Source organism: Anolis carolinensis, chromosome 5 (genome assembly GCF_035594765.1).
Source record: "Anolis carolinensis isolate JA03-04 chromosome 5, rAnoCar3.1.pri, whole genome shotgun sequence".
Classification (NCBI taxonomy): Eukaryota; Metazoa; Chordata; class Lepidosauria; order Squamata; family Dactyloidae; genus Anolis; species Anolis carolinensis.
In genome coordinates, this window is record NC_085845.1 from 77,160,026 (window position 1) to 77,408,997 (window position 248,972).

Consider the following 248,972-nt stretch of genomic DNA (forward strand, 5'->3'; position numbering starts at 1 on the left):
ATATGGCTTCATACTTTTTCCTCCCACTGATTCAGTCACATCCAACATTTCAGAAACTAAAATGCTTAATAATGTTAAATTAATTAAGCATCAGGATAACTTTGTTTTAATGGTAATATTCCTCTTTCACTCACTGTGTCCTGGGACAATAGCTGCATTTATTTGGTGGCTTTTATCTTTATTGGATGAAGGATTAGGGGACGGATGAAGGATTAGGGGAAATCCAACCCCAAATAGAGAAACAAGTCATCCAGGAATACCTGGCCACTGTAAACAAATTCAAGTCTCCAGGGCCAGATCAACTACACCCAAGAGTATTGAAGGAACTAGCGGAAGTCATTTTGGAACCACTGGCAATCATCTTTGAGAGCTCTTGGAGAACGGGAGAAGTTCCAGCAGACTGGAGGAGGGCAAATGTGGTCCCTATCTTCAAGAAGGGAAAAATGGACAACCCAAACAATTACAGTCCGGTCAGTTGATACCAGGCAAGATTCTGGAAAAGATAGTTAAGGAAGTGGTCTGCAAATACTTAGAAATGAAAGCTGTCATCGCTAAGTCTACATGGATTTATCAAAAACAAGTCATTCCAGACTAATCTGATCTCTTTAATGCAAGATACTCCACTTAGGCAGAAAAAAATGAAATGCAAAAATACAGAATCGGAGATGCCTGGCTCGACAGCATTATGTGTGAAAAATATCTTGGAGTCCTCGTGGATAACAAGTTAAACACGAGGCAACAGTGTGATGTGGCAGCAAAAAAGCCAATGGGATTTTGGCCTGCATCAATAGGAGTATAGTGTCTAGATCTAGGGAAGCCATACTACCCCTCTATTCTGCCTTGGTTAGACCACACCTGGAATAATGTGTCCAATTCTGTGCACCATAATTTAAGGGAGCCGTTGACAAGCTGGAATGTGTCCAGAGGAGGGCAATTGAAATAATCAAAGGGTCTGGAGAACAAGCCCTATGAAGAGCAGCTTAAAGAGCTGGGCATGTTTAATCTGCAGAAGAGAAGGCTGAAAAGAGACATAATGGCCATGTATAAATATGTGAGAGGAAGTCGTGGGGAAGAGAGAGCAAGCTTGTTTTCTGTTGCGCTGGAGACTAAGATGCAGAATAATTGCTTCAAACTACAGGAAAGGCAATTCTACTTGAACATTAGGAAGAACTCCCTAACTGTGAGAGCTGTTCAGCAGTGGAACTCCCTGCCCCAGAGTGTGGTGGAAGCTCCTTCTTTGGAAGCTTTTAAACAGAAGTTAGATGGCCATCTGCCAGGGGTGCTTTGAATGCAATTTTCCTGCTTTTTGGATGGGCCACGAGGCCGCTTCCAACTCTATGATTCTATAATTCTAACACAGTAGGTACTCACAAGTGCAGATACATTTCATTTTAAAATGTCCTGGTTAAATGTAAACTAACCTGTGGCATGAATATGATAATGCTAGCAGCTCTCAGAAGATAACTGAGAATGAGAAAAGTATTGGCTTGCATGCTGATAGGCAGTTATGATGTTGTAAGCTATGCTTATCGCCTTGTGTTTCATTTGAGGCATCATTGCCCTGACTGCAGTCTCTCCAGAACCTACATTAAAATCCAAGCAGCTGACCTGAAGGACAGGGTTTTGTGCTGCTCACTGAATGATGGTACATCCAACCTTTTTCTTCCAGTGAGCCAAGAGTCTTCCAGAGGTTTTTTTTTTCTGATAAGAAAAGAAAATGGAAAGAGAAGTGATTTATACTGTAAGGGCTATAGCATTATCCTTTTGAGAGATCATGGTGTTGTTTCAATTTTGTTTTGTAGTGAAATGATTACAGGAACAAATGTCCTATTTGAAGACTGATGCAGGTAAAAGTTGCTGGGATCCTGCTGTAATAATAATAATAATAATAATAATAATAATAATAATAATAATAATAATAAAAGGGCTCAGGTGAAATATTGTGATTTTGATATGCAGAGATATACAATGGATAGATTGTCCTAGGGTAGATCTATAACTGCAATAAACAAACCAATAAACAAATCCATATTCACCTTGATCCTGGTGTAGTTGGAACACAGAACATTCCTCCATTTTCATAATGTAAAACACTTATTTTGGGCTTTAATCCAAACTTTAAAATCCACAGTGTGTCTAGTCATTTAATGGTAAAGAGATGGTGAATTTACATAGCACACCTTTGATGTAAAGAACAGCTTATTTATACTGGAACAACAGTACAGGTTGAGTATCCCATATCCAAAATGCTTGGGACCAGAAGAGTTCTGTATTTTGAATTTTCTATTTGGATTTTTGAATACTTATATGCACATAATGATATGTCTTGGAGATGGGGTTGAAATCTAAACAAAACATCAATTTATATTTCATACATACAGCCTTATACACACAGCCTGAGGATAATTTTGTTCCTGCAACAAAACAAATGATAAATTGAAACATCAGAAACAAAGATGGCATTATCCCAGCCAACCTTGTATATAATTTTGGATTTTGGAGGATCTTGGAATTCTGGATACGGGTTATTCAATCTACATTAGTCATCAGTCCTTTAAAATGATGCATGAAAGTAGGGGTGAAGTGGTGAACACTAACTTCAATAGGCGAAGCTCTTTAATAACACATGTTTCTTCTTGTGCTGTTTCACTTAACAAATTGCATAAAGACCAGACAAATACTCAGTTTGTCATATCCACAATTAATTATGTAAGTCCAAACCAGCTGCCCTTTCTTTTATTTTTCAGAATCATGAAGCATGATTATTGCTTTTTTTAAAAAAAATGTCAATCTACCATGTGTCATAACGCATATATAATCTACATAAGTGCAGTATATGTAATACCCATTACCCAGAGGTTCCATGGGCAGATGATTGGTTTTTAGACAAGCTGAATTTACCTGCTACTTCATAATATAGAACATTGGCTTTGAATTTGCACAATTACACCAGACATTTTCCATAGCCATCAAGTTGTGGGCACTGCAGATTCTGAAACCATTTCGAGACCAGCTTGTTTAAAGCTACAGACAATGCAGTTGCTGTTGCCTGTTTTTGATCAAAAACTATTTAGCTGCTTGTGATCCCTTTATATCAGTTTTTAACTTATTTATTTATGCAATGCTTTTGACACAAAATAAAGTCCTCTTGTTCTATATGTTGTAAAAGTTTATATTTAACTTAAGTTTTCTTCCCATCTCATGAATTTTGATACGTCTCTCCACCATTGCTTAAATAGCATATAATTGGTCACAAATTGTGTTGTCTGATATAGAAACAGCATTCTCAATAAAACGTGCATTTTTATCACTGAAAGTCTTCCGAAAGGGACAATTAAGTTTCTCCCATCTTGTAAATTTTTCCGAATCTTAACATAATTATTATTCGGTAACATCCAATTAATTCCCTCATAGTGCTTAAATATTTTGGCTATGTTTTTTAAAAAGCTTTATTATTACAATGGTGAAATTAAAAGTTCTGGGGAGCCTACTCTTTACATGCTCAAAAGTTCTGGGAACATTAAAATAGTGCTTTTAACAAAGCAAAAAAATGAGAGCAGGGGAATTTTTATTGAGAGAACTGAAGGGATTTAGACCTGTAATAAAAGAGAAAACCCCTCACAAATGTGGAAGGCTAATTGTATTTTTTGTTTTGTTGGTTGTAATTGTATAATCTATTGAAAGAGAAGTTTTGTGCAAGAACGATCATATTCTGTTTGCTTTGGACATTTCAAAAAAGATGTAACAGTCCAATTGCTGTAGAATATATTAATGCCAGAAGGAGAATACAAAGCTATCTCATTTACATGAGAACAATATCCAAATCATTCTCTCCAGAGACGAGGTCCCAGCCTCTCTCTTATGAATCACTAGTTCTGTATGTGCTATGACAGAATGCATCCAGAGTTTCCTCATAATTCAATTTGCCACCATTTTCCAGCATGCTCTAAATGCTGGATCTGAAGAGGCACTTATGCTCAAACTGTCTTCAACACCATCATGAAATGCAAGTCAAGTCTTTTGGGAACTCAACAAATCACAAGCTGCAGTGTTGTCTTTTTTAAAATGCTGAATTGACAGATAGGACATACTCCTGAACATTCTCACTTGTTCTTTAGTCATCAGTTCTCACTGGGAAAACCTTGGAAGTGATAATGACACACTGAAGATATTTTTCAGTTCTTAATGTTCAGAAGAAAACCCTGCAGCTCAAGTTCATAATTGTAGCTGACAAGGCCAGCCTGTTTCAGATGCGTGTTTTCCAGTCAAAAATGGCACAGAATGATCCTGTTTAAATGCAATTTAATAGAAGATGTGTCATAATCTCTTATTAATGCTGACTGGCAGCTTTTTGGCACAGTCCACATTTAATAGATTGTAAATATCCCTGGAGCACTGATCCTTAACCCAAACAGATGGCCAGATTCATTTTCCACTGCTCCACTGCATACAGACATTTGTTCAACTTTTCTCTGCTCTAAGTATTAAGGAACTGTCCTCCACCACTTGCCAAAGCATCATGCTACCCATGAGAGTTTCATACCAAATTATTTTAGAAAAAGCATAGGATCATGTTGGTCGGCTGGGTGTAATACTAGGGACCACAAAGAAACAACAGCTTTTTCAGATGCTTGAACTGAGAAAGTGCATAATAATTTGCCAATACATCTTGAAAATAAAGAAAACAGAAATGAAATATAATCCACAATCAGGGAGTTAGTTAAGGAGTATAAGTTAGCATTGGGCTGGGCTTTAGCACAGCAGATTAACCACCAGCTGCAATAAATCTCACCAGTCGAAAGGTTGGCAGTTTGAAGCCCGGGTTGGGGCGAGCACCCAATCTTCAGTCCAGCTCACGGCCACCTAGTAGTTCAAAAACAGCTGTGAGTAGATAAAATAGGTACCGCTTAAGTGGGGAGGTATTTTAATGGCACCATAAAGGAAATACCAGAAAAATTCTGGTGATCAAAAATTAAAAAGGAGGAAGTCAATGAACAGGGCTCTCTGACATGGAGGATGGAGCGATAGCATCCCCCCACCCAGTGGCCGGAATGGAATATAACCTCTAGGATGCCGAAGATGGGAAATGGCTATATACCTCTATCTGTTGTCTGTCCTTTCCGTGTATAACAGTATTGAATGTTTGCCATATATGTGTTCTGTGATCTGCCTTGAGTCCCCATTTGGGGTGAGAAGGGTGGAATATAAATTTTGTAAATAAACATTGCTAGATTGACTGCCACTTGGTTTCCATCTTCCATCTCCAAAAACTTCATGCAAATCCCACTGTTCATTCCAAAATACAGCCACATATAGGTTCCCCTTGCAACAGATGTGGCTTTCTATGTTCTACTGTACTGTGTATATGGCAGTGAAGTATGGAGACTGGTCCATAAGTGTGGCATTGTCTCCTGTCTGTCTCCTGGTTCAAGACATAACCAGCACACTCCTGTCTGCCTTCTTACTTATAAACATCCCATAGGATTGCAGCAGCAAGTCTCTCCCTACAAGTATTTGCAGATCCATAGCATTTTTCCCTTGAAAGTTCAAGAGTGCCTTCTGAAAGTACCGTCCTCAATCACCTTTCTTGTAAGAAGGTCACCTCATTGGGTTTTTGTTCCATCATACGTGTTAACTGTCACAACTTCTGGCATAGGATGATAGATAAAACTGGGGAAGATGGGCCTGCATCATATGCATTGCAAGAGGTGTCCCCATAAGGAAACAGCCAGCTTGGGAAGATATTATTATTATTATTATTATTATTATTATTATTATTATTATTATTATTATTATTATTATTATTCCACTGTTATCTTTTTATTGAGACACAAAGGTGTCCGGCTTCAGGCCTTGGTGATATGGGAAACCAGTCTTTGTGGATTCTTGGTTCTGCACCCCAGGTTCCCTCCATCATTTGGGTTAGTAAAATGATGGATTACAATATGTAAGATGATTTTTCTTCCTGGGCTCTAAACGTCATTTCCTAATCAGTTATATCATTAAAACATGGAAAAAGTTTATTAAATTGCAAAAACTTTGAAATCCTGCAGCACATTTTGCCATAGTTTTTCAATGAATATCTCATCGAAGTTCAACCAATTAAACATAGTTTGTGGCAGCCAGAAAAGTGAAGCTTTTGGAATATAACAATGACTTTCAAAGTAAGTACTGCACAATTAAACAGGAAATAACACTTTCAAAGCAGGAACAGATTTTTTTTCAATTTTTTTTCAAATGAATCTGTGCCTCATGCCAAGTCAAACTTTCAGATATTAATAAATAATAATAAATAATAAATAATAAATAATAAACCTTTATTTATATCCTGCCACCATCTCCCCAAAGGGACTCAGGGCAGCTCAAAAAAGCACTCCTAAGTGCAGCACACATAAAATACACAAAATAAATATAAAGCCTGATTTTACTCCACTTTGATGCATCTGGGTTTTCATTGGCATGCTCAGTCCTGAATCATTATTAGAACTCTCGACATTGGCATCACTTTCATGACAATCTCTTCTAGCTCTCCCCTCACCCTGAAGGGGGCTCAGGGCAGATTACAATACACATATACATGGCAAACATTCAATGCCATTGTTAGACATACAACATATAGACAGACACAGAGGCAATTTAACATTTTTCCAGCTTCCGGCTTCATGAGGGTATGCTCAATTACAGCCACAGACTATCTCACCAATTACTGTTTTGTACAGTGCTTTCGTATATCCCTAAAATGAGAAGCTTCCTGAATTTACCAATCTTCAAAGTGGCTAGTTTCTTGCACTTCGTTCCTTTTTTGCAATTATTTGATGAGGGATAACATCACCCTCTTTGCAATATAATGTAAGTTTCATGGAAACTGTTACAGCTACAGGGGTGTGGTCTTATTCAATGGCAAAATGGGAATATCACAGAGTTTAAGTGCTGCCTTATGCTATGTTTTGCTTCTCTGTTGACAGTGTTGAGGTTATAAGATACCTTTTATATCAACAGTCATGGGCTTGTAAGCTTTGTGGATGAAGTTGTTCTACAGTCTGCAACATTTTAAATTTCTTTTCTGATATCAGATACTATGAGTGCTTAGAAATCTTTTTGGGAGAAAAATGAACGCAAATAATATATGTAAACCAAATGAGCCATGCATGATTGGATCCATGGGTGCAGAATCCATGGATGTAAATACAGATGCCCAATCATACACAATTACAGTGCTATGATTCCACATTAATATCAATGAAATTGTGGAATTTGCTATTTAGGGAGGGGGTACTTAGAATTCTCAGCCAGAGAGCTCTATTTCCTCACCAATTACAAACCCTGAGATTGTGTAGGATGTTGCCATGGCAGTGAAAGTGGAACAGTAATGCTATAATTGTGGAGTGTGAAAGGGCCCTTGTTGGCATATGTTTGGCCCTTGTCTGCAATTACTGTCAAAGCTGCAAATATACAAGCAGCAACTTGGCAGCTCAGAATACAGAATCAGCAGGGAACTTCTGAATTTTCCCAATTATGCAATCTGATGACAAAGAAAAGTTATTATGCTACACATAATATTAAGGCTCTGAATACCTGTTACCTGCCAATTTACACTACGAAAGCTCTACCATTAGCTTGCTAGTAAGCAAAACAGTTGGGAGGACTGACAAAACAAGTATGAGGTAAGGGATATTTGACTCTTATTTTTCTTTTCTCCAAATTATGTCCCCACCTGGAATCTTCTACATAAAGCTTAACACACTGTCAAAGTAATGAACGGAATCCCCTGTCCTGTTCTTTTCCCCAGATCTCTGTTCAACAGCTGTTTTTAAAAAAGTATGCTTTGTCATTAGCCCCTTCACAGGGGGTAGTACTTACATCTTAGGGCCCTTCCATACAGGTTCTATATCCCAGGGTCTGATCCCAGGTTTTCTGCTTTACACTGGATTATACGAGTCTGCATTGCCAGATAATCTGGGTTGTTGTTCTTTATTTGTTCAGTTGCGTCGGACTCTTTATGAACTCATGGACCAGCCCACGCCAGAGCTCCCTGTCGGCTGTCACCACCCCCAGCTCCTTCAAGGTCAAACCAGTCACTTCAAGGATCCCATCCATCCATTTTGCCCTTGGTTGGCCCCTCTTCTTTTTTCCTTCCATTTTCCCCAGCATCATGAACTTCTCCAAGCTTTTCTGTCTTCTCATTATGTGGCCAAAGTACTCCAGCTTTGCCTCTAATATCCTCCCCTTCAGTGAGCAGTCGGGCATTATTTCCTGGAGGATGGACTGGTTTGATCTTCTTGCGGTCCAAGGCACTCTCAGAATTTTCCTCCACCACAGTTCAAAAGCGATTATCTTCCTTCGCTCAGCCTTCCTTATGGTCCAGCTCTCATATGCATAGGTTACTATGAGGAATACCATTGCTTTAACTATGCTGACCTTCATTACCAGTGTGATGTCTCCACTCTTCACTATTTTATCAAGATTGGTAATTGCTCTCCTTCCAAGAAGTAAATGTCTTCTGATAATCTGGGATAAACAGAAAACTTGGGATCAGATCCTGGGATATAGGACCTGTCTGGAAGGGCCCTTAGTAAATATCAGCAAGATGAGATCAGGCTGTAAATAATTTCATCCAATAAATAACTGCCTAAGAAAACTGCATTGAAAGGTATACATGTACATGCTTAAAGAGCTACATTATATATTTCTCTATAAGTACAATATAATGGAAGATACTTCACCACTCAGGTGGAAAGCAATACTGTCTTCTCTTGTGGAAAATGCTTCACAATCTTGATTTTTCGAACTGCAATGACAAACCTTTGACGTAAATCACTTCTACTAATTGCTTTCATTGTTCTTCTCTGAAATGTGAATAATTCCAAGATGTAGAAACCAACTATATGGTAACAGAGAGGCATGCTAATCTTTGCATATGACATCGAACATTTGGAAAGATTAAGTGCGAGTATAACTAAAGTTACTCTGAGATTGGCTTTGTTCTGTAGATAGCATGAAAGGAACAAGTTACGGCATGCTTGGGAGCTTTTGCTTGCCATGTCACCCAAAGGTGTAATATTTTTCACCCTCTGTCTTTAAAAGGATTTTAAATTTGGCACAGCAGGTTAAACCGTTGAGCTGCTGAACTTGCTGACCAAAAGGTCAGTGGTTCAAATCCGGGGAGTGGGGTGAGCTCCCATTGTTAGCTCCAGCTTCTGCCAACCTAGCAGTTCAAAAACATGCAAATGTGAATAGATCAATAGGTACCACTTCGTCAGGAAGGTAACGGCGCTCCATGCAGTCATGCTGGCCACATGACCTTGGAGGAGCAAAAAGGAATTTATAAAACTTTGTCTTCAAAACTTTGATTTGCTCCAGTATTGAAGATAAAGCTCTGTATTATGTATTCTGTAAGACTACTATACTTAAACTCCCCTTGTGTCCCCTTGTACGAATCTGCCTGGACCCTGAGATCTTCAGGAGAGGCCCTTCTCTCGGTCCCACCTCCAGCTCAAGCTCAGTTGGTGGGAACGAAAGAGAGGGTCTTCTCAGTGGTTGCCCCTCTACTCTGGAACTCCTGCCCAGGGAAGCCAGAATGGCCCCCTCCCTGCTGTCCTTCTGGCGGCAGGCAAAAACCTTTATATTCAGATAGGCTTTTGAAGATGAAGGTTTTAAAGATCAATTCAGGGGCATGCTGTGGTTTTAGCTCTGAATATGCATCAAATATGTTTGAATCGTTTTAACTGTTAATCTTTTAATACTGTTTATATTTAATTCTGTTTTAATATTTCGATATTTGTATATTTTAAATGCTGTATGTTGGCTCCCTCTCTACCTTCCTTCAGGAAACAACTGAAGACTTGGATGTTTCGGCAGGCCTTGGAGATACAGTCATTAATTAATCAGCCCCAGAGGGTTTTTAATAATCTATCTTGTTTTTATTACGATTTTACCATTTATGTGTTTAAAATGCAATTTTTTATCCTGTATTTTTGTTTTAATTGATATATTGTATTACTGTTTTATCTTTTTATAGTGTGATTTGTATTTTGTTGCCTATGTTTTATTCTATGTTGTTTGGGCCTCTGCCCCATGTAAGCCGCCCCAAGTCCCCGCGGGGAGATGGTGGTGGGGTATAAATAAAGTTTTATTATTATTATTATTATTATTATTATTATTATTATTATTATTAACCCACTTTGAGGCCCATTTGGGGGAAATAAAGCAGGGAATAAATACTACTACTACTACTACTACTACTAGTAGTAGTAGTAGTAGTTTTGCATGCAAATGGATTGACACAGGACCAAACCAACATCATTCAGAAAACTGATGACAATCCACTATTCATTATATCTACATTGTGATGTCAACATACTTTACCTGCCCAGAAAATCAGGAAGCAGAGATCTTCTGCAGGTGAAACAAATGGTAGAAAAAGAGAAACATGCGCTGGCAGATTATGTGAAAGACAGTCAAGAACCAACATTGATGGAAGTCAATAGTAGAAAACTGCTCAAAGTGCAAAAGACAAAGAATGAGTACTGTAACAATATCATGCAAAGCAGAAGAGAAAACTGGCAAAAGAAGGTTCTTCATAGACAGTTCCTGGGAAAAATTGAGAGCAAAACTGACAAAGAAAAAACATGGATGTGGCTCACAAATGGAACTTTGAAAAGGAGACTGAGGGCCTCGTTCTTGCAGCCCAAGAACAAGCAATTAGAACAAATGCCATCAAAGCCAGAACTGAAAAGTCAACAACAGATTCTAAATGTAGACTCTGCATGGAAGCAGATTAAATGATGTGCAAGGAAGCACATACTCAGCTGCTTCAAGAAGATTGAACAGACAGACTACAAGCAGAGGCATAATAAAATTGCTCAGATGATCCATTGGAACTTGTGCCAGAAATACCATCTGCCTGTGACAAAAAACTGGTGGGATCACAAGCCTAAAAAAAGTTACAGAAAATGAACACGTCAAATTACTCTGGGACTTCTGAATTCAGACTGACAGAGTTTTGGAGCACAATACTCCTGATCTCACGATCGTGTTAAAAAACAAAGTGTGGATTGTTGATGTTGCAATCCTAGGCGACAGAAGAATTGATGAGAAGCAACTATGCGATATGAGGATTTAAAGATCGAACTGCAAAGACTCTGGCATAAGCCAGTAGAGGTGGTCTCAGTGGTGGTCGGAACACTGGGTGCAGTGCTTAAAAACCTTGGCCAGCACTTAAAAACAATTGGCGCTGACAAAATTACCATCTGTCAGCTGCAAAAGGCCACCCTACTCGGATCTGCATGCATTATTCACCAATACATCACATAGTCCTGGACACTTGGGAAGTGTCGAACGTGTGATCCAATACAACAGCCACATAGTGATCTTGTTTGCTGTGTACTAATCTTGTTATGTATCAAATACTAATTTTGCATGCAAATAGATTGCCACAGGACCAAACCAACATCATTCAGGATTAAGAAAAAATCTTGATGATACTATAAGAATTTAAAGCAGAATGTTTTGCATAAATCAAAAGCAGAGTGTGTTATACAGGGATTAGCTGTTGAACTGTGCAGTGGGGACAGATGTCTTCAGATATTATGAGACAGGAAATAGGAAAAACAGGAAAAGCCCATATTTCTTTGTTTCTAACAGTGAAGTTTCCTTCAACATTGTTTCAGATATGTTTAATTTATAACCAAGGCAGAATTCTGGAAAATGTTCAGTTGATGTTACCTGTGATCCTTCGCTGCCATCTACTGCCTAGCTAAACTAAAAATAAGACACCTTTTCCTCATTTTATTTCAAGTAACAACCCTCCATGACAGGAGCCTTTGGACCACCCTAATTTGGAAACAATTTGAAGGTTAGGCAACAATACATCCCACAGAGATGTTTATATATATCTGCGGCCTTATCACAGAACTTGATAGCCACAAAATAGGGATGGCCTGCTGTGACATTTTTTTTCCTTTGAATTTTCACCCACTGCTCCAAGCCCATATTCCAACACAAAGACCAAGTAAGAACAAATGGGTAGGAAAATTAAAACTACAACATTTTAAAAGCAGTTGAAAATGTGGATTTACAAGAAAGAATTGGGACTGTCCCTGCTAAATCAGTTAAGTTGGAGGATATGCTAGGGTGTTGTACCATCGTTAACAGTTAAAAGCCAGCATGTCTTAAGATCTCTTAGGCCCTGTCAATGGCTGACTACGCAGCCAAAATAGTGGACTTCTCACTTAGGCCCCCTTCACACTGCCCTATGGAGCCCCCAGTGGTGCAGCAGATTGAACCACTGAGCTGCTGAACTTGCTGACTGAAAGATCGGCGGTTCGAATCCGTGGAGCGTGGTGAGCTGCCACTGTTAGCCCCAGCTTCAGCCAATCTAGCAGTTCAAAAACATGCAAATGTGAATAGATCAATAGATACCACTCCGGCACGAAGGTAACAGCACTCCATGCAGTCATGCTATCCACATGACCTTGGAGGTGTCTACAGACAATGCCGGCTCTTTGGCTTTGAAATGGCGATGAGCACCAACCCCCAGAGTCAGACACGACTAGCCTTAATGTCAGGGGAAAGCCTTTATCTTTACCTACACTGCCCTATATCCCAGGATCTGATCCAAGATTTTCTGCTTATCCAAGAATATATGGTATTGGAGACTCGTCTAATCCAAAGCAGACAACCTGGGATCAGATACTGGGATATAAGGACAGTGTAAATCCCAGATCCTGGGATATAAGGGGGACTTAGTTGCTGCAAGAAGTCCACACAACACATGGCTGGATTGGCACCACTGCATCCAGCAGTCAATCTGGATGGTCCCACTTTAGCCATCACAAATAAATAGGTTATAAAGTTCCATACATTTAGAAGAATGTATGGAATCATGGACTAGAGTAGTGATGTCTATTTTAAAGTATTGCTTTAGGTTACAAATTATTTAATACTGCAAAAACCCTTGCTAACTAGCAATTTCTTATTTCTAACTTTAGTGTCTAAAATGTGATAATTATTTCATGATATTTGTTTGTGTTGCTTTAATGTTAAAATGTATGAATTGTATGACTGTGTTTGTGTCATTTCTTGTTGCATTTGCTTTTTACTAATATTGTTACATCTGGCTGACTTGACTCTATGATAACATACTATACTAAAGCGTATGAGTTTCATCTGGACCCATTTCGAATTGCTTTCTTCGTAAACCACAAGAGGGCGTCACTGTCTTCCTAAATATGGTGCCTGAGCTTGCTTGCTACCATTTATATTCAGTTCATATCAGAATGAGCAGTCCTTCGTTGCCATGGATTTCATGTGTGATTTTGAGCAGATGTAGGCCTTCCCGTCTGAAAAGGAGACATTCACTGATCATTGGAAAAAATGCGACAAACCATAAACCATGCGGAGGAGGAGATCCACAAAATCAACTTAAATAATTTGGTCATCCACATCTGTAAATTCTGTATCCATGGATTTTTCAAAAATCCTAAAAGCAAACCTTGAGTTTGCCATTTTATCATCACATTGCATATAATGTGACTCTTTTTAAATAATTGGTATGTAAAGGTGATATACATAATACAAAAGAAAGAAAATCACACACACATAATACAAATACATCTGTCCATCAAACCCACCCATCTCCCTGCCCGTGAACCACTATCCATGACGTCTGACGCCACTCCATGTAAAATGAATAGCTCAAAAACAAATTACCCTTATCTTTATATTAATAAATTCCTATTGCAGCTACTTTAATGAGACTCTTGAAAATCAGATGCCCTGATAAATTTGTCAGCATCATGCTGTTCCTCCACAATGAGATGATAGCAACAGTCTTGGACAGCAATGGCTCCAAAGTGACCCATTTAAAGTGGGGTCAAACAGGGATGCATTATTAACCCAACCTTATTTTTAATCTTCATCACTAAAATTCTACACTTTGTTTATAGGAAGCTCCCTACCATTGTGAAAATCACATATTGGAGAGATGACAAGCTCTTTAAGCTCATCAGGCTGAAAGCCAAAAGTAAGGTAACAGTATCTTCTGTTATAGAACTCCAATTTGCTAATGATAATGTCGTTTGTGCTCATTCAGAGGAAGACCCACAAGCCACCTTAAAGACATTGCAGTAGCGTATGAACAGCTTGGCTTTTCACTTAATAACAAACTAAAACACGCAAGTGCTCTATGAGAAGTCATAAATCAACCTCTCTGCAATGCCAGCAATACAGCTTAATGGTGTAATGCTAATAAATTTATTTTATTTACAGTATTTATACCCTGCTCTTCTCACCCCGAAGGGATCTCAGAGCAACTTACAGAACACACATATGGCAAATATTCAGTGCCAACTATACAATTATATAAACAAGGACAGAGGTAAAGGCAGTTTTTCCCATCTTATTTCCGGCATCTTGGAGGTTGTCCTCGACTATGGCCACGGGGAAAAGTGCTGACCATTTCAGCTACCTTGGCAGCCACCTCTCCACAAAAAGTTGACACTGATGTTGAACTATTCCACCATCTGAACTTAAGAGGAACCCGATGAATGACACAGATTGGAATCAAATCACAGAGTATTTAAAACAAGAAAATAGGAAGATAATGACCTGAAGAGTAACAGAATATATATCCGAATGGAGGGAAAAAGAAGACTGGGAGAATGAGAGGAGAAAAATAAGAGAAAGAAGGAAAAAGAAAAAACCACATAGAACAATGACTGGAAGCAAAGACTATACTATAGTTTTATTTTTCTTTGTTATGGGTGTGTGGGTTTTTTCCTCTTCCTGATTTTTCTTTTCTTATCTTTTTATACATAGTGTGGAAAGTTTAAATATATGGAAAACATTTAGTAAAGATGATTAAAAAAAAGAAATCGTCAATTTCAACAGACAGGAGGAAACCAGGAAAATGAACAAAATCTGGTTACCAGTATTAAAAAAACCCTCTAAAACCAGGACAGTAAATAAAGAACAACACTCTGAAAACAGGGAATTCCAGACATGAAACAATTAGGGCCAGCTAACACCTCCCAACAAAGGATTTTCCCAGGCAGGAATCAGCCAGGCTTTGAAACTGCAAGGCTTCTCAATGCTAATCAAGGTAATTAATTGAAACATTCACACTTGCCTCCAACAGACAAGAATTCTTTCTCCCATCCTGGAACTTCCACAGATATATAAACCTCACTTGCCTAGTCTCCAGTAGACCTCAACAACCTCTGAGGATGCCTGCCATAGATAGATGTAGGCAAAACGTCAGGAAAGAATGCTTCTGGAATATGGCCATACAGCCCGGAAAACTCACAGTAACCCAGAATGAGGCTGTTTGGCATGAAACTGTTGGCCATTCTAGATTGCTAGGTTGCAGTCACCTTTTTCACCAGAACGATCTGTTTCAGAAACATTTTAGAACTATATAATAATAATAATAATAATAATAATAATAATAATAATAATAATAATAATAATAACAACAACAACAACAACACAACAACTTCATTTTTGTACACCGCCACTTTCATCTCCCTGAAGGGACTCGGCGTGGCTTGATAAGCCCGAGTTCAACATACTTAAAATTCATAAAAACCATTTCAGCAGTATAAAAACAAACACACATAATACAGTATAAAGCAAATATCTAGCAACCATCAATAGTCTGAGTAGTTCTGTTTTAAAATTTGTTTTAAAATTCCAAAAGGGTTGTAAAGGGCTGTCTGGGGATTCTATGAGTTCGAACCTGTACTCTTCACTTGACATTATGTCAGTAGTTCTTGTCACTAAGGAGAGGGAGGAAAATCCCAAATATTTCAGAAAACTGTAGAAATTAAGAAAATGCTTTTCTTTTGCAGGTGGTCAAACTCTTGCCTCTCTTGGTGTAATCCTGTACCTCTGACTCACTCATCTAAGACAGTAATTTTCAAATATCACCAAACGCAGAGACCCAGTTTCTTTTTGTTGACACTCTTTTGAAGGAGAAATCCAATCTTTTCAAGGAGAAAAAGAGCACACGTCCTCGTTGCATAAATTGTGGAATAGTGTGATATTCTTTGATGTGCTTATGAAAGATATAAATGCTTCTTGGAAGAAAGCAGCTCATTCTGGGTATCCTGAGAGAGAAGAGAGAGATTCTATTTATAGCTGATTTCAAAGATTCAAGCCAAATAAGAGACACCAACATAAAAAAAGAAAAAGCTGAAGTGGATGTTTGAGGTCTCATCATAAATGGACTACAATGGGCCCACGGTATCTGCTGGGATTTGGTTTCAGGACAGCAGGAAGGAATGGGAGACAGACAGAGGAGATAGATGGAACAGACCCAGAAGAACAAATGTGATTTGAGAATACAATAGAAACCTTACAGCCTGACAATCTGTGTTATTTAGCTGTGATTGTCAATGACATCTTATAGCTATCTCATTTTTGTGCTCTGAACAACTAAGGCCACCTAGTGAAGTGATGGCAGAGGTGAAATATGAACTGGTGTCTTTAGTCTATGATAGGCATCCTCAAACTATGGCCATCCAGCTGTTTGGGCTTCTAACTCCCAGAATTCCTGACCACTGACCAAGTTAGGGCTTCTGGGAGTTTGAGGCCAAAACAGCTGGAGGGCCGCAGTTTGAGGATGCCTGGTCTATGAGATACGTGTGCTGTTCTCTACAACACCCAACATACTGCTATCTCATGGACTAGTAAATACATTGATTCACACCTGACCTCGGGCATAACTTCACTAGGTGGCCTTGTCAAACTGCTTTCTCCTGGCTTCAAACCTCTACATATACAATGACGAAAATGATATACCCTAGGGCCCTTCCACATAGTCATATAACCCAGAATATCAAGGCAGAAAATCCCACTATATCTGCTTTGAACTGGGTTGTCTGAGTCCACACTGCCATATATTCCAGTTCAAAGCAGATAATGTGGGATTTTATTCAGCTGTATGGAAGGGGCCCAAGTTACATTGTAGCAGATTACATGTAGATAATATGGACACATGGTGTACACATGAAAACACTAACCGTATCTTTACTACAGTAGAGTCTCACTTATCCAACATTCGCTTATCCAACGTTCTCGATTATACAACAGTTTGCCTCTTGCCCGGATCCACAGCAGTTTCTCTAGGCAGCAAGGACTGAACTTTTTAATGGGTTTAATTTCTGACAATGTTGTTATTGTAAGTTCATTTTATGCAATTCTATCTATTTGCAGTCAATTTGTTAGTAGACAATGTTTTGTAGTCAGTATTTTCAAGACATTGTGATGTTTTGGTGCTAAATTAGTAAATACAATAATTACTACATGACATTACCGTGTATGGAACTGCTTTTTTCTATTTGTTGCAAAACATGATGCTTTGGTGCTTAATTTGTAAAAATCATAACGTAATTTGATGCTTAATTGGTTTTTCCTCAATCCCTCATTATCCAATATTTTCATTTATCCAATGTTCTGCTGGTCCGTTTATGTTGGATAAATGAGACTCTACTGTATTATTATTCTGTTACATAATTGAATTATTTGTGTCTTTATTTTACCATGCTTATAGGCTGACAAGGTGAAAGTAATGAAGAGGAACTGCTTACAAACTGAATGTTTGCCAAGATACAACCCTTTGTTGCTTTTCCTACATCTAAAAACAGAATGCAAACATAGTATTTGTCATAAGGGAGGAGTGAGCAAAAGCGTAAGATTTATGGTTTTAGGATCTTCCTTATCATGGCTTGTTTACCAACTAGGATGTTTCTTAAAATGTATATACGTTTTAGTACAACAAACAACAAGACTTTATTTTCAGCTTAAGCGGCTGAAGGGGAAAAGGAAGGGACCTGAAGCTGTTAGGAACTGTGGAAGTCCAAAACACCTGGAGGGCCAGCGTTAGCCCATGCCTGATCCATCCACACTAAACAGTTTAAAAAGAGCAATACAAAAGTTAAAAACTATGAAATGTGTGATAAAAACAGCAAAAACAGCTAATGCATTAAAATGGCCTTTAAAACTCATATCAATTATATCGAAGACTAATCAGTTCCAATATTAATTTTAAATGACTTTATAAAATAAATTTGCAGACTGAAAGGTCCCAGGTTCAAATCCCGGGAGCGGCTTGAGCGCCCGCTGTTAGCTCCAGCTCCTGCCAACCTAGCAGTTCGAAAACATGCAAATATGAGTAAATCAATAGGTACCGCTCCGGTGGGAAGGTAACGGCGCTCCATGCAGCCATGCCTGCCACATGACCTTGGAGGTGTCTTCGGACAACGCCGGCTATTTGGCTTAGAAATGGAGATGAGCACCAACCCCCAGAGTCAGACATGACTGGACTTAACGTCAGGGGAAACCTTTACCTTTACTATAAAATAATAATAATAATAATAATAATAAAACTTTATTTATATCCTGCCACCATCTCCCCACAGGGACTTGGGGTGGCTTACATGGGGCAGAACCCAACACCATAATATAAACAACATAAACACAATTCACAGTGCAAGATAAAAACAGTAATACAATATAAAATGAGAATATTATAACAATAGTTAAGAATATCAGTCAACCACCAGGCACACTGTTGTCCATGTGTTGTTGTAAATGCGGAGGGCCCTTCCACACAACCCTATATCCCAGAATATCAAGGCAGAAAATCTTACATTACCTGAGTGTGGACTCAAATAACCCAGTTCAAAGCAGATATTGTGGGATTTTCTGCCTTGATATTCTGGGATATAGGGCTGTGTGGAAGGGCCCAGAGTTGCAAACCTCACATAAAAAAATCTTTTAAGGGGTGAACTGTCCTTTTAACTGTGTAGGCGTTTTATTTTTGGAAAACAAACAAACAAACAAACATCAATAATAAGAGTATTGTTGTTGCATGAGCAAGACTTCCACACAGTCCTGTAACCCAGAATATCAAGGCAGATAATCCACAATATCTGCTTTGAAGTGATTATTTGAGTCCACACTGCCATATAATCCAGCTCAATGTAGATTTTATACAGCTGTGTGGAAGGTGCTAACTGAAAAGAAGCTCCTTTTTGATAGGGAACGGCTGCTTCCGTCCTCAAGCGTTCTCCAGAGCAGATCTGAATCAGAGGAACCAAAAGAGAGCGAAGGCTGTGCTGCGCATGCGTGTTGCTTCTCTTTTGATACAGAGGTTGCGACGCGAGGCCGGGGGAAACAGAAGAAGAAGCGGGTTCCTTCCGCCTTGGCTCTTCCGCGTTCTTGTGCGCATGCGCGGTGGTGGAAAGCAGGCACCAAAGGTGGCAAAGACAAAAGATGAACCTCTTAGGAAAGCTGCCTCCCCAAGAGACGCTGCAGGTGAGGCAGAAGGAAGAGGAGTTATTGTTGTTGTTGTTGTTACTGCTTTGGGAAGCGATCGGGCATGGGACAAACCCCAGGAGAGATGTGTTTGGAAGGAAGGGAGGGCCGGCTACCGCCCTCTGCTTTGCCGACTCAAGCAGCAATAGATGACCATCTTCCTGTCCTTCCCGATACTTGCCATTCTTTCTCTACTTGTGAAATTAAAATCAGACATTTTTTCTTCATTAAATACTCCCATCAGATGCAGCACCTGGTATTTGTTGGTATTTGTTTCGCATCTAATGCCAGAACTGGCCCTGCTTCTCTTCGAAGAACATACAGGATCTTGTGCCATTGGGATATTTAGACCCTGAAACCTAAATATCCTAAAAGGGGCTGACGTTGAAACTTTAAAAATGCTTTGGTCTTTTCAGCTTTCAATTCCCCTGGGGACCAGTAGTTTTCCAGTGTTTTTGCCATGTGCCTTACAGCCCTGAAATAGACAATTTCTGCAGCAATATCCTTGCTTTTTATACAGTATATTATGCTCTATATTATGTTGTATTCATACTTGTTATATTGTTTTGCTCTGGGCATGGCCCCATGTAAGCTGCCCCGAGTCCCCGCTGGGGAAATGGTGGCGGGGTATAAATAAAGTTTTATTATTATTATTATTATTATTATTATTATTATTATTATAAAGGTAAAGGTTTTCCCCTGACGTTAAGTCCAGTCATGTCTGACTCTGGGGGTTGGTGCTCATCTCCATTTCTAAGCCGAAGAGCCAGCGTTGTCCATAGACACCTCCACGGTCATGTGGCCGGCATGACTGCATGGAGCGCCGTTACCTTCCTGCCGCAGCGGTACCTATTGATCTACTCACGTTGGCATGTTTTCGAACTGCTAGGTTGGCAGGAGCTGGAGCTAACAGCGGCCGCTCCGTCCGCTCCGGGGTTTGAACCTGGGACCTTTCAGTCTCCAGCGCAGTGCTTTAATGCACTTTGCCACCAGGGCTCCTTTTTATACAGTAAGACCCCTATAATCATGAACCCATAGCTTGGTTTCACTTACCTTTGCCCAGGAATAAATTACACAATGTAATACAGTTTTTGTTTCTGGGTTATAAATGTTATTTTCTAATGGGGTCTATCCTAAAATCATAGGAAATGTTTATTAAACTGCAACAACTTTGTTTTTGCAAGACATCTTGCAGCACATTTTGTGATAGTTTTTCAATGAATATCTCATCGAGTCTCAACCAATTCAACATATTGTTGTCGAAGGCTTTCATGGCCGGGATCACAGGGTTGTTGTATGTCTTTCGGGCTGTGTGGCCATGTTCCAGAAGTATTCTCTCCTGACGTTTTGCCCACATCTATGGCAGGCATCCTCAGAGGTTGTGAGGTATGCCTGCCATAGATGTAGGCGAAACGTCAGGAGAGAATACTTCTGGAACATGGCCACACAGCCTGAAAGACATACAACAACCCAATTCAACATAGTTTGTAGCAGCCACAAAAATGACAGTTTCTTTCCAATTGACAACTAACAACTAACAAACAACTACTTTCCAATTAAGTACCACACAATTAAACAGGAAATAACACTTTTAAATCAGGAACAGATTTTTTTTTAAAAAAATTGTTACTTAAATGCCTGTGTAGGCATTTCCTAGCAAATTCCCAGAGAGGATAGAGATTCTATCATATGCTGGGACTGGAAGAGAAGCACTGGTCAATTAATGGCATCTGGTTGCATTCATGGTTTTATGTATCCATAGTCTGGCTGGGAACATTAATAATAATAATAATAATAATAATAATAATAATAATAATAATAATACACTTTATTTACACCCTGTCACTATCTGCCTTAAGGGACTCAGAGCGGCACACAGAAGCACTATGTGCCAACATAAAATAAACAATACATACACTGGGTTGTTGTATGTTTTCCGGGCTGTATGGCCATATTCCAGAAGTATTCTCTCCTGACGTTTCGCCCACATCTATGGCAGGCATCCTCAGACTATAACAACATATCCTCCACAGATGTGGAGGTTTTATTATATTTTGCCTTCACCCTACAACAACTTGAAGGAGGACTACCCAGAGCATGGAGCACTCAGAATAAGAGCTGATTTGTCTCATTCATCCCACTGTAACTGCAGAATTGCTTTCCTTGTCAGAGTCTGGGAGACATGTTCAGATCCTTACAAGAACCTTTCATTATTTTTAATTGATTATTTTTAATTTCTCTGTGTTCTTAAACAGGTGATTAAGAACAATTCAGTTTTAAATAGTAGATTAAAATATACTTTTTGATGCTTAAAGGCTTGACAATGTCCTTTTTGGGTTACAGCTCTAGAATTTGGATATGCAGTCTAGAAGATTCTGGAGGCTGTAGTCCAAAAGTGTCCAGGGTTATAAGTGTTTATGACTACAAATGGCCCTCTGTTTTCTAACTGTGCAAAGCAAAGTTCATAGAATTATTTTTGAAGCAGTAGGTTGCTTGAAATGTGGCGAGTCAAATGAAGCTAATCACCCCTTTAAGCTTTGTTTATGCTATTGTTTTTCCAGTTTGTTCATAAAGTAATTGACGGCATATGTGGCCGAGCGTACCCTCGATATCAGGACTACAACACTATTTGGAATTTGTCAGAATGGATGGAAGTTTTAGAACAAACAACAGCATATTTCAAAAGTGCAGTTGGCAGCAATGTCTCCGATGAAGAGGTATGAGCATTTATTAATTGAATATTTCTCTAAAATCAAGTTTTGGCTTTGGTGTTCTCAGCCAAAATGTATTATGAAGCAAGATGACATTTTATCAAAACACTGGTAAGTAAAGCCTGGTGTATCTTCAGGCTGGAAGATTAGTAGAATTAAATATAAATCTTCAATTAATATAGAATATGTATTAACATTTTAGTCCGCGTTAGCTGGTATTTTGTAGCTCAGGCAGATAATCTAGCAATTAAAATGTAAATGATATTATTTAATTATGTTTTTAATTTTAGATAACATTCAGTTTCAAAAGGATTTTTTTTCCAGACAGTGGGCGGTTTGGAGTGCTTATACTGTATTTGTATCAACCTTTTGGTAAAATTATCTTCTCTAATAGTGAATTTTGGTGGTGAGTGCCAAAAGGAATAGAACAAAATAGGGTCACTAAGAAACAAAGAAGAAAATTAGGATGCTTTTGTCAGGGTATTGTGTATTGTGAAATGTTAAAATCAATCTGGATTCAGCAATCATGGAGTTAATGAGAGTCTGCTATGATTGATGTATCACAGGACCAATGGGGTCAAGTGTGTTTTGACCGGGATGTACTATCTTGGTTCCTGTGGAATGCGAGGTAGTAAAGTTTCCTGTGTAGAGCGGAGAACAGCGATGAGCAATGTGCTCTGTGTGTGTGCATGGGTGCTTTCGGCAAGCACTCATGGAGGAAAGGACTGAATTTGCTCTATTTGTAAAATAGTTCATGTAAATAAAGTTTAATCAACAGTTGGACTTCGTCTGCTGGAGTGAGTTTATCCAGTGCTGTTTTCCACACGGGGAAACAGTCTGGAGAGAAGGAGGTGAACCGGGATGGTGAATTTTTTGGATTTCACTCTGCTACCCATCATCCCCGCTGACAGCTTTGTGGAAGTGATTAAAAAATCTCCAGTTTACTCAGTAGCTGAAACATATGTAGCATAGTGGTGGGATCATATGACTTGCAAACTTCATACAGTTCTTTTGGAAATCAGTTTTATTTGCTTTTAGTATCCTAGAGTTGGATGAAACCGCAAAGGCCTTGCAGTCCAACTCCCTATTATGCAGAAATATACAGTCAAAGCATTCCTGACAGATCTAACTTCCGATTAGCGCCCCCCCCCCCCCCCCGGAATGGAAACTTCCCCAAACTTTGGGGCAACATGTTCAAACTGTCAAACAGCTGTCAGGAAATTCTTCCTGATAGGAAGAACTTCTGAGAATCTGAGAGTTATAGTCCAAAAGCAGAACATTTCCAGGTATTAGGATTTATGAGTGGGTTTAGAATAATGGAATCACAGAGTAATAGAGTTGGAGGAGACCTCATGGGCAATCGACTATAATTGTACTCAGCCATTTCCTTGGTTAGATGTTTTGTTAATCTATAAGTAGATTAAAATGGACAAACTAGTGTTCCATGGTATGGTAATGTGTTACTCCAAGCCAGTTCTAGACAGCGGGAATGTCCCTGTGTAGTGGAAAATGCTGTCCATGTTGTTCCTAGCTGGAAGACTGAAGATTTTTTTTTGAGTCAGAAGCAACATGAGAAACTGCAAGTCACTTCTGGTTTGAGAGAATTGGCCATCTGCAAGGACGTTGTCCAGGGAACGCTTGGATGTTTGATGTTTTACGATCCTGTGGGAGGCTTCTCTCGTGTCCCCGCATGGGGAGCTGGAGCTGATAGAGGGAGCTCACCCCCTCTCCCCAGATTTGAACTGCCGACCTATTGGTCGGCAGTCCTGCCAGCGCAAAGCAGGTAGGACCATTGCACCATCGAGGACTCCTTTATTCGCTGTGATAGTACTAGTCAATATAGCATTTTTCATTCCCTCCCTATCAGTTTGAACTTGATAACTGTTTTTAAGACAGCATAACTCCGGTTTCTCTTTTACAGGCTGTTCAGCAGCTGAATGAATTGAGTTCTGACTGTCAAAAAGCGTTGGACACTTGCCTGAAAGGCAGAAAACAGGATATCCGACGGGTCTTGATTGAAAAAACAAATGCCATGTGCTCTGCACAGCTCCTGGATTTCGACTGGCAACTGAAGGTTAGTCATTCTTAGTCATGTGATAACGTATGGGCCGATACTCAAGTTCCATACCTTGTAAAAATTACTTTTGTGGACCTCAGCTCTTTGATTTCCTCAGACAATAAGGTCAGTTCTCTCTGGGGGAATTATGGAATTATAGTTCAAAAAATAACCTGCAAGCTCTGACAAGGTCCATCCTGTGAATATCGATACTGATAAACTGTATGAGTTCATAATTAAACTCCATTCCAAGACATCAGAAAAGGTGCTTTCTATGTAAATGACAATGCATCAGGAATATGAAGCAAGGATGGGGAGAAAAAGCAGGCTGAATTCAGAGAAACTCACTAAATACATTTTCACAGTTCTTTCACATTGCTTTCCCCCCAGTAGGATGGCTATTCTTTATTATGCATAAGGAGTGATTGCTTTAATAGGACCTGATCTTAAGTATAGTTTAAATGTGCAAGTGATGGTGCTTATTCAGAATGGCTAAAGTGTAGATTTAGTATAGTACTTTCTCAAACTTAAATTCATGTCTGATTACTGTTGCAATTGGAACCTGATTTCCTGCTAGCTTTGGAGCTGTAATGCTTTTCAGCTATTAAAAAAACCCCTGCACAGAAAGACTTTAACTTGTGAGCGTATTTATAGCCCCTGTTTCCATGTAGCTATGTGGTTTAATGAAAGTAATCATATTTTCAGCATTTCAGGCTCCATTCATGGACAGGTTATTCCCCCTTGAGCTAAGTGTATCTAAATTGTGTTTTCTTTTAAACTCTCCTGTACAGCTTGCCCTGTCCAGTGATAAGCTTTCCATGCTGCAGATGCCACTGCTAAACCTGGATCTGGATATGAGAGAGAATGATGACATCAAGTTGTGCTCCATAGAAATGAATAAGGAGGAGCTACAAAATCTAATAAATGCATTGGAAGCTGCTAATAAGGTGTGTGCCCATTTTAAAAGCAAATTAAAATGGCCAAAAGATTTTTCCTGACTCATCAGAGGAGGCCTTATATGCTTGTATATGAAGGATGTGACTGAATATATCCTTGTTTCATGATACTAGCCATTGAATCTTACCTGAAACTGGGATAGTCATCTGTGCTGGTTCCAGGATCTTTCTTAGATCAGATCAGTTGACCTTCGAGTAGAGGCTCCAAGGAGGGGCACTGAAGCTTAGAATCTGCATGAAATATTCCTCAATGTGAACTCTGTTCTTCGCTATCTTGTATAGTTGTTGAATGTTCACAATGGTGACTTTTGCTGGCATTCTGTTGGATTCATCAGTGGCTGGATGGTGGTGCAAATGTGACTCACAGTTGTTGTTTATAGCTTACTTCTGCTGAACATAAATAAAATGTGATGGGTCATATGTGGAAAACAATTGTGCCTGGGTCACCCTTGTTGAGCAAAGATAGAATGTTGAGCAAAGATAGACAGCTTTTTGTGCTTTGTGTTTTAATTCAAGATAATTATTTAATCACGGATAACAAGTATAAAACATTAAGGTGGTTAAAATTACCTTGGGTGGACTTTCTGAGTTCCAGATTCTTCTTTTGTTTGGTGCTTTTGAAATTACTGCTTTGACAAGGAGGATCTGTGTGTTGGCAAGAATGCATTTTTCTTATTGTTTTTTCATCTAAAAGAATGTATTGAATTATTAGATGAAAAAAACATAGAGGCAGGTAAGCATGCTGTGAAGTTTAAAATGTTTTGGAGCTACAACTTGGAAGTTTATTTATTTTGTGTCAAAAGCATTGCATAAATAAATAAGTTTAAAACTGATAAAATAAAGGCATCACAAGCAGCTAAGTAGTTTTTGACCAAAAATAGGCAACAGCGACTACATTGTCTGTAGCTGTAAACAGTTCTTCCTCTGTGCATGAGGCAGGGCATTGTGGGCAAGCATACAGATGCTGAATTGTTCTGCTCCACAGTTGCACAGGATGGAGGATTCTTCTAGGTAGTGCCATTTTGCCAGGTTGTCTTTGAAACAGTTGAAAACCAACTTACTAATGTCCTGAAAGATCTTTCCAACTGTTGCAAGGATAACCACCTGAAGCCTAACCCTGCCAAGACACAAGTGTGCACCTTCCATCTACGTAATCGTGAAGCCAACAGGAAACTGAAGATTACCTGGGAAGGCCAAGAGCTTGAGCACTGTTCCTATACTAAATATCTCAGCATTACCTTAGATCGAACACTAACATTTAGGAAACACTGTGTAAACACCAAGCACAAAGTTGCTGCATGCAGTAACATCCTGCAGAAACCTACTAATAGTGCATGGGATGCAGACCCAAAATTAATAGGAACATCAGCCCTGGCCTTGTCTGACTCAACTGCTGAGAGTATACCTGCCCAGTCTGACATAAATCTGCCCATGCGAAGTAGGTGAATATAGCACTGAATGAGACATGTAGAATAATCACAGGATGTCTTAAACCTTACACCTGTTGATAGACTCTATAAGCTAGCTGTCATTGTCCCCCTGATGTGCAATGAGAAGTTGCTGCTAACTGTGGGAAAATAATGTTGAGCACTGTGTAAGCCACCCACTGTATGGCTATCAGCCTCCTCCCAGTAGACTTAAATCAAGGAAAGGTTTGATGAGAATCACTACTCTTCTAAATGTTTTTCCAGCAATAGCAAGAATATCCTTGTGGACAGCAAAATCAGGCAATTCCAACTGGATGGCCCCCCATGAGGGTCTTCTTTCACTGGCTAACTAAGAATGGGAAACTTGGAAGTCCCTGAACAGACCCAGAAGTGGAATTGGCAGATCAAATGACAACCTGGCAAAATGGCACTATCTAGAAGCTTGGAAGTCATGAGTTACAAGCAAAACAGTAAACAGTTGCTTATAACTTAAAGTCATCTTGTGGGTAATGAAGATGGCCATTTCAAAACAAATGTAATGAATAGGGATAAAGTTACTTTACTGGTATTGCAAGTAAGATTTTTTTTTTGCTTTAAAATATTTCTTTATCAGTCTTGTGTTTCTCTCAAGAAAAGAATGATGATCAAGGAAAAAAGTATAATGCACCAGAAATGTAATGTAAAATATTACTTTTTAAATTACTGGCATCAGGTGGTGTGAATGGCTAATTTTCAAACACCATAATAAGTAAAAGTAATGTTAAAGTAATCTTCCAAGCTTTGAGAAGTGTTGAAAAAATGTTCTGTTTTCTCATTGCGGCTCACTGCTTTCAACTTTCTTTTTCTTTTGAAGGTTGTCTTGCAACTGAAATGATCTCAGGTATCGCCAGTGTCTCTTGACAGTGACAAAGCAAACACAGATTATACAGAACAAAGGAAGGAATGATGTTTTTGAACAGCTGATGTCAGCTCATAAAAAGATGAAGACAAAGACCTTTAACTGCAGATGTTCCCATAGTCGGACTCTTGATTGCAATTAGCAGTAAAGCACATTGGGCTTAATTTGTGGACAAGTTGAAAGGAGCATCATTTGTCAAACTATTTGTGAAGAGTCACAAGCACCATGTTAAAGCATACATTCAAGGCTTTTTCTAGATTCTGAAGATACTTTGGCGTTTGTTTTCTAATGTTTCCAGCGAAGCAAAGAAGTGGCACCTCAGAAAATGTGGAGCCAGTATACTTTCCCTTAATTTTGAACTTATATAGTGGTCAACAAATTGAAACAATACATCATTGTTAAAGGCAAAATTTCTATGTTACCTCCCTAACTTTATAGGAACATGTTTCCTTGTTCTAAGTTAGTCTTCAAAATGCAATAGTACAGTATCTTCCAATGTGCCACCTTTCAAATGTGTTGAATATTGCCAGGTTGGCAGGATATATTAAGTTACCTTGAAGAACACCTGATTGAAAGGAGAGGATCTGATTGGATATGTCCTCAGTGATCACATTGAACATGACAAGCTCCAAATCCAAAAAGACTATCAGTTGGGCCTGTTGGCCAGAAATGGATAGTGTTTGTAAATGCAACTCAAGCGAAGATACTGAAAGCTCATAACAGGAAACATTCAATCTGTAGAATTTCATTAGCTGTCTGTTACATTAAGGTAGCCAAGTGACACGTGGCATTTGTTGGACTGCAAGTTTCATTATTCCTTTGCTGTTCAGAGTTGGGAGTTGCCTTCCAACAGATGGAGGTCCATAAGTTGCTTGCCCCCTGCTATGAATGTACCCAAATGTGACTATCATTAACATTCAGTCTAATTATGGCCTGTATTTGTACATGAACAGTTTTTTTTTAAATGAAATATTAAAAGTGTATTGGGAAACAGCAACAGAATTGTTCCCATAAAATCCAAGCTTACATAACTAACCTTCTTTTGTTTAGTTCTGTCTATAAATGATATATAATGAATATTTTCTTTTTTGAAACCCTTTAGTGCACACAGGTTGTTCATAATGGCAAACAAAATATTCCTCAGAGTTTGTATACACTTTGTATATATCTGCATGTCCCCTGTAAATAAAGTATTTGCAGTAAAACATTAAAACCACTTGTTTGTCTCTTGTCATTATGGATTAAGACCAATATTGTACGTAGGGCAACTATGGGATCGGGCCCATCCTGTCCCCATCCCCAATCCTGTATCAGCCACATCAAGCCTCAATACATCAATTTCCCTCTGTAGTTTGTCTCAAAATATTGAAAGGCAATGATGTTGGGTTCCTTTTGCCATTTTGAGAGGGAATGCAGTGGAAAATTAGAGGTATTTGGGGGATACTATGGGATTTGGGGGTGCTTATGAGAATCAGGTGGGGTACCTTCTGTGTGGTTTGGGGGCAAACATTGCTCAAAAACCATGTTGATTTTTTAAAAAATGCTTGGTCTCAGCCGGGGACAGAACTTGTACACTGAAATTTAGGGGAACATTTTTCTTCTGCACCCACAAGATCTGCTCCAAAAGGTTTACAAGCCCTGTGTGTGTGGTGATGGACCATAATAAAGTCTTGATTGATTGATACTCTATGTGTGGTTCTTCATTTGGAGATTTTGAAACAGACCCTGAATGGCCATTTGTTGGGAGTGCTTTGCTCGTACCTGAATGGCATAGGGTTGAACTGGATGGCCTTTGTTGTCTCTTCCATCTCTTAACATTTTATGATTCCCAGATACGGTTCTAGAACAGGGTTGGGAATGGTTTAGCCTTCTAGTTGTTGTTGGACTATAATTCCTACTGTTGGCTATCCCGGCTGTGGCTGCTGTGACTTAAAACATGGGAAGCAGGGGACACACAGTTCCCGTTTGTAACACTACGATCCCACTCTGACTGCAACTTCCAATTGGATCCTGAGGGTTGTTTGATTGTGTACAAGCTCAGTGGCTCTAGACTGGAGCATTTGAAAATGGGCATGTGGCATAGAAATGCTGCCTGCTTAAAAATGTTGATAATTTATTATCTGAAGATCTATTAGGTCCTATAGTGATATTTATTTTCCCCCAGGAACAACACATTTTCATATATTTAATATATCTAAATCTGTGTTAGTTCATTGATGATATTGATGGGAAGGGGTTTACATTTTTGTAGCACAGTAAGTCCTAATTTACTTCAGCAAGTCTTTGAGTTTACCTATAAAACGATAATGCCATATCAGAGATGCCACATATTTATTCATTGCTACCGTGTTTCCTGAAAATGCTACCCAAAAATAAGTGTCTTATATTAATTTTTGCTCTCAAAGATGCGCTAGGTCTTATTTTCAGGTGATGTCTTATTTTTCCATGAAGAAGAATTCACATTGTTGAACAAAAAGATAACATTTATTATATACTGTACAGTAGTTGTCATCACAAACCAACATAACTAAACCAGACAAACTGTGACTTAAGAATTTCTTGTTACTACCATTATTTCCAAATACAACTGGTATGTACATTTACCAATCCTGCATGCTATGGTGTTTTGTTTGACAGGCGGCGGGCATGCTTCCAAACAAAAGTGACATCCGGCAGGCTCCATCCCTTCTGAGTTTCAGAAAAAAGGTAAAGACCTGGCTTTGCGAACAAGCGTTTAATGAATGAATTATGATGGCTTTAACTCGGTCCGGACTAAGGTTTACGTGCAAGGTTTATGTGGACGAATGGATTAAGTATTTTATTATACTGTTTTAAATGTATTTATGGGATTGTTTTAAATTGATTGTTTATATTGCTATGTTTTATTTTTACTGTATTGTGAGCCGCCCTGAGTCCCTTCGGGTGAGAAGGGCAGCATATAAATGATGGAAATAAATAAATAAATAAATAAAAATTTGCTAGGTCTTATTTTCAGGGGAGGCCTTATATTTAGCAATTCAGCAAAACCTCTACTAGGTCTTATTTTCTGGGGATGTCTTATTTTCGGGGAAACAGGGTATTAGCATTTCTTTTAGCTTGTGGATCAGTGCTACAAATTGGCCAATATTCATCTATATTTACAATGATAATATGTTTCCCCACAAATAGCCACTGTCACTTTTGCATGAAATTCTGGAGTAAATGATTGCATCAAGATATACTGCTGCAGTGGAAGCATCATGGGATATTTTATAGGAATAAACTCTGTGATTGTGTGATAAAACATTATTAGAGTAGAAACGTTGCAATGCCATGTTCTGTGATGTATTTTTAGTTGTCATAGGCAATCTTTAACAAAATGAATTGCAAAAAAATTGCTTTAATAAAATTGAAGGGGGACAAGTTAGACCTTGTATACAAAGTTTTGTAACAACAATAATAAATAATATACCTCACAACCTCTGAGGATGCCTGCCATAGATGTGGGCGAAACGTCAGGAGAGAATACTTCTGGAACATGGCCACACAGCCCGAAACAATACAATACATACAATACAATACATACAATAACCCAATAAATAATATATTTTATTTATATTCTGCTCTATCTCCCCAAGGGGACTCAGAGCGAATTACAGGTACATATATGGCAAACATTCGATGCTGTTATTTAATTGACAAAGACAGAACAGTACATAAAGAGAGGCAAAGTTTTCCTCTTCTTGTAATCTCCAGCATCTGGAGGCCATGCTCGACTCGGCCATGGGGAAGTGCTGTTGTTCCATTCTTCCATGCTGAGGAGCCTGTCGTTCATAGACGCCTTCCTTATTGAACCACCTTTTATGTCCCCGCCAAAGTGGTACCTTTTTATCTACTCACATTGCTGTTTTTGAGCTGCTAGGATGGCAGAAGCTAGGCTGACGATGGGCGCTCACCCCGTCTGCAGCTTGAACTGTCAACCTTCTGCTTGGCAACATTTTCTGTAGCTGGCGGTTTAACCCGCTGTGCTAGCCTATAACAAGTATTTGGCATCTCCATTAATATAAACTCTGGTGCTCTTTAATGTTTCAATGATAAAAAAAACACATCTGAACCATGGAAAGCTATTTTAAAAATAATATTTATTTGTTTACTAGGTATACATCAGCTAACATAATTTACATTTAATACACTTCTTGAAGCTATGAAAAATGGCTTAATGAACAAGGTAGATAATGCTACTTTCCCGTCCTTTTCTATTACGGTAATTTGTACCTGCCAGTGACTGCAGCATTTAAAAATCTAGGTGTTCCATACCAAGTGTGATGAAGCAAGAGGACGGTAGCTGCTGGATTCTGTTGCTATTCACATTTCTCTGAGGATATATTTTTTCTCAAGTGGGTGGCATTGTTTTCTAAAATATGCAATGATTAAAATTTTAAAAAATCAGAAAAAAGAACAACTAATGAAAAGATGGGACCAAGAATGCTAGAGCTTATAACAAAAAGGCTCTGAAGCATTTTTAATCAGCAATAATCTGCCACATCTCCGTACTTGGACAAGGATGGATTTGTTATTGACCAAGAAAAGAATGAATGAATAGAACAATCAAATAGGTGACAGCTTGTGTGTTAAAGCATATTGAGAAAAATTGGCTGTTCTGTGGAGGTTGCCTAATGGAAGTTGGGTGATCCTCTTTCTGGGATACTATAGCAGTGGATTACCTGCAGCTGGCAAATGGCTGGATTCGGCGCCCTGGGGTCCCCTCCAATTCTAGTTCTATGGATATGATTGTTCCTCAAAGAAAGTGATGTAGGGGGTAGTGTTGGCTGACAATAATAATACCTGGGTTAAATCCCTGCTTCCATATGAGGTTCAGTCGTTGGGCTTGAAAAAAATTACCATGCATTGACCTCATTGGCATAGGGTTATTCAGAAAATAAGTTGGGATGCTCCTAAGTACCCTGAGAAAGGGAGTGGTACAAATAATACAAATAGGTGCACACGGGCAAATTCATTAGCAATTAAAATACTATTTTAGCATTTTCTGAAGAAGCAGTGTTAAAACTATCAATAAAATTATTACCGTGGCATTTTTTGCCCCAAAATACGAATGTGTGGGGTCTAAGTGACTTCTCAATATTAGAGGGGGCTGCTTTTTAGAGTACTCTAAAAAGTAGATTAAAATGAGGAGTCCAACATGATTGGCAAGCACGATCCATTAATGCTAAGAAGATACACAAACATGAATGTACTTTGGTCAAAGGTAGTTAACATAGAAAGGGCAGTGATAATTTCTCTATCTTTTTTGACAAGTTATATTCACCTGAGCCAAAAATATACACCATTTTGGCAAATCTTTATTTTCGGCATATGGGGGCATAGCCTTACTACACTTACATCAGGTACAAAGATGGGGGAAAACCATTTATCCTGGTAATAATACCTGATGTATGTACTATAAGGTTTGAAAGAAACTGGCAAAGTAATGCTATAAAGCACATCTTTTTCTTGTTTTGCCACTGACTCTTTAATATAGCTAAGAGTAGATTTTACTGGATGTTACCTTCTCCTCAAACTGAAAAGGCACCAGTGTCCCCATTACATTGGATGAAAGCGGAGCAAGAGCAATGAGGCTTACAGAGGATGCCTTCTTGGGCCTTTCTCCTATACTAGATCAGTTAATCAGCATATGAAAATAATCACAGTATTGTGGGCTTTATAGATATTTTAAAACATATAAAATGCACAATCTAATCCAGAAAAAACACCTTTGGAAAAACATCTGAAAGAACTTTTGTGTTGACAGCAAAGAATTCTAATGCTATATTAAGCAGACCTTTTAAACTATGTGGGGAAACCCTCCTAAACATGCAATCATATACAGTAAGAAAAAGGAAACATCCTAACAAAAACAGTACATAAAACACACACACACATATACACACATACACTAAAAAGTTAGAATTGAATGTGTAAAAAGCATATACAGAAATCCACATTGCACTAACAGGTCAGGAATTTGAATCAGAAAAATGCAGCATATCTTTGTACAAAGTAGAAAAGTTAATTGTAAAAAATTAGTCTATTTTTCCTCCCTTGGCATTCTGTTGAATTTATTTCCTCGAAATCTTTCCTTTCATTTCCAAAAGCAAACACGGAAAGGGGGTTCTTTTAGCAGCTCACCCCCATCCTAAATTATCCTGGTGTGAAAAACTCTCCCGAAGCACATCAAAGGATGGTTTGAAAAATGTTTTTGATTTTATCTTTGCAATTAAACTTTCCTATTTGAATTGATAAGGATGTACGATAAAATTAGCAACACATACTTTACAGTTCCATTAAACTATGTCTCAAAAATCCTAGATGAAATGAACCATGGAAAGGGGAAAAGGGTTAATTCATAAACAGGCTCTGCAATGAATTCTTTTATATTAGAGATTTGTTTTTACTTTTATTCAGAATTTTAAAAAATGGATCATATTTGGGACTCCATCACGGATTTCAGTGAGTTAAGTCCAAGTATGATTTAAACTTGAATCTAGACCCATTCAATGAACACAGTTCCTTCATTTGTTTCCATTTGAGGTGATCATTTTGGATAACCCCCTCAAATGGGTCTGTGCAATTCAAAGTTGGTTGTAAAAGCCTGTTGAGGAAGAGACATATCAGTTGGTGAATGGTATATAGGAACTGTTTGCCTTTGGATGAAGGTCTCATGTAAATAACAATCATGGACACTGGTTATTACAAGTTCTTGGCCTCATTATTAGACATTTAGGAAAAGGCTTGCTGTCTGAGCAATTCAAAGTTGCTGAATCTGAATCTGGCTCTGATATATTATAATCACTGAGCTGTGGCCCAGCTGGCAACCATTTTTAAATTAATTGGCAAATTTATTTTAGACGTAAAAGATTCATACAATTGTTCTTCAAGATTCTTGGGATGACCTGTACAAGATCAGCTTCAGCTATTGAGTGGCAGAATAAGGTTGCACCAGGTTGATCTGCTGGCATCTAAAGGCACCAATTGGTTGACCACAAGTAGCAATGGAAGACTACTCAAGTCCCCACCCTCATGCAAACACAGTCAGAAATTACACATATAGCTACGTATTTAGGCATGAGTTGCTAAAAGCTTGGTGAAATGTTAGCATCTGACAGAATAAGCTATATTACCTACAGTAATTCTATACAGCATGTGACCTACTAAGCTCATTACAGCCTCCATAGGTGAATCAGGATACTTCTCTGGTCAAGAGACGGAAAGAAATCCAGTAATTATGGGGATTTTCTGCATTCTCTGGGACCAATTAATAGGATCTATGGACCTACCACACAGCCATATAACCCAGAATATCAAGGCAGAAAATCCCACAATATCTGCTTTGAACTGGGTTATCTGAGACTCCTTCCACACAGCTGAATAAAATCCCACATCTTGTGCTTTGAAGTGGAATATATGGCAGTGTGGATCCACATAACCCAGTTCAAAGCAGATATTGTCGGATTTTCTGCCTTTATATTCTGGCTCTGTGGAAGGGCCCTGAGTCCACACTGTCATATAGTCCAATTCAAAGCAGATAATGTAGGATTTTATCAGCTATGTGGAAGGGGCCTCAGCGATCCCGCAATATCTGCTTTGAACTGGGTTATTTGACTCCACACTGCCATATATTCCAGTTCAAAGCAGATGATGTGGGATTTGATTCAGCTGTGTGGAAAGAGCCCTAGTCTTCTTCTTGGAGGAGAACTCAGACTATTTATTTCCTGCCTCAGAATCAGAAGGCATCTCCAGGCTTGGTCTCCAGGCCAGTTTCAAAGGCCCCTTCCACACAACTGTATAAAATCCACATTGGACTGGATTATATGGCAGTGTGGACTCAGATAATCCAGTTCAAAATAGATATTGTGGATTATCTGCCTTGATATCCTGGGTTATATGGTTGTGTGAAAGGACCCCAAGAGAAGGAGGAAGAATGAATACCACAGTCCTCTCTAAAGCTATAGCACTTAAATTGCTCAGCTGGTTGAGCTACTTGAAGAAAAAGATGGAAGCTTGCATACTGGCCGCAGAAGAGACGGAACGTGCCCATAATGGTGGTGGTGGTGGGCACTACTTTCTCACTGACAAGAAAGGAAATTCACAAGTAAAGAATTGCCATTTTTGTACTATGTATATGATACACAAATGGATTGCCAACATGACCTTATGGCCTAGCAAATCACCAACGTGCTTAGGAGAAATTACTTTTTTTTGGCCCACAGTTCCCAGAATCTTATATTAGCTGGAAAATTCTGGGAACTGTATTTCAAACAATAACATATGTTCTCTTCATGTGCAGGTTTTAATTAACAAAGCCTCTATAGGTAGCTGAAACAACACAAAGGACAGATTAATGGCTAAGGCTATTGCCTTTGCCACACTGTAATAAAAATAACTTCCTACATCCTTCTACCCTTGTTTTAATGTTTATTTTCCTTTAAGGAAAAGGAAACGTTTAAATATGAGCCATTTCAAATATGGTTAAACAAATGTGTGAAATTTATGTGCTAAACACTCATAAATGTTAACTGATTCACTGTTAGAAGGGGCTCCAACTGATTAATTTTTTTTCTTTTAATATTCTGTGTTTAATCCATCTTATTGTTAGCTGCATCGAGTGCCTTTTTATGTGGAAAGGAGAAACATAAATAAAATAAGCAATCTGCTCAGTTTATACATGAGGTAAATTGCCACATGAATTCCAAATGACTCTTGCAAAGCTTTCCAGAAGTAGATTTCTGACAAGATGAAGGATTTCTCTCTGAAATAGAGCTGACAAAATATATTCGCTGGCATGATTTCACATTTTAAAAGAAAACATAAGATTCAATAAATGGCATGTCTTAGCCAGATCCTGTCAGAATTGTTTAATAGAAGGAGCACTGGAGTCCCTCCAGATGTTAACAAATAACAATTTTGATCACCCATCACCATTGACTGTGCTGTCTAGGACTGATGAAATGTATAGTTCAACAATGTCCGGAAAACTACATGTTTTCCACCTTGCCTGATAAAAAGGCACATATAGTCAACCATCCACATTTGCTGGGGTTGGGGGTATGAGGCCACTGAATAAGAAAAACCATGAATAAAGAAATTGCTATTTTTGTTTACCTGATAGAATGCCTCTCTAGGAATTAGACTTGGGGATAGATCCGTTTTAGCCATTTTACTTCGGCCAAATTGGCTTCTTCGGGTCTACCTGCTAGCTGTAATGGCAAAAGCTCATCATTCATGTTTTCTTGTCCGTAACGGGACCATGTGGCAGCTGATCACGTCTCCTCTTCCCTCTATTGGCATCACACCAGGCTTCAGGGTATTTTTTGGCTTGGCTTATGGCTTAGCCTCTTTCTTGAATCTTTTTTGATTTTCCTTTATTTTCTTGATTCTTTTTATTTAGTGGACAGACTGGGAGCCGGGAACGTGCGAGACGGGTGGGTAGGGTGTATGCACACATTTGGCGGTTTGGAGAGTCACACCTTTTCTCCTTCCCTTCAGAAAATACTTCTAAAAGATAATAATTCTTAATAATAATAGTAATCCCAGCAAACAAAAAGAAAAGCCTCATTCTCAAAAAACTACCACCACCACCTAGTTACCTCTCCTCTACGGTAGAAAGTAGAAACAGCTTTAAGAAAGCATTAAACCTGAAGCAGAAAGGTGTGAGGGGGGAAAAGGCAGACAGGGCCTGCAGTGCAAATCAAGAGAAAAGAGAGGGCTTTTTAAAGGAAGCCCAGAGGATAGTTACAGGTCATCGCTCTTCCTTCCCAGTGGGAAGTGGGAAGCCTCCTTAAAATGTCTTAATGGAAAGCTACATGCAGGGAGAGAGTGTGTGTGCTGCCACCTGTCTCCTCCAGAGTAGAAACAGCTTTAACGAAGCATTAACCCAGGTCTCCAAAGGGAAAGGATCACAGAAAGAGTGGTATCTTAACTCTGATGATTTTAAATCCAGGTCTTAATGAAAGATAGAAGGACAAACAATGCCATTGCCTAAAATGATAGGAAAGGAGGCTGGGGAGGTAGGTCGGCTGCAGTCTGAAAACTCTATCTGGCTGCACACCTGTTTTTGGGAGGCGTGCAAAAATGGATATGAGGGTCTACCAGTATCCTGCCAGCAGAAATAGATTGAGGTTCAGCCAAAATACACAAGTCTACTAGGAATGTCTAGGTCTTCAAGAGCAACACTATGGTCAATTTCTACTGGAAGCTGACTATAGGATCACATTGAAGAACCTAGAGTTTCCTAGAGATATGTTCTCTTTAGAAATCTCTAGGTCCTGGAGATTTCTACAGAGAATATTTTAATCTGTGAATACTCAAATCTCCAAAAGTCAAAAACACAAATGTGGAGGGACAACTGTACTCCACTTTCCCTTCACTACACACAGATTCATTCTCTTGATCTATGTTGGACAAAGTGCGGCACTCCAAAAATGGTTGCATTACATTTCTCCTTAGTCCCAGATAATATATTCAATGGAGAAGGATGGTGTTGCAATAGTTGAGCAAGATCACACAATTCCTGCTCATGGTGTGATAGAAAACCAGTCTTAAAAACCCATCAAAATCCTGCTTCTTTAGCGAGATGGAACGAGGAGTGCAGTTCTACAGTGCAATTCAAGGCCTTTTAATGTAAATATTCAATTCAGTTGAACGTAATCTCAGGTATAGGTGTATAAGATTTATGAGCAAAGTCTATTAATTGATCATTCATGCAGTTTGGTAGAATTTTCTTAAAACAGTTTAACCCCCCCCCCCCCAAAACAAACAAACAAAACAAAACAAAAAACATCAGATCGACATATTTAATCTCCATTGAAGAGGGTGGGAGTATTTTTTAAAATCTTTTTCAATGATTTCCTCTACCCTTATTTTTCTGTTTGTATGTTTCTTTTCTTGTTTCTTTCCATTGTTGGATTTGTATATGTGTGTGTGTGTGTGTGTGTATGTGTGAGAGGATGTCTGTCTTCTTTAGGATATTTTGTTTCTTATGGCAATATAGTAGTTAAAATAAAAAAAATATGCTCAAAAGATTATATATATTTGGAAGTATGTCAAATCCAAGTAACTTTCCATTTTCATAATCTTATCTTTACTTCTAACTCATTTAAAGGGTTTTCATCGGAAGGCTATACATTGAGACAGCAGCTGGCTGAGATCAGCCCATAATGACTATCAGCTTTGGGAAAAACAATTAGTAGAGAATATATGATTTTTAATGCAGAATTCAGTGCCCATACAAATTTAAACACACAATGTTTTACCTTTGAGAATACTGGCATTTCTTAGTTTGTTTCTGAGCTATGTTTTAACCATTTTTAGCACCTGTCTTGTACTTTTTCCAACTTGATATCCCATGGCAGTAAATTAGCTTTTAAACAAAATAATTATATTAAATATTTAACTTTCCAAATATTAGGGGAGGATTTTTGCTTTTTGGTCTTCAGTCCTTGTTTTTATTGTTTTATTTACTGATTTAATTTCTGCCCTCTCTTCTTCCCCCAAATTGGAATTAAAGGCAGTGAAAAGATTGGGCCCAATTCAAAGGAAAACTGAATCCAGATTCATATGAGCAAGGCACTTCAGTAAACATATTGTTTTCATGGATTCTTTTCTCTGTTTTCATGGATTTAGATAACACTCAAGAGCGGATGTATAAAAGGCACAATGTGTATGAATTATTTTGGCTCATCCTTAGTACGACTTTAAAAACCAGCTTAAAACTCTGCTTCCCACTTGGCACTTTGGGTATTTCTTTAACTAGCGAGACGTTTAGGACACCATTTAAACAGACAAAGAGGAAAGAGAGTTTAGCTGGGATAATACTGTATTGGGATATCAAAACTTGGCCTGAGGAATTATGGGAAGGAGTTAGAGAAGAATTGAGCTATATGATGGCTGCTGGGTTATAGTTTGAGGAGTCTTTGCAGCTCAGGTGATGATTTTTTTAATGGATGTGTTGATTTTTAGGCCCGATCCTGGACTTATTTGGGACACTGATTCAGAAAATTCATTGGATAAACTGCATTAACTCTAGTTTCTTAGACATGGTTATTGTGGTTTTCTATGGCTGAGCAAATGGTGACTGGTAGATGTCATATATTCTATATCTCAGAAACTAGAGCTGATAGGGGAAAACTGGTGCCATTTTTGGAAAGCAGGTCAAATATATCTAGAGACAAGGCACCAAAATGTGTGTTGGTCTGTGTAATTTTGGCTTCATGAAAAGCATCCAAGTCATACACATACAATCTCCTATTTCAGACTCCATAGATCCAGTATCTCCTTTTTAGTTCATTTCAGTTTTGTCCCAGTGACCTTGGCCTGAATAAAGGTTCACCAACTAGTGGTATTGGTCAAAATGAGGCTTTTGATTTGCTAGAAAAATACCATTTGAAGAGATTAAAAATATGGAAACCCATAATTTCCCAACCAAAACCTTCTGGAAGATTAAAGGGGTGAAACATTATATATTATTTCTTGTTATTGTAAGGCACTTTCAATCCAGTCCTATGCATTTTTGTTCCGAAGTAAGTCCTATTGGGATTGATTTCCAAGAATGTGTAGCTTTAATTATATAAAGAAATCTAGTGACTTGTAGTAGCTACTAATTAGTTCTAATGCAATTCCACTTCAAATGAACAAAATGTACCACGTACGTTCCCATGTACTATCAGATTCTTTAAAAGCCCCTATAAAGTTTGGAACAAAATCCAGAGTGGATTCACCACACCACTGATGTAACCACAGCCAGCCATTCTTTGCCTATGTTTCTTTATAGTATTAGCCTCAGCCTGCCATCCAGGACATACTTTTGAGTTGTAGAACCCTGGCATATAAATGTTACCAACACAGTACCAGTGTGACTGGATTTATATGTGATGCCAAGCACGTGGAACATAGTCAAGATAACAATTCCAAGATGCTATTGAGAATGGAATGGCAGTAAATATAACTGGGCAAGAGTCACCTATGAAAAATATTATGGTACATGGAGGTACCATAATGAAGGTAAGAGTTGCATGGCTTCTAGTAACATTCATGTGCTTTCTATACGATTTGGGTACCTTGACACACGGGGCAGGATATATATAAGTTCTGAATCTTACATTTTGTTTCAGAGGGATATGGCCTTCTTAATTGTATTTAGCTGGCAACAGAGGTCTAATTTCCTTTCTAATGGACCTTGTAAATATAATTTCTCTTCAGTACAATTTGTGATACAACACACGTTCAGTGTGCTGTAGTTACTCCTGGATAAGTGTACATGCACTTATGTAAGACTACAATTTCTGCTATTTTAATGGAACTTAATTCTAGTTAATGTTATACAATGTTGCTTGTACAATTTTTTATTGTGTCAGAAGTGACTTGAGAACATACTGTAAGTCGTTTCTGGTGTGAAAGAACTGGCCATCTACAGAGACGTTGCTCAGGGGACACCCGGATGTTTTACCATCCTGCTGGGAGGCTTCTCTCATATACCTGCAAGCTAGAGCTGACAGATGGGAGCTCATCCCATCTCGCAGATTTGAACCGGCAACCTTCAGGTCAGCATCCCAACATTCAGGTCAGCAGTCCAGCTAGCAAAAGGGTTTAACCCACTGCACCACCGTGACTCCTCACTTGAACAATGATTTCCTCCTTATCACATAAATCAATAGTGGTTACATTCAAATGAATGAATATTTTTAAAGTTGGGCATCATGCCACCCAGCTTGAATTATGTGACTTGGAAAAAAATAATTCAAATTTGAGAGGGAGGCAAAACCTGAAGTATTATTTTTCTGCTTATTCTACAATTAATTGTTTATCCTTTTATTGCATTTTAACATTTGTATGTTTTCCTGTAAAGGCTAACACTTGTTCCTAATTTCATTTCTGTAATAATTTTCTTTTTGGGTAACTTCTTGACATCTAGCAAACTGAGCTTTCTAAGGTCCCTTCTAAGGCCCCTTAATAAAATTCCATATTATCTGCTTTGAAGTGGGATATTTGGCAGTGTGGGCTCAGATAACCCAGTTCAAAGCAGATAATTTTCTGCCCTGATATTCTGTGTTATATGGCAGTGTGGAAGGGCCCTCCATGTCACTTTTGAAGGAATAGTTTGCATTCATAACGGATCGTAACATGTAATTGTATGAATTTATGAAATTAAGGCTTGGAAATGTATGTGTGTACATTTAATTTTAATCCTGCCATTTGTTTAAATGCCAGTTGTTTAGATGCTGTACTCTTGTAAACTATGAAAATGTTTAAGATTCTACTAAGGAAGGGAGAACAAGCTTACCATATTGGTTTAGTACTAGTTTTCAGTGATTGAATCTGATAAATGCTAACTTTCAGTATAATAGAAAATATTCTGAGACAACGTGAAACGGGTGTGATCTAATCACTCATTAAAAGGGTGGACTGAGTCCTGCATTCTGTGAACAGATAGTTTTTCATATCTGATGGACCGTCATACCTGATTACACATTAGTTAGGTCTGACTCATCACATACACTTTTACCATTGTGCATGTGTGTGTAAAATATCTGTTCAGTTCCACTTTAAAATGATTTGAACATTCTATTGTGATTTGATGTTTGTATATATATACACAATGATTCTGATGCAAATGTATAAAGTTGCTATCACCTTCTCCTAGTGCAGATGATGATTACTTTGGCTAATGTGTAAATAGATCCTGTTTTTATTGGTTATGGGAAAGAGTTTATGATTAGCTGACCTTAGGATATACAGTGTTCCCTCACTTATCGTGGGGGTTACGTTCCAGGACCACCCACAATAAGTGAAAATCCGCAAAGTAGAGACACTATGTTTATTTTAATATTTATACATTATTTTAGTAGTTATACAGTATTTTATAATGTATATATACTGTTTATATTTTATAAACAGTATTGGTTTTTATCAACCAATCGTGTGTTGATAAATTGCCTCCTTCTCTTCCCTTTGCCACTTGGGCTCCTTTTCTCTCCCTTCAGCTTCTCCTTCCTCCCTTCCTTAGGCTGTAAATTGTAATTTTTTATTATTTATAATAGTCTTTTAAAGTTTATTGAAAAACCGCAAAACAGCGAATCCGTGAAAAGTGCACTGCAAAGTAGTGAGGGAACACTGTATTATGAAAATGGAGATCTTTGCCCATTTATTATATAAACTCTCCATTTGCAAAAGTATTTATTTCTATTCTGTCCTTTTCCAGTAGCTCAGCACAAGATATAAATGGTTTCACAAAAATACTCATCTGAATTGTACCTTTTTACTATCTGGAAAAGGATCACATCAGGTGTCTTTAGATCACTTTTCTGAGAAGAAAACCCCCAAACCTAGCAGTTTGATAGAAGTACAGACAGCAGAACCTGGCTAAAGATCCTGTTTGGACTTGGAGGCTAAGCAGGGTCAATCTTGTTTAGTACTTGGATGGAGACTGCCAATGAACTCCAGGTGCTGAAGACTAAATTTCAGAAGGAACTGGCAAACCATCTCTCAGTATTCCTTGCTTTAAAAACTCTAATTATATACAACAATAAATGTTTATGTAAGATTTAACATGGAGGATGCCACATTGGTATAATTTTATGCTATTGGTCAAGCATTTTGCTTCAAATGCCATAACCATGGATCAAATAATACCTCTCTAATTGACACAACATCAGAGATTAATTATTATTGTTCTTATCATTGCAGTTTTAAAAAAGTAATAAATGAAAATGTGGTAGACCACACTTTTTGACCTCTGGGCGCATGTCCGTCTCCTAATCAAAAAGAGGATGAGGAGATACTCTATCTTTTGAAATTCTGGGAATGCTGAAGTTTCTACTCTATGCAGCTGCAGTGGAAGTACAGTATGGCCCCCCACATTCATGGAAGATAAATTCCAAGACTGTGAATACCTGAAACCATGGATAGTAGCAAACTGTATATTTTTATTATACTTGGGCCAGAAAGAAATCACAGACGGACCTAGCACTGGAGGCCCAAGAGAGGCCCATGATCACTTCCAGAGGAAATATTTTTTTTGGAGCATGGGTAAGTGAAACTGTGGATATAGTCTGTAAATGAAGAGGTTGCAGTATAAATCCCAAACTCTGTGTGTGTGTGTGTGTGTGTGTGTGGGGGGGAATCAATACCAGTGTACAAGTATCATATGTATCCTGGACTGCTCCAAGCCTTGCTTATGAACACTGTTACAGAAATTATAATACCAGAGGTATTCCATTTATCTCAGATTTAATCTCTGTGTATGGGTATACTTGGGTCAAATTAGATATGATGCCAAAGGATTTGCTCTTCTATGTTTTCTTTTTCTTCTTATTAAAAACAGCCTATAAGTGAGGGAAAAGTCTGGGCGCTTCTGCATTGACACTTTAATCCAGTTTGGAACCAGTTTCGCTGTAAGGTGATCAGACTGCCATGCTTGGAAACAGTTTGAGGCTAGGAAGGTGATTACATGAACCACTGAACCTGGCTTCAAACTGCCCACCCCCAATTTCCAAGAGAGAGGAGCATAAGTGAACCAGAAGCATGCCGGGTGAAAAAGAGGAAAAGTGACAAGTAGAAGTGGAGGTAATCATTTATCCCTTCCAGGGGGTCAACTAGCTCCTTGTTGCCCAGTTGCCCAGCCATGCTTGGGATTCCTTATTGCGCTTCAGCAGCAATGGTGATCTACAATGTACTCTACATTTTGAGGAGCCGATTTCTCTCTGGATTTTGCTACATTGGCATTTACTGCAGCACATTTTTTGACTGAACCCGGACCTTCCTGAGACTTTTAAAAATGTGTGGTACACCCTTATATGTGTGTTGCAATGTGCAGTGGCAGCTATTATTTTGTGGTCTTGAGTCAGCTGCGAAGTACTGTATATAGTCAGTATAGAAGGGCCCTTTGACTATGGCCCCCAGTTTGGTCCTAAAATAATTTTTCTCCCCTACCCCCAATGCCTACTATTTCTGTAAGTATGGAAGATTCTATTAAGAAAAATGTTTTCCTCCACCCTAAGGGGAAATAGCAGCTAAGGGAAGAAGGAACCAATTGAGATCAAATTGGAACTGTTTAGTATCATATCCTGCCATATTCTAACACAGTGGTTTAGACTAAAATCAAGAAAGGGCTTCATGAGAACCACCACTCCTCTTGATGTCCCCCCAGCAACAGCAAGGGTGTCCCTCTGGGCAGCTAAACCAGGCAATTCCAACTGGATGGCCCCTCATGAGGGTCCTCCTCCAGGGGCAAACCAAGAATGGGCAACTTGGAAGTCCCTAAATAGACTGAGAAGCAGAGTGGGCAGATCAAAAGACAGCCTGGCAAGATGGCACTACCTGGAGGAATCTTCCACCTTGTGTGACTGTGGAGCTAAACAAACAATTCCTTATATGTATGCTTGCCCACAATGCCTTGCCTCATGCACGGAGGAGGAGTTGTTTAAAGCTACGGACAATGCGATTGCTGTTGCCCGCTTTTGGTCCAAAACTATTTAGCTGTTTGTGATTCCTTTATTTTATCACTTTTAAACTTATTTATTATGCAATGCTTTTGACACAAAAAAATAAATAAAGAGGATCTTTGGTCCTCTAGGTGTTTTGGACTTTAACTCCAATGAAATCCCAGCCAGCTTAACAGCTGTTAAAAATTGTGTGGGAGCTGAAGTCCAAAACACCTGGAGGACCAAAGGTTGGGAACCACTGTTCTAACAACTCTTCTATGGCTGCCATTTCTGGAGATAAAAAAGAAGCATGCCTGGGCCAATTGTGTGTCAAGTACGCTTTACCACCTGAAAAAAATTTAAATGCCTTTCTGTCTTCCTAAAGAAGGTAGCTGTACAATAGTGCCAGAGTTTGAAAATATTAGTTTTTTTGGCTACAATCCCTAGGAACCTCCATCTAACATGGACACACCATCCTGGCTGGGGAGAGGCATTCTACAAGTTATAGCCTAATAGTAACTTTTCCAGTTACTATTGTCTAGGCTCTAGTTAAAGTAACTGAGGTATATGCTAAGCTTTGATGAAACAAAGAAGATCAAATTCAGAACCCCCCCCCCCCCCCCTTTTCCTGGCAAATCTCTACTTTTTCTCTCAGGTACAGCTCCATTTGTATTGCAGATCAGCCATTGGCTCCATTTTTAAAAATGTACATATCATATATACTCATGTATAAGTTGACCTAATGTATAGATTGAGAGAAGGCTTTGGGGACAAAATTATGAACCGTAGATAAGTGGAGGGTCATTCAGCGGAGAGAAAAAATGTCATGACAGAGAGAGTAGAGGTGGTCAGTGCTTTTTCTAGGTTATCTGAGGACAGACTAAGCTCTTACATTTCACCACTCTGCTCAGTGCTGGAGACTCTTCATTTTTGGATCAGAGTTGAGTACTTACATTGCACTTACATTGGTAAGTACTTAGGTACTTACATTGATCCATGGATGAGCCAACCCAGGTTTTTGGGGTTTGCTTTTTTGACTTAACTTTCTAGACTTATACATTAGCATATAGGATAATTTGTTCAGTCTAGAGTTCACCTGCTTACAGAAATCATAGCTATCAAACTACATGGGACTTTATTTCCTTATAAGTAACAGAACATTTCTGAAGAAACTGAAAGCCTGATTTGTTTTTAGAGATGGATATGCATGTCACACCAGGCACCACTGAGGAGAGCAATCCCACATCTGTGTGAGAGGTCAAACTTTTCTGTACATTCTTCCTATCATTTCTTTTTCTTTCAAAGACATGTATGTAAAATCATCACCAACGGTACCCTTTTAATTTCTAAATATGTTCTTAAACCTGTTATTTGGCAAGTGTATTGTTTAAACCCAATCATCCTAACTTTGCTCTATCTCAAAGGTTTCCATATATGCCTACATTATAAAATCAACTCTTGTTCTGGTAGATAATTTATAGTAAAAGAATTCCAGCCCAATCCTATGTATGTTTACTCAGAAGTAAGTAAAGAGCTCGCTCCCGGGTAAGTGTGCATAGGATCACAACTATCACCTGAACTCTGTTAAGCTTCATACTTTTCAAAATGCAGTGAAATACCAATCTACTTCATGATAAAAGAGAAAACGGTTCTCATTTTAAATGCTAGGAAAAACGAAAGGAAAGATCACCAGAAATAATCTTAAAATGAGACAGAAGAATGGCACTTACGTCTTCAATGTCGTCGCTTTCTGAAAGCAGATCAAAAAGAATAGATATTGTCTTTTTTGAAGTAAACATGAAGTAATTTTTGGATGTGGTAAAAAGGACACCCTAACCCAACACATGGCTGAATATTGTACTGTAGCATTGTGGCTACTGTAGTCCTTAAGGTTGGCAAAAAAAAAAGGAGAAAAGGTGTTTGGGTTGATTGGGTGGAGGGATCACAGCGTAATTCAGTGCACATAATAAAGCCAATAGACAACATTGAAAAGAATAAATGTGATAGGAAAGACCATTCTGGACCACTTGTCTATGGAATTGACATCAGTCAAATCTGGGATTTTGACTTTGAGTTGTGATGCTCTTCTTCGTAAGCGTCCCTTTTGATGGACTGTGTGCCTGTCCAAAGGGCTTCTGCTGTAGAGGTCTCTTGTAGGAGGCGGCCTTCTATAATGGATGCTGGCACTGTCGTAGGAATACATGGTTCCTCTTGGGTCATTCAGACTTCCAAGCACATTGGACCCGCTGACTTCATTTCTCATTTCCAGGGTTGTAAGAAGAATATTCCCACAGGCATCAATCTAAAAAAGGAGTATGCTTTAGAGAACATTTCTAATTCATTAGTGGTGTTCTACAAACTTGTCAGCTAGTAAGTTGTAAATGAAATAACTGTACCACATGCAATGCCATTGATGGTAGAGAACCTTAAGCTGCCAAGGACCTCATTATAAAGGCCCATGGATTTACTTTGCATTGGGGCGAAGCCATGGGTTTTTGGCAGGGGACATGGAGAACCCATTGCTCCATGCCTCACATCATCTGCCTTACCATTCCTCCCATTGCATGAGGGGAAGTGTCACGGCCTGGCTTTCCCCCATTTCTGGGAAGGCAATATGGGAAGGCTTCCGTGTTCCCACGGCAGCCGTGTGTGCGCTGCTTCCTCTGTCTATTCAGCACAGGGCCCAACCAGAAGTATCTGTGTGTAGAGTGAAGGGCTTTGGGCTGAAAATGGAAGTGAAGCAGCATACAACGGGCAAATTGGCCCATGTGATGAGGTGGCAAGCCTGTCTATTTCTATGCAGTACTGTTGATTGTATTCCACGAGTGAACATTAGCTTGGAGATTATATTAGTTAATGTTAATTATTTTGTTTCCCTAATATACAGCTCAAATTCAGGCTATTTGAAGGACTTTATCTTCCCATATGACCCTGTCCATGCTCAGAGATCTTCAGGAGAGGCACTTCTTTCTGTCCCACTGTCTTCACAGGTAAGATTGGTGGGACAGCAGGAGAAGACCTTATCTGTAGCTGCTCTCACACTTTGAAACTCCTTCTCTAGCAAAGCTAGGGCAGCTCCTTTTTGCTGTTTTTTTTTCCAGTGGTAGGCTAAGAACATCCTTTTTGAGCAAGACTTTGGGAAGTAATTGTTACCAACAGAAGTGTTTTTATTTTGGACGTGCACCCTCTAATGAAGGAGAGCACAACCTCTTTCCACAATGAAGGGTCAAAACAATACTGGTGGCTATGCCCACCGCCAGTTGCCTGTTTCTTCCACCATACCACAGAAGAAGACACAGCTGAGGCACCTGCTCCCTTTTGCTAGAGGATGTGAAGGAGAAAGTATTGCTTCTCCCCAAGAAAGTAGCAGATACCATCAAGGTGGCATCTGTAAGGGCATCGACACTGTACAATTCATGCAATTTGACACCATTTTAACTGTCACAGCTCAATGCTACATAATCATGGGAGTTGTAGTTTTTCAAGGTAACAAGGGACTATATGTACATAACCTTATAATTGCAGTACGACACTTGTATCATCTAGGGATACGCTGCACACAAACCTTGATACCTGAAACTACGAATTATATTTAACCCTATATTTTTATTATATTTGGGATGGAAGTATACCATAAAATAGCACTGGAGGAGTTAGAGAAACCCACAAACATTGGGTGGGGGGGGGACAGGGGTATTTTTGGGAGCATTTTTCAGTGAAACCATGGATATTGAATCCATGGATAATGGTGTTGTACTCTACTAGACAAGCCAAATGGTAGTTTAAAGGACTTCCACATTTAATTATGTAATCACTTACAAAAAGAGTATAAAGATCATTAATATTGTTCTATTTTTTGTCCTGCATTGTAAGGATAAATAACTCATGAATAATAATAGTTTAAATCAATGATACATGTGGGCCTCTTTGTTTAAAGTACTGTGCACTCACCGCTTATTATAAAGCAATGTGTGGATGAATTACTGCCTTAATTTAAAGTATTATGAACAACACTGCTCCATTTTAATATGAGTTTCTACATGACTTACAACCTCCTGATCAGTATAAATCACCAGCCATTTATATTCTCTGAATTCCTAACACATACTTTATTATGATTGTGAACAAATTAACACATTTCCCTAGATGGAAGGAGGAAACAGACATATATTTTATTTTCTAATATTTTGTTTGCCCTAATTCCCTGCTTGTCCACCTGTAAAAAATTCTTAATGGTACTTGACTCAAGGGATAATGTGGTCCTTTTAACTGCAGGAAACAATATGATCCCAAAATGAAGACAGAATTACTAGGAACTTATAGGTGCAGATCAGGTTAAATAACCCAAAGTCCAGAGGCACATGGAAAGGTTCTCACTCAAAAACATGCCTAATGACTCAGAACATCCAATGGTTGATGTTCTTAGAAGAATTGATTATGTTCTTACATCTGTCTTCTCCAAATTTAAGGCAGTCGGGAGGAACTTTTATTTGGGCCCTTTCTTGAAAGAATAATGAGGGAAAATTAGGGAGGATTGCACACAAACCAACGTTTTATACCAAAAATGGTGTGTCTTGCACAAAATCCCATTTTTGTGCAAAAGCAAATTGTTTTCTGCACAAAAAACAATCTTATCGCTCAAGAAGTTGTGTTGTTCACACATCCCACTACCACCACCTTCTTGGGTTTGACTCTTGTGTTGATGAGAATTCATGACATTTATTTCCTTTACAAAAAATTGAAATCCCATTTTTCTGGAAAGGCATCTTGTTTAGCAGAAAATTGCTTCTCCTGGAAGTTCCCAGAAACAGCATGTTCCTCCCTCACCTTTGTTTTTGGCAGTAATGATGTCTCAGGGTCACAAAAATGGCAGAGGCCAAATGCATAGTTGAGCCTGTTATTATATATTTCCATGTATACATTTTATTTGTTTAATTATTTTATAACCTTCCTTTCCAGCAAGAAAATGATCTGGAATGTGGATTTCAAGGCACCCCAGACTGTGCTGGATACCACATTCCATACTGAATTTTGTAATATGGCAAAGGTAAGATGGTTCTAAGGCCCCATCTCATATAATCCAGTTCAAAGCAGTTAAGGTAATCTGGATTCTGAAAATTGATTATATGGCAGTGTAGATCCATCCTGAGTATATCATTCCTAGATGGCTACAGCACTTTGATAATTTTCATGTCTATGCCCCATGGAATCTTGGAATTTATGGAATTTATGGCTTGGTGAAATACTTACAATTCTGTGCTAGAAGGCTTTATCATCTTCTTGCATGATAGTACTACAACTCTCTAGCAGATAATTCTAAGCAACTACAGATCCTGGGACTCTATAAGGGTGGAACCATAACATTTAAAGTGGAACAAACTACTGCACTAGTCTAGAGGCATTATTTATCCGAATTTTCTGAGATAATGATTCCTCAACTCTTTTAGTCTCACCCAGAATATAAATGTATATTTATTAAAAGTGTGAGAGACGGCTACCTGAACTTTATTCATTTCCAGTTTCTTCTTCTCTGTGGTGGCCTTTTCAGCAGCTTTCTTCTGATGCTGAGGACCTTTACCAAAGAATGTGTAGTTTACGAAAGCATACTCCAGCAAGGCAAGGAACACAAACACAAAGCATCCCATTAGGTAGATGTCAATTGCCTTCACATAGGGGATCTTTGGCAGCGTCTCCCTGAGGTGAGTGCTGATAGTAGTCATCGTCAACACAGTGGTGATTCCTAGGAAGAAAGACAGAATAGATGGTGTGTGGAAGTGCCTTCGCTAGACAGTTACCAAAACTCTATGTAACAATAGCAGACTAGCATCTGAGCATTAATACTTATGTTGCCACCACTCAAATACAAGAAGGAGCTATTAACTGGTTCAAGGGAAGGAAAAGGCCACACAAGAATAATCAATTTTAGACAACTGAAGGAGAAGAGATAGCTTATGGTCTTAGCAGGGATGGAAAGTGAATCACACACAAAATTATGGATTGAGTTGTTCACTTCTGCTTGGACTACAAGCCACCAGTGCCAATGAGGCCTAACTTGTTCAGTTGTTATGAAAAACTGAGTGATTGTTGAGAAAAACAAAACAGAAAATCAAGAAGTGGGGAAATTGAGCTCTATTTATTTATTTATTTATTTATTTATTTATTTACAGCATTTATATTCCGCCCTTCTCACCCCGAAGGGGACTCAGGGAGGATCACATTACACATATAGGCAAACATTCAATGCCTTTTAACATAGAACAAAGACAAACATAGCTCCGAGCGGGCCTCGAACTCATGACCTCCTGGTCAGAGTGATTCATTGCAGCTGGTTGCAGCTGGCTTGCTCTCCAGCCTGTGCCACAGCCCGGGCCTTCACATAGCCACATTTTGAGACCTCACTCCATTTGCACATCACAAATGCATTGGAAACATAGACTTCACTCCTACATCAACATCAACTACGCAGCATGGCTGCCAATTCCTAAATTGAAAATAGCAGTACTGGCTTGCACGGTGCGCCCACAAACACTTCCCATCTTCAACTTGCATGTTCCTCTATTATGTAAGTTACTGAAACAGGAAAGGAAGCAGTCTTGTGCAAGTTGTGGTGCAAAACACAACAGAAGTTGTTATCTGAAATACAATAATCAGCTATGGGACATTTTATAAACAGAGGAGGTCAAACAGGCAATATGATTATATAGCACAATATACTGTAGAGATTGTGTGGAATGGAGTGTTGCTCTAGAATTTGAGGGATCCAAATCTCTCCAACTCTCTACTGAGCCATTAAACTCACCTAATGACCTTGGCTAAATCATTTTTTTCAACTTGCTATATCTCACATCACTGTTAAGTGGCTAGATCAGGGAAGGATAGAGCCATGTATGTTGCCTTATACTCAGTGGAATAAAGACAGGATATAAATGTAATCATCAGATAAATATTTTTTAAGTAGAGTCTCACTAATCCAAGCCTCACTAATCCAATCCTCTGGATAATCCAAGCCATTTTTTAGTCAATGTTTTCAATATATCGTGATATTTTGGTGCTAAATTCATAAATACAGTAATTACAACATAACATTACTGCGTATTGAACTACATTTTCTGTCAAATTTGTTGTATAACATGATGTTTTGGTGCTTAATTTGTAAAATCATAACCTAATTTGATGTTTAATGGGCTTTTCCTTAATCCCTCCTTATTATCCAAGATATTCGCTTATCCAAGCTTCTGCTGGCCCGTTTAGCTTGGATAAGTGAGACTCTACTGTATTTACATTTATTGTCCCTATTTAAGAATACTGTCATCCTCTGAAGAGACTCAGGCAACAATCTAATTGGTACAAATCAAGCAAAATATATTTTAATAACTGGAAAAGCCTATCACAGTCATGGCATGGAAAATAATATTTAACCACCTCTCCCTTTTCTAGTTTTGGAGACACAATAAAGCATTTCCCATATCTTTTCTATCATTGCCTCTACAACAGGGATATGCAGAAAGAGTTCTTGGACTGCATGCAATATCCAAGGTTCCCAACTTCTTCTCAAGATTGCCTCTTTTCTGTAAAAATGATGGGATGAACTGTCTATACTTGATGCCTGCAGGAGAATGCAAATGTTCCCTGCACCATTAATATAAAATATACTAACATGAAACAAGAAGTAGACTTTGAAGGCACTTTTCATAAAATCATAGAATCACGGAATCATAGAGTTGGAAGAGACCTCATGGGCCATCCAGTCCAAGCCCTTGTCAAGAAGTAGGAAAATCGCATTCATAGCACCCCCGACAGATGGCCATCCAGCCTCTGTTTAAAAGCCTCCAAAGAAGGAGCCTCCACCACACTCTGGGGCAGAGAGTTCCACTGCTGAACAGCTCTCACAGTGAGAAAGTTTTTCCTAACGTTCAGGTAGAATCTCCTTTCCCGTAGTTTGAAGCTGTTGTTCAGTGTTCTAGACTCCAGGGTAGCAGGAAATAAGCTTGCTCCCTTGTTTCCTGGTCATTTTGCCACTCTATGCAACCCTAAGAGGATTCCAGAAGCACAATATTGGTTCTTCAATGGCTGTGTAAGTCAGCCACACACAAACAAAAATGCTAAAATGAAGGAACGGGGATCAAAGTCCACTTTGCAGAAATTTTAATAGCATTTAACGTGAAATAAACCGAAGTCCATGCTTTACAGTCACAAGGGATGGACATTCATTCCTGTTTTTAGTAGGAAAAATGTTTGAGTAAATAATGATAATAATAAAACAATATGCCATGATCTTAGAAGGCTCTCCCCAAAAACATTCTTGCTTGTCATTCTCTTGCAAATATTGATGATGGATTCAATAACCTTCAATGCAGCTTGTTCCAAAGTATAAATAGGATTTTATAGAGAATTTAAGTGTCAAGCATCTGACACTTAGATTTTCATACTTTGCCTAATGGGAAGATCAAGGCTTGCTGGTCATGAACCATAGTAACATTATATTTCTGGTTCAAGGATTATGTTGGGAAGTGCACTGGTGGGTGAGTGAAATCTGCTGGTGGAAATCCTTCTGATATTTAAGTAGCAGCATAATCTAGAGAAGAAATTACCTAGTGCAACTCGTGCAGCAGATGCATCATAGTTGATCCAGAAAGATACCCAGGATAGAATTGTAATCAGAGTAGAAGGCATGTAGGTTTGCAAAATGAAATAGCCGATATTTCTCTTAAGCCGAAAACTCAGTGATAGCCGAGGATATGCACCTGTAATAACAATAACAATAACAACAATAATAATAATACAATAGTGACACCAGAAAATGTCCTGGGAATTCTTCAGCACATACCTGTTGCAAACTCAACTCTTTTTGAGATCATTCTGTAATCCATAATTGAGAACTGAGGGAGCTCAATCTTACTAACTCCACTCACAGCAGATTCACCCCCATTCCAATAGAACTCAATATCATCTGTTGTGTAGCCATCTGCAAGATGAACAAAATTGATTAAAAAAACACAGGTTTCTTGGGCAAGTATTCTAGATTTTTTTAAAAAAATGCAAAGGGAATGAAACTACAGCAAAAAGGCAAACATTAGCATTTATACTCTGAATCGTGGGAATAGCAAAGTTCAGGACTGTTATGTTGTACATCTACAAACTATGTTTTGGCAAATACTTGTTCCAGCACTGCAAAAAGCAGCTGAAGGCTCCATTAATTCAGGATGGAAAATCCAAGTGGGGTTCTAGGATTACTTGTTTTAGGATTACAGTTCAGTACCTGGAAAAGCTTCTAAAAAAATGATTTAATTTCTTCCAAAACTCAGGGATAAGCTCAGGGCCATTCCAAGGTGATCTGGAGGGTCACCAGAAGCAAACTGAATTGTCGATTCAGCAGCTTACTTTGATACTACTGATAAAGTATACTCCATGAAACTTGGAGTGTGAGTACTGCTTAATTGCTAGAAACTACCAGCAGAGTCTGACAGCAGGTTAGTTTATATGTGCAGAACAAGCTGCCTGGAACACACAGATATTTCCTCTGACAGATAGGAAGAGCCAAGGACCATTGCTATTGCCCCAACCATTACACAGAAATCGCCTCACTCTGCCTAATGGCAGAGCAGGCTCTGGATGAACTGAAGAAACAAACAAAGAAAACCATAACAACAAGAAGCAGGGTCAATATTTCAGCTTGCCTTATAAAAAACAACAGTAAAACAACCTGTCACTAAGGAGGCTGTCCAGGTCCTGAACCGGTGTCTGGCCGCTGTGTCGGACTGGATGAGGGCTAACAAATTGAAACTGAATCCAGACAAGACAGAGGTCCTTCTGGTCAGTCGCAGGGCTGAACGGGGAATAGGGTTACAGCCTGTGTTGGACGGGGTCGCACTCCCCCTGAAGACACAGGTTCGCAGTCTGGGGGTTCTCTTGGACTCATCGCTGAGCCTGGAGCCTCAGGTTTCAGCGGTGGCCGGGAGAGCCTTCGCACAACTCCGCCTTGTGCGCCAGCTGCGCCCGTTCCTTGGGAGGTCTGACTTGGCCACGGTGGTCCACGCTCTGGTTACAGCTCGTTTGGATTACTGCAACGCGCTCTACGTGGGGCTGCCTTTGAAGACGGCCCGGAAGCTCCAGCTAGTACAACGGGCGGCAGCCAGATTAATAACTGGGGCGGCTTACAGGGAGCGTACTACCCCCCTGCTAAGCCAGCTCCACTGGCTGCCAATATGCTACCGAGCCCAATTCAAAGTGCTGGTTTTGACCTACAAAGCCCTAAACGGTTCTGGTCCAATTTACCTGTCCGAACGCATCTCCTCCTATGAGCCCACGAGAACCTTAAGATCATCCGGGGAGGCCCTGCTCTCGATCCCACCGGCCTCACAAGCACGGCTGGTGGGGACGAGAGACAGGGCCTTCTCGGTGGCGGCCCCTCGGCTGTGGAACTCCCTCCCCAGTGACATCCGGCAGGCTCCATCCCTTTTGGGGTTCAGGAAGAAGCTGAAGACCTGGCTATGCGCGCAAGCGTTTAATGAATGAACTCAGTTAGCATTGACATGGATCGGATTAAGGCTTTTGCACAAGGTCTGATGGATGATTGGTATATATATTTGGTGTTGCATTGTTTTAAATTTTATATATTGTATTTTATTATGTTATTTAATTATTTTAACTGTTTTATTCTTATTTTATTGTATTATGATGTACTGGTAGTGATCCTACCAGTTGTGTAAGCCGCCCTGAGTCCCCTCGGGGAGAAGGGCGGGGTAGAAATATTGGAAATAAATAAATAAATAAACAGTAATTTATCATGCCCATCAATCATTCACTGGTCATAAATATAGCCTCTCCTTATTGCTTTTATAAGGTTCCGAAACTCAAATGAGAATGGAACTGGTAGATTTGTTTTACATCCACATCCATTCCAAAGCTCTCAATGTTGTAAATTCCAGCCACAAATGACTACTTGGATTTGTAAGAAGGAAAGCTTGCAGAACAATGTGTTGGCAGTTGTGGTAAAACCATTCGATGCTTAAAAACCATTCAATCTGGTTAATGCCAGCAACAGTAGTTAAAGGAACAATTGTCATCTGTGTCGCAAAATAGAGATTCCTTTGGCAACATAGGATGTGAATTAGATTTCAGAGCAGCTGCAGGGGGCAGTCACCACTTGCAAGTTGGCTTTTACTTGAAAAATAAACCACAGACACCCTCTCCCTTCTCTGCAAGCTCCAATTTCTGATTTCGCTTATGCTTCACACCTGTTTTTCACTCATCTCACACGTGAATGTAGCCTTACTACAATTTGCAGCCTTGGAATTAGAAAGGAAGCTCCATGGCAACTCATTTTAGACAGCTGAAAAGAAATAACAGACTAAAGGATAAAAACTGGTCAGTCTGGACAATTGCTCTTTTAAAGAGGAAGGTTTTAGTTTGGGTGAAGCTTTTTTTTAATAAGTTGGATGATATTTAGCTGCTAATTAAGATGGTTTTCAAGGGATAAATCACCCACATATACATAGTAGGTCTGGAACAAATCCATCTCATTATATTTTATAAGGAGGGCTGGCCCTATTATTACAGTAGGCAGAGTGAGGCCGTAGTTGTTGGGAAGAGTGCAGAGAGGTTGCAAAGTTTTGGAACAGTGATTTCCAATTTTTGGTCCTTTGGGCTTCAGTTTCCAGACTTCCTGACAGTTGGTCAAGCTGGCTGTGACTTCTAGGAGGACAAAAAGGTGGGAACCACTGCTTTGGAAATTTGAATTGAATGTGCTGTGCAGCATGTCTAGCATCTGCTAAGGTACCGTGCTGCCCTGATGTAAAGCAAAATATACTCTAGTGTCACCAGGGTTGAGGTAAATTGTGACTGCTAGCTTTTGGATGAGCACAATGCCAACTTTCCAGATGTTGGGTTGCAAATTCAAGTACTCCTTACCATTGATTATGTTGAGTAAGGATTCTGGGAGTTGCAGTCCAAAATCTGGAGGGTCACCTTTTACCCACCTTAGATATAAGGGAAGGAATAGGGAAGTGGGGAGGTTCCATTTTGCCCCTTGTCTTAGATAGCAATTTATCTTGCACCTGCCCTATTCTGAAGGTAACTACGAGAATCACTCTTATTCTGAGAGAGTGGGTTTCATACATGTGTAGAGAACAGTTACTCTGGGTTTACAAAGCAACCTACCAGTGGGTCTGAATCAGATGGTGCTATATTAGAAATGACTAACAGTAGTTGAATGACATTGACATCTTTGATAGGGTCAAAAGGTGCAATGAAATGGATGGCAAGTACAAGACTTCCATGGAGTAAAGATGTGTGTTTGAATTCTACCTTTAAATTACAATGAAATTTACAAATGGCTTGATATAAACATACTGGAGATGTTCCACACCTACCAGTTAACAGCCCTCAGGGACAGAAGATGAAGAACTGGGAAATATTGCTATGATAATAAGTCACGTTTATGATACAAAATGGAAGGGAAGAGAGCAAGGTCAACATAGGCTACTGTTCTGGGTAGCAGAGTCATATTTCATCATAATTCTTGGTTTCACATGTACAAAAGATACTATCAAGACAAACCAGGCCCATTGAAGGCCACCCCTAATGTAACTTCCTACTGCTTATGAAAATAGGCTGAACAAAACATAATTTAAATGAAACAACCCTATAAGAGAACCAATCTCTTCATTTGTGGGTGATGCCTTGTTCAAACAACAGCAAAACATGAATTAACATTACACAAGTGAGTTCAAGACAGCCTTGGGGTTTCCTGTTGTCCCTCTGCAAGTCTCTTCTTCTAGTGTAGTTGTGAGAATGTGATAATTTTTTTTTCGTGTCAGGAGCAACCGGAGTTGCTTCTGGAGTGAGAGAATTAGCCGTCTGCAAGGATATTGCCCAGGGGACGCCCGGATGTTTTGATGTTTTATCATCCTTGTGGGAGGTTTCTCTCATGTCCCCGCATGGAGCTGGAGCTGATAGAGGGAGTTCATCCATGCTCTCCCCAGGTGGGATTCAAACTTGGCAGCCTTCAGATCAGCAACCCAACCTTCAAGTCACAAGGCTTTTATCCCCTAGGCCACCGGAGGCTCCAATGTGATAAATGACCTTATCACATGGGGGAGCTCTCCTTGTGCCATTTTGCCAGCAAGTGTGGTGAAATGGCAGATGCAAGAGCGATTCTGACCACTCCAGAGTGGTGAAGCTTTCCCCATCACATGGCAGAAGTGACGTGTGATTGGCACAGAAACATGGGGGCAGGCTCCCATGTTTGGAGGGAAGCGTCATATGATGCTTGAACTCCACCTGTGGGTGGGGCCTCTGCCAAAAGCTCAGCAACATCGTGGGATGGGCAACATGCCCATCCTTCATTGGACTGGTGGGGAAGCATCCTAGGATGCTTCCCAAGCTCCGTCTGATGAGGTGGAAAGAGCCTTTACTTTCATTTTCAACAGTTTAGCTTTATGCCGGCATCCTAAATTGTGCTCAGATGTAGCTATGACATAGCAAATAAGCCTATTCAAGCAAACTAGAGATGGGAATCATGCACTGAGAGCTGTCAGCAGTGTATTGCTTTTTGTGTGGTCCTCGCACTGGTTGGAAATCCCTTCTCTCAAAAAAACATATGTTATTGTGTCAGAAGTGAATCAAGGGTGCAGTTGTAATATATTTAAAAACACAAAGAAAGTTAAAAACTTGGCATTATACTAAATGTCCTTTGACCCCAGTTGCTGGCCACTTGGAGTGCCTCTGGGTTGCCATAAGAAGGTCCTCCATTCTACATGTGGCAGGGCTCAGATTGCATTACAATAGGTGTTCTGTGGTTTGCTCTTCTCCATATTCACATGTCATGGACTCAGCTTTGTTTGAATATTGGCTCTGCATCTCGTGGTGCCAGAGCACAGTCTGTTCAGTGCCTTCCAAATTGCCCAATCTGCTGTCTGCCCAGGAGAGAGTCTCTCATTCAGTATCAACCATGGCTGGAGGTGCTGGGTTTTAGCCTGCCACTTTGGACTCTCGCTTACTGAGGTGTTCCTGCGAATATCTCTTTAGATCTTAAAAAACTATTTCTTGATTTAAGGCATTGGCGTTTTCATCCATGACAAAGAGTGAGTGCATGGGACATAAGTCATTTCTATAAACCTGTATGATGGTGATTCTACCTTTAGAACCAAACTTGGATACAATATTCACACTCTTTAAGAAGAGAGCAAACACGTCTATTCTTTTTCTTATTACTTTGTGAGAAGAAGATAGGTTGAGGAAAGTATATGAAATGAAGCCTCTGTCAGGCTTGTTCTTGTAATGCTAAATGATAGTGTGGAATCATATGGACTGTGTTTGGGCTAGTTGTTCTTATTCTATGATTCTATGAGTTGTATCTTTTGAGGCTCAGAAATGGTACCTATTAGGCTTGCTCAAATAATTCGTTTTCCTCGTTTACCGTTATTGATTCGTTATTTTCGTTTGTTTTGAAGCAATATCGAACCTTGGTTGTCCACACGCCTGGATATCGCGGTTTCGAACCGCGATTGGCCGTTTTCCGTTATGGCGCCTTTTTTTTCGTTTTTAAAAAATGCTTTGGCAAATCATCCAAACTTGTTTAAGTCCACTGGGGCAATCTAGCGTGTTGTTTGCACCTTGTAGCCAATCAGAGAGCACGTTTAACCAGGGGGAGGGGCTGGTAGGACTGCACACGCCTCGTGGCTCAGTCGCACTGGGAATTTTGGAGAGGGTGGAAGGGAGATTTTGGTGCAGGCACTGGCAGGCAGGAAAGATTGCTGCGTCACAGCATGGCTGTGTGAAGACCGGGAGAAAAGGTGGGGTGGCTGGCTGAGTTTGGGTGGTGTGTGTTAGTTGGGTCTTTCTTTTTCTTTTGTTTTTGCAAAGGGCTGTCCTGTGGGTGTTTTTTTCCTGGTGCTGCGCCATTTTTCCTCTTGCGGGCGGGGTGGGCTTTCTCCTTTCTTTTTTCCACGCAAAAGTGTTTTTGGAAACAAGGGATCCGAGCCAGGGACGCTTCCTGATAATCCTAAACCAAGTTTGGGAAAGAGTTGCATATCCCATACTTCCCTGTACAAAATACAACTCCTTTTGGGGAAAGAAGGGGGGGTGCCTTTGTCCCTTCACCGCTCTCAAACACAAGCGGGGCTGCTTGTGTCTCAGCCGGGGACGCTTCCTGATAATCCTAAGCCAAGTTTGGGAAAGAGTTGCATATCCCATACTTCCCTGTACAAAATACAACTCCTTTTGGGGAAAGAAGAGGGGGTGCCTTTGTCCCTTCACCGCTCTCAAACACAAGCGGGGCTGCTTGTGTCTCAGCCGGGGACGCTTTCTGATAATCCTAAGCCAAGTTTGGGAAAGAGTTGCATATCCCATATTTCCCTGTACAAAATACAACTCCTTTTGGGGAAAGAAGGGGGGGGTGCCTTTGTCCCTTCACCGCTCTCAAACACAAGCGGGGCTGCTTGTGTCTCAGCCGGGGACGCTTCCTGATAATCCTAAGCCAAGTTTGGGAAAGAGTTGCATATCCCATACTTCCCTGTACAAAATACAACTCCTTTTGGGGAAAGAAGGGGGTGCCTTTGTCCCTTCACCGCTCTCAAACACAAGCGGGGCTGCTTGTGTCTCAGCCGGGGACGCTTCCTGATAATCCTAAACCAAGTTTGGGAAAGAGTTGCATATCCCATACTTCCCTGTACAAAATACAACTCCTTTTGGGGAAAGAAGGGGGTGCCTTTGTCCCTTCCCCAGTCTCAAACACAAGCGGGGCTGCTTGTGTCTCAGCCGGGGACGCTTCCTGATAATCCTAAGCCAAGTTTGGGAAAGAGTTGCATATCCCATACTTCCCTGTACAAAATACAACTCCTTTTGGGGAAAGAAGGGGGTGCCTTTGTCCCTTCACCGCTCTCAAACACAAGCGGGGCTGCTTGTGTCTCAGCCGGGGACGCTTCCTGATAATCCTAAGTGTGCTGTGCCAGGACCATCTCCACATTGTATGTGTATGAGCCCCAATGGCGAAGTGTGTTAAAGCATTGAGCTGCTGAACTTGCAGACCGAAAAGTCCCAGGTTCAAATCCCGGGAGCAGAGTGAGCGCCCGCTGTTAGCTCCAGCTTCTGCCAACCTAGCAGCTTGAAAACATGCCAATGTGAGTAGATGAATAGGTACCGCTCTGGCGGGAAGGTAATGGCACTCCATGTAGTCATGCCGGCCACATGACCTTGGAGGTGTCTATGGACAACACTGGCTCTTGGGCTTAGAAATGGAGGTGAGCACAACCCCCAGAGTCAGACATGACTGAACTTAACGTCAAGGGATACCTTTACACACACACATATGCAGGGACTACACCAATTTAACAAAGTTTCAGCCACAAAAACAAAGTTTCTGAAGTAGAGCAATGACTTTCACAGTAAAGACAACCCAATTTAACAGGAAATAAGACTTTCAAACCAGGAACAGATTTCTGCAATTATTAAAAAATGGTTTATTATAAAAGCTATGAAAATTTGCCAAAAATCAGAGGATAAGGGAAACGTTCCACATTTTGGTGAGCTATCAGTGTTAAATGTGTTCTACCACTGTACCAAGTTTGAAGAAGATCACTCAAAAAATGAGGGCGGGAGAGCCCCCTAAGTCCCCCCCCCCTCGGGCTGTTTTTGGGCCACCGCGCATGCGCGTCCGCCATTAACGAATTAATTTCGAAAATAACGAATTTTCGTTAATTTCGAAAAATTTTGGGGGCCAAATTCGTTATTAGCAACAAAAACGAAAAACTGCCCCCTCTAGTTTTGAAACGAGTTTAGAATCAAATTTTTCATGGATCGATCAAGCCTAGTACCTATCATGCAGGACACACACTGAACGTGTCAAATAAGAGTTTGGATTAAAGTGCTATATGAAAATAGGAATGAGATAATTTATCCAATACTGCACTGACTTCATAAGCAGACATATAAAAGCTTTAGATGCATTTGTTGCTTAGACAGAATCGGTACTTCAAGCAGCTGTTCACACATTGGCAGAAAAAATGCATAAACTGTGCCAAGAGCCAATAATACGAGGGTGAATACATTGCCAACAAACAATCTGTGCCTTTTTTCTAAAAATGTGAAACGTCAAGACTCACAATTTCCTCTGCTTGTACATAGAGATTCAGTCCTGACCTGACTAAATAAAAAATTACCAAGAACTATCACAACATGCTGGCAGTTCAAGATTTCTGGAAGCACTGCTGTTGGGGCATTGCCTCTATATTCATTTTGATTGTCAGAACTATAGAATGTGTGAAAAGTTTAGGTTTACAAAAATAGTTGGGGAAAACTCTGTAGATTGACCTTAGCGAATGAAGTTGTAGTACTCACAGATTGATGGAAACAAGGCTTGCCCAACACATTTGGATTTGCTGCAGTTGTGTGCCTTCAGGTCATTTCTGAATTATGTTGACCCTAGGGTGAACCTATCAAGGGGTTTTCTTGGTGAAATTTGTTCAGGCTCTTGCCTTCCTTGGAGAGGGTGACTTGCCCAAGATCACTCATTGGGTTACCATGGCTTGGTGCAGATTGGAACCCTGGTTTCCAGAGATGGAGTCCAATACTTATATCACTATATCACTTGAGTTGAAAGGTGAGATGGCATCTGCTATATCGTGTTGATTGGACTGATAATTGAATCTCATGTCACAAAAGCAGACCTTAGAAGCCACCCACCTCTTTTGCATTACTGGCTCATATGGCAATGCCAATGGGGCAATGAAACTGCCCTGGGTTTTAGTCTAAACTTTAAAGGAGCTATCCAAAGTGCTGAATCTATTCTGGTTTGTGTATTCAGGATTTTGGGAATCTACTTTAAAATTTGGACTAAAACCTTCAAAAACATATCGTACAAACCTGTAGGACTTATCTTACTATCCGATGACATGTTATTTCAATGCTTCTTGAATCTTTTTTAATCTCAACATTCAGTATTCAATTCATGGCCTAAATCCTGTTGTTAATCTTAAACAGAATAAAACCATTGAATCAAGTGAATTTGCCATTGCATTCAGTACCACTCAATAATTGATTCAATGGATCTCTTATAGTTGGAATTAATGAACAGATTGATACTGTGTCTGTCTACAACCAACATGTTGGATTTCCTGAACCCATAAAGGAAATGCAGACATTTATTTTGTTGCAGGCATGTGTATGTGCCTTCAAGTGCCTTCAACTTATGGTGACCCCATGGCATTCATAGGGTTTTCTTAAGCAAGCAATATTCAGAGGTGGTTTTGCCAGTTCTTTCCTCTGAAATATTTCTTATTGCACAGAACCTGGTATTCATTGCTGGTCTACTATCCAAATACTAACCAGAGCTGATCCTTTTTACCTTCCAAGATCAAAGAGGATCCATTGTGATTCTATGGTTTGGCATGCCTCCGGCCTAAGTATAGCCAAAGTATAGGATTCACTCATATTTATGATTTTATTTATGGTTTTGGTATCCACGGAGGTGGATACAGAAATTGAACTGTGTATTATGATTACTGACATCACCCTCTGTGACATAAATAGGGGGTCATCCCAGGGCTGTAGCCAAGGGGAGGGTAGGGGTTCAGTCCCCTGCCCCCAAATTTTTTCAAGTTTTTTTTAAAACCTGGTTTAGTCATGAATTTTAACTGTTTAACCAAATCCCCATGAGTGTCCATTGAAGTTTATCTGTCTTGAGTGTCCACTGAAGTTTATCGATGGAGCCTGATTTCTAAATTATTTTGTGTTATGGAACTATTTATTTATTTATTTACAACATTTATATTCCGCCCTTCTCACCCCAAAGGGGACTCAGGGTGGATCACATTACACATATAGGCAAACATTCAATGCCTTTTAACATAGAACAAAGACAAGACAAACATAGGCTCCGAGCGGGCCTCGAACTCATGACCTCCTGGTCAGAGTGATTCATTGCAGCTGGCTGCAGCTGGCTTGCTCTCCTGCCTGCGCCACAGTCTGATCATACTCTTTATGATTCACTAAAAAAAAGTTTCACCCCCCCTCCCAAATTCAGTAGGTCTTAATTTTTTTCTGGCTATGGCCCTGGGTCATACTATGGTATTATATTTAAATCCTGGATTGAAGGGAGGAGGGAACTGTGCACATTCTTCTTAAGAGAAATCACATTACCAGGATGCCTTCATGATTGCAATTTTCTTTTGTTAATGAAACAAACAGTTGTCAGTGGGAAAACATTTTGGAGGCTCAGAATCAGACAAGATACAATTGTGAATTCAGGGCCTTTCACATTGCTAAATCACATTGAGTATGCCGAGATACACTGTATAGATAATTCTGGGATGTGAAATAAATGTGACTGTTGCTTTACTTAGCTTAATCAACAATCTGGTGATGGGAAAAAATAATTCTTAGTAGGAAGCTGAGGCAAGCTCTGGTAGCCCAAGCTACTATTTGAGTGTTTTTTCCCCCTTCATGCCCCCTGGAACATTTATTTTCAGACATTTAGAAAAAAGCTTGAACCTCATGGCAAATGACTTCCCATGTGATAATAGCCAGCACGTGCAGCAATTAAAAGCCATCTCCATGTGGCAGCTGTATCTCGTAAAATAGCAGCCTTCCGCTTGGTAGGCATTAGCACAAGAGGACTTTGCTTACTATGTGGATCCAGAGGAACCAGAAAAATGAGGTGGATGGAAGTGATGTGATCCTTCATGATTTCTATGAGAAAAGGGGCTGTTGCCCTGCCTGTGTGGAGGAGAAGAAAGTCATATCTGACTAGATACATACAGAAGGGCTTGTGTATGTGTGTGTGTAAGAAAAAAAAAACTGGGAGCAAAGCTTAGGAAAGTGGTTGTGAATAAGCCCCTTAGAATCTCAGGAAGCAAAGTGAAGCTATTGCTGACTTCGTGTTTTTAATAAACTTGTTTCTAAGCAAATGACAAGATTTTTGATGTTTGCCTGAGCTGGCTGGGAAATTCATCCAGAAAAAGGGCACAGTTGACACACTTTACAGGAATGATTGCAGGAGGCAGGGTACACAGAAAGTGGTGTCACAAGGAGCACAGACTGAATTGTCTGTCACCACATAGACAGCATTAATATTTATGACATCTCCTCCTGTGTAGCCTACCACATATGAGAAATTAATTATGTATTTATTTAGAGTCCTTATATGCTGCCCCTCAGCCAAAAAGGTTCCCAGGGTTGCATACAGTAATTAATCTGACAGCTCACTGCCCCCAGGCTTACAATCAAATAAGACACAAAACATAAAGAAAGGGGAATAGTAGATGCTGAGGCTAAGGCATGATGGAGCCTAGCTGCTCTTCTTTCCCTCAGGGGCTACAACAGTGGCAGCTGGAATGGAGGGAATGCCTCTCACTAGATGCTGTAGCTAAGGTATGATGGAGTTGAGATTGAATTCTCTTCTGTCCTTCAGAAGTTACAGAAGTGGCAGTTGGAATGGGATCTCATAAGATATTGATGCTAAAGTGTGATGGAGTTGAGCTTGGCCGATCTTCTGTCCTTCACAAACTACAGCAATGGCAGTTGGAATGGGATCTCATAAGATGCAGATGCTAAAGTATGATGGAGTTGAGTTTGGCCAATATTCTGTCCTTCACAAACTATAGCCGTGGCAGTTGGAAAGGGGTCTCATCAGATACTGATGCTAAAGTATGATGGAGCTTAGTCTGGCTGATATTCTGTCCTTCAGAAGCTACAGCAGTGGCAGTTTGGAATGGGGGGAGGTGGCTCTCATCAGATATGGATGCTTAGGTATGACATAGTTAAGGCGATCTGATTTTCTGTCTTTTACAAGCTATAGTAGTGATAGTTTGGAATGGGGAGTGGCTCTCATCAGACACTGATGCTAAAGTGTGATGGAGCTGAGCCTGGCTGATCTTCTGTCCTTCATAAGCTACAACAATGGCAGTTGGAAAGGGGTCTCATCAGATACTGATGCTAAATATGTTGGAGCTGAGCCTGGCTGATGTTCTGTCCCTCACAAGCTACAGCAGTGGCAATTTGGAATGCGGAGTGGCTCTCCTCAGATATGGATGCTTAGGTATGACAGAGTTAAGCCTATCTGATTTTCTGTCCTTCACAAGCTACAGCAGTGGCAGTTTGGAATGGGGAGCGGCTCTCATCAGATACTGATGCTAAAGTATGATGGAGCTGATCTTGGCTGATCTTCTGTCCTTCAGAAGCTACAGCAGTGGCAATTTGGAATGCGGAGTGGCTCTCCTCAGATATGGATGCTAAAGTATGATGGAGATGAGCCTGGCTGATCTTCTGTCCTTCAGAAGCTACAGCAGTGGCAGTTTGGAATGGGAGGTGGCTCTATTTAGATACTGATGCTAAAGTATGATGGAACTGAGTCTGGCTGATCTCCTGTCCTTCAGGGATTATGGCAGTGGCAGATGGAATGGGGAGTGGCTCTCATCAGATATCAATGCTAAAGTATGGTGGAGTTGAGTCTGACTGATTTTCTGGTCTTCAGGAACTGTGGCAGTGGCAGATGGAATGAGGAGTGGCCCTTGTCAGATATTGATGCTAAAGTATGATAGAGTTGGGCCTGGCTGATTTTCTGTCCTTCATAATTACAGCAGTGGCATTTAGAATGGAGGGAGTGCCTCTTACCAGATGCTGACTTAAGAGGCAATAAAAGTTCCAATAAGAGAATGGCTAGTAAGGTACCCACCTCCCACCTTTTCTTTGGTAAAAACAAGACTGAGCATACTCTGGGTTTGGGGGTAGGGAGTTGCATTGATTCTTATTTGTCTCTTCAAACAGCTCCCTGACTCTGTTCAAAAATTATTTATACATTTAAGATTATGCTCATTTCTGCAGAAAGGAGGGAGGCAGACTGTTCCAGCACCATAAATGCCTTAACGAGACATTTTCTATTCCTCCCACATTCTTTTATTTAAAGTGGAGGCCAATTTTATGGTGTCATCCACTGAATGCTCACAATGTGCTATTTAGTGTTTTTCATTTGGCAATTAGCATTCAACAATTGACGTTCTGCATTTGATTGTAAGAGAAGATAGTTGATAATATTGTAAGAGATTACAGGGGTACTAAAACAATTCTAAACAGAAGGGATAGCAGTAATGGTAAACAGAAAAATTAGATGATGCTTATTCAGAAATGTAGAATTTAAGACATGGCCCATATTCATATAGAGCTATGTATTATAATTTTGCCAGGTATCTGACAACTCTTCTCTTTACTGTCTTTCCTAGGAAATTGTTATTTTAAATTGTTAATTAAATTTGTCATACATGGATGGAAAGATTCCATCCTCACCCCTATTCTGTCCTCATAAGCATCATGTAAAGACAAGACAAGCTGAGAAATAGAAATTGATTGCTTCATCACATTGAGGCTTTAACGCGGGCAATACTGGTATTTTGAAGCGAGCAGAATTTTGGGATATGTAGTTTAGGGTGGGACTTTTTGCATTTTCTGCCACAGGGGTCCTCACCTTCCCAAACTACATTTCCCAGAATTCTGTTCGTGCAAGAAGAATGGGGCTGTCCACCTTAAAGCCTTAATACAGTGGTTCTCAACCTGTGGATCCTCAGATGTTATAGCCTTCAACTCCCAGAAATCCTAACAGCTGGTAAACTGGATTTCTGGGAGTTGTAGGCCAAAACACCTGGGGACCCACAGGTTGAGAACCACTGCCTTAATGTGATGAGGCAATTAGTTGTATATTGAAATTTGTGAATGAACAGGGATTTGGACCAGTTTAAATAGGTTATGGTCCAACGTTAACCATAAATAAATTTGATTACTCTACATCACCGCAGGATGGTTTAAATAATTGTCAGAGGAATTGTGTTCTCCTTCCACTACATGTTTCTTACACTGAAACTAAATGTGGAACAATGGTCATTACATGTGGCTAACACATCAATGTGAAGCAGTAATGCTCAGAGTCTCTAAAATGAAGGGGCAACATAAATGTGTAACCAAAGCAGTTCCACATGCACTCCCATCATCTTGATATGTCTGTTGCACATTCTCCACAAAGACCAGTAATGGCCTGCTAACTATTTTATAATATAACTAGCTGTGCCAGGCCACGCATTGCTGTGGCGAAGTATGGTGGTATGGGAAATACAGTATTGAGGAATTGGTGGTAGTTAAGGTCAAGGGTAAAGGTTTTACGTTACATTAAGTCCATTATAAATGGGTAATATAGCTGTGTGGAAGGGCCTTGAGTCTACACTGCCATATAATCCAGTTAAAATAAGGTAATCTGTATTTTATAGGCAGTGTGGAAGAGGCCTAAGTGAGGCCTAACTCTGCCTGTCCCCTGGGCTGAGTGGGTTGCTAGGAGACCAAGTGGGTGGAGCTTAGTCTTCTAACTGGCAGCAATTGGATAAAAACAATTATTCCTCTCCCTCTAATTAGGACTTTATTTTTCTTTTCTTTTTGTAGTATGAACGTAGAGGCATGGATGAGGGGTTGTACTGCCAAGTTTAGTGTTTCTGAGATGTGTAGTTTTGTTGTTTTGTCCTAGGTCGAAATTTCATTACCCTTTTATATATATAGATGAGTGTTTGGGTGTGCCATCAAGTGTATGGAGTGTGATAATCTTGGTAAGATTCTCTGTCAATCCATCCACAAGTTGACAGTGAACATAACCCATAGTTTTGACACAAAACAAACAGTATTTGAACTTTTGGAGAGCTATTCTCTTCAACAATGAACACTCTGGTTAATATGCTATGTGTTGTGTGTGTAAGACTGCATTATCATAAATCCTCTTATAGAGCATGACAATTTCCTAACAACAACAACAGCAACAACAACAACAACAACAACAACAACAACAACAACAGTTATGAGAAAATGGACCTACCTCCTTATCCTTGCTCTGCTGAGGATGATAAACTAGGGTATCTCTCAGCTCCTTCCTCTATACTATTTAACACTTGGATTGTTGCTATTAAAATAGGTAGTGAAGAGGAGTAGAATTAGGCTCGCCTTTCTGTTTTGGGAACAGATTGGTGAGCAGAATGTAGGGGAAATAAAGTGAATGTAGAAAAAGACTGAGTCTTTATCCCTCTTTTGTCCATCAAATTTGATGTCTTTTGCTAATTATTCATGGTTAGCGCTAAAAATTGATCAATACATAGCAAAGTTACTTTTTGGTGCCTCCAACTCCTCCAATCCTCCAGACAGTTTTCAGAGTGGGACGAAATGTCATTTGAAAAGGAAAAATTTCCAAGTGACTTTTGTACACTGCAGATAATTACAGCCGATTATTCATTTTACTTTTACCCAGTTTAATGAGTTAACTAAAGTTAAGTCTATTTACATATTACCAGCATTTTAACAGGAATATTGAAGGAAATGTGAAATAAATGCATTTGAAAAAATACTCATTGATAAAGGTTGGATGATATAGAGAATCCTGGCTTATAACCATATTTACTGATGTAAAGGTTGTTTGCTGAGTTGACTTGAAGGTTGCCAGTTCGAATCCAACCCGGAGAGAGTGCGGATGAGCTCCCTCTATCAGCTCCAGCTCCATGTGGGGACATGAGAGAAGCCTCTCACAAGTATGGTAAAAACATGGTAAAAACATCAAAACAGCCGGGTGTTCCCTGGGCAACATCTTTGTAGATGGCCAATTCTCTCACACCATAATTGACTTGCAGTTTCTCAAGTAGCTCCTGACACCCCCCCCCCCCAATAATGCCTCATCAAATGTTAGACTCAAGTACATATGGTAGTTATAAGCACCTTGCTGGTGCTGTTTGGACATTATATGTTTGGAAGTGAATTTATTTGTGGGAATTAGAATTTATCTGTGGAAGGAGGTTTGTAGAGGTCTGCTGTTATGTTATTGTGTTCCTATATAGCAGAGCAGGCAAAGTGACCACTATACATTGGGACCAATGCCCAATGGGCACCCGTCCCCATGTGCACAGGGCACCAATGTGTATTGGATGGGCACTCTTGCTATAGTCCCAATACGTATTAACACAGTTCCTTAACAGGTGTTTTTAGCATCCTTGCCACTTAGCTAAGTATATATACAATTACACTGAGCAAAAGGTGATATAGGATTCTGGTGATCATCTGTAATGTATTTATTTTCATCCTGTTCAATATAAACACAGTTGCAATTGTATGGTAAATATAACTGATTATGGAAAAGTCTTTCAAGATCGTTTTAGAAGCAGCTTGATAGTAGAAGCATCTACTTATGGCCCAATGTTAAAGATATGATTAAGAGGCAGGTGATGTTTTGCAGTTTTCTAAAAAGAAGTTAATAGCAGATCTAGCCTAAAACATATACCACAGCCTTTAGGAAATATCTCAATGAAAGCACATGATAATATAGGCAAATTGGTTAGATCCCATTGTATACAGCATCTGTATTCTGTTGTATTGTTCCTCCACGGTGCATTTAGTTTCAGAGCACATTTGTACTTTTGCCTATGGCATGGAAAACAGGAAGACAACTTACAGCTTTCAATTTCCAGCGTGCAGTTCTGTTCATCCAGAGGGTACCTACGTAAATCCATCATACAGGCAGCTGTGGTTGTGATCCTGAAAAATCAGAGGGAAGAGAAAGGTCATAACAAAGTGACAAAGATATATGGGCATACAGATCTAGTTAAACACACACTTGGGAAAAAATGTTTTGAAAAACGTGGCATGACTCTGTGGAGATAACAAAGCATTTCCTCAGTTGGCACCACTATAGTTTCCATAATTTTAAGACCCAACTATGCTGATTTGGACTGATGATAGCTTAGTATACCCAACAGCTCAACTTTCAAACTTGACCTCACATGCATTCCCGTGTTATCCCTACAACATCCTGGTGCCTTCATGTAAATGTTACTTTTTGGAGTACAGTTGGGCAAGCCAAATGAGATTAAGAACCCATTACTAGAATAATTGCTTCTTCAATGTGAAATATACATTTGTTCTAGAACAAGATTTTCCTCAACTACATGTCTTGTATTTAGTGTAGAATTGCGAGATCTTTTGTCTGAAAAAAATCTGATATGGCTCCAGGACACACCATGTTGCTGCAAAATCACCTCTGTGGTTGATGGAGAGTGGAGAAGATCAAATGAATGTCTGGCTATGTTCCCATAGTAATATTTATATTCAAAACATCTTCCAGCAAGATCCACCAAGGTCTTCTGAAAGTCTCAGTTGGTGATGTCATTAGTATGCATCTGGCTATGGGTACATTTCTAACTGGAGCGAATTACAGGGCACGTTCAACGCCTCTGTTTAAGGAGCTCCACTGGCTGCCGTTTACTTTCCGGGCCCAATTCAAGGTGCAGGTTATCACCTACAAAGCCCTAAACAGTTTGGGACCCACCTACCTTAGAGACCGCATCTCCCCCTACGAACCCGCACGTTCTCTTCGCTCGTCGGGGGAGGCCCTCCTCTCGCTCCCACCACCCTCGCAGTCGCGGTTGGTGGGGACGAGAGAGAGGGCCTTCTCCGCCGTGGCCCCCCGGCTTTGGAACTCGCTTCCTAGAGAGATCAGGCAGGTCCCCACCCTCCTCTCCTTCCGTAGGAGCTTAAAAACCTGGCTCTTTCAAAAGGCCTTTGATACTTAATCTGGTGTTGGACTGATCGATCTGCCCATTTTATAATAGCCCCATTCTTGAGGTGTTGCCAATGCTATATTGCACTTTGTCCATTTTAACTGTGAAATTACCTTCCCCATTTCGGCCCATTTCGGCACATGTTGCACGTTGCCTGGGTTCTATGAATTAGTCTCCAGTGTTAATATTGTATGTTTTATGTTGATTTTAACGATTGTTTTTACTGTAATTGATGTTTTTATTGGATAACTGTTTTATTGCTGTGTTTTGATATTTGATTGTTTTATCAGGCAAGGCCCCATGTAAGCCGCCCCGAGTCCCTTCGGGGAGATGGGGCGGGGTATAAAAATAAAGTTATTATTATTATTATTATTATTATTATTATTATTATTATTATTTCTGGATTGGGTTCTTGGGTCTCAGAATGATTCATTAAATGTGTTGTGGCTGTGTTATTGTGGTGGTTTCATTATGGTAGGCATTGCCTGACACCTTATAAGGCTCAATAGGGACAGCTGTTGAGGGAGACTGCTTTAAATGAGAAGAAATGTAGTTTTTTTTTAAAAAAAAACACCTAAACTTTTGAAGACTATATTCCAAAAGGACCATAAAGAAGGCTGAGCGAAGGAAGATAGACACTTTTGAACTGTGGTGTTGGAGGAAAATTTTGAGAGTGCCTTGGACCTCAAGAAGATCAAACCAGTCCATATTCCAGGGTATAAAGCCCAACTGGAGGGAAGGATATTAGAGGCAAAGATGAAGTACTTTGGCCACATAATGAAAAGACAGGATAGCTTGGAGAAGACAGTGATGCTGGGGAAAATGGAACGAAAAAGGAAGAGGGGCCGACCAAGGGCAAGATGAATGGATGTCATCCTTGAGTGACTGGCTTGACCTTGAAAGAGCTGGGGTGGCGACGGACAACAGGGAGCTCTGGTGTGGGCTGGTCCATGAGGTCATGAAGAGTCGGAAATGACTGAACAAATAAACAACAAAAATTCTTTCATAGTTCCCAAATACGAAAATCAGTTTTCCCTTCTGACTGTTCTGTCTCCCTAAAATTCAAAACCTCTCTTTCCACCTTATCATTCTGGGACATTTTGGCCCCTTTCTCCATTTCTGGGCCTGTCGAGCCCTATCAGACAACACTGGCTTAGCACCTCCCCATTGACTCCTGAAGTGGTGAGCCAATGCAATGCAATGTGAGTTGAGTTTTGGGTATGTCTGATGGTACTACCAGAATTTTTTTCCCTTGCCCCCATCTGATGGGGAAAGGGCAATGTGCATTGCCACCCTTTCCCCCATATGATGGGGACAGGGACAGAGAGCCTTATTCCATTCCCCAAATGATGGGGGAAAGAGGGAGGGTCTGTGGGGCACCACGAGGCACCCCATGCATCTGATGTTTTGCCGGCAACTGCCAGCAAAATGGTACAGGGGGAGGGACATCTGATGAGATCCTTTATCAACAGTTTTCTTCTCTATCAAATCCACATGCTGTCTCTGTCAAAGCCAAACCCTAACTGTCTTAACCCAAAACATTGTCTGGCTCTCCCAGAGAGATACCTCTGTTTTAGTGACATACTGTTCATCTACAGCTCCCATTCATGGAGCTCTGGGCTGCCCTCATCTAGCTCAGTGCTTCCTTCAAACTATCATTAGGCAAACGGGCTCCAAATTATTAGTTATTTAATTTTCTATTATTGTGTTTTCTCTGCTAGAAATGAGGAGAAACATTGCTGGATTTTCCTGCCTCATGTACCTGGACTTAGATATTAGACACTTGAGTTGGAGACAAGTTATCTTTTACTGCTCTGGTACAGGCAGTAAGATTTCTTCATTTTTGTATTATGATTTGAAATGAAGTAACTTGTCCATAAATGCTATTTAATGACTTCATGGCAGAAGCAAACATAGTGTTAGTATATCAGGACTATTCCAGATCCTGACATTTCAGAGCTAAAACTTGATTTAGGAATGATGTCATAGGAGGTATGCTGTGGTTATGCTACGAAGTTAGTTTTACTAGAGGCAATTTCTGGTAATGGCAAAGAGTATGGCATTCAAATACAAAATTACAAAATCTAACTAATGAGGAAAATATAGAAGTACATTCTTTTTGAGGCAGCACTCTTGCCCGGAGAAATAGAAAAATATTGAACCTTTAGGCAAGGCTCAAACTAGGGATTTCCTGATTTAAAGCTCAGTTTCCTGCTGAGCCTCAAATCTGCTGGGTTACAGTTTGTGAATTCTAATACTATTGTTCTACATGTTCTTGCTCTCATGTTCTTGGTGGTGGGGACTATAACTCCCAGAATCCTTCAGCCAGACTGGTCAGTGTGATTATAATCTGAAGAAAATCATTTCCAACTCCACTTGGTCTTATATTTCAAGGCAGGGTGCAGGTGAAAGCAAGATCGCTGTAGCTGCTTCTACTTGAATTAGGCAGTTTTTGCCAACCTGATCATTAGCTAGAATGAGACAGCCTGCCTCAGGCATCAGCCTTGGGATGTAATGATAAAGGCTGCAAAATGTTATCAATGTAATGTATAAATTATAAAATTTTATTACTCGAGAATGAGAAAAATCCTTGTGGGAATTTCTGCCTTGGGTTTCTGAAAGAAACGTGTTGGCTTTGGTAACCAGTACCTTGATTTACAGTTGGGGAGGATGTACCTCAGGCAGCAAAATATTCCAGGCTGGCCCTAACCTTTGGTCCTCTACTGGGGGAGGGGTGGGTTGATTTCCTCAACAATATAGGCTTGGATTTTTCTTCCTTTCTTCTTTAAAAATATTCTCTTTTTTTGGTTATTCTCATCTTTTCCATCAACATGGAATGCTAGAAAAAAATAATCTTTACTGCAGTCCTGGCAGCCTGTTATTCAGGCAATTAATTGCACACTGCACAGTCTGAATGTGGACTCCTTATTACTAATTTATATGGAGTGCCAGCAGTTCACGAATCAATCTGTGATTCTGACTCTGCCCTTGGGGTAGAGCTGTCTGTGCTTGCTGTAGGTAGGCATACTGTTTCTTCTCAGTCTGTATGCATTTAAAGTAAACAGAGAATGTGTTTAAAGTAAACAGAGGATACACCTTAGAATACACCATGAATTTCCGGTTCATACTTCTGCAAAAGAATGTAAGACTATGTGAAGGTTTCTTGAATTTCCCACCACTTGGGAAAAAGAAAAAGAAGCACTATTTTAGCAGAGTGAGTGCCCCCTATTTCACTTAGCATCTGACAGTTTAAGGAGGACAGTGGGCTACTCTATACTAGGTTTGTGAACAGATTCAGATCAGTTCCCATCAGTCAATCCAGCTTGTTCGGCTTGTTCAGCTGGCTGTAACAGTAAGGCCTCATCTGTCTTGTTTTTTTTTTTGGCCAATACTGCCCACATGACTGCCAGATACAGCTTCTTCCCTTCTATTCAGGAGGACATGGCACATGCTTCCTTAACCCCATTCCTCAAAACTAGGCTCCCTTGAAAAGAAGAAAGGAAAGGAGCCCAGGAAGAGTGCTTCCCTAATCCCATTGCTCAAACTCAGGCTCCCTTCAAAGGAAGAAAGGAAAAGATCCCAGGAAAGGAAAGGGGAGCCTTCTAAGTTCCCCATTGCCACCAATTGGTCGGATCTTCCTGGATGTTTCGGCTGCTTAGCTGAAAACAGATTTTTCTATTAGCCAATTTTCAGGAGGCTCCCAAAAATGGATTTGGGTACCCAATGAAATTTGGATACCAAAAACATATTGCCCTCCAGCTGAATTGCACAACACAGCTTCAACAGAGTAAAAAGCATGGCCATTAAAAGAGGTGATATCATGGCACTTCAGTCCATAGTCTTGATGGAGAGGTAATTTTAATTGTGCAATGAATTAGGAGAGCTAATCATGATCATCCGTGATAAGGAACAAAAGACTGTGCTATAGGAACAGGTGGGGACTCAACTCTTCACCTCAGTCAAAAGTAGCTTGAAAAAACCAAGTTTTCAAAGCTTATCTGAAGGACATCAATGTAGGGGCTAATCTAATTTCTCTCGGGAGAGAGTTCCAGAGCTGGGGGGCCATGACCGAAAAAGCCCTCTCTCTCTCGTCCCCACTAATCGGGTTTGAGACGACGGTGGCAACGAGAGTAGGGCCTCTCTGGTGGTTTGTAGCCTACTTTATACCACCCAAACAATCCAGTTGCAATTCAGGAAAATGATCCATAGTGTTGTTCTTGATTTATCTTGGCAGAGCCACACTTAGCTGTAATATACCAGACTGAAACTATACTGCTGTCTACATCCCAAATTTGAATCAGCATCATTTTTATTAGTTCTTCTCCCCCAAAGTGATTTGCCTGGTGCTGTATTCCCAGCAGAGCCTTGCTGGGGAAGTTGCTTGCTTAGATATCAGAACAAGTCAGGGACTTTTCTTCCTCCTCCTCCTGCTTCTCAGTAGAAAAATAAAGGGGGAAAAAGGCAATGGCAAATCACTTTGTAGGAAGTGATTTGCCATTGCCTTTCTGTTATGAGATGAATGCTGAGAAATCTGATCTACTACTTTATACTTGATCTCATGGCTGGGCGCGTTATTCTGCGCAAACAACTTCCTCCGCGGGGCTCTGCTGAGAAACTGTTTGGCCAAGAAGGAGCAGCAGTAGAGAACCTGAGCAGGAAGAAACAGTTAGGGACAGGCATGTAGCGGAGGGGGGGAGGGGCTTGAGGGGCTGAGCCATCCCCCCGAAATTCTCAGGGTGGTCCACAAGAAGGCCTTACAGTTATTATTTAAACTGTTATGTTTATTCATGTCATGATCTGATCACCAGTCTCAATATATCTAATATGCATGTATGTATTGGGATAACGATACAAAAAGTTTGCTAGGGTAGATCCTGTCTCACCCAGACTCAGCCCCCCCCCCCCCCCAAATCAAAATCCTGGCTACCCTATTGGTTGGGGACATTCTTTCCTCCTCCTCCTCCTTCTCAGCAGAAAAATAAAGGGGAAAGAAAGGCAATGGCAAACCACTTTGCCTCCTTGCCTCCTCCCAGGCCTGTAGCGAGGGGGGGGGAGGGTTTAGGGGTTCAACCCCCCCCCCCCAAATTTTTCAAGTTATAAAAAAATCTCATTTACTCATGAATTTTAACTGGTTAACCAAATCCCCATGCTAAGTCTATGAGATGCAAAACATTAAGAGTCCCTCCAGGCACTATCTCAAGCACATATTGACAGGTTTGTAGCGGGGAGGGGTATGTGCTAGGGGTTCAACCCCCCCCCCCCCAAATTTTCAAAACCCCTCCCGAAATTTTTTTCTGGCTACGGCCCTGCCTCCTCCCTCTACTGCTTCCAAACGCAAAAATGAAAGATGTCAGAAAGCATACACCACTGCTACTGCTGAGTCTTCTTGGTAAGACTTGATTTTCCTGGAAATTTGTGGAGCAAGGAGTGAATTTTGTTATATCATATTAAAGCATACACAACAGCAAATACAGTATCACTGGACATGTAAAAAAGATGGTGACGCTTGCCACCTAGCAATTTGCCTGTCCCTTCCCCTTCGAATCTATCTTAAACGAGGTTGTACATGCATGGCAAAGCGGAGTAATAGACCAGATTTTCCTGGAGAAAGAATGCAATTTTGGTAAATCTCATTAAAGTCCCAAATAAGTGCTTTGACTGCTAAAGGCATGTGTCAGGATCAAGGCACTATTGAGGTGATTATGGTATATTTTGTCTGGTAAACAGGCCCTGTGTGTTAATACTGTGAAGAGGGAAATTTTCCACAAGACATTAATTCATTAATTCATTGTATTAAATTCCAGTGGTATTGAATTTCTTCCTGGGGACACTGCTTAAGGCTTTGTTAATTAATCAAAGAGGTCTGTTACTTTGTGAGGCACGTTGAGTTGTACAGCAGTCTCTTGTAAGCAGGGTTCTAAAGATCATTGCAATTTCTCCTGGTTCTTATGAAACAGAAAAACAACACTGCAAAATTAAAAGTAAATAGATTTCAGGAGACAACAGACATTGGCACATTTGTGCTTAATTTGTTTTGCTTTATACAGGCTTCAGTGCGTTTCTAAAGGAACCAATCAGCATTTAACATACTAATCTGGGACTTTTCTCCAATTGTCTTTTCAGTGGAAACAGAGCTTTTTCATTGGTGACAATAGAATAGGGGTGAATATATTTATGTTGTTCTTGCATGCAAAAAAGTTTTAGAAAAAAATCTCAGCTAGGTAGGATTTCAAGAGTTTCCACTCACTTTTGACTAATATTCTTGCACTTCTCGACCTTTCCCTCCTGAAATTATTATTTTTGGCATAGAAAAGCAATAGGGCCTATCCTGGGAAGAAGCAGGATATTGAATGAATGAATAAAGTTTGAACACTCTTTTCTGTACCATGTTTTTAAAAGTTGGGTTTTGTGAGGGGAAACCCTCTATGTACCAGTAAACGTCTATTTTTAGCTTATTTTTTGCAATCATTTTCACATGGAGAACAATCTTACATTGATTGACAATTTTCTTGGTAGAATAATTTATTGTGTCAAGGAATCCTTTCTTACTAAGCTTGAGAAAATGTATGGATACACTTTACATCCTTGTCATAGAATGCTCTTCTCAACAAGACTTGTTTGACATCTATCTTGACAACTTTTTGATGTTAGGCAAACTTCTTTCCTTTTTTACAAGTCTTTTCATCTGTTTCAGCTTCTGAGATGATTCCTGTCTAGCCGAAATGGTTTTATGCTGCTTTTACGTATCAATCATTGTTATTAATTTTATTCTATTTTGGTGTCTTTATGTTTCTTATTTTTTTTCTGTTTAAGTAAGTTCTTTTCAGAACTTGGTTAATGGGAGCATGAAATGCCTGAAGTACAAACAGAACTATGTCTTAAGAAAGTCCAAATAAAGTTTTCAGCTCTGCCTTGGTGCACAATTTAAGGAGATTTCTTCTTATCTGATGTTTCTACTCTAGAGTAAGAGGTGCTTGGTTGGCTGCAGGCCCTGGCAGGTGCCACACACACACTCTCTTTCCAAGAAGAGTGTATGTGTGGCATGCAGGAGGGCCCACGTCTGCCAGGACCTGCAGCTGAGCACCTCTTCCTTTGTGTTGCCAAAAAGCAGATCAGGAGCCAGGACCCACTCCTGCTTGCTTTCATATCATGCTGATTTCCGTAGCGAGAGGGGCTTTCCTGTTTCATGCTCCCGAAGAAACGAAAGACATGAAAGAAAAAAATCAAACAGGAGAAACTGATTCCATGCACATGACTAATAAGTTGCCTCTTTTAAAGTTGAGACAGAAATTTGGAGTAGATTTTTTTATCTCACTGACACTGGAATTACCAATTTCTGCTGGCAGAAGCAAGATGGCTCTGCTGGGATATGCTACAGAAATCTGGTGACAATTTCCTCCCCCCCCCCCAAAAAAAACCCTAATATTTTCAGGTTGAAAAGTAAAGAGCTTTGCCGCTGAAATAAAGAAATTTAAAGCAGTCGTAGATAGTGAGATCCGGACCGCAGATCTAGGACATCACCATTAAAACTGTGAAGAGCCTGAACTTTCCTTGTGGTGAAAGTGTGTGTGTGTGTGTGTCTGTGTTTGGAAAAATACCACCACCAAACTGAGCTGTGGGCCTCATAGAAAAGTATGAGAGCCATGAGCTGCTCACAGATTACATGCCATCCCCTTATGGGGTTTGGCATGTAAAGCTCTAGCTTATAGTTGAATCAAACAAAGCCTATTTTACAGTGCCATGAAGGTGAATTGCCAAAAGCTGGGAAAAGAGAAAACAACAAACTCATATTGTGCTGAATTTTCTGTGGAAAAAATCTTACAAGGTTATGGTCTATTGAAGAAACGTCAGTACAGATGGCCTTTTTTAGTGTGTGACAATAAATACAATCAAATTAAATTTATAACAGAAATCCTGACAGAGTTATAACCACAGTCCAGAAAACAAGCTACTATAATAAAGGTTGTCTGTGAGTGGGAAGCAAAATTTATTGAAAACAACAGCTGTGTTTGACAGCAATATACCACACAGTTTTGTCTCTGTGTGTTTTTCTTTCCATTTAAGGAACAGTTGAAAATGGCAGGTTTCAAAACGCAGCAAGAGGAAAGAAAGCTCAGGGTTTGAATTGCCTTTCTCAGCCTGGAACAGAGGAAGGAAATCCAGCTAAGGAGGTCATCACATGTAATCCACCCTCTCGGGTTTCTAAACACTTCTAAAACAGTTCTCTGACGAAGCCTCACAAAGCCCATCAAACGAAGCAAACAGACTTCCACTTGGTTGTGATGCTTCGTTATGGAATTGTTTTAGAAGTAGGTGGAAATGGGGAGGGGGGTGGGGAGACACTAGGGGGGAGAAATTGTCTTCTGAGCACATGATTCATGTGGAAATGGGAGACAGCCGGGAAAAACATTTGGGATTGGATCTGTCAAATTTGCCCATGTTGAATCGTTTCAGTGACGTGGAGTAATGGGCGTTCCTATGGCCAATCTCTTACCAAGTATTGACATCTCTCTCTCAAAATCCTGCTATATGAGCCCAGCATGGTACAGTAGAGTCTCACTTATCCAAGCTAAACGGGCCGACAGAAGCTTGGATAAGCGAATATCTTGGATAATAAGGAGGGATTAAGGAAAAGCCTATTCAACATCAAGTTAGGTTATGATTTTACAAATTAGGCACCAAAACATCATGTTATACAACAAATTTGACAGAAAAAGTAGTTCAATACACAGTAATGTTATGTTGCAATTACTGTATTTACGACTTTAGCACCAAAATATCACGATATATTGAAAACATTGACTACAAAAATTGCTTGGATTATCCAGAGGCTTGGATAAGCGAGGCTTGGATAAGTGAGACTCTACTGTAGTTTAAATAAATTAAACATCAGGAATACCACAATTTCATGATATCACTACTTTGTTTTTCCTAGTATTTCTCCTTCATAGTAATCTTGGCTTTTGAAATGGTGCTACTGCTAGCTTTTTAACTTTGTTTTTCTTTCTTTTTTAAACAACTACAGTAAGTTCTCGTGCCTGGTAGGTTTTGGACTTCCACAACTGAGAGTAAAGGGGAAGGATAGAAGCCCAGAGAAATGGTGTCTGCATTAAGAACAATGACATTTGTCTCCTCTATGGGTGATTGATTTAGAGGCAGGAGGAGGTGATCCTGCATGATTGTTTCCTTTAAAGACAGAATCCCATGCGAAGAAGACGAAGACGATTCTACACACAAAGAAGACAATTTCCCCCACTTTCTTCCCTTTCTCCCCATTTTCCTCAGCTCTGTCCAATGAAGTCCTTGGTTTCAATGGTACGATTTGTCTTTTTAATGTTCAGTGTGGTGTGATTAGTTCTATCCGCCAGTACATAGAGGGCCTTTCCCATTTCTTCCTCTTATCAGATTGAAATGTTTTCACCAGGAAATGGTACATGGCATTTTAAATCTACAGTCACAAATACACTCACTAGGGAGTAAGTCTTGTTGAACATAGAGAAGTTTACTTTTGAGAAATAAGACAAATTGACTATGCTGATTAAGGAGAAATCCTTAACTAATGGAGCCCCCTTCCACACAGCTGTATAAAATCCACATTGAACTGGATTATATGGCAGAGTGCACTCAGATAATCCAGTTCAAAGCAGATATTGCAGGTTATCTGCCTTGATATTCTGGGTTATATGACTGTGTGGAAGGGCCTTACGAAAGATTGAGACTTGTCTATTACCTTTTCACAGTAATGATGGGAGTATTTATTAACTGTGAGATTTATGAATTAGTAAAATGTTGCCTATAGTAGAAGTATAATTACATTATTTAAAGGGGTAGACTAACAAGGAGAAATAACTTTAAGAGAGTGGGAAGTTTATAGAGGTTTTGGGGTTTTTTTTGTTTCTCTGTATTTGTGTTTTGTTTTTTCGTTGTTTTAAAAATAACCACAGTTGAAGTTTGGTAGTAGTGGTTATTATGTTGTTGTGTAGTTTTGGTACTTTTAAATAATTTCAAAATTATTTTGTGTATATTTGTTCGTCTTTTTCTTGAACAGAAATCACTTAATGAAAAAAATGTCAAATTTCTATGCTAGGCTGAATTACTGTGGTTAAAATTAAACATTTTAGCTGGAGCTTGGTTGTTCTATGCAGCTTAAGTGTGATGAATTAATTTTGTATATTTCTGCTTTTGAATAAATATTATCTAGAAAGTGTAATAAATCTTATCTTTCTGAAACAGTGTAACAGGGGATCACCCGTTCTATCTCTTTCATAAACTTTCCTCCTGTAGACCAGATATGTCATTTTTATTACTAATTTTTATTGTGAGAAAATTAAAGCCATAGTACAACTATAATAATGTGATAAAGTTATACATTATCTAAAATGTATAACATATAAAGTTATACATTTTTCAAAAATTTTACTTATTAACTTTTTAACTAATACAAAAAAGACCAACACAAAGAATATATAAACACAAAAAATAAAACAGTAATACACAGATATACACACTTAACTTATACAGTAAAAGAAGACTAACCAACAAACATAAAGTCTACAGACACATAGTCTACAGACATCTCACTCTCTGTCTACTGGGTTTTTTTAGTTTTAACTAGTTAACTCCCTTTAAAGGAATATTGTATGGTCACACTTCTACATTTAATAAAATACTGCTAACTTGTAAATCCCACAGTTCATGAACTGATCCAAAATTGATAAAATATTAATCAGTAAATCCCAAATATCTCTTAAACAAATATTCACCCTCTATCAGCCTAATCAATGTGTCAATCTCAAATAGTTCACACATTTTGTCAGCCATTATAAAAACCTTTCATCTTCAGTCTTCCAGATGAATCTCCATCCAGAAACACTTCACTCAGGATATCCTCCTCTTTTTCTTCATTTCTTTTTTAATATTTCCACAACAACTCTTCCTCAGCATAGCTGAGTCATGAATCTGCAATTCTTACAAATTTAGTCATTGGTTTTCTATGCAAATGTTTCTCTTTGAGCTCAAATCAGACCAGCTGAGAAATCTTGTCAACCTCCTTTCTGAAGCCATAAGGGTTTTCTCCAACCCTTCTGCCTCTGTATTCTGAATTCTGGTTTCACCAAGTTCTTGTTTGCCCTAATTAGCTCCCTAGTCAGCTTTGCCAAAGAATTACACATTTATTTTATTTCCACTGTTAATTATTTTCTCATTGATCTCAATTCACCCAAATTTTGGATTAGTCCAATTGATTCCGAATCCAACCAGTCTGCAATTGTTTTCATTTCTGAATTGTTAAATTATTATAGATAAACACAAGGTGGCAGTAGGGCACACTTTTTTTTCTTCAGTCGCTTTTTGAATAGCTGTTGCTAAGTTACTAACTTTCCTTAGAAAGGGGGGAATTACACTCCAAGAAGTTCAAATATGTACATCTAGTATGTTCATTCCTGGGAAATTACTTTTTTTTTAAAAAAAACAAACAAAAAACAAAACTTTACCATGGTGATGGGTATGTATACTATTAGCTGTTACAATTATCTACTCCACACAAAAAAGGAAAACTTGGCATTTCTTAAAAGTCCATCAGCTCTGTGGGGGAGTTAGCAATGGTTGTATCTAGCTGCATTTCATTTAACTCTAGATAATAATACATTTAGATTACTCACATCTTTTGACAACAGAAGTTAATGTTTATGGGAGTTAATTATCCAACAGCCAAGAATGAATCTCACAAGGTAAAATCTTCTTCCTTAAAAATAAGGCATTCCTTTTTGCTGTGGGTTTAACAAAGCTGCCACACTGCAATGGGTATTTTTTTTGAGGGCAGTCTTGATTTACTGAGGCTCTTCAAAACCCATGGGCAACATTTCAGCAGTTAACTGTTTTTCCAGCTCCAGCATGTAAGGCTTATACTCCTCTTCAAGCTTTTGCTTCTAGATTTTAATGTAATCTGGGACATCTTCCTCAGACTCTGGAGGAGGCACTTCAACAGTGTCCAGTGGGCGGCTTTCACTGTAAGGGTTTTTTGATGGCGTACAGTCACAGTTATGATGGTGCTCAGGACTATTTTCACAAAATGGTGGAACTGACAATGGAAGCAAGACAGGCCTATAAGGATATGATTTCAGCTTTGGAAAGAGAGTCAGCTGAAGAAGAAAAAGGGGTATTTTTTTTTGTCTGACTCCATCTATCTCTTCTGCTTTTTCCTTGGCAAATATCAGAGGCAGAAACTGCATCTTTAAGATAAACCTCAGCTTCTTGCTTGCTTGGAAGAATGCCACCACCAGATGAAGATATCTTGGAACTGGTGATAATCCACAGGTGGTGATTTCTCCTCCAAGAGCTTATTAGGGAGGAAGTCCACAGCCTGCCTTCTTTGCCTGGTCTAAGTAATTCTAGGTATTTCATTTTCTAATTCAAGTAAGTAGTAATTTATTCAGCTATCTCTCTAAACAGTGATTGGTTTGCTATGGTTTCCCAATCAGACTGTAAATCTGTACTAGACATGGTGAGGCTGCTATCACTGGGGCTGAGACCAGATTTTATTGTTATTCTTGTTGTTGTTATTCATAATATTAGTATTACTAGTATTACTATATTACTATAGTTCTGGTGACCACATAACCAACTTACACTGTGAACTCTAGTTGGCTGTTGTAAATTAATGTGGATGTTTGTTTGGATATTATGTTATTATATATATAATTTTGTTTGACTACATGTAGTTTAATTTATTGATGTTAAGTTTAATTTACTGATGTTAGGCTTTGTTTGGTTTTAATGTTCATATGCGGGGTTTCTCTGGGATTTTATGTCAGTATTTGTTTGTTTACGGAAGCATTGAATGTTTGCCATTGTATGTTGGAATCTGCCCTGAGTCCCCTTGGGGGGATAGGGTGGAATACAAATAAAATGTTATTATTAGTATATATTATGGTGCTGAAAGTAAAAGAACCAAGCATGGAAACCCCTCTCTGTTATTTTACATGCCATAGCACCCACTAACTTCACTTTTGGAACTTTCAAGGCAATTTGGAATATTCTGAAATAGCATGTGCCATTTTATCATCTCAAGACTTAACCACTTCATTTTCATGTCATTGCCTTCAATATGGACAATCAGCCTATCTTGACAAATGTGGTGACAAGCTGGAAGAATACAAAAGTACATCCTTTATTTTCCCTTCTGTCATGGCCATAGAAATATGAGAAGCAATATAAGGCAGAGAATAGCAGGCATTTTCTTTCTAGTGAATATGAAGATGGGAATATACTATAGGCTTAGCAATTTTCTCCTGAATTTCATGATTGACTAAATTAAGACTTTTTTTTGCAGTGTTAAGGCACAGAGTGCTCAGTTTTTAAAAATATAAATAGCTTTATTTATTTACTTTGCAAAGTTATCTGCCACCTCCAAGGAAACTCTTCAGTTAAACCAACAGACAGGATATGTACTATAATTAATTTTGTTGGGTGTTGCTCCACTGCATCTCTGGAGATATTGCATGCGTTCCAGATAAACTCCAGAGATGTATAAAGGAGTTTGCTTCTTCTTGTGCAACATAAAGCAGAGAGCAACAGAAAATGAAAAGCAACTTGCTACTCATTAAACATCATTGCTGCCTTCCTGTGGTTTTCTGGATTTGGTATCTTTCCCTGACCATCCATGCTTTCTCCTTCCAGTAGCTATGGAATACTGTGGGATGGGAATATTATCCAATATGTCATATGCCAGGCTAGTTCTCCAGAATTCTGAATTGCCTGAACAGTCTCTACAAATATAAGATGCCTTCCTCTTCAGAAATATGTGAGGGTAAGCAAAGAGAGTCCGGATGTTAATTCTGGGATACCAAAGCTTCAAGAATCCTCTCATTTCAGAATATCACTGATGTAAATAACCATTATCCATGGAACTTTCATCTAGAAACTCAATGCCATAATTTTAGACTGCCAATCATGTCCAAAGCCATTGATTTCAGCAGATGTGAATTAAATGTAACCTTAATACACTCTGATTTGTGGATTGGTTCATGTACAATATGTTTGTTGCTGAATTTATATGTGAAATAAAAGGAGATGAAAATGAAACAGACAATTGCTAATAAGGGCTATTCTAAATCCAGATTGCAATTCAGGAGTATACAAGTGAAAAATTGCATGTATAAATGAGGCACCACTAAACTATTACCATTTGGTGCTTCATATCAATTTGCATCACCTCCAATACACTATTCTCCAGGGGGTCTATTCATGCATTTGGCTACATGTAATTAAGCGTCCACTCAAGTGCTGTTAATGAATATGTGAACCAGAACTATCTGAAAGGTCCAATGTGGCTTTACAACCATTTTACAACTCTCAAAAGGCTAAACTAGCTGTCACACTGTTTGAAGAAAGTAGAACATCTTTGTTGACAAGACAAATATAATGAATCACAGCTACCCAGGTGGATATGCCTAGACTTTTGTTGAGTGATGTTTCATTGTTTGGGATGATGGGTATATTTGTTTGGGGAAATATGTAGCATCTGACAATGCCACCATTATTTATGGTGACAATGGTATTACTTCTTTGTCCTTGCCTTATGTTGTCTAAATCTGATTCAACACTGTGTATTTGATCCGTAAAATAAATCAAAGTGGTTTTTTTCTGTGCTGCCAGTGCAGGGCCTGTTATATCTTCAGGTACAGTTTGTTATATGAGGATACCACACAAACATATAGTATATGTTCCCAGCATGTCTACACTCAAAGTTCAAGAAAGACTCATTCTGCTTGGGAAAGGGTGATAACTGTTCTCTGTATATGTACCTATTAATGTGCAAACACACTGGCTCTGATTAATGTGTTTGTAGTCTGTGTAGGTACTTCCTGGCAGTGTGGACACTTTTGTTGGAGACACAATGACATGTAAATATAGCAGAAATTGGAAATAGCATTGCTCTTGTAATACACCCTATTTTGCATTAATTAGAGAAATATTATAATGTGTTCTTTCCCCAAAGGATAAATGTGCAACCATTGTAAAATTTGGTGCATGAAACCTTGTATTTGGCCATTTGCGACCATCATTTTCTCTCTTGGGCTTTAAAAGATGAATACGTTCTCAATTTTGCCACTCTCTTCAGCTAAAAACTATTTTTTTTTCACTGTCTTAGAATTTCTATTGCTAGTGAAACTTTTATTTCATTCATAAACCACACAGGGCTCATCTACATGGACTACTCAGTTCATCATGTAACTGGATCAGCCCCATAAACATCACATCTACACTACCACGCATAGTTGGGAGGAAAGTAAGAGTCACTCTTCCATTAGAATTAGGGAGGAGATTGAACATTCACCATCATCTCATAAGTTAACACTGCTGTCAAAATTGCTGATACTGTCTATTTGGTAAAGATAGAAAAACGCTTAAATGCAGCAATGGCAACCCAGAACCAGTGAGACTGGTTCCAGGTTTTTTAAAAAGTTCCCCAGTATCCTTCAGTGTCTCTCCCTGAGTAATGGAATAGTCCTTTCACTACTCTGTGTGTACCACAAGGTATGACATATAAGAGGTATTTCAGTTCCCAGAATTCTTGACATTTGGCCAAGCTCACTGGTGTTTCTGGGAGTTGAAGTCCCCCACATCTGGAAGACCAAAGGTTGGCATAGGAGAAAAGCTGTTTAAACTCAAAGGGCTTAGACCATTTTTAAAAAACTGCTTAACATCTTCCAAATGTTATGGACTGCAATTCTGACATTGGCCATGCTGACTGAGCTTTCTGGAGTTGAAGTTTGAAACATGTTCCAAATTTTCAACTGGAAAATCTGTGTGAGTCAATATGAACTGGTTGCTTGACTGCTTTTGAAGATCATGCTTACTAATAAACCATGTTTGTTATTCCTATATCAGTTCAGACTTTTTGCATTAAAGTCTATCACCAATATGTCTCTTTTGATTTGTTGGTTGATGCTGATTTATTATATTTGTAAACAGCAACTCATTTTGTTTGTCTGAGTTTGCTCTTCTCAAATCCCTTACATTGAAGAAGACTAATTTATTTCACTGGATTTTCCTCCTCCCCTTTCAGTTGGTCGATTGAGGATTGTGGCTCCAGAGCTCATTAAAAGCATTTTTTGAAAAGTCTATTGCAGAAATAGAGATGAAAGGGGCAGTAATTAAAGTTGTACCTTACAGTAGATTTCCAATTTGCATTGAATTAACTTGCATACTGATGACAAGAGTAATATATATCAAGAAGAACCAAGGAACATGGATTTTAGTGTGAATAAATAATGTCCAGTTTTCGTTCCCCTATACAGGATGGGGAATTCACGTACAAAGATAAATAGTCAAAGGTGCGGTAGTGGCATAAAATCTGTGTGAAAACCAGGAGAGGATATCTGCAAGTCAAATTGCAGAAATGATAAATGGGTTTGAGCCCAAAATTTAATAATAACAGGAAATTTAAAAAAATATAAAAGTTTTCCTATTTATTTTCAGATAGGTTGAACTTCTTGGGTTCACCCACATTTAAACAGTCTGTAACCCTTGGGGATGTTAAGGCTCACAAAAATGCATATGCTGTTGACATTAGACAATTGACTTCCATTTCCACCTTCTCCTGTGAACAATCTCTGATTCAACAGGTAGAAGAATCCCTGTCCCAACTCCCTCTCCCACTGGAGATTGCTCACATGGAAAAGGGTGAGTGGGAACACAAGCCTACTGATTCTTAAGTGATGGAGGAATAGGTTCCCACTCAGCAAAGTGGTTGTGCCCCAGTAAGTGCAGATATGGGCCTATGTAGAACTTTTAAACTAGGGACTATGTAGTGATTGTGAATTCAAAACCATCATGGGTGTATAACCAGATTATGCATTTGTAAGCCACACAGGATTCTGGACAACACTTCTATACAGAAACCAAATTTCTTGTAACAAACCAGTGGGGTTTTTTTTTACACACAAAGAAACACTTCTGCTCAGAAAACTAATTTCCGGCACAGATAATCTTATTCTTCAGAAAACATGGGTTTTTTCTGCACAGAAGCAACATTTTTATACAGAATACTGTTTTCAATGGAAAAAGGTGCATTATCAATCGGAGAATATGTGCAAAGTTGGAATAGTCTTTGAAAAGGGCACAGTTTTCTGATTCCAAGGAAAAAAATTGTACAATCATTAATCTTTGCTTGTGAGAATGAAATTTATAAAGATTTACATTAGTGCTGTCCAGTTATAGCTACAGAGAAATATAGTCCAGTTTGTGTTGTTGTTGTTTTTACCTATGTAAAACTTTTTACCTATGTCAACTTGATAAAGACACAGGGTCTATTCCCATCCCAATTTGCACTTCCAAGAATCTGCAGCACTTTATCAGTCACCTCGTGTTTACAATATTTATATGGTGCACCTTACCCAGTCTACTTTTACAACTTCTCCATTTTAATCCATGTTTTTATTAGCTCTTGTCATTTGTTTTTACTGGCTAATGTTTAAATTTTTATAATTGTGCATGTTTTTTGTCTATTGTTGTGTTTTATATTGCTATTGTTTTTATTCGGGCTTGGCCCCATGTAAGCCGCCCTGAGTCCCCTTTGGGGAGATAGAGGCGGGGTATAAAAATAAAGTTATTATTATTATATTATTGTTGTTGTTGTTGTTGTTGCTATCTCTGAACATCCCTCTAAGCATTCTACTTGATTTTAACCTCCTTTTTACCAGGCAGTTTGAGGGAAAGGAGCAGCAGCCACAAAGACTGAAGGCAATTAGAAAGGCATATTTTCCTCATGCTCTGTTTAACAAATGATAACCACATTCTGGAATTTATCAACCATTTCTTGATGGATGGCTCATTTTTTATTTCACAATTGAAATACCAGCTTTCCCCCTCCCTTTTCAAAAGTCATTTATCTATACCAGTGAAGTCTACTATTTCCCGAAAGAGACTTAATGACAGTTTTTGCCTGAATCACTCTCAAAGGAATTAAGCAATGTGGTACCAAATTAATGACAGTGCAACTCCTTTCCCTTCCACACTGCTACTATGCCTTGGGCTTCAGTTCAACACACAGCTATGCCGAGCTTCTATATATTTGGTATGCAGAATAATTGTTTTTTTGTTTCTGAAATGTTTGCACACAGCCTTTGAGAATCTGAAAGGCATTGCTTAGCAGGGATGTAATTCTTCACTAACAGCAGTGAATAATAACTAAACTATATCAGAAAGAAGCAATTACTAATTGTAACAATTGTGCCTGACTGCAAGAAAATATTTCAAAACTGAAGAGCTTTAAAAAACTAAAGTTCGGGACTCATTCTGTGCAAAATTCACAAATGGGTTTGTTTGATTCTTTTTGCCTGGGAAACAACATACTTTGTTTAAGAAATTGCATATTATGTTATTTTGTGCACAAAACTGCTGTTTCTTCTTGAAGACATAGTGTAGTTGATTGCTTATTTTGCATAAAATTTATACTTTTAAGAAAAGAAAACAGCATTTTATGCCTAGAATATCAGCACAAATGTTATTTTCCATGCAAAAAAGTTTTTTTTTCTTGTAGAACAACACCAGCAACTTTTTTCCAGAATGACACTAACACTGTGAAGTTATATGTTAGCCTAGATTTCTTGTCATCAGGGTTTCATGAAAGTTTGGAAACATTTTTGAATATTCTCCTCATGCTTAGTGATGAAGAACTAGTGTATCTGTCTTCGAATCTCAGAAATTTTTCCCCAAATCAACAAGTAACAGTCAAATGAGAAATTATTAAAATATTGTTTTATCAAGAGTCTATGTGCAGGGCAACTATCCATACTTTCAAAAAGGTTTAGGTTGCTATGACGTGAGGCACTGGCATTCTCCTCATTGGCATGGCATTCTACTTAGCTTTCTATTCAGAATATTTTATTTAATTGTTACTTACATTATTTAAATTATTTGTTATACAGATCCATATGCTTCATCACAGAGTAACCAACCCTGGTAAATTATCTAATAGGTCCCAGCAAACTGATTTTTGTATGTATCTATATGTTTCTCTAGAACACTGATTCTCCACCTGTGGGTCCCCAGGTGTTTTGGCCTACAACTCCCAGAAATCCCAGCCAGTTTACCAGCTGTTAGGATTTCTGGGAGTTGAAGGCCAAAACATCTGGGGACCCACAGGTTGAGAACCACTGCTCTAGAATATACATTTGGGCAGCCATGCTGCCGAAACTTAATATTTAGATTTAATTTGACATTTCAAACATTTTAATGAGATTTGGGGATAATTAGAAAAATTTTGGTTTTCCCTTCAGAAACCTGGATTATTTGAAAAAAGGAGTGCAACACGTGGCGAGAACTACATGTGTTACAGTTTTGTATATTTTCATAAGAAAAACCATCAGTACATTTCCTAGTTGTTTAGGAAAAAGGAATACATACAATGTGATTTAGATTTCTTATGGTGTAAAAAAATCCCAGTCATCTTCCTAAGAGCTCTTACCTTTAAAACCTTCAGTTTTCAAAAGCCTGTTGGAATAAAAAAGCATGCTGATGATGCAAAGATTGCAAGGAGAAGGCCATCTAGCCTTCCTGGTTGGGTTCAGAGAAAAGCCTTTCCTGCGGACCACAGGGCTCAGGTAGGCTCATATGTGGAGATATTTTCTGTGAGTTAGGTTAGTTAGACCTAAGTGCTTCCCTCTCCTAGATTACTGCTCCTGCACACCTCCTCTCTCTCTCTCAATCAAAACAAAAGAAAGGGGAGTGTGACTGGATTTGAACCTTCTTCACTTATCCATTGCAGGAGGAGAAGTGAAGCAAATTACATACAGTTGATGTCCATGTTGTCTAATCAGCACTGTAATCTACTATAAGGTCTTTATTGCTATGGAGCAGATGCATTTGCAGGCTTCCCTTGCCATTTGACATCTTACTTTCAGACAACTTGGTCTTTTAATGCTTGCAAATTATAAAGTTCCATTAATTCAATGAGGGGTCTACTCTTTCATTAGTTCTTGTTGCCCACAAGCTCACACACAAATGCATAGTCCCAGGTTTTTCCTACAGAAAGAGGGGACTCCTATGTGAATCATTCTTTTTTATTTTTCCATTCTTTTATTCCAAAAATAAACCCAATATTTCAGCAAAGGGAGCCTTAAATTAGTATACTAATGGGAGTGTGTGTGTGTGCAGGGCAATCATTGCATGAATCATTCTTGAATGGGTGAAAAATCTCCTGAGTCCTACTTTTCAATTGATTCTACCTTCTGACAACGCTTGGCCCCTTAACCCACCAGATAAGTGGGTCTTCCTATACAGACATTGGCTGAAATCATGTTGGGAACTTATGTTTCTGTAAGTGGACTTATGTATGTGAGTTTAAAATTGCAGTTGTGTAATATCCATATCCAGTATAGGGCTGTTGTTATATTACTACATAGGGGGGCCAGTAAAGTTTCTGATGTGCATTGGTGCACAATTCTGAACAAGACTGATGCACAATGAGACCAATATGCAGTTCTGATGCTCATCTTCTCAGTCTTCATGTGCACTGGGCATTAATCCACATTGGGAACCTTTGCTGATGCCCTGCCCTTGCAATTCAGTGAAGGGGTTTCCTAGTGCCTCTGCTACATAGCTAGGTATATGTAGAAGTTACTTAATGTAACAAACATGTCATATAGGATTCCACTGCATAACTTCATGTCCAGTAATATATATGGACATGTTTCCGACATGATGAAAAAGAAAAAGAGTAACGTATGGAATATGTATAGCAATATTTTTCCTTATGATTTGTTAACGTAACCAGAAATCAAAAAGCAACTCCATGTATATGTGCTTGTTTATACATATAATTTTTGAACAACCTGAACTGGAAAAAAGTTTGTGCAATCAGTCCTTCAATATAACTGTTGTTATGAGGAAACTTATGCTAGTAAACGGATGCAAAGTAAATTTAAACATTACGTACCGCAAACCATAAAGAACTGTTCCATCTGGATGTAGCCGAATCATTCGGTTTTTCACAGTAACTCCATGAACAAAAGATTTCTTGTCATTCAGGAAATATGTATCTGGTACCCAGAGATTGTCAGCCACTCTGTTATCTAAAGTCAGATTCAAAGGTATCCCAGAGTATGACAGTCTTTTATCCCTCCAAGACTGTTGGAAATACATAGTGAGTGTGTAATCCTGGGGGGAAAATGAAACACAAAAAGTAATTTAATTTCTCTGTGTTTAATTTTCATAGTTTCCGTTTCTTATGATCTGAAGATTGCGGTACTCGCCACCATACTTTTAAGCCTTAAAAAATCAGATGAATGTTGCTTGCACAGTCCTGATAATATTAATTTCTTTTTCATAGATGTTGGCTGAGATCCCACATTGCAGACATAGTCAGGAGATCCTAGGAAGGAGCTTTAGTGACAGATCTCACCCAACACATTCTCCTCAAGTTTTTTCCTGACTTGGAAGGATTCTGTCCATAGTCCATATGTTGTAGGATGATGCAGTCTATGCTGCAACATCCTCCAACATATTGATCTCATGTGTAATGGCAGACAATATCCCATAGACATCCAATTGCTGAAGAAATGTTTGTTTGCCATTCCAGTCAATTTCTGTAATGGAATAATGAAGGAGCCATATCGTTTTTTGCCAGGAAGCAAAATGCCTTTGTCTATTTCTGGGGCAGCGATGACCTCCTATTACCAGCATTCATAGGGTCTTTGAATTAAATTTTGAGCATGGTATATAGCAGTGTAAATGTCATCTTTGTACAGAAGAATCATTTGATATAAAATATCATATTATACACTTTTGATGAATGGACCAATGTGTTTGGTCTCATCCAGGATGCTCCATAAATATTTCGCTTTAGACAGCCAGCTTTTGCTTGGTTTTTTTTGAGATTCCTGTCTTTCACGAGAACCTGCCAAAGTCTCTGGTTAAAAATGCAGCTTCTGAAAATGAAGTAGAATAACAGATTTGTGAAAAACATCCCATAGACAGCTTTAACTGGTAACATATTTTTAACTCAGCGTCTTCGGGTAGTTTATTTTGTTTTGCTTGTCATAGCAATTCTGCTTCAAGGACATAGTGTCCTTCATGATAGTAGATTTCTAATAAGATACAAATCAAGTTGTTTTGATGTGTCTGGTGATTATTTTCTGCTCAGTATTGGATGACATATTTGGCTAAGAGAGAATTTTTTGCTTCATTGGCAGAAACATGCCACATAAAGCAGTCAGATAACGTGTTTTTTTGTTTTTGTTTTTCTTTATGTGGGTGGGTAAGGAGGTGGTTATCATTCCAAACAAGCTACTAACAAAAAAACCCCAATATATGGTTCAGATTTGTGGGTGACACCTTCACCATTTGGAGCCATGGAGAAGAAGAGACGAAACGAAGTTCCTGGACAACCTCAACAGTATCCACCTAAACATCCAAAAATAAAATGAAGGAAAACTGCCATTTCTAGAAGTCCTAGTCATCTGCACATCAAATCAACAATTGGGCCACACATTTTGCAGAAAACCTACACACACAGATAGATACCTACATAAAAACTCCAACCATCACCCAGGTCAAAAAAGAAACACAATTAAAGCCCTGGTAGCTCGCACCCTCAGTGGAGCAGCAGATTAAACCGCTGGGCTGCTGAATTTGCTGACCGAAAGGTCAGCAGTTCGAATCCAGGGAGGGGGATGAGCTCCTGCTGTTAGTCCCAGCTTCTGCTAGCCTAACAGTTCAAAAATATGCAAATGTGTGTAGATCAATTGGTAACACTCCGATGCTAATGGCGCTCCATGTAGTCATGCTGGCCAAATGACCTTGGAGGTGTCTACGGTCAGCGCCGGGTCTTTGTCTTAGAAATGGAGATGAGCACCAACTCACAGAGTTGGACATGACTAGACTTAATGTCAAGGGAAAACCTTTACCTTTACCTTTACCTGAGAACCCCACCTCTTCCAAGGTGAACCAAACCACCTAAACTGAGCTCTGCAGGCCAATGGATATTCTATGACTGACACCAGAAGAGCTGCAAGCCCAAGAACAAGCCATTAGGGGAAAGACAAAGATACACCCAGAAGAAGAGTGTTGTTACCATACATCAAGGGAACCACTGACCGCATAGGGAAGCTGATGAAGAAACACAACCTACCAACTATCTACAGACCCACTAGGAAAATTCAACAAATGCTGTGTTCAGCAAAGGATAAGCGGGACCCTCAAACCACTGTAGGAGTCTATTCTATACCATGAAGCCGTGGACAAGTCTACATAGAGACCACCATACACAGAACCCAAACTCAAACCAAAGAACATGAAAGGCACTGGAGACTAACTCAACCAGAGAAGCCAGCCACAGCAGAGCACTTGATGAACCAACCCGAACACAGCATATTATTTGAGAACACAGAAATGCTAGGCCACTCTAACAACCACCATGTTAGACTACACAGAGAAGCTATTGAAATCCACAAGCATGCGGACAATTTCAACAGAAAGGAGGAAACTATGAAATGAACAAAATCTGGCTACCAGTATTTAAAAACTCTAAAACCAGGACAGTAAATAATTTAAAAAAACCACTCAGAAAATAGGGGAATTCCATATAAGAAACAATCAGGCCAGCTAACACCTCCCCCAGGCAGGAAGCAACCAGGCTTTGAAGCTGCAAGGCCATTCAATGCTAATCAAGCTGGTCAAGTGCAACATTCACACTGGCCTCCAACAGACAAGAGTTCTTTCTCCCACCCTGGACATTCCACAGATATATAAACCCCACTTCCTAGTTTCCAACAGACATCACAACTTCTGAGGATGCCTGCCATAGATGTGTCAAGATATAATGCTTCTGGAACATGTCCATACAGCCCAAAAAACTCACAGCAACCCAAGTTACTATTCTTTTCACATTTTAGGAATTATTATAGTGCCACTGCCTAATAAAATCCTTCAATTTGCTTACAATTCTGGAAATAGGTCGGTTAACCTTAATTGACTTTTTTGGTATTTAACCAATTTGACAAAAGGCCAGATTGCTGACTTCTTCGGAGAGAAAAAAGCATCAGCTCAGAAAAAAAATTGCACTATACCATGCTTATGAACCAGAGACCAAACATTGCAAGTCTGTTCCAAGATATTTTGTTGCTTGAGTCGAGCAGCCTCATTCCTTAGCCATGCTGTACTGCAGCCAAATCCAAAATTTTTACAGGCAACTTTTCTAAGTCTTAATAAGGCCAGCCAAATCTCCCACATCCCTCTCTTCATCTGTGGCAGTAAACAAACAACCCTGTAATGATTACTCAAATACCTGACAATTTGCTGCCTTTTTATAACACCCCAAATTGCTTGTTTGAGGTGGCTGCTTCACACTGCCTAATGATAAGGATCAAACCATGGCCCACTTTATTTTAATACCTTGCTTTAATAGCCATGCTGAATCTTCTTAGATCTATAAAATAAAGCAAATCTGATTTGGAAACTATAATTTTTGTGAACAGTGAATCGCCTTGTGTCCTAATCCAGGAGAAAAGCAGCATATAAATGGAATAAATAAATATATTTAAAGAAAGGTTCTAGCCTGAGGGTATCTTTTAAGATTGCATGATTCAATGGAGCAGATCTGCCAAGTTATCAGTAATCATTATCTTAGAATTATTACATGAGGCAGACAAAATTAGTGGGATTTTATATGCACTGTTGTTTATACTTATGTCATTGTGTATTGTTGTTTATATGCAGCATTTGGAGTGCTTCTTTGAGCCGTCCCGAGTCCCTTCAGGGAGATGGCGGCAGGGTACAATGAAAGATTTATTATTATTATTATTATTATTATTATTATTATTATTGTTGTTGTTGTTGTTGTTGTTGTTGTTGTTGTTGTTGTTGCATAATAGCTGACTTGTCATGTTTGGTTATGGTCCCTGTCACATGATACAATGTACATTCCATTACCCATTCCACCCCTACGATTCTCCTATCTCTAGTTGTTGAGGGGTAAAACCTGTCAATACCCCCCCCCCCCGCTATGTTCCCACTATCTACTAAATTGAAATTGGTCCCTTCTGCTTCTGTGCCAATGAGCCAGAAATCCTGTGACGTCCCCACTCCTCTTGCTATGTCGAAGTGAACTATTTCCCATATATATGTATGTGTATTTGTGTGTATTTATGTATATGCCTTTTGTTTTTAAAGTTAAAATTGCACAATTATTAAAATTAAAAAATAATTTTAAAAACCCCTAAATGAACCATAGTAGTTCAGGAAGGTGGGGTTGCAAGGGTGAGTGGATTGGTGAACTGATACAATTGCACTACTGCTGAAAAATTCGACACTGAAGATGCTCAAGGTAATATCCATAATCTACATTAATGCAAACGTAGCAGAACAGTGGGCTGGTGTGATAAAGTCCTTAGAACAGTGGTCCTCAATCTATGGGTCCCCAGGTGTTTTGGGCTACAACTCTCAGAAATCCCAGCCAGTCTACCAGCTGTTAGGATTTCTGGGAGTTGAAGGCCAAAACATCTGGGGACCCACAGGTGGAGAACCACTGCCTTAGGATCTCATCCCCTTAGTACAAGGTTGCATTCTACACCTTGGGCTTGTCAATGAAATACTGCCTTTTTAAGCTAGCATATCTTAAAGAGGCAGTTTTTCATTGACACACACAAGGCAGCTGCCATTTCAGTTTCCTCACTGAGCTACAAACATAGCACCATTCCAGATCATTTTGGTAAATTAAAATGTCTGAGGAGGATTGATCTGAGGCATTCATTTCCCAAAGTGGCTCATAGCAATGGCAGACTGAAGCATTTTGTCTGGAGGTGAAAACAAAAGCCATCTAGCTGATTGATATGGAGCAGTGTTTTTTTTTTTAATTTACAAAAATGGGAATGCCAGGGCAGTTATTGGCTGGGATTTAGTAGGTACAGTCTGTTTCCATCAGCTATTGCCACCATGAGTAGTAGCTGTAACAGGACAGCAGAGACAGTCTTTGCCATCAAAACTACCCCCATCATCCCACAACCCATTCTCATGTTACTTCTGTTATTTCCCTACATTTTATTTGGTTTTCATAATTACACTAGTCAAACAAGATTATAGCCTAACACATTGACTCCTACATGAGCAACTACAGGTTTTCCTTGATTGGATTGTATGAAGAGATGAAGGTTGTGGATAAAACAGGAGAATGTGAATGGTCCATAATGGTCATGGTGTTGTTGTAGCCCAGCCTGAGATTGGGCCTATTCAGCTAGTAATTGTCCCTGCACCTGCCTTGCCAAAGGACTCTGGGTTTGGGCCTGAGATGCAACCAGAGCCTGAGATTCAGTCCGAGTTTGTCCCAATGTTGCCACAGCCAGAGGTGGTAACATTGCTTATTCAAGAAAGGATCTTTGCTCTGTGTTCCTGTGCATCTCTGCAGCCATGTATCCTGCTTCAAGTTCCAGCCTTGCCTTGGCCTGTGTATCCAGTTGGATATTCCAGTGACTTTGCTGTTTGATTTTTATTTCAGTGAAGACCCTTGCTTTGCATTTCATCGTTGACTTTATACCTTGAACTACCTTGGAGTTAATCCTGCATTCTAGTCTTGTTTTCCTGTGGTTATCCTTGATTCATGCCTTGGAAATAATCCTGTTTGGACTAATTCTTGATATCTCTTGGTACTTACTTTGATATCCAGTTTTGGACTATGCTCTTTGAGTGGTTTTTATAAACTCTTGCTTCATGAACTTCAAGTATCTTGCTCTTGTGGATTTAAACCTATTTTACTGACTTTGAACTTTATTTTGCTTTTGCTTGCATATAATCTTCAATAAGCAACTTGATTGCTTATATTCTGGGGCTTCAGTGTGGTTTTGAGGTACCTACGCAGCCTATGGGTGCAACAGGTGTCCACTATGGATCATTCACATTCTCCTGTTTTATCCACAACCGTCATATCTGTGTATACCAATCTTTGGGCTGCATTAACTAGACATTAATGAGAATAGAACTATTGAACAAGTTTCTGCATGGTGACTCAACTTTTATGCTAATTCAGTTGATACAAATCAATTTGTGGGTCTGTCTTTGTAGAAAAGATCTATAAAACTAGAGAGCAGCAGGTCCTTGAAACTCTCAACTGATGACTAGAATCTAGATAGCAAACAGAGCAAGCACATAGGTCGAATGGCTCAAGTCCTTCCCATTATAGTGATGATACATGTCCAGATCATTCCTTTGCACACTGAATGACCTCTGGCATTGCAACACAAACAATGCCCCTCTCTGGCCAGGCTTCAGGTCCTCATGCTTTATTGAGGGTTTCTAGCCACTTCAGGGATGGCTTTTCTGCCATCCAAGAATCTGCTATGCATCTATTTCTTTATACAAATGTATCAATGGTGTAGATCACAATTATTCCCATACTGTGCATTGCATTCAAGAAAGAGACAAAAATTGCAGCAAGGTCGAAAATATTCCAGATTCTTATATATCACAACCCTTTTACCCATGTGATTGATACCTGCAGTTTCATGTATCCATGCCTCACAAAATATGACCTATCTAGGCTTTGTGTAGGTCTTCCATTGCAATTCTATGATATACTTCTACTAGAGGTTACCATAGAGTCATCCTTGAGGACCTACAAAATGCCTAGTGAATATATTTATTTATTTATTTATTAATGGTACTTCTACCTTGCCTTTCTCAACCTTGGAGGGGACTCAAGCCAGCTCTAGGAAGCTTCTGGGGTAGGAATGAAAAATGGGAGAATTATGATTTCAGAGGTTTGAGATGGGTGTGGGGGGGGGCACACCTCTATTTAAACGTTTCTTTTAAAACTCAAATGCAATTTTTGGAAAACTAGACGGGAACCCCCTGGTCTCTTCTAGTTTCGAAAAATAGTGAGTACAACTTGTGAGGGTCTGGAAAGAGGTGGGAAATGGAGGCAGGTACAGCATTTGAACCCCCTCAGTGACCCATCGTTGAATCTCCCAAATCCTCTGTAAGGTTGGGAGACTCTTATAGAAGTGTGGAAAGCTGCATTGGGAGCTGAGAATTAGGGGATTCCACTGGGTCCTCCACCATTAGGACTCCTCATTGTATCTCTATCCAACTGTTGAAAGGAATGAGCCTTTATGGGAAGATAGGAAGAACCCAAGATTTCTAACATGTATTAATGCCATATTTTATCAGCTACAAAATGTCCTTCTTCATAGATAAAATACATTTCTTTTACAGATCTACTTCTCTCCATCCTATATCAGATCTGGTCAGAATAAATATTCCACATGTTTCTGGAAGGATGGAGGCATCTTTCACACAAAGCAGCTAATGGGCCCAGATAAAAAAACCTGATTCTCCAGTAATAGCAGAGTTCTTCAGGTCTCATTAATGCTTCTGCCAACACTTCATATTTCTTTGAAATTTGTCAGTGATTGAAGATGAAACCAAGAGAACTTCTGAGGGTTTTAGTTACTTAGAAGGAAATGTATTTTAATTAAATTTTGGCATCCAGAAAATTACAAGGGAATGGCTAGGGTTTTCTTTCAAACCGAGACCTCAGTGATGCATATATCCATAGATTTGTTTTCCATAACCTGGAAACTGGTGATTTCATTTGATACGTTCCCAAATCAGCATCCCTCTTTTGAGTTTAAATGAAGATGCCACTCTGAGCTTGCCTCTCATCCCTAATTCAATATTCAGAGCATTGCCATCCATCTTTTATGCTTTTGCATCAATGCCACCTCATATCAAAGTACCGCCAGATGAATTTCCACACACACTTGAAAGCTAATTCTGTAATGCTTGATGTGTTCATTGAATTTTTCAGTGCATAACAGGCTTAGCTTTGGATATCAGTATTCACCTGTACCAATGCCTCTAGCCTCATGGTTGAGCGTGTCTCCTTTCTGCATAATAACTGAGCTCAAGCAGAGAGGAAAAGGTAACAAAGAAGGAATAGATTGCATGAAAGCTTGTAAGTTTGTGCAGAAAGATCTGCAGTGACAAATACCAGAACATATCAAAGGCAAGGCAAGAATTTACTTGCTGTTGCAAAACTGCTTATTTTCAACACCTCTCATTGCCAGGAGCACAACTTACAAAAAGTCAAAGAATCAAAGCAATAGTAAACACTTACTTGACAACCAGTACATCTTCAGTGCAAGGTGAAAGCTAAACCATTATAAATTAATTCTAATTGAGCCTAATCCAAAACTCATCAATGTCAACAAAACTCCTTCCCATTGCATTTGTGAATGATGACGATCTCCATCTCTGCAGTATGTTTTCCTTCTCATGAAAGAAATATCAGTAACAAATATTTTGACAGCAACATGTTCCTCAAACAGAGGGCGAACAAAACAACCTCACAACTCAAAATGTCATGAAATTGAAACCATGATTCATGATTGAGAGCTGAACCATCTTTTTCAGAAGTATCATATACAACCTTCCTGAAACAGCACAACCACTGCAGGTGGAGCTGTGAGGCAACTGGATTTTTAAATACCTCCTCACATAAGAAAACTTCAAAGAAGCCAGGTACTTCAAATTCTTCATAGCTTTATTCTTATAGTAGGCCCTCTATATTCATAGGAGTTAGGAGTTCAAGTCCTCTACAAAAAAATTCAATTTTGTTTTAGATCTGCAGCTTCCAGGATTCTCCAACCAATACAGGCAGTTCTTAAGTTACAAACAAGATAGGCTCAGTAGGTTTGTTCTTAAGATGAATTTGTTTGTAAGTCGGATCAGGTACATTTTTAAATGTAACTCCAGCCAAAATAATATCTTTTAAAGCTTTGGTTAACACCCCTGTGGTGTTTGCTTTGCTGTCTGTGAGCCTGTTCAGAAGAATTCACTTCATTTTCTGTCCCTGTGATAATTGGATTTTGAAATATTTGGCTTTTTATGGAAACAAGGATTGGTGAGAAAGCTTCAGTAGAGACTAGGGGCGTGCATTCAGGTAAAAGTTTGTCCCATTTCATTTCCAGCTTTTGTTGGGGTGTGTGTGTTGGGTTGTTTTGTTTTGTGGCCTGAAAATCAGCTCATTATGGGGGGGGGGGGCTTCCCATCCACTGGCCTGAACACATTTTCCCAAGGGAAAGTGGACTAAAGACAACAACTTGCCAGATGCAACCCTCCCTAGAAATTCTCAAGGGAACTGGTTTAATTAGCGCTTGCTTTCTCCACTAATCTAGCGCTTCTTCTCCTATTCTCCTTCTCCGAGCGGCATGTTTCCCAAAACAATTTTCTATCAAAAGGAGCGCTCTCTGGAGAACCAGGCTGTGCTTCAAGGGCTTTAGTAATTAACTGTGGGCTAAAACTGTCAACAGGAGACATCTGAAAGGGAGCTGAATCTTGCTGAGTCGGCACAAACCCCATATCTTCTTCGGTCTGATCCATAATGGCTACGGGGTCATGACTCGAGGGTCTCTGAGACACTACACCAGGCCTTACTTCACACCCCACACCACACACACACTCTCCCTGAAAAGAAAGTGTGTATGTGGCTGGTCGCAGGGAGGTTTGGAAAGTACACATGCCTCTCAGTCCCCGCCTACAGCCGAACACCTGCACAATCACACACCCTCACACACACGCCTAGAAAGGAGGGAGGGGAGGTGGTTCTTTCTGCCCTGATGCTGAGGTTCGGATGTGGGGCTGCCTGGCTGTGACTCTCATGAGTGAATATGGAGCATAATGGGTGTGAGGGAGAGAGGAAGAGAAAGAGAAGCATGCATGCCAGCTCCAAACAAAAGCAGGCTTTCATATCGAACTGAGTTTAGTGTGGTGAGGGGCCTTCCAGTTTTGTGCTTTCTGTTTCGTGCTTCTGAATAAACTGAACATACAAAAGATATGGAAGAAACGATAAGAATGAATTTCACAGACATGTCTAGTACAGACCCCTTTTCTCTTTTCTTTCAGGAGTGAATTTCCCTTCCGAGTGGTAGATTTCTCTCACTTCCTATTGTCTCACTCCCGTTCTTAATTATGAGTTGTTTGGAAGTTGGATGTTTGTAACTCAGGGACTGCCTGTATATTGGTATATAAAATAGGAATAAAAATCAAACATTTACTGAAACAAATCAGCATTTTCAAGGCTTGCTGATTTTCCTTTTTTTATGAAGTACAGATGAAACATCTTCTGCAGAGCCCATTGAAAATTCTTCACAACAGATTTGTGTAAGTGTCTAAAACAGCCACTAAATGACATTCAGAAAAAAAATTCAGAACCCCAACATTGAACTAAGGGGATCTGACCCCATTGGGGTTAGAACCGATAGTTTAAGAAGCAGTGGTCTAGCATATCTTGATATCGGGGTTTGCACCTTATTAAGCAATGGAAACCCACTGGTGACCTTGGACAAACCATATCTTCTCAGTCAAAAGGGAAGTGAGTGGCAACTCTAACTGATGAATCTTTCCAAGAAAGCCTTGTGCATGACTCCCCATAGGTTAGAATTGACTTGAAGGAATATAATAACAAAGATACCAATGTTCTGGTCAAGAAAACAGTATCATATATAGTGGTGCAACAAATTCATTTTACGTTCTGGACTATGAGATTGGGGGGGGGGGGAACTCATTCCATGATAATGTTTAAAATTTGGGGGGGATTTTCTCACAGAGCTGCAGCTCCCAGAATCCCCCAACTAACATTGCAGAGGGCCATGTTGGCTATTGGCTAAGAAAGTCTAGACTTTGTAATCTTCCAAACTAATATCTGAAATTCAGGGAATTTGTAATGCTTTATCTGCTTCAAAATGTGAACAACCAACCATACTTATTTAGACATATTTGTGAATATTCTGTTGGGTCGGGGCAGCATAGTGACTCAATAAATAGGATGACGGGGTTCTTGTAAATTCAATATTTGTGTTCAAGGACAAAACACCAGAATATGTTAGAGCTGCAGGAACAAGAGCATTTGTTATTATACCTTTCTGATATAAGTTCTGAAACTACAATAGAGGTGTTCCATACTCAATTTTGTATGACCACCTATTTTATATGGTTCTTGTTCTTGGGTAATTCACATTACCATGCAATGTTTGTAACAAAGTGATTGAGGAACATATGTCCGATTTCTAAGAATAAACCAAATACTCCAAATCTGTTGATGTTCTTCAGCAAAAAACCTCTTATGTTGTTATAACTGCCATTATCCAATTGTTATGGTAATGTTTGCTTTGGAGACAACTTTCACTCTCATTGGGAAGTTCTGAAGCAGGAGTTAATATTAGTGAAATGGAATGATAAAATGGCATGCTAGGATTTTAAGGTAAAGGTAAAAGTTTTCCCCTGACTTAATGTCCAGTCGTGTCCGACTCTGGGGGTTGGTGCTCATTTCCATTTCTAACCTGAACTGCCGGCGTTGTCCATAGACACCTCCAAGGTCATGTGGCCAGCATGAGTGCATGGAACACAGTTAACTTCCCATTGGAGTGGTACCTATTGATCTACTCATATTTGCTTGTTTTCGAATTGCTAAGTTGGCAGAAGCTGGGGGTGACAGTGGGTGCTCACTCTGCTCCCCGGATTCAAACCTGTGACCTTTCAGTCTGCAAGTTCAGCAGCTCAGTGCTTTAACATGCTGCGGGATCAGGGGCTAGGCTTTTACTTAATATTTAAACAAGTGAGAACAGAAGAGAAATTATGTGTGAGATTAGTTTTAGTGTACTGCCTGAGTCAAATATTTGCTAACAGTAAAAAAGACATCATTACTTCAGATTATTGGCACGTTCTTATATAATTGTTGTAGCACCAATCAATGCTGGTTCAGGGTTTGCATGCCACATTATGATAAACTAGCTGTGCCCAGCCACGCGTTGCTGTGGCTTAGTCTGGTGGTGTTGGTCAGTCTACATTAGGTTGTATTTATGCTATGACCTCCACTCTTCTTTATACTCACATTAGTAGTAGTATTTGAAGTCTGTTACCTTCTTCAATTTTTGTGTTGATTGATAATTGCTTGAGATCCCTGTTGTCTTTGGTTTGTTGTTAATCGTGATGTCTGATTCTGCTGAGTGCGGTTTACATCTTATTGTGGTACAATAGTCTTTTTTTTGCCTGTGTAGGTGTTTATTATTGTTGTTGTAGTGGTCATGAAAGCTGGATAAGTTAGATGCTACTGTATTGTTTTTTGGAGGCCCAGTGTAGCACTGACTGGCTTCTCAGCCTCAGTGCCTGGCTGCTTCTTGCCTGTGATGGTGTAGATTCTTATTGTTGTTGTTGTCATTGTTATTATTGTAATTGTTTTTTGGAGGCCAAGTGTGAATGTAGGGATTGGGGAGGTGGATGAGCACTGAATGGCCTTGTAGACTCAGTGCATAGCTGATTCTTGCCTGTGTAGGTGTTTATTATTAGTGGGTGAGTGGATGGATAGATGAATGGATGGATAGATAGAGTGGGTGCTCTCCTTGTTTCCTTTATTCCTATGCTGTTCCCTTTCTCTGCTCCGATCCTGAGCTCGCTGATAAGAACACACTGGTCAGAAAGGAGGGTAAATATAACCGGATCAATGGTCTTTCTCTCCCTTTGGCTCTTGGCCTTCTGGGCAGGGAGGGAGGGCTCTTGTCCTTGGCGTTCCTTCGCTTCCTTTCCCTCCCTCCTTCCTTCGTTCTATCCGTCCCAGCCTTTCCTGCCTGCGGAGCCATGGAACTGGGTCAATGGGTTGGATGGTGGGGAAAGGGAGAAGGAAGAGGCCTCTAATTGAAATGCATGGACTCCATGCCATGGGGTGCTGGGATTTGTAGTTTGCATCCAGTCCAACCCCTTTCTTTCTTTTTGTCATGGAGGAAGAACCCACCCAAACCTCTCAGATAGATGGCCATCCGGTTTAGTTGTGTTGTTATAGTCACAATGCGTTGTTGTGAGTTTTTTGGGTCCAGATTGTGGTTTTGTGGTGTGGTTGTGTTGTTACAACCGGGAAGGAAGGCTTTTGTGTTGTGTTGCCAAGTTTTATATTTCTGGGGCGTTTAGTTGTGTTGTTATAGTCACGATGCGTTGTTGTGAGTTTTCTGGGTCCGGATTGTGGTTTTGTGGTGTGGTTGTGTTCTTACAACCGGGAGGCAAGGCTTTTGCGGTGTGTTGTCAAATTTTGTATTTCTGGGGCGTTTAGTTTGTGCCAAGTTTCGTATTTCTGGGGCGTTTAGTTGTGTTGTTATAGTCACGATGCGTTGTTGTGAGTTTTGTGGGTCCAGTGTGGTTTTGTGGTGTGATTGTGTTGTTACAACCGGGAAGGAAGGCTTTTGCGTTGTGTTGCCAAGTTTTGTATTTCTAGGGCGTTTAGTTGTGTTGTTATAGTCATGATGTGTTGTTGTGAGTTTTGTGGGTCCGGATTGTGGTTTTGTGGTGTGGTTGTGTTGTTGTAACCGGGAGGCAAGGCTTTTGCATTGTGTTGCCATGTTTCGTATTTCTGGGATGTTTAGTTTTGTTGTTATAGTCACTGCGCCCGCAACTTTATCCTTTTATATATATAGATTCACCCTGGATTTTATTGCGGAAGTCAAAGGAACTATCCAAGGTGCTGAAATCTATATGCCAAATACGTTCAGAATCTTAGATGGATCCCTCAAAATTATGAATAAAACACAGAAAGGTACAATACTGTGTACTGTAGCAACGGTTCCACAAGCTCCAGTCCTTTATACATTTACCTGGAGATCCAGATCATGTAGCCCAATGATATTTAGGCAAGCTATTGATATATCAGATGGAGTGGCTTTTTATGTGGCATTATATGGCATTAATTTTAGATGATATGATAAATGTTTCAGCTTATTGTTTTTGGAAGCCATCTTGAATCCTGCTTTAGGGGAAAGGAGGTATACAAATACAACAACAACAATATTTATTGCAGTCCTTGGATAGTTCCTTTGACCCATTATTAAACAAACAATCATTAATATTATTGTCCAAAATGTATATATATGGTTTTAAGTAATGCCCTTATCTGAGGTTAGTTTCTTTCTCAGCCTTGTTGCTACTGTGAGGAATTTTGCCACTGTGGGGGTTTATCATTGTTAGATAAAAGATATCTCACAATCCACTGCAGAGGATGGCTGGTCATGCGGAATAAAATTGAATATAAAAGTTGACTATGTCACACTGTTTAATAATGGTACTTCAATAAATGTATTCTAGTGTTTCTACTTAATTTCCTTCACAGGGACATAGTCTTTGGGAATATGGTATACAAACAAACAAACAAACAAATAAATAAAGCACTTCTCAGTAGGTACGCATAAACTGCACTGTGATGCCAGCTTTATTTATTTAAATTATATTACTCACATCCAGGAAAATGTGAACGTTACATGATGGTCCCAAGCCATTTTATTGTTAAAACTCAAATGTTTCCTAATTTCTGGTTTGTAACATGCAGTCATTAAGTGGGCAAAATTACAACTCCTTAAATAAAACAGCAAATAAATATTACTTTTTTTTCCTGGAGAGGTTCTAACTACTGAAAAATAATGTCAATCATTTTAAGAGAGGTTTTTTTTTCCAGTTTAATCAACAGCAATAGACTTGGGATGATTTTTTTAAAAAAAGAAACAATACAGTGGATTTGCATTTACCATTTAATGACAAATTTAATATGTTCTGATAAATTAGAACTCTGGAAGTTAGTAAATGTGTTAAATTCAACTCAACCCACAATGAAATAGCAATTTAATTTTAACTCATAGTCAAGAAGTCTGGAGAGACACTCAGAGAAGTGTGGCAGAACTGAACAAGCTTTCTTGGAATTGGAATTACGGTGTCACTCTGACATAAATGTTAAGGGACAAACGAATACATGGAACTAATTAAGAACAAAATGCAGGGAAGACTACAGTCTGAGCCACAATTAACCTCTGACTCCACTTTGAAGCTAGCCTTGGCGAAGGTATTAGGAAAGAAAAAAATTATAGATTCTGAAGGCAGTGCTTTTGAGAACTGCGTGTGAGTATGCAGTGCTGATGGGAGGTCTCTCTTGTCCTCGGTAAGCGGCGTTGTGCCGTTTTGATCTCCAGGGCTTCCACATGAAGAGGAAATCATACACAGTATAAGGAACGGCATGGTGGACAGACCTAGGCTGTGAACAATATTGCTATAATGAAAAAAAAATGAAATCATGCTGACGGTATTTATAGAAAGGCATTTTCTTGCATTTATGTCTCTGTTGTCCTGATCTTGGAAGACATTCTGGAGCTGTACTGAAGTCTATGCTACATCTCTAGAATAGTGAGAATGAGAGAGGGATTTGTCTTCCCCTAAATGACAAATCTATCATATCATATCAAGGACCATAAATTTCAGTATTCTTTGTGCCTAAGAAGGAGGGGGACACCTGGTAAAAAGGGAAAAGGAAAACACGATAAGACATTTGAAGTATGTACCACTGGTTCTTCTGTTAGAATTGGGCCCCTGAGCAAGTGTCTTCTTCATTCACAGTTGTGAATGGTTAGTAGTGTGATGCCTCTGGACCAAGGCTCCTCGAACATTTTAACAAGAGGGCTCAGACTGTTTGAGGGCTGGACTACAGTTTGAAAAAAAAATTGAACGAATCCTTATGCACACTGTACATATCTTAATTGTAGTGCAAAACAACATGAAAGAACAATACAATATTTAAAATGAATAACAATTTCACCCAACATAAACCTATCACTATTTCAATGGGAAGTGTGGGCCTGCTTTTAGCTGATGAGACAATCAAATTAATTAGCATTGTTGATGTTATATGCTTTCAAGTCATTTCAGACCTAGTGTGATCCCAAGTCTAAAGTTTAGGGCAGGGGCTGGGTGAATGACATTGGAGGGCCACATCCAGCCCACAAATATGGCCTTAGTTTGGTGACCCCTGCTCTGGACTGACAAAACAGGAGCTTGGTCACGATTACTTCCAAGCTGCTAAAGTTGTATCTTCTACTTGCTTGCTGTACTTCAGAGTCTTAGCCTCCAGTAACCTACACAATAAATATAACTATCATGTGTTTTAATGTTATGTGGCTGCACACTAAGGATTAGATTGGATAAGCCTAAGAGAAGTAATAAATTTAAGAGCTGAAGTGTTGACTGACATATGTCACATAAAGGTCACATTCACATGTAGATCGTTGTCTCACTCGTTCAGTCGTTTTCGACTCTTCGTGACCTCATGGACCAGTCCACGCCAGAGCTCCCTGTCGGCCGTCACCGTCCCCAGTTCCTTCAAGGTCGAGCCAGTCATTTCAAGGATACCGTCCATCCATCTCGCCCTTGGTCGGCCTCTCTTCCTTTTTCCTTCCATTTTCCCCAGCATCATTCTCTTCTCCAAGCTCTCCTGTCTTCTCATGATGTGACCAAAATACTTCAACTTTGCCTCTAATATCCTTCCCTCCAGTGAGCAGTTGGGCATTATTTCCTGGAGGATGGACTGGTTGGATCTTCTTGCGGTCCAAGGCACTCTCAGAATTTTCCTCCAGCACCAGAGTTCAAAAGCGTCTATCTTCCTTCGCTCAGCCTTCCTTATGGTCCAGCTCTCGCATCCATAGGTTACTATGGAGAATACCATGGCTTTGACTATGCGGACTTTCATTGCCAGTGTGATGTCTCTGCTTTTCAGTATTTTATCGAGGTTGGCCATTGCATTGTATGTAGATACACCTTGGCAATTATTTCTCATTCCACAATTATAAAAACTGCAAAAGTAAGAACATTAGTTTCTCTTCCTATTAATATAAGATTTCTATGGTACTTTCCCAATTCACACAGAGAGGAAACACTTTCTTGCACCTCTTGGAGTTATTACAATAGAAGGTTTTCCTGGATGTGACATTGCTGACTCCAAAATATTTAATTTTGTTCCATTTCCCTCCAGTTTTACATTTTGATTAAAATTTATTGTGAGCGATCAATGACCATTTTTCAGTAGAATCCATGGGTTTTGTGTTGCTTTTTTGGTTCTATAAAGACAGATCTGAATTCATCTCACTTTCTGTTACTATGATAAGCCTTGCCAGCAGCCAAAGGATTTGACTGCGGGCAAGCAATTGAAGCCCCAATATTAATGTATTGACTGGTGCTTTACACCAGTCTCGGCAGGAGGGAGGGGCCTGAGAAGAAGGTTAAGCCACTGGCCCTATCCTCCTGTTTCAGTTCTTCATCTAGTAAGCACAGAGGAGGGTTGTGTTTTCAAGCTCCCTGGACAAGGTTTGACGGGGTGGCTAGGTTTGGAGCCGGGGGTGTTTTATTCAAGTGATCCCGATGGGGTGCACCTGTCTGCTGTGGGCAATGACATTTTTATTAGGGATCTGAAATGGGGCATTGTGAAGTCCCGGGCTTTGTTGGAGGAAAGGCAGTAAGCAGATGCTTGAGCCTTCCTGTGGCACGAACTGGGAGGAGAACATTGTTGGTGTTCACTGTGCCACCCTCTATATGAGGGTGAAGGGGGATAACTGAAATTGCCCTGACATGTTTTGGGGCTTGTTTTGGGACATCTTGGTGCTGGATCGGGGGGGGGGGGTGGTTCCGCTTTGTCTTATAGAGTTCTGGGGCTTGGGAGGGAGTGCCCCTGGAATGGCCTTCCAGTAATGACCATTTGGGCCAGCAATCCATTAAGTGGACTGACCCTGGGGTTAGGTGTTCACCCAGAGGTAGATTAGGAAGTAGTCATTGTGTGATATCTGGCCTCCATCATGACCTATTTCTTGGTTGCTTCCTCCAGGTTAGTTTTTACTGTTCTCAATTGCAGATTAGATAGCTCAATGAATGGCCCTTTGTTCCATATTTTGTTGTCTGGCCTCTTAGTTCATGGTGTTACTTCAATTGGATTTTGAAAAAATTGGCTTGTTGTGGAACCAAGGATTGGTGATATAGCTTCAGTTGAAACACATTTTCACCATGATAACTCTTTCAGGAGTGAACTTCCCTTTCTGGGGATAGATTTCTCTCACTTCCTGTCATCTCACTCCTGTTTGTAACTATGAATCAATTGTAAGTTCGATGTCTGTAACATGGGGACTTCCTGTATAGCCAGTGAAAAGGAATGCTCAAAACCAGTACCCAATAACATCATTTAGACTTCACGTTACTAAGGGGAATGTCAACCAATTTTCCACATGGCATAACCTTGCCTTGAGATATTGACCTATAAAGCCCTATATGGCTTGGTTATAGAGCTGCCCTCTGCTGTTTATCCTTTTCATGTGCCCAAAACAAATACTTAGAGGAAGAGCCAGTTTTATCTGGCTAAACTATACAATCTGTTCATACACTAATCAGAGCTGTTGATCATTCTACCCCCATTCCTCTAGGCTAGATAGATGGCATGTTCATGCCACGGTATAAAAATGAAATTAATTCCTCATATATTTTCTATCCATCTGACTGAGTGGTAGTCAGGCCATTCCAGAGATGTTTATTCCAAACCTTTGATTGAAATCTTTATGGACAGCTCTTAGTAAAGAGTAGAGTTCAAGGATATAAATCACTTTTTGGGTTGAGGCACCTTATAGTTGGGATATTCTTCCAAGAGAAGCCTGCTTATTGCCAACCCACTTTTCTTTTACACTACACAATTGTAGCATTCTTACATGTCTGCATCTTACAGTGTCCTGGGATTTGCATTTTGCTGTAACACTAGTCATCTCTGGCTAAAAGTTCTGCATGTCTAAAAAAGTTTGCTGTTTTTAAATTGCTTAGATTTTAGCCTGTTCTTGTAAGCCGCCCCGAGCCCTAGGGGAGTGGCGGCATATAAGTTTGAATAATAAATAAATAAATAAATAAATAAAAATGTCTAATGAAACTACAGATTATAGCATTCCATAGAATGGAAAACAGGATGGCAGTGCTACGACTGTGTAATGTGAAAAAGACAGGTGAACATATTTTTTAAAATAAAAGTTCTATCTTATTTTATCACCTTTTTTTCTAAGTGTTTGGAAGTAACATATTACAGGTAATTGTGCCCACTGGGATTTGTTGCTTTTGGGGATCATGGGAGCACAGTAGTATTCCTTTTGTAAAATAAGAACACTTTAAAAACATAACCAGTAACACTTTCACTTTCTTGTTACCCAGAAGCTAAAATGCTTTCTTGGAGCATTTTGTGGGGATCCCTCCCAATTTTAGACCATTTTCCTGTCCCCCCCCCCCCCATATATTCCCCTTAGAAAAGAAAGCAAAAAGTAAAGGACCATAATGAGGCATGGAACGGGCCATCTAATGGGGAACTTAATTTTAATAAGAAGTTAATGCAGATGGAATAAGCTACACAATGAAATTTTAATGAGAAAACAACTTTCCAACTTTTTGATTGGATATTGTCTTAATGAGTGTTGGCCTATTTATTTATTTACTATATTTTTACCCTGCTCTATCTCACCCCAAAGGGGACTTAGAGCGGCTTCCAAACTGGCAATAATTCAATGCCACACAAACATAAACTAACAAATATAATATATAATACATTAAAATCAATTAAAATTAAAAAATCTTACCATATCAATACATTAAAATCAAGAAATTTGTGACTCAAGAACAGGTAAGGTAAAGGTATAGGTTTTCACCTGACATTAAGTCTAGTCGTGTCCAACTTGGTGTTCATCTCCATTTCTAAGCTGAAGCGCCGGCATTATCCATAGACACCTCCAAGGTCATGTAGCCAGCATGACTGCATTGAGTGTCATTACCTTCCTGCCAGAGCAGTACTTATTGATCTACTCACATTTGCAAGTTTTCGAACTGCTAGGTTGGCACAAGCTGGGGCTAACAGCGGGAGCTCACCCCGCTCCCTGCATTCAAACTTCCAACCTTTCCATCAGCAAGTTCAGCAGCTCAATGGTTTAACCTGCTGCACCACCAGGTATTTCAGACAAATAACATCAATGTAAATATTGGGGAAAATTATATAACGTAAATGTCATCTATGTAAAGAAGATGGTGGAAACATTGACCACCTTGCTGGTTCATGCAAGACTGAACAGACTGAATGTAGGAAATTTCATGATAAAGTAGCTGGATTGATATAATCTCATGTGACTGTAAAATTCAAAATGACAAACAATTATAACATAATACCAATTAATCAAATTTAACAAGACCTCCACTTATTTAATATTAGGATTTAATGTAGAATTGTATATGTATTGATTATAGATTAGTTTTTGATAATCAGTTCTAAAGGATTTTTTTTTATTTGATTGGGGGGGTGATTTGCTCTGCTCAAAACTTCACCTTCACAAGTTGCACTTTTCAGAGGGGAAGAGGTGACTTATTGCATCAGCTTGCTCTTCCCTTTATACCTCTTGTAGCACTCCGTAGCTCTAAATTTCACCTTTGTCTCTTCCCTCGCTGACCTCTTCCTGTTTCCCAAGTACACTGCCGTCGTCGCTCCTCTCTGTCGTCCTTTCTCTCTCCCACTTTCTCCACTTGGCTCCCGAGGCCTCCGCAATCTTCCTCTTTTACTCACCCTTCCAAGCTCATCCCATCCAGCTTCTCTGTCTTTTCCTCGTCTCCCTTCCTCCTTTTTTCGCTCATATAATCCCAGTCCTCCAGCCCTCTTCCGCATCCGCAAGCTTCCTGTTTTTCTGTCCTCCCCTCTTGCTGCATCCACTGGCTTCCTGTTTTTCTAGCCACCCCTCTCGTTGCGCCAGTTGTTTATAAAGACAGAGCTTCTAGACTAAACAAAGAAGATTCCAAGGACACTACAATGGTGGTTTACGGGTGTGAGATTGACCCACAGCTTCTTGCGGTGGGTGTCTCTCCCTTTTGCTTTCCACCTTCCTCTCTTCTCCTCCTCTTCACTGCCCACCGCTCTCCTTACCTCCGGTTTGCAAATATCTTCCCCTCTTGAGATCCGACGCGTGTCCTTGCTTCTTTAAAGCTAACAGCAAAACCGGGTTTTTCCCTCCGAGGTCAATGTTTTGGTTGTGATGCCTCCTTTCCTTTAGAAGGATTCTTCCTGAATGCTTATGCTGGTAGCAAGTGGCTCTGAAGGGAGCCTGTCGGCTCCTATGCCTAGGGACCAAGCTGCCCCTCTTTGCACGCTGTTGCCGGGCGTCTTGGGGACGTCTCCTTGAGGGAGGTGCCCCTTTTGACACCGTCGGCCAGTCGTGCAGTGAGGGTCGCACCTCCTGGGCCTCGATCCGCCACAGAGAGGAGGGGGAGAACACCATCCTGGCTCGGTATCCTGGCTGCCTCTCGGAGCTCCAGAGAGGCACGTCTGCCACCCTACAGCCACCAACCGGAAGTATAATCAATTTATGTCCTGATATTGATTAATTATTGCTATCTGGATAACCCCCCAATAGTAACAAAATATCGGTTATACTGAATTGATTGTCAGATACAATCTGAAGGACCCATAGAATTACTTAAGAGTAAAAGGAAGGTCTATTGAAAATAAAAGAAAAGAGACTGAAAATGCAAGGTTCAAAGGGAAAACCTTTACAAACCTCAAGACTTCAGGCTAAGAGAGACTCACTTCCAGAGGAGATCAGGTTCAAAGAGATTCTGCTTGAGATGCAAAAAATAGCACTCAGACAAGACACGCAATTTCAGGCCTTACATGAAGAGATTCAAAGTTTTAAACAAGAGTTAAAAGAGGAAATGAAATCAATAAAAGAAGACTTAGAAAACGTGAAGAAGGAAAATCAAAAAATGATTAAACTACATGACAAGTTGGAGTTCAGGGTTGAGAAATTTGAAAATTTGAATCAAAAATCCCAATTACAAATGGAAATGATAGAAAACAGAGAATTAGAATACCAATTAAGACTCAGGAATTTAGAAGAGACAGCAAAGGAAAATTTAAAACAAATAATAACAGATATATTAGCAGAATTGATGAACACCAGTACGGAGGAGATTGATCAAAACTTGGATAGAGTATACCGAATTAATACAGGTTACTCTAAGAGAAACAAAACAACAAGAGATGTGATAATAACCTTTGGCAGGAAATGCATAAGAGATGAAATTCTAAAAGAAAATGCAAAAAGATCGATCTTCTACAAAGACAAAAGGGTGATTATCATGAAAGAAGTTTCGCAGCAAAGCCTGGCCAGACGTAGAAAGTATAATTTCTTGACTGAAGAACTGATTAAAAGAAAGATCAAATTCAGATGGGAGAAAACAGAGGGTATTACAGTGACTTTTAACGATACAAGACACTGGCTCAATACTGAGGAGAAGGCTAGAGCCTTCTACACAGCACATATAAAAGAGAAATCACACACGCAATCGACAAAAAGTTACAAGACATATGGAAAAGGTAAACAAGCTAATAGGCAAGATAGAAAACTGGCCAAGAAGGAGACAGTAGAAGAGGAGGATGATCTAGAAGAAGAAGAAGAAGAGAAAACTAATAATGCCAAAAGTGAGAGAGACCTTAAGAGATTAAGAGAATTTTCACCCGAAAACTATCAGCTAACAATACCGCAGGAGTTGATTCAATGGGAGATGACAGATAACACTCATGAATAAGGACCTAAAAATTTACACAAACAACATCAATGGGATTAATTCCCCAAATAAGAGGCGGAGAATTTTCAATCACCTAATACAGAAAAACTACGATTTGATTGCGCTGCAAGAAACGCACATTGCCAATAAACACACAAAATATCTGGTACAAAAAAGACTCGGAAAGGAATACTATACTATTGTTTTGGAAATAAAAAATCTAAAAATATTAATTTGTAATATTTATTGCCCTAATGGACCTAAAATGAAATTTATAAAGGATCTGAAAAACAATATTGAAAAACAGGAATTTGATGAATTATTAATTCTAGGTGATTTTAATGGTGTGGTAGACATACTAAAAGACAAATCAGGCAACAAGGATAAGCAAAAAAGAAAAGAAAAGCTGAATTCCAGTCAATTACCTAAACAATTTATCCACCATATGGAGGATTTAAATTTAATAGACACCTGGAGACACCATAACAAAACGGAAAGGGACTACACTTTCTACTCAGGGAGACATGATTCTTGGTCCCGAATAGATATGGTCTGGGCGACTAGAGCATTGACAATTAGGACTAAAAAGATCAAAATAATTTCTAGGATTTTCTCAGACCACTGCGCATTAGAGATGACAATAAAAGGGACTAACAACCATTTTAGATGGCGATTAAAGGAAAATCTATTGAAGAAAGAAGAGGATATAGAAATTAATAGAAAGATATTAAAGGAATACTTAGAATTTAATAAAGGAAATGAAACTTCTAAAATGATACAATGGGATGCAATGAAGGCAGTAATGAGGGGACACCTTATACAGCAAAATATAAGAAGAAATAAAAACAGAAACAAAGAAATTAAAGAAATTGTAGAAAACATCAATAAAAAGGAAGAACAATTAAAAAAAGATCCCTCAAATAAGGTAATAACGACAGATTTGGAAATTCTTAAAAAACAATTACAATTACTACAAACAGATAAACTGGAAAAACAACTGAGGTTTATAAAACAAAATCATTTCCACAATGCAAACAAGCCTGGCAAATGGCTGGCCAAAAAATTAAAGGGCAAAATACAAAAGCAATACATTACAAAAATACAGAAGGATGGAGTAACATATCTGGAAGAAGATAAAATTGCTGAACAATTTGTACAATTTTATAGGGAGCTATATAAGAAGGAAGGGATTTCCAAACAACAGATAACGACATATTTATGTAACCTAAAATTACCAAAACTAACAGATAAACAAAGAGAATTACTGAACAATGCTGTAACAACTTTTGAAATTTATAATGCTATTGATAAACTTAAAAACAATAAAGCCCCGGGACCAGATGGTTTTACCGCCATATTTTATAAAACATTTAAAAACGAATTAAGTCCATTGTTGAAAGATATATTAAATAACATACTGGATAATAAGGATATTCCCCAATCTTGGGAAACTGCAAATATAACGTTAATACACAAAGAGAATACAGACCCGACAGAAATTAAAAATTATCGGCCCATTTCCCTCCTAAATCATGATTATAAGATATTTGCAATAATCATGGCAGAAAGACTTAAAAATTTTATGGTAAATTGGATATCGGAAGAACAAGCGGGCTTTTTGCCTAATAGACAAATTAGAGATAATATTTGAACTGTAATTAACGCCATAGAATACTATAAGAAACATAATGAAAAGCAATTGGTCCTATTATTTATTGACGCGGAAAAGGCCTTTGATAAAATTAATTGGGATTACCTAAAATTAATGATGAAAGAATTAGACATTGGCTTTAAATTCAAAAATGCTATAGACGCAATATATAAGAATCAGACGGCAACATTAATAATTAATGGTCAAAATAATAGAAAGGCCATTCATATTGGAAGAGGTACACGTCAAGGGTGTCCCTTGTCACCACTGCTGTTTATTCTGATAATGGAAACATTGGTGAGAATAATAAATGAAGACCAAAATCTCGAGGGGTTAAGAATTAGGAAACAAAACTATAAACTAAGAGTTTATGCAGATGACGTGGTTTGCATTATTGAAAACCCGATTAAGAATATAAATCTTTGGATAGATAGAATAGAAGAATTTGGCAAATTGGCAGGTTTCAAATTAAACAAACAAAAAACAAAGATCTTGACTAAAAACATAAATGGGGAAAAAAAGGAGCTGTTACAGATGAAATCCGGAATAAAAATTGAGAGTAAGGTAAAATATCTAGGGGTGACACTGGCATCCAGTAATGCAAAATTACTGAAAAACAATTATGAACAACTTTGGATAAAGATAAAAAAAGATCTAGATAAATGGAAGTATGAAAATTTCTCAATACTAGGACGGATAGCTATAATAAAAATGACTGTTTTGCCTCAACTTCTTTTTCTTTTTCAGACAATTCCAATAATTAGGAATAATTATCTTTTTAAAAAGTGGAACGGTGATATAATAAAATTTATTTGGAAGAATAAAAAACCAAGAATTAAGATTAAAATTTTAATGGATGGAAAAAAAAGAGGGGGACTAGGTCTCCCAGACCTTAATTCATATTATGAAGCATGTAGTCTGGTGTGGGTAAAAGATTGGGCCACTTTAAAAATATCAAATTATTAATTCTTGAGGGACATGATTTGCGTTCTGGATGGCATGATTATCTATGGTATAGTAAAAGGAAGACAGAGAAAAATTTTGGCAACCACTACATTCGGGCCTCGCTAATTAGAGTTTGGGAAAAATATAAAAAAAGACTCTAGAAAAACCCCGCTCTGGGTCTCCCCAATAGAAGCAAAACATAAAAGGGAATTAGGAATAGAAAATTGGCTCAGATACCAACAAATTCTTAAAAAATTGGACAATGAAGAACTAATGATAAAGACGTATGAGGAGCTTAAGCAGGAACACCAAAAGATTACATGGTTTCAATACTTTCAAATAGTACAATGTTATAAGGAAGACGCAAAAACAGGCTTCACTGTGAAATCCGGCCCCTGGGAAGTAATTATGCAAAAAGACAAAAAAATTATCAGGATACTATATCAGCTATTGTTGCAATGGTCAACAGAAGAAGAGCAGATCAAAAATTGTCAAATAAAGTGGGCAAAGGATATTGGACAAAACATAAACATAAATCAATGGGAAGAAATTTGGAACAAAAAACTAAAATTTACCACATCAATAGAGATTCGGGAAAATTGGTACAAGATGTTTTTTAGATGGTACTACACACCAGCTAAACTAGCTAAATTTAATAAAAATAGTTCCAATAAATGTTGGAAATGCAATAAAGAAATAGGTACCTTCTTCCACCAGTGGTGGAAATGTAAAAAAGTTAAAGAATATTGGAACAACATACATAAAGCAACACAAAAATTTTTAAAAGTAAACTTCCCTATGATACCAGGAATGTATCTGTTAGGCATTACAAATGTGAAATTGAATAAAAACCAGGATAAAATGTTCTTCCTTATAGGGACAGCCGCAAGACTTGTTTTAGCTAAAGTCTGGAAGCAAAAAAATATACCTACTATCGAAGACTGGATTATAAAAATTGTTTGATCTAATACAAATGGACAGTTTAACGCAGAAACTAAATGACATCAAGGACAAAACAGATTGGTCTGGTTTCAATGCTTTTATCCGAAACGGAGGAAAAAGTCTCATAATAGACTTATCTGATGTATGAAATTACTAGAAACGAAAGAAGAAAAACTGGGAAACACAAAGGACAATGACAAACCCACGAAAAGTATTTCCCCACGAGGACAATGGGAAGTCATTTTATATATATACCTTTTTTTTTCTTCTCGCCCATTTTTTTTCTCTTTTTTCTTTTGTTTTGTTTTTCATCTTGTTTTTTCTCCAGCACTTTTCCCTCACTATCCTATATTTATTATGTTTTCCTAGCTTTCTCTGTAACCTCACTTATAACATAATAAAAATTATTTTTTTAAAAAAAAACAATTATAACATAATATCTTAGACATAGCTGTGGTTGACAATAAGTGTGTTTCAATTATATATGAAGCAATCCTGGAGACAAGAGAATTGAAGACAAAGTGAGGGAAAAGATTATGAAATATCAAGACCTATGGTTGCATACCAAGACTCCCTAGGAAAATACACCGATTGTGGTTCCAATGGTGATAGATGCTTTAGAAGCAATTCTGAACAGATTCACATAGCATCTGAATGAAGTCATCATAGATAAGATCATAAGAACATAATCACAAAAAAGGAACACTGCTTGGAAGACATCACATTATCAGATGATGCCCTTGGATCCTTGAATAGAATCCGAATCACTGATGGTCCTAAATTCCAGTCAGTAAAATCTGGTAGACTGTGAAGGCGAGACAATATTTCATTTATGTATGCATTTATTATTTTTAATCTCAGTCCTACCTTTTGACTGCTATATGACCCAAAGTAGATGATTACAGGGCTACGAGGGTTGAATGAAAAGGAATGCCTTCACCTTCGTTACTTAGGTTTGGATGGGAATATTATAATAAATCAAACACAGAAATAATCCTTAGAATGTGCTCTTTAACTACCACTATTCACTTTTCCATATAATCACCAGACAATTGGATACATTTCTGCCAACGATGAACAAGTTTTCTGAAGCTGTCATGGAAGAAGTCAACACTCTGTTTCCGCAACCAGCGTCTCACAATACCCATTGTGCACAGATCTTCCGATAACCAAGCAAAGCAATAATGTGACCCACACGTTCTTGTGAAATGCCGATTATGCTTGAAATTTCTCTCTGAGTGATACGACGATTGTCCTGATTCAACCTGTCAACCTTTTGCTTGTGAAACTCAGTGGTTGCTGTCACAGGACGTCCAACTCTTTGTTCGTCATGCAAATCAGATGTTCCCACCTCAACATCTTTAAACTTACTCACCCAACGACGCACAGTACTCACATCAACAAAATCACCATAAACAGCTTGCATTCTCTGATGAATCTCCTTTGGGGTGACACCTTCTGCAGTCAAGAATTCAATGACTGCATGTTGCTTAAGTCGCATTGACCGACCATCTGCCAGGGTTCCATACTTTGCACTTTAACAACACAACCGTTCAATGCTAAGGCTTCCTGCCAAATGGAACTGTAGAGGAGAGTCTACTGAACAAGTCAGTACCTGCCGCATACCAGTACTGCCTTCTGTTGAGGAGTTACGAAGGTGGAGGCATTACTTTTCATTCAACCCTCACTTTGTAATACATTTGCATTGAACAATAAAACAATAATGCTGAATTCAGATATTTTTAAAAGTTTTTTTTATTTGAGTCAAAGTAGAGTAAAACATAACCACATTTCCTAATGAGGAAGTTGAAAAGATAGCAAGTAGAGGACAAAGGTGATTACATATGAATTTTTAATCTCTTTTTTGTTAAATTGTTAAAATATATACTGTGTAAGTTGCCTATGTTATTTTCTGAACTCAGATATGGTTCAGAAAAAAAAATCACTTTTCTATGTTTTTGTGTAGTGATTTTTTTGTCCTAACTCTTGGCTCATTTTCACTTTTTATACATGCCGTTATCTGCTGTTGTTTACAGAAGAAAAGGTCAAAGATGAGAACTTTACGCTTGAAATGAAAGGTAGAAAAATCTGTAATGGCATCTCATGGTAGCTTAACCTGAAATGGCTTTCCGTCTATTCTGCAAACAATGTAGGTGTTTGAATTGTAGATTTTGATTTTTCTCCTCAAATGCAAACATTCCAAATATATGTAGAGCCTGACCATTTTGTCAAAATGCAGAAATGGTGGCTGTCAGTAGGAGACTCTGTAAATCTATTTAAATTCTCCCACATTATTTGCAGCATTTAAAGGTTTGATATGACTCAGTCATTCTTTGAACTGAACGTTATATAGGAGAAAAATAATGTTTGCTTGAAAACCCACCTCTAGCCATTTCTGATATTGAGATAACCTGTTTCCCAATTCTCAAGGCATGACATCATTCTTTAATCAGTTGTCTGACTTTCTCTGTGAGTGATTTGCTGTTTCATTTGAAAGAAAACAAGAGAAGACACATTTTCTCATGTAATGTCCCTTTTCTCAGCTTCTTTCCTGCCATAAATGACTATGAAGACCTATTCTTTTTGGGTGAAGACCTATTTTGGACTCATATGGTCTTTCATGTTAAGGACATAGATTTTCAAATAGAAGGTGATCCCAACATGAGCCTTCCTCTCAGTACGTTCCTTCCATTCGCCCTGTATTCTTCAAAATCCATAGCAACTTCGGTAACAGCTGACCTCCAGTTAGAATGCTTGAGGACCAGGGTTTGCCAGTTCTTGATCTTTATACCACATTTGTTAAAATTAGCTTTAAGCCCATCTTTAACACTCATTTATTGTCCACCAACATTATAACTTATAATAATAACTTTATTTTTATACCCCGCCCCATCTCCCCGAAGGGACTCGGGGCGGCTTACATGGGGCCTTGCCCGATAAAACAATCAAATATTAAAACACAGCAATAAAACAATTATCCAATAAAAACATCAATTACAGTAAAAACAATCATTAAAATAGACATAAAACACACGATATTAACACAGGAGACTAATTCATTGAACCCAGGCAAAGTGCAGAATGTGCCGAAATGGGCCGAAATGGGGAAGGTAATTTCACAGTAGAAATGGACAAAATGCAATATAACATTGGCAACACCTTGAGAATGGGGCTATTATAAAATGGGCAGATAGATCAGTCCGACAACAAATTAATTGCCAAAGGCCTTTTGAAAGAGCCAGGTTTTTAAGCTCCTACGGAAGGAGAGGAGGGTAGGGGCCTGCCTGATCTCTCTAGGGAACGAGTTCCAAAGCCGGGGGGCCACGACGGAGAAGGCCCTCTCTCTCATCCCCACCAACCGTGATTGCAAGGGTGGTGGGAGCGAGAGGAGGGCCTCCCCCGACGAGCGAAGAGAACGTGTGGGTTCATAGGGGGAGATGCGGTCTCTAAGGTAGGTGGGTCCCAAACCGTTTAGGGCTTTGTAGGTGATAACCTGCACCTTGAATTGGGCCCGGAAAATAAACAGCAGCCAGTGGAGCTCCTTAAACAGAGGCGTAGAACGCGCCCTGTAATTCGCTCCAGTTAGAAGCCTGGCTGCCGAACGCTGTACTATAGTCCAGTCTAGAGGTAACTAAGGCATGGACCACCATGGTCAGATCAGACTTCACGAGGTATGGTCGCAGCTGGTGCACAAGTTTTAATTGTGCAAAGGCCCTCCCGTCCACGGCCGACACCTGAGCCTCAAGCGTCAGCCCCGAATCCAGGAGGACCCCCAAGCTGCGGACCTGCGCCTTCAGGGGGAGTGCGACCCCGTCAAGCACAGGTTGCCACCCAATACCCCGATCAGACGTACGACTGACCTGGAGGACCTCTGTCTTGTCGGGATTAAGTCTCAGTTTGTTCACCCTCATCCAGGCCAACACAGCGGCCAGACATTGGTCCAGAATCCGAGGGGCTTCCTTGGATTTAGGTGGAAAAGAGTAGTAGAGTTGGGTGTCATCCGCGTAGAGATGGCACCGCACTCCAAAACTCCGGATGACCTCTCCCAGTGGTTTCATGTAGATGTTAAAAAGCATGGGGGACAAAATAGAACCTTGCGGGACCCCACAGGTCAATGGCCAGGGGTCTGAGCAGGTGTCCCCCAGCTTCACCAACTGGGAACGACCCTCCAGAAAGGACTGGAGCCACTGCAGTGCAGTACCCCCAAGGCCCATCCCAGAGAGCCGCCCCAGAAGAATACCATGGTCGATGGTATCGAAAGCCGCTGAGATGTCCAAGAGAACCAGCAGGGTCACACTCCCCGTCCAGTTCCCTGCGGAGGTCATCCACCAAGGCGACCAAAGCCGTCTCGGTACTGAACCCAGGCCTGAAGCCAGACTGTGATTGGTCCAGAAAATCCGTATCTTCCAAGAATCTCTGGAGCTGAGAAGCAACCACCCGCTCCAAGACCTTGCCCAAGAATGGTAGGTTAGAGATTGGCCTGTAGTTTCTGTTCTTGAGCTGAGAGTAAAGTCACTGCTTTGGGAGATGGTGATATGACATTTGGACAAAATGGCCAGTCCAGCAAAATTGATTTTTTTTATTGTGTCAGAAGCAACTTGAGAATACACTGGTGTGAGAGAATTGTCAGTCTACAGAGATGTTGCCTGGGGGGATGCCCAGACATGTTACTATCCTGCTGGGAGGCTTCTCTCATGTTCCTACAAGCTAGAGCTGACAGACAGGAGCTCACCCCGTCTCGCAGACTCAAACTGACAATCTTCAGTTCAGCAACCCAACCTTTAGTTTAACCCATTGCACTACCACGGCTCCTAGCAAAGTTGGTGATGGAGAATCATTGCTTCAATACTGATAGTCTTTGCTTCTTCCAGAATGCTGACATTTGTTTGTCTGTCTTTCCAAGAGATTTGCATGATTTTTTAGAAGCAGTACCAAAGGAATCTTTCCAGAAATCAAAAGTGATGTTTGTAGATAGCCCATGTTTTGCAGGAATACAACAGAGTGGAAGGATAACTGCTTTGTAAACAAGCATCTTGGTATCCCTATGAATGTCCAGATCCTTGAACACGATTCTTAATTCAAAAAATTGATAGATATATAGCCTTAAATCCATATGGATCAGGTTTTAAAAAAATCATTGGGCTTTGCGAGTGAGCTTCAACAAAAATCTGTCCTCGCACTTTATTATTGCTCTTATCATCACTGCTGTCACATGACCTATGCACTTTACTTATTAGCCTTTAAACTTATGTTGCACTAGTCCACTTACCTATGATGATAAGTGAAACTGATATTGGTTGTTGGTTTGATGCCTTTTTATATATTGTTATAAAATTGTTTTATTTCGTCTTATATAGTTGTTATGCATTTAAATGTATTACATTTTAAACTGTGCTGTTTGGGCTTGGCCCCATATTAGCTGCCCCGAGGCCCTTCGGGAAGATGGAGGCAGGGTACAAAAATAAAGTTATTATATTATTATTATTTGCAACATAGTTAGTGCCACCTGTGACTCTGTTTGAAACATATTTTCAGCTCCATCTATCATGTCAAGAATTAACAGAAGCCCATTATAAACACGTGAAGGCATCAGGGGATCAGAAAAGGCATTCTTCGATCTTTGCATGGGACAGTATAATTGATGGGAAGGTCATCAGCATGTGGAATTAGTTCCAGGACAGTTTTGGCCACTGTTTGGGATAGATATGGGAAAAAGTTTCCTCTGGCACTATCTGGAGAAGGAGCATTGAGATTTAAAGTAGAAGAAGCATAACTTATGAATGACAGTATACATATAACTGTAATTTTCTTTTATAGAAGCCTTTTCTATTTTATTTCAGTCCTTCTGTTGTTGTCCTCAGAAAAATGAACAAACACTATTCACAATATGTTTACTCCTTAAGATAGACAATACTCTTGAAATATTGATAATCCATAAAAAATGATGAATGGTAATGGCTGACTATTCCACCTGAGGATGTGGGACCACAGTTCCAGAAATCTTATTCTAAGATACTGTATGGCATGTTTATATTTTTGACTCTTTAGTTGAACTGCAAGCAGGTTCTCTTGTACATAAAATAGCATACTAGCATTTGAATGATAGGAACATTGAAGCATTATGTAGTGAAGAGACAAAGATTAATCATCTCATGATCTATGGAAGTGAATGCTTCACACATCCAGGGCTTATAAGGACATTTAAAAACTTTGTACATTGATAATTGTTTATCCTCTTTTTCTTTACCCTTTTCCTCTTTTTTCATGACATACTTAATATTCATCACGGTTTAAACTACTAACAATAACTCCACCTTTTGCCCCATGTTTTCCTTTTTCTTCTTTTTTGTTGTATAAATTGAAAAAAATTAAAAAAGCAAAAAAGCATATATTTTAAAATATGATAAAACATGAACACTTTAAAACAATGCAACACTTATATGGGCTTTTGTTAGAAGGATGTTAACTGCTAATGGAATGATTTAAAAGAGGAAGGAGTTCCAAAGTCTAGGGGAAGCTGCTGAGAAGGTCTTTCCTTTTGCTTCCATTACCTGGACTGAGAGAAAGGTCTCTTCTGTGGATCTCATGGTCTGGACAAGCTCAATCTGTTTAATAGAAATACATTGGCCAAGCATGGGAATGATGAAGTCATGGGATCTGGTGACACAGGGATGTAAAATCTTTGGTTGTCTATCTGTTTTGAGATTTCATCTCCCATCCAGAATGGCAAATGGTAAAGAACTGTGGGAATTATATTCCAGAATGACATCTAAAACAAGTGTGTTCTAATTTCAATGACATACATTTTTTAAAGAAAGGAAAAAACTCAAAATGTTGGTAAAATGACATTGTATATTTAGAGATGACTGTTGACATCTCCTTGGCAAACGTGGTAAATGGAAATGAGACTGGCAAATTAGACACAATGACCAAATCAGAAATATTAGCCCCATTAGGTAGAATAGACCTATTGCATCAAAAAAAAAAAACACTCACTCTATAAGGACGACTATATCAGGTTCTCATTCATTCATTGGATTTACTGTATAGTTGGCTCTCTGTATCTATGGATTCAGCCTCGACTGATTCATCCATCGATGGCTTGCAAAGATCCACAGATTTTGATATTCCCAGCAGATCCTGGAACTAAAACCCAGTGGATGCCAAGCACCCACTGTAGTTTGATTTATGACAATGAATGTGGCTAAAGTGGTATAGCTTTCAGTGGAAGAAAATTTAGAATTTGGAATGAGCTATGGGACTGTGTGGAATTTTTCACTTGGCATAATGATATTGGTGGATACTGAGCTAGAGAGAAGAAAAGGGAAAGTGCAATTCTTTCCTCTTATCAACAACATTGGAGTCACGATGGGGAGAGACTCCCCATCCTGGCTTGAGCCCAATGCGGTTTGACACAGATACATTATTTTTATTATATAAGATTTATCTTATTTTGGATTCTATCTTTCCATTAAGAAGCCAAAAATACAATGTATTTTTCATTTCCTTCACTTACGCGACTTGGACTTGCTTTGAATAAATCCACATCAGGACTTGGATTTCCTTTATTTAGGCGGCTTGGTTAAATTTAAATTTCCGACGAAAACATCTGCTGTTAATTATCCAATTAGATATGCTACTTTCAAGGTAAAAACAAGACAGTTCCCTTGTAATTAATAATCTAAAAATAGCCTGCCTTTTGTTCAGAGTGTTCACATTCAAATATATGTATAGTAACTAAGCCATTGCCTCTTAGGCAAATTGCTTTGTTTTCAAAGGCTTCAGACAAATTCCTAGCAGAGTTAGAATTACTTTTTAAAAATTATAACAAGAATTCCCCAGCTTGGAGGAGTGTTTTGAGAGTTGTAGTCCATTAAGGTAGCTTTGTCCAAGATTTGATTCTTAGTTATGTATCAACTGTGTAGAAGATATTAAATTATAATGAGCACCATCTTGTCAATGCCAAGCACTTCTATGCCCTATTGATTCCAAAGACAGCACACATCAATCTCTCTTCATTGAAGTCAATGGGACTTAAATGCACCTTATGCATATTAACAGTGTTGGGAACAGATTTCCCTTCCCAGAGAAGCCCCTTGCCATCCACCCCCTCCTCAATCTTCTTCTAAAAGAAGTATATTTTATAGCAAATTTTATGAAGCTGCAGGGAGAAAAGAAAACTTGAATTTTAGCAGAGATTTATCTGTGTAAAGTTGGATGTCTTGTTTAATCAATGGTTTAATGAGATTGTAAGTACATTATGGAAAGATGACATGCATCCTAAAAATGTCTCCTCTTTTGACCGATCCAAATCTCGCATGAAATGGAGATGTGCTGAGAAAAGAAAGAAAAGATTTTGAGTATTCCCAGAAAGTGTGGAAGTTTACGTTTTGCTTGCTGAAGATTTAAATGCAAATCAATCTGGAAGTCTTCCTTAGATTGCAGAGTTCAAGTGGCGTGACTGCAAAGCTGCTTCCTTTCAAGAAATTAAAGTAATTGCTATGGTAACCTTAAGGATAAATCACTCAAATTGTGCTATCAGAATTGGTAAGTGAAAGATATTGCCTGAAGAATCCTCAAATTAGCAACACAGGAATCAGTAATACGACCGTTAAAGCACCCCTGGATTAATTGAAGGCTAAAGGTTTATCAAATTTGAGAGTGTGTTGAATCTAATCTCTCATCTTTTTCAGAAATGTGTCTTTTAAAAAAGCATGCACAGATGTGCTAAGACATCTGTATTTTTTTCATGAAAATGAGTAACAAGCACTTATTTAGATAAGGAGTTAAGGGTTCCACTTGGGAAAATATAAGAAATGAGTTTTAACCTGTTCTTCACCTCTAGTGATATTTATTTTGGTATCTATTTCTCTTTCTTGGTCTGGTACGACAAAATATTAGGAGGAATATATTAAATATTGGGAACTGGGTTATACACACATAGGAAAAAAGCAGCATCTTGAATATATGGGATCTAATTTTAGTAAATTAGGAACCCAGAGTGGCGCAGTGTGTTAAAGTGCTGAGCTGCTGAACTTGCAGACCAAAAGGTTGCAGGTTCAAATCTGGGGAGTGGAGTGAGCGCCCGCTGTTAGCTCCAGCTTCTGCCAACTTAGCAGTTTAAAAACATGCAAGTGTGAGTAGATCAATAGGTACCGCCCCAGCGGAAAGGTAATGGCACTCCATGCAGTTATGCCAGCCACATGACCTTGGAGGTGTCTACGGACAATGCCGGCTCTTCGGCTTAGAAATTGAGATGAGCACCAATCTCCAGAATTAGACACAACTGGACTTAACTTCAGGGGAAACCTTCATCTTTACCTTTTAATTTTAGTAATACAATGAAATGTGAGGTCTTTGGTTATTTAAAGAGATCATTCCAGTTTAACAATAATGAGAAGGCTTGGTCCCTGTCTTCACTTAAAATGATATTAGCTCTGGCCACCTTCCTGTTTAGGCAGCGTAAATGCTTTTGCCTTCCATGTATGCAAGATTACCTCCCTTTTCAGAAAAAATGAAAAGCATAAAGAGCATGAAAAGAACAGTATCTTTAGTTTCTTGTGACTTTGAGAGTGGTAAAAACTATTATAATCCCATCTCGATTCGCTTTGCCTTTCTGTTCAGTCTCAGCACCCCTGCTGGGCGCTTAATTTAATTGTATTATAATGAAGGCCAACAAGGTTTATCAATAATTCCTGTGCCATTTTCATTCCAACTCGAATTTCAATTTATTTTATAATTTATTTTTAAAAAAGAAAAAGCCAAAATGTTGGTAAATGACAATTTTATCTACTGAGATGACTGTTGTCATCCCTATGTCATCTTTGGTAAATGGAAATAAGATCAGCATATTAGACATAATGACCAAAGTAGACATAATGGTCAAATTTAGAAATGTTGGTCCCTCTAGGTAGAATAAACCAACTGAATTAATAAAAGTCCTATATAAGTGTGGCTTTATTAGGTTCTCAGCCATTCATTTGACTTGTCTTCATACTTTTATTGGTTATGTTTACAAAATCGTCTAGCACCTTATTACTGTTCCTTATCCCACATGCTATAGCACTTTAATGGAACCTGTCCCCGTATTCCTCCTTTTTTCACTCTGATTTTATCTATAGACCCTTGAGCTCTGCACTAGTCACCTTTTGATGTGTGCAAAATTGATGCTCAGGCTTTTAAAGTAATTGTCTTGTCGTTTTTGTTTATTGTTGGAATGTTTTAAATTGCTGTTAAATTTTATACATGTAATGCTATGTTGTTGTTCGGGCTTGTCCCTGTCTAAGCTGCCCTGCGTCCCTTCGGGGAGATGGGGCGGGATATAAGAATAAAGTTTATTATTAATAATAATAATAATATTTATTATACAAGTGGCCCTCTGTATCTATGGATTCTGTATCCATGGATTCAACCATTCATGGCTTCAAAAATACCCCCCCCCCCCCGAAACAATCCCAAAAAGCAAATACTTGATTTTACAAGTTTATACAAGGGACATCATTTTACTACACAATTGGGACTTGAGTTACCACAGATATTAGTATCCCCACCAGATCCTGGAACTAAAACCTAATGGATATCAAGGGCTCACTTGAGTTGCATTTAGGACAGCAAGGACCTCATCACATTGAGGTCCTGAAGCCGGGGAACAGCAGGGGCCCAGCTTCCTCCTGCAATTCCCTGTTTTACCCTATGAGAACTAAGGAAGCCTCCCATGTTCTTTGCTCTGTTGTATGATGCTTCCAGCACAGTTCATGGATGGAGCCCTGCCGGAAGTAGCTGTGAGTCGTGTAATGGGATCCTTTGGGCTCCTTCCAAGAGCTGTGCTGGAAGTGTCATACGATGGGTCTGTTTGCCTGTGTGATGAAGTTGTATGTGTGCCTAAAGTATATAAAAGATGTGGTATGAATTTTAGTGGAATGTTCTACTATGCAGGATATTTAGAATTTGGACAGAGCTATGGGAGTGTGCGGTATTTTTCACTGGTCATAGTGAAATTGGTGGGTACATAGAGAAAGGGGGAAAAAGGAAAGCCCACATACAGAACTTGTACATGTTAGGCCAGGTATGGGCAAACTTCAGCCCTCCAGGTGTTTTGGACTTCAACACCACAATTCCTAACATCCTACTAAAGTTTACCCATGCCTATGTTAGACCATTGGTCTATCTAGCTCAATGTATGCACCAGAATGGGAAGATGTGACTTGTCCAATCTACATTATTATGTGTACTTGATTATCTCTAGTTTTCTTTTTTATATTTTGTATGCCATTAAAATTTAAAAAGAGTTCTATATAGTCGAGTCTCTTCAGGAATCACTCATCACTCTAAAGCATGCTAAATGATCAAGCACTACGAAATATTAAGACTGTTATTTTCCCTGAGCCTTCCCAGGATTAATAAAGGATGCTTGCTAACTATCCTATAGAGAATTACCTGGTAAACTGAATATATATAGAGGAGACTTCTAAGTACATATGGGACTACAGTGTAGAATTAATGCAGTTTACACCAGTTTAACTGCCATGGCTCAATGCTATGAAATCATGGGAGTTGAAGGAGCCCCTGGTTGCATAGTGGATTAAAGCCTTGTGACTTGAAGGTTGGGTTGCTGATCTGAAAGCTGCCAGGTTTGAATCCCACCCAGGGAGAGTGTGGATGAGCTCTCTCTATCAGCTCCAGCTCCATGCAGGGACATGAGAGAAGCCTCCCACAAGGATGGTAAAAACATCAAAACATCCGGGCGTCACCTGGGCAACATCCTTGCAGACGGCCAATTCTCTCACACCAGAAGTGACTCAGGTTGCTCCTGACATGAAAAAAATGGAGTTGAAGTTTTACATGGTCATTAGCTTTCTCTGCCAAAGTGTGTTGGTGCCTCCCCAAACGACAAATTCTAGGATTCCATAGAGATGCCAAACTGGATTAGTCCTACACTGCAGACGTACTGTATAAGAGTCTTCTTGTCTAAGGATGTTTCAGTTCCAATGAATTCGGAAAGTAATTTTCCCTTCATTGGCAAATATCTGTAAATAGATGGTTAGCAATTTGTCAGCCAATGTTGAGTCTCCCCGCCCACCACACACATACCTTAAAAACAGGTCAGGGATCCCTCTCTACTCACTGAGTTATAATTGCCTCTCACATACACCATGACTAACTCACTGTTTTCAGCTGATGTAATTCTGGATCTTTGGTAGTTCCCATTAAAACAAGAGAGAGAGAGAGACAGCTGTAGCACATCTTGCTGGCTACTTCCACAGTCTTGTCACTTGGAGTTGTTTGTCACGCCCTAACTCAGTAGTACATCAAAGGTATATACACTTCTTGACTTTGTGTTATACTGTATATTTTATCAGTTGTGTTGGTTAATTGTATTTTGATATGTTGTTTTTATGTTGTTTTATACTGTATTGTCCTGGGCAGGGCCCCATGTAAGCCGCCCCGAGTCCCTTTGGGGAGATGGTGGCGGGATATAAATAAAGTATTATTATTATTATTATTATTATTATTATTATTATTATTATTATTATTATTATTATTATTATTATACACTGCACAGTCATAGTTGTTTGATAACAATTTAAAATCTGGGATTTCTAGCTTAGTATGCGGTTCTGCTGGAGGCCACTAGACCATTTTCTTGAGCTACAGCACTAGAATTCTGGCAAACAATTCCAAACTTATCACCATTTTTTTAGGATGAAGCCATAGAAACTAGAGTCGGTCAAACTGCTTTAAGTTAAAATGCAGCTACTACAGGCAGAGTCTTTCAGGTGACTTCATCAGACGGGCTGATTTGCCTGTTGTATGCCGCTTGCTCCTCGCTTTCAACACAGAGCCCATTATATGACACAAAGTACCTCTGGCTGGGCTTCATGCTGAAAGAGGAGAGCAAGCAGCGTACATGACTGCGCTGGCAAAATGGGAGGCTTCCCGTGTAGCCTTAGGAGCAACGGGGGGAAGCCAGGCAGTGTAGGCTCATATAATCCCGTTCAAATAAGATAACCTGGATTCAGAAACTGACTTATATGATAATGTAGATCCAGCCAAAGAGAAGATTAATGGCAAGTGTGTTCCTATGATTAATTTATATTAAACATAAAATTCACTTACATTTCATATACTCTTTATACACATAACCTGATGGTAACTTTAAACAATATTTTAATAATGTACATAAAACAAAGTTTGTGAACACTGAATTATCAGAAAGCAAAGGTGTTACTAGCTCAGCCTCTCATATGGAAAATGTTGGATTTTGGAGTATTTTGAATTTCAGAATTCCAGATAAACTACGCTCAATCTCTATTACTGGAGGCACCAATGCTTAACACTTAACACAGTTGCAACACTGCATCTCAGAAAATAGGTTTCACTGCGTTTCTCAGACAAGGACAAGTAAAACCATGGTTTATTGTACTCCTAGAATAGGGGTAGGTTTTCTAAGCTATGGTTAGTGCTAATCTCAGCTAAGGGTAATGTCTGCATTTTGGATCTATGCATTTATCTTCATTTTCTTTGACGACTGGCAGGACTACAAAGAGAAAGAGATCTGTTAGCTTTTTCTGGCTACACTTGTGCTGGAAGAGCACTTCTAGAACTGAGGCCAAAAGTGATTAAAGTACAGTCAGAAAGAAGCTAATTTTAGAAAGCTGCTTTCATGTCCTTTTAATAATACATTCAGACGATAATAATTTCTGTGTGAATTAGAAAGTGCTCATCTGGGACAGCCAAGAGCACATAACTCTTAATAAATCAAATCAAAAAGTCCTGTGACACAGCAGGGGACAGAACGGATCACAAAAAGACAAAATAGAAGTCTCTGTTAAAAGACACAAAAGCTAGACAGACATCTCTGTAGCCCACAGATGGCACAGTTTTTAGGATGAATTCTATCATTGGCTTGTGAAGAATGTCAGGATGTTGACCAATATGTTGGTAAATTGTAAGAATTGTTCATATTTAGGGACCTGTGTCCTAAGACGAAGGTGTACATTTTTCTCCCAGTTTGGCAGGCAAACAGGATAAATTATTTTAAGTCCAATTAGTTAGTTTTGTTATTAGCTTTCCAAAATATATTACTGAGCAAAAAAAAAATCTTCAACAGAAAACTAAAATTAACCCTGGGAATATCTCTATGCAGGATGTTGCCATGTTTGCTTGCATTGAAAGTTGAGATGAATGTACTGGAACAATTAGGACTTCATGACCTGTTTTCTTGCTCTGCATTTGCTAATTAAAATGATGAGATGAGATCTGCATGAATTGTGACTGGAATTAGGGCCAGCTCTAGCTTTGAGGGAATTGTAGGCAAATTAGCACTGGTGGGAATCACCATTTTAATTCCCCATAATGCTCTACAAGTTTGTGGGGCCTCTGGAGATTAAAGCAGAAGTGAAAACTAGCTGTCTGGCATTACATGGGATGTCAGACCAGAAAAAAAATTAAGGGACGGGGGGCAGGATAGGCAGCTACTTGATAGCTACTGATAGCTACTTGAAGATGCCAGATGCTAGCAAAAATTATTTCTTCCTTGATAGCCTACTTATTTTGGCCACATAAGTGGTGGATGGCTGGGATAGACTTTGCATGCTTTACCAGTAGAGGCAGGAAATTTAGAGGCTATATGCAGCCGACAGCCAGATTTTGGGAAAGTGTTTATACTGTGACAGCTGGCAAATGGTAACTAAATGGGTCAGTTGATCCATTTCGGACTGTAGTCTAGGAACTCTCCAAGGTAGTGAACTCTATTCCATTGGAAATAGCAACCTCCTTCAAGCTTCCACTAGTAATTTGTTTGTATATGATTCTGTTTGCTTATTGTATTGTATATGTATATTTGGTATGCAGCTTTCCCTTTTACTCTATGCTGTTTGAGGCTGTGGAAGGGGCTGCAGATCTCATGATCAGATCTGGGACTTCATTTTAGAACACAGAAATGCTTTAGCTATGAGATGCTTTAAAGCAGTGGTTCTCAACCTGGGGTCCCCAGATGCTTTTGGCCTTCAACTCCCAGAAATCCTAACAGCTGGTAAAATGGCTGGGATTTCTGGGAATTGTAGGCCAAAACATCTGGGGACCCCACATTGAGAACCTTTACTTTACAGCTCAGACTCCATTAGAGCACGAACACAGAGAGATGATTTAGACTTTGGACTGTTAACAGCAAACTCATGTTGCTGTTGATTATGAAAAAAGATGTCTTGTGTCATCTGCACAGAGAAACTACTTAAAATCCTATCTGTAACTGGATTGATAAGTTATGTACCTGTATGCTGAATACATGAAGGTTGTGAGTAAACCAGATATATTAGTTTTACCAAAATCTTATTTATTTTTGTATCTTGAGAGCATGATATAGAAACAAGATATTTTATGGGAGAATAGATTTTTTGGGCACTGAAAAGAAACGCTTCCTAAGAACTGCTGTTTTTGTGCATTGGCATAATCTTTGTTCCTAACAGATCAGAGACAACTAGATTATCAGTCTAACAACTGAAAAGACCTAATTGCCTTGCATAAGTACATATGGAGATATACTACTGAAGAGAAGAATGCACTCAAGCAAGTTTTTGGCTCTTCTCTGGAAGATCACACTTTTACAAAAGATTATGATTTTCAAATGGTTGTGAATGCCATTTTTCTCCAAAAGGTAATGGAGATTCTGGTTTTCCAAAAAGTTACAATCTCCAAAAATTCCTTGAGGTTTACAACTCCAGACAGATTCTTTAAAGGTAGGCAAAACCTGGGATTCACCACCCCACTGATGTCTATTGGCTGAGTTATTTTGGCACCTGTTGTCAAAAACCAATTCTTTCAAGGTCTCTCCTCTGCCCATTCCACTCTGTGGAGGAAAGCCTTGCTAAAGCAAAGAGGAGCAAAGAGTAAATGCTGATCCAACTTCTGTATTACTGTTTCCATAGATATGGAATTTGAGGACCACATTTTTATTAATATGAACTCTGGAAGAAAACTGGCCAGAATGTTTCTTATATGAGCTGTGCATGGAACCAGGTGTTGTGAATTAATTATTCCAATCTGGTTGTCTTCCTAAGTTTAATAAGTGAGCCATGCTGGATGCAAAATGAGTCTTGTCACAAAATGAGTATTAGTCAGGTTTTTTTTTTATCCCAGAATAAAAAGTAAGAAAATAGGACTCAAGGTGGCCTCACAACCGGCAGTCATTAGATGGCAAAAACACAACAGTTATAAAACAATTACAATTAAAAACAGATAATTAAAACATCCATTAAAAACATCCATTTAAAATTACACAAATAATCGTGTAATTTCTTCTTATATTCACAATCATGGTATGAAGGAATAGCATTTAAGGGCATGTTTGGCCTATATACTAAAATACTCTGAAGACACCTGATCTTGGAAGTTAAGAAGGGTCAGTAATGGGTGTGTGTGTCACCTAAACTGTGGTGACCTCACAACTTTCATAGGGCTTTCTTAGGGTCCTTCCACACAGGCATATAACCCAGAATATCAAGGCAGAAAATCCCACAATATCTGCTTTAAACTGGGTTATCCGAGCCCACACTGCCATATATTCCAGTTCAAGGAAGATAATGTGGGATTTTATTCAAGTTTATGGAAGAGGCCTTAGGTAAGGAATACTCAGAAGTGAAATATATTCTAAGGCATCATTGTATTTCTTGGTGATGTACAACCAATGATGGACACTGCTTACAAATACAATGATATATTTGTTTGTTAGAATATAATTCATCTTGAAGCATTCTTTTTCTGACATAAGGAAACCCTATGAAATTTGTATGGTTACCATAAGTTAGGTCACACACACACACACACCCTACAGTTTTATGCTAATCATATTTATCCAACCATGCCAAATTTTTAAACCTCACCCTGTGCTCCTGTTTTTCTTCATGCCTTATTTATTTATTTATTTATTTACAGTATTTATATTCCGCCCTTCTCACCCCGAAGGGGACTCAGGGCGGATCACATTATAACACACATAGGGCAAACATTCAATGCCCATAAACACATCAAACAGAGACTGAGAGACACACACGCAGAGGCAAGTTAACCTTCTTCTGAGGGGATGTTCGATTCTGGCCACAGGGGGGAGCAGCTGCTTCATCATCCACACTGACGGCACTTCCTCATTCCAGGTTGTAAATTAGTTAATCTTGCCTCCCCACTTTATAAGTGGTACCTTATCTCCTACTTGATAGATGCAACTATCTTTCGGGTTGCTAGGTCAGCAACGAGCAGGGGCTATTTTTTATTTTTTATTGACGGGTGCTCACCCCGCCACGGGCTGGCCTCGAACTCATGACCTCATGGTCAGAGTGATTTAAGGCAGCTGCTCAACAGCTGCGCCACAGCCCGGCCCCTTATGCTAAAGGGCATTGCTCTTGCATTACATATAATGTGATAAGGAAGACAGATTATTATAAATATTGTGTGCAAATACATAGACTCACACCCATGTATATGATAAGTTCAAATTGGATTTCTAGCAGAAGGACGGTGGCTGACAGCTACTGCCAAAAATGTATTATTCAACAGGTAAATTATTTTCTGTTAGTTAATGAAATAGCAATACGCCAGGATCGTCCGCTCTGGGGTTATTTGGTATAGGATAAATGGCTCACTGAGAAGTATTTCTCCATTTCCTTTTCTTCTGCAGTGAGCTAACTCTGCATGGGGAATTCTACCGGAGACTGACAATAAAATGGAAACTTAGACATCCCATCTTTTTCAACTGCTACCTTGGGAAACCAAGAGACTGCAAAAAAGGAAATGAGATAAGTGAATCTTGATTGAACTGAACTTGACAAAATCAGTTGATTCCAACATTCACATCTTCCTGTGGGTCAGTCTTGTGGTTTACTAAAAAGTATGCTACAGAGCAGATCAATGAATGCCTGGTTAGTACTGGCATTTCGATCCACATGATCTGGTTAATTTGTTCCTTCCAAAGTCTTGCTGTTATTGCTAACTTCCATAGCAATTTACAATTTATGAAAAACCAAAAAAGGAACTTTTAAAAGATTATATATATATATATATATATATATATATATATATATATATATGAATATATATATATATGAATAATATCTATTCAGATGTTATTGGTACACAACTCCCTGCATCTCCATAAAAAGGGTTTGAAGTCCATCAACAGCTCCAAGGCTGAAGGTTATACAGTCTTTTTTTTAAAAAAAATAATTTTTATTAGGGGTCTCAAAAGTGTTACATGAATAAAATTGAGGAAAAAAGCGATTATGGTAGAAGTGAGGAGATAGTGTCTTGTTAAATAGGGAGGTAAGGGGAGGGGGAGGAGGGAAATGGTTGACAAGTAGAATTATTTTTAACCATTCTGTTGTATATTTTCTGGTCTTTGTTAATCCGCTTGATTCAAATCTTAGCTTTCTCTCTGTTTTCTATAACTGTTTATGCGATATTTCTCAAAGCCATCCCAGTTTGTAACTCTAATCGGTTTTCCTCCTCTTTCTTTTAGGAGGAAGGTCAGTTTATCCATATCGTGTATTTCTTCTAATTTTTCCAGCCAAAGTTCTTTCGTTGCAACTTCTTCTAATTTCCATTTTTTTGCGAATGTCATTCTCGTGGCAGTGGTGATGAATGTAAATAAATCTCATTATTTAAGTCACATTTTGTCTCTGCATCAGTTATTCCTAACAAATAGTACTCTGGTTTCATGGGGAATTTTTTGTTCAAAATATTTTGTGCTTCTTCATGGATTATTTTCCATTTTTTTTTGTAGTTTTGTCACATGTCCACCATGTGTGGTAGTATGAACCCTCCTGAATTTTGCATTCCCAACATTTATTGTTGGAGTTTTTTACCTAATTTTTGGGGGGCTATACAGTCTTGATAGAGGCCGATAAGGTCACAGGCATGCACACACAAATAGAGTCATGCCACATGAACAAAAGACAAAAGATGATAACCTATCTGATGCATGAGCAAAAGTACTTGGAGGCATCTACGGACAACGCCGGCTCTTCGGCTTAGAAATGGAGATGAGCACCAAGTCCCAGACTTGGACACGACTAGACTTAATGTCAGGGGAAAACCTTTACCTGTTGTGACTCAGCCTTTGCCTTTGTGTGACTCTGATGTGCCTTTGTGTGATTCTGATGAGGATTCTGGGTTATATGTGCATAATGATAGGATGCAACAGATTCAGGATGAATTTGAAGATGACTCTGATGCTGGGAATTATAGGATCCAGGTGCAGAGTGTTCCTGCTGTGGGAAATGAAGAGCAGGGAGTTGTTTCCATGGGAAGAAATGATGATATTGTTTCTGATGATGGATTTCAGGTGCAGGAAGCAGAAAGGGAGGGTAGCTCTTTGCCTCCGCCTGATAACACTAACGAGCTCAGTGGCCTTGACTCTGAGGTCGTGTCTCTCGATTGGGCTATTAGACTGGAATTTAGAGGGTTGAGTAGAAGTCTTTGAATAGCTAATAAATGGGATGTCAAAGGGCAAAGGAATGCCTTTATGTCATGCTTTTAAAACAGTCTGCTGAAAGAGAGATCTCTGTCAATGCAACTTCATCGCTTGATCAAGAAGCAAGTCTGCTTTCCTGTATTATCATGTGGATATATTTTGATTGCTGGGACTTTTGGCTTCTATGAGAAGGACCTTGTTTCATGCTCTATATTTTTATAGACTTATTGCTTACAGCCTTGCTTTGTACCTATCTTTTGGAACTGAACTTTTACCTTTTCTGAACTATCTTTTGCCTATTTTCTAAATAAACTACAAAAGACTACTTTCTGTATGCAGCTTAGTGTCTTTGGCAAGGTGAAGCTAACCTGAGGTGTGACATTACCTTTACCTACCCCATGTTACAATGCCATTATATATAACAAGACATGATCACCCATGGATTTTGGTATCCACATTAGAATTAATTTAGCACAAACACCAGCTGCTATCAGGTGCACACAGTATATTAGTATGGATCTCTTTTTAAAATGCTAAATTAATTCAGGATGATTTGTGAGCAGATTTTGATTTTTCATGACTGGGTTCACAATCTAGACAAATCCTTAATTATGCATCCATTGACTAGTTCCAGCCCAAGGGGTAGTCACAGACTGTCTGAGATTTGCAAGCATGCTCAGTCATTTCAGTTATATGGTATTATTTCAGTTTTCTAGTTCAATGAAGGCTGAAAATTGGAGCTGTGCAACCAATTCAGTTAAATCCTGAACACTGAAGTGAATTTAGCCAACTTTGATTTGTTCCAGGTTGATATCCACATGGCTCCCGTTCAATTATGGAGTGGAATGATGCACTTCAAAGTAATTTTTAATCTATCTGTAGACCCAGGTGTCAAAAATAAGTGGGTAAAAGCCAGACAATTTGTCTCAATAATGGCATATGAAGAAAAATGTGGGAGATGGAATTGGATATGTTCAGTGATAATACACAAGAATCTGACCTGCACTAAGGAAATATTATGGCATGTCATGAAAGCTGAATATACAATTGTCTACTGTATATCTTCATTTGTTTGTTAGATGTACAATAGAACCTATCTAACTTGTGAAACCATATGCTGAGGGGAAAGTGATTGCTCTAAGCATTTACTAGGTGATTCTATGGCATACTTCTCCCAGATATTATCATAGAATTGTCTTGGAGAACCTAGAAAAACCTCTCTTGCTTTACCAACACAACTCTATACTATGATGAGACTGGAAATTCAGTGGCATATGGTAATATCCAAAGTGTCACATATCTCCAGTAGGGCAGGAACATATCCTCCACAGAGACAGAGTTCTTATTGTATGAAAAAAAATTGGTCATGGTATGAACATTTGCACTTGAGTCTGGTATTTCTGAATTTTGCTCTTTTTAATTTCACAACTTTTCACCTTGTAGAAAAAATTGCCTTGTAGAAATAATTGAATGGTCTTTCTTATCATTTTGAGTAGTAATATGTTAATCAGTTGCTGTGCATGTTTTAGTTAGTGAAGCTTGTTTCCTTCCCTTGTCTCAACTATCCCCCCCTTTCTATTGGGTGTCCAATTTGCTTTCTTGGTGTGATTCCCCTTTTAACATATATTTACAGCATTGAAAATTATTGGAAAGTAAGGAAGTGGGGCAAATCCATCTGGCATTGGGGAAAACCAGTGTTAAGTGCCCTGCCTTGTCCCCTTCCCCATCACATGGGGGAAACCACTGCTGCCCAGCTTCTCCCTGCTCTGTTACGTAATGACAACATAGATAGCCACCCTTGTTCTCAGGGCTCTGTCCTATGACACAGGATGGAGCCCCACTGGAAGTATCCCTGCATCATGTGATGGGCTCCATCCTGGAAGTGTCATAGGAAGGAGCCCAAGCCCCATGTGATGAGGTCCTAAGGATTGTAAGCAGTAATACTTGTAAGCACTCGGCATGATAGTAGCAAGAGCATGCCTTGATCCACTGTCACGATGGTCTTCTTGAGCCTGAAAATCAGAGGCAAGCGCAAAGCAGGCACAGTATTACTACCATTCTACAAGCAACCCCTAAATTAGAAGGCAGGCAGCTCAAGACATGACAGAGAAGCCAGAGCATTGTCTTGTATCATTTAGAGAAAGGAGCAGATCCCAGGATTGCTATGAACCTTCACTGTATGCAGCAAACTGACAAAGGTTAACTGACAGGGCCTTGTATCACAAACAGCTTTTTCAACTATCTTAAGGCAGCACAATTCTATTTTGCCCAGGATAGAGGCAGAGATTTCTCAGCAGCCAGGCAGAGCAGAATTATTGTTTATTATTGTTATTTATTTATTTTCTAACCCACTTTTCTCCCGGCTCGGAACTCAAAGTGGCGAACAATATATAAAAAGCAAGGAGATAACATACAATAAGAATAAACAGATAAGAAAGTTGTTTGGTGGGATGAAAAGGTGCCAAAACCTCTATAAGCTGTAGTTTCGAGTGTCTACTCCACGCCAACATTCCTGTGCTTCCAACATATACTTCCAACATACTTCCAACATCAGTCTAGATTACCACATGCCTTAAGGAAAATTGGAGGGGGGACCATATCACTTGGATTGCTTGTAGAGCACTTCCCTCTTTCCTTACTCTGTGTTACTAATTATCATCAGTTGGATTGCTTAGAATAAATATCATCAGTTGGATTGCTTAGAATAAATATCATCAGTTGGATTGCTTAGCATAAATCAAAGCACACTCTTTTGGAATGTGATGCAGCAGCTAAAAAAGCCAATGGGATTCTGACCTGCATCAATAGGGGTATAGTGTCTAGATCCAGGGAAGTCATGCTCCCCCTTTTAAGCAGAGGCTGGATGGCCATCTGTCGGGGGTGCTTTGAATGTGATTTCCTGCTTCTTGGCAGGGGGTTGGACTGGATGGCCCATGAGGTCTCTTCCAACTCTACTATTCTATGATTCTATGATTCTAAGTGGCCATTTTATTATCATAATTATATCTAACCATTTTGTTACCTTTTTAAAGAATTAGCTGGTTGATGATCCATACTTGTCAACTTGATTCAAAAAGCAAGTACCATCTAAATACAGATGCTCTGGTCTGACACTCCATTTCTGCCAAACGTTGTTCCTATTAACTGGCACCCCGTTCCCTTTACTTTTATGTGGTGAGTTCTTCAACTGTATCACCTGGGTTTCATTTAGTGCTGTAAGAGCACTCCACAGTATGAAAAGGGATTGTGTCAGGACAAGAGCAGCATGAATTACAAATCACAGTAAATTACAGGTTGGTAAAGGTAAAAGTTTTCCCCTGATATTAAATCTAATTGTGTTCGACTCTGGGGGTTGGTGCTCATCTACATTTCTAAACCGAAGAGCCGACGTTGTCTGTAGACACCTCCAAGTTCATGAGGCTGGCATGACTGCCGTTATCTTCCCGCCGGAGTGGTACCTAATGATCTCGACACATTTACATGTTTTCTAACTGCTAGGTTGGCAGAAGCAGATTCGAACCACCAACCTTTCGGTCAGCAAGTTCAGCAGCTCAGTGATTTAACCTGCTGCGCTATTAGGGGCTCCAAATTACAGGTACTTTGCACAAAAATCCTAAAATTGCCTGCTTGAAATTTATCTGGTATAATCCCTTCTTTAGGATCTATTTGTCTTCAAATTTTATGCTGATGTGTGTGCTTTTTAAAAAACAATGACAGAAACGCTATGGCCATTTTGGTTTCCTAATTCAAGTCAATGGGAGAGGACTACTGTTCTGGATTCCCAAATCTCCGTTTGGACTCAGTGTTTAGTTTGAATCACTTTGAGCCAAATTCAAACCACTGAAACAGGCCCTGAGCACAACTGACAGAATACTAAACAGAGGTAAGGAACTTTTCTCTCTCTCTCTGTCCTTCTTTCACACACGAATGGACAGATTTTAGAGTTATGTGGACTTCTCTGCTTTGCTATGTTCAAAGAGCTTTTTGAAGAAATGTTAAAAGATGTCAAATGTGACCTCCTGAATGTTTGTGTGGAAGGCAGACCATCGATTTTGTTTTGTGCTGGGGCATTGGTACCATCAAACATAATAGGGCTTTGTTTCTTGTTCAGAGAGGAGGAATGCAGGCATGATGGGATTTCAGCAACTATGAGTCTTAATTGGCTATTCACAACAGTAACATAATTGGGAAATGCAAGGGTTGGGAATGCATCTCTTTGGAAATTGGGGAATGCAAGGTTTGGGAATGCATCTCTTGTCCAAAAAATATAGGAACGGCCATATGCATTTGCCATCTCTGCTCTAGCATGTGTGTTTCAGTTTTGAAATAAAGAATATAATCTAGGGAAGTGAAGAAATCTGGTTTCATTATACATTGTTGGTGAACCAAGTTGCCATAACACATTGAGACAGCACGTCAAGAGTTCATTAACCCCTGCAAGATATCTTGTCTCCAGTGAGAGGAGCATTTTCTTTGATGGAGATTTCTCCCATATCTCTTTGGAAAATGGGTGTTTTTTCCTCTTTATGAAACAAAACTCACTTCCACCCACACTGCAAGGAAAGAAGGATACAGTGATTATGCTTCTGATTTTTTAAAAACAAATCTTTGAAATAGAAGTAACTTGCATAGCTTAGCTATGTATCTTGACCCGTTGGCAGACATTATACAGCTTGTACCAAAATCCTTCTTGCCAAGGTGAAAAATCTTTTAAGAAAGTTTCTTGTCTCATAGATATGCATGGGTAGTTCTTATTCTTGCACATGAAAACAAGGTGAGTCAGGATTTACACCATCGTACAATCCTATGTCCATTTACTTGCAAATCCCACTGCATCACAGGTTAGCTTCTAGAAGTCATTTATAGAGTTACTCTGGAATCTACTGCCAGAATTGAAGAGAGAATAAACTCTCTCAAATAATGGAGGGATATTTCATTTGCAGAAAATGTTTGTGATATTTCCATATTCTTAAACTGAAAACAAACTTTTGAATTTACAATACCATGTATGCCCGAAAGACATACAACAACCCTGTGATCCTGGCCATGAAAGCCTTCGACAACACATTGATGATATAATTGATCATTGTTCCCTGAACCACCTCCAAAATCTAAATATGGTATAATATTTATATCACATATGAAGAATATGAGACATTGTGTACATTATATTTCATGAGAAAAAGAGTTTTTTTGTGTTTACCTTGTACTATAAGATGTTTATGAGCCAAAGAGTGCAAATGCAATATAAATATAGCCTAAATTTGAAACAGTTTCTCAATGGCCCAACCCTTGGCCCTAGAAAGTGGCGTTGTTGCTATGATTCTGCTGAGGTGGGGAAATTTGTTACTTAAAGTTTGCTTGTCACCCTCAGCCTAATTTCATATGTTCCTCAGCATCATCCCGCAATTTCTGAATATTGTGAGCATCATTTGCTCCTGCTAATTCTTCTTCTTCTGCTTTATGGGTGTATGGGTGAAAAAGAGAAAGAGAAAGTAGAAGGAATACACGGAGTCTGGTATTTGACAAAAATGTGCAAATGCAGTAGAGTCTCACTTATCCAACATTCGCTTATCCAAAATTCTGGATTATCCTACGCATTTTTGTAGTCAATGTTTTCAATATATCGTGATATTTTGGTGCTAAATTTGTAAATACAGTAATTACTACATAGCATTACTGCGTATTGAACTACTTTTTCTGTCAAATTTGTTGTATAACATGATGTTTTGGTGCTTACTTTGTAAAATCATAACCTAATTTGATGTTTAATAGGCTTTTCCTTAATCTCTCCTTATTATCCAACATATTCGCTTATCCAACGTTCTGCTGGCCCGTTTATGTTGGGTAAGTGAGACTCTACTATAGTTTGGAATAGGAGTCTCCATGCTTTCTCACATCCACCAATTCTTAGCTGGGATGATGTCAGATAGATCAGTCTGTGAATGAAATGCCAGAAGCAGGCATGGGGACAGCAAGACACTTGAACGTGTAAAGATACATCCTAGAGAGCCAGGGTGTTTTCCTTTGGATATACAGCTTTTGGAAGCTTCTGATATGTTGCTTGGCATGGGCAAACTTTTTTGCATGGCATGGGCAAACTTTGCATGGCATGGGCAGGCATGGGCAAACGTTTTTTGCCTTGGGGCCGCATTGCGGGGGAGGGGGAGGGGGCTGGGAGGGCCGGGTCAGGAGAAAGGGGGGGCCATTTGTGTGCTAGGAGGGGTAGGGCCTGGGAGGGGGCAGGGTAGAGCCTAGGTCATCCTCAAGTTGGCCACTCAGCATAAGGACGGGGCTGCTTGCTCCATCCCTATGCCAGGAGGAAGGCGGGACATGTGGTGACTGATCCAATCCTCTGGCTGTCCTCTTACCATTATGACAGGAGGAGGGTGAGACAGACGATGACTGAGAGTTCTCTGGAGGACTCTCAGCTACCACATGACTTCCTTGAGTTGTCCTCCCAACATAAGGATGGGGCCGCTCTCACTGTCCTTATGCTGGGAGGAGGATGAGACATGTGGTGGCTGAGAGCACTCCAGTGGGCTCTCAGCTGCTTCGTGCCTTCCTCTCCCATCTTTCTGGTGGGCCACCATTTCCTTATGCCAAGAGGACAGGGAAAATGAGGAGGGTCCGGGCGGCGACATTCGGCCCCCGGAGCTTAGTTTGCCCATGCCTGATGTAGTGGCAGCAGGCAGATTCTATGTCTGTGTGGATGATGGATCCAATTTTGGTTTTACTACAAACTTTAAAAGATCTGCATTGTATCACTAAAATCCTACCCTGTTTCCCCGAAAATAAGACAGTGTCTTATATTAATTTTTGCTCCCAAAGATGTGCTAGGTCTTATTTTCAGGGGATGTCTTATTTTTTCATGAAGAAGAATTCACATTTATTGTTGAACAAAAAAAAATGAACATCACAAGCCAACATAACCAGACAAACTGTGAATCCTATCAAGAATGTCTTGTTACTGCTACTATTTCTATTAAAATCACATAAAGAGCAATTGGAGTGCATCAATAATATAAACATAATAAGATAAACAGATTAAGAAAAATAACTACAGTTCATGAGGTATCATATCAAGACATATATTGCACTCTACTCCAGTCCATAACATGATATTCCTGTCATTCCTGATTAATTTTCAAGATTAGAATACCCTTCCATAAAAGAGGGAAAAGGCAGCTCAGATTGTGATGTGCATTACAAGTGACAGGTGATCTTCCAGTGTACAAAAATATTGATGTACTTGCCAAATTTCAGAACCAGAAAATGTGATTCACATGAAGAAAAATGTAATTAATTGTTTTATTTTAGAAGAGGGATCTGTAACTGCCAGAGATCCAAGGAATGGATATCCCCATACTGGATCTTAGAAGCTTACATTCCCTTCCCATGTCATCTGTCTTTATCCCCAAAATGTTTTTTTTTTACTCAAAGGGCTCCTTGTGGCATCTAAGTGGAGTGAAGAACAATTTCAAGGTTTTTATTAGTTTAGTTTTAAAGCCAAGAGCATCTGGGATCTGCACTGACAGCCTCAAAGGCCCAGTTGGATGGAACAGAAAGAGGATGGAGGGCCACAGGAAACAGCTTGTGGGGTTTGCACATTGCCCATCTCACACATACACTTAGCATTCAGGTGGATGGTCAGAGCACTCTTTTAAGGTCAATGGAAAGTGGGTTTTGCACTACAAGTCCCATCAGGCCTTAGCTATGGAATGGTGGGAGTTGCAGGCCAGCAATGTCTACAGCAGGAAGCATGCAAAGAATGGCTTCCTCTGGGTCAAGATGAGCTACATATGGAGCGAATGCTTTTTCTTTCTTCCTAAAGCCATGACGCCTCCTTCCTCATTTGTCTCCCTTCCAAAAAGTAGAAATACAGTAAAGTCTCACTTATCCAACATAAATGGGCTGGCAGAATGTTGGATAAGTGAATATGTTGGATAATAAGGAGGGATTAAGGAAAAGCCTATTAAACATCAAATTAGGTTATGATTTTACAAATTAAGCACCAAAACATCATGTTATACAATGAATTTGACAGAAAAAGTAGTTCAATATGGAGTAATGCTATGTAGTAATTACTGTATTTATGAATTTAGCCCCAAAATATCATGATGTATTGAAAACATTGACTATAAAAATGCGTTGGATAATCCAGAATGTTGGATAAGCGAGTGTTGGATAAGTGAGACTCTACTGTAATAATAATAGACCTTTCTTGAAAAATGTACCTGGTTCTCATACACTATCTGGCACACACCCAGCGAGGAAGAAGGTAGGAAAGGTAGCCACGTGGAAAGTGAGGAAGCTGGAAAGTGAGAAGGCAGGAAGAGTGCGTGCCTCTCCCTTCTTCCATAGCGGCAGCTGCGGAAGGGAAAGGGAAAGGCAGGAGAAAAGGATCTCATTCACACAGCTCTTCTATCGCTTTTTCTTTCCTCTTCTTCAGCAAATGCCGACCAAAGGGGGAAGGGACAAGAGCAAGCAGCCCCTTCTCCTTTGCATTCACACAGCACCGGCCAGGAAGGCTAAGGAGAAGCTGCTTCTCTCGCTTTTTCTTTCCCCCTCTTCAGCGAGTGCCGTCCAAAGGGGGAAGGGACAAGAACAAGCAGCCCCTTCTCCTTTGCATTCACACAGCACCGGCCAGGAAGGCTAAGGAGAAGCTTTTTCTCCCACCTTTTCCTTCCCCCTCTTCAGCAAGTGCCGACCAAAGGGGGAAGCGAGGGAAGGGAGAGGGGAAAGCGTGAGCAGCACTTTCTTATTTGCACAGCACCAGCTGAGGAAGGAGAAGGGAGCTGCGGCAGCGGCACCAGCGGCTCCCTCCTAGGTCTTACTTTCGGGGGAGGTCTTATATTCGGCAAGTCTCCCAAACCTGTACTAGGTCTTATTTTATGGGGATGTCTTATTTTCGGGGAAACACGGTAGTACTAGAACAGAATCAGAATCTCAGAAATTTCCACTAATATTCAAAATAAAATCCAGACTAGATTCATTGTGCTATTGACATGGGAAACTCCAACTCAGCTTACAACATGTTCAGTTATGCCTGCTTTATACATTAGTAATAATGGCAACATTACAAAACATGAACCATCTCTAGCAATAATTTGTTCCAAAGGAAGCCAAACCTAGGTAAGGACTGCCCCTTGAAACATTTATGCAGCGGAAGCAGGAGGCACATGACAATCGGTATTGACCAATACAAAGGAACAAGGCAGATTGTTCTGGGCAAAGATGGAAGAACTTTCAAAGTCAGATATCCTTTACATCTTACCCTTTGGATAGCTGGGCTATGGGTGGTGGGTGTGGGGAAGAGGCAGCATCTACAAGATAATTCTCCTAAGTAAATCCTGGATGAAATTAATGTAAATTAATCATGGGAATACACTTTCTATGAGTCTTTGTTTAGACTGGATCTACACTGCCATATAATCCAGTTTCAGAATGCAGATTAACTGCATTGAACTGAATCATATGAGTCTCTACACTGCCACATAATCCAGATCAATGCAGTTAATCTGCATTCTAAAAATGGATTACATGGCAGTGCAGTTCCAGTCTCAATTACAATGAGCCTTGTTCAAGGAAAGTTTGTGTAGAATACATCCTTCATTAGTATATGACTTTCACTTACTGTGGTGCATTTATTAAATATTGTATAACAACATCCAAACAGTGATTAGCAGGCTCATAGAGCACATGCTTAGAATATTTTAAATCTCACCACAGAGGCAGTTGGCTATCATGGGGCACATTTTCCAATGAGCTTTATTTATTTTTAAACCCTTCCTCTGAACAAGAAATCCCAAAATGCTTCTTTTATCTATAGCCATTAAAAGAAAAGTACTAAATGCATATGAAAGTTGTAAGTGAAAAAAAAATCAGCAGAACAGAAAGAATTCATACTTATCTGTTCTGATAAAAAAATTGGCAATTTCTGCCATCATTAGTAAAATTACATCCTTTGCAAACCCTTGCTGCCTGAAGCCCTGTGGGAGCCTCTCAAAATACAAAATTACAAGAGGCAGGGTTTATAATTTTAAAAGAGGAACTCACTTGAGACTAATTTTGGCCAGTTCTGGCCCAAGACATTTTGTTGCCTGAAGTGAGACTGCTCTCCTTCAAAGAGGAGTTGTTTTTCACACCAATTTAGGCATGTAAATCCTGCACTTGAGGCAAAAAATTCAGTAAACTCCCCTCCGCTCCTCATCTTTGGCATTCACAAAGCATAGTGATGGATATCTATCTGCCTGTATGCATGTGGCTGTTTATCTACATCAGTATCAATATATTTAAAACACAAACTTCTTTATTTTATCTCACTTAATTTATAAAAATGAGGTTTTAAAAAAGAAGAAGACAGAATAACTGAAAAGTCCATCATGAACTGATTTAACATGAGCAGCACTAGTACAGCCTTCATGTTGTTTCTTTTAAACATTGTTTCCTTTAATTGTCAGGAGAAGCACATGAATGCAAAGAATTTAAAGAGTTATTAACTCTTTGCGGCTTTTGCATCAACAGAAATGGGGAAAGGGGGGGGGGGTCCTTCCACAATATCTGCCTTGATCTGGGTTATCTGAGTCCACACTTCTATATAATCCAGTTCAAGGCAGATAATGTGCATTATCTGCCTTGATATTCTGGGTTATATGGTTGTGTGGAAGGACCCTCAGGGCTCTTCCACACAGCCATATAACCCAGAATATCAAAGCAAAATAACCCACAATATCTGCTTTGAACTGGGTTATCTGAGTCCACACTGCCCTATATCCCAGTTCAATGTTTGGTGCTAAATTCGCTAATATACGTAGTAATTCCTACATAACATTACCATTTATTGAACTGCCTTTTCTGTTGATTTGTTGTAAAACATGATGTTTTGGTGCTTAATTTGTAAAATCATAATGTAATTTGATGTTTAATAGGCTTTTCCTTAATCCCTTCTTATTATCCAACATTTTCGCTTATCCAATGCTTTTATTTTTCAGTGATCGGTTTTGGGGGGGGGGGGGGGACAAAATTCTGTTTGCTTACACTTGAAAATTACCTAGGGCCGGCCCTGTTCATTTGTGATCTCTTTGGCTGATCTTCAAGAAAAACTGCTATCTGTGGTACATGAAAGTCATTATGGGCTTTAAAGATTATGGATCTGGATGTGCTATTTTATTATTTCATTATATTTTTACTGTTTTTCCTAGGATTTTTTTCTCCCACTAAACTGATTTGAAACAGTAAATAAAAACTACCACCAAGGTTTAGTACTAGGATTTTTAGAAGCATAACAGTAAGAATACACAGCTTTCTGGAGTCAGTTGAGCAAAAAAAAAGGTGTCATCTATTTAAGTGATCATACTGGTAATGCTTCCTGAGTGTTCGTTGTAACAATTTAATAATGATTAATTCATTTGATGTTATAACAGGTGACACAAATTCTATTCTAGGATGTAACATATTTTACAGCAAGGAGAAACATTCCCAAAGGTCACTGCCAGATTACTCTTCCCATGCATCTCTGCATATGGCAAACTGTCACTGCAAAGTTCACAGTACCTAATTTAATTGTATTCCGGCAACAACCTTAAACAGAAAGACAGATATATTGTTATTTTATTGATGTGCATAAGGAAGTGTGAAATGTACATTAAGTCAAGGTCCTTAGAAAGAAGTTACATGTCCTCTTTTTGTCAAGCAACAAAGAAATGTTCCAAATGGAATTGTGTTCACCAACCTGTGTTGGTGTTTACAATGTTTATAATGACAAAGAACAGAAATAAAGGGCTCTATATTGTATAGCAGTGCTTCTTAATGTTTGGCCATCCATATGTATGCAGCCCCACCCCCCAGAATCTTTGGACACTGGCCATATTGCATGGGATTTCTAGGAACTGAAAGTTCAAACCACCTGGAGGACCAAAGGTTGGGAACTCTACAATGTGTGAAGAGATGCACTATAGATTACACATTGATGAAAAATGAGCCACTCTTAGCTGGGTTAGCCCATATCTCCCTTTATTGCCTGTAATCAGACCATGAGTGTCATTGTTTATGTAATCAAAATGGCACCATCCTAGAGCAGGAGAGAAGATGCTAGGAAATCCAAGGGAATCCCATCTTCTATAAAAATATTTTTTGAGGCATGTCCTCTCACTCCATGGCCATTTAATAACTTGGAAATTGCAGACAGATTGAGACATGTTTTTTAGCTGGACATATGAAGATGACAACATACTCATGGATCGCCTGATGTTTCCTCTTTATGGTTCCAGCTTCAGAAATAACTTGGAAACATCTTGGCCACTAAGTACCCTTTCCTACCCATTAAATAACTTGTAGGAGGCTGTGCCATAGAGCCAGAGAAATATATTGTGTGAGCAAGAGATCATTATGCATGGAGGTTCTAGATACCTCCTTCCACAGTCATCATAAGAATGATACATAGAAGTGTAATGTGACATTAGGTAAAAAGGTAAAGGTTTTCCCTTGACATTAAGTCTAGTTGGTGTTCATCTCCATTTCTAAGCAGAAGAGCCGGTGTTGTCCGTACAAGCCTCCAAGGTCATGTGGCTGGCATTACTTTTCCACTGGAGTGGTACTTATTGATCCACTCACATTTGCATGTTTTTGAACTGCTAGATTGGCAGAAGCTGGGGCTAACAACAGGTGCTCACTCTGCTCCCTGGTTTCAAACCTGAGACCTTTCAGTCAGCAAGTTCAGCAGCTCAGCAATTTAATCTGCTGCACCACCAGGGGTATATACACCTGCAAATATCACTAACATGATCCCAATCATTGCTGAGTAAAAACCTAGAGCCACACACTAAAAGGCTCTGCTGGTGTCCATGGAAAATCCTAGCCTGACTGGGAAAATTTTACATTTCTTCCAAATGAAGAGAAATGGTTGTTTGAGGAGGTATAATCAGTCCAGAAAATGTGCTGTACTTTAGCTCAGATTTGTGTCTATAGAAGCAGCTTTACATTGTGGTCACAAAAATGAAAATTCACACAGAGAGCATGCTATACAAATTCCAAAAGAAATTGATAAAACCAGTTGCTGTTCAGGCCGATGTGGTGCAAGATTTCTACGACATGGGAAACTACGAGAGAAAGATGTCTAGTCATAGAGAATCCTGCCATAGCTAATGGACTTTCTCTGATCTCTTCTGGTCCCTTGACTCTACTTTCCACTAGACGTTATGAGATAGATAATGTGATGCAAAGTACTCAGTAATTCAATATCTTCAATCCTTCTGTTAACATCAGCTGAAACAGGTAATGATCCTTGCAGACTGATCATTTATTCAGTATTAATGAGGCACTGTAAAAAAATATCAGATATGCCTGCATCGTGGCAGTAAAGACCCTACATCCATACAATTTTGCACTTCTAAGAATCGTTTAGCATTATATTAGATCTCATAGGATTCACTATAATTAAAGGGGAAAGGTAATCAGAATTGTCTTCTCTAAAGCCACCTTTTCTCTTTGCCTCTGGAATTTTACTCAGTTTTCTCTTTCACATTTTGTCTTTATCTGCAATATTAGTAAAAGTGGCATTGGACTACAGTAAAGTCTCACTTATCCAGCCTTCACTTATCCAACGTTCTGGATTATCCAACGCAGTTTGTCTCCTGCTTGGATCCATAGCTGTTTCTCTAGGCAGCATGGACTGAACTTTTTAGGGAATTAACTTCCAACAATGTTATTACTGTAAGATCATTTTATGCAATCCTATCTTTATTTGCAGTCTATTTGTTAGTAGCCAATGTTTTTGTAGTCAATGTTTTCAATACATTGGCACTAAATTTGTAAATACAATAATTACTACATAACTTGACTGTGTATAGAACTGCTTTTTCTGTGGATTTGTTGTAAAACATGATGTTTTGGTGCTTAATTTGTAAAATCATAATGTAATTTGACATTTAATAGGCTTTTACTTAATCCTTCCTTATTATCCAACATTTTTACTTATCCAATGTTCTGCCGGCCCATTTATGTTGGATAAGCAAGACTCTACTGTACTTCATTCTCAGCACAAAGGCAGTTACCTAAAGCAATTCATCTTCATTAAGAGTGCAATAAAGGAAACCAGGGCTCAATGTGGTGGCTGCGTGTACTGTAAATTGTTCCCACTATCCTTCCAACTCCCAAAAAGCCTTTTTCCAAGAAAGGGGAATGGGGCAGAATTACACAATGTCTATAATTAACTCTGAAGTTTTCAAGAGGAATAACTAACAAATTAGTCATTTAAACTGTACCTGCATAACCTGAGATTGCTAGACCAAACTTAATTTACCACTCATGATTAGAAGCAGCCCCAGCCATAAATGCAAACACTGTATCCAAGCATTTTTCTGATACCCAACTTTTTGATATAGTTGTTGAAGTGAAAAGCTGTGATATGTGACAAGTGAATTTTCAGGCCTCTTAAATGAATGCATGACCCAAAGAGAAACAAAGATATTTAAATCTAAATAAAAGCCAATGATCAATGTGATTCCAGACTTCTTCACCAAATTTATTCCATTTAGAAACAGAATGACAACCTATGGAGTATTCTCAGATCCTGAAAAATATGAGACAGAGCATGACTCTATTAGCAGACAGTGCCAATAACTTAAATGTGTCAAATTATTGCTGAAAATATTTGGTGACAGACTAGAACAGGAATATAAAATGTTAGTTGTTCCATTCTCCCATGCAAGAACAAAAAGCTACTAAAATTTCCATCTGAAGTAATTGGGTGGACTGCAGTGATATGGATTAAAATCCATGAGTAGAAAGCAAAAATTATTGGGAATTGCATGCAAAAGGGCTCAGAAATTGAATATAGGTTAATATGATGAGATCCTTTGACTGTGGCCTCTGTTACTATTTAAGGCAAGGGTAAACAAATTGTGGCATTGTATTAGAAGGGAGGGAGGGAGGGGGGGGGGAGAGAGAGAGGTGGAAGGGAGACGGTAAAGCAGGAATTCTCAAACTTTTTAAAGACTCAATTCCTTAGGCCCTAGTTAAATCCATTGCCGTAATTCCACTATAATTTATTGCACACATGAATCTAGTGTTTGGAGTACCACTATTCCCCTTCAGGAATAGGAAAGTTTTAACTTGGTTCCTAAATGAAAGCAAGGAAGGAGCCATTCTAACTTCTTTAGGAAGAGAGTCCCAGAGCTGCGAGGCCACCAACGAAAAGGCCCCCTCTCTCATTCCCACCAATCACACTTGAGATGATGGTGGGAGTGAGAGCAGGGCCTCTCCTGAAGACCTCAAGGCTCGTGTGGGTTCATAGGAGGAGATGCAGTTAGTTCCGTATTTCCTCCTTAGGCTGGGCCCAAGACATTTAGGGCTTTATAGGCTAATGCCAGCACCTTCTGGGGCAGTCCCACATAGAGCGCATTATAGTAATCTAATCTGGATGTGACTAAGGTGTGGACCATCATGGCCAGATCAGGCTTTTCACAGTACGGGTGCAGCTGGTACACAAATTTTTAATTGTGCAAAGGCTGTCCTGGCCACTACCAACACCTAGGCCTCCAGGATCAATGCTGAATCCAGGAGGATCTCCAAGCTGCGGACCTGTGACTTCGGGGAGTTGCAACCCTATACCCTGATCAGTCCTACAACTGACCAGGAGTACCTCTGTCTTATCAAGATTCAATTTCAATTTTTTCATCCTCGTCCAGCTCACCATAGCTGACAGACAACAGTTTAGGGTCAGGACACATCATTGCCATTTGGTGGAAAGGAGTTGTAGAGTTGGGCATCTTCTGCATACAGATGGCATCGGATGATCTCTCCCAGCAGTTTCATGTAGATGTTAAATAACTTGGGGGACAATATTGATACCTGTGGGATCGCACAGGAAAAATGCCATGGGGTCAAGCAGGAGCCCCCCCAGTACCATCTTCTGGGACTAACTCTCCAGGAAGGACGGGAGCCACTGTAAAACAGTGCTTCCAAGTCCCATTGCCACAAGGTGGTCCAGAGGCATTAGCCACTAATCTAACCCACTTTGCCAGTCCCCCCTTGCCTTGTTTTAATAGCAATGAAAGGCAAGGGTCTAGGATACACATGGTAGCCCTCACCTTCCCCAGGATCCTGTCTACATCCTCAGATTGAACTAACTGACATGAATCCATTAAAACTGGACAAGCAGGTGCCCGGGATCATCTGTGTCAACACTGGTGCCCAGTTTAGAACAGATTCGGGTGACTTTATCTGCAAAGTGCTGTGCAAATTCCTCACAATGCATCACCGATAGGCCCTTGTGGGGCAGAGTGTAATAATCCTCTGACCACTCGGAACAGTTTGAAAGGCCGGTTCTTTGTGGATGCAAAGTTGGCAGCAATACAGGATTTTTCTGTTGCTTCCATTGCTGCGGAATAGGCTTTTAAATACGCTCTAACCTGTGCTTGGTCAGATTTGTTGCAAGTCTGGCGCCAACGTTGTTCTAGTTTCCATTTCACTTGCATCATTGCCACCAGTTCCTCATTGTACCAGGATGCTACTCTGGCTCTGCATTATGAAGGGGGTGTTCAGGAGAGATTGTATCAACTGCTCTGGTCATTTCTCTGTTCCAGAGATCCACCAAGGATTTGACAGAACTGCCTATCATCATGGCAGGACAGTCTCTAAGAGAAATCAGGAATTTTTCTGATTCCATAAGCCTCTTGGGGTGGACCATTTTAATTGGTCCCCCCCCTCCCCACAGAGGTTTGGGGCAGCAGTATGTCTATACCCGATCAGGTGGTGATCGGTTCATGATAATGTGACTGTTGACAGTTCCCACACACTGTCATTTTCAGTGTTGTTGTGTGTTTTCTGGGCTGTATGGCCATGTTCTAGAAGCATTCTCTCCTGACATTTTGGTACCTCACAACCTCTGAGGATGCCTGCCATAGATGTGAGTGAAATGCTTCTAGAACATGGCCATACAGCCTGGAAAACACACAGCAACCCTGTGATTCCAGCCATGAAAGCCTTCAAAACACTGTCATTTTCCTCCTATCCCATACAAAAAACCAGGTCCAAAATGTGTCCAGTTGCATGAGTGGGGCCAGATACTTGTCGAGACAGTCCCATGGTTGTCATGGCTCCCATGAAATCCTGAGCTGCTCCCAACAGGGCAGTCTCAGCATGGATGTTGAAGTCCCCAGCACAATAAGCTGCTGGGATTCCAACACCAGGCCTGAGATCACCCTGGTCAGTTCAATAGGGAGTGCAGTGGGGTTGGCGGTACACTAGCAGAATCCCTATTCTGTTCCGGCAACCAACACTCAGAGAGACACACTCAAATCCTGATGATTGTGGGATGGGCCACCTGGTCAGGGAGATAGAATCCTGATAGACCATCAATACCCCACCTCCCCGCTCTTGGGTCTAGCCTGCTGCTATACGGAGAAACCTGGAGAGCGGAGTCAGGAGAGATTTACACACCCACACACACCAGCCTCATTAATCCTTCTCATTAATTATAACTTCTCAATGGTATAATAGTGAAATACATGCACAACCTCAACCCTCCTTGAGGACTGCCCAATTTCCAAATACATTTCCAGTAAAACCCAGTTAGCAGTTGGGTTTTACTAGAGACCTTCTCTCCCTTCTATGGGCAGAACATATGCAAAATGAGGATCTCTTTGAATGAGGATAATGAAGTGCTGCTTTTAGTTTGTTGCTCACAGAGTTTAAAACCTATTTGTGACTGGTCTTCTCCACATCAACTGCCATTTTAAAATGTCATCATCTGTCTCCCCTGGCCAAATAAAACCACTGAATGTCATTCAAAATGTCTCACAGGAGACAAACAGTCCTTGAAAAAGTCATGACTAAAATTCACACTGAGCTTTTTCCTTGTGTGTTGCCAGCTTTTTTTTAATCCTCTGCCTTTGCCAGGTAGGTGTTCAAGCTCATTCCCTTGTAAGCTAATGAGGGCAGGCACCTGGAAACCACTTGCCCATCTTTTTCACCCCTTTCACAACCTATTATTCCACTCTCTTTACATGAACACCTGTTATGAAGGAAGCTGACAAACAGAGAGGCATTTATGCAAATCACAATGAAAAGCAATTGCCACAAGAAACAATTGGCTGGGAATGAGCAAAGCAGATTATCCTCCAGATTGAAAAGATGACAAAAACAAACAGCAGTAGGAGCATGATTTTTTTTAGACTCAAAGCTTACATTTCGAAATGTATTTCAGCATACATTTCCTACCTCCTTATATAGTGAGTGGAGTTTGAAAAGTGCTAATTTTTTTTGAAAAGAAATCAATTCCTTATTACTCATCATGGGGTTTCAGAAGCAGTTTGTTGCTGTGAATCATTCCAAGTTTTAAAAGGTGATTGATGTTAGTAATCACATTTCATTATTTTTCATCATTCTTTAAAAAATTGACTTTAAAGGAAAACCATAGGATAGACACAAGAGTGTCATAAAATTTGAAAAATCCCATTCAAATGTTCCTAAAATATTAAAATACTGTTAAAGATAAAAGCAAGGAAAAGAACAGAAACAAAAAAACAACAACCTTATTTATAACAGCACAAAAACAACATGGTTTCCACTCATTATGTTATTTTCAGAATAACTGTTTTCTGTTCTATTACCGAAAATAGTAACAAGTTACAGGTACTAACAACAACAACAACAACAACAACATTTATTTATTTATATCCCGCCACCATTTCCCAGAGGGACTCAGGGTGGCTCACAAAACACTCAAGGTGTGACACAAAATACAAAATATAAGTGCAAAACAAAACAAAGAACCACATTCCCAAGTTGTCTGTTAGAACATGGTGCCAGGATTGGGAAGTTAGCCTCTCTGTGTATGTCTTCAAGTTGCTTATTGTCTTCCAGTGATCCCATTAATTTCATAGAGTTTTCTTAGCAAGGAATACTTAGTTGGTTTTGCTAGTTCCTTCTTCTGAAATATAGTCTACAGCACCTTGCATTCATTGGTGGTCTCCCATTCAAGTAGTAACTATGGCTGACCTTTTCTTAGCTTCCAAGAGCAGACAGGATTTGGTGCTTTTATGGTATTTACACCACCACTGAGAAACCAAGGAGAGCCAGATTCAAATCTTTAGTCAGTTATATAACCTATGCTCAGCCAAATATGTTTTACAACTTGGTGGTGATATTGGTGCTAATGGACAACCATAAAGTAAATTGGGTTATTTGGATGTATAGTGGAAAATAAATGTAGGCTATAATATTACATCATCAAATGGAACTCACCTAGTGAGTTTTATGGTTTAATGAGGACTTGAATCTAAATCCCTCAGGTCTTAGTCTAACCATCAGAACTATACAATATAATTCGCATCTACTCAGATGTCAGTGAAACCGAATTCAATGGGATTTATTTCCAAGCAAATTTCTGTAGGATTGCAGCCTATATAATGCAGCCAAATATTACTCAGTTATGATGTAATAGAATTGTAGAGCTGGAAGGGACTCATGAGCAATTTAGCACAACCTTTGCAAATGCTGGAATCTACACCCAGAGCATCACTGGTGGCCATCCATCCAGCTTCTGTTTAAAAGCCTTCAATAAAAGAGAGACCACTACTTTCTGAAGTTACCCATGTGACTATCAAAGAGCAATTGCCAGCAGGACATTTATTGCTATATTGGGCTGCAATTGCCTTTCAGCTCCTACACTCTAAAGCAGCAAGAGAAAGGCTTGATCCATCTTCTACATGAGAGCGCTATCATACTACCTCCAAGTAATCTCTTCTCCAAACTAAACATACTTCTCTCTCTCAACAAATTTCTGATAGGACTTTGTTTCCAGACACTTTATGATCTAGCTCACTGTCTTCTGGATGACCTCCAATAATTGACGTCCTTTTTTAGACATTGGTGTCCAGTACTGGACTAAGTGAAGTATGTCCAAAGCAGAATAGAGTGGTATTATTACTTTCATTCATCTGAAAACTACCCAAAGTGAATAGTGTGATATTTCTTGCCACATCACACTATTCACCTGGGGTAGTTTCTGGTATATTACAATCTCTAGATCCTTTTCACATATATAGTAGAGTCTCGCTTATCCAACATTCTGGATTATCCAATGCAGTCTGCCTCTTGACTGGATCCACAGCTGTTTCTCTAGGCAGTAAAGACTGAACTTTTTACAGATTTAACTTCCAACAATGTTGTTACTGTAAAATCATTTTATGCAATTATTTGTAGTCAATTTGTTAGTAGCCAATGTTTTTGTAGTTAATGTTTTCAATACATTGCAATGTTTTGGTGCTAAATACAGTATGTAGCTAAATTACTACATAATGTTACTGTGTACTGAACTGCTTTTTCTGTCGATTTGTTGTAAAACATGATGTTTTGGTGTTTAATTTGTAAAATCATAACGTAATTTGATGTTTAATAGACTTTTCCTTAATCCCGCCTTATTATCCAACATTTTTGCTTATCCAATGTTCTGCTGGCCCGTATAAATGAGACTCTACTGTATTACTATTATGCCAGGCGTTTATCATAATGATGAAGAATATTCACCTCATGTAATCAGCTGTCATGCTGCTTAGAAACCTTTGTCTTCCCATTTAAATATGATATGAAATGAGGAAAGCAAATATTGGCTTCCCACATATATCTGTCTTGTGATGGCTTGCAAGCAAGCATGTGGAATGATTCCACGGAAGAGCATTGCATTTGAGCTGACATTACAGTCATGACCATTGAAAGCAGTGTTGAAGTAGGAATGCTTGAGGAACATGACCTTTTGCAAATTCTTGTATAAACTGAATTCATTTCTACCGGATGAATGTGCTGATCAGAATTTAACAAGCCATTCTATTTTTGCATTTCTCAAATCTCCCAGTGCAGCTCTCAGTTCATAAACATAATCCAAATACATCCAGTAAGCTTTATTTTGAGAGAAAATGGGTTTCAAAATGCTTATTTTGACAGAAAAACAGACTTTTAAAAAAGTACGTTTGTAAATATTGTTAAGTACAATAGTACTGTGCATTTAACAATTTAACATGTCTTACTGAGAGCAGCAGGGAAAGAGTTGCATAGTTTTCAATGACCCCAAGTCTCTTCCTTTTTCATCTACCTATCCTTACCTCTCTTTGTAAACTGATACTCTTGTGGATCTTTCTATTTCTATCTCTAGTTCTATGTTGTCTTAGCATCCTCAGGGAGCATTTCTGTCTTTGGCATTGTTTTGACAATAAAGCCTTAACTTTGCTTATTTAGCCATTGGTGTCTCAGTTTCCTGATCAGAAGTGCTAGTTGTGCACTCATGCACTTTCAGTCAAAAATAATATTGCATGCAGATATTTTTAAAAGGCAGATCATAGAATCATAGAGTTGGAAGAGACCTCATAGACCATCCAGTCCAACCCCCTGCCAAGAAGCAGGAAATCGCATTCAAAGGTGGATACAGAAACTGTATAGGATGGATTTATGAATGAATTATATGGGTGAACCCATATAAGTGATGTGGGCTGGAAATAGATACATTCATTCCTGAATTAAAGGTAAGGGTTTTCCTCCATTCTACAGTTAAATGCCCACATAGATGCCTACAGTTTGGAGATACTGAAAACCATGTTTCCCTAAGGATTTGCAGGAAAGCTAAAGCAGTCACCAACAACCTCCCAACCAAATTAAACCAAAATGATTTATATTGCAAAAATGCACCGCAGAACAGCAGCATCCCAAAAGGAGGAAAGCACTACATAGTAGAGATGTGCACAATTTTTTCCCCTTCATTTCCTTCATGCTGTTGTTTGCTTTTGATCTTCCATCTACTCAAAATGAATGATTGCATTTTCGTAGGAAATGAGAGGCTACACAAAATTGAAACCCACACAATTATCATGCTTGCTTTCGTTTCGTTTCTGCTGCGTAACAATATGCAGGTACTGACAGAGGGCTTACAGCTGATGTGTACCAATAGGATATATATGTATGTGTGTGTGTGTGTGTGTGTGTGTGTGTGTGTGTATATATATATATATATATATATATATGGAATCTGGGAATCTGACCTGAGGCTGGGAGAGGAAAATGCCTCCGCGTTAGATCTGATCTGTGGAAATGGGGATTAATGTAATAATATTATTAATAACAATAATACTCTGGGGAAGATCCAAACATTTTAAAAGTTGGTTAGCTAAATGTGCGATTTTCACCCCTCTAGCCCAAAAACTGAGGGGGGGGGGGGATGAGCCTCGAAGGGCATGAAAATGTTTGTGTTTTTTGTTAGTCAGACGAAAATATGTGTCGTATTTTTGTTAGTGGGACACAAATATGAAAATGAGACAACACGAATGAAACTACACAAAACAAATAGCAATTCCACACGAATGCACAACTTTACTACATACATGCTTCAGGAAGGCAAGCAAAAAACAAAAACTTGACCACTTCTGAAGAGACAAAAGTAATGTACCGGGACCTTGCAGATGCAACTTGTGGTAGAAACAAGTGCAGATCATCCTCTCCCACACAATATTTTTTTCTTCTTTCTTTCTACATCTGTTGTGCATTCGTGTGGAATTGTTATTTGTTTTGTGTAGTTTCATGTTATGACTGCTTTGGATATTGGACAGTATATAAATTCAATCTATATATATATATATATATACTGGGTCAATTGAGTAGGTCTCTTATTTTTTTTTGTTCACCCATTTTATTCGTAAGATGCTGTGAATAGCTGCAGTTCTCCAGGCTGTGACTTCCTTTGGCAGTTGACCTTTAGTCTTAAAGCATGTAGACACAGACCGTCCTCCCTGGTTATGGTCAGGAAAAAATGAGATTTTTGTTTAAATAAAAGGTATGCTGCCTGATGCAAGGCTACTACATGGTGTTATAAAGAACTATAACACAAAAATCCAAGGAATTACTTCACATGAGGCCATCTTAGAGTAACAGAAATATGATCTATCTGCTGGATAAATGAGTTTCCAAAACAATGAAAATAAAGAGAAATAATTTGACAATGTCTGTCTAATCTTCCTAGTTATTCACACTTCTGTAGGTTTCAGCTGTCAGCCCTTCTTAAAGCAAGAATATTAGATTCTTTTGTCAAACCATATGGCCAAATGTATATTCCAGAACAAGTTCCCTCATTAATTATTTTTTATTCCTCTTTTCTCTCATTATAGGTCTTGAGACAGCTAACCACTCAAGTCAAAATGAAATCCCACTTCAACCAGTTTTCAAGTTGAAGAACAATTTAATAATGCTTACATTGAAACTTAGCATTGACTTAAAACCAGTTTCAAAACATTTGAAAAATATAGCAAGGGGGAAAATATACAACATTTTTCATTTGAATACTCTTCGACACATCTAATCAATACCCAAAAGCCTGTATGAATAAAGCATCTTTGATTACCGGTAAATGTAAACACCATCAAGCCTCTCATACAAACAAAACCTTCTCTTGTGCTCTTCCTAAACATATCTGAGAAAACAGTGGATCTGATACAAAGCTTCCCCCTGTAGATCCATATAGGCCAGTGGTCACAGTTCTTTCTTCACCACATATGTGAAGGCAGCCAGAATATCCCCAGGTGCATCTCTGGAAGGCATCAAATTGTCTACCTTTGGAATACTCACTAAACATTTGGACTTAACAAGTCTGACCTTTTCCCAAGAGAATTACAAAATATATCTTTTGCTGTTCTTAGCTTTCCAATGCCTAAAATAAAGACATCTGCTTCCAATTTATAGCTTTTGAATAGAATATATTTCAGGAAAGTGGTACCCATGTGCCACATGAATGTCTAAGACAGTGTTTCTCAAACTCTGCTCTTACAGGTGTTTTGGACTTCAGCTTCCAGAAATCTCAGCCAACTTACCAGTTGCTAGGAATTGTGGGAGCTGAAGTCCAAAACGTCTGGAGGAGCAGAGTTTGAGAAACACTGGTCTAAGAGATCTAAAGACCTTATCACATTTAGATGGGGAATGCGGGAGAAAGTGTAGGGAACTATGTTGCCCCATTTCCTCCCCTCTTTCCTCATCATGTGGGATGACCAGCCATCCAATGTCCTTTTTGCATCTTCTCCCATCTTTCCCTCACATTCTTCATTCAGGAGTTGGGCAACACATATTGGTATACACAGGAGCAAAAACACTGCTGAATGGAAAGTGTTGTAGTGCAGAACTGTGCTAATAAGGATGGAGTCTTTTACAAAGGACAGTCCTCTTTGACGGTTGTCCAGTTCTGGTTTTGATAAAAGCTAATAAATCATATGAATCAGAAAGCAATGGCTTTAAAATTGTCCAGCAATATCTGGAGGACTGCCCAGTTCCCACCCTTGTCTTGGTGCCTGGACATTAACTGGTCAAAGGCTTCTTCACCAAGTTGAGGTTTTGCACTGCATTTAAATTACAGCATTTATTCCCAAAATCATATCTAGATATATAAGCTTGCATACTCTTTATACCTATTCAACCCACAACTATCCATATGCTCATATACTCAACCAGTGCTCTACACCTGTCATTCAATTGTCATATGTACTTCTCACTTCTACTTCTATATATATAAAAGGGTAATGAAATTTCATCCTAGGACAAAACAACAAAACTACACATCCCAGAAACACTAAACTTGGCAGCACAACCCGTCATCCATGCCTCTACGTTCATACTACAAAAAGAAAACAAAAATAAAGTCCTAATTAGAGGGAGAGGAATAATTGTTTTTATCCAATTGCTGCCAGTTAGAAGGCTAAGCTCCGCCCACTTGGTCTCCTAGCAACCCACTCGGCCCAGGGGACAGCAGAGTTAGGCCTCACTTAGGCCTCTTCCACACTGCCTATAAAATACAGATTATCTGATTTTAACTGGATTATATGGCAGTGTAGACTCAAGGCCCTTCCACACAGCTATATAACCAATTTATAATGGACTTAATGTAAGGTAAAACCTTTACCCTTTAACTTAACTACCACCAATTCCTCAGTACTTTATTTCCCATACCACCATACTTCGCCACAGCAACGCATGGCCGGGCACAGCTAGTAACCATATAAGTTAGTTATACTATGATATAAAATTGGGACACAAACCATAATCTGTGGAACACAAAAAGCATGAAGCTCCCTCCCTTTCCATCTCTCCTTTTTCCCTACACCCGCCCATTGCATAAAAAATTTGGAGATCTTGATTCATTAGACTGAGTACATTCTTAGGACCACATAAGATGGTCTAGGGAAACGGACCCTCATGGAGTCCAACAAAAAGCGCTCTTCCCTCATCTGATGTCTTCTGTGGGACTATTGTGGGGCTCCATTTCCCGAAGAACATCTGATGAAGTCCTAAGATTACTTCTGAATGGGTGCCTCTTCCTCCATCCCCCCGAATTTGGATTTACTTCCTGATTGAAAAAGTCTAAGATCGGCCCAAAACAGCTCATGGAAGCCCCCAAGCAAGGCAAGATTGCTCCATAAGGCTCTAGTCAAAGAAAGGGGTGCAGCAGGGACGTGGGCAGTCTATATAGTCCATTTGCAGTCCTGTATAGGTCTCCAGTTTTTGCATACACCTCATTCATTTGGATTTTCTTCTTGCCCATCTACCTTGGGACAAACAAGTTGCCTTATTCCTATTGTCAAGAAAAAGGATTTCCTCCCTCTTTTTCCTGAAACCAAGCTGTGAATTTGCTAAGTACTGAGTGACAGTTCCTTTTCATCTCTGTGTTGCTGATGTGCTCACTTGTAAACACCTACCAAGGACAGCTGAAGCCACTGAAGCAAACTTCACAGTTGCCTATTGCTATCTCACAGCGTGTCAGTCAGCAGTCCTACCGAGCAAAGCCTAATGATCAGGCAGCAGGTTTGTGCTGCTTTGGAATTACTCACAAGGTAAATCCAGGAGTAAATACCTGTCAGTGTGAAGGAATATTGTGTGTTGGAGCTTATGGGGACAGCTTTGCTGAGTTGCCTCCCCAACATTTCTAAATCGAAGATATTAGGGACCATTTCATGAAATGCCTTCTGGAAGAGTTACACAGTATTTTCTCTTTTGCGCTCATTTGCAGAAATGTGCTTATCTGAAGCAAAATTTCTAATTCCTCCCCCCACCCCTTGCCTAGTTATCTTCATCATTGTTCCTTAGGCACTAAGATAGGAACTGTACCTGCATTTTTCACTTCTAAGAAAATGTAATTCTGACAGATTTGCAATCACCTTCTGAATATCCACCAATATCCTATCATGCATGACTCTACTTCGTACTTACCAACACTTCCAGGCTTAAAAGCAACATTTGTAAAATAAAACAATCATCACCAGTCTCCGTAGTTGCCTAGAAACAGTATGACATTTCCCCACCTATTGCCAGATCACGTTTGACAAGTTTTGACATGGCGTTAATGCTATTGCCTTTGGGGGAGAGCTCTGCAGATCTGTATACTTAATAATCAGAATTGCACACCTTGTGTAGGACTCTCTGATCCTAGAAAGTCTGATATCCAGAGCATTGTTTTTCAGTGTGAAGTTTGTTCAAACATTAATGTTTGTTTCAGTGGCTTCGCCTGTGTTTTGTAGGGTGTTCGCCTATCAGCAACATGGACATGAAAATGGGAATGTATATATCCAAAGTGGCATGTTTTAATAGCTTTGAAAGTTAACTGATATTTTAATTAATCTGTAATTTGGTTTTGTTTTATTTTGTTTAAATCATTTTATTGCTAGCTTCCTGGGGTCCTATATTTTGGGTGGAAGAAAGAGAAGAATTCAACCTATAAACTATAATAATAACAACAACAACAACAACAACAACTTTATTTTTATACCCCGCCCCATCTCCCCGAAGGGACTCGGGACGGCTTACATGGGGCCTTGCCCGATAAAACAATCAAATATCAATAACACAGCAATAAAACAATTATCCCAATAAAAACATCAATATCAGTAAAAACAATCATTAAAATCGACATGAAGCATACAATATTAAAAACAGGAGACTAATTCATAGAACCCGGGCAAAGTGCAGAATGTGCCGAAATGGGGAAGATAATTTCACAGCTGAAATGGACAATAAAATGCAGTATAACTTTGGCATTTTCTAACAAACCATCTATCTAACAAACCAACAAATAAAATCAACTATGTATCTAGCTGTAACCCTTAACCTCTGTTTCTAGGCATGTCAGAAATTCTAACTAGAGCTCCAGAAAATGTACTCCATCTAAAACAGTGGTTCTCAACCTGTGGGTCCCCAGATGTTTTGGCCTTCAATTTCCAGAAATCCTAACAGCTGGTAAACTGACTGGGATTTTTGGGAGTTGTAGGCCAAAACACCTGGGGACCCACAGGTTGAGAACCACTGCATTAGATGGAGTACATTTTCTGGAGCTGAAAATGAATCAAGATCACTGATCTAATGAATCAAGATCTCCAACTTTTTCATGCAACAGGAACAGGGATAGGGGAAAAGGGAGAGATAGCAGGGTAGGAAGCTTCATGCTTTGCGAGCCCCACAGATTATGGTTTGTGTCCCAATTTTGTATCATAGTATAACAATCTTATAAGGTTAAATAGAAGTTAGAAGTATATATGACAATTGAACGACACGTGTAGAAAGTTGGTTGAGTATATTAGCATATGGATTGGATAGTTGTGGACTGAATAGGTATAAAGAGTATGCAAGCTTATTTATATGTAGATGCAACTTTGGAAATAAGTGCTGTAATTTAAATGCAGTAGAAAACATCTCAGCTTGGTGGAGAAGCCTTTGGGCAGATGATGTCCAGGCACTAAGACAAGAGTGGGAATTGGGCAGCCCTCCAGATGTTGCTGGATGGCAACTACCAGCACTCCTACCCAACACAGCCGATGACGAGGAATGCTAGGAATTGTAATTCAACAATTGGAAGCCTGCACAACTTTCACTCTTGCCCTGAGAGATAGACAACTTTAAGGCCATTGTTTCCTTACTCAAGTGCTTCATTATCTTTAATCTATACTTGAACTGGACAACCATTTAAAATGAGGACGGTCCTTTCTAAAAGGCTCCATCCTTATTGCCACAATTCAGCACCATGTCCCTTTCCATTCAACAGGGTTCTTAACCCTGTGTGTACCACTATGTGTAGAGAGGCATCAGAGGAACTACCGTGGAAACCTGAGTGTGTGGGCATCTTCTTCATCCAGTGCACTTGCATGTGCCCACATTTAATTTTAAACTACTGCTGGAAAGAACACATGTGTCATCTTTTGTTTAACTCTTGTAGAAGAGAAATTGGCAGCCTATAGCCCTATGGTCTCATGTGCCCAAAATAGAAATGCTATTTTGGGACTACAACTATCATAAACATCCTAACAACATAGGTTAGTAACAGTGTGGCTTGTAGAATTCTGGGAGTTATAATCCCCAAAATAACCTTCCTAGATTCTATTTCTTGACTGAATTTTTCTGGTCTATGTAAGAATTCAGATCAGATCTCTAGCTAAAGTGACAATTTTTTCTCCTGGAAACCTGTTGCTTCCTTAGATGCATGGTTAAGGTGCATATAAAATACTCATGGTTTGGGTTAGATAATGACCATAAGTCCACAGCAAATTTCTACACTGCAACAAGTATGGATGGGGACAACTGCTTTATTACTAGTAGCAATTTACAAAATGGTTGATGATAATACTAATATCCTGGCAAAAGGTAGGCCAATGAATACATATTGGCTGACATCCTACAATAAAGAGATTAAACGTAACTTCACACTCTTGGAGTTATGCCTCTGTTGGGGTAACTCACCTCATTATAAAATTATGACATTTCATGTGTAAGAACATGTAATGTACAATAAATATGCCATATGAAATAATATGCAATCGCACCACCCCTATTGCACCATAACTCTGCTCACAGATATTTCAACTGATGCATAACTTCACTTGTTCATATATTGGCATGAGAGCCAGCATAGTGTAATGGTTTGAGCATTGAACTTACTCTGGGAAACCAGGGTTCCAATTCTGCCACTACTCAGCCTTGTAAAGCCACCAGGGGACCTTGGACAAAGCACTTTCTCTCAGCCTCAGAGAAGGCAATGTCAAACCTTCTGCAAATAAATCTTACTATAGTAAGAAAATCCTACAATGGCATCACCATAAATCATCGTCATTGAAGACAGATAATAAGAGCCACAAGACATCAATAATAGTTCATTTTATTGCATAATGATGAAATACTTATTTAAATGGTCAGAATGAACTAGGAGAGGTTGCTGACAATATTTCTAGAAACATATACAAAAAACCATAATCTGGCAAGAATAAAAAACAATCAAAACACCAGTTGCTTGAGTATTGTTTTTAGCTTAGTTTGAATTATCTTTTGCTTAGATTCTTATTTATTTTAAACTGTTGATACAGTGCCATATGTTGAGCTAAACATAAACTCAAAGGAGAAGCAAAGGAAAAAAGATTCCAAAAAGCTGAGATTTCTTTTTTCAAAAGTACACCATTTAACATGTAAGTGGGCTTTCTAAAAAATCAATAGGCAGGCATTAAATGTAACCCACCTTTCACACTGTGTCTCTAATCCTTTTCACAGGGCTGTTGATTGAACAAGAGTAGAACAAACAGTACTGATCTGGCAACCTTTCAGCATAAGTTATTGTTGATTGCCTCGTGTATCTTATACTGTCTGGAAAAATCCCCTGGTGTTTAATGTGTTAATATTTAACTTGAAATGTCTAAGTATATGTCTAAACAAAGGTTTTTAAAAAATAAAAGAGAAAAAAATCCACCAATGGGCTGGATCTAGCCACATTTTTCAGCTGAGGACCGAAAATGGCTATTCCGCTACCCACCCATTTTCAGAAAGCATGTGAAAATGGATCTGGGGGTCTTCCAAAATTCAGCCAGCAGAAACAGATCAAGGTTCAGATGAAATGCACAAGCCTACTCTAAAAACCCCTTTTCCTGCTATTGCCACCTTTATTTAGTGTTATTCCAAGAATATGCCAGGTATCAGGAGTACTGGGAAATGTAACATTACCAGTGTTATGGATCAGTAACACTAAGAAAATTACATTTCTCAGTGCACCTGACTTCCAGGACTCAGTACCTGTGCTATAGCATGCTGCACTTTGGGGGCAGCAAAAATAAAGTTACAACCCAGATTGTTACAACCCAGATTGTTGAAAGAGAAAACACATTTCCTCATGCCAGAATGGAGTGAGGAGGAAACATATCGTGGATAGGTACATTTTCTTTAACTTTTAGGACAAAATTTGGGGATTGGGGGAGGGAGTGGGCACCATCCCACACCTTTGGGAGCCCAAAAGATGTGAGACAGCAATGGGGCTTCAATTTTTTATCCTGTATTTTTGTTTTGATTGATATGTTGTATTACTGTTTTATCTTTTTATGGTGTGATTTGTATTGTGTTGTTTATGTTTTGTTCTATGTTGTTTGGGCCTCTGCCCCATGTAAGCCGCCCTGAGTCCCCACGGGGAGATGGTGGCGGGGTATAAATAAAGTTATTATTATTATTATTATTATTATTATTATTATTATTATTATTATCCACAGGCCCAATACCCCCATTAGACCCAGGCCTTTCAGGAAGGCCTGGATCTAATGGGGTATCACATTAATTCAGAACAAACCAGGGAAACCTTGGTTTGTTCCAAATTAATTTGTTTTTACCAGATGCCTCGGGTAAAAACCGAGACAAGACCCAAGATTTAGGCCTGTCTGGATGGGCCCTCATATAATCCAGTTTAATGCAGTTCAATCTGCATTACATGAATCTACACTGACCATATAATGCAGTTCAAACAGCATTATATGGCAGTGTAGATAGGGCCACAAACAGTATTAACAGCAGCTGCTTCCAGAATCCTTTACTCAGGAAAAAAAATGGTAAAACTGACAAATCTGCCAATAGCATTTTCTGTTTCTTTTTTTAAAAAAGCATTGATCTGGCCACAGAAATGGAGATCATAAGAAATATGTAGGATGGTTACAGAAAATAAATAATCCCTGGATGCACTTTGGAAGAAGCCTTCAAGCAGTTTCTAGAAGGTTCAGTGCATTTTTATTTACTTATGTAAGGTTGTTTCAATTTCACATGCACATATTGTTCATTTTACTGAAAAATGTTGAATTGCTCTCTTTATTTGTAGGAATCTATATGTATTCTTTCCACATTATTTCTGCCTCAGGAACCAAATTTCCTGTTAAAGAAGTAATCACTTCTTTGTCTTGTTGAGTTGCCTGCAATAACTGTATTAGAAAAATGTTTTTAAATATGTTTATTTCTTATTGTAAATTGGTTTTTATAGGTTATTGTTTTACACGTGTATATTGTTTTGCACTGTCTTTTACATAATGTTGTGAGCCGCTTTGGGTCCCGTTTAGGGAGAAAAGTGGGATACAAATCAAGATTTATTATTATATAATCAGGAGCACATGTCCTTCAACAACTGACATATACTGTATCTGTAAACGCTCTGCAGTCTCACTGGAGCCAATGGGAGTTTTCTTCTCAAAGCAAATAACTAGCAACCTACCCACTCCTCTTGCTGGTTCCATCATATTGAGGCTGTAGCAGGTCAAAGAGTAAAGAATCTTCTCCCCATAAGCCCAGCCTGTTGGCAGATTTACTTGCCATATTTCAATTACTCCGAAAAGTTACTTTTCTGCATGGTCATATCAAACAAAACAAATGCAAGAGTGTTGTGCATCTTCATTTCTGACGTACAAGGACCCTAAGGTGGACCTATCACAGGGTTTCCTTGGCAAAATGTGTTCAGAAGGGGGTTGTCTTTGCCTTCTTTTGAGGCTGATGTTTATTCAAGGTCACCCAGTGGCTTTGCATGGCAGAACAGCAATTCTGGCTCTCACTTGTACAGATTTATAGGATACCATATGCTTTTATAGACAACTTTCTTGTAGAATGATGTCAGCCTATGTGATTGCATCCACAGGTAAGCTAAAATGAATTAATTCTGGAGTGCTAGTTTCTGAAAGGAAGCAGGAGGGGCTGCAGGATGCAGTGGACATAAAAAATGTTGTCAATGCAGTTATTTTTGTATTTCTGAGACAGACTGTGTCGCGTAGCATAGTCATTACTATGGCAACTCTGGATGACTCATGATGATCAGGAAGGAAAGCCCCAATAAGTGGTTCAGGTCCAAATGTTCTCTCTATTTTAGTTGCTAAAATGAACAATTGTTTATGTTTTTCCTCCCTATTCTGCTTTTTCTCTGCTGCATGACTTCTGAACAGCAGCCATGGAGACAACAGTAAATGCTAAGCTGCCGATCATCACGACAGTCTCCCTAGCTAGCCACCCAAGTAGAATCCAAAAGATGCAGATCACATCAACAAACCACTTCTAGCACGTTTCATCTCCACCAGGAAGAAGACTCCAAAGAATAAAACAAAGTCAGCTGCCTCAATTTATTTCAACAAACCAGTCATACCAGTTTTCATATTCACTAGACCAGGCATGGGCAAACTTTTTTGACTTGGGCTGCATTGAGGATCCAGCCAGGAGGGCTGAGCCGGGAGAGTGTAGGGCCATTCGCCCGCTGGGTGGGCACAGGCCCATGAGGGGTAGGGGCCAGGAGGGGGCAGGGCAGGGCCTGGATCATCCTCAAGTTCTTCTCACAGCATAAGGTTGGGACTGCTTGCCCCATCCTTATGCCAGGAGGAAGGTGGGACACGTGGGAACTGCCCCGATCCTCCTCCCTCGATCCTCGGGCTGTCCTATTGGCATTATGCCAGGAGGATGGCAAGACAGGTGGCAGCTGAGAGTGCTCTAGAGGGCTCTCAGCTGTCACGTGCCTTCCTTTAGCTGTCCCCCCAGCATAAGGATGAGGCTGCTCGCACTGTCCTCATGACGGGAGGAGGACAAGACACATGGTGGCTGAGAGTGCTCCAGATGGCTCTGAGCTGCCGTGGGCCACTATGTCCTTATGCCAAGAGGACAGGGTAAATGAGGAGGGCCTGAGATAAGCACCCCGGGGGCCACATCTGGCCCCCAAGCCTTAGTTTGCCCATGCGTGCACTAGATGAAGGTACTTTGTAATGTTAATGGAACTTAATTGACAACTCTCAAATACTTTCTATTACAAGAGATATCACTCCCAACTAGAGACACAAATCTTCATTTAGTTCATTTTCACACACAAGAATAGAAGAATGCAAAAGTCTCCCTGCTGACTAGGTGCTAGAGATTTACAGAATATTTTGATAGTTTTTAAAAAATCAAAACAGTTTACACGAAACTGTATTTTGCAGAAATACAAAAACATTTTCTTTTTTGTGCAAATGAAATGAACCCAAGAAAGTACAAAAATGTTAGAAATCCTTGAAAATGAGCAAAAGCTAGAAGAACCCGTTGCATGTGCTCAGACAGTCCCTTTCCAGCGAAGGCAATTGTCACTTTAAAAAAATAAATAAATAAATCACTATGTACTCACAACAATACATTACTGTTGTGGGAAATCCATGTGAGGCTTGCAGTTAAACTCAGAGTGAACAGCAAAGTCTGAGAGTGAGGCCGGATGATATGATCCATGCTAACCAAAAGGTCCGAGTTCATTAACCCTATGAGCTCCGGTTCCATACAATTGGAGAAAGCTATTAGAGAGCACCTAAATCAATAAATGTCATTACCTAATTCACTGGGTGCAGATGTTCTCTTTCAGGGAACATTTGTACAGAATTCCTTTCTCTTGCAGACAGCAAATATGTGGGCACTCTCTTTGACTTCTCTTATAAACAGCCTGTTTAACGTGGAACAAGTCGCTTCAGGAAAGCAGACAGCTCATGCTGACAGCATCTAATGGACTTTGTCGTAGTCATAACCCTGCTACTAATTAACTCATTTCATATTCTTGTAAATGTTCCACAAGGGTTTTGTTATAGAGAAATTCTATCACATTGCTATTAATTGATGCTATGCCAAAGGGCCGCCTTGTAGGTCTGGTAGAGGCTTTGTAAATTGTGGTGGTTTGCACAGAAAACATAGAGGTGAAATGAAAAAACATTGACACATGTGACATGGCTGTTTGGGACAAAGGTTGCCAATTTGGCCAAAGTGGTAGATCATGACTTTTGCAGTTCATTCTCTTTTTGTTTTAAGAAGCTCTTTTAGTTGTTTAGGAGCCTCTGGTGGCACAGTCATTGAACTCTTCTGTATTACTGTTTTGAAAACTTGCCAACTCTGTATTAAAGTGATACAAAGACTGTTAGACAGCAACACTATTTTACTAGAAAGCTTGTCTATGCTGCACTTCCAAAAAGCCCTATTCTATATAGTAGGCTTGATCGATCCACAAAAAATTTGATTCTAAACTCGTTGCAAAAGTAGAGGGGGGCAGCGTTTCGTTTTTGAAGGTATTTCCGAATTTTGCCCCCAAAAAATTTCAAAATTAACGAAAATTCGTTATTTTCTAAATTAATTCGTTAATGGCGGACGCGCATGCGCAATCCCCAAAAACAGCACAGAGGGAGAGGACTTTACAGGACTCTCCCACCCTCATTTTTTTAGTGATCTTCTTCAAACTTGGTACAGTGGTAGAACACATTTAACACTGATAGCTCACCAAAATTTGGAACGTTTCCCTTATCCTCTGATTTTTGGCGAATTTTCATAGCTTTTATAATAAACCATTTTTTAATAATTGCAGAAATCTGTTCCTGGTTTGAAAGTCTTATTTCCTGTTAAATTGGATTGTCTTTACTGTGAAAGTCATTGTTCTACTTCAGAAACTTTGTTTTTGTGGCTGAAACTTTGTTAAATTGGTGTGTGTGTGATATATACTGTGTATATATATATATAGTCCCTGCATATGTGTGTGTGTGTTTGTGTGTGTGTGTGTATAGGTAAAGGTAAAGGTATCCCTTGACGTTAAGTTCAGTCATGTCTGACTCTGGGGGTTGGTGCTCATCTCCATTTCTAAGCCCAAGAGCCAGTGTTGTCCATAGACACCTCCAAGGTCATGTGGCCGGCATGACTACATGGAGTGCCATTACCTTCCCACCAGAGCGGTACCTATTGATCTACTCACATTGGCATGTTTTCAAGCTGCTAGGTTGGCAGAAGCTGGAGCTAACAGCGGGCACTCACTCTGCTCCCGGGATTTGAACCTGGGACCTTTCGGTCTGCAAGTTCAGCAGCTCAGTGCTTTAACACACTTCGCCATCGGGGCTCATGTATATATAATATACATACACATACACACAATGTGGAGAATATGTGGAAAGGTAGATAGATAGATAAGTTGGGAGCCACAGCGAAGGCACCTTCCTGGGAGCAAGGTCTAATAATAATAATAATAATAATAATAATAATAATAATAATAATAAAAAATCCCTTACAATATCCAAGATGGGTACCATTATTGGCAGAGAAAGCTAAGCTGTAGGAGTTGAAATCCAATCATTTATCCTCCCTATAGAATCAATTTTATATGCATTTTTAGCTACAGAAAAGCTAAAATCAGGACAGTAAAAGAACAACACCCAGAAAATGGGAATTCCAGACAGGAAACAATCAGGGCCAGCTAATACCTCCCAACAAAGGATTCCCCCAGGTAGGAAGCAGCCAGGCTTTGAAGCTGCAAGGCTATTCAATGCTAATCAAGGTGGCCAATTGCAACATTCACACTTGCCTCCCACAGACAAGAGTTCTTTCTCCCACCCTGGACCTTCCACAGATATATAAACCCCACTTGCCTAGCTTCGCACAGACGTCAAAACCTCTGAGTATCAGGCCTGAGCTGAGGCGAGGCGGCGGCGGCGGCCATTTCCCCCCTCCGTCTTCCTCCTCCTCCTCGGCCTCCTTCCCCCTCGCCCCCTCCCATTGGCTGAGCCCGTGACGCCCCTTTTGCTGAGGGGCAAAAGGAAAGGGCCTGAATGGTGGGAGTTTGGGTGATTTGCAAAAGCTGTTTTTTCCTAATGAAAAAAACGACGACATAACAAAAAACGGCCTCTCGCGATTTGAAACCGCAATATCCAGACGTGTGGACATTCAAGGTCGTATATTGCTTCAAAACAAACGAAAATAACGAATTAATAACGGGTAACGGGGAAATCGAATTATTTGAGCAAGCCTACTATATAGTGCTCTCCCATAATCAGAGTTGTATCATAACCAGATACAATGAAGACATCTCACCTCCGGGTGAGAAGGGCGGGATAGAAATATTTGAAATAAAAATAAATAAATATTCTGCTGAGTACAAATGCCCAGTGTGGAACATATCTCAACACGTTAAAACAGTAGATGTGGCTCTTAATGAGACATGCTGCATTATCACAGGATGTGTATACCCAATACTGCTGGTGAAATCATAGCTGGTATTGCACCACCTGACATCTCCCGGGATGTAGCAGCCAATAATAAAAGGACCAAGGTAGTGACATCTTTGACCTATCCTATGTTTGAACATCAGCCAGCATGCCAATGTGTTAAATCAAGAAATAGTTTTCTAAGATCTACAGAGATACTCGCAGGGACATCTCAGCAAGTGAGAGTCCAAAAGTGGTAGGCTAAAACATGGAACCTCAAGCCATGGCTGAGACCAGATGAGAAACCCCCTCCTGGGCACACAGAAGAATGGGCGACTTGGAAGGCACTGAATAGACTGTGCTCTGGCACCACAAGATGCAGAGCCAACCTTAAGAAATGGGGCTACAAAGTGGAGTCCACGACATGTGAGTGTGGAGAAGAGCAAACCACAGACCACCTATTACAATGCAGTCTGAGCCCTGGCACATGCACAATGGTGGACCTTCATACAGCAACACCAGAGGCACTCCAAGCGGCTAGCTACTAGTCAAAGGACATTTAGAATAATGCTAAGTTTTTAACTATGTTTGTGTTAAATACATTACAACTGTTTCCTCGGTTTGCTTCTGACACTATAGATATAGACATTTCTTAGGGCTCCACAAAGACCTTTTGCTTCAAAAAGGACTCCATAGCTGAAAAAGTTGGAGAATCCCTCTCTTAGAGCATCACTGTATTAATATTTGGGCCTAATATGTGTGTTTCAGATAGAAATCAACAATCATATGATTTTCAGTAGTAGCAGTAATTTGCTGTCAAGTTTTTTTCCATGTCAGGAGCGACTTGAGAAACTGTAAGTCACTTCTGGTGTGAGATTGCTGGCAGTCTACAAGGACATGAGCTCCCTCTATCAGTTCCAGCTCCATGCGGGGACATGAGAGAAGCCTCCCACAAGGCTGGTAAAAACATCAAAACATCCAGGCTGTCAAGCTGAAATATGGTTACCCTCTGACTTAGAAACCTCCAAGATACCTGATCATTAATAGCTTTGCTCAGGCTTTATATCCTCTTGGCCTATCCATTTGTAATGTGGTCTTCCCCTTTACCGACTGCCTTTCACTTTCCCCAGTATTTTCCCTCAGTTAATTATGTTGCCTCATGATCTATCCAAAGTACTACAATCTCAAGTTCAGTTATTTTGGTTTCTAATGTGAGATGAACCTCAATTTGCAGAAAAATGTGGTAGATCCCTCAGGTATATTGCAGACTTAACTCCTTCCTCTCCAGAACCAATAAAATCTGGCTCTCTGACTCCATTTTGCTGAGATTTTCGTCTCCCTACTCCCCATTCTTTTTTTGGATATTATATAAAACGGCCCACAGAAAACTACAAATCATTTTTGTTCAAACTGATCTGGACCCAAGCTTAGTACATGTCAGGACTTTTAAGGCATCATCTCTTTCTAGCAGCCTTTGTTAAAAAATAATAAAGTGGCAAGAAAATCTGAAGCAAGCCTGAAGTACAACATTAGCTGGTGGTGGTCATGCTTGCTGTTGGATTCTGAGAGTTGCAGTTTAAAAAGCTAGTTTGTGTTTAGGCTAAAAGGAAAGAAGGACATGAGCAAGGAGTTGACAAAAGCTCTGGACATAAAGGGGGAGTACACTAGTCATAATCCCTTCTCAATAGAGCCATGGAGGTTCTTTCTGTGATTCAGAACATCAACATTTCAGCATTCTGAATCATCTGGAAAATCTCAGTGGATATAGGAGGATCTTCTTTTTGGAAAGTCACTTTATATATATTTATTTCGTATGAAAAACATTGCATAAATTAGTATAAAATGGATAAAAGTAGAAGTGACGCAAGTGGCAAATATCTTTTGACCAAAAACGGGCAACAGCGACCGCATTGTCTGTAGTCTCAAACAATTTTTCCTCTATAGATGAGGCAGGACATTGCAGACAAGCATACAGATGCAGAGTTGTCTGTTCTTCTCCACAGTCACACAAGGTCTTTTAGGTAGTGCCATTTTGCCAAGGTTGTCTTTTGATCTTCCCGCTCCACTTCTGAGTCTGTCCAGGGACTTCCAAGTTGCTCATTCTTGGTTGCCCCTGGCAAAACTTTATACATATAAGGTGATGGAAATGTGCAGGTTTACCCGGTTTCAGGTGCTTCAGTGGTGCTTTAAAAATGAACTAACAAAAAAGGGAAGTGTGTAAAGATCTTGCAGAGCTAAAAGCAGAATTGGCAACAGCGAAATCGAGTATTTTTGTTCTAAGTAAAACATACAGAAGTTTATAATGAAATAAGCTAACAACAACCATGAAAAGAACTTTAAATATGCAATAACAACAAGCTGTTGAAAAACAATACTATTATGAAGAGTGCAACACTCTAAATGTCCTTAATTTAAAAACTTCTAATTCTTGTAAACATTTTAAAAACATTTGCCTACTCTTCAGAGACCAATGAAAAAGGGGCCATTCCAACTGCCATACAAGGCTTTGTAGGTCATATAAGGACAGTGACTATTATTGTTCAATGAAATACAGGGCAGAAGGAGAGGTGATGAACTGAATAGCTGCCTGACAAAAAGTGTGGCTGGTGAAGTTAGCCTTCTTGCACACATGGCTTTTGCCTGGCCATTATCTAGTGAGTACATCTTCATAAGAGTAGAAAAAAAAAGAATAGTGATTGTCTGTCTTACGGGCCAGACCTAAGAGGGATATTCACAAAAGCTGGGAGTGTGCATCATGAGTCACAGCAGAATGGCTGATTAGTTGCTCTCTGCAATCCCTAGAACTTCAACATATATTGTACTCTATTGTTGAAAGAGCCATGGACAGTTCAATGCCTCATCAAGTTTATTTGAGCTGAGAAGTGCCACAATCATGTATGTTGAAAGTGGAGATGTGATTGGCCTATAGTTCAATGGGTTTTGTTCTCCTTGCCATTTGGGACTCATACATTTTTCATTCCCGTGTCCAAACGTCTGATGAAGACTTTCCTAAAGAAGTTCCAGAATGCCTTGGCTGAGTCACCAGCATCTACCACATGGCAGCTACTAAACCTTTCCATCAATAACTTTAGCATGCCATTGTCCTTGGGCGGTTTCCATTTATGTCAGTTTTGTGGGAGTCTGCCTGTCCATCTGTGCCAAGCCTGGGTGACTCATCCATGGATGCTCATCAATGCTTACTTCTGTCTTTGATCCGCTGCATGTTACCCATCCATAAACATTCTACCTGGAAGCGATGTTCATTATGTCTTCATTTAAAGGGTCCAGTTTAATTAGGGAAGAATACTAGATGTATGAACAGGACAAAATTCTTGACATATTTTGAACAATTTTTGATTCCATTTATGTTGGGACTTTAAAACAAAAAAGTCTAATTTCTTTGATTTTTTTTAAATCTAATAAAAATTGCAACAGGGCAACTGCAGAAGACCCAGATGCTGTAAGGATTGGCAAAAATGCCAATAACTGAGAGAGAAAAATCCAGAAGTATGATGCTTGCATATAATCTAGCTAAATCAACATTTCTTAGCCTGGGGGTCGGGGCCCCTTGGGGGGATGCGAGGGGGTGTCAGAGGGGTCGCCAAAGATAATCAGAAAACACATATTTCTAATGGTCTTTGGAACCACTTTTATTTATTTATTTCCAGAATTTATACCCCGCCCTTCTCACCCGGGGGGACTCAGGGCGGCTTACACAGTTGGCAACATTTAATGCCAAGAACATAATAATAAAACAGAAAACAGTACATATAATCAATTAAAACTATAAAAATACATCATTAAAATACATTATAAAAATTAAAACATAAGTAAATTAGATCCATTTGTCTAAAAACCTCATGCTTTAGCCTTCAATCGGACCATGTCGACGTTATCATATTACTCGTTAAAAGCTTGTGCACACAGCCATGTTTTCACAGCCTTTCTGAAACCCAGAAGAGTTGGGGCTTGGCGGATATTTGTGGGGAGGGTGTTCCACAGCCGGGGAGCCACCACCGAGATGGCCCTGTCCCTCGTTCCCACCAGCCGCGCCTGCGAGGCAGGTGGGACCGAGAGAAGGGCCTCTCCAGATGATCTTAGGGATCTAGCTGGCTCATATGAGGAGATACGTTCGGGTAAGTAAATTGGGCCAGAACCGTTTAGGGCTTTATAGGTCAAGACCAGCACTTTGAATTGGGCTCGGTAGCATATCGGCAGCCAGTGGAGCTGGCTTAGCAGGGGGGTGGTACGCTCCCTGTATGCTGCCCCAGTTATAAGCCTGGCTGCCGCCCGTTGTACTAGTTGGAGCTTCCGGGCCGTCTTCAAAGGCAACCCCACATAGAGAGCGTTGCAGTAATCCAAACGAGCTGTAACCAGAGCGTGGACCACCGTGGCCAAGTCAGACCTCCCAAGGAATGGGCGCAGCTGGCGCACAAGTCTCAGTTGCGCGAATGCTCCCCTGGCCACCGCCGAGACCTGGGGCTCCAGGCTCAGTGATGAGTCCAGGATCACACCCAGACTGCGAACCTGCGTCTTCAGGGGGAGTGCGACCCCGTCCAACACAGGCTGTAACCCTATTCCCTGTTCAGCCTTACGACTGACCAGGAGGACCTCTGTCTTGTCTGGATTCAATTTCAATTTGTTGGCCCTCATCCAGTCCGACACAGCGGCCAGACACCGGTTCAGGACCTGAACAGCCTCCTTAGTGACAGGTGGAAAGGAGTGACAGAGCTGGACATCATCTGCGTACAGATGACACCGAACCCCGAAACTCCGGATGATCTCTCCCAGCGGCTTCATGTAGATGTTAAACAACATGGGGGACAGTACTGATCCCTGCGGGACCCCACAAGACAATGGTTGTGGGGTCGAGCAGGTGTCCCCCAATGACACCATCTGGGAACGACCCTCCAGGAAGGACCGGAGCCACTGCAAAACAGTACCTCCGAGACCCATCCTGGCAAGGCGCCCCAGAAGGATATCATGATCTTTGTCAAAGAAGTCTGAAGATCTCTTCACTGGTCCTTCTCTTCCTTTTTGGAAACAGAGGGTGAATCCTCCCATCAAAAGCCCAATTTGCCCAATTTTATCATTGGTGGGGTTCAAGATGGTCTCTGATTGTAGGTGAACTATAAATCTCAGCAACTATATCTCCCAAATGTCAAGGTTTATTTTCCTCAAACTCCACCAGTGTTTACATTTGGGCATATTGAGTATTTGTACCAAGTTTGGTCCAGATCTATCATTTTTTAAGTCCACAGTGCTCTCTGGTTGTAGGTGAACTACAACTCTAAAACTCCAAGTCAATGCCCACCAAACACTTCCAGTATTTTCCAGTATTCCAGGGGAGTTCTGTGTGCCAAGTGTGGTTCAATTCCATCATTGGTGGAGTACAGAATGTTCTTTGATTGTAGGTGAACTATAAATCCCAGCAACTACAACTTCCACATGACAAAATCATTCCCTCTCTCAACCCCATCAATATTCAAATTTGGGCGTTTTGGGTATTTGTGCCAAATTTGGTCCAGTGAATGAAAATACAGCCTGCATATCAGGTATTTACATTGTTATTCATAACAGTAGAAAAATTATAGTTATGAAGTAGCAACGAAAATAATTTTATGGTTGGGGGTCACCACAATATGAGGAACTGTATTAAGGGGTCACGGCATTAGGAAGATTGAGAACCACTGATCTAAATGGTGACTCACTCCTTTCACACCATACAATTATAACACTATGATTCTGCTTTAACTGCTATGATGGCATTCCATGAAATGCTGGAGTTTCTCCTTTGGGTTATGTGACTGAGAATTCTCAATACCCCACTCTGCATTGCAAATCTGAGAATTTCATAGAATGTAACCATGGCAACTAAAAGGGATTCATAGTACTATAATTGTGTAACATGAATGGGTCCCCAGTGGAAACAGGGATATAATTATTCACCAAATTTCTTCTTGAAGGCAGCAAAGAGTAATTGTAATGACAACTGTAAGTGTATTTGGGTAATATGAAAGGCTATTTACTCATTTTTCTTGCTGTGATCTGGACATTTGGAGGGTTGGGGGAATGCAAGAATAGGCTTAAAGGGCTGCATATATGCCAGGAAGCCCATAGCCAAGAAGGCAGTTTAGGGGTTCAAACCACTCCTGAAAATTTTCAGGTAAAAAAACAACAACCCTGGTTTATGGATGAATTTTAACTGGTTAACCAAATCCCCCTGCCAAGTATATGAGAAGCAAAAATTTGAGTCCCTCCAGAACTACAAGCACTATCTCAACCAAATTTTGATCATTCACACGATCATTACCAACTTTCTATCAATTTACATTGCAATAGCAGCAATGGCTAAAATAGTGGAAACGACCATAGTGGAAGCCCTGCCAAAGAAACAATGGAACAGGAGCAAAGAGAAGCTGCGTCATTTGGACTTTATATGAATAAGACTTTTTCTGATGACCAAGTGAAAGCTCAATTAGTGCAAAATTCACAGATTCCATTGCCAGGATATGTATTTCCTGTGGATAAGAAGAGGCGTTTAAGATTTCAATCCCAATGGTTTAGCGGATTTTCTTGGCTAGCCTAATCATTTTATTTCACAGTTCTGGTCCAACTTACCTGTCTGAATGTATCTTCCTTTATGAGCCAACTAGAGCTTTAACATTGGCTGGGAAGGCCCTGTTCTCAATCCCACTCTCTTCGCAAGCATGGTTGGTGGGGACAAGAGACAGGGCCTTCTCAGTGGTGGGCCCTCTGTTGTGGAACTTCCTCTCTAGTGACATCAGGCAGGTCCCATTCCTCCTAGTCTTCAGAAAAAAAAAGACCTGGCTTTGTATGGCGTTCGGAGAATAGGCTAATATGGAATCCAACTTCAACAGTTTGGATAATGACTATGGAATCATTATTAAGTATAAAATCAAGACTCAAAACTTTGTTTTAATACGTGTTTTATATATATATATATAATCTGTTTCATTGTTTTATGTGTATGTTTTATTGTTATACTAGCTTGGGTACCCGGCGATGCCAGATTATTTGAAAAGAGCTGTGTTTGTTTTTGGATGTTAGGTAATATCTGTTTGATCATATGTTATACTATTTCTTAGAAAAAACTGAGTCTTTGCTTTTGTTTTTTTATGAATGCTCCCATTAAAAATGCATAAGGATGTGGGTGAACTACAATTCCCAAAAATCTTGGGTCAACCCTCCCAAAACTCCCTAAGTATTCACAGTTGGACATGTTGGTTCTGTGTGCCAAATTTGGTCCAGATTCGTCATCTGCTGGGTTCAATACTGGTGAACTATAACTCTTGGATGTCAAGGTCAATTACCCCCAAACCCCACCAGTATGCAAATTTGGCAGTTGGATCTGTGTGCCAAGTTAGTTCCAGGTCCATTGTTGGCGGGGTTCAGAGTGCTCTTAGATTGCAGGTGAACAATACATCCCAGTTTATACAACTCCTATAAATCATTGTGAATTCTCCCCAAACCTCTCCAGTCTGTTCAGTTGCTGATCAATCCCTCTGTTTGCTGTGTGCCATAGGAAAGGGTAGGAAAGGGTTAATGGGAGGCAGTGGGCGGGGTCATGCAAATGGAGATAGAAAGGTATACTAGGATTTGCTCGCTATAACCTGCAATGTCCTGGGAAAGAGTGACTTGGTGGCTCATCAGCAGTGGGAACTATAGCTTGTTAGTGGAGGCAAACACCCGTGCCACATACACACATTGAAATTTTCACTTTTATTAGGTGTATAGGTTGGTTTTATTGCCATCTTTATGATACGGCATTGAATTCTTGCTGGATTTTGTAAGCTGCCTTGAGTCCCCTGTGATGTGAGAAAGGGAGGGTATAAATGAAGCAAATGCTGTAAATTAATAATAAATGTACAAGGTGTACTCTGTAAGTGCAGTGTGGTGTTTGGAGGAGAAGTTGGGAGTTAAAGTGGTCAGCAGAAGCTTGATGCATTGGTTGCTAAACCATTTCTGTGATAGAAAAATGCAATAGAAGATTTCAATAGACCCCAAAAATAGAGTACCACCAGAACAACTTGTGCTTGGCTGAAAAATTCTTGCTAATTCACAGTGGAAAACATCTTGATTTGATAAAGGAATAAAAAGAAAGCAGAAGAAAAAGGAAAGAAACTTCTGCCAATCGTGGAAACTGTTGTCCTTTGTCAAGAGACACTGACCTGAAAAGTCATCTTTTTTTCTGGCTACAGGCCTATATGCCAGGGCTGCTCTTCATTGACCCTTGAGCCATAGTAATAGGTTAAATCGGGGGTCCCTAAACTAAGGCCCCAGGGCAAGATGCGGCCCTCCAAGGTCATTTACCTGGCCCCTGTCCTAAACTTTAGACTTAGGGTTAACCTAAGTCTGAAACTACTTGAAGGCACACAACAACAATCATCCTAATTTTGGACTATTTCATCATAGTCTGCCCCCCCCCCAGCCCTCCACTTAAAAGGTTTCAGGATCCCTGGGTTAAATTGTCACAATTTTTAAAACACTAGGATTGGATCTTTGGTATGCATAGATATGCTTTCTTATTAATATAATATTGCTTACCCATTTTGCTAAACAAATGGGTAGACCAAAATACAGGTGCTTGTGAAGTTGAGAACATCAGTAGTAGGTGGAGTAGGGACTTATTTTTACTACACAATTATAATTCTGTTTCTACTTCAGCTGCCATAGCTTTATCCTAGGACATGCTGGGTTTTATAGTTCAGCGAAGCATTTAGCTACAAATTCTAATCACTGGTCCCTAAATTTCAAATCCCAGAGTTCATTAGGATGGAACTATGGTAATTAAAGTGGAATCATACCATTATGATTGTGCATTGTGACTGGACCCCATATAGATAAAATTCTTCACTAAGTTTCTTCTTGAAGGTAGTGGTGAGTAATTCCAGCAATTTTCTTCCCACTGTGAGAAAGTCTTTGAAAACCACAGTTTTCAAAGGCTATTTGCAACTTGGGACTTATTCTGTGCAAAGTTGGAAACTATTATCCAGGAGCGCTTAAATTTGACAGAGATTGCAAAACATGTATAGTGTTCCCTCACTTATTGTGGGAGTTAGGTTACAGGACCACCTGTAATAAGTGAAAATCCGCGAAGTAGGGATGCTATATATTTATACATTATTTTAGGAGTTATACACTATTTTAAGCCTCCTTCTCCTCTTGTTGCCACTTGGGCTCCTTTTCTCTCCCTTTGGCTTCTCCTTCCTCCCTTTCTTAGGCTGTAAATTGTAATTTTTTATGATTTATAATATTATTTTAGAGTTTATTGAAAAACCGCAAAACAGCGAATCCGCAAAAAGCAAACCGTGAAGTAGTTTATAAAACATACTAGTTCAGCTTGGAAACTATGAGTGAGGATGCATCACCTATTAACTGTGTGGCCATAATCTGAAATCAACTAGTCCCTTGCATATGGTTTCAATAGTCAGTCAACCAGAAGACCATTTTCATAAGTACAAAGGGCTTCATGTGCATACCAATCTCTGTGTGAAGCAGGCATACACTGTGGTTTCCACTTTGCCCAATATAATATACAATCTTGATACAAGTTTTCTGTAAGTATTCCAGTGCTGATGATTTGGGGGTGGCAGAAAGCTTTGCTGGTCGAACATACTTTTTTTGTTCACCAGAAATGTCATTACTTTGTCGACAAAATGAAGTAGTATTACAACGGTGCCATAGAATGACTCATTTCTCTGATTGCAATTTTCTCTTGAAGCTTTGTGCCACTGCACATCTCTTCTGGTTCGTTCATATATCTTTAAAGCCAGGTGTATCTCAAACATGAAATAGTTGCTTTGGTATACCCAGCAGAAAAAGTAGATGTATTTATAATGACATAAAGGGTTACAGAATGTACATTTTTGGAAAAGAATTGTGCCTGATAGTGCAGGAAAAATGACCCAGTTTTGCTTCTCTTGCAATACTTTGTATCTGTCTCTGGTGGACGTGATGCTCTTTGCATTTCTACTCATGGGAAATCCAAACTACTCGCTTGAGCAGCCCAACTGACAGCCCAGTTAGATCATCTCAACTAGTCTGTAATTAACACATACTAAGATATTAGAGATTATGTTTGTATCACCAAACGACGTTTGGAACAATGTGAACGCTTGACACGGGCATATTATCAATCATGTTGCCCTCCAGCTCAAGGAAGAAATATTTCTGAAATAAGCAACACAAATCAACACCACTCCCAGTTAAATGAACAAACACTCCCAGTGTTCATAGATAGGTCTTGTATCAAACCTTTTACTATGCAAGGAGCATCATTCATTTCCCTTTGTAATTGCATGCAAGGAGGTGAACACAAGGCCATTTGAGGCTAAGACAAAACATTATTTACATCATTCTATCAGGAAGAACAAAAAGTCTAGCTGAGAGATCCCGGCATAACCTTTCTCCTTCAAACAACTGGAATATCAAGCACGGTTTGATCACCTTCATACTCCTAAGATGCAAGCCATTATCACAGGATGTCTATGCCCTACAAGCTGGAGAAGTTATACTGTTTAGCTGGTATTGCACCACCTGATATCCATTGGGAAGTAGCAGCCTGTAATGAAAGGACCAAGGCACTGACAACTTTGGCCCATCCTCTGTTTGGATATCATCCAGCAAGCCAATGCTTTAAATAAAGAAGTAGCTTCCTAAGATCTGCAGATACTCACAGGAACACCTCAGCAAGTGAGAGTCCAAAAGTGGCAGTTAAAACCCAGTATCTCAATCAGTGGCTGATACCAGATGAGAAGTTTCCTCCTGGGCACACAGAAGACTGGGCAACTTAAAAGGCACTGAGCAGACTGCACTCTGGCATCATGAGATGCAGAGCTAACTTTAAGAAATGGGGCTACAAATTGGAGTCCACGACATGTGAGTGTGGAGAAGAGCAAACCACAGACCACTTACTACAATGCAGTCTGAGCCCTACCACATGCTCAATGGAGGACCTTCTCACAGCGACACCATAGGCACTCCAAGTGGCCAGTTTCTGGTCAAAGGAAATTTAGTATAATGCCGAGTTTTTAACGTTGTTTGTGTTTTTTCTATACATTATAACTGTATTCTCATCTTGCTTCTGACATAATAAATAAACAAATCCTCCTAAGAAAGGACAACATTTCACATGTAATATATTTCTCCCAATTATAATAGAAACATGTAATTTATTTATTACACCCATACATAAGTGATATTATTATGATGATCATCATCATTATTATCTTTATTCATATCCTTCCTTTCTTCCCATAGGGATTGAAGATGGCTAACATTCACAAAAGTGCTACTCAGTGGTGATCCATGTTCTGGTACTGGTCCATGGCAAGTTTCTAGAAATGAAAAAGATACATGTGCCAAATGGACACAAATATGTTACTACTGGTCCAATTCATTTTTTTAAATGCCAGTCCTCATGCCAGATAGCCCCAGAAGCACTATGAGATCCAGATCTAAATCCACAAACGTCATTGCTGTTGTGCTCTCTCAAATGGCTGTCATTGTGAGTTAGGAAGTTTGTGCTGCAAACTTTCTGAATGCTCATGCAGGGAATGCCACAGATAAAGGCGAGACATGTGCATGTTAGAAAAGAGAGCAAGGGAACGCAATAGGCAGCTGCTCAGGACAGCTCTGCGCACTGAATAATTTTTGACAAGGCAGCATATGGAAGAGACGTGCTTTCCAAGCACAGCTTTATCTGCCACATATTTCTACAGCTTCGAATTTGGAACAGCCAGAGTGATCATGCAGCAAGAAGAGGTATTATGGGTAGCTGTACATTTCTGTAACTGTCATGATATTCATTAAGAACCAGCCTGGTCTGAATTCAACACAAATCAAAACAGTAGACTCAGTGGGGCCATCAAGACTCCTAAAGACATTACTGTTTACTCAGAAAAGGGAAACAGGAACATATGGCATGAGGAAAACAGGCAAAGACAACACCAGCTGGACTGTCCCTTCTCCTGCCATGGAGCCATCAGCAGCATGATCTAAACTCTTGGCTGCATAGAAATTGCTGTTTTAAAAATGTGGTTCTTGGTCAGTTTACGTAACATCATTGAAAGGTAGGAGATACAACTGTGGCATGACTTGTTGGAAGAGATCCGACAACTAAACAAGGTGTCGGAATTTAAAACACAATTGAAGACCCACCTCTTCCGGCAAGCCTACCCAGTCAAATCATGTGTTTTGATTTGCATTCTATTACCACTATATGTCAATTCTGTAGCTGTGTTTGGTATAAGTTTTCATATATGCGTGGTGTGTGTTTATCTATGACATTTAGTAATTTATTGTATTTTTATGTTCATTTGCATTTGAATTTGTTGTACCCCATCTCGAGACATCAGGAGAGGTGGGCAATAAATAAAATGTATTATTATTATTATTATTATTATTATTATTATTATTATTATTATTATTATTATTTTCATCTTACAGCGACACCAGAGGCACTCGAAATGGTCAGCTTCTCTTCAAAGGAAATTTAAAATAATGCCAAGTTTTCAACTTTGTTTGTGGTTTTGCTATACATTATAACTGTATTCTCAATTCGCTTCTGATACGATAAATAAATACAAAATAATAATTATTATAAATCAATTAAGTAAATAAATAAAAATTATGCAAAGTTCTCATTTTTCAGTAGCAAACAGGGAAAATACTTAAGCTATCAGCTGGGCTCACAAACCTTCACACTTATCTTAGCCATTATTGTTATTGCTTAGCTGAAGTTCTTCAGGTCAGGATTGCTATTTGGGAAACCATCACACAGTCTTTATAAAAGACATGCAGGATGAGGCCTAACAGGCTTTAGCAATTCAACAGGAATATAATTACAGACTTGAAAGAGACCCCAAAGGCCATCCAGTCTAACACTCTGACATGCAGGAAAAGCACAATCAAAGCACTCCCAACAGATACCCATCCAGAGAAGACTCCATCATGCTCCAAGGCAATGTATGCTATTCAGACAACTTTTACTCTCAATGAGTTTTTCCTAATGTTTAGTTGGAATTTCTTTTGAATCAATTGCTCCCTATCCTGGTCTCTAGAGCAGCAGAAAACAAGCTTGCCCCCTCCTCGATGTGACATCGCTTCAAACATTTCAACATGGCTATCCTGTCCTCTCTCAACCCAGCCTCTGCTTATAGGGACCACAGTTACCATGACTGAGCCTGCTTTGAGAAACAGCAGGAAATCCATTCTCCAGGTTGCTGTGAGTTTTCTGGGCTATATGGCCATTTTACAGAAGCATTATCTCCTGACATTTTGCCCACATCTATGGCAGGCATCCTCAGAGGTAGTGAAGTCTGTTGGAAATGAGGTAAATGGGGTTTATATATTTGTGGAATGTTGGGGGTGGGCAAAAGAACTCTTGTCTGTTTGAGGAAAGTGTGAATGTTGCAACTGGCCACCTTGATTAGCATTGAATAGCCTTGCAGCTTCAAAGCCTGGCTGCTTCCTGCCTGGAGGAATCCTTTGTTGGGAGGTGTTAGTGTGCCCTATTTTTTTTTCTTGTCTGGAATTCCCCTGTTTTATGAGTGTTGTTAATTATTTACTGTCCCAATTTTAGATTTTTTAAAATACTGGTAGCCAGATTTTGTTCATTTTCATGGTTCCCTTCTTTCTGTTGAAGTTGTCCACATGCTTGTGGATTTCAATTGGCTTCTATGTGTAGTCTGACATGGTGGTTGTTAGAGTGGTCCAGCATTTTTGTGATCTCAAATAATATTTTGTGTCTCGGTTGGTTCATCAAGGGCTCTGCTATGGCTGATTTCTCTGGTTGCATTGCAACCAGTATTACATGGTGTTGAATGGCTACCAGTATGACAATAACTCTAGAATCAGGACAGTAAATAGAGAGCAACACTAAAACAAAAACAAAACAAAAAAAGGGGAATTCCAGACAGGAAAAAATCAGGGCCAGCTAACACCTCCCAACAAGGGTTTCCCCCCAGGCAGGAAGCAGCCAGGCTTTGAAACTGCAAGGCTATTCAATGTTAATCAAGGTGGCCAATTGCAACATTCACACTTGCCTCAAGCAGACAAGAGTTCTTTCTCCCACTTTCGACATTCCACGGATATATAAACCCCACTTGCCTCATTTCCAACAGACCTCATAACCTCTGAGGATGCCTGCCATAGATGTGGGCCAAACGTCAGGAGAGAATGTTTCTGGAACATAGCCATGCAGCCTGGAAAACAAACAGCAACCTAGTGATTCCAGCCATGAAAGCCTTCGACAATCTATTCTCCAACAGGGAAAACATTCCCTGCATCAAAACTGAAAACCAGCCAGAACATCAACAACTTGCCCTCCTCCTGGCTGCATTGAGCTAGAACTGCTGCAATGAGAGCCGCAGCGGCAAGCAAACAGAGAGAGAGGGAAAAAGAGAGCTACCAGTTGCATACTAAATGCTTGGAAGAGCTGTGAAGCCCCCCTCCTTTTTCTTCCAGCCTTTGCTTTCCCAACGAGAACCGATCAGGCTGGCTTTCTTTCCATTTGGCCTCTTTGCAATCTCAGTCCTTAACGACTGCAAAAGCAAAACAAAACCCTCAACGCGGAACCAAGGAGGAAAGGAACAGAGCGCTGTCCAAGGTGCTGAAATGCCTCTCCGAGAGGCGCGTCAGCCAGTAGATGGGGCAGTTCCACGCTTGAAAATGCCGGAAAGGCAACCCAAAGACCTCAAAGGCACATCCTGCTCATCAAAGCCCCTTTGTATCACCCATAGGGTGCCCTTCTTTGAAAGGGAGCCCTCTTTTTTGCATAGCCACCCCACCCAACATTTCGAAAGCCCATGTAAGGCGGTACTACTCACCATGTTGACTTCGGACACCATGTCTATGCTGGCGATTTCGATCCTCATGCCCACGTCCACGGGAGAGCCTGGAAGGTGACATAGGTGGGTTGTTATTATTTTTTTTTTAAACAGAATCCAAAGACACTATTCTTGTGCCTCACAGCATGTTATGATTAATAGGGGTGGAAAATGTCTACCTGCATGCCTTGTAAGGTAAAGGTTTCCCCTGACATTAAATCCAGTCATGTCCAATTCTGGGGGTTGGTGCTCATCTCAATTTCTAAGCTGAAGAGCCGGTTTTGTCTGTAGACACCTCCAAGGTCATGTGGCCAGTGTGACTGCATGGAACGCTGTTACTTTCCCGCAGATGCAGTACCTATTGATCTACTCACATTTTCATGTTTTCAAACTGCTAGGTTGGTAGAAGCTGGGGCTAATAGAAGGAACTCACTCTGCTCCCCGGATTTGAACTGCTAACCTTTCAGTCAGCAGGTTCAGAAGCTCAGTGGTTTAACCCACTGCGCCACCGGGGACTCTGCATGCCTTGTAGGCAAAGCTTTTTTCCTCTTTTTCATCAACAATTGGGCCACACAGTTTACAGAAAACCTACCCACATCAAAACTCCAACTATCACCCAAGTCAAAAAGGAAGCTCAATCAAAGCCCTGTCAGGCTGTGGAAAAAGAATCTGCAAACCCCACCTCCTACAAGGGGAACTGGACCACCTAAAATAGACTCTGCAGGCCAATTGATACTTCTCCACAGACATCAGAAGATCTGCAAGGCCAAGAACAAACCAAGAGAGTAAAGACAAAGATCCGCCCAGAGGAAAAGTGTTCTTCATAAATCAAGGCAACCATTGACCACATAAAGAAGCTGATGAGAAACACAACCTACAAACAATCTACAGACCCACTTAGAAAATCCAACAAATGCAACAAATTGACAAGAGGGATCCTCTCACCTCTGCAGGAGTCAACCGTATACCATGCAGCTAAGGACAAATCTACATAGGGACCATTAAACACAGCATTGCCCAAACACGAATAAAGGAACATGATCCAACCAGCGAAGTCAGTTATAGCAGAGCCCTTGATGAACCAACCTGGACACAGCATGTTATTTGAGAACACAGAAATGCTGGACCATTCTGACAACTGCCATGTCAGACTACACAGAGAAGCTACTGAAATCCACAAGCATGTGGACAATTTCAACCAAAAGGAGGGAACCATGAAAATAAACAAAATCTGGCTATGGGTAGTAAATAAAACCCTCTAAAATCTGGACAGTAAATAAAGAGCAACACTGAAAACAGAGGAATTCCAGACATGAATCAATCAGGGCCAGGTAACACAACCTAAGAAAAGATTCCCCCAGGCAGTAAGCAGCCAGACCTTGAAGCTGCAAGACTATTCAATGCTAATCAAGCTGGCCAATTGAAACATTCACACCTGCCTGCAACAGACAAGAGTTCTTTTCCCCACCCTGGACATTCCCCACTTGCCTAGTTTCCAACAGACCTCACAACCTCTGAGGGCACCTGCCATAGATGCAGGCGAAACGTCAGGAGAGAATGCTTCTGGAACATGGCCATACAACCCGGGAAAGTCACAGCAACCCTTTTTTCCTATCCTTTCCTTGCCTAAAGAAGAGTCCTGTGAAATCCTGCCGGGTAGGGATTGAAGCAGTTTGGGATTGCAAAGCTAGAAGCAAGGAGTCTTGGAAGAGAGGCAAACGGCAACGCTTCCTTATGGGAAGGAAGGAAGAAAGGAAGGAAGGAGGGGGCCGGGGGTGGGATGTCATTACCGGGGGCCATTTGCAGACTCCTTTGCAGTCTAACTTGACCTCTGTCTCTCTGCTGTTGGAAACCAAACGACCCCGGATTTCATGATTTCGGAATTACCTCCAAAATCCGGCCTGAGGCGGATGTCGTAGCCCTTGAGCAGCCGGTCCACGGTCTCTTTCACGTAGGACATGTTGCTGGGCTCGTTCATGCTGAGAAGGAAGAAGGAGAAGGCTGAGGAGGAGAGAGGTGGTTGGGGAAGGTGGGGGGGAGGAGGAGGAGGGGAGGGGGATCTCCACCCGAAAGATCCGCTTCCCCGAGGATCCAGGGAGCGGGGGCTCTTGAAGGACGGGATCCACCCCTTCCCCCCCGGCGCCCCCTCCTCACCTCTTGGCCCGGCAGACCAGCAGCACGGCGAAGACCACGATCCCCACGCACTCCCGGCGCCCAACTGCCCACATTCCTTCTCCTCCGCGAGCCGAGAGCGCCGCTGCCTCCTCTCTCCCCCTCCTCCCCTCCTCCCCCTCCTCGCCTTCCCCCTCCCCGCCCCCTCCCGCGAAGGTTCAAGGAATGCAACTTTCCATCCACAGGCGGCGAGGAGGGCTCTGATGCCGAGGAGAGCGCGCGGCGCATGCGCGGAGATGGCCCAGCCGCTCGGCAGGCACTGGCAGCCGCTCTGGCCAGCGGCTCTGGGAGGGCAGGAGACCCGACGGGGAAGGTCCCGACCTTGGTCTCGATCCGGGGTGGGTGGGTGTGTGTGTGTGTGTGTGTGGTTGGAGCCATGGTCGGAGGCGCTTCTATCAATTGGGGGGGGGGGGGGGGGAGATGGCATATTGCTTTTGGGTAGTGAAGGGGAGCAAAGGGAGGTTTAGCCTGATTCCACTTCCTTCTCCTTCTCTTTTTCTTCTTCCTCCTCCTCTTTTTCACCCTCCCTCCTCCTCCTCCTCCTCCTCCTCTTCTTCCTCCTCTTCTTCCTCCTCCTCTTCCTCTCTTTTATCTACTTTTTCTTCCTTCTCCTCCTCTTCTCCTCCTCCACTTTTTCATCCTCTTCTTCTTCTCCTGTTTCTTTTCTTCATCCTCCTCCTCTTCATCCTCTCCTCCTCTTCATCGTTTTCTTCTTCCTGCTCTTCCTTCTCCTCCTCCTCTTCCTCTTCATCCTCCTCCTCCTTATCTTCATCCTCTCCCCCTCCTCTGATTCCAAACATGGCATCAGTTTTCCCCTATCAGTTCTGGTTTTTGAGATACAGAACACATGCCACTACCAGTCGTCATCTGCTCACACACATAAAATCATGATTTTATCATATCTAATCAACTAGAGTTGATGTGTTCTATCCAGTGTAATTTTCTCAAACAGCACCCCAAATAACCCCTGGAACAGGACTAAAAACCAAGACACCGAGATAATCTTGCACATACTTGGGGGGGGGGGTGGCCTCCCGGAATGACCTGGTAGCATTGAGCTTCCCCCTGGTGTAGTGGTTTGGGCTTTGGACTATAACTCTATAGACCAGGTTCTAGTCCTTTCCTTGCTCAGGCATGGAAACACAATGGGCGACCTTGTTTATCTTCTCTCCCCATCCCTCTCTCTCTCTGGCAGTTTGGTTGGGGATTCAGAGAGTTGTAATCCCCAAAATAACCTTTCCAAACTCTGTCATAGAGATTTGCTGGTTGTATGTCTGCTAGGGGGTGGGGGCTGATAGGAGTTGCATTTCAATGACATTGAAAGGTCCACACCCTCTGCTCTAGGCGGTTGTGAGAGTGGTGGTGGTTGAACTCAATATGCCCAGTCCACTGAGTGCATCAACAGGCAGGCAGAAAGGATGCTGTCTGCTTTTTCGAATTAGCTCAGAGGTTCCCAAACTTATTTATCCTGCTGCCTCCTTTTCAGAAATAACACTTCTCTGGAAATCTACCTTATTTAAATGAACAAGCCAGAAGATTGTTTGCTTAAAGAAAAATGTGCATTCTTTCGTGTATTTATATTTCTACCTAAAACATGTTAGAGAAAGATGTAACTAAGAAAGACAAATCTATATTATTTTATGTCTACCTCTATTTCTACCTACATCAGTGATTCTCAACTTGTGGGCCCCCAGGTGTTTTGGCCTACAACTCCCAGAAATCCTACTCAGTTTACCAACTCTTAGGATTTCTGGGAATTGAAGGCCAAAACATCTGGCGACCCACAGACACCATTTAACACGATTTTTGTTCCTAGGTTATACATGTCATTTCCTAATTGCATCTATCATAACAACATGGAAGAAATAATTAAACTGCAAAACCTTTGTTTCTGTGGAACATCCTGCAGCATAGGTTTTTTTTTCCCAATGAATATTAGGCTTGGGCTCAAATCTGTTTGGACAAAAATGGAGGAGGGAGCTGAAAAGCCCAGCAAAATGGATGAAGGGAGCCAGATTTTATTGGTTCTGAAGAGGAAGGAGCTAAGTCTGCAATATACCTGAGGCAGGTATCTGCTGTGTTCCTGGCAGAAGCAGTGTCCATCCATTTCTTCTTTGAAAGTTCCCTTCTTCTCCAGAGAGGGTCCTGGGAACTTACTTTCCCAATAGCACTTGCCTAGGGCGGACATTGAAAAGTTCCTCTTGGAGCATGATGGGAGTTGAAATTTCTCTCTCTCTCTGTTTCTCAGCCAATAAAAAGCCTGGTGGTGTCAATGGTCTGATTAGCTGAGAATGAACACAACTGGTGAATACAATTCCCAGAATCCTCTCTTGCAGTTTGTCTTATTTTTTTTAAAAAATGTTATGATTAAAATTTGAACTAATTCTAAAAAAATTATGGTTATGGTTAAAATTTAAAATAATTCTTTAATAAATCAATCGATTGGTGAATTGTTTTGAAACTTGGCAGGCCTGCAGTTGTAAATGGGATCTAAAACTGAGGTAGGTTTCATGCAGATAAGTCTTAAAATGGCTGAGGATTGAGCCTTTAAAGTTCCCATTGTAGCCAATGGGCAGAATCTTTGCCAAATGAAAATGGCAAACCCCTTCCCAATTCGACTAACTTCCTGGTAAACAGAATGAGGTGTCAGACAACAATGGACCCCAAAAAAGCATGTCTTTTGGCTAAATTACACACCTCTAATGAATATCTCACAAAGTCTCAATCAGTTGAAAATAGTTTGTGGCAGCCACAAAACCAAAGTTTCTGGAGGGTAACAACTACTTTCAAAGTAAGTATTTGCACAATTAAACAGGAATAACACTTTGAAACCAGAAACAGTTTTTTTTTTCAAATTTTGTTACATAATGTAATCAATAATAACAATTTCTTCCCCACCTCTTTTCATGGTGGGTTACAACATAGTTAAAACACATTGTAAACTTTCTATAAAATACACATATTAATATTTATTTATTTATTCATTTATTTATTTACTGTATTTTTATCCCACCCCTTCTCACCCCAAAGGGACTCAGAGCGGCTTTACAATAGGCAATAATTCAATGCCACATAAAACAGATATATAATAAAATAAACATGCACATTAAAAACATAGCATTTAAAATATATAAACAATAAAACCAATGATTAATTTATTTATTACTATTTATTACAGTATTTATATTCCACCCTTCTCACCCCGAAGGGGACTTAGGCGGATCACATTACACATATAGGCAAACATTCAATGCCTTAACATAGAACAAAGACAGAGACAAACACATGCTCCGAGCTGGCCTCGAACTCATGACCTCTTGGTCAGAGTGATTTGTTGCAGCTGGCTGCAGCTGGCTGCTCACCAGCCTGCATCACAGCCCGGGCCTAAAAGCCACACAGCCCAAAATCATAGTCTTGAAGCCATTCCAATGGTAAATACACATGTATTTTGATAAAACAGACACATTAAAATGTATTTCTATGAAATACCTGACTCTTACTGGAGGGAAGGTGAAGTGCTTTGGCCACATAATGAGAAGACAGGAAAGCTTGGAGAAGATAATGATGCTGGGGAAAATGGAAGGGAAAAGCAAGAAGGGCCGACCAAGGACAAGATAGATGGATGGTATCCTTGAAGTGACTGCCTTGACCTTGAAGGAGCTGGGGGTAGTGACAGTTGACACGGAACTTTGGCATGGGGTGGTCCATGAGGTCACAAAGAGTCGGAAGCGATTGAACGAATAAACAACAACAAGAACATTAACACATACTTTGATAAAATACATATTGAAATACACAGAACAAAGATTAACACAAAGGATGTGATTTTAAAATTCATGATTAAATATGCCCCCCTCTCTCACACACATTTGCACCCAAGGCTAATAATGCCCCTTGGATCATTCCAGTGCCCCCTCCCTCTGGGGACAATATTGCCCCCCTTTGGAAACACTGGTCTAGCTGACTAGCTCTGCCTAGTTTTGTCCTTCCAGCTGCATTGCTTACAGAGAGGAGATACACAGCCACATAGAAAGTGGAAGAAGAAGACGGCTGAGATTAGGCTGGAAACTTATCACATGCCTCATTCTGGCTGCAGGGGTTCAGTCAGGCCAGGACTTGCAGCGTCAAAATGTGGGCATGCTATGAGTTCCTATTATCTGCCTCCGTGTGAGGTTCTCTTTCCCCTATGAGCTTAACAGCAATTTTCACAGTAGCTAGGGAAGGCATAGATTTTTTTTGCCAGCATCCATCTATTTTGCGAACTATATTTTGTTACAACTGAAACTATTTTGAGACCTCGCTGGGTCTTGAATGGGCAAATAAGACCCACTGCTCCCAGGAGAGAACAAAATTGCTAGGACTGGTTGTTGATGTGTATCAACATAGTTGCCTAGAACTAAGACTTTATTTGAAGTCATGAGGACAGCTATAATGAGTGCCTTCTCTTCATAAATTTCTTCAACACAGCTGTGTGACCAAATAGTAGAAAAAGGGTAAGTGACTGGTAGAGGTAGCATTTTTCCACTCTCTGCCAATGTGGAAGGCTTTGGTTTACTTTTTGTTGTGCGGCTCAAGAAGAGAATGGAAGGGGGGCAGTGAAAGTTTAATTTTTTTGTGACCAAACAAGTGCGCTGCAAACTCATAAGGGCAGTGGGAGAGAGTATTCCTCATTTGGGGAATACTTCTGGCCTATTTCAGCTTTCCACCTTTAAACCATAAGAAATTTTGGAAGCGGATTTTCATCACGTGGATGGCTGAATTGGTGAATAAAGAATCTATGGATACTGCAGATCAGCTATAATAATTTACGCCATTGTCATGACACTGGAATTCTGCTATACAATGTGGACACCTCATATCACTTGTCATTGCACATGAAGTCTCTTTGAATTTGGAAGGAGAGCCACTGAACTTAGTCCTGTTCCATATTTTGGAATTCTCTTTTTAAAATGGTTCCCACTGTTGCACCCCAAGCCTGGAAACTCCTATGACCACAGCTCCACACAGGAATCCAAAGTATAAGCAAACAGTTTATTGTAAAGTCACAAAAAATTATGAAAAATAGGAATAAGGAGTCCCTTCGGGTGAGAAGGGTGGGATATAAATGTTGTAAATAAATAAATAAATAAATAAATAAGAAGATGTATTATCCAAAAAAAGGGTTATCAATAGATGGCAATCAGGCAGCAATCCAAGTGACTCATGCAAATCCCAGAGTAAAATAGTCCAGGAATAGCCAGAGAGTTACAAGCACAGTATAAGTTCCCAAGCAAAGGTATACTTGGTAAAACTTAAGCAAGAATATAAAAACAAGAACATAGAACTATTCCAGGATACTTAAATCCCAAAACCAAGGCTTGACTTGAAACAAGAACCAGGGAACTCAGGCCTAGCTTCTCCCTTGAATGCTACATTGCCTGAACTAACTCTTAGGTAAACAACTTGCCAGTTAATAGACACCCATGAAGTCATTTCTTTTCCCATGAAATCTCTCCTCAACTCTCCCACATAAGCGCTCTGACCGGACCAGTGTATTTTCTCTTCTAATCTATAAAGGAAGACTTTTGTTGACCTTCATAACTCTGGGTGTTTTTTGCTGGGAACCTTCTGTATCACTTAGCACTTCTTCTGACTCCTTATCCACTGTTGCAGTTTCTGGCTTCCCTAACTGACCTTGAAGCCCTGCACTTTCTGAGTCACGCTTTTCCCAGAGAGAACATTGTTTCTTTGACTTGAATCTTTCTCACTTTGTGCCCCAGGAAATCTCACAGGAAATCCCACAAGTCTCTCTAAACCATCAGTGAACCCATCAGCTTCAGGCTGTACTACAATACCCACCTTGTTTTCCTTCTAATAGCAGGTGAAGACTTCTAGTCTTTTAAGCATTTATGAATTGCAAGAGGCTGTTAACTTTTTACTTTTCTGTATTTTAATACATTCTACGTGGTTTTAATTGTATAGATTGTGTCTATCAATCTATCTGCAGATATTTTGGATGTATTGGCTTTCATAATTTGTAATTATGCTGGGTCCTGCTCATGGGGAAACGTCAGAATAAAAAATGAACAAAATTATGAAACAATAGTGATCCAGAAGGAGAGGGCCTCAGGGCAAACTGGCAGTTCCTTGGAAAAGCAGCCACCCCCTTCACTTGCTTTTTAAAAAAGGCAAGTCACATATGGGATTAGATGGTGCTAAACAGGAGTGGTATATGTAGCAAGACTAGGTTACAGAACTACAAATGGGGCCTGCAATATATAGAGTACAACCCGATATACACAGGACAAGTAGCTGTAGCTTCATTTCTTCATGTCTGACTATATCCGAACTTTGCAGGCATTTTCTAGGTCCCCCCACACAATGCTAAGGTATTGTTGGGTCAAAGGTCTTTTATTTCCGTATGGTTTGCTATGTGATTTTGCATATCAATACATACTAGTCCAAGAGCATATCTCCCACAGATAAGAGTGTCATATTGGATTTTCAATGTAGAATATAAGGAAGGCACAAAGAAACACTCCTCATTTGTTCCTACTTCTCCCATCTGTTTTCTGAGAGCATGGAGGAGGTATAGACCCTTTGGAAAGGTTAATGTACTTGTCTCTTTCCAAACATGGTGGGAATAATAACGAGGGATTTATTGATCACAAGTGGTTAGCCTCTTGCCAGGAAGCCAGATGTTTCAGTGATCCATGGCTATACTTTGCCCCTACCCGGTGTGTTTGCTTACTTTTTTGCCCTCCTGAAACTGTTGCTGAAAGGGAAGGAAAATAATTGTGAGAGAAATGATACTGTTCCTTTAATTTTTTTTTGGGTGGTGGTGATGATGCTGAGAAGTATACCAATGAATTCAAATCCAGGAGTCTTCTACTGGAGAAAAAACCCTCAAAACTATAACTTCTTTGTTTTCTTTATTAAATGTTTTTTATTAAGTGAATTAATGGCATACAGAAAATAGAAAGAAAACATTGAAAGATAACTGAATACACATCATACAGATAAGCCATTCTTCCCCACACCCCACCCCTCCCCCCACCTGTGAACCACTACTCATGCTGTCTGGCACCACCCAATGTAAAACTAATAATAATAATAATAATAATAATAATAATAATAATAATAATAATAATGCCATCCCAGGTGACAGTCATATTGACGAAAAACAACAGGAAAAACTCAGCCACTATCAGGACCTCAAGATTGAACTTCAAAGGCTCTGGCAGAAACCAGTACAGGTGGTCCTGGTGGTGATCAGCACATTAGGTGCCATGCCAAAAGATCTCAGCCGGCATTTGGAAACAATAGACATTGACAAAATTACGATCTGCCAACTGCAAAAGGCCACCCTACTGGAATCTGCACGTATAATCTGAAAATACATCACATAGTCCTAGACACTTGGGAAGTGTTCGACTTGTGATTTTGTAATACGAAATCCAGCATATCTATCTTGTTTGCTGTGTCATAATAAAATAATAATAATAAAATAATAATTTATTTGTAGTCCACATCTATGGCAGGCATCCTCAGAGGTGTGAGTTCTTTTTCTCTTTTCCACAATTTTGCTATTATTATTCTTGCTGCAACAGAATTGTAGCGACAGATTTCTACATCTTTTTTACTGATTTCCCCCCACCAAATAGCCCTAAGAGGCTCATCTCTGAATTTTTCCTAACATTTTTAGTGATCATATTATTTGTTTCCCTCAATGAGATTTATCTATTTTAGCGATTATCTCAGGTGTTACATAGCTTCCATAAAATATTATAAATGTTCTCTTTAAGACATACTGCTATTAAGAATTTAAATTCTTTCCCATATATATTCCCTATTATCTAACTCAATATTTTTCCAAAATCTTTGGCCCACGAGATCATTACTATTTTTATTAGATTATCTTCTAGGTTGTACTCTAATATGTATCTATATAATCTGTAAATTAATCCCTTATTCCCCTCCTCTAAAATATTCTCCAATTCTGATTTTCTTTTAGTGAATCCTACTATTATTATCAAAAATATATCACATAATTGGTGATAGCGAAACCAATAATTTATTCCTAACTCTTCTTTTCCTTTTAGTTTCCAGTGCTCTTTTTCTTTAATTAAGTACTCTGGATAGGTTCTCATTTTCTCGTTAAAAATTGGATTTAACGTTGCTTCCAGAGGGTGTAGCCATTATGGTGTTTTTTTTTTGTTCCATCCCCACTTTTCCAATTTGTTAATAGATTTGCTCTTCTGGGGTGTCTATGGAAATCTTCATAAATTGGACTATGACTTCTTTGATTGATTAATTCTGCCTGCAGTGAGGTCTCCATATTTTCCTACTGCATTTCACTTTGTGAAACATTACTGAATTTTCCAATGCATCTTTTTATTTATGTTTTTTTAATGCAGAAATTGAGCAGGATGCCCTTAAGCCACCTGCAAATGTGCAGTTTGGGTCACCCACATGCCCAAAGTTATACAAATGCAGTGTTACAGCCTGTGCTCGACAGGCTAACCCTAACCCTAACCCCAACCCCCCAGGCAAAAAGTGAGGCTGAAATTTGGCCAAAATGACACCAGATTCTAATAGGGTACACAATCATTGGACTCCAGTACACAATAATGCAAAATAAAATCTTGTAGGAAGATAGTGGGAGGCAAAAATGCCCCCCTACCCTCTCAATTTTCAGAGGTTTTCTGATTTCACCTCCCATCAGCCCCAGGTGGCACAGGACAATGTCGAATCAAGTTCAAAAATTTCACAGAATGAAGCAATTATGCCTAAATTTATGCTCTTTGAAGGAATTTATTCCTACTAATTTATATAGCCAGAGCTGCACAAGCCCCACTTTTAGAGGCCATGGTGGTAAACAAAAATGGTCTGAAATGGTGGTTTAATTCTCATCTTCTTGACCGCAGCCTCTCTTCCCTCATTCCACAAAGGTTAATCATCATTATCATCATCATTTAATTACTTATTAATCGCCCTCCATCCAAGATGCTCTAGGCGTTTTACAAGCTAAATTGTAAAGGATAAAAATACATACATACAAATATTGATAAAATTAACATAGATCAAAAGCTCTAGTAAAAAGCCAGGTCTTAAGTGCTAGGGTAAAAGGCCCTGACTCATGCATGGCTCTCATATAGGGCGGCAAGGCATTCCATAAGGCAGGGGCAGAAATAGAAAAAGCTCTGCGTCTGGTCCTTTCCAAGTGCACTTCTCTAGGACCCGGTACATAAAGTAAGTCGCGTTGGGATGGTTGTTGCAACGTCCGATGATGGGAGAAGTAGAGACGGTCCCTAAGGTATGATGGGCCCTGGCCGTAAAGAATTTTAAAGGTCAGAACTAGTATCTTATATAAACCACGGTAATCAGTTGGAAGTCAATTCAAATGCTGCAGGACTGGTGTTATGTGGCATTTCATGGGTGTTCTTGTGAGTAGCCTGGCTGCCGCATTCTGAACAATACAGAGCTTTCGGGTCATAGACATCAGAAGGCCAACATACAGGGCGTTGCAATAGTCCAGCCTAGACGTGACTGTGGCATGGATGACTGTTGCCAGAGCCTCATCAGATAGATAGGGTGCCAATTGCCTCGCTTGACATAGATGGAAAAAGTCCTGTTTGCTGGTAGCAGCGACCTGAGCTTCCATTGTCAGCTGCGAATCCAAGACGACACCCAAGCTCTTAATGGTAGGCGAAGGAGATAGGGCAGCACCATCGAAGGTGGGTAGCAAATGGGTCAAACCAATCGAGTGGCCATGCCAGAGAATCTCAGTCTTCGCCGGGTTCACCTTCAGTCTACTAGCACGTAGCCAGTTTGACAGAGCCTCCAGGCATAGGGTGAAATTGTCTGGTATTGACGTTGCTCCAGGCTCCAGGCGCAGAAGGAGTTGGGTGTCATCCGCATATTGATAGCAGTCTAGGCAGAAACTCTGAGCCAAACTAGCAAGGGGTCTAACATAGATGTTAAAAAGAAGAGGGGAGAGAATTGCACCTTGGGATACCCCACATAGGAGGGGAGACCTTTCAGAGACTTGATCCATATACTCCATGCATTGGCTCCGGTTTCGGAGAAATGAGTTGAACCAATTGAGGGTTAATGCATCAAAGGAGGCTTCCCTTTTGCATTCACTGAAATAGAGCAAAGCCTGGTGAGGCGCAAAGAAAATGAGGTACAAAATAATCCCCTGGGTGGAACTTTTCTTCTGGTGCTTTCTTCCCCAGGAAAAAGGTCTTTGCTATTTCCTCCCAATACAAATTCTGCCCTTCCCATCAAATTTTCATTCACCCATATTTCTACTATTGGAATATGTTAAAATCTCAATTGAGCATTTAGAAAATTATGCCCCCCCCCCCCACAAAAAAAAGAGCAAACACAGCAATAAAAAAGTTCTGGGTATGAACAATTTTCATTTTCTCACTTTCTGGAATTTAAGAAATTTGCAGAATGAAGGAATAAATAAATAAATAAATAACTTTATTTATAACCCACCCTGTCTCCCCTAAGGGATTCAGGGTGGATTCCAAACAATAATGGTAAATATTCTACACCATAAATATAATACAAATATACCAAATCAAACAGTACATAAAACAACATCAATCAAAACCCATAACAACCAGAGCATTGCAGTAGTACAAACAGGATGTAAGTAAAGCATGGACTACCATGGCCAGATCTGGTGTCTCAAGGTACGGGCACAGCTGGCGCACAACTTTTAAATGTGTAAAGGCGCTTGTGGCCATCACTGACACCTGAGGTTCCAGGATCAGCGATGAATCCAGGATCACCCCCAGACTGCAAACCTTTGTCTTCAAGGGGAGTTTAACCCCATCGAGCACAGGCTGTAACACTGCAAACTTTTGTGGACCTCAGCATTTTTATTGGTAGTGGTGGTGATGGGGGGGGGGGGGTCAATGCCCTCCCTGAATAGCCTCCCTGAATAGTTAAGCCCTTGGACCAACCCAATAAAAATATTTCCAGTGAGGTCAATTCACACATATTTAGTGACCAATTATGTGAATTCATATAACTAGCCTCTTTCTTTCTTTCTTTCTTTCTTTCTTTCTTTCTTTCTTTCTTTCTTTCTTTCTTTCTTTCTTTCTTTCTTTCTTTCTTTCTTTCTTCTCTCTCTCTCTCTCTCTCTCTCTCTCTCTCTCTCTCTCTCTCTCTCTCTCTCTCTCCCCCTCCCTCCCTCCCTCCCTCCCTCCCTCCCTCCCTCCTCTTTCTTTCTTTCTTTCTTTCTTTCTTTCTTTCTTTCTTTCTTTCTTTCTTTCTTTCTTTCTTTCTTTCTTTCTGTCAAGGTTCCTCTTGGTTCAAATAATCGTCTGCTGTTGGGCTGAGCTAGTTCTCAACTAATTGGATGCTAGCATTTTTTCCAAGCACGAATGAAACAAAACTGCTACTGCCTTCAAGAAAGGGTAGAACAGCACAAGTAAATATAGTGTTTTGCTATTATCCATCTTGACCTCCTGCAGGCAATTTCAGACTGACTATTCAGACTTCGGTGAACAATCTGTTATTTCACCATCTCCTGTTCCTGCTCAACAGCTGAGCAGAGCTAACATTTATCCTTCTCAACTTCAACCCCACTCTTATATCCATGCTCCATATACTTCCTTGTTTAGCGATCTGAGTACGTGAAATGGAGATATCTAAAGATTTCACCTTTTCTTTAAAAATATAGGTAAAGATAATCTCAATTTGCATTTAACGCAAAACAATGCAGTTTGGAGCCACATGTATGATCTGAAGGATAGATGTTCAGGGGGAAACATTGGAAAGAAATAATGCCATATGTGTTTTCATTTAGACCCACATTATGTCCTCTCCAAGTAGGTTAACATGACTAAAATACCTAGAGTTTAGCAGGTCCTAACTCTAGATTTCTGCTACCACATGCTAGCTCTTGCATCTCATCATGGGAAATAATAATAAAGATCAAGATGCTATTACACTTGATCAGTATTTTTTTTATCAAAAGGGAGAAACAATCTAGGCAGGGTTGAATAACCTTCACATGAAGGTCCAAACAAAGTGACCTACACTTTCATACAGGTTAGAGTAGAATATGTTGGCAGTATTGGCATTAAAAAGAGATCAACATATGTATTGAGTAATCAATAGGAGGGGACTGTGGGCAGATAGTTACTTTCTTGTGCTTTCTTCTTGGAACTTTCTTAGATCTGTCACTTAGGGATTTTTTTCTTCCCTTCCTTCTGAGGCCATTTTCTCCTTCTTTAAGGAAGATAAGCAGTGTCTCATGAGGTACCATCCCAAATTATGGCTGCTAATCCAACCTTATCTATAAAACTATGTTTTGGCAGCTACGAGGTCTAATTTAATATTTTGATTTATCTCTTTTGACAATGTTTATATTGATCTCCTGAGACAATACAAGCATGTATTTATTTTGCTAGCATAAACGCATTGACAAAATTCCTACTGTTTCTGCTACCACCTCACATTGTATTGGTTTTCTACATTATGCTAACAAAACTCCCAAATGTTTTTTCAAGCTGAGAAACAAAATAAGAAAAAAAACCATTTGAAAAAACAGGGCTATTTTAAAATAAGATGGTTATGATGCTTAGGATAGATTTCATAGTAACTGTTACTTTTCAAATAGCCCTAATAGGCCCCTTCTACACTGTCATATGAAATCCAGATTATCTGCCTTGAACTGGATTATATGGCAGTGTAGAAGGAGCTTTAGTTTCATACAATCATAGAACAATAGAATAAGAATGTGAAGATATCACAAATATCATCCAGTTCAGTCCTCTGCCTTACAAGAATATACAACTGAAACATTCCAGAAAGATATTCCCCACTCCCAAAGGCATTTTATTCAGCTATAAAAAATCCTTAGATGCAATTTTTTTTCTTTTGATTTGAATGGTGGTTCATATTCTAGTCTATGGAGAGGCAGAAAAAAACCTTGCTTCATCCTCTATACTAGAGTTTCTGAAACTTCTCTACTCACAGCCCTTTTCCACTTGAGACATTTTCCTTTTTGTGGAGTCCACTCTAAACACTGTGGAACAGATTTGTGTAAATGTCTAAAATGGCCACTAGGTGGCATTTAGAAAACTTTTATTGTTGCCAAAATTTTTGTGACTTCAACCTTGAGCTAAGGAGATTCCATTTTGAGGTCAGGACCCACAGTTTAAGAATTCTTGCTCTTATATGACTGCTACTTGAACTGTGGGTCCTGGCCTCTAATGGGGTCTTCTTAGCTCAATGTCCTCCAAGAATTCTCAAAGATCATTGACAGTTGTTCTAGGATTAGATCTGTAAGTTTCTTTATGAGTCATGATGTGGTGCAGTTCCACCAAGACATGAGAGCTTACCTCAATGAGAATTTGCTAGAAAAATGGATAAGATGAAGAGGTACTGTTGAGTTTCCCCCATGTTCTCCCAACTTAACAGACCATGACTTCTACTAGTGGGGAACCTTAAAGGATGTGGTGTACTGTAGAAAACTGAGTATACTGGTGGTACTTTGGAAGAAACTGAAACCACATAACAGTGATATACATAGATACTTTGTGTTGTAGTCCAGCCTGTGATAGTGTCTGATGTCAATGAGGTTTCTGGGCCTTTGTCTGATCATAGTGGAGATTGTATTGACAAGCCTGACAGATCTGCTTTTGACAGACTTGCCTTCGAGCCAGAGGTTTCTGCAGAACAGAATGAGGAAGCTTAAGGTCACATTCCTGAAAGAGGCCGGTTTGCTGAGGGGGATTTGTCAGATGCAGATGTAGAGGTTAATGACCTTGAAGACAGATGGCAAGACTTTTGTAAACAAAGAGAGAATTCACAGGTTCTCCAAAGGACAGCTCGCTTTCAAGAAAAGAGATAAGGTAAATTACATACCCTCCTTATTTTTTGGAAGAGCCTGAAAACTTGGCTCTTTCAACAAGCTTTTGGTGACTGATTTCCTTAGTTTGAGATTGCCCTGTTTGTCCATTCTATTTTTATAGCATTTTTACTCCTTGCCATATATAGTCTTTGGGTGTATGCCTCCTCCAGCACCTTAATGGGATAATAGTCCCTGGTACCTACCTCTTTCCTATTCTGTACTGTATAAAACTATTTGCACTTTTCTGACCCACTACCCTTTTTAGGAGCCAACCCAGGTTTTTATCAAAGTGTGTTTATTGTTCATTGGTATATGTGATTTTATTTGTTTATGATTTGTTTTTTATTGCTGAGTTGTATATTGTTTGTTGCCTGGGCTTGGCCCCATGTAAGCCGCCCTGAGTCCCCTTGGGGAGATGGGGCGGGGAATAAAAATAAAGTTATTATTATATTATTATTATTATCTGATGGGAATGTGAAACAGAATGTGTTTTTTCTCACTGCAGGAAACAACAGCTTTTTAAGAGGAAGGAAAAAGCTTTTTGCCTCAGTGTGGTCAACGTTGGTTATTCATGCCAGTCATGCCAAGTTCATGCTCTATGTCTCTAAGGGGATTTCTAGCTTCCTGGTTCCTGTCTTGCCAAGTTCCTATTCTTTGATTCCAAGTGGGTTTTAGTTCCATGGTTCCAGTTTTGTCAAGTTCATGTTTTGACTATTGGGATTTTATGCTGCTTTGTGTTCCTGGATTTTACATCCTTGTACCTTGGAAGTTTTGGACTACTGGTCAGGCCTGTAGCCGGGGGGGGGGGGGGGGGGTGTTAGGGGTTCAACCACCCCTCCTGAAATTTTTCACGTTAAAAAACCCCTGGTTTACTCATGAATTTTAACTGGTTAACCAAATCCCCATGCTAAGTCTATGGGATGCAGAAATTTAAGAGTCCCTCCAGAACTGCAAGTACTATCTCAAGCAAATATCGACAGGCCTGTAGCCGGGTATGTGTGTTAGGGGTTCAACACCCCCCCCCCCCTAAATTTTCAAAAAAAACCCTCGAATTTTTTTTCTGGCTACAGCCCTGCTACTGGTGATATTGTGAAGATACCTTTTTGGACTATATTTTATATCATTTTTATGGCTTGGCTTTTATATATTCTTCAATAAACTGTATGCTGATAATACTCAACAGGTGTGTGGCACTTTAAGGTCAGAGCGGTTCCAGCTCTGGGATTCAACACATTGGTCAGTATTGCTCAGGCAATAGCTCACCATAATTGGAAATGTCTGAATGGTAATGGTGACTACTTTGAGCACCTCTTGTAATTGCAAGATTCAAACATGACATGTACTCAACTTTACAATTTTAATATATTTTCCTATCTTAAAATGTGTATACATTTTGGCACTGTCTGTATTTTCAGTGCAAACAACAACAGAATGCTTTTCTCCCACCAATCCAAATGTACAAATATATCATGTAGTATCGATGATATCACTTAAGAAGAAAGTGTGTGTGTGGGTGGTATGTATATGTATAATTCTTTTTGAAGGTTTCCTGGTTCATTTTTGAAAACGTGAGGCCCTGAAACCTAGTTCTCTCCATCATATTTCCTTGCTCAGAAACAGCTTATCTGATATGTTTAAGCAGAGACTGGATAACCTCTGGGGAAACTGCAGTAACGGATTTCTTGTAATAGCAATGGGTCAAACTAGATGACCTTTGAAATTCTTTCCAACTCCATGATTCAATGATTCATTCAAACATCCACTTAAACCCCATACTCCCCAACTTCCCAGTGCATTTCAGGAAGAACTGAACTACATGCTATTTTTGCACATTTGGAAAGAGAAATGAAGGTAAAGGCTTCTGGGAAAGATCTCCCACTGAAGCACAAACACTAACACTTCTAATTTTATCAAATTAAGCTCTGGTGCTAGATTCAAAACAGAATTGTATGGCAACCGAGGAACTGAAATCTTTTCAGAATAAACTGAACCCAGCAAGTGACTCTTCCAAGATAAAAATGTATTTATTTACGCCATCACTGACAAGTTGCTAATCATCAATGCTGTTGTGTGGGTGGGTTGGCTCTGAAAGATGAGACAAAAAGACTTAACAAGATTTTTCTTCCTCTACAGGCGCTTCCTTGGAACAGATTTATTTAATAGCACATAATGCACGGCAATTTTTTTACCACAAGACCCAGCAGAATATGTCTTCATCAAAACATACCTCAAGACACTTTCACACAGCTACAGCATTTTTACGATTTGGTCCCTACTCCCTCTGCTTCTGTTCCCCAATACAAAAATAAGATCTGTGTTGCAGGCTAGCATGTAAGGGAGAAGGTGACATAGCTGTCACTCCAAAATATTCTCTTTATGTAAGTAAGTATCATTCTTGGTAAGGGAAGTAACTAGCCATACAATCCCCCCCTTCAGATGTAAAGCTCAACAGAAACAATTTTACTTCATGCGTTACTGCTTGTACAATCGAATAATTTGGCAAATGAGCAAGAAGACAGAGAACTGCTTAGACAGCTTTTGATCAAAACTGGACAGTGCTAACAAATGATAAGTTGCCAATGAAGGTCAGAGCAGATATCTTCAACACTACAGTTTTACTGGCAATGTTATACTCATCTGAAACACGGGTAACAACAAAGTTAGAAGAGGAAAAACTGTCGGTGACTCAGAGAGCAATGGAAAGAAGGATGTGAGGCATTACAAAAACAGAAAAAGTCTGCAATATAAGAACTGCATCAAAGAACCAGAGTACGTGACGTGGTCAATGAAATCTATGAGGCAAAAGAATGGGCAGGGCATATAGCACAAACAAAAGACAACTGATGGACATGTCAACTAACAAACTGGATACCAAAAGACCACAAGTAGCCTTTGAGTAGATCTTGTACTCAATGGTATTACTGTATATGTATGTATTTGACTAAGTTTCTGTAGGATCACTACTTGTGTATGCGTGTGTTAAGGGAAAAACACCTGGTCAATTACAACTCATAGTTGAGTAATTGGAGCAATCAAGGCAAACAAGCTTGAGCCACTCCCTGAATGGGGTACAACTTGGGGAATGTTTGTAATTTTTTTTGGGACTTACTGAATCCTGACTGAGAGCCTACTATGCTTGTCTTCTTGCACCATTGAAGAAATTTTCAAAGAAGATGCATGAATTTAATGCAAAGAACTTTATGTGAGTTTTGTTGCTTCAGATGGACTGAGTTATTTTGAAGCTGGAGGTTTTGTGGTTTTTTTTTTTTGAAGCTGCTTGTTTATTTTTCTCCTTGACTCTGCTACTTAAGAGTAAACTTTTATTTTTTCCCCATTTTCCTGGCTTGTTTCTTTTGCTCATTGTGGATGCACAAAAGGGCTGGATAAGTCTGGACAGGACTTGCACGCAATTTGTTCTTTTCAACAAAACCGTAACAAATGGGACAAACTAATAGTTAAGCTATTCGGCCAGAAATGGAAAAGAAAAGCACAGAATTGTATATTTTTGCAAATGGTAGATTTGTGTGAAGCCCAAAAGAGTGGCACGATGGCAAATCAGATAGGATAAGATTTACTGCTTGTGCCCACTGGTGTCATGCCAAAGCTCTTCTGTTAGTTTGCAGCCAAGAGAGAGCAAGACACAGTCCTCTCAGGACCATTTATGAGGCCCGCAAGTACTCTTTCAACCCTTTACATGTATCCCTTTTGGTTTACTTTAACCTGGGCCAAAAAGAGCCACTGGAGGAGGTGACACCATGGCAAAATTCTCCACTCATGTGCTTCCACAGAGAATAGAGAGCATGATGAAATTAATTTTTCTAAAAGAAATATTTGGGCTGTGACAGGGACAAGGATGCCCTCCCAAGGGAGTCAGTTGCCCAGGTCTGCAGTCTCCACGCTCTGGTCCTCCCTAACTACTACACTAGAGCTGAAAGAGTAGTCAAGGAGTATGCATCCTATTTGAAATCCCGTGAGTGCTCAGCCAGAGAGATTCTGGGTCTCACTAAAATACAAACCCCAGAATTCTACAGGATTTGAGATGGGATAAATACTCTTTGCCTACGATTTAAGCTCTATTGTGATAAGACTAAAGTTTCAATATCACATTTCAGTTTGATAAAACCAAAAGGGAAATGAGACTTTGGGATATGCATGCAACCCCTTTGCTCCATCTGCTGTAAACTAACAAGGAGAAAGTCTTCTATTCACAATAATTTCCTTTCTAATTCCAAGCCTGGAAACAATAACTACTAGCACAGCTTTAGAAGCTATTGGTTTAAATGTAATTAGATATACCAAGATCATAAAAGATATAACCATTAGTCACAATATTTAAAACTAATAGTCCTGTTTCTCAAAAGCAGTTAGAGTTAGTTTTAGTAACTTTGAATATGCTACAAATTGCTGATCTGAGGAGAAAACACTCTTTCTTATCATTTACCATATAGTCATCAACATCCACAGCTGAACACCATGCTCAGCATAATTCAGCACTGAACTTTATGATAGTTTATTTATTTATTTATTATTCAAACTTATATGCCGCCACTCCCCTAGGGCTCGGGGCGGCTTACAAGAACAGGCTAAAATCAACAATGTAAAACATCTTTAAAACATCTTTAAAAACATCTTAAAAACATCCTAAAGCACCTTTTAAAACATCAATAACAGAACTCAAAAGCCTGCCGAAACAGGTGTGTCTTACATGCCCTGTGGAAGGCTGATAAGTCCCGTAAGGCACAAACTTCAGGTGGCAAGGTGTTCCAGAGTGATGGCGCCACTGCTTGTTGTTAGACGCAAGGTCTTAAAACTGGGGACTTCCAATAGGTCTTGGTCCTCAGAATGGAGAGATCTCTGGGGTTTGTAGGGGGTGAGGCGGTCCCTCAGGTACATCGGCCCTAGACCATGTAAGGCTTTAAAGGTAAGCACCATCACTATGATCTGGTGCTCAATTGGTAACCAGTGCAGCTGCAGTAAGATTGGTGTTATGTGGCATCTCATCGGGACTCCCACAAGGAGCCGGGCAGCTGCATTTTGCACCAATTTGAGCTTCCGGATCACCGACACAGGAAGGCCAATGTAAAAGGTGTTACAGTAGTCCATTCTTGAGATGACTGTAGCCTGGATCACCATAGCTAGGTTGTCCCTAGACAGATAAGGGGCTAGCCGTCTAGCCTGCCAAAGATGAAAAAAGGCAGTTTTGCTAATGGCAGAGACCTGGGCCTCCATCGTCAGTGAAGGGTCCAAGAGGACTCCCAGACTCTTTACCAGTGAAGACGGGCATAGCACTTCGGCATCCAGGGTTGGCAACTGGATATCTCCACTGCCCGGTCGACCCAGCCATAGGATCTCCGTATTTGCTGGATTCACCCTCAACCTACTGGAACGCAACTATCCAATAACGGCCTCGAGGCACTGGTGAAAACTGTCGGGTACAGAATCTGGCCTCCTTTCCATCTTTAACACAAGCTGAGTGTCATCAGCATATTGATAACACTCAAGCTCGAAATCTCGGACCAGCTGAGCAAGTGGTTGCATATAGATGTTAACAGAGGGGAGAGAATGCCCCCCTGAGGAACACCACAAAGTAGAGGGGACCTCTTAGAGACCAAGCCTCCCCTCTCCACTCGCTGTCCACGTTTGTGAAGAAAGGAGGCCAGCCAATTTAAAGCTGTCCCTCTGACTCCAGCAACGGCAAGGCGGTGGGTCAGAAGATTGTGATCGACTGTGTCAAATGCTGCTGTGAGATCCAATAACACAAGCAGTACCGACCCGCCCTGATCAAGCTGGCATCGAAGATGATCCGTGATGGGAACCAATACAGTCTCTGTCCCATGCCCCGCACAGAAGCTGGACTGGAAAGGATCCAGTCTGGCTGTGTCGTCTAGGAACTGCTGCAGCTGCACCGCTACTGCCCTCTCAATCACCTTGCCCAGAAACGAAAGATTCGAAACTGGGCAGTAGCTGGAGGGAACCAAGAGATCTAAATTTGTTTTTTTTTTCAGCAGAGGAGAGACCACCGCCTCTTTTAAGCCCTTTGGAAATACTCCTTGCTCAAGGGAGCTGTTTATTATCTTCAGCAGCGGGTCGCGTAATCCCTCCAGGCAGGATTTCACCAACCAAGAGGGACACGGATCGAGGGAGCAAGTGGTCAGTCTAGCTGCAGCTATGAGCCTACCGAGAGCCTCTGCGTCCAGCAGGATGAACCGGTTGAGGGTGGGTCCAGCGAGTGGCCATGGAGTCTCAAGTTCTCTCACTGTGTCGATTGTGGCAGGGAGGTCCCGGCGTAGTAGTGAGATCTTGTCAGTAAAATAGCTCTGAAAAGCCTCGGCTTTTCATTCATAAGTTAGTTAAGTGACAACTGGAGCCCTCCATGTTGGTCAGGCAGTGAATCTGCTGCTTCAGAGTTTAATTTGACTTGTAAAGAAGCTACCTACATTATCTGCTTTGAACTGGATTATATGAGCCTACAGTGCCCTAGCTGTCACGTTTTCCATCTGCAACGGGACCATATGACAGCCGATCATGGCTCCTCCTCCCCTTTCCAGAGGATTGGAGAGGCACCCTTTTAGTTAATTTTTCTCCTTTCCTTCAGAAAATAATCTAAAAGATTAGTAAGAATAAAAATAAGAATCCAGCAAACAAAAAAAAAGCCTTATTCTCAGAAAACTACTACCACCTATTTACCTCTTCTCTAGAATAGAAAGAAGAAACAGCTTTAAGGAAGCATTAAACCCGAAGCAGAAAGGCGTGAGGGGGAAAAGGTAAGCGTCATTCTAGACAGGGCCTGCAGTGCAAATCAAAAGAAAAGAGAGGGCTTTTTAATAGAAGCCCAGGGTAGGATAGCTCCAGGTCATCGCTCTTCCTTCTCTGGGAAGTGGGGAAGCCTCCTTAAAATAATGGAATGCTGTGTGCTGCAGGGAGAGAGCGGTGTGTGCCTGGAGCGTCTGACTCCTCTAGAGTCGAAACAGCTTTTACTAAGGATATAAAGACAAACAATGCCACTGCCTAAAATGATGGGAAGGGGAGCTTGGGGAGCCCCCCACTGCTGCCAATGGGCCGGATCTGGCCGTATTTTCTGGCTACAGCACACTACGGCTATTTGGCTACCCGCCCGTTTTCAGAAGGCACACAAAAACAGATACAGGGAATTTACCAGTATCTGGCCATCAGAATCTGATCGAGATTCAGCCAAAATGCACAAGCCTAAAAGCTAAGTTGTTACAGTGACACTAGAAAATGAGTTATACCTATAATGTAACAGTTATGCTTTGACTAACTGTCAATGAAGTTGACTTTCTTCAAACTGTCAGTGAAGAAAGGAGTTCTACATTTTGTTTGTCAACTTCAAAGCAATCCAAGATATTAAACCACCTTGAAACCATGGTTTCATTATGCTCCAAAGCAGTGGTTTCCTTGTTTAGATGACTGAACCCTTCCTGTTTATTCTCATATGAAGACGGAAACAAAGGACCTGCATATAACTATGTTGTTGTTGTTGTTGTTGTTGTTGTTACTAATACCCCACTTTATCTCCCCCAAAGGGGGTTGTAATCACCTAAATCAGTGGCTCTCAACCTGTGGGTCCCTAGGTGTTTTGGCCTACAGCTCCCAGAAATCCCAGCCAGTTTACCAGCTATTAGGATTTCTGCGAGTTAAAGACCAAAATATCTGGGGACCCACAGGTTGAGAACCACTGACCTAAATCCTATCTATGCCATGTATTCATTCTTGGTTAGGAGGCCAGTATTTTAAGCCAAAAGTTGGAAAGCTAACAAACAGCCTCACAATCTTTAAACAACCAAGCAATCTTTAAAATGGCAGGGTGTTTCCTACTCATGTAGGCAGCATGTTGGCTAAACCATTTCAAATCTGTAGTTTCAGCCAAACATAGATAATTATTTTCCCAAGTACTAATCTCATGTACTGTGATTGTCTATGACCTATGAAAGAAATATTTAAAAAGCAGAGTATGGATCAACCAATCCAAAAGGAGGTGCAAAATAATATCAAAGTTTAAGGTTAAATACTGACCTATTTGGTAATGCTCAGCATTTAGAAGGTGATTTACATATTCAAAATACTGTACAAATATTAACTGATTCTGATGTAATACACAACTGTATAAATTATACAAACAGCTTAAACTTCAGTTTGGAACCTGTGCCGAGGCAAAGCATACCCTCTTTAGGTTGAACTGGTATCCAAATCTGGCATCTTTGGGCAACTACTGAAGTCCAAGTGCCCCTTCTATCTTCCTACCAAGCCTAGTGAATATATGCCAATTTAAACTAGGAATTTATTACACTGCTGTTAGGGTTGCCAGTTCACAATCATCCCAGGCCTTGAGATTTCTGGGTTAAAACCTGAGACTTATGAATGGCCCTTGGTTGTATCAAGGGCCGGGCTTTAGCACAGCAGGTTAATCATCAAGCTGCAACAAATCTTGCCAACCAGAAGGTTGAGAGTTCAAAGCCTAGGTCAGGGTGAGCTCCTGACCTTTAGCCCAGCTTCTGCCTACCTAGCAGTTTGAAAACAAATGTGAGTAGATAAATAGGAACCACATTAAAGTGGGGAGGTATTTAGGCTCGCCGTTTGATCCAAAAAAAGGAGGAAAGTTTATGAACAAAGAAAGCTCTTCGGCAGAAAGATGGAGCGATACCACCTCCTAGTGTACGGAACCGATCACAGCATCCAAAGATGCCAAAAGATGGGAATGCCTATATGTACCTCTATCTGTTTTCTATCATGTCATTGTTATAATCAGCATTGAATGTCTGCCGAATATATGTTCTGTGATTTGCCCTAAGCCCCCTTTTGAGTGAGAAGGGCAGAATATAAATACTGTAAATAAGTAAATAAATCATTAACAGTTTATCATTCAAGAGAATGCACACATGGACAAGGAATGTACTGAATGGCCCCTATTTCTGTGAGGGTATACATTCTTGAATTTACCAAGGAAATGGGACATTGTGGAAAAGAGTGAACCCTATTGAAATGAATGACTTTTGCTAGAATTTATCATAGAGCTGCCTGGCAGTTGTTTTGGGTGACAATTCCCACAACTTTGTATCATTAGCTATGTTGCTCAGGGATTCTTGGATGTGATATAAAAAGGAACCAGAAAGACCAACAAATTGCTATTCCTGTACAAAAGATGGTGATCTTTCCTGGGGAAAGTGAGCAAACCTCTTGGAGAACATATCAGAAATAACAACGCAATCACCTGTGCAATACCAGTGTCTCCAAACTCACATCTCATTCTACCTGCTTTATTTTTCCTATGGGTTCTTGCACACTGGATTATGGAAGTTGCAGATGGGGAGAGGTGGGGTGGAATGTGTTATGAAATCATCATTTACTAACATCTTCTTGTTTAGAAGGTCAATGAACCAAGCAATTCCTTATTTTCATACATATGAGGCTAAAGGAATTTCTCTCTTGTGTTATTTGTGCAATTCCTTTTAATGAGATCCTGATAAGGCAATGTTATTCTGATAGGGCCATAGAAATGCAGAAGAACAGAATGATTTGCCAAACCTCTCTGAAATCCACAGAAAGACAGATGGTCAGTGGCACCATTTGAGCTTTAGGTGGGAGGAATATGGCAAAGAGTTCAGTAAGAGCAGAAATATTCATAGCATGGTTCAAAGTCTGATTGACTCATCTAGGGAAATTTGGCACGATCTCTCTTCCTCTACATCTCTCTCTGTTTCTCCATGTGTTCTTGGTATCTATTCTGATGGTGTTATTTATGCTTGGAGCATGTTGTTGTCCAAAAATGTAAACGTGCTGTGAAGAGCTAGTATGTTTTCCATCTCCTTCATTCAGGAGTACTGTTTCAGAACACATAAAGCAAAGACAACTGTCTTGGCCAAAAGGACATTCCAAAATTCCTATCAGTGTAATATCCTTTTACGCCAACTACAAAATTATCAAAAATGTGAAGAGCATAGGATCTCAGAAGATAATATAAAAATAGCATTGCAAGCAGACCAAAGTTTTTTGCTTGGAAAGCATTCTGTTTTCATAGTGAGTATGAAGCTCATGGAAAACCTTCCAGAGCAGAACAGCACCCCCAAAAAACTAGAAACGAGAGGCATATTGCTGTAATATATTGTTCCAGGCACAGGGGCTGTACTGGCACAGCGGTTAAACTGCTGAGCTGGGGAACTTGCTGATTGAAAGGTTGGTGATTTGAATCCATGGAATGGGGTGAGCTCCCGTCGTTAGCCCCAGCTTCTTCCAACCTAGCATTTTGAAAACATGCAAAACGGGAGGAGATCAATAGGTACCATTCAGGCAGGAAGGTAACAGTGCTCTATACAGTCATGCCGGCCATGTGACCTAGGAGGTGTGTACAAACAACACCGGCTCTTTGGCTTAGAAATGGAGATGAGCACCAACCCCCCAGACTTAATGTCAAGGGGAAACCTTTACCTTTACTTACTGTTCCAGGCTGCCTCTAATACAGGAATTAAATATAATTGAATGTACAGATATGCAAACGCAGAACATTTTAAGTACCCAAAAAATCTTTGCCTAAATCACCAACTCTATAAGGGTCTGTCCAGTCTATTGTAAACAGTTAGATCTCTTGCAACAGAAAGTCTTACTTATTACTGGTAGGGACGTTCTGGACAGGCATTTTCAATCCTCCCAGAGCTCTCCAGCCAGCAGGGATTTTGTGATGTCGTGTTTTATAGTTTTGATGTATTAATTTACTGTGATTGGTATGTATTTTATATTGTTGTATTTTATTGTATATTGTTGGGCTTGGTTCCCATGTGAGCCGCCCTGAGTCCCCTCAGGGAGATGGGGCGAGATACAAGAATAAAGCTGTTGTTGTTGTTGTTGTTGTTGTTGTTGTTGTTTGTTGTTGTTGCTATTATTATTATTAATGATGGAGGATGTCGAGTAAGCAATTTGTCTGATAAACACTCAGATTTAATAATGCTATAGATAACTGACAAATCTCTTCTGTGTTTGGATTCTAGATTCCTAGGTAAGGATACCTATCAAGATGTAGTATTCCAAATATCTTACTGTTTTAGCTCTCTACTGTACCTTCCATTCAATGAAGAGCTCTTCAATCCAAACTAGACAACCACACATCATTTCCCCCTGCAATCTATTCTGCAAGGTATCCTGGAATTTTTTTTAAAGCTACAGCTTCTAGGTAGGAATAAATTAGTAGAATTATATAGTTGGAAGAGACCTTGTGGGCCATCCAGTTCTAGCCCTGCCAAGAAGCAGGAACACCACACTCAAAGCACCCCCAACAGATGGACATCCAGCCTCTGTTGGAAAGCCTTCAAAAAAGGAGCCTCCACCACACCTCTCCCTATTTAGAACCATTGGTTTAGCAGGTATTAATATTCTCAGTCAATAAACTCTAATGCTTCACAAAACTACAAGACATAAAATATAACCATGGCAGTTGGAATGGATTCCCAACACTATATTTGTGTAGCCTGAAGTGACCCTCAATGTGATCTGAAACTTCTATGGGGAATTCACTGTTTCAGTTGAGGCTTTTAAATACGTTATCATCATGCCAAATTTATAGTTTTTATTTGTGTCTATCAATCAAAGTAAAAAAAAATTCCATTTGTGTGTCGTATTTTCCACTCTATGTGGGATTCTGGGGTCTAATGTATTAATTGCAGCCCAGCTATGGAAGATGGCTTAATTTGCCTTTAATACTTCTTGACTCAACAACAGAGAGTTTGGGTGCTTAAAAACTTTCCAGGTGTCATGAACATGTTGGAGGGTCTGTGGTAACCCTTGCTACAATGTTTTTTTAAATTAACAGCCTGGTGATTCTTAATTGCATCAGCACATCATTGGCCTTCTCAGAGTGCAAAAGATGAAGAAGCTCTTCAGGGAAGTAGAGCTGATTAATGAGAGTGAGTTGAAAATTGTCAGAAGCCAGCAACCTGAGTATATTTCCCTTATGGGTCAGGATGATAATGAGCAAGATATGAAGGAAGTAATAGGTAGGATTATAGTAAAAATGACTTACTGTTATCTTATCCTTGTTTATGTGGAAATAATTTCCCTTGAGGTGAAAAGGATTTGATTCAGATGGAGAGGGCAGAGTTAGGATATTTTCCCACCAGTGGAAGAAAAGCAGGGGAAAGTGCTGGGAAGAGTGGGGACTCATCTTACCCCGCAAGTTCCATCTTTGGGGATGGCCTGCCCCCCCATCCTTTCCCTGCCTTCTTTCCACATTCTTCCAATTCTATCTATTTTTGTATGCTGGCAAGACGAATTCCCACAGGCAGCCACTTGAAGTGGCCATGTGTCATGGGATGGCGTCTGTAACGGATCTTGCCTACCTTACAGGGTTGGTTATGGGCCTGCTTTGCAGGGCTGGTGTGCGGCCATTTTGCAGGCCTTACTTGCAAAAGTTCAGCAGAGTAAGGGGGAGGAGTGATCAGATAGACATTACAGTGAGTGCAGTCTGATTGGCTGATGCAAATGAGGAGGTTGCTTAGCAACTGGAGATGGAGGACGCCAAAGTGACCGGTCGAGCTAGGCAGCCAAAGAATTCTTTTTCATTTGGGGTTAGAGTTTGAAATGTGAAGATAGAGATAAAATTTTGGGAACTGTGTTTTGAAAAGGAAGCCTCTTTGAGGAATATAGTTAAACACCTTCAGGAAAAGAAGGGCTGATAACTATATTGCGACTATATAACTATAACTATATAGTCTAGTCTTGGTGTTAAATCCCAGGAAAAGTGGATTTTAAAAGTTTAAACTGTCCTGTTTGCAAGTCACAGTTTTTAGTCTGTAAGACTTCAACAGGGTTGAAAATGACAGAGTATCTCAGAGGTTTCTCATTCACCATTAGTCAGTGTTGACTTGATGGCCATTTACAACAACATGTAGGTAAAGGTAAAGGTTTTCCCCTGAGGTTAAGTCTAGTCATGCCCAACTCTGGGGGTTGGTGCTCATTTCCATTTCTAAACCAAAGAGCTTGTTGTCCATAGACACTTCCAAGATCATGTGGCCGGCATGATTGCATGGAGCGCCGTTACCTGCTCACCTGAGTGGTACCTATTGATTTACTCACATTTGCATGTTTTCGAACTGCTAGGTTAGCAGAAGCTGGGTCTAACAGCAGGCGCTCACCCCGCTCCCTGGATTTGAACCACTGACATTTTGCTCAGCAAGTTCAATAGCTCAGTGGTTTAATCCACTGTGCCACTGGGGGCTCCCTACAACATCTAGACCCCCACAAATCTTAATAAGAAGTAATGTTTGAACAAGGTAATGTTGATGCTAAGACAGCTTCCAAGAGAAGGGTATTCCAGTACCAGATCACCACACTAGAGAAAGCCTTATCCCATGTAGGATTCTAACCGGAGGGCCACAAAAGAGAAAAAGGCCCTTTTAGCAGTTAGTTATCAGAAGAGTCACCCTTTCAGGACTTAAAATGTTAGCAAATGCCATTTGAATTCAGTACTGATGGATTGGTGACTGCCATCTCTAAAAATCTGTTTCATATGGTTTCCATATGGTGTTCCAGTAAGCAGTCTAATTGCTGGATTTTGCAGTAGGTGCAGCTTTGAAGTTATCTTCAAAGACAATCTACACCACATATATTCTGGTTGTATATAGTAGAGGGGCAAAATAGAATAGGTTCATCAAACACACAAAGATGTATCACTGTACATACATTGGAAGGCACATTTTGGGAACTGAATATAGCTTTACACCATAATTTTAGGGGATCTGTATTGGTCATTCACAATGCTGTACTCAAAACAAACAAACAACAGCACCAGAATAGAAGAACCAAGATACATCAGATCAAAGATCTAGCTAGTCATGCATTTTGCTCTACAGTAGGAACAAGAGGGCATGAGGACAATAGCATCCTCCTACTTGTTTTCTCCAGAAGCTTGTACCAAGAGACATACTAACTCTTACTACAGGTAGTACATAGCCTCCACCATTAGTGAATTTGACTAACAGCTACAAATAGGACTATGATGAGTAGCTTTATCCCCCATGATATTGGCTTTCTGACTTTCATTTTGTTGATGCTTCTAAATTTCATTGCATGTAACTCACAGGGTTTCAACCAATGCCAAGCAAATTCAACTTTCCCTCCCAGAGATAAGTGTTTAGAAACTGACTTATTATGTGTCAGAGAAATGTTCATCCAGTGTGTCAATCAACGCTAGTCCTACTGTTGGCCAAAATGAGATGGTTTTAGATGGACAGGGTGAAGTAATATTAGAAGATTAAAGTGGGGGGTGGAAAATGGTAGCAAAGTGCTAGGGACTCGAGCTGTTTTGTGCCACGTGGCTTGACATGTGTCTTCTAAGCTGGTGTGCCATCCTCTAGTACAGAGGAGGACACTGTCATATCATCAGTATTAATGCATGTCAACTGCCAGACTGGTTGGCTTCTGGATGCAAATGCTCCATCCCCAATCATAGACCAGGAACAACAGGAACATCCTTGGGAGAGTAATGGGCTCTCGGATGTATCTCAATGGATTGTCATTGATGAATGCACTGGGGATGTTGAGGAGGAGGACAACACTTTACACCTACATGATTCACTTCAACAGGAACACTCTTCAGGGGACATACACACTGTCTTGCACAAAAGGGACCCTGTCAATCCTCAAAGGAAACAGGTCTTGGTAGTAGGTGACTCCCTCCTTAGAGGAACGGAAGCCATCATTTCCAGACCGGATGGGATGGCTCGAGAAACATGCTGCCTCCCGGGGGCAAAAATACACCATATCACTCAGAGGCTCAGCAGGCTCCTAAAGCCCCATCACCCTCCCCACCTTATGTTGATTCATGTAGGTACCAATGACACCGCTAGGCATACTTTTCAAAAGATCACAAATGATTTTCGAGCTCTGGGAACAAAGCTAAAACTGTATAATGTACATGTGATCTTTTCATCCCTCCTCCCCGTTGTAGGACACGGCTCTACAAGGGCCGGAAAAATAGTACAGGTCAATAACTGGCTCAGAAAATGGTGTCAAGAGGAGCATTTTGGCTTCCTTGACCATGGTCTACTCTTCCAAGAGGATGGACTACTGGCAAGCGATGGGGTGCATCTCACACAAGTAGGAAAACATCTTTTTGCACACAGACTCACAAACCTCATCAGGCGCACTTTAAACTAGATCCACTGGGGGAGGGGAACAACAGCCTGGCGAACACTATATTACCCACGACCACAGGGAACCGCCAAAAGGCTAAACGGAGGGCTGCACAAACACAGCAAGGACCAAGTACAGAGAGCACAATAATCCCAAATAAACAGTTCGAGGGGAGGTCACAGGGGCTTACATGTCTTTACACTAATGCTCAGAGCATGGGAAATAAGCAAGACGAACTCCAACTTCTAGCACAGCACCACACATACGATGTCATAGGCATCACTGAAACCTGGTGGGATGACTCCCATCACTGGAATTTAACCATTGAGGGCTATAACCTCTTTCACAGAAATAGAACAAAGGGGAGAGGAGGGGGAGTAGCTTTATATGTCAAAAACAGTTATGTTGCAGAAGAAATGCAAGACTGTAATCCGGGAAACCAGCTTGAAAGCATCTGGATAAGAATCAAGGGAACCGGGACTCAAAAAGATCTTGTTGTGGGTGTCTATTACAGACCTCCGAGTCAGGATGAAGGACTTGATGAAGCCTTCTGTCAACAGCTGACCAAACAGGCACAAAGAAGAGATATAGTAGTCATGGGCGATTTCAATTATCCCGATATCTGCTGGAAAACAAACTCAGCCAAGAGTACAAAGTCCAACAAATTCCTCACTTGCCTTGCAGATAATTTTATGGTCCAGAAGGTAGAAGAGGCAACAAGGGGATCAGCAACTCTTGATCTAATCTTAACAAATGTGGAAGACCTGATCAATACAGTTGAAGTGGTTGGATCCTTAGGGGCAAGTGACCATGTGCTCCTGCAGTTTGCAATACAAAGGAATGCTGAAACTAAGACAAGTCAAACACGCATTCTGGACTTTAAGAGAGCTGACTTCCAAAAAATGAAGGAATTACTGAGCGGCATTCCATGGATGCCGATATTAAAAAACAAGGGAGTTAAGGATGGATGGGAGTTTTTCAAAAGTAAAATACTCAAGGCGCAAATGCAAACAGTGCCAACAAAGAAGAAAAATAAGACAAGTGCAAAGAAGCCAGAATGGATGTCCAAAGAACTTCTAACCGAGCTAAAGCTCAAAAGTGACATGCACAAGAAGTGGAAAAGGGGAGAAATCACCAAAGAAGAATTCAAACGTATAGCCAACACCTGTAGGGAAAAGGTTCGCAAGGCTAAAGCGCAAAATGAGCTCAGGCTTGCCAGGGACATAAAAAACAACAAAAAAGGCTTTTTTGCTTACGTTGGTAGAAAAAGGAAGAAAAAGGAGGCGATAGGGCCATTGCAAGGAGAAGATGGGGTGATGGCGACAGGGGACAGGGAAAAGGCAGAACTACTTAATGCCTTCTTTGCCTCAGTCTTCTCACAAAAAGAAAGCCATCTTCAACCTCAGAAACATGGAATGGACGAAGGATTGGGGGAAATCCAACCCCAAATAGGGAAACAAGTTGTCCAGGAACACCTGGCCGCTCTAAACGAATTCAAGTCCCCAGGGCCAGATCAGCTACATCCAAGAGTACTGAAGGAACTAGCGGAAGTTATTTCAGAACCACTGGCAATTATCTTCGAGAGTTCTTGGAGAACGGGAGAAGTCCCAGCAGATTGGAGGAGGGCGAATGTGGTCCCTATCTTCAAGAAGGGAAAAAAGAACGACCCAAACAATTACCGTCCGGTCAGCCTCACATCAATACCAGGCAAAATTCTGGAAAAGATCATTAAGGAAGTGGTCTGCGAACACTTAGAAACAAATGCGGTCATTGCTAATAGTCAACACGGATTTACCAAAAACAAGTCATGCCAGACTAATCTGATCTCTTTTTTCGATAGAGTTACGAGTTGGGTCGATACAGGGAATGCTGTGGATGTAGCGTACCTGGATTTCAGTAAGGCCTTCGACAAAGTCCCCCACGACCTTCTGGCAAACAAACTAGTAAAATGTGGGCTAGACAAAACTACGGTTAGGTGGATCTGTAATTGGCTATGCGAACGAACCCAAAGGGTGATTCTCACCAATGCGTCGTCTTCATCATGGAAAGAAGTGACAAGTGGAGAGCCGCAGTAGATGCCAACTCCCCCAGTATTTGGACAAAAGGCAGAGTTTGACTTCCATGTTCCCCTGGCAGCATTTTTTTCCTTTCAGATGGAATAAATAGAATTCATGTAGGATGTTAATTTGATAACTCCTCCTTCCCGCCATTTGATTGACTGAACCCTGATACTTTGTAGTCTTCTTCCTCTCTTCCTCTTCTCCTTCATCTCCATTTCTAAGCCGAAGAGCTGGTGTTGTCCGTAGATGTCTACTAGGTCATGTGGCCGGCATGACTACACCATTACCTTCCCGCTGGAGCGGTACCTGTTGATCTACTCACATCTGCATGTTTTCAAACTGCTAGGCTGGCAGAAGCTGAAGCTAACAGCAGAAGCTCACCCCTCTCCCCGGATTCGAACTGCCAACCTTTCAGTCAGCAAGTTCAGCAGCTCAGTGCCCCCGGAGGCACAATAGAAAGCATACCCATTTATTTTTCAAGCTCTGTACTTCTGCAAATAAGAGTGCATGCAGCAGTGAAGGATATAATCTACCATATTTGTATTTCCAATGTGCATTGTCAAACCAAATAAATCCATCTCTTCTCCCCACCTCCTTCCCTTTTTTCTTTTTGTTTGAATGATACCTCCTTTGTATTATTAAAAAAAACCCAGATCTGATTAAAAAACCAGCCTTTTAAAGATGCAGCTGTTTTCCAATGCAATTTATTTTCAAAATATCCCTGCAGCACTCCCAATTTAGAGGGGCAGATTTGCAAAACTGAAGATGGAGTATAATTATTTCCCAGATACTATTATAGTTCATTAAGCAGAGATCTGAGCCCAGGCATCCCACATCTGAGCCTCAGAACCCATTTAAGTCTTGCTGTTTTCAATACATAATTATCCCATGCAATAAGAAAGACTGGGTTTCAGTTTCTACAATGATATAATGGTCACTTAGAAAGGTAATATGTGGATCTGATGAATGACACAATAGCAAATCACATAAAGCCATGGTGTAACTGCTCCATGCTGAAGTCTATGTTGCTTTAAAATAATAATAATAATAATAATAATAATAATAATAATAATAATAATAACAACAACAACAACAACAACAACAACAACAACAACAAACCTGCAAAAGTATTGGAAAATGAACACACAAAGATACTGTGGGACTTCCGAATCCAGACTGACAAAGTTCTGGAACACAACACACCAGACATCACAATTGTGGAAAAGAAAAAGGTTTGGATCATTGATGTTGCCATCCCAGGTGACAGTCACATTGACGAAAAACAACAGCAAAAACTCAGCCGCTATCAGGACCTCAAGATTGAACTTCAAAGACTCTGGCAGAAACCAGTGCAGGTGGTCCCAGTGGTGATTGGCACATTGGGTGCCGTGCCAAAAGATCTCAGCCGGCATTTGGAAACAATAGGCATAGACAAAATTACGATCTGCCAAATGCAAAAGGCCACCCTGCTGGGATCTGCGCGCATCATCCGAAAATACATCACACAGTCCTAGACACTTGGGAAGTGTTTGACTTGTGATTTTGTGATACGAAATCTAGCATATCTATCTTGTTTGCTGTGTCATAAAATAATAATAATAATAATAATAATAATAATAATAATAATAATAATAACAACAACAACAACTTTTTTATAACCCACTCCCATCTCCCCAAAAGGACTTGGGGCAGCTTACGTGGGGAACCAAGTTTGAACAAGTATACAAAGTATAAAGTAAAATAAAATAAAATACATAACAACAGTAAGTTAAAAACAATTAAAACCACAGGAGAAAATTTCATAAAATACATCCATGAACATCAGAATCACGATGTGGCTAAACAAGTTTTAAGGGAGATGGCAGGGATTGTGAAAAAGGCAGAACAATAGGACCAGGGGTGGGAATAAAGTGCTGGAAGCGGGACAGTAAACAATTCAGGCTGGGCAGAGATAAATTACAAGCTGACCTATTGTTCAAAAGCACATTGAAACAGCCATATCTTCAAGTCTTTGTGGAATGTGGACAGGGTGGGGGCTAGTCTGATTTCCCTGGGGAGAAAGTTCCAGAGCCGGGGGGCCACCACTGAGAAGGCCCTCTCCCTCGTCCCCACCAACCATGCTTGAGATGGAGGCAGGAGTGAGAGAAGGACCTCCCTGGCAGAGCTAAGAGCCCGCGATGGTTCATAGAGAGAGACATGGTCACGAAGATAAGCAGGACCCGAACCGTTAAGGGCTTTGTAGGTCATAACTTCCACTTTGAATCGGGACCAGAAAATTGGAGCTCCTTCAGAAGAGGTGTTGTACGCTCCCTGTATCTAGCTCCTTTTAGCAATCTAGCTGTCGGCCTTTGCACCAGTTGCAGATTCTGAACTCTCTTGTGCCAACAAGCCACCATCAGCATATGAATCCTTTGTGTGTTCTTGATAGTTTCTTTTTGTTGGCTTACACATTTTGGTTTGTTTAAACCATGGTTTCTCGTGATATCCAAATCTGCAACTATGGCTTGTTTCTGGTTAGTTTCATCTTGAAACAGGATCTGACAAAAAAAAAAGTAAAAATGAATGCATGTCAATAGGGTTGTTGTATGTCTTTTGGGCTGTGTGGCCATGTTCCAGAAGTATTCTCTCCTGACGTTTCGCCCATATCTATGGCAGGCATCCTCAGAGGTGTGAGGCATGGATAAACTAGGCAAGGATAAACTGATGCATGTCAATATTTGATTGTTTGCTGTACAACAATGGGTTTCAACCATAAGCCATGGTTAGCACAAATCATGGCTTGTCATGATAAGAGAATTCACCCAGTATGTGCTCGTGCCAAGTAACATTATTAAAAAAAATCTGTTGTATTCGTTTTGTTTTTCTGGTGAGGTACTACAATGGAGCTCTTTTCAGAGAGATATTTGCAAGCATCACTCTGTGCAGTAACCAGCAGATGGTAATCAAGAGCAGATTGGATGCATGTCCTTTGAGAATTAAGCATAATACAACTGTGGCATACTGAGTGTTTGCCAAATGAAGTTACAGTTTACAAGTTCAGTTGTAAATGCTAGATTGCTCAGCTCTTTCCAGTTCATTGAAGTGTGCAGATGTCTGATTTGTCTGGCCTATTTGGAGTTACAGACCATTTTTTCTGGGATGTCAAATACTTTTATATCGGTTGTCAAAGCATCCACTCTTCTGCAGAGTGAACTTATTGTTTGCACTGATTGAAAAATGCTTCATTTAAAACCAAGTAAGCTTGGATTTGAGAGTGCTCAAGATGTATGTATCACAAACTACTTGTAAGTGCTACGTTCTAAGGCACAGTGTGAAATAATTCATGAAAGGATGTGATAAATGTGGCCATTAATCACTTTAATGCATTAGAATTGGAAATGTTAATGCCATCTGTATGCAGTAGTGGCAGAATGTTTTTGAGACGTAAACTTGGAATTCTTAAAAGTAAATTTTTTACCGAGAATGCTATTAAGAGAGTTAGGGATTTTTTGGATGAGATCCAAACTTACTCAGAGTAAGCCTATGTAAATCAACAGGGCTTAATTTAACTGCAGCTTCCTAAAATTTCATACACTGGAATAAAACATCTTGGATTTTGCAATTTTTTTAATAAATCAGCTTGTATGTTGAAATTTGTGGGGCTGCGGTGGTGCAATAGGTTAAACCAATGAACAGTTGAATCTACTGACCTAAAGGTTGGCAGTTCGAAGCTGCAGGTTGGGGTGAGCTCCTGGGGTTAGCCCCAGCTCCTGCCAACCTAGCAGTTCACAAACATGCATACTGTGAATTTATGATGTTGTATTTGACTGTTTATTGTCTGTGATTTGTATTGCACTTGTTGTATTTTTTATGTTGCACCTTGAGTGTTCTTTGAGCCATCCCGAGTCCCTCTGGGAGATGGTGGTGGAATATAAAAAAAGTTTATTTTTATTTTTTTATTATTATTATTTTATTATGACACAGCAAACAAGATAGATATGCTAGATTTCATATCACAAAATCACAAGTCGAACACTTCCCAAGTGTCTAGGACTGTGTGATGTATTTTCGGATGATGCATGCAGATCCCAGTAGGGTGGCCTTTTGTAGTTGGCATATTGTGATTTTGTCAATGTCTATTGTTTCCAAATGCCGGCTGAGATCTTTTGGCACGGCACCCAATGTGCCAATCACCACCGGGACCACCTGCACTGGTTTCTGCCAGAGTCTTTGAAGTTCAATCTTGAGGTCCTGATAGCGGCTCAGTTTTTGCTGTTGTTTTTCGTCAATGCGACTGTCCGCTGGGATGGCAACATCAATGATCCAAACCTTTTTCTTTTCCACAACTGTGATGTCTGGTGTGTTGTGTTCCAGAACTTTGTCAGTCTGGATTCGGAAGTCCCACAGTATCTTTGCGTGCTCATTTTCCAATATTTTTGCAGGTTTGTGATCCCACCAGTTCTTTGCTGCTGGGAGGTGGTACTTGAGGCATACGTTTCAATGAATCATTTGGGCCACATAGTTGTGCCTCTGTTTGTAGTCTGTCTGTGCAATTTTCTTACAACGGCTGAGGATATGATCAATGGTTTCGTCAGTTTCCTTGCACAGTCTGCATTTTGGGTCATCAGCTGATTTTTCGATCTTGGCCTTAATTGCATTTGTTCTGATGGCTTGCTCCTGGGCTGCAAGGATCAGGCCTTCTGTCTCCTTCTTCAGGGTCCCATTCGTGAGCCAGAGCCAGGTCTTCTCCTTATCAGCTTTTCCTTCAATTTTGTCAAGGAACTTTCCATGCAATGTTTTGTTATGCCATGTTTTTTTTTTGTCTGCTGTGCTTTGAGGAGTTTCTGATTTTTTGCTTTGATTGAAGTCAAAAATCAGAAACTCCTCAAAGCACAGCAGACAAAGAACCAGTACAAGAAAGCCACACTACAAACTAGAGCTGACAGCTGGCACAACAAAACATTATTATTATTATTATTATTATTATTATTATTATTATTATTATTATTATTATTAAATGTGAGTAAATCAATAGGTACTGCTTTGGTGGGAAAGAAATAAGGTGCCCATGCAGTCATGCCAGCTAAACACAACCAGGAGATGTCTATGGACAACAGGCTCCTCGGCTTGGAAATGGGACAAGAGCACCTCCCCATGGCCAGAGTTGAGCACCATTTCCAGAAAGCCAGAGAGGAAAGGGGAAGCCTTTACCTTTGTTCTGTGTATTTGTATGTCATTGTAATTCCATTGTATTAAAGGCATTGAATGTTTGACTATCTGTGTATGTTGTAATCCTCTCTAAGTCCCCTCAGGGAGATCGAGTGGAATATAAATAGAGTGTATTCTAAGTGTATTGTTTTTTAAAGCTACAAATAGAAATCTAGTATAAGGCAGTATATATGAGTGCATTGTGTGTTTGCGCATAAAGGAGTGTTTCTGCATTAAATCAAACATATTCTACCCAAACACTCGGAGCCAAAAAACACAAGGCAGATGAAAGTATGTGATATATGAAGTCAACAAATATCAGTGTTCCCAGCATTGACTGGGTTAGGTATTTTGTATTGCTATTTATTGGAAATAATCATTGTTTGGTTTTGGGTTTTATGAATGGACCTATTACAAAATACATGTGATGGGGATTCAGTGCATGTGGAAGTTTTATGCTATGCAGTACAGGGTCTCAGCCCCCCAAAATGCAACATAAAGCAAGTTAGAAAGGTTAGGGAGACACTGGGAAATTAGGAGAGTTGTCAAGTCCCTAGCCTTTGGGTGACCAAGTGCCAGTAGCAAAATGAATTTATCTGTGAAGATAGGGGTTATATAGTCATTTAATTTTCTGTGTTCCAACAGGAAACAACATCATCTTACCAGCTAGAGCAGTGCTTCTCAGGCTTTTTAATATGGGGATGAGCTGTGTTTCTCCCAATGTACCAGGCACGAGCACGTTTTGGTGCTTATTGGCTACGACTACTCCTTTCTTTTCTGGCATCCATCCACAAACTGGCATCCATCCACAAACTACCACTTGGAGTAGCACTGAGCTAGAACAAATGCTAAATGTATGGCTCTGTTAAACAACAGCATATAAACCTGAATGCAGTTACTTGCCCTATGGAATGCATTTTGAAAACTCACAATTTACTTAAATGTACTCCAGGTCCTGCCAGTAAGTAATAGTTTGCTAATGTTGCAAAAGTGAACATATTTCAGTTTTATGGCACAGAACTGAAATGGATTCGGATAATACATTTCTATTCTGAATTGACTGAGCGAGGAAATGCAAGAGACAAAATCCTGGGTTACATAATTTAGTATTTCAGACGGATGTCCTCTTTCGTATCAGCCTATCTTCATTCATGGATAAAGATGTATTGATTCAATTCTTGGTTATTTTCTAATCCAGTGGGAATTCCAAATAATGAAGACATAAGTAAAGATATTTTTTATGTACAGGCAAGTTAAGAACATTATAGATTTTGTCTGTTTGTTCTTAAATTGAATTTGTAAGTCGGAAGAGGTACATTTTTTAAGTGTAACTTCAGTCAAAAATATATTTCTTTTTAGCTTTGGATAGCATAGAAAAGTGTTAACACCCCTGTAGTGTTTGTTTTGCTGCCTGTTCCCCTGTTCAGAATATTTCACTGTACTTTCTGTCCATGTGATAATTGGATTTTGAAAAATTTGGCTTACTTGCGGAAACAAGGATGGCGATAAAGTCTCAGTTGAGACACCTTTTCCCCATGATAACTGTTTCAGGAGTGAATTTCCCCTTTTTGGGGTAGATTTCTCTCACTTCCTGTTGTCTCATTCCTGTTCTTAACTATGAGTTGTTTGTAAACCAGATGTTTGTAACTTGGGGACTGCCTATACTGGGAATTCCAGTACCTTGCATTTGGTTCATCTACTGAGAACTAAATTACATACTTCTGTTTCTCTGCATCATTGCACAATGAGAGATATTATGCCCAATTTCTTTGCCCCTTTTTCATAAATTAAGACCAAAAGAACTCCACTGGCAAAATTGAACTTACTGGGACTTTTTTCTTTTGGTCCCAGCCACTTTTTGTATGTAAAAAACCCACTCACCTATACACAGCACATGGCTAAAACTCAGGACACACTTTTCAACTCTTTACAAATCTGGGTTGCTTTGAGTTTTCCAGGCTGTATGGTCATGTTCCAGAAGGATTCTCTCCTGATGTTTCAACCACATCTATGACAGGCATCCTCAGAGGTTGTGAGTTCCTTTCTGGCCATAAAAGCCTTCAACAATATATTGAACATCTTTACATATCATTGTCATAAACTATATGCCTTGCATTTCTTACTGGGTCAGCCAGAGAATATGAACTCTGTGGGACTAAAGTGTCCCACTCAGAATTAGAGCTTGGAAGTAAGTAACTACAAATAGTGAGCTTGGAATTATTTATTTTATCCTTCCTCTATTATTGCAATAAATGAGGAATCAGTGGGTTACATTACAATTATAACGCAAGAAGGGCTAATGTTCATGAGGGTTTTCATTTTTTTTCTGGGCTCTTGTCCAAGCGATGCAGGGAGAATATTCAGTCTCAACTTACCTTGAGGCAGAACTACATTATCTCAGGAAACACATGTTCCCAAGCAAAGGTTTGTTGAGTTAATTTTATTTTTATGAATGAAAATATTTTGAAGGCAGCCTGTATGAACAGATTTTGAGAAGAGTAAGGGAATAACTCACCAATTAACTTGCTATTAATTTGCTACATTTTCCTACCAATTTTACCTACCTCACTAGATTACCCAATTAACACCAAAGTTAAAATTATGTTTTAGTGTGTGGAGGAAATGCATCACAAGGCTGTGTTATACAGCCAGTAAAGCTAGAGAGCGAGAGAGAGAGAGAGAGAGAGAGAGAGAGAGAGAGAGAGAGAGAGAGAGAGAGAGAGAAAGGGAGCCGTGGGAAGGAAGGAAATATATTTTGTAGGCTTGGGTCTGAATCAGTTTGAACAAAAATGATTTGTAGTTTTTGGTGGGCCATTTTGTATAATATCTGAATACAGAACAGAGAGAAAGGAGACAAAAAGCTTGGCAAAATGAATTGAGAGAGCCAGATTTTATTGGTTCTGGAGAGGAAGGAATTAAGTCTGAAATATACCTCAAGCAGGGATCTGCCCAGTGGAAGCAGCACCCTCCATTTCTTTTTGAAAAGTTCCCTCCTCCTCCAGAGAGGACCCTGGGAACTCGCTTTCCCATCAGCACTTGCATAGGGCGGACATTGAAAAGTTCCTTTCGGAGCATGTTGGGAGTTGAAGTTTCTCTCTCTCTCTGTTTCTCAGCCAATAAAATGCCTGGTGGTGTCCATGTTCTGAATGGCTGAGAATGGACACGACTGGCGACTACAATTCCCAGAACCCTTTCTTGTGGTTTGTCTTATTTTTATAAAATGTTATGCTTAAAACTCAAAATAATTCTAAAAATCAGTAGATTGGTGAATACTTTTGAAACTTGGCAGGCCTGCAGTTGTGAATGGGGTCTAAAACTGAGATAGGTTTTATGCAGATAGGCCTTAAAATGGCTGAGGATTGAGCCTTTAAAGTTTCCCATTGTAGCCAATGGGCCGTATCTTTACTGAAAGAAAAGAGCAAATCCCCTCCCCATTCGAGTAAATTTCCGGTAAACAGAATAAGGGGCCAGCCAATAATTGACCCCAAAATGGCATGCCTTTTGGCTGAACTGCACACCATATTTTGTAGCTTAAGTCAGAGGAGAAGGGACAAAAATCAAAGAATGGAAAAATGAAAAAGTGAATACTGGAATGAAACAGAGAGGTGTTTTTTTTAAGTGTTGTGTTCTCTCCCGCACCACCATAGGCATATAATCAAGGAAGATGTTTGGAGCCTTTTGGGATATGTTTGTGCATTGTAACTCTCTTCAACAACTTATCCACTTTGCGTGGTTATATTCTGGAGGGGTTTCTATTGTATATTATTGTATCATATGCAATCTATAGAATTTGAGGTGATCTGCAATGAATCCCTATGTAGTTCTCCAATGTGTGTTATCATTCAAGTAATGATAAGCTTTGTAGAATTAACTGATATATTCCCCATTCCCCCTACATTTCTTTCTCTTTTGTTTTCTTTTTTCCTTTCTCTCTTTCTCTCTCCCCCATCCTTTCTATTCCGCTTTCTAGTCTCCACCTTCTTTTTGCCTCCCTGTTCTTTTAAAATGTATAACAAGTGAGAAAACAAAAGACTTGCTAAATTCCTGATCATTTAACCTGAAGATGCCACAGATTTAGTTTTGGATCTCTTTCTTCTCCATGCAAAACATACGCTCTGCCACTGTTTGAAGGCTACACTTCTTGGTTTAGAATTGAAGAGGTGGAAGACAGAAATGGTGCAATGATTCAGTTTTATATCAGGAGGCTATCAAAACAGTTCTGATTAAGAATGTCCACTCTTGATTCACTGAATCATCTTTATAGACATCCACTTATTGGTACATATGTGGTGAATCGGTGTTCTCTAATTGAAATGCATTATTCCTTAAAAAGCTCTAACAGATGAAGGGCGAGGGAAGTGTACATGTTAGTAAGGTAAAAAGAAGAGAGAGGCAGATGAGTAACACATTTAATTGAAGTTGTAAAATGGGATAGTATGTTTTAGGGCAGTGTTTCTCAACCTGTCAGTTCCCAAATGTGTTTTACTCCCACCATTCCTGGACAACAATCCTATATGGGCCTTGTATTCCATCTGGTAAAGCAAATTCCAGGTTGAAATAAGGCAACTTTTGAAGGATAAAAGGGGGCTTTTGAAGGAACCAATAACAAAACGTGCCATTTAGGCAAAGAGTTACTAGCTCTGTTCTATTCTGTAGAAATCTCATGCTGAGTTCTAGAAACAATGTTTTAAATAATGAATTGGGAGATTACAACGTAACTAATTAAACTATTTCAGTTGTTATTGTTGATGGTAGCTAATTAACAACACAAATTAATTTTCAAATCTTACTTTCTGAGCTTTAATCTCAGGATATTGAATTATCAAAATCAAAGCATTAATGGAGTGGGAAATGTGTTGGGAAGTGAGATAGATATTCGGCTTGGACCTGGATCAGTTTGAAAGAAAATGATTTGTAGTTTTGGTGGGACGTTTTATATAATATCCAAAAGCAAAACGGGGAGGATGGAGCCAAAAAGCCCAGGATTAAGAGAGTCAGATTTTATCGGTTACTGGAGAGGATAGAGTTAAGTCTGCTATATACCTGAGGCAGGGATCTGCCTTGTCTTTTCTCCCTCCCCTTCCTGGCAGCAACAGCAGAAGTGTCTGTTTATTTTTGGAGTTTCCTAGGCTCCTCCTCCACAGAGGGCCCTGCTGGGAACTTTCTTTTCCAGCAGCACGTGCATGGGGAGGACATTTAATAGTCTCTGAGTTCCTCTTGGAGCATGATGGGAGTTGAAGTTTCTCTCTCTCTCTCTCTGTTTCTCAGCCAATAAATAGCCTGGTGGTGTCCATGCTCTGATTGGCTGAGAATGTACACAACTAGCGACTACAATTCCTAGAATCCTATCTTGTGGTTTGTCTTATTTTTAAAAAGTTATGGTTAAACTTAAAATAATTCTTTAAAAATAGAAGATTGGTGAATTGTTTTGAAACTTGGCAGCCCTGCAGTTTTATATGGGGTCTAAAACTGAGGTAGGCTTCATGCAGATAGGTCTTAAAATCGCTGAGAATTGAGACTCTAAAGTTTCTCATTGTAGGCAATTGGCTGAATTTTTGCCGAATGAAAACGGCAAAACCCCTCCCTATTCAGGTAATTTCCCAGTAAACAGAATGAGGGGTCAACTAATAATGGACCCCAAAATAGCATGTCTTTTGGGTGAATTGCACACCTCTACTAGATATTTGAAATCTCCTTACCCACTAAAGTTCCCATACCACAAATTTTCTGTATTAATGCTATGAAACCTCTAGGGATCCATGTTTTCTTTGCAAAATGTAGTTGTATTGTTAGAAGGGCTCATACTTGTAGTATGTATATAATAGATGACAAATTAGTACATAATTTCAGGTGAAAATATCAGTAAAATTAATATACAAATCAGGATGGGAAATATCAGTCATTCTAGATCACTGATTCTCAACATGGGGTCCCCAGATAATTTTGGCTTACAACTCTCAGAAATCCCAACCAGTTTACCAGCTGTTAGGATTTATGGGAGTTGAAGGTCAAAAACATCTGGGGGCCCCAGGTTGAGAACCACTGTTCTAGATCCTGTAGGACTGCAATTCCCAAATATTTGACATTTTAATTGAGGATTTTAGTTGAGCAACATCTGGAAATATACATGTTCCTCATCCTTGGTATACTTCTATGACTTCAAGATTGTGAGAGGACTCTCAGGCACTTTGTTTTCAGCTGACTTCAGTGGCTTTAAACTGAGTTCAGAATTTTAAAAAAGTTTCCCCTGAGTCGGATCTGCAGGAGAGAGAAGAGAAGGAATCTTGTCCTTCCATATAGGATCAGACAATAATGAACTTCAGCAGTTTTTTTAATATCATGTGTGTTCTTACTTCTTTAATACCTTTCTCAACCTAATTGTTGTTTGGCCACATGTGCTGGAGGATATGTTGTTTTGCCTACCATCATTTGTGTGGGCCTGGGACATTTCCCTAAAGTCTATCCCTTAATTGATCTTAACTTCATATTTCAAGCAGGAAACAAGAGCCTGGAATACAGTTGAAAAGCTAGAGCTCTGACGGTTGGTTCTAGCTCTATGCAAAGGCGAATGGTAGGAGGACTCCAGCTCTTCCTTTGCTTTCACCTTCATGGTCACCGCGGCACCTCTGATGTGGCCTTTTCCCTTCACTGCTTCTGAGCTGCCTGTCAGCCACTTCCCCACAGCCCTGCAGCAGTGTGTGAAAACTGCAGAGGGATTGTTACAGTTGCTCGGGGCAACCAGAATTTATGATACATTTTGCATCATAATTTAGAAGCCTCGAAAGGGGAACATTGCGTGCTGAACTGCACTCCCCGAGACTCCTTCCCACATCTGAGCATTGCGCGCGCCCCATTACAGCCCCCCCCCCCCCAAGTCAAACTAGTCATTTAATAAAACAGCTGTAGCAAGTGAGAAGTGGACAGGATGTACCCTTTAGGCATCTTTCTTTTCACCTTTTCTCTTTCCATTTGTGCTTGCTTCCACAAGACCCAGAAGGAAAAAAACTCAAAACACAGACTCGCAGGCTCTGTGCTTTTCCAGATTGGCTGCATTTTCTTTCAGAAATCACATCCTCTGCTAGGACTTTGAATGGGAGTCAAAGGTGAAGACAAATACAAAAGTATCTGCCACTAACTGGATTTGTGCAGAGGACTGGGGTGATCCTGCCACGAGGCAGAGGGGCAGCTGCTTCAGACAGCTGATCTGGGGTAGCATGAAACATGCAGCTTTGTTAGCTATCAATTTATTTCATTTTTAGGTTGTTGGAGAGATTTGTGTGGGATTGTCAGCCTCAGGTCCCAAAATAACATTTGGTTGGCTTGGATACTATGGGCCATGATTATTTTTTTGTAGGAGGGAAGGAGAGCTACCATTTGCTACCCTTCTTCAACTAGGGAAATGTATTGGACAAGTATTATACAAGGGCATAAACGTTTCTTGATGCTGTGAAGTTTTGGTGGGACAAGGCTGGGCAAGGCTTTGGGGCTTCATATGGTAGAATGAACAGAAGGGTCCCTAGACATAGCGGGGAAAGCTTACCACATTCAGATGTAAGTGAAATAATTCCCGTTTACTATCTAAAGACACTTCACTGACCATTAAGGACAGAGTATTAGATGGGTTCACCGCTCTAATAACAAAAGCCCAAAGACTGTTTTATAGAAGCAGTTTCCTGTGGATAGGAGAGAGAGGGAGCAAGAGTGAGCACTAAATGATCGCAAACACTCATGTTGTATAATCAGTCATGTAGAGGAGTCAGAGCTTGTAGATTTAAAGCACTGAGATTTTTTTTTATTATGATGGACAATACAGATGTGCAGTGTTCATTTGCAGGAATGCAGTGAACAAAGCTTGACCTCAGAAAGGTTGTTGTTGTACAGATCATTGCCTCTTAAACTGTGGGTCCCAACCCCAAATGGGGTCCTTTTAGCTCAATGTTGGAGTTACAAAAATTGGCAACAGTAAAAGGTTTCTGAATGTCAACCCACTTGCACAAATCTGTTAGCAACGACATGCAGCGTTTTAGTGCAGTCTGCAGAAGATGCTTTAGCTGTATTCCACATAAAGAAATCTGTCTATTTAGTAAGCCTTGCAAATGCTGATTTATTATCAGTAAAAGTTTGTTTTTATACCTATCTTATATACCTATATACCTGGGGTCACATAAAAATATCTCAGGTGGAAATGTGTTACGAGTGGAAAAACTTTAAGAAGCCCTCCTCTAGAGCTGTGGCTCTCAACCTGTGGGTCCCCAGATATTTTGACCTTCAACTCCCAGAAATTGTAACAGCTAGTAAACTGGCTGGGATTTCTGGGAGTTGTAGGCCAAAACACCTGGGGACCCACAGGTTGAGAACCACTGCTCTAGATGAACCTACTGAAGCCTCATGTGCCTGTTTACAATATGCAAAGTAAACAGCAGGTGTTTCCAGAATGCTTTACAAATCATCCTAATACTTAAAAAATCAAAGTTTTCCTGACTTCATTGTTTCATTTTATATGCACATTGTTTTTTTAAAAAAAATAAAACCTTTATTAAAATATGTTGAACTATTTTTGCAGTGTAGAAACCAACCCCTGTTCTTTTTATATTATTACCGCTCTTTTAATGATGTAATGCTGAGGAACACAGCTACTTCATCAACTTATCTGCAGTGTAATCTGTCATATCCCTCAAGCTTTCCTATCTCTTCTGAGTTTAGCTGAAATTCCTACAGGCTTTGAGGGACAAATGGGCACAGTAGTGCTGCAGGTTAAGCCGCTAGTTGCAGGAAAATCTATCAGCCGTAGGATTGGCAGTTCAAAGTCATGAGTCAGAGTGAGCTTCCAACTGCCAGCCCTGGCTTCTGCTAACCTAGCAGTTCAAAAGTATACAATGTGAGTAGATCAATAGGTACTGCCACAGTGGGAATGTAAAAGGGCACCTCCTGCAGATAAACAAAACATGCCGGGAACAGACCAGACAATCAATGGATAACAGGCTCCAAGGCACGGGAAAAATGGAACAAGAGCTTCTCCCCATAGTTGGAAGTTGAACATCGCCTCCAGATGCCAGAGATGACAAAAAGAGGAAAGACCTTTACCTCTGTTTGTGTATTATATGTCGTTGTGTAAAGGCATGGAATTTTTGCCTCATATGTGATCTGTAATCCCTGGAGTCCCTCCAGGCAGATAGAACAGAATATAAATAAAGTGTATTATTATAGGATTATTAAATGCATTTCCAAAGCAATAATACATTGCAGCATAATACCTGTATTATGCAAAGTATTTTGATCTTGTAGGACCAATTAAGACCTCTAAGTTTTACAAACAACCTGCTTCTGAGAGCTTGGTGGACAATTTTCATTGCTTAACGAATAAACTGCTCCCAGGAAAAAGGAAACATGGTAGAAAGGTTTTGCTGATGGGCATCAGCCCAAACACTTGGCCACCTAAACTGTATGCAATATTTATTTTGCTTATTTCATGTTACCTACATACTATCTGTATAGGCTTGACATTTTTACTTCTAGAGGCAGCTAGTGATTCTATGTTAATGGGTGGTGTGAACCCTCTTCAGCTTTAAAGGAGCTCTCCAAGGTTCTGAACTCTATCCTTCGAAATAGATTTAGCACTTTAGACTTGAGACATTTTCAAAGGTATCCAAAATCCAGAGTGTCTTCATTGCTTCACTGACATGAGATTAACTAGCCACCACTGATTAACTTCAAGGCTGTGATCAAATCCCATGAGCAATAGCATCTGACCTTAGACCTCAATCCAGGCCTTTTTCTCTTTTTGTATTTTCAGTATCACAAACTCGCACGCGCAACGCTCCTTGCCAGACTGTATGTTTTGTTTGTTGTCAAAATGAGAATGTATGCTACATCATATTCTTCTTCCAGGAGCCAAGGATAGTGACTAGATATAATAGATGGTTTGGTTTACGATCATATGCCAGGCTCTTCAAAATCTCTAGAAAGAAGGTTTTTCTGTATAGCAAAAAAAAGTACAGCAATAATAAAGCTATAGCCCGTTTTGAAGTCCTCTGCATTCTCCAAAATTGGCACTTCTCAAATATTAATTATTTGACCATCTGGGTATTTTCCTTTTGAGTCCCTCTCTCAAATTTTCACCTTCTCCCCATCCCGTTTATATTTAGGAAGTTGTTCTTCACCCTCTTTTCACATGAATTAGTTAGAGAGATGCTGGTGTAACTGTGGATCCCATTTGAATTTTGCGTCAAAACACAACAAGGCTCTTGTCTGATCTTGGAAGCTAAGCAGGGTCAGCTCTGGTTAGTACTTGGATGGGAAACTGCCATAAAAATACAAAGTATTATATGTTAAATTTCAGAGGAAGGAACTGGCAAAAACACTTCTGAGTATTCTTTGTTTAAGAAAACCCTATAACATTCATGGGGTTGCTGTAAATCAACAGGTTACTTGAAGGTATAGTCATACACATTATTGTATATTGTTTTAGGAAGCAAAGGGCTTGTCCATTATTCCTCCCAGGTCTCCAGCTGTTTGATGCATTCCTTCTTTCATATCACAATAAACTAAGGACAATGTTTTAATCAATATTAGTAAAGGTAAAGGTTTCTCCTTGACATTAAGTCTAGTCAAGTCCAACTCTGGGAGGTGGTGCTTATCTCCATTTCTAAGTCGAAGAGCTGGCATTGTCCGTAGACATCTCCTAGATCTTATAGCCAGCATGATTGCATGAAATGCTGTTACCTTCCCTCCGGAGCAGTACTTATTGATTTACTCACATTTGTATGTTTTCAAACTGTTAGGTTGGCAGAAGCTGGGGCTTACAGTGGGGACTCACCCCACTCCATGGATTCGAACCATTGACCTTTTAGTTAGCAAGTTCCACAGCTCAGTGGTTTAACCTGCTGTGCCATCACAGTCCTTTAATCAATATTAACTGAATGAAATGTCTCAAAAAGCCTTTTTAGATATTTTTTTCCCCTTTTTAAATAGTTAAGGAATTAGTTCCATCCTAGGGATATATTTAGTGAATCTTCTCCACTTTTTAAATTTAATGGAGTGCAGAATGTTGGAAGGCCATTTCCATTCAATGTGGTAGGAGGGAAGGAACTTACCTAGCAAAAGATGAGAAAATATGCAACTGGTCAGATGTTTTCAACTTGAAGGATCCCATGTTAGACAAGGAAAACTAATCAATCTCAATTTTTTCTTTTTGTAAAAAAATACTGAATTAAAAATATTATTACAAAGCAAAGAAATGGGAAAGTATCAGTATAAGCTAACTATATTGCCAAAAATATTTTTTTAAACTTACATCTATAAAATATATTTTTGTGCATTTCTACTTCTGTAGGATCTTCTGAACATGGCAAAATATATTATAATTTTTTATTTTTTTCCAGTCATGGAATAGAGTTATTTTTCGAACTATAAAATACTGCAAATAAATAAATAAAAGCATGCAGTATTTGAAAACACTGACCCTCAATTAAATTCCATGTCATATGAATATAATTTAAAAGAACATGTACATCTAGAGCTGTCAAAGATTTTTCTAATATAAAATTAATATGTTGTAATACTTCAAAGTGAAAAAGGAGTAACTAACCACTGAACCCATCCAAATCAGATATCACAAAGAAATTTAGTTTGCAATGTTTAGCTGAAGAAGAAAGTTTACTTCGAAAAAGGCATAACGGCATTCAACAAGCCTGAAACATTTTTGCAGGATCAAATTTAGTTTCCGGTACAAAGAGATCTCGGTTATTGAAACCAGGGCAGTTTCCCATTGGTTAAATTGCACAGCACAGTCTCGCTCATTGTTCCACTCAACTCTAACCTCATTAACATCACATTTCATGCCGTCCGACAAACATTTACAAGCTAAACCTTTTAGGTTCATGATTCCTGTTAAATAAACTCACAAATTGACCATAGCAAATTACCATAGCAACGTACAAACACTTCTCTTTTTCCCTCCTATCCCATCATTCTAGGATTCTGCATTCCTGAAATGTTGACTCTATATACATTGCAGGCAAGCAAACCAAAAGAAATATGAATCACCCATAGGGTTGGTCTGACAGTTAGGCAGAGCTTGGTAGTTGTTTCAGGCATCATTTAAAATATTATTATTGATTATTATTTAATACTAGTTACTACTACTTACTGTGTTTTTCCTGGCAGAGATGGAGACAGTTGTAGGAATTTCTGCCTTATGCACCAAACAATGTGCCTTGTTTTTGGTGCTGTCTTGTTTTGAATGGGTATGAAGGTCCACAGTGGCATAATGGGTTAAACCCTTGTGACCTCAAGGTTGGCAGTTTGAATCCATGAGATAGAGTGAGCTCCTATTTGTCAGCCCTAGCCCCTCAATTCAAGGTGCAGGTTATCCGCTATAAAGCCTTGAATGGATTGGGACCTGCTTATCTTTGCGACCGCATCTTCCCCTACAAACTTGCACGATCTCTAAGATCATCTGGGGAGGCTCTCCTCTTGCTTTCACCCCCGTCACAAGCACAGTTCGTGAGGACGAGAGAGAGGGCCTTCTCAGTGGTGCCCCCCCCCCCGGCTCTGGAACTCTTTCCCCAGGGAGATCAGGCTGGCACCCACCCTGTCCACTTTCCGTAAAAATCTAAAAACATGTGAGTTTCACTGTGCCTTTGATTAGGCAGTTCCCCAGATAATTTTGGCCCCAGCTATGGTCTTAAGTCTAATCCTTGCACTTTACTACTGCTCCCTACCCAGAGATATAGTGTTCTACTTCATACTACCCTCCATTTCTATATTAGTCATCTGGCTTCTGCACTTTATCCATCAGCCCTATCCTTGCAACTGACTTGCACTAGCCCTACCCGCCCTCAGAAACCATTTACTACTCAGGCCATTGGTGGTTGTTTGATGGCATTTTATATTGATTTATGTTCTGTGTTGTTTGATTTTGTCCTATTGTGATGTTGTTTTATCAATTTTATTATGCTATATTTTTAACTGTGTTGATTTGGCTTGTCCCCATGTGAGCCGCCCCGAGTCCCTCCGGGGAGATGGAGGCGGGATACAAAAAATAAAGTTATTACAGCTCCTGCCAACCTAGCAGTTCAAAAACATGCAAATGTGAGTAGATAAATAGGTACCGCTTCTGTGGGAAAAGGCAAAGAGCAATCTTGCCAGCCACATGACCAGGAGGTGACAACACAGGGTTCTTGGCTTGAAAATGGAGTAAAGCACCTCCGCAGAGCCGGAGATGAGCACCGCCTCCAAAAGCTGGAAATGAAAGGAGAAGCCTTTGTCTTTGTTTGTGTTTGTGTGTCTCATTGTATATGATTGTAAAGGCTTTGAATGTTTTCCTATATAGGTAAATGCTGTAATTCACTCTTAGTCCCATAGGGGAGAAGGGCAGAATATAAATAAAACACATTTGTTGTTGTTGTTGTTGTTGTTGTTGTTGTTGTTGTTATGAGGAACCACATGCTGTTCCATTTCAGGCTGCAAAACTTCTTGTGCCATATCTGATCATCAACAACAAGAAACAATATGCCTTTAACTTCTCACTAGCAATACCAATGTCATCTCAGCCCTTTCCTGTCCAAAACCAGCAAAGTAAGACTATCAAATGCATTTACAAACAGAGCATGGAAAAGCTATCTTTGGGATTATAATTTCCAGAATTCTACAGCCAGCATGGGTTTGGGGAAAATTATCCAAAAAGTAACATTTTACAAGCTCAGCTTTCAATATATATGAGAACAAAGAAATGAAATAGAAAAAGAGGAGAAATTGAACTTGCGTTTGATCCGAGGTCAGAGTGACCTGGACATTAAAAAGCACCCAGGCGTTGGAACAAGCACCAGTTAGAAAGCAAACCGAGCTCCACATTTTACAGTATTGCCAAGTACATAAAGCAAAGCAACTGCAAACCCTATTGGAACATCTTCTGAAGTCATCATTGAGAAAATTCTATGTGCAGTTTTCTTTCATTGTTCTTCAAGATACGTACAGTAGAGCCCCCATATCTGCAGGGAATATATTATTGAACTTACTGTGTATAATAGCCAATCCTATTCAAATGATAGACTTTCACAGAAGTTATCATTTAGTTGTGCTGGAGGACCTACGGACATTCCCGGAGAGGTATTTTGTGTCATGGCAGCTAAATTGCTTCTCTATGCTCAGCAAGAATGTTCCTTAAAAGAGAAAGAGACAGGGATGGAAGAAAAAACTACTCGTTGCACAAATATGTTACTTCGGGTATCTAGCATCAGTATACTTCTCAATACCCATTGCTCGAGAATTGCAATGAGTGTAGCATTCATATTCTGGGTGTTTACAACAGAGCAAAATGCCCACTTGCTGAGTGGGAAAGGACAGAATGAGGGGCACAATTGATGATTCTGTCTCAGTTTATTAAAATGAATCAAACATATTTTTTGGAAAATTAGTTTTATGAGAAGGCTACATGAAAGAGAATATGGGAAAGGGTGAGCCAAGGATCTAGCCTAGAGTCAGAGACCTGCAAATAAGTCATTGCCAAAGTGGTACTCACTTTCCATTAGCAGTGGCAGCTGAGGCCATTAGCACCTTGAAGGTAGAAGTGGGAAACCTTTGGCTCCCCAGATGTTTTGGATTACAACTTCCTTATCATCAAACATACTAGGTGGAACAGATGGGAATTATAGCCCAAGAACATGTGGGGGATCTGTCTTCTATGGAACAGATTTAACTACATGTACTCTTGTCACCATTCCTTTCTACTGAAGGTAATGAGACTGTTGGTTTCAGTGAGTTATACTTTAAATTTACTTCCACATTGTATGTGATGCAGAGTTATGCTGTGTGCATTTAAAATGTTTCTGACTTATGGCAACCCCAATGAAAAGCTATTATTTTATGCTATTCTCCTAATTGGTGGCCTTTCTATGTCATTATTCCATGCTTTAAATTGGTTTTTACTGTTATTGTATTGCCATTGTATTGCATTATCTGATTTTACTGTGTTTTACTTAGTTGAAGATGCTATTTTTATCTGTTTTTACTTGTTTTATTGTTTTCGGGCTTTTGCCCTGTGTTAGCCGCCCTGAGTCTCTGTAGGGAGATGGAGGCAGGATAGACAAATAAAGCTATTATTATTATTATTATTATTATTATTATTATTATTATTATTATTATTATTATTATTATGGGATTTAATGTGTTGTTAAAGGCTTTCATGGCCAGAATCACTGGGTTGCTGTGAGTTTTCTGGGCTGTATAGCCATGTTCCAGAAGCATTATGACCTGACATTTTGCCACATCTGTGGCAGGCATCCTCAGAGGTTGTGAGGTCTGTTGGAAACTAGGCAAGTGTCTGTGGAATGTCCAGGGTGGAAGAAAGAACTCTTGTCTGTTTGAGGCAAGTGTGAATGTTGTAATTGGCTAGCTTGATTAGCACTGAATAGCCTTGCAGTTTCAAAGCCCGGCTGCTTCCTGCCTGGGGGAATCCTTTGTTGGGAAGTGTTAGCTGGCCCTGATTGTTTTCTGTCTGAAATTCCCCTGGTTTTTTTTTAGTGTTGTTCTTTATTTACTGTTCTGATTTTCTTGTCACAATTTATTGAGAATAGGTTTGCCCTTGCCTTCCTCTGAGGTTCAACTAATGTGTTTCCCTGGCTGAGTGTTGGACAATGACACTGGCCCAGCACTCATACCATGACACTGCACTAGTTCTCCTACACAGAGTACTTGTAAACCCCCACCCACCACCAAATCTAAATAGAACCCAGCTGAGTCTTTTTCTTTATTTCAGCAAAAAGAATCTGAGCCACCAATTCACCAGTTTAAGAGAATTGCTTATTTAGACAAAGTCCTTTGAACAAGTGATAAAATGAAGTGGCTTTCAAGTATGGAACAAGTGTGTGTGATATAAAGGATTCAAGAAGGGCACCTTTATAAGGAGAGCTGATGTACAATCTAGATGAATTCAAGGATATGGTAGCATGGAAGATAATCAGATTCCATTTCAATGGCAGGGGAAAAAAAAACCTTCCAGATATCTTATTAGTAGTGAATAAAGTGTCCAATGTGTGCCGTTTGGTGACAGAGGAATGAGTCATTTGTGCTGCAATCCACATTGAAGAGTAAGCTCCATTTAACTCTACAGGGTTTGCTTCTGTTGAGTTATCTCTGAATGCACAGTTAGAAGTTCCACCTTTGCATCTAGAGATGTGGTTCTTAACCTGTGGGTCCCCAGGTGTTTTGGCCTACAACTCCCAGAAATCCCAGCCAGTTTACCAGCTGTTAAGATATGGGGACCCACGGGTTGAAAGCCACTGATCTAGACAGACTTCGGTGTCCTGAATAAAATAGCCATCATTGGTTTCTTTGGGGACCAGAAGCTGTGTTACACAAGAAGTTTGAATGAAGTAATTTCTGCTGCCAGATGTAAACCAGCGTGTTGTGGTTGAGAAAATAAATAAATGTATCTATATACATAATAAAAGTGAAAATGTGTATGTGAGTATGTGGTGGAGGTTTCCACTTATACAGACAGCTTCCCACCTCTACAAACAGCTATACCGTGTTTTCCCCAAAATAAAACAGTGTCTTATATTAATTTTTGCTCCCAAAAATGCACTAGGTCTTATTTTCAGTTGATGTCTTATTTTTCCATGAAGAAGAATTCACATTTATTGTTGAACAAAAAATGAACATTTATTATATACTGTACAATAGTTGTCATCACAAACCAGCATAACCAGATAAACTGTGAATCTTATCAAGAATTTCTTGTTACTATCATTATCTCCATGTACAACAATATCTGCATTTACCGATCCTGCATGCTGTGGTGTTCTGTTTGGTGGGCATGCTTCCAAACAAAAACTTTGCTAGGTCTTACTTTCGGGGGAGGCCTTATATTTATCAATTCAGCCAAACCTCTACTAGGTCTTATTTTCGGGAAAACAGGGTAGTTCCTACTGAGCAGGAGACACCAATGGCCCTTCCTCCACTGACATAGTGAGCATCATGAAAATGTAGCGCAAACCGTGCCAGTGTCCTCCACAAACACCATCCTACCCCCCCCCCCACCTAACCAAAGGCTTTCATGCGGGGACAATTTCATCCTAGATGTTCCGTTTCCCCCCCAGAATAGACATCCCAGGGTTTCTTAATTTGCATGACCCCACCCACTGTCTCTACCTGTACTCTTTCCTATCCTTTCAAATAGCACACAGTTAACAGAAGAATTGATCAGCAACTGAACAAAAGGTTTGGAGAGATTTCACAATGATTTACAAGAGTTGTACTTGGAGAACACTATTAACACAACCAACAATGGATCTGGGCCAAGCTTGCTGCGGATAATGGGACTTGCAGTACCTTCACTGATACTGTGACCCCCACTGACAATGGACTGGGACTAAACATGGCACAGAGAAGCCCCATGACCAACTGAACATACTGCAGGGGTTAGTGGGAATGGAACTTGATTTTGGAAGTTATATTTCACCTACATCCAGAAAAACTGTGACCCCCATCAACAATGGACTGGGACCAAACGTGGCACAGAGAAGCCCCATGACTAAGTGAATATACTGCAGGGGTCAGTGGGAATGGACCTTGATTTTGGGAGTTATAGTTCACCTGCATCCAGAAAGCACTGAACCCAGCTGACATCAGATCTAGACCAAACTTAGTTGGCACACAGACCCAACATAGCCAACTGTACATATGGGTCTGGTTTGGGGGTGATTGACCTCGGATCTAGGAGTTGTAGTTCCCCCTGAACCCTGAACCCAGCTGATGACTGATCTGGACTAAACTTGGCACACAGACCCAACATGGCCAACTGCAAATACTGGTAGGGTTTGGGGCTGATTGCCTTGGGAATTGTGACTAGAATTTTGGCACCCCTCCCGAATTTTGCCCCCCCCCAAACAAATTGCTGATAAATACCGGTGTCAGCGTCGGCTTTTTGGGCGATGGGCCTGTGCACATGCACAGGCTCATCAATGGGCGGGCGGAGGGTGAGGAGTCTTCGGACAGCGAGGGAGAGCAAGAGGGCAGCCACACGGACAGGTGGCTGGGCCTTCCGCTGCTGCTGCCGCCACCGCTGCCACCACCTCGACAGCGCCCCGCATGGTCTGCACCACAGGCGACTGCCTAATTCATCTCATTGTTGGACCACCTCTGACCCTTATCCAGACAGCACTGAATCCATCCAACAATGGATCTGGACCAAACTTCAGTGATGTTACCTAACATCCCAAAACAAACAATGCCTTCTTTTAATAACCCGGGCACCGTTGGGTCCCTAAGCTAGTCAATAAATATAAACGACATTTCAAAATGCAGTACCTAATCCCTCCGAGGAAATGTGATAAGAAATATTTATGTGGGTCACCCAAAAACTGTCTTGATCATTGCGAGTAGCATTCTGAAGGCATGCCCAGACAAATGCCCCCCCCCTGCTATTTTGACATCTCTGGATTTAATTCCCTCTGATAATTAGCTCAGTGACAGGCTTTGGATAAGGAGGGCACTTTTTTTAACATCGCAGTACAGTAGTTGTAATTCCTTTTCTTTTTCACCAGCTTCCCCTTTTTAATTTTACATCAGGAGCACAGTGGGAAAGAAATCGCCCATGTAATCTAGTTTTTCATATCAAAGGAAAAAAATGTGTTAAACCCAGCTCTTCAGCTATCCTCTTCTCGATTTTTTTCCGCCTTTTGCAGGCTCTTCCTTTTTCTTCCCGTCTTGTCTCGACAAAAGACAATGAAGGCAATGAAGACATCATCACCACAGACATGACCAGGACATCTGGGAAGGAGCAGGAGAGACAGACGTAGACTCACACACATAGAAGCACAGCTGAGTAGGAACTGTGACAGCAAGCCTGCGTCATTCTGGGATACAAGGTTTTGAAGAAGTGAAAGTGGTCATGTTACCCGCAGGCAATGAACCTTGATAATGACAGAGGAAAAGTGTCCCAGTGGAAGTGCCATGGAGAGAAGGTGGCAGAAGAGGGAGGGAAAGGAGTGCACATAGGCAATGGATGAGTGCTGTTGAATACAAATCCATGTTAGGCTTTCATAGAATCATAAAGTTGGAAGAGACCACATGGACCATCCAGTCCAACCTTTTGCCATGCAGGAATACACTATCAAAGCACTCCTGACAGATGGCCATCCAATTCTGCTTCAAAATCTCCAGAGAAGGAGACTCCAGCACACACCAAAGCAGAGAGTTCCACTGTTGAAAGCTCTTCAGGACAGGAAGTTCTCTACGTGAGGCTACCTTTGAAGATGGTTCAGAAACTGCAGCTAGTGCAAAAGTCGGATGCCAGATTACTAACTGGAGCTAGCTACACGGAACATACCATGTCTCTGCTGGTTCCACTGGCTTCCGACAAGATTCCAGGCTCAATTCAAGGTGCAGGTTATTACCTATAAAGCCCTATACACTTTGCGTCCAACCTATCTTTGTGACCGCATCTCTTTTTACGAACTGGTGCGGGTTTTGAGATCAACAGGGGAAGCCCTTCCCTTGGTGCCACCACTGTTGGTGGGGACGAGAGGGAGGGCCTTCTCTGTGGTAGCTCCCCGGCTCTGGAAAACCCTCCCAAAATTGATTAGATTAGCCTCCACCCTTCAGTCCTTCTGTTCTAACCTGAAAACATGGATGTTCAGACAGGCCTTTGACCTTGAGTAGGCTGAATGGGCCCATATGAAGCTGACACTTGACATTTTGTTAATTGACAGCAGTTAGTTTTGTCTACTGTTTTTTTAAAATTGTATTATTTTGATTTTTATGCTATATGTGTTGATGAGGATTGTTGTTATAATTATTTTGGGACTTGTTTTATACTTTTGTACCTTTTTTACCTGTTGTATGTTATGTGTGCACCCTGGAGTGCCTTGTAAGCTGTCCCACGTCCCTTCGGGGAGATGGTGGCAGGATATAAATATATATTGTTGTTATTTTATTGTACGACACAGAAAACAAGATAGATATGCTGGATTTCGTTTCACAAAATCACAAGTTGAACACTTCCCAAGTGTCTAGGACTGTGTGATGTATTTTCGGATGATGCGCGCAGATCCCAGTAGGGTGGCCTTTTGCAGTTGACAGATCGTAATTTTGTCAATGTCTATTGTTTCCAAATGCCAGCTGAGATCTTTTGGCATGGCACCCAGTGTGCCCATCACCTGCACTGGTTTCTGCCAGAGTCTTTGAAGTTCAATCTTGAGGTCCTGTTAGCGGCTGAGTTTTTCCTGTTGTTTTTTGTCAATGTGACTGTCACCTGGGTTGGCAACATCAATGATCCAAACTTTTTTGTTTTCCACAACTGTGATGTCTGGTGTGTTGTGTTCCAGAACTTTGTCAGTCTGGATTCGGAAGTCCCACAGTATCTTTGCGTACTCATTTTCCAATACTTTTGCAGGTTTGTGATCCCACCAGTTCTTTGCTGCTGGGAGGTGGTACTTGAGGCATAAGTTCCAATGAATCATTTGGGCCACATAGTTGTGCCTCTGTTTGTAGTCTGTCTGTGTGATTTTCTTACAGCAGCTGAGGATATGATCAATGGTTTCGTTGGCTCCTTGCACAGTCTGCATTTTGGGTCATCAGCTGAAAATGCTGATTATTATTATTATTGTTATTATTATAAAATGTATTATGTGAGTCTACACTGCCATATAATCCAAATCAAAGCAGATGATCTGGATTTTATATGGCAGTGTAGAAGGGGCCATAAACTGCCCTATATCCCAGGATCTGGTCCCATAGTGGGGTAAAGTGCTAGGAGCTGGCAAAGCGATTTTGGACTGTATGTCGAAAGGGCAGCTGATTACTTGATAGCACATTGAAACAGCCATGTCTTCAAGATTTTTCGCAATGTGGTCAGGGTGGGTGATAGTCTGATTTACCTGGGGAGAGTTCCAAAGCCAGGGGGCCACCACCGAGAATACCCTCTCCCTTGTCCTTACCAATCGAGTTTCTGATGGTGGTGGGAGTGACAGGAGGGCCTCCCCGGAGGATGTGAGAGCCTGCGCTGGCTACAGCTGCCAGGCACCGGTTTAGGGTCTGAGGGGCTTCCTTGGTTTTCAGTGGAAATTAGTAATTGAGTTGAGTGTCATCTGAGTTTTCCAAAACTCCGGATGATCTCTCCCAGTGACTTCATGTAGATGTTAAATAACATAGGGGAAAGTATGGAACTCTGTGGTATCCCACAAGTCAATGGCCATGAGGTTGAGCAGGCATCCCTCAATACCACCTTCTGAATCCGTCCCTGCAGGAAGGACTGGAGCCACTGTAGAACAGTGCCTCTGAAGCCCATCCCAGCTAGGCGACCCAGAAGGATACCATGGTTGATGGTATCAAAGGCCACTGAGAGGTCCAGGAGAACTTGCAGGGACACACTCCCCCCGTCTAGTTCTCTGTGTATTAGGTCCGTCCCTGCAGGAAGGACTGGCCACTGTAGAACAGTGCCTCTGAGGCCCATCCCAGCTAGGTGACCCAAAAGGATACCATGGTTGATGGTATCAAAGGCTACTGAGAGGTCCAGGAGAACTAGCAGGGACACACTGCCCCTGTCTAGTTCTCTGCGTACTGGGTCCGTCCCTTCAGGAAAGACTGGCCACTGTAGAACAGTGCCTCTAAGGCCCATCCCAGCTACGCAACCCAGAAGGATACCAGGGTTGATTGTATCAAAG

At 40.0% G+C, this 248,972-nt stretch overlaps 2 protein-coding genes and 2 long non-coding RNA genes across 4 annotated transcripts; 2 read left to right on the forward strand and 2 right to left on the reverse strand.

The window, feature by feature from the left end:
* Positions 1-14,239: 14,239 nt before the first annotated feature.
* Positions 14,240-19,194, reverse strand: LOC134299279 (uncharacterized). The gene is made up of 2 exons (XR_010006464.1): positions 18,189-19,194; positions 14,240-16,106 (listed from the first exon to the last, which is right to left on the reverse strand). It is a non-coding gene; the product is annotated as an uncharacterized LOC134299279 (long non-coding RNA).
* commd8 (COMM domain containing 8) lies at positions 19,161-28,581 on the forward strand. The gene is made up of 5 exons (XM_003225304.4): positions 19,161-19,317; positions 21,879-22,034; positions 23,950-24,102; positions 24,876-25,031; positions 27,321-28,581. The coding sequence occupies exons 1-5, from the start codon at positions 19,276-19,278 to the stop codon at positions 27,339-27,341; spliced, it is 528 nt and encodes a 175-aa protein (XP_003225352.1). The 5' UTR covers positions 19,161-19,275; the 3' UTR covers positions 27,342-28,581.
* A 2,888-nt stretch (positions 28,582-31,469) lies between these two features.
* gabrb1 (gamma-aminobutyric acid type A receptor subunit beta1) lies at positions 31,470-191,863 on the reverse strand. The gene is made up of 9 exons (XM_062981624.1): positions 191,047-191,863; positions 190,780-190,871; positions 188,893-188,960; positions 92,324-92,544; positions 70,278-70,360; positions 53,646-53,783; positions 53,410-53,562; positions 50,317-50,558; positions 31,470-47,120 (listed from the first exon to the last, which is right to left on the reverse strand). The coding sequence occupies exons 1-9, from the start codon at positions 191,118-191,120 to the stop codon at positions 46,773-46,775; spliced, it is 1,419 nt and encodes a 472-aa protein (XP_062837694.1). The 5' UTR covers positions 191,121-191,863; the 3' UTR covers positions 31,470-46,772.
* LOC134299278 (uncharacterized) lies at positions 188,844-208,256 on the forward strand. The gene is made up of 2 exons (XR_010006463.1): positions 188,844-188,976; positions 207,056-208,256. It is a non-coding gene; the product is annotated as an uncharacterized LOC134299278 (long non-coding RNA).
* The last annotated feature ends 40,716 nt before the right edge of the window (positions 208,257-248,972 follow it).

Coding starts and splice junctions, on each gene's coding strand:
- commd8 (XM_003225304.4), top strand. CDS start 19,276: ATGAACCTCTTAGGAAAGCTGCCTCCCCAAGAGACGCTGCAG. Junction 19,318..21,878: donor CTCCCCAAGAGACGCTGCAG/GTGAGGCAGAAG, acceptor TTGTTTTTCCAG/TTTGTTCATAAAGTAATTGA. Junction 24,103..24,875: donor ATTTCGACTGGCAACTGAAG/GTTAGTCATTCT, acceptor TCTCCTGTACAG/CTTGCCCTGTCCAGTGATAA.
- gabrb1 (XM_062981624.1), bottom strand. CDS start 191,120: ATGTGGGCAGTTGGGCGCCGGGAGTGCGTGGGGATCGTGGTCTTCGCC. Junction 70,361..92,323: donor ACAGTTCTTTATGGTTTGCG/GTACGTAATGTT, acceptor CTGATTTTTCAG/GATCACAACCACAGCTGCCT. Junction 53,563..53,645: donor AAGAGTTGAGTTTGCAACAG/GTATGTGCTGAA, acceptor TTGTTATTACAG/GTGCATATCCTCGGCTATCA.